This window comes from Saimiri boliviensis, chromosome 13 (genome assembly GCF_048565385.1).
Source record: "Saimiri boliviensis isolate mSaiBol1 chromosome 13, mSaiBol1.pri, whole genome shotgun sequence".
In the NCBI taxonomy this organism is placed as follows: domain Eukaryota; kingdom Metazoa; phylum Chordata; class Mammalia; order Primates; family Cebidae; genus Saimiri; species Saimiri boliviensis.
This window is the reverse complement of record NC_133461.1, coordinates 91,998,181-92,254,868: the sequence shown is the minus strand read 5'-3', so window position 1 is coordinate 92,254,868 and position 256,688 is coordinate 91,998,181. Positions and strand designations below refer to the sequence as shown.

The window sequence follows — 256,688 nt, the reverse complement described above, 5'->3', positions numbered from 1 at the left end:
TAAGAATAATGGCCCCCAGCTTCATTAGTATCCCTCTACAAAGGACATGATCTCATTTTTTTATGGCTGCATAATATTCCATGGTATGTATGTACCACATTTTCTTTATCCGGTTTATCATTGATAGGGGAAAATTTTCGCAAACTGTGTATCTAACAAAGGTCTGATATACAGCATCTATAAGGAACTTAAACAAATTTACAAGAAAAGAACACCCCCATTAAAAAGAAGACATGTGGCCGGCCACGGTAGCTCACGCCTGTAATCCCAGCACTTTGGGGAGCTGATACAAGGTAGATCGCCTGAGGTCAGGAGTTCGAGACAAGCCTGGCCGATGTGGCAAAACTCCATCTCTACTAAAAATACAAAAAATAGCCAGGCCTGATGGCGGGTGCCTGTAATCCCAGCTACTTGGGAGGCTGAGGCAGGAGAAATGCTTGAATTTAGGAGACAGACGTTGCAGTGAGCCGAGACCGTGCCATTGCACTCCAGCCTGGGCAATGAGAGCAAAACTCTGTTTCAAAAAAAAAAAAAGGCATACATACAATTCAACAATCATGAAAAAAAGCTTAACATCACTGATCATCAGAGAAACGCAAATCAAAACCACAATGATATACCATCTCACATCAGTCAGAATGACTATGATTAAAAAGTTAAAATAGATGCTGGTGAGGTTGCAGAGAGAAAGGAACCCTTATACACTGTTGGTGTGAATATAAATTAGTTCAAACATTGTGTAAGACAGCGTGGCAATTCTTCAAAGACTTAAAAACCAAAATACTCTTGGATCCAGCAATCTCATTACTGGGCATATATCCAAAGGAATATAAATTGTTTTGTTGTAAAGACGTGTAAGAGTACGTTCACTGCAGCACTATTCACAGTAGCTGCTCCCTACTTTTAATAAAGCATCTTAAACTTCCCCAGTCGTAGCACTACCACTAGAATGTAACGTGCTCCTTTACTTGCTTGTCTCCACCAGCTGGACTGGAAGCTTCAGGAGGGCAGAGATCTTGTTTGCCTTTAATGAACACAGACATTCCCTATTGTGAGTACAGACTTACATATTTTTTGATGAATGACAGACACAGCATTTGTTTTTGTAAAATTACTGAGAATCCATGCAAATTTAAGATGAATAGAAGTTCTTTCTTCAGGATAATAGAGATATAGATTGAATTATTGTTCAAAATTCAGAAACCCAAGTCAGTCAACTACTAGATCAAAATAAGATTGCTCTGAAAAATACATTGCTATTGCAATTGCTCATTAGAAATACTTACGGTGTATTATATGAGTAACTTTGAGGAAATAATAGTAGATCTGAATTTACTGAAGTCAATCATAAAAGGCTGCTCTCTGAACTTTTCATCTCTTATTTTAAAAAATTCAGAGGCTGCTAATGTGATGGTGTCTTTTTGTTGCTAATGCTGATAAAATGCAGTTTATAGGTGATGCTGTTCTCAAGAAGAGCTTCTTTTTACTTGTTTTGTATGACAGCAAACAACTCCAAATCCAGTTCCTTTCCATTTCATTCACTTGACTCAGCTCCTTGTCCTTAAGCTGGTTTCACAATTTCATTGCCAGCTAGAAACTTTTATAGCCTTGTTCACAGGAAGAGTTTGAGTCAAATATTTTCAGCGTCAACAGTTTCATAGTGTCCTGACAGCTGCACAATATCTGCTGAGCCGCTTTTTATTCCTCCTTAGGACTGACATTTTCACAATTTTTCTGTGATTTTTATCTTCGCTAACGACCTGCTCATGACAATTGCACTGGATTTCTTTTTTTCATTTTTGGAGTGAGGCTTGCATGAGGAATTTACCAACAGTATAACTAGAAGCTGGAGAAAGGAAACTTGGAAGCATTCATGCCTGCCTATCAAGGTCCCTCTAGGCCTTATCAAGGATCTGGCAGCGCATGTGACCACATCGTCCTCTAGTGGCTGACCCCAGGAGAGGCCAGTGGCCACTCCCCTACTGTGGTAAAGACTGTCCTTTCAGTGCCAGTGCATGGCTTTATAACTAGAGGTTGTTTTTTTTTTTTTTTTTTTTTTTTTTTTTTTTTTTTTTTTGAGACGGAGTTTCGCTCTTGTTACCCAGGCTGGAGTGCAATGGCGCGATCTCGGCTCACCGCAACCTCCACCTCCGGGGTTCAGGCAATTCTCCTGCCTCAGCCTCCTGAGTAGCTGGGATTACAGGCACGTGCCACCATGCCCAGCTAATTTTTTGTATCTTTAGTAGAGACGGGGTTTCACCATGTTGACCAGGATGGTCTCGATCTCTTAACCTCGTGATCCACCCGCCTCGGCCTCCCAAAGTGCTGGGATTACAGGCTTGAGCCACCGCGCCCGGCTAGAGGTTGTTATTTTTAAGGTAAAGGATAGTTTTCTTAGTAAGCACCTATTTTCTAACGGTCAAGTTAAATTTTACGTTTTCAAACAAACATCCTATGGCTTAGAACTACCCTTAGTTAGAGGAAATGTAAAAATTAATTCAAGGAATCAAAGCAATATTTCAGATGTCTGAAACAGTTTTAAGGAGCATATTGATCAATCAACAGATACTTATCAGGTATGTAAAATATGCTGGGCATTGTTGTAGGTGCTTGATGTACATTAATAACCAAAATATATGAAGATCCCTGCCTGCATGGAGCTTACATTCTAGTATGAGGACTTCACAAATGAATGTGCATTTCTCCCAGGCTATCCTCAAACCAGACAGAGTCCTTGTAAATGTGACATATTTCAATAATCATATTCCGTGTTCTGTAAACCATATTCTGAATATTCCGCAGTGTAATTATTTTTATCTTATCTGCTCCAGATCCCCTTCAGGGCAAGTAGGAGGTGACTGGCAACACATCACATATTAAGCTGGTGGCAACACATTGCATATTAATCACATATTAATATCACATATTAATCACATATCAATCAAGCCTAATCATTCAGAAGTGTTACTCAGCTCTCATGTACTAGTGTTTCTTACTCCAGAGTGATCATTATAAAAAGCTTTTTATGTCTTCTAAAATTGTGTGCCAAAATTTAAGAAATGCCTTTTAGTCCTTTCTCTAGTCTTTTCTCCCAGTTAACCCTCCTGTAGGGCTGGAGGTTTATTTCTACTTCTCCAGCTGTCATTTGGGTAAACTCTGGACGGGCACTTTTTGCTTCAGGCTAGATTCCAGTTGGCATAAACAGTACTAGTTACCTCAGGCCTCTAGTTAGGGCACTGAGGTGGGTAAATAAGGCTTTAATCATTCCCGTCACTTTACTTTGCTTGAGAGAAAGAAATTTCAAGGTAGTTTAATGAATCATGATGCCATTTTCTGACTTTTAAAGACAATGCAATTTATCTCTATTTTGGATCTTACCATAAATTAAACATTTGTATCTCCATTGCGGTAATGGTATTTTTTTATTTCTAGCTAATTCTCAGGAGAGACAATTAATAAATACATTATTTGCATATATCCATTGACTTCTTAGATTTTATGAGTATATATATTTTTTGAGACAGGGTCTCACTCTGTGGCTCAGGCTGGAGTGCAGTGGCGCTGTGATCTTGGCTTACTTGCAGCCTCATCCTCCTGGGTTCAAGGCATCCTCCCACCTCAACCACCCGAGTAACTGGGACTACAGTTGTGTGCCACCATGCCCAGCTAATTTTTGTATTTTTTGTAGAGATGGGGTTTCACCTTGTTGCCCACGCTTGTCTTGAATTCCTAGGCTACAGCGATGAACCTACCTCAGCATCCCAAAGTGCTGAGGCTATAGGCATGAGCAACCACACCTCACCATGAACAGAGTCTTTATAAGAGTACAATTTCAAAAAAGAAGAATTTCGATGGCAATTATATGCCCTTGGAAAGTGCAATATAGCTGATTTAAAAAAAAATTTTAACCTCCACAGAACTGCCAAAGCTGAATACTGATGATTTAATTTTTAAATTCTTATTATTAAAATACTCCTCTTGGCTGGGTACAGTGGCTCATGCCTATAATCCCAACACTTTGGGAAGCCAAGATTGGTGGATCACCTGAGGTCGGGAGTTCGAGACCAGCCTGGTCAACATGGTGAAACCCTGTCTCTACTAAAAACACAAAAATTAGCCAGGCGTGGTGGTGCATGCCTGTAATTCCAGCTGCTCAGGAGGCTGAGGCAGGAGAATGGCTTAATTCTGGCTGGCAGAGGCCAGAGTGAGCTTGTGCCATTGCACTCCAGCATGGGCAACAAGAGTGAAACTCCATCTCAAAAAAAAAAGAAAAACACTTCTCTAATGTTTACATTGCCATTATCTTTGAGAAGAATGCAGTGCATGTAATTTAAAATACTGTTTATTTGAAATGGAAATATTAAAAATAAGGAGGCTTAATAGCATTTGTGGATACATTGATAACAAGCAAGTAATTAAGAAACGGAAAAATGCCACCTATAATTACTTTTCTTATCCATTGTTCATTTGTTGATTCTGGGAACAACCAATTATAGTTATGCATATAAACAGTGATGTCAATTTGAATCACATTTTTTTAGGTATACTTCATTTGGTCTAGAGAACCAATGTTTATTACTATTTGGGTATTTGCAGCATGATTTAGTGAGAACACTGGAATTGGATGTGAAATATTATAATTTCAATTATGATTTTTCCCATTAACTAGGTGAGATTAGTCTGAGAGCCATCTTCCTTATCTGTAAAATGAAGGTGTTTGGTTAAGGTGATCTGGCAAGTTTCTGTTATACTGTGAAAAAATATAAAATACTTACACCAGGGAATTTTGTGATATATTTAAATGATAATAACAGAAGATTATGTGTAACACAAATGAATGAATTCATAGGAACATGTAGCACTGATGAATGTATTTAGCCAGGTCCTATAAAATAGGTTACTTCCAAAATAACTTATTTTAGAAGTGTGTTTAATTCCTTCATATCCATCTCAAAATACTATTTTAACATTTAACATTTCACTGTAGGAAGCATAAAAAATTAGTTTTCTCTGTGCTCCAAATAAAGAGCATTGTTAATTTTGATGATGCTATGATACCACAAATCATTTTTATCTTTTTGCTTCCTGGAGCAGAACATGGAATTTTAAGTGGGCTAAAACCCAGAGAAAATTGATAACAATTATCATCATTAAAGTGATCACTTAGATGTTGTAGCATTAATGGATTTTCATACCCATTTATCCATGTAATTCCTATATCACGTTTGAAAGTTGGATAGATCATACATTGTTTTCCTAACTTTAAAGGAAAAACCTGAGTTCCAAGAAGGTCATGCAATCTTCCCAAGTTCTTATAACTAGTGAGTATCAGCATTCTGCTTACACCTAGCAAAGTGAGAAAGGAAAAAAAATACAAAGTAACAAAATCAAATGATATGTTATTAGTCTTTCCTGTTGTTCTTTGTTCGGGATAAAATGCAGAGTGAGGCTGGATTAGAGTAGCTGCCTTTCCTGAAATAAGCAAATAATAATCAAGATGCTCAAGTTGTGCCAAATTTTCATTCTGCCTGAATGTGATCCCTCAAATTATGTGACTTCATGATCAATTAATAGTCCTTTTTCATTAATAGTCCTATTACCATGGAAAATACCCAATCTGCTCTGGTTAGGATTTTGTGCAGATTGGAACTCTTCTATACAAGTCATTGAAATTTAGGAACTCTTAAATAATAGCTGTGGAATTTAGATTTTCTCTCTTACAGTGCTTCTAATATCTAAGTCATGACTAAATAATGTACATAAAACTTTTGATATAATTCCATATTTACAGAAAAGTTACAAGAATAATATAAAGAACTGCACATACCTTTTACTTAAATTCTTCAATTATTAACATTTTCTTTTCTTTTCTTTTTTTCTTTCTCCTTCCTTCCTTCCTTCTTTCCTTCCTTCTTTCTTTCTCTTTCCTTTCTTTTCTTTTCTTTCTTTTCTTCCTTCCTTCCTCCCTCCCTCCCTCCCTCCCTCCTTCTCTCTCTCTCTCTCTCTCTGTCTCTCGCTCTCGCTCTCGCTCTCTCTCTGTCTGTCTTGCTACGTCTCCCAGGTGACAGTGCAGTGGCGCAATCATAGCTTACCACAGCCTTCAGCCCCTGGGCTCAAGTCATCCTTCCGCCTCAGCCTCCAAGTCCTAGCTAACTTTTTTTTTTTTTTAATTAGTTTTTGTGGAGACAAATCCTCATTATGTTGCTTACGTTAGTTTCAAATACCTGGTCTCAAATGATCCTCACACCTTGGCCACCCAAATTGCTGGGATTACAGGCATGAGCCACCCCACCCAGCCAATAATTAACATTTCACTCTATTAGCTTGATCATTTGCACTCTCTCTCTCTCTCTCTCTCTCTCGTTCTGTAAGTTTATTTACACATATATATTTTTCTGAATGATTCAAGAATAATTTGCAGACGTCATGCCTCTTTATCCTTAAAGTCTTATTTCGTATTTCTTAAGACTTTTCCTTATGCAACCACAATTCAATCATCAAAATTTGGAATTTTAACAATGATATAATACCATTTTTTGACTTTTATTTTATTATTATTGTTTTTTGAGTTGGAGTTTTGCTCTTGTTGCCCAGGCTGGAATGCAATGGTGCAATCTCAGCTCACCACAACCTCTGCCTCCTGGATTTAAGCAATTCTTCAGCGTTAAGCCTTTTGAGTAGCTGGAATTACAGGCGTGCACCACCACACCCAGCTAATTTTTGTTTTAGTAGAGATGGAGTTTCTCCATGTTGGTCAGGTTGGTCTCAAACTCCCGACCTCAGGTGATCTGCCTGCCTTGGCTTCCCAAAGTGCTGGGATTACAGGCATGAGCCACTGCGCCTGGCACCTTTTTTGACTTTTATGTTAGGTTCAAGGGCACATGTGCAAGTTTGTTATATAAGTAAATTGCATGTCATGAGGGTTTGGGGTACAGATTATTTCATCACCCAAGTAATAAGCATAGCACCTGATAGGTAGTTTTTCAATCCTCTCCTTCCTCTCGCTTTCCACCCTCAGGTAGGTCTCTGTGTCTGTTCTTCTTTTCTTTGTGTCCATGTCACTCAATAATAAGCTCCCACTTATAAGTGGGAACATCCAGTATTTGGTTTTCTGTTTCTGAGTTAGTTTAGGATTATGGCCTTCTGTCCCATCCATGTTGCTGCAAAGGACATGATCTCATTCTGTTTAATGGCTGCATAGTATTCCATGGTGTGTATCTACCATATATTGTTTATTTAGTCTGTCACTGATGAGCATTTAGGTTGATTCCATTACTTTGCTGTTGTGAATAGTGCTGCGATGGGCATACATGTGCATGTGTCCTTATGGTAGAGATATTTATATTCCTTTGAGTATATGACCAATAATGGGATTGCTGGATCTAATGACAATTCTGTTTTAAGTTTTTTGAGAAATTGCCATACTGTTTTCCACAATGGCTGAATTAATTTATATCCCCACCAGCAATGTATAAATGTTCCCTTTCCTCCACAACCTTGTCAGCATGCTATTTTTTTTTTTTACCTTTTAATAACAGCCATTGTGGCTGGTATGAGATGGTATCTCACCATGGTTTTGATTTCCATTTCTTAATAATTAGTGATGCTGAGCATGTGTGTGTGTGTTTGTTGGCCACATGTATGTCTTCTTTTGAAAAGTGTTCATATCTTTTGCTCACTTTTTAATTTTTTTTTTTTTTGGCTTGCTAATTTAAGTTTCTTATAGATTCTGGATATTAGACCTTTGTCAGATGGATAGCTTGAAAGTCTTTTATCCTGTTCTGCAGGTTGTCTGTTTACTCTGTTGGTAGTTTCTTTTGCTGTGCAGAAGCACTTTAATTAGATTTCATTTGTTAGTTTTTTTGTTGTTGTTGCAATTGCTTTTGGCATCTACATCATGAAATCTTTGTTGGGTTGTATGTCCAGAATGGTATTTCCTAGGTTATCTCCAGGGTTTTTTTTTGTATAGTTTTGGGTTTTACATTTAAGTCTTTAATACATTGAACATCAAATACATATACATAATTTTTGTATATGTTGTAAGGAAGAGTCCAGCTTTAATCTTCTACATATGGCTAGCCATTATTGCAGCACTATTTATATAATACTATTTTCAAATTCACACTCCATATTCAAATGTTGCTAGTTGTTTCAATAATGTTCTTTATCATTCTTACTGTTATTTTTTGGTTCAGGCCCCATACCAAGATCCTATATCACATTCAGTTTTTATGTCTCTTTAGTTGCATTTTTATTTTATTTTATTTTTTTTTTTGAGACAGAGTCTCACTCTGTCACCCAGGCTGGAGTGCAGTGGCTTGATCTTGGCTCACTGCAACTTCTGTTTTCCAGATTCAAGAGATTATCCTGCCTCAGCCGCCTGAGTAGCTCAGATTACAGGCATGCACCATCATGTCTGGCTAATTTTTGTATTTTTAGTAGAGAGGAGGTTTTACCATGTTGGCCATGCTGGTCTCGAACTCCTGGCCTCTAGTGCAATACCTGCATAGGCCTCCCAAAGTGCTGAGATTACAGGTGTGAGCCAGCATGCCCAGGCTTTACTTGGTTTTAATCTGAAACAGTTTTTTAACTGTTGTCTTTTATGATTTTGACATTTTGGAAGAGCACAGCCAGTTGCAGAATGTCCCTCAATTGGGGTTTCTTCATGATTAGATTCAGATTATGGATTTTTGATAGGAACAACATGTAAGTGACATTGTATTCTTCCTGGGGTACATATGGGGTTGGTTTGTCCCATTACTGTTATTCACTTTTATTATGTGGTTAAGATAGTATTGTATTCACTAGATTAATTAATTCACTATAAAGTCACTATTTTCTCTTTGTAATAAAGATTCTTCTTCATCACACTTTAATCCACAAGTTTTAGCATGCATTGATGTTTTTGTCTGGACCAGCAATGATCCTAGGATGGATGCAAAGTGGTCCTTTTTCTAATTCCATCATTCTTTCAATATTTATTAGTTGGTATTCTGCCATGAGAAAAAATTTTCCATTCTCCCTTATTAATTAGTTTGTTTGGTTGTTTGTGTACTTAAATGGTTGCACTCAAATATTTTTATTTATTTCATAAATATCTTGTTCCTATCATTATTTATTTTGATGCTCAAATTGCCCCAGATTTGGCTTATGTCCCTTGGACATGTTCTCATTCTTTTTTTTTTTTTTTTTCCAATACTTCCTTGTCTTCCGGCACACAAAATAATGGCCCAGTTCTGGAACGAGACATTTCTCCAAGGTTCTGTTGATTATTTTAGTAGGATACTGAATCGAGAAACCGAGACTTAGATGCTAGATATGCTCACTGGCTTGGGATATGTTTGCTTCTAGCCCCTTTTAGTGAACAGGGCTATGACAGCCACACACACATGCACATACATACATACAGGTGCCATGTGTTAATACTGACAGCTGCAATTCCAGCTTAACACTACAGGGTTCATTCCAGTCTTCCTTCTTTTCATATCTGAACTGTATTCTTTAATAATGAAACCCCTAGCTCTAATTATCTTCAATATGTTTATTCATTTGTTCAATCCTACAACACATTAACTTCTGCTACTGAGGAAAACAATTTTTTTCATTGAAGTTGGAGATTTGTTTATGTGGTTCTTCTTTAGACCTTGATTATGTCATCAAAAGACTGAAGTTGATAATTACTTGGGTTTCTTTCTTTCTTAGAAAATAATCTATTATTGTTCCCTTCTGTGTGGTTGCATTATTCACTTTAATAGAGTTAGGTCCATTTGCTCCTGGTTTTATTCCATACTCACTTCTCCCTCATTTTTTAAAAAATGCAAAACTTTAACATTTTCCCAAAAGTCAAAACTTTATAAAACGTTCTCAGACCAGTGTCACTCTTCCATGCCTTCCATTCCATTCCATTCACATCCATCCCCTGGTAACCAATTGGCCAGGTAACCAAGTTAGTTTTTGGTTTATCCATTCTGTGTTTGTTTTTAGAATAAATAAGCATATAGATATAGAAGGTTCTTATTTTTTTCTTTCTTACAGAAAAGGCAGACACTATGTATATTCTTTGCTATTTTCACTTAACAGTATATCCTGAAAATATGCCATTTTAGTTCATAGAGATCTTTCTCATTCTTTGTTTTTCCCAGCTGTATAATGCTCCATTGTGTGAATGTACCATAATTTATTCAGTTTCCTATGCATGGAAATTTATGCTGTTGCTAATATTTTGTAATTATAAATAATGAGTAATATGCAAATATACTCTTATTTTATTGGGGGTGTAAATCATGACTGTTAAAACAGCTCTATTTCTTTTTCTCAAATTAAATACATGTACAGACATCAATAGGTGTGAACTCCTCATGTGTAAAAACAAAGATTCATGACAATAGATCATCTGAAAAGCTATATAGAGATTATATGGTCTGGAAAACTGTAACTACATTTTGTGGAAGTAGAAGTTGTACCACATATTTGTATAACAGCAAGGCAAGTGTGGTCTCTAGGAAGCATAGGTAAAGTTGATTAGATTGCAGTGTATACTTAAAAGCTGAATAATGCACTCTTGTAAAACACTCTTCAAAATTATTTAACTTCCCATGATATCATCACAGCATGTGCAAAAAAAAAATCTTTAGTGTTATCTTTTCCTGTCACATGACTAGTGCAAACAAAAGAAATCCTTATCTTTTTGTTTCTAGTCTGGTCCTTTATAAAACGGCATTAAGCACCATTCAAAACTTACACATTAAAGGTTTGGTTTGGTTAAAAAAAAGATTTATTTTGTATTTCAGACCAGTTATATTTGCTAAGTTATAAAGCAAAAATTTCACAACTAAAGTTGTCTAGCATGTTCTATGCATAGAAAACTATAGTTTTAAAACCACTTTCCTATATATTTTTACATTTAAGTCTCATAGCAACTCTAGGCATGGTAAACTAGGCTGAAGTTATACTCTCCTTATTTTACAAAAGAGAAAATAGAGGCATTTAGAGGATTTAAGGAAATTGCCCTGGGTGTTGGACTCTGGACTAAACTAGAATCTAGGACCATATTTCTTTCTTTATAAAGTCGGATGTGTCTATGTCATACGGTCATTGTGGTGATAAAATAAGGCAATACACACGTAAATACCAAGGTGTGCAAAGAGAAGGTGACTCTTATCAAAGTATTTGAACTTTCATGACTACAAGAAATTCTTCATATTTTAGTATATGTATACACACACACACACACATAATATATATACACATATATATAAGAAATACAAGAGATTTGAACAGTCTAAGAGCTATATCTCACAGGACTAAAGTGATCATGTGGGAAAATAGTTTATAGACTGAACTAGTACCTCTAGAAGCAGGTGATGATAATATATATCCATTGTGGAATAATTAACAGCATTATATGTTGCACAGAACTTAGACTTTGAAACAAACCTCATTAAAAGGCACTTGATCTAAGTTTAAAACCTTTAAGTATCTCCTCTTTAAAAGTGATCAATGGATGTACTGGCTACTTCAGTTATCCTGCTATGAGATTCACACAACTTTGATCTAACTTTCTTTGATTTAACACTGCAATTAAGAAGTTTTGGTTCAAAGTTAAAGCTCATTGGTTGATGTTTTACACTGATGTGATAATGTTTACACAGATGTGCTTTGAAATCTTGATTATGGTGGATTTGGGGTCCTACCACAAGACAGACTGCTGTTATTTGAAAGGTAAAATAATATGACATTTACCTGGTACAACCTTTAAAACAGACTTAGCAATATACATTTCTAAAGTGATTTATCTGTTTATTGTTGTTAGCTAGTGTTTTTGTTTTATTTCATATCTATCAACAGTAAATCACTTGCTTTAAGAACTCTTTTATAACTTGTTGCACAGGGTCAGTACTTAGGCCTGTAGTGATGAAAATGTGTAACTATACCCACTTTACAGCACCTGCCAATTAGTTAGAAAAAAATTCTTCAGAGCAAATAAAATAAAGCAGTCAAATCCAACTGAGCTCCCAGGTTTAGGCTTTTGTGGAACAGACCATGAAACAGGCCTGAAAAACTAATCTTCAGCGATTCCCTAAAAATTTTGCTTAGAGGTAGCATAAATCTGCCCAGTGATTCTCAACTCTCCTGCCACTGAAAAATTTTAACAGAAAGATCTTGAATTTAGCTAGAGGTGTAAAACCAGTTTCAACATTTCGATGGACATGTATCTAACTTCTTTGCTTCCATGGTTTTTGATTTTACAAATATGCACAAGGGCTCTTCAATTTTACCAGTAACTTTTGAAGTCTCAAAACACATCAAGCATCAAGACTATTTCCATTGAGTTATTTTTAGATTTTGTGATTAAAATGTAAACAAAAACTCTAGCTTTTACAAAAATGCAACTAAGAAAAACAGGAAAGTGCTTTAAGATTGTATAAGGGCCCAAGAGACCACTCATCATTTATGACAATATTCCAGATATTCATTTTCTATTCATGGCAAAATATAGGAATGTAAACCATTTCTTTCCAACCTATTTGGATTTACTCTAAATCCTTTGATTCATGATTATATTGTTTTTATTTTATGCTAATTAGAAGTTCATGACCTCAGCACACAATTTAAAATACATATGTGTATATGTGCATGTGTGTGTGTATATATATATATATATATATATATATATATATACATACATATATATGACAATTTTGGTTATACTATGTGCTGAGTAAAGATAAACATTAAAGGGAAATTGTAAAGGGGGGAGGGAGAGTGTTCCTTACCTAACCTTGATAATGTAAAGAAAATCCCCCATCTAAATGATAAAAGAAAAGAGTAATGCTTGTACATTTTATTAGTGTTTTAAAATTAGTGAGCTAAACTGTCAAAGCTTTGATTTTTCTTTCATGTGTGTCTGGGCAGGTCTGCAAGCCTCAGGTAACGCCCTTTTTCCTTCTCCCTGGCTTACCTTTCTTTGCACCTGTCCACTGCAGGCTCCCAGCGGCTCCCAAGGAGTCCAATTCTCCTCTTCTTTTTCCTCCTACCAGTGCCCTCCTTCTCTCTCTCTCTCTCTATCTCTCTCTCCCCGCCTTCCCTCCTCCTCCCTTCCTCTTCTTCTATATACCTGCCAAGTTGGGCTCTTTTTAGCGCCGATCTATCACTGCAAAGCTCACATCAAAGGCGGTTGCAGGGCCGCAGCTGAACAGCATCACCACTGTCCCAAAGACAACCCCAAAGAGGGGCCTCGACTGCGCCTCCTCGAAGTTGCTGGCTGGATTTGGCCAAGTGCAGGAATGATTTTTGCTAGGGCATGGATGGAGAAGAGCCAAGGGCCTCTTTTGGTCACTTCCGAAGAGCAAAAACGTGTTGAGAGGAGGCCGGTTTAAGATTTCAAACAGAACCTCCCCAGCGCTCATGAAAGGACTTGATTAGCATATGTCAAGAGGACCCGCTTATATACTCGCTGTGTATGTACACAGGACTCTGATCTGATCAGTTTGCGGAGTTGGAGCCCCAGCCCCCAGCCCCAGTCCTAGTATTGGCAGCGGCAGCTATAGCTATTTCGGCAGAGCCAGCAGCCGGCTCCCACCTACCCAAGGAGAGAAGATCGCTCCAAGACAGGGAGCGCTTCCCTGCCATTTCAGTGCAAAGTCCCTCCAGCGACCTCAGAGGAGTCACTGAGCCTTAACTTTTTGTGCTCGTTTTGCTATAATTTTTCTCTATCCACCTCCATCCCACCCCCGCAACACTCTTTATCGGGGGGTGTCTTTTGTGTTCCGGATCTCCCCCTCCATGGCTCCCTTAGCCGAAGTCGGGGGCTTTCTGGGCGGCCTGGAGGGCTTGGGCCAGCAGGTGGGCTCGCATTTCCTGTTGCCTCTTGCCGGGGAACGGCCGCCCCTGCTGGGCGAGCGCAAGAGCGCAGCGGAGCGGAGCACCCGCGGCGGGCCAGGGGCTGCGGAGCTGGCGCACCTGCACGGCATCCTGCGCCGCCGGCAGCTCTACTGCCGCACCGGTTTCCACCTGCAGATCCTGCCCGACGGCAGCGTGCAGGGCACCCGGCAGGACCACAGCCTCTTCGGTACGTACCAGCATCCCGACCCCACCCCCACCCGCGCCCCAGCTGGGCTCCTCGTCCCCTCCCCGTGCACCTCCCTGCCAAGGGCGTCAGCACTGCGCGGAGCCCGGAGCTCCCCTGGACCCATCCGGTGCGAGTTGCAGGCTGCGGCTGAAGGGCGGGCCAGAGCAGGCACCGGCAGAAATTTTCCTGCCCGTTTGTCGCCGCAGCATCTAGCAGGGCAGCAGCTCCAGACGCTGGAGGCGGCAGGAGAAAGGGTGGGCGCTCCGCCGGCTCCTTCCTGCCTTCCCCTAGCTCTTCCCACTGCCGGGGACACCAAGACCTGGTGCACTCGGCATCACAGTTCTGCACTGCATACCTCGCAGGCAGTGTAAAAAAAAATCCCTATATGTTTTTCTCCGATTTGCTTTCTCATTTCCCCCCATGCCTTCCACTTTACAAAAATTAACTACAGGAAGCACTGCGCTTCTTTAAACATGCCCCACTGTTACGCAGCTGATTATGCACCCGGGGCTGCCGCTCACTCAGGTCGTCGCTCTTGGCCTGGGTGGCGAGCATTTACGCGTCTACTTAGAGACCTGCAAATGTTCACCCGAAGAGGTAGCAGATTAACTTTGCGTGGGCAGCTTCGCTAACGTCGGGTTCACCTGTCTGAGATTCTCTGAGCTCCTAAGTTCGATCTGGGTGAGGAAAGAAAAGGAATGGGGGAGGGAGGGGAGGGGGGAAGACTGCCCGGCTACTGAGCATGCCCAGTTTTACAGCCAGGCTCCTCTTTAGAAATTGTGCAACCTGAAAGCAAGGATCTTGGTGTTGACCTTAGGAAAGAGGAAATGGGAAAGCGAAAGAAGATATGGGTGAGAACACAGAGGGACATATTTCAGAATACCTCCAGCAGTGCCTGGGAAGAGAAGGGGTTAAAAGAAAGAAACAAGCAAACGATTGTTAAGGCAGTGTCTGTTGAGGTACTAGATTGGGAGGGTCTCTCCTGTTAATGACTTCCTAACTAGCTGTGTAACTAGAAAGTGCCCTCATCAGTCTGAGGCTTCTTTTCTGTACAAAGATGGGGTTAAATTATATGATCTCTTTTAGGTGCTCTCCGGTTCTAATATCCCAGGATCTTTCCCCCATAGCTGAAGTTTCCATTCTATTAGAGTTAACCTGCAAGCAATCTCAAAGGATTTTGATCCTCAGATATCACTGGAAAAATTCATTACATTAAAAAAAATTCCATTAATTTGTCAGCCACAATCCGTAGTGCAATGGCATTCTTTGAGAATCCACCCATCTCTGAATGGCCCTCTCTTTATCTGATCCTCGCTGTCTTGTTCTTATAATTATTCCTTTCTTGGCTTGTAGGACTCATTAAAACTTTGGAGAAGTGTAAATCTCAGTTTGATGTGGGTATTTGTAACTCTAGATATAGAAATAAGCATGTGGTGGTCGTTTGGTAGCACTTAAAGGCTTAGAAAATTAACTTTTTAAAACCCACATGTTTTCGGCTTCCACTGATCTCTTCCAAATTCCCATTGACCATCAGTCAAGAGTGTCATGACCTAGTGGCCAACCTGGGGTCACTTTTAGAAAGTGGTTTTTAAATTGAGGAGGCTTGAGATTTTTTAACTCCTGGCCTCGGGCAATCTTTCTGCCTTGGCTTTCCAAAGTACTGGGATTATAGGCAGGAGCCACTGTGCCTGGCCCTGCGATTTCCATTCTGAAGAACTTTGCTGACACCAGGTGGCTCAGTTCTCTTGCCTTTAAAGATGACTTCACTCCACGCATTACAGAAAAATCTTCCAACTACCAGAAAGATTTAGAAATAAACACAAATATGATAATACTTAAAGGCAGAGCAGGTAGAAGTTAAGCTTAGGTAATATTCACAATTTCACCCTGGAATACACAGTGTCGTCTTGGAAATTTTAAGATACTTGTAATTAAACTGTAATCGCCTCAATAACAGAAAAAAAAAATAGGTATTTTCTGCTTTGTGTCTGTTTATAAGACTGACCCTATGGGGAGAGATAAGTAAATATTTGTAAACTTGTTAACATTCATTCATGGTATTTAATGGCATTTCTTTAGGAATGGAAGTTGCATATCAGAATTATCCTGCTAGCACATTTTGTTTTTGCTAAACTTGTGTTAATTATTTAGTAGTTGCAAAAAAAAAAAAATGATGGATTGAATTTGTGCCACTCTGTAGTGGGAGGCTATGTATAGGAACAGAATATTCACTGTTAAAGAAAAGGAAGAAAACCTAGATTACTCTGGGAACCAAAAGGAGTGAATGGCCTCCTTACGATATATTATAGTGTATCCCAGTGGCCTTCAATAGCTTAGACATTATAATTTACTACGAGAGAGTGTAGGTAAGAAGAAAATTTATGTTCAACCTGTATAACATTGTATGCTTCTGTTTGTTTGCCTTCTTTTGATGGTGCTTCAGTTACTATTAAATTATTTTTTAATTTTTAAAAAACTCTTATCTTTGTTATCAGAGTGACAACTTTGAAAAACCCAGGGATGGCTTTTTGAGATTTAAAGGAAATAACTTTATTTTTCTGCCAATTTTATACTAATTTGGTCATATCTCTGTGTTTATGATGGAGGTTTTCTGCACAGTAGTACAGTAAGAAGACTTTACCTAATACGTAAACATGGAATCATTTCTTAAAAAAAAAAAAAAAAAAAGTTTAGCCTGAGATCAAACATATTTCTTTAAAGGCTTTTCCTTTATTCTCTACTATTCTCCATAGATTTGTCTGATGTGGTTGCATTGTGGGTTGACTCACCTGTTTATTATGATTATTAAAAAGACTGGCTTTGAAAGTGATACCAGAAAGACAAAGTACCTCCAAGCCTTTTTATGGGACACTGGGCATTAGAAAATCTATCTAAAATCTGTGATTACCTCTTAAGGAAAGTTTTTCATGTCTGCTCTTTGTAAAAGAATTAGCTTGGTTGCCACCTCATATTATAAATAAGAAAGACTTGTCAAATCTCATTTAAGAATCAAATGATTACAAATTACTATGTGGTATACTATTTCCTCAAGGAGAAAAAGGATCAGAATTTAGAAGTGTGACTAAAATCTTTAAGAGGAGCATACACAAAAAATGCGTAACCTCTTTCCCATCAGTCCCATGAACCATTGCCAAATTATTTATGCCTGGTTATATATAAGGTTTTGAGTATTGTTTAATAAAGTTAAAACTATTGCATACAATTATTCTAAGAACATATGTGATGTTTTGTCTTTCTACAACTACATATTTTTTGGCAAGATGACAGCATTAAGATAAGAATTAAAGTATAGGTGGTTTATCTTTTAGTTTTCCAAGAAAAATGAACACTTTATGAGATATGTTAGATAATTAGCTTATATGGAAATTAAAGCTTTATTTTATTGTAGTTGAAAACTTATTCCATTCTGCATTCTAATCACTTAATCGGTTCCTGTTCTTTGCAAGGCAAGGGAATCTTAATGTTAATCAGATACTTAAAGGGAATTAAGTTGCATTTCAGCTACAGTACACTTTTTAATTTGAATGTAACATTCAATACGAAGTAACTATACATTTGTAATTATATCCTGAATGAAATTACATTAATATATATATTTTCTACCAATTATGTTTTGGGCCTATGTTTTTGTATCTGACAGGACTCTTTTGCTAATGAACTTGGCCGTGAGTTTGATTTTCCTTTACTCCCCACCTCTGTATTTGTCCCATGGAGTCTGAGCCTTCTTGCTATATCTTATCTTCTTTCTACCTTAGGCTTTCAGTGAGGGATCCTGGCTCTTTCAAGCCACTTAGAGACTATTTAGCAGAGTATTGTTGCTGTAAGATCCTTGATAGCTCTAGTGTTCTACATGATCTCCTAATAGTTTGAAAGAGCTCATTTGTCTTGCTAAGGATCTATGTTTCTGCCAAAGAGTGAATTAGGCTTTGGATAGAATAGAGCCTGCATATCAGCAAATAGTCAGATTCTGTACTTTCCCTTGGCCTTGGGAGTATCACGTGTCCAAACAGGAACTTGTACAATAAATCAAGAAATGACTTAAGAGCAAGAGTCAGGCTAAATGGTACACATTTATACTGTTTGTAGAGCTCAGGATGGGGTGAGGAGGTGAAGGTAGTATGCTATTGAGGAAGGTAGCTCCAAGCATAGAAAGTACAGCTATGCTTTTTCAGCAGAGTCAAAGAGGGAAGAATGAGACAAAGGCATTAGTCCAAAGTTTAATGTGTGCAGAAAAAAAAGGGTGATTCAGAGGGAGACTTTAAGTTTATAGTTTTTAAACTGTGATGTATCAGCATATTTAGGGAAGAGTTTTTGTTCTTAGTTTATCTACTGATAAATGGAAATAATTCTAGAAAATTATTGATAGCAAATCTACTTGCATGCTAAATTCATTATATTTGGCTATCAGATTTAATGAATTATAAAGTCCTTTTTCTTCTCTGAACTATGCAATTTTATTTTAAAAATTATATAGCAGGAAACATAGCATGTTATATAATCTATAAAGTCTTGAAACTACTGTATTGTCCTCAAGAAACAGAGTCCTGAAGAAGAAACACTGGATTAGGGCTGAGAATGGAAGTTTAAGTAACAGTTCTACCAGTTACAAACATCATGTCCCTTAGGCAAGTCAGTAAGCCTTTCTGAGCCTTAGTTTCTTTATATGTAATATCAGGATAATAATATCTTCTTTATTTATTTTAAGGGCTTGTTTTTTAAGTCCAGATGAGAAAATAGAAACAGATGCCCTTTATTAACTATGAAACACTGTTATACCCAATAAGGGATGCTGCTGCTCCTAGAAACGGATTGATATGATTTTTTGTAAATAAAAACAATGAATAGAAAATGGTTATAATTAACTAAGGGGATCATGGAAAACTAAGAATACTGCTATTATATACAATTTCTAATAATAATAGCTTCCATTTGTTGAATGCCTAAATGTGTGTGCAGAAAAAAATCCTCACCTATCTCTTTTTGGGAGGCATTTTATCCATTTTGCATATGAGGAGATTAAAGTTCAAAGAAGACAAATGACTTGCCTACTCAACCTAGTTAGTAAGTTCCTGAACTGGAATTTAAAACCAGTTCACTATGGTGTAAGGTTTCACTTCCTTCATATTATGCCACTGTTGTAGGACTTTCTCCTTAGTTCAGTTAAAAGCAGGGGTCCTTGTCACATGACCAGAAAAGAGTAGGCTCATGGACACATAGAAGGGTGGGAAAAATGGAATTTATTGGATGAAAAGAAAAAAAAAGTAAGCAAAGCAAGAGAGGTTCCTGTTACCAGGCCCCCATCTCACAGATTCAATCTCAGGTTACCACCCAGTTACAAGAAAGGCCAGGCGTCTCCCTGTTGCAAAGCACGTGAATTTCCCAAGGCTCCATCCCATTGTCCCAGTGCACTGGCTGGTCAGAGGTTCTCTGGGGTCCCCTTTATACTTGGCTCATCACATATGATGAGCAATTTTTTTCTTTTTTTCATCTGCCATAAAATAATTGCCCAGCTGTTTCCAGCTTACAAAGAACTTCTATGTATATATCATTATATCTAGCAATAATGGCCAACTTCTGTTACTCTTTGGAAGATTTTTGTTAGTCATATGCTCATTCATAAATACAAAACATAATGTTTTTGTAAATTGTTTACATATGCAGGTATTTTGGAATTCATCAGTGTGGCAGTGGGACTGGTCAGTATTAGAGGTGTGGACAGTGGTCTCTATCTTGGAATGAATGACAAAGGAGAACTCTATGGATCAGTATGTATTATTTCTATTTTTTATTATTATAATTCTTAAAATAATGACTATCCAATATGTAATTAAAATGTCTACCAATAATGTCTGTTAGAAGAATATAAAATATACTTATGTAGAAATTAGAAATCTATATCTTGCTAAATCTCCATGTGTCTGGGCAAGAGTCTTGTAACCCAGTTATATTTTTAAAATCCCCAACCATTATTGATATTGATATTTGGCTATTGTATTTAATGAATTATAAAGTCCTTTTTTTCCTCTGAACTATACAAGCTAATTTTAAAAATTAAAACTTTTAAAATTTGCCTTCAGCTCACTAGCTCTTCCTACACATTATTTTCAGTCTTTCTAGTTTCCTCTGTATTTTGATCATTCCCTCCAGAGAGAGAGTTAAATGGGAGAATTTTTTTTTCTTGCCATGTTAGACTCTCTCACCTTTATGTTTATTTAAGGTAAACTTTCTCTACCTGTTATCATCTTCCACAGCTAAATATACACCACTTACTTGCTGATCTTTGTATGTAGAAAATAAGTGAATAAAGTTGTGAGATACTGCAAGTACCAAGAGAAGATGGCAGACACACTGGTTCTTCTATGTCTGTAGTTTTAAAAATTACCATATCCATGGGCTCACTCAAAGTTGTATTGGACAATTTTTTTTTTTTTTTTTTTTTTTGAGACGGAATTTCATTCTTGTTACCCAGGCTGGAATGCAATTGCGCGATCTCGGCTCACCGCAACCTCCGCCTCCTGGGTTCAGGCAATTCTCCTGCCTCAGCCTCCTGAGTAGTTGGGATTACAGGCATGCGCCACCATGCCCAGCTAATTTTTTGTATTTTTAGTAGAGACGGGGTTTCACCATGTTGACCAGAATGGTCTTGATCTGTTGACCTCGTGATCCACCCGCCTCAGCCTCCCAAAGTGCTGGGATTACAGGCGTGAGCCACCGCGCCCGGCTATATTGGGCGATTTTTAACTTGCTGCTAGGGATAAGTGCACGTCTGTGGGTCTACTATGAATGTTTAAATATGGCACTTAAGTTACATTTTTCAGGTTAATATTTCATCAGTATAAGTTTTATTTTTAGAACAAAGCTGCAATAGCAACACAAGAATTAAGGTAACAGGACAATATAATACTCTACCTTATACAACAATATGGATATTTCTCTTTCACTGTTAACATTTTTTATTTGTACACACTTGCTTATATGGTTTTACAACAATTGGTACGATAAAAATATATGCCAGTATCCCACACTTCTTTTTATGTGAACAATCTTCTCAAACTTGAAGTCTCCATAATTATTTTTATGATTAAGCAGATGGCATTATCTGGTACCTTCTTTTTTTCTTAAAAGCTCAACTAGAACCACAGTATTCAGTTAGAGTCTTAATATACACTGAGAAAAATTGGGGACGATATTGAAGTAGATAAATATCTGTCCTTTGTAAGGCTAAAACTTGTTTTTAGGCTTCCTGTCAGGTCAGAACAAAGAAAAACAATGCAGTGTATTATAATCAGAAGTGTAGAATTATAGTAAAATTAATAGAATTACTGTAGAAAAAAATCATGCATACAATATTCATATATATGTTAGATTTAAAAAAAGCAACTGTGGTTTATCCCTTAGGACAACATACAGTCCATTTTGAAAAGATGATAAATCATTGGACTTTTATCTTAGTAGTAAGAGATCCAGGTAAAAGTTAATAATGGAGAATGTATTATCAGACAATTAGTAAGTTCATAAAGAGAAGATATATGATTTGGAGTGATGATCGTGAATTTGGAATTTGGTTCTTAGCAAGATCTTGAAATGTTCCAAGGTGAGAACAGAGGCTTGATAGGTAGAACTCTGGCATCTAATGATGGAAAAAGGTAAACTGCAGGTCTGCTTGGTAGTGATAGTGGTAGTAGGGTGATAATATGGGACATGAGAAAATTCAGGGTATTTGTTAAGTATTTGAAAATAAAATTGGGAATTGACATTTGACTTAAAGTTCTTTAAAGGAGGGGTCCCCACCCCTGGGCTATGGACTGGTACAGGTCTGTGGCCTGTTAGAAACTAGGCTGCACAGCAGGAGGTGAGCAGCAGACAAGTGAGTGAAGCTTCTTCTGTATTTGCAGCTGCTCTCCATTGCTCATGTTACCACCTAAGCTCCGCCTCCTGCCAGATCAGTTGCAGGATTCGATTCTCATAGGAGCATGAACCCTATTGTGAACTGTGCATGCAAGAGATCTAGGTTGCATGCTTCTTATGATAATCCAATACTTGATGATCTGTCACTGTGTCCCATCACCTCCAGATGGGACTGTCTAGTTGCAGGAAAACAAGCTCAGGGCTCCCATTGATTTTATATTATGATGAGTTATATCATTATCTTTTTATATATTACAATGTAATAATAATAGAAATGAAGTACACAATAAATGTAATATGCCTGAATAATCCTGAAACCATTCCCCCTACTCTTCCTGGTCAATGGAAAAATTGTCTTCCATGAAACTGGTCCCTGATGCCAAAAATGTTGGGGACTGCTGCTTTAAAGTATACTGCCAGATGAAGTCACCTGTATGAAGAATTAGAGATAACATATGAACTAAAAGAAAGCAAAACCAATTTAACCTTTTTCTTTCTTTGACAAGGATGTAGTGATAGGCAAAGAAATGAAAATACAGAGTTAAAACTTGTAAAGAAATTATCTCAAAGGTATTTTTTAAAAAAATAATAGTTATCTTCTCTGTTTCAGGAGAAACTTACTTCGGAATGCATCTTTAGGGAGCAATTTGAAGAGAACTGGTACAACACCTATTCATCCAACATATATAAACATGGAGACACTGGCCGCAGGTATTTTGTGGCACTTAACAAAGACGGAACTCCTAGAGATGGTGCCAGGTCCAAAAGACATCAGAAGTTTACACATTTCTTACCTAGACCAGTGGATCCAGAAAGAGTTCCAGAATTGTACAAGGACCTACTGTTATACACTTGAAGTATGATAGTGAATTTATGAAAGAGTCAAACCACAGCTATTCTTTCTTATCACAGTTCCCATCATAAATAATAACCCAAGAAGACATTCAGAATATTAGATTCTATTTTCTACTGGGAGACTGAATTTGGAAAGAATATTGAGAAAAAACAAAAAAAGGTTTTGACCAGAAATAGATGATGATCACTCTTTGTAGATGGATTAAGTTCCCTTAGATACATTGGCTCAGTCCTTACCAGTAGACTGAAGCCAATAATCTGTCAAGTTGTGGATAATGGGAACCCCCACATGGTTGCTGCTGGTGCCTCACCTCTCTGCATTATGTTTACTTTAAGATTTATGTTAAAAATAGAGACTTCATGTTGAAGAAATGGATTAACTTAGTTAGCCAAGACCATTGCTACATGTATTCTGAGGACCTTGCAGAATTCACAGGTTATGGCATTATATGTTAAAACTAAAGAAAACAAAACCTGAGCGAAACTATGAATCATGCCACACCAAGACAGAACATTTTTTAAAAGAATGGACCTATTTATACATTTTCAATTTGAAAATATTTATTATATATTTATTTATTACAGAGTTTATTTTTTACTGGGATATGAAGATAATACAAAGAGTAAAAAACAACAAACGTTTCTTTATTGTGCCATTACTTTATTGTGGTGTCTTGCTTTGTAAAGAAGACATTACTATACCACATTAACCATAGAGATTTTGAATTTCTTTTTAAAAACATAGTGTAGATTATATTTTTTATGCAATCAATTGCCTTGCCTTCTAAATGTAACAATTGGTTCCTTTTGTCCTAGAAAAATGCTTTATTGATTTGTATTAAATTCAACACACATTCAAAAGGGAATTAAACATTTTAATTTAATGTTTTGACTTGAAAGTTCTCCTATTTATGTAACATTTTAAAAAATGACAAAATTCTAAATGTCCTAGAGAAAGACTTTGGTATTTAAAGAACTTCTAATATTGAAAAGTATTGAACATTACAGTCAACTTATGTTTACTTATTTTCTTAATTCAGTGTGGCAAAGACCATTTCTTTCACCCAGTATGATTGTAGAAAGAAAGAGTCTTTGTGTCACCTCCATTAACAATGGTAAGTCCCCATCTACCTGAGTCTGGTATTCTTGTCATTTTATCTGTTATTTAGCCATTGATTCAGTGAACATTTTTTTTTAAATTTCTTTTAATTAATTATTTTTTTGGTAGAGGTAGAGTCTTGCTATGTTACCCAGGCTTGTCTCAAACTCCTGGCCTCAAGTGATGTTCCCACCTCAGCCTCCGAAAGTGTTGGGATTATAGGTGTAAGCCACCATGCCTGGCACAGAAAATGTTCTTTAAAGTCTACTATACACCAGACACAGACACTGTGTTAGGCAGTAGGGGAAATGGGGTGATTCAGGTAGAGGTGGGCCCTATATCGTGGAGCCTAATGGCTGGTAGGAAAGACAGATAGTAAACAAATAAATAAACAAATAGCTTAATTATGAATTGTGATTTATTCTACGAGGAAAACAAGGTTCAGACAAAGAAAGAACAAATTAAGGATGGGTCAGAGAAAGTTTTTCTAGGGAGATGACATTTCTGATGGGCCGTAAAGGGTAAGAAGGGGCTAGCCAGGTCAAGAGAAAGATAAGAACCTTCCAGGGAGGAAGGATAAGAATGCCAGTAAGTCTGGGATTCCTAAGACAGGAAATAGCTTTGTGGCTGGAGCTTAGTGAGCTATTGGGAGAGTGGCACAGATGAGCTGAGAAAGCTAAGCAGATACAAATTCTGGTAGATTTGTAGAAGTTCTGAGTTTTTATTTTTCCTGGTGCCCAGCAGTTGTCAATGCCACCACCGTCATGGTTGGGCATGTGGTCCTGATAACAGGACCAGCTGCCACTCTTCACCAACCTGGAGAGCTGGGTAAGACATGGATTGCTGGCCTCTACCCCCAGAGTCTCTGATGTGTAGTTCTAGGGTATGGTCTAAAAATTTGTATTTCTAGTTTCACCTAGTTTCCTAGATGATGTTGACCCCACTTTGAGAGTCACTAGTCTGGAACAGTGTTTCTAACGTTTAATGTATATGTGAATCACCTGGGGGTTTTTATTAGAGGATGGTCTGGGATTTTGCCTTTTTATAATGTCCCAGGTGATACTTGATGCTGCTAGATCTTGAAGCACACTTTGAATGACAAGACTATTGCTTTAATGTCATCTTATTTCTATATTCGTTCACCTTCTCATACTTACGTAAATTAATGCTGATGTGTGGGGTGAGAGGAGAGAGTTCAACATATGACTTTAATAAAGCTATATGTGAATCTGTGTGTATGTGAAGAGTTGGGTGTGCACTCAGGTGTGTATATGGGAGAGACTGAGAATGAAATGGTTTAGCTTTAGCTCAAAATCTCTTGGTTTCATAAATATAAAAAATAATAAAAGTTTAGCAGTAGTAATTTAATAATCTTCAAAATAACTCCATTTTTACTTTTATTTATAAACTAAAAAGTAAAAAAACTACTTTTGGTTCAATGTTTGACACCCACATTTAAAATACACGCCCTAAAGCAAGTGTTAAGCAAATATTTTAAGTCTTTTGCAAAATGGTGCTGGTGGCTAAACTTTTAACTATATATTGGCATCCATTCCTATGTCAGAAAAATAATTTGCCTTTGCTGAACTGACACTATTTGAAGAAATGACTACTGGATATCCAAAGAGATTTTACTTGATACTACTAAATGGAAGTGATATGTGAACTAATTAATTAACTTATACATGGAGAGATAAGAAGAATTTATTATCAAAGCAAGATTTTGAAAACAATTTATTCTCAGGATGCTAGCGAGAGACATCATCTATTATTCTTTTTTTCTCTTTATTTTTATTTTCTTCATTTAAAATGTAATATTAGTAATTATAAATTAACTTACATTTTCATTCTTGTTTTCTTGGAATATTAACTACCAATTGCCAAACTTTTCTACATTTTTTTTGCAATGATAAGAGAAATCTAAGCACATGGGGATAGAGGAAACTCTTGGTCTGTTGATTATAAAAGGTTTGGTTTTCAGACAAATGCAATGTCAAAACAAGGAATTTATTTTATTTATTTATTTTTTATTTTACTTTAAGTTCTGGGATACATGTGCAGAAAGCGCAGGTTTTTAACATAGGTGTACATGTGCCATGGAGGTTTGCTGCACCTATCAACCTGTCATCTGGGTTTTAAGCTCTGCATGCATTAAGTATTGGTCCTAATGGTGTCCCTCCCCTTCTCCCCCACCACCCGACAGGCCCCAGTGTGTGATTCCCCCCTCCCTGTGCCCGTTGTTCTTGCTGTTTAACTCCCACTTAGGAGTGAGAACATGTGGTATTTGCTTTTCTGTTCCTGTGTTACGAAACAAGAAATTTAAAGCCACCAATTCTTTGTGAGATTATAGATCTATCATAAACTAGAATATAAAATAAGAAAGCCATTCAGCCTGTCACTTACATTTATAATACAGTTATGGCAATTTCCAGTCTTGTGAATTAGCTAATCGTCAGAAATATCTCATATACACCAAAAGCCTGACTTCAGTAGAAAAGTTGTTAGGCCTACAAATATAATGAGTACTCACTTAATGTTATTGATATATTCTTGGAAGCTGTGATATTAAGCAAAATGACATATAATGAAACATTTTTTTTTTTTTTTTTTTGAGACAGAGTCTCCCTCTGTCTCCAGGCTACAGTGCAGTGGTCCAATCTCGGCTCACTGCACCCTCCGCCTCCTGGGTTCAAGCAATTCTCCTAACTCAGTCTCCCGAGTAGCTGGGACTACAGGTGCACACCACCTCGCCCAGCTAATTTTTTTTTGTCTTTTTAGTAAAGATGGGGTTTCACCATGTTGACCAGGATGGTCTCTTGACCTCGTGGTCCGCCTGCCTCAGCCTCCCAAAGTGCTGGGATTACAGGCGTGAGCCACCACACCTGGCTAATGTAATCAGTTTTACTGTGAGATAATTTATATAACATTGCTATGGCATATTTCTGATCTCAAAAATATCACCAAATCTCTGACTAAATCAAAATAAAAATTTAGAGATGCATCTCTTAGCTTAACATTTTGTTGGGGAAGCAAGAATAGCCATGTAGATGTTTGGTATGTTCGAAGAACAAAGAGAAGGTTAGAGGTTTCACAAAAAGGAAAAATGTTCTGTATCATTTTGAAAGAAGGTTCGACTGGCACTAGTAAAATGTGGGGAGCTGACAAGCTCTGACTGGTGAGTGACTGCAGTGGATAAAGTTAGGACTCTAGTCTTAGAGTCCTAACAGGTTGTTTCCGTAGCTATTAGATGAAATTGGTTTTGAGTTACAGCAGGTAGTTTCAGCAGCCAGGATTGCAGACAATTATATTCTTGGGGCAATCATTATACGCCCTGAGATTTTTCTTCCCACTGGCTTCTTGACTCTGTTTTAGTTGGACATGACATGAATGACTCAGTTTATACGCTTAACTTTCACACTAAAGACCCCAAACACTTTTAATGTTGAACAATGAAATAAATGTGAGTCACACATACATTTAAGATATATTCATTCAAAACATAATGTGATGCTAATTATTTACTCAGTTTTTGGTGAATCAGTAAATGGCGGTTGTTGTAGTGGTAATAGGTTAAATCAAGGAATAAATGTTGGCAAAGCAAAATTTTTGGGAGCACCTCTTATCACCATGCAGTTCACAAACAAACAATAAATGTGGCGGGCTTGCTGAGTACTTTCCTATGTCATCTATTGCCTTGTGCTGGCATGATTATTGTCTATTTGACCAATTTTTTTTACAATAATTTGTATCCATTCATTCATTTTTCAACTCTCTTATTCAAGTTCAGGGTCATAAGTGGCTGGAGTATATTCCAGCAGCTCCAGAGACAAGGTAGGAACCATCCTGGATAGGATGTCATGCCACCCAGGGCACATTTATGCACATACATACACACTGACACACACTCATACAGGGACCATTTAGACATACCAATTAAACTAATGTGCACATTTTTGGGAAATGGGAGAAAACCGGAGTACCTGGATAAAGCCCACGCAAACATGGAGATAACGTGCCAACTCCACGCAGACAGTGGTTGTGCTGTGGCACCATTTGTTTTCTCATCAACTTTATAATAAAATGACCTTGAATGAAATGATTTTATGTGAGGACCTGCTGCACATAATCTCTAACTTCTAACAATAAAAATGTAAAAGCCATTACATATTCTTGGTAAGAAAGAAGTTAGTCCGTTAAATAACCTTTATGTGTTCAGTGCATACTGCTTCCACTAGCCCAAATAATTGGGGGCAGCCAGTGACATTTAGTCCAAATTAATCCTGATTTCAAAATTCTGACAGTCAACAATTAGACTAATAATAAAAATTATGACCTCAAAGAGGATTGAGCTCTGTTGTTCCTAAGAGATACTTCTGGATCCTTTGGCATATATTTGCATTCTAAATCGTATTTTAAAAGTTTAAGTGGGAGTTTTTAGACGATCAATTACCCTAAAATATTGTTGATCCCTTATTGTGTGTGTTTTTTTAAAGAGAGGGTTCTTAGTGAGATCTAATCTTTTCTTTCATAAGCACCAGTTTAAGAGACTCACACTGATAGGAGGAGGTTTGTAGGATTCTATTAGTTTTCCATTGCTACGTAACAAATTATGGCAAACACAGACACTTAAAACAACATCCATGTATTACCTCACAACGCTGTTGGTCAGAGGCCAAGAAGGCTTGTCTGGGTTCTCTGCTCAGGTTCTCTAAAATCAAACTTTTATACATTTTCAATACCTTCCATCAATGTCTTCAAAACAATTAATAACCAGGCAATGTTTTTGCATCCATGAATATTTAAAGTTCACATTAAGATATTTAAAGTTCACACTGCTTGGGGTGCAGGAGTTTTGTCTCCTTCAAATATATTTTTTGTATTGAATGCCCCTCCTCTGGTGGGGATGCTGGTCTGTCTGCTCTTTCTGTTGGGCTGGGGAACCAGGTGGAATTACATCTACCCATTGCAGATGTCTGGAGTTGGAATAGAGCACTTATTATTTATGAAGCAGTGAAGGAGTTGGCATGGAGAAGCTGATGTAGACGTCAGAGGATCAGGTACATGCAAATGAGCTTTTAGTTGCTCGGAGCCAAATCTGAAAATCTCCATTGTAATGCAGGGCACTAACGTTTTCTATGTAATACGACTAAACATTTTAGGGGCCAGATGGTGGATTTTAAAAGTTGTCCAGTTCTAGTGAGACTAATTATAACCTAAGTTCTAGAGATAAATACAAAGCCCAGGTTGGCCAGTCTTACACATAATCTTAGCCATGGTTTTTATTTTATTTTATTTATTAATTAATTTATTTTTGAAAAGGCGTCTTGCTCTGTCACCCTGGCTGGAGTGCAGTAGCACAATCTTGGCTCACTACAACCTCCACCGCCTGGGTCCAAGCGATTCTACTGCCTCAGACTCCTGAGTTGCTGGGATTATAGGCATGCACTGCCACACTTGGCTAACTTTTGCATTTTTAGTAGTGACGGGGTTTCACTATTTTGGCCAGGCTGGTCTTGAACTCCTGACCTGAAGTGATCTACCCACTTCTGTCTCCCAAAGTGCTGGGATTACAGGAGTCAGCCATTGTGCTTGGTCGGCCATAGTATTTAAATTAAGGGTTGGCCTGTGATCCAAGCATGCCAAGTAAAGCCTTGCCTGGTATTCCTGCTGAAACTCTAAGGAAAGATGGGTTCTCCCCTGACATGGCAGGGATTTAGAACAATGTAAGTTTAGAACTTTAGGTCCATCTGTGCTGCCTTGAAGGGAAATCCCACCCAAAGCTAAAGCCAAAACTAAGGAAAGTAGAACAGATAGATAGGGAGGGACATGGAAGATTACTCCCAGATCTTGAAACCTCGGCAAGGAACTCCCAACATTGTTCTGACCAGATTTCAGAATTGCTATAAACAAGTTAACTCCTTTGTATCTTCCATTTCTTTCTTTTTGAATAGAAATGTTAATAGCATTTATGCCTATTCTATCATTGGGTGTGTTGGGGAAATAAAACTTGTCTTTTTAGTCTCATGGGGCCACAGATTGAGAAGAATGATGTGCTAGAATTTGTACCTAACTAATTATGCCCCAGGAATCTCCTCCAAATCTCATCTGTTTTTTTTTTTTTTTAATTTAAAATTGGCTGGGTGTGGTGGTTCGTATCTGTAATCCCAGCACTTTGGGAGGTCGAGGCAGGTGGATCACGAGGTCAGGAGTTCAAGACCAGACTGGCCAAGATGGTGAAACCCCATCTCTACTAAAAATACAAAAATTAGCTGGGCATGGCAGCAGACACATGTAATCCAGCTGCTTGGGAGGCTGAGTCAGGGAATTGCTTGAACCCGGGAGGCGGAGGTTGACTGTACTCCAGCCTGGCGATAGAGCAAGACTCCACCTCAGAAAAAGAAACAAACAAACAAACAAAAAACAAACTAAAATTTATTTATTTTTTGTTCTTAGGGATTTAGGGGGTACAAGTGCAGTTTTGTGGCATGGATGTATCGTGTAGTGGTGAAGTTTGGGTTTTTGGTGTAGCCATTACCCCAGAAGTGTACATTGAACCCATTTTCATCCTTCATCCTATCCCACTAGCCCACCTTCTAAGTCTCTAACGTCTGTTATTCCACTGTCTATGCCATACTATGTCTGATTAGGATAATGAAATTTTGGACTTTCAGATGTTACAATGGGTTGATACTTTGGAGAAACTTGGGAGAGAGTGAATGTATTTTTCATGCAAAAGGGACATGAATCATTGGAGCCAGCAGTGGACTGTAATGGACAGATTCGAAAGTGCTCCTCCCTGCAATCCCTGCCTTTTGGTGCTCATGCTTTTGTGTAATTCCCTGTAGGGCACTTGTGACTTACTTCCAGAAATAGAATACAGCCAAGGGGAGGGATGTCATGCCTATGATCATGCTGTTTAAGACTCTGCTTTGCTAGTCAATTTGCTCTAGAGATTCGTTGCTGAGTTGATGAAGTAAGCAGCCATGCTGGGAAAAGTAGGAGTGGTGAGCTGCAGGTGGCCTCTAGGCGCTGAGAGCAGCCTTCAGTCAATAGAGAGCCCCAAGCTGGGGACCTCAGTCCTACAACAGCAAGAAATTAAATTCTGCCAACAATCTGAGTGAACTTGGATTCACCATTCAAGCCTCAAGATAAAAATGCAGTCTTCTGGTTAGAGGTTTGTGAAACCCTGAGCTGAGGGCCCTGTTAAACCCTGCTTGAAATCCTGACACACAGAAACAGTGAGATAATCAATGCATATTATTTTAAGCCACTAAGTTTATAGTAATGTATTTCACAGAAATAGGCAACACATACATTTATAAATTCAAGGGGACATTTATTTTTTTATTTCTTTTTCTTTTGAGACAGAGTCTCTCTCTTTCTCCCAGGCTGGAGTGCAGTGGCACCATTTCAGCTCACTGCCGTCTCCGCCTCCTGGGTTCAAGCAATTCTCCTGTCTCAGCTTCCTGAGTAAGCTGGGATTACAGGCGTGTGCCATCACGTCTGGCTAATTTTTGTATTTTTCGTAGAGACGGGGTTTTACCATGTTGACCAAGCTGGTCTCAAATGCCTGCTCTCAGGTGATCCATCTGCCTTGGTCTTCCAAAGTGTGGAACATTTATTGTTAATCATATAAATGTTTAACGATAAACATTCTGAGTTATTTGCTGGTGTCTTTTTTTTTTTCTACACTCTAAGCTATAGAGGCAATACGTCTTCGTCTCTGACTCTAGCCTTGAAGCTATTACTAGAGTGAAATGCATTCTTGGACCTGTCCCATAATTGTGGCATGGTTACTTCTCTGCCTGAATGAAGTGGCTTAACTTCTTCCTTTATTACCGAGATGATGATAGTGCTGATAATGATAACATTAAATCAAATTTATTTTTTTCTCATCTGACGCACTAGGATATACACTTCCTCTGCTTTTTAACATGAATATTGCAAAGGAACAGGTGTCCATGGTTTTTCATGATATAGAAAGATATCACATGCTTGTTTCCAACTCTTTTATGTGTTATTCAAATTATTTTTTGGTGATTAAATGGTCCAGGCCTTGTTGGTACCATTCTCTCGGAACATTGGTCCATATTTTCCCAGATGAAGGCACTTTTGTCACATTGCAAATGATCAAGGGTTCCTCCATCCTGCAAATGAAGGATTTGCCCTACCATGTTCAACCCTCGATTTTTATATTGACTGGGAATGAATGAATGCAATATTCTTTGAGTCATCATTTTATTTTATGTTTGGTCATTATCCAAAGTAAAATGAGTGAAGGGAATTTGTGTCTCTCTAATTTAATAACAGCCTAAAATAGGCAAAATAATGACACTTGGTCCATCAATAACAAGGGCACAAACTTCCAAGGCTAGACACTTCTATTGAAGCAGCTGGAAGACCATTCTTTACAAGTACTCAATTCGTTATTTATTGGAACATTATATTCTTCATGTTTTCAAGTTTATTTAATTTTACTTCTAATGGCCTTTTCATCTAGTATTCAGTTTTTATAAGGTGGTTCTATTTCCGTTGTTTTCCAACAAAGATATACAACAAGAAGCTGGGCCCAATTAACTTCAGACTTTTGGTTCCAGAGATTAGCAAAGATTATATCTTGGCCCGCGAGATATATGCCACTTTCCTCTAGTCAGAATACCCCCCAAATTAGGGTAGTTTGGTGAATATTATAATGTTTATTAGCATAATTATTTAATGCATGTAATTCCTTGTCCCAATGTTAGATTGCACAGCCTTTTCCTATTGACAGATGGGACCCAGTATGACACTTCTAGATCTTTAGAATAAGTTGATATTTAAAAAGTTTTTTTTTTGAGACAAGGTCTTGCTTTGTCATTCATGCTGGAGTGCAGTGGTACGATCATAGCCCACTGAAGGCTTATTCTGGGCTCAAGCTATCCTTTTTGCCTCAGCTTCATGGGTAGCCAGGACTACAGGTGTGTGCCACCATGCCAAGCTAGTTTTTAAAACTTTTAGTAAAGATAAGGTCTAATTATGTTGCCCAGGCTGGTCTCAAATTCCTGAGCTCAAGCGATCCTCCTACCTCAGCCTCTCAAGGTGCTGGGATTACAGGCATGAACCACTGCACCCAGCCAATCCAAATATTTTTATGGAACTTACAACTAATACTATTTTAACATTTCCAAGCTGAGGCTATTTACCAAATCTACTGTAATGAGTAATATGTACAGGGTTAAGGCTAAAAAAGCTGAAGTAGAGCAAGGGAAATACATATTTAATTAAATTAGCTCAACAGTTCTACTTATTGAACAGATATTTCTGCATGCCACACATGGATGTTGTAAGTTCCTTAACAGTTTATTTTTTCTTTTAAATGGCTGGAAATATATAAATAATACCATAATAGGATACTACATAAAGGAACAGTTTTGATCTGATCATGTTTATACCCAGTGAAGCAGGATATTTCCCTGATCCCTTTACGGGACTTGTGAAGGGATTGCTCTGTTTACTCAGCCCACAGCTCTCAACTCCTCATGGGAGAGAGCACACGAGTGAATGAGGTGGAAACTGGAATACACAAGCATTGAAATCTGCTGGCTACTCTGGCGCCAGCAGGAGCGAACTCCATTCACTTCTGCCTGCTGCCTTCCCCCCTCACGGGAGGCGGCATGCAGTTGAATGGACACAGGAGCTGGGACAAGTGCTTTTGGGCATCTGTAGGAGCCAGCTCTGTGACAGCCCCATGCAGTGTATCGGGGCTGGGGGTGCCTGTGACCTCTGAAGTCCCAGAGGGAGTGTTACAGTGCTCTTTTAGTTTTGCCACCCATGGCTTAAGTGTTAACAGCTCAGTGGGCCCTCTGCCTTTTCACATGAGGAGGCTGCCTTCAACCAGTGAGGGCAAAGGGCAAGTGTGAGCCTTTTGCATCTACACTCATGGTTCTCAAGTTCTTTTCTGGTGTCCAGGAGAAATAAGGTCGCATGAATGAGTTGAAAGATGGTAAATACAAGGGATTTTATTGTCAATGGAGGTGGCTCTCCCTGGGAAGGGGAGCTGAAAAGGGGATGGAACAGAAAGGTAATCTTCCCCTGAAGTCCATCCATCTCTGGCAAGATTCTTCTCTCGAGTTATGCCATCAGGGAGTCCCTCTGAAGTCAAGCTGCTTCTCGCCAAAGTCCAGATGCTTTTCCTCCTTCTGCCAGCTGAGCCATGGGGTTTTTATGGGCACAGGATGCAGGATGGGCTGGGCATATTGAAGTTACGTCTTCATCTATTATAGTAATGTCCACTAACAGAGTAGAAGTGTTAGAGAATTTTTATGGGCACAGGATGGGACAGGCTGGGCATAGTGAAGTTATATCTTCATCTTGTATATTAATATCCATTGATGGAGTAGAAGTATTAGAGAACTATGCTAAAAAAAACATAGGACCATGGGCTGTTTTGGAAAAGGCAACATTCGGGTGGGAAAACAGAAATAAAAGTTCTTGCTTTGGTTTCAGTTTCAGGATTGAGAGTGGGATTTTGTTGGGAACCTGCCCTTTTCTGCCTAGAATTTCTCTGCCTCCTCCCCCTATCACTAGTACCAATTCATCTCCTAGCATGTACTTACAAAGTGTGTAATATGATTTATTCTGAAACATTGCTTTTTATTTTTTCTAAAGCAGCTTAGAGTAAGATTCATTGTTTTTGTGCTTACTTTCTTCCCAACATAACTCAAGTTTAAGGTCACAAACAAATTTTGCACAGTTTGACTCATAAAAGTACTCAAATGTTAATTGGCTGGCTTTTCTTAACTGCAGTTCTGTAAGAGAATGCAGCTCTGTTGGAAATGATGACATTTTCTATAGAGGCTGTTTTCTTAATTCTTCCAGGAGACATATCTGGTACCACTTTAGATGTATAGAAGCTGATGTATTACACATAATGGGTTTTTTAGGGCTGAATTCTTTCAAGAATGCTGTTGAGAGCTTATTGTAAGTCTAGCTGTAGTATTGTTAGAGTATCCTCATGTTTCTGGAAGAATTGACTATTTCTTTTAGAAGTCAGGTGTGTTAATATAATTTTATTGTAACTTAACCAAAATTTCTTATGTCACAAGATTTTTAACCTTTTGGGTAGTGTCAGGGTAATCTGGGTATGACTCCAAAGCCGATTAGATCTAATGAGACTCTAAAGGGTCTGTTTTATTTTATATCTTTTGCATTACTCCCCTAGATGCCCCATCAGATTGCAATGTAATGTTTCAGTTACATGGAGCACCTGCATTGCGTGGGACTTATTATAAGACATGCTTACTGAATATTCTACCTAGTAAATAGAAATACTCAGCTTACATTACAGTATTGTTGAAAATATTCTAGTATTCTTTTTGATTGTGTTAATACACTAATTTCCCAGAGACTATCTAGAATGTCTTCAACTCAGTTTTCATTAGCATTGATTAGCTTCTCTAGTTGCTGTGATAGAATAGATTGATTTCTTTCCTGGTTGAGTGTGTTCCCTATGTCCCAGTGATTGCCTATAGATGCTGTTCAATATATAATGAATGTAATCAATACTTTGAGACCATGGCTCTTCTCCATATAGAACCTATGGCACAGGAGGCTGAAACTTATCAAATAGTCCATGATGGCTGGACTGTTAAAAGCTTCTGCATATGCTGAAAGTAGCCTTTGCTTATCAGTGTAATAAACCTTACATTCAGGTCCCAAAGTGCAGTAGATTGGGACAAGTTGGACATAGTGACGTTATATCTACATCTTGTATAGTAATATCTGTCACCAGAGTAGAAGTATTAGAGAACTATGCTCAAAAACAAAACAAAACAAAACAAAACAAAACAAAACAAAACAAAACAAAACAAACATAGCCAAAGGCTTCCTAGTTTTAAGAGATTTCTGGGTTTTAAATTAAAATTCCTTTGAATTCCCAGGCAAGATGACTGAATAGGAAGAGCTCCCATCTGCAGCTCCCAGCAAGACCAACAGAGAAGGCGGGTGATTTCTGCATTTCCAACTGAGGTACCTGGTTTGTCTCACTGGGATTTGTTGGTTAGACAGTGGGTGCAGCCCATGGTGGGTGAGCAGAAGAAGGATGGGATATTGCCTCACCTGGGAAATGCAATGGGTAAGAGAACTCCCTCCCCTAGCCAAGGGAAGCTGTGAGGGACCGTGCTATGAGGAATGGTGTGATTTGGCCCAGATACTATGCTTTTCCCATGGTCTTTACAACCATCAGACCAGTAGATTTCCTCAAGTGTCTATGCCACCAGGGCCCTGGGTTTCAAGCACAAAACTGGGTGGCCATTTAAGCAGACACTGAGCTAGCTGCAGGAGTTATTTTTTCATACTCCAGTGGTGCTTGGAATGTCAGTGAGACAGAACCGTTCATTCCCCTGGAAAGATGGCTGAAGTCAGGGAGCTGAGTGGTCTTGCTCAGTGGATCCCACCACCATGGAGCCCAGCAAGCTAAGATCCACTGACTTGAAATTCTCACTGCTAGCACAAAAACCAGAATGCCTCTTCTCCTTAAAAGTACCATATCTCCTCATCAGCAAGGGAACAAAACTGGATGGAGAATGAGTTTGATGAATTGTTATCAAACTCCTCTGAGCTAAAGGAGTATGCTCTAATCCAGTGCAAGGAAGCTAAGAAAGTTGATATAAGGTTAAAGGAACTGGTAATTAGAATAACCAAGTTTAGAGAAGAACATAAATGACCCAATGGAGCTGAAAAATACAGCACGACAACTTTAATGAAATAAAGCATGAAGACAAGGTTAGAGAAAAAGAATGAAAAGGAATGAACAAAGCCTCCAAGAAATATGAGACTATATTAAAACACAAAACCTATGTTTGATTGGTGTACCTGAAAGTGATGGGGAGAATGGAACTAAGCTGGAAAACACACTTCAGGATATTATGCAGGAGAACTTCCCCAACCTAGCAAGACAGGCCAACATTCAAATTCAGAAAATACAGAGAACACCACAAAGATACTCCTCGAAAAGAGCAACCCAAAGACACATAATCATCAGATTACCAAGGTTGAAATGAAGGTAAAAAAAATGTTAAGGGCAGCCAGAGAGAAAGGTTGAGTTATCCACAAAGTGAAGTCCGTCAGACTAACAGCAGATCTCTCTGCAGAAACCCTACAAGCCAGAAGATAGTGGGGGGCAAATATTCAACATTCTTAAAGAAAAGAATTTTCAATGTAGAATTTCATATCCAGCCTAACTAAGCTTCATAAATGAAGGAGAAATAAAATTCTTTACAGACAAGCAAATGCTGAGGGATTTTGTCACCACCAGGCCTGCCTTAAAAGAGCTCCTGAAGGAAGCACTAAATATGGAAAGGAACAATTGGTACCAGCCACTGCAAAAACATACCAAAATGTGAAGATCATCAACACTATAAAGAAATGGCATCAATGAATGGGCAAAATAACTAGCTAGCATCATAATGACAGGATCAAATTCATAGAATATTAACCTTAAATGTAAATGGGCTAAATGCCCCAATTAAAAGAACAGACTGGCAGCTTGCATAGATTCAAGACTCATCAGTGTGCTGTATTCAGGAGACCCATCTCATGTTTGAAGACACACATAGGCTCAAAATTAAGGGATGGAGGAGTATTTATCAAGAAAATGGAAAGCAAAAAGAAAGCAGGGGTTGCAATCCTAGTCTCTGATAAAACAGACTTCAAACCAACCAATATCAAAAAAAGACAAAGAAGGTTATTACATAATGGTAAATAAATCAACTCAAGAAGAAGAGCTAACTATCCTATATATAGACACCCAATACAGGAGCACCCAGATACATAAAGCAAGTTCTTAGAGACTACAAAGAGACTTAGAGTCCCACACAATAATAGTGGGAGGTTTTAACACCCTACTGTCAATATTAGACAGATCAATGAGACAGAAAATTAACAAGGATATTCAAAACTTGAACTCAACTCTGGACCAAGCAGACCTAATAGACATCTGCAGAACTGTCCACCCCAAATCAACAGAATATACATTCTCAGTACCACATAGCACTTATTCTAAAATTGACCACATAATTGGAAATTAAACACTCCTTAGCAAATGCAAAATATTGGAAATCTTAACAGTCTCTCAGACCACAGTGCAATCAAATTAGAACTCAGGATTAAGAAACTCACTCAAAACCACAAAACTACATGGAAACTGAACAACATGGTACTGAGTGACTACTGGAAAAATAACAGAATTAAGGCAAAATAAATAAGTTCTTTGAAACCAACGAGAACAAAGACACAATGTACCAGAATCTTTGGGACACAGCTAAAGCAGTGTTTAGAGGGAATTGTATAGCACTAAATGCACACAGGAGAAAGCGGGAAAGATCTAAAATTGACACCCTAAAATCACAATTAAAAGAACTAGAGAAGCAAGAGAAAACAAATTTAAAAGCTAGCAGAAACCAAGACATAACTAAGATCAGAGCAGAACTAAAGGAGATAGAGGCACAAATAACACTTCAAAAAATCAATGAATCCAGGAGCTGGTGTTTTGAAAAGATTAACAAAATAGACTGCTAGCCAGACTAATAAAGAAGAAAAGAGAGAATAATCAAATAGACACAAAAAAAATGATAAAGGTGATATCACCACTGATCTGACAGAAATACAAACTATCATCAGAGAATACTATAAATACCTTTAAACAAATAAACTAGAAAATCTAGAAAGAAATGAGTAACTTTCTGGACATGTACACCCTACCAAGAAAAAGTTGAATCCCTGAATAGATCAATAACAAGTGTTGAAATTGAGGCAGTAATTAATAGCCTACCAACTAAAAATAGCCCAGGACCAAATGGATTCACAGCCAAATTCTACAAAGAGGGGCTGGTACCATTCCTTCTAAAACTATTCCAAACAATAGAAAAGAAGGGACTCTTCCTGAACTCATTTTATGAGGCCAGCATCATCCTGATACCAAAACCTGGCAGACACAACAAAAAAATAAAATTTCACGCCAACATCCCTGATGAACGTTGATGTGAAAATCCTCCATAAAATATTGGCATACTAAATCCAGCAGCACATTAAAAAGCTTATCCACCATCATCAAGTCAGCCTTATTCCTGGGATGCAAGGCTGGTTCAACATAGGCAAATCAATACATGTAATCCATCACATAAACAGAACCAATGACAAAAACCACATGATTATCTCAGTAGATACAGAAAAGGCTGTCAAGAAAATTCAACACCTCTTCATGCTAAAAACATTCAATAAACTAGGTATTGATGGAGTGTATCTCAAAATAATGAGCTATTTATGACAAACCCACAGCCAGTATCATAATGAATGAGCAAAAGCTGGAAGCATTCCCTTTGAAAACCAGCACAAAACAAGGATGCCTTCTCTCACCACTTCTATTCAACATAGTATTGGAAGTTCTGGACAGAGAAATCAGGCAAGAAAAAGAAATAAAGTGTATTCAAATAGGAAGCGAGGAAGCCAAATTATCTCCATTTGCAGATGACATGATTGTATATTTAGAAAACTCCATCATCTCAGCCCAAAAACTCCTTAAGCTGATAAGCAACTTCAGCAAAATCTCAGGATATGAAATCGATGTGCAAAAATCACAAACATCACCAGGCGCAGTGGCTCACGCCTGTAATCCTAGAACTTTGGGATGCTGAGGCAGGCAGATCACGAGGTCAGGAGATTGAGATCATCCTGGCAAACACGGTGAAACCCTATGTATACTAAAAACACAAAAAATTAGCCAGGTGTGGTGGCATGTGCCTGTAGTCCCAGCTAATCGACATGCTGAGGCAGGAGAATTGCTTGAACCAGGAGGTGGAGATTATAGTGAGCTGAGATTGTGGCACTGTACTCTAGCTTCGGTGACAGAGTGAGAATCCATCTCAAAAAAAAAAAAAAAAGAAAAATCACCAGCATTCCTATACACCAATCATAGACAAACAGAGAAATATTTAAATATTACTTTTAACATATCTGGCACTCAGAAACAATATCTGTCCTTCTTTTATCAACAGAATCTTCCCCAACATGGTTCAAATAAAAAAAAAACCCTTGGAACCATGTATTTCCTTTTACTATTTTAACCAACTAATTTTTTCCCCAATGAACCATTACTCTCTGTTCCAATTTAGTAAATAAGTCAGCTCTACTACTTTCTCTCCAGTGTTTTAATGAAGAAGGACTCAGGACATAGCTTTAGGAGAAACATCTAAGGTAGATGACAGGTTAACTGATGCATCAAATCACCATGGCACATGTATGCCTGTATAACAAACCCACACGTCCTTCACATGTATCCCAGAACTTAAGGTATAATTAAAAAATGAAAACAAAAAAATGTAAAGTTCTTTTGTGTCTTTTTGGCAAAATACTTAGTATTTCCAAGTTCCTCAGCCTATAAATCTCCTTTTACATTTTGGCTAATCATTCTCTATTACATCAGATCTCTCCATGGTGGTGAATGTGACCAACTATGAGACTCAGTGTTACCTCATCTTGTTCGCCATGGGGCCTGAGTTGTGAGATGTGGTACCATGAAAGGAGCAATCACTGAGAAGGTAAATCGTTTTTTGAGTTAGACTCACTTCCAATCATTTTGTTTGCCCTGAAGCTGGGATTTGGGTGGTTATAACTTATACTGTTTGAAATAATGGCCTTGGAGATGTATTAGAGTGAAAAGTGCAGAGGTCAAGGATAGTGTTTCTCAGAAGCAATGTACCTTTGGAATCAGTAAGGATGTCCCTCCAAGGACTGGTCTCCAGCAGGGCAGCACAATCTGATGGCCTCCCATCTCTTTGAAGATGAACTTACTCTCTATTGATGGTACTGTTTCCATTTCCAATGGAGATGTCATTTACTCATTCCTCCTCAAGAGTAATAAGGTTTCAGATATAATCCAATTCATGGTGGTAGCAAAGGACTTGATATTCTCTTTACGAATTGCTGTTTTAACCATGGCACAGTAAGTGGCTGGCAATTGACTTTCAAAATGAGGACACTATTTGGCAGACTTGACAGCTTTGTCATTTGATTAGGGACATGCCGACGGTTCCACATCAAGGGCAGAGAGGTCAGAAAGTTGCTTGTGAAAGCTTTAAGCCATTTTGTTGTTCAAGATTCTGAGTAATTGAATGATGAGCCTACAGCCTAACAACCTGATATATCAATATCCACACATGACAGTAGATTTCTTTGCCTTCTGTTTGGTAATGTGGATCTCGAGGATAAAATTTTTGTCTCACTCAGTGCGTAATTTGTGTGCTCCAAATAATGCTACTCTCACAAAAGTTATTGTTTGGTGAAGGGTCCTTGAATTTTTTTCCTGTTAAATTGTTCTAGCATTTTTAGTCATCAAACTAATGAGGAAAGACAGAGATTCAGTTATAATTATGTCTGACTGCTGATTAATATGATATTTATGAAAGGAATGAAATTTCTCCTTGAATTAGGGCAAGGCTCCTGTTTAAATTTTACCTTATTAGATTATAACACAGTGTTGGAGAGTTTATCCTTGTAGTAGTACAATAAAGAAATAATTCTTTAACATCTATCCCTATTATATGATTTAAAGTACTTCTAATGAAACTTGGTACTATTTCATATTTACAGTTGTGGTAATACTGGGCTGCTCTAGGGATTCCCTTTCAGCATGCCAATTGTTAGGCACCTACACTTTAATTTTTTAAGAAGGTTCTTACCTTTCCTAATATTGCAATGATTTCCTTGCAATTACACATTCATAACACGGAAATGCCACCCCAGGAAATTTTCTTTGGCTCTCTATGTCCAGCAATTTTCATAATCCAGCAACTTCAGCTACTTTTTCTCTACGTCCTTAAATAGTCAAAAGAATTTATCTCCTTGTAGTCAGGCTTCCTAGAATTGATGTTATCTTTGATCCTGTATCTGAAATTTCCTGATATTCTTGAATATTGTCCTTCATTCAAAGCAGGTCACCAGGTGTAGGGTCTCTCTAGACAGAACTGATGTTTCATGGACCTGCATGTTAAGGACTTTGGGATAATTTGTCCTTCCCTTTGGGAGACTGGGCTTGATTCCCCAGACTTTAAGGCCAGGCTTCTTAAATTCAGAGAGATCAGAAAAAAATCAAAGAAAATGCTTTAGATGCTGTCTTTGTTTTTCTTGTGTGGGGGAGGAGTTTATCCTTAAGATTTACGAAGTCCTTGTCTCAATGTTCCCTCTCTTGGCTCCACTCCCAGTGATTTTGAAGTGGCTCGTTACTATCTGTGTGGAGGATTTGCCAAGGTTGTTGCCATGGCTGCAGTGCCTGCAAGTTTAGCTGATTCTTGTGTCCTATTGATCTCCTCTGAATCTTAGCAACTTGCCAGTGTTCCTCTTATGAATTTGCAGTCATATTAGCCCCAAATCTAACGACCCCTTTGTCTTAGGCCTCAGGGAAATTATTGTGCAGATAGTGCATCAAATCTAAATCTGAATATTTCCATTTAGCCACTTTTTCAGCAATTTCTCATGCAATTCGTGCTTTCATTAAAAGCTTTGGGGAGGTGGAAATGTATTCTTCTGGGAGCAGACTTAAGAGGCAAATTTCTAAAGGTGATAATCAGGTCATTGGGTTCACCTATCCTGTTGATCAGGACAGTAGGTGTTTGAAGTTCCTTCTTTCAAATCTCCTTGATCCTTTGTTTACATGTTTTGTGTTTTTGTAGCCAGGATTGCACCACTATTCCTTACAAATCAGCTTGTTTTGGTCTCCATGCTTCCCTCCCCCTCCATGAAACAAAGCATTCATTTAATTGGGATATCCACTTTCCCCTCTCACATATTGTATTCACTACTCCTCCTTTTCTATTGTGCTAAAATACATGTAGCATAACATTTACCATTTCAACAATTTTTAAGTGTACAGTTGTATTAGTCCATTTTCATGCTGCTAATAAAGACATACCCAAGACTGGGAAACCTACAAAAGAAAGAAGTTTAATAGACTCACAGTTCTATATGGCTGAGGAGGCCTCACAATCATGGTGGAAGGTGAAAGGCATGTCTTACATGGTGGCAGACAAGAGAAGAGAACTTGTTCAGGGAACTTCTCCTTTATAAAACCATCATATCTCATGAGACTTACTCACCACCATGAGAATAGCACAGAAAAAACCCACCCCCATGATTCAGTGACCTCCCACCAGGTCTCTCCGACAACATGGAATTGTGGGAGCTACAATTTAAGGGACTTGGGTGGGGACACAGCCAAACCATATCAACAGTTCTGTGGCATTAAGTGCACTCACATTGTTTTGCAACCATCATCACCATCCATTTCCAGAGTGTTTCCCTCTTCTTCTGTTCTCATTAGTTACTGAAACTCTTTACATATTAGTTACTAACTCCCCATTTCCTTCTCTCCCTAGCCCCTGGTAAACATCATTCTATGAATTTGGCTACTCTAGGAAACACATATAAATAGAACCATACAATATTTGTCCTTTTGTGACTGGCTTATTTTATTTAGCATTATGTTTTTAAAGGTCATCCATATTGTGACATGCATTTGAATTTCATCTCATTAAGGATGAGCGATATTTCATTGTATTTATACACCACATTGTTTATCTGTGCATCTGTTGAGGGTCATGTGGGTTATTTATACTGTTTAGCTATTGTGCCAAGTTGCCATAAACATGAATATACAACTATGTGTTCAAGTCTCTGTTTACATTTTGTTTGCTACTCCTTCTTTAAAAAAATTCAACATTCTTTTTTAAAAAAACTTTGAGTTATGATCTACATAGAATAACTCAAAGATTTTAAGTGTAGTATTTTATGACTTTCAAAAAATATATACACCTGTGTAACCACCTCCACATTCACCATATAGAATATTTCCAGCAAGCCACAGTGTTTCCCCTTGTCTAGTTGTGAGTCATTATTCATTTTATTCACCCGCAACCTTGACCCACAGCCAGAGGAAACCACTGAACTACTTATTGTCATTACAGATTAGCTTTTATTTTCTAAAATTTAGTATAGATGCAATCATTCACTATGAGCTCTTATTGTTTCTGAGATTCATCCATATCGTGACATGTATCAGAGGCGTCATTCTCTTTATTGCTGAGTTCTGTTCCATTGTAAGGATATACCACAATTTGTTTTTCCATTCGACCATTGATGGACATTTTGTTGTTTCCAGTTTAGGTCTATTATGAATGAAACTGTTATGAACATATGTCTTCAATCCTCTTGGATAAATTTCTAGGGGTAAAATTGCTGAGTTGTATTAATAATGAACTCCCAGCTGGTTTTCCAAAACAATTTTTCTATTTTACATTTAAAATAACATTGTTTAAGAGTTCTAGTTGTCTCACATCCTCATCATTGCTTTGTATGAACTGTCTTTTTAGTTTTAGAAATTCTAGTATCCCGCGTAGTTTTAATTTGCAGATGATTTTCATTTAAAATGCATTTTAATTTAATTAATTACATTCCTTAGTGACTAATAGTGTTGAACATATTTTCATGAGCTTGTATTTGCCATCTGCACATCTTCTTTGGTAAAGCAACAGTTCAGATGCTTTGCCCATGTTTATTGGCTATTTATTTTATCATTGAGTTCTGAGAATTATTTATGTATTCAAAGACTTTTTTGAATATAGATTTTAAAAGTATTTTCTCCCAGTCTGCGGCTTATTTTTTAAAAAATTGACAGTGTCTTTCACTGAGCAGAAGTTAAAATTAAATGAAGTCTAATTTATCGATTTTTTTTTGCTCATGCTGTTTGTTTTGTATTTAAGAAATCTTTGTTAAACCCAAAGTCACTACAAATTTCTTCTATGCTTTATTCTTGAAGTTTTTCTAGTTTTAACTCATACTCTTAGATCAATGTTCCATTTTTAGATAATTTTTACCTGTGAAATTTTTAGAATTTAAAAATATATAATGTACATTTTCTATAGATATCAGCTAAGGATATTTGAAAATTTATATACGTGCCACTTCAATTATCATAGCGCTAAAAGTACAAACCTAGGAGTAATTTTAAAGCATTTACTAGAAATGCTTGTACAGGGTTGTCAAAATGTCCTGAGCTATACTCTGTGGTCTCATACTCATGGCTCATTCTCTGCCCTGAGTCTCATTCAGAAAAAATAATCCAAGTTGGGTCCTTTTACACTCTTATTATTATTGTTATTATTACTTTTTGAGGTGGAGACTCATTCTCTTGCCCAGGCGGGAGAGCAGTGGCACAATCTTGGATCACTGCAACCTCCACTTCCTGGGTTCAAGTGATTCTCCTGTTTCAGCCTCCCAAGTAGCCGACACTACAAGTGCCCACCATGCTCAGCTAACTTTTGTATTTTTAGTAGACATGGGGTTTCATCACATTAGCCAGGCTGGTCTTGAACACCTGATCTCAGGTGATCCACCTGCCTTGGCCTCCCAAAGTGCTGGGATTACAGTCATGAGCCACTGAGCCTGGCCGGGTTCTTTTACACTCTGAGTTAATAAAGAGTGGGCAATATTTATTAAGCAATGCTCTTGGGATCCACAATTGTGGAAGCAAAGGCAAAAACATAAGATGGGACAGAAGAAGTTGATTTGTGATCCAGACATGACATCAAGCTTGATAATCTTGACAACGAGTTGTCAGTTCAGGGGCTCTAACTCCCTGAACTGAATTGGCTGAAAATTTTTACACATGCTTGCATCCGTTGCTGGATGTGGGTCACCCCAAAAAGTGCAGGCAGTTCCTGAAGGGGCTGACATCACTTGGACAGTTGGGCCAGTAAACTCTTTCTTGCAGAGGAAGGTAGGTAGCACGTCTCCATGTCCATTGTAGTCTATATCCCTTGTTGCTCAGATCCACATTCTTATAAATATTTGGAAAACACTCTTCCAGGATTCCATTAGGCTTCTTTTTCTGGGGAAAACTTAGAAGAGGAGGAGTGGTAGGACAAATGTTAATCATTGGTAAACCTGGTCTGAGAGCCATAAATGACACTTGTTGCCTCCCCATAGCATGACCCAATCTAGACTAGCCCTCTCTCTTAGCCCTCTGCTGCTCTGGGTGACTTTAAGGGGTGAGCATCAGACTCTAACATTAAGGACTTTAAGTCCCTTGTCACTGGGGTTGTTTAATTTGTCTATTTGCTTTCACAATTTTCAGGGACTCTTTAAGGATGCCCAGGCCTGGGTTCTGTATGTATTCGTCCATATTCCAATAATATAATAGCAGCCCATTCCTTCCTGATGATCAAGACTTACTGCCTCTGTCAAGATGACTATTTCCTCTTCTTTCTTTCTGGTACCTGGAAACAAGGAAAAGGAAGTGCCAAGAGCAGCCATAGTTGCAGTTTAATGGGACTTTTGGTGTGTCCACTAGAAGTAGTATTCTCCTTTGGGGACCAGGACCTTCAATGCTGCAGAATTGAAGGGGCGGATGTATAAATTCCACAAGTGATACTTAGAGTGATGCAAACACGGATATGTCTCCTTACATGTCTCAATTCCTTCTTACTGGGGACACTGAACAACATAGAAATCTTTGAACCATGGTACATGCTGCATTCTGGAGGATGTTGCATCACTTTTGTAAAGTATCACTGCTGAGCTGGTATTTCCATGATCCTGTCACCAGGTTAAACATTCTATTAGGATGGCAGCTTCTAGATGGGTGAGAACTTGTTATCACTGATGAATTCCTCTGTTATGGGCCTGCTCTCATATCTGTTCTGCTGTATGTGGGACTCTGTGCAGATGGAATAGGCACTCTGTGGGCAAGAAAGGCGAATCCATTCCCAGAAGGTCTATCTCTTCTGTGATTGATCAGAATAAATCACAGAGCTTTTTAGGATGGAAGTGGCCCAGTGTAGACAACTTGCGATCAAGTGGCTAGATAGTGTTCTTGAGGAATGATCACACATCATGGACTTAGCACTGCTTTTTGTTGCTAGCACATTGGACATTCAGAGGCAGCAGTAGTTAGATTCATCAGGAAAATGAGCAGCCCATGCTGCTGTGCTGATGTCTAACCTCTGTATCACCATGACCACTTTTTTATGCATCTAGTGTTCCAGCACTGAAATGGCCAAAGTCAGTGCTAACATCAACTGGCTGAGGCATTTTATCTACTTTTGTTAAGTGCCTCTTTCATGGTGGGAGCTCTTGGATCAGTGTTAACCTTTAATATGAAGATTTTCCCACTTTATGCCCATTCCTGTTTATCCATATATATAGTAATGCGTGGTATCCATGGGAGATTTCTTCCAGGATCCCCACAGATACCAAAATCTGTGGATGCTCAAGCCTCTTTTATAAAATGGCATAATATTTGCATATAACCTATGCACATTTTCCTTTGTACTTTAAAACATGTCTAAATTATTTACAGTGCCTAACACAGTGCCTATACCTTAACTTGTTTGAGTGGATTCAGCCTACCACTCACTGCATGACAAAATTCAAAATTTATTTTTGGAAAGCTGTGGGATTTTTTTTCCCCTCAACATTTTTAATCTATGGTTGTTTGAATCCACAGATGTAGAACCCTCAGATACAGAGGGCCAACTGTATTCCTTTCTGCCAGGCTGTTTTGTCTTTGATCTTCCAATCTTTTTTTTTCCCCTAGGATTTTGACCAGCTAGCCATTCCATTTGCCACTACCCAGAAGTCCTTATATGTTCTAATCTCAGACTACTTCTTTTATTACACAAAGTGGATGGCAGATGTACTGCCCTGAACTCTGCAAATTGAAGTAATTGTCTCTGAGTTAGGCTGTAGTGCCTTGCATCCACATACTGAGCTGACTCGTCTGTAAAGCAGTCTTGGTCGCTTTGATCATTTATCTGTTAGTCCTCAGGGATTTCCCTTCTGGGCCATGGGAGTGAGATGAGGAAGAGGTGTTGGCACAACGGTGGTGCATGACTTGTGGTCTGAGCCTAGCTGTACTGGTGGGTATGACAGGATCAAGCTCAAGATGGGAAATTCTAGCCACATGGTCACATGGCGTCCCATAGTCTGGCCGTCAGTTTGTATGATGGCTCAGTAACATGCCACGAGTTGCATTTCAAAAGATGTACATTCTCCATTGCAAGCTATGTGACTGCTTTAGTATCCCAGGAGCCTGTCTTGTGATTTTTCCAGTGGGGACTTCCCATCAATTCCACTAGTGTCTTTCCCCATCATTGTAACATAAGAAGATCTGATGGCTCAAGTGGTAGGGCACAACTTTATCCTGAAAAACAGTCCTGAAATCTCTTTGGTTTGATTTTGTTTTAACTCTGTTACTCTTTTAGCACCATCTCCAAGGGCTGTGAATAAGGATCTGAGCAAAGTGCCTTCCCACAGCAGAGGCTTTAGCTGAGCTGTCAAGTGAGACACCTGATATGGATTCTGAGAAGGGCTTTGTTTACTCTGCAGTCTCTGGAGGATGCTGTCTGCTGTCCTTAATAGATCAGAAATGCTTATGTCCATAATGAACATCTGGTGGTGGCGGTAGGGGTGGTGGTAGGGTATGTGTATATATGCTTACTAGAATTGAAGTGGAGAGGGAAATGTGGAAGAAGAGTATAGAGGGATGGTGAAAGTCCTTCAAACTAGCTTCTTTTTAAAGCTAAGAAGTGGTCATGAGTTACTGTTTTATATTTCCACCCCTCAGAGTGGCAAAAATGACCCCAGGTCTCCTACTACACCAGTTTGATACACTAAACACTGATAAATCCAAAGTAAAAAAAATATGATAAAACATGGGAATAATATGTACTGTTACTTTTCCTTGTGAGAAATGAAAAATATGTACTATTTATTCTAAAATCACAAATATTATAATTTTTAGTGCTTGAAGATATCTTAGCTATCATCTCATTCAATCTCTTCATTTTACGAATAAGGAAAATCTTCCATTGACTCTTCAATAAAACCATGAAACAGTTTGTTTATAAGTTAGTAAGTATATCCTGATGCTTTTGTAGGGTTCTTTTATGATTTTGGCTAGCAGTGGTGAAATTAGCATGTTTTGATCTCTGTGCAAGTTGTTCAGAAAGAACTTAAAAGAAGTATTTAGGAAAATCCAAGTGCTGAAACATTTAAGATATGCTTTGTGGTCTCAATTTTGTGTGATTGTCAGCCAGGAAGTTTTCTGATTAAGATGGCTTGCCAATTCCCTGCCAAATACATTATTTATTACACTAATGGGGATTTCCGATTTGGGATGTTAAAGATAAAAATGTTACTGATACCATTTCCCATAAAATAATTGATGTAGGCCAATTGATACATTCTAATAAATTAAAATCAAGAACAAGATAGAGGTCCATAAAGTCATATTGGTATTTTATTGGCATGTACTTATTCAAAGATGCCAGATTTAGTTATATTAAAGATTTCTAACTCGTTATTGACAATGAAACTTGAAGCTGAATGTAATTGAATTTTTTTCTTGTATCTATTTTTTTTTAGAAAGAATGAGATAACTTTTAGCAAGGACTGAATTTTATTGGATTAAAGTGTCAGTTATAATACCACAATGATGTATATGAAATATTTATTTCATGAGTTCCCCAAATTTATAGAGTGACTTCTGCATCTTCGTTGTGTTTCTGTGTATGTGTATTGGTGTGTGTGTGTGTGTGTGTGTGTGTGTGTGTGTGTGTATGTGTCTGTGTATATGTATGTGTGTGTGTGTATGTGTATGAGTGCTTACGGTGATACCTCCAAAGGGAGATGGATTTTAAGCATCTAGTAAAGCATATATACATGTAGCTAATTAAACTAACAAATACTCTAAATTATACCTGGTTTTAACCAGATGGCAAAAACAATTTTTTTTTAAGAGGCAGTCTTATCCTCTCACACAAGCTGGAGAGCAATGGCAAGATCATAGCTTACCACAGGCTTGGATCTCCTGGGTTCATGCGACCCTCCCACCTCAGCCTCATGAGTAGGGAATAGCTGAAACTACAGGCACATGCCATCATGCTAATTTTTAAAAATGTTTTTGTAGAAATGGGGTCTCTGTTTTGTTGCCTAGGCTGTTCTTGAAGTCCTGGCTTTAAGCCAGGGGTGTCCAATATTTTGGCTTCCCTGGGCCACATTGAAAGAAGAATTGTCTTGGGCCACACATAAAATATACTAATGATAGCTGATAAGCTAAAAAAAAAAAAAAAAAAAAAAAAAAGAAAGAAAGAAAATCACACACACCAAAAAAACCTCATAATGTTTTAAGAAAGTTTACGAATTTGTGTTGGGCTGCATTCAAAGCTGTCCTGGGCTGCATGCAGCATGTGGGCTGTGGGTTGCTTTGAGTCATCCTCTTGCCTCGTTTTCCCAAAGTGCTGGGATTACATGCATGGGCCACCGACACTTGGCTGAAAAAGTTTTGAATAATTACACATTTGTAATTTATTTGTAAAATTAAAATAAAATTTAAAATTCCAGCTTGTGGTCAGTGCTATGAAGGAAAAGAATAAGACTGTAAGAAAGATCACAGAGGCATCTCCTTTAGTTGAGACAATCAGAAAAGATCTTTATGAACGATGAAAAGGAGTTCAAAACAGAGTCTGTGCAATTTGGATGTGGGAGGCAGGCTGTGTATAGACAGCAATCTAGAGAATAGCATGATAAAGGTCTTGAAGTTGGAAAAGAGTGTGACATGTTCCAGAAACTAAAAGGCCAGGATGGCTAAGTAGTTAATGGGGCCAGCATAACATGAGATGAAATTGAAGAGATTGACATGGACGGACCATATCACACTGAGTTATTTGAGTCTCTTTTTAGTGCAATGGAAGATCATAGAAGAATTTTAAGCAGGAAAGTGACACCATTTCATCTATATCTTTAGAAGACCACATTGCCTTGCACTTTTTGAATCTCTCTTTTTATGTAAAATAGCGTAGATGCATCTCTGCGTATTTTCAAGTTTTTTATCTTGCTGTGAGAGCATATGTTGTGACTGTCGTTGACAGTTTTATTTACTGGTTTCTTTGTGAAGCTGAAAAGGAACATTAAACGGGACGAAAAATGGTGATTTTATTTATAAAAGTGGGTACTTAATAAATGAGTCGTTATACTATGCATAAAGAGAAATCTCAGCAGTATTGTCAGGTAGGTGGTGCCCCGGCATTGATTTTAGGGCAGATAAAAGAATTCTGTTTGAGAGCTTTATGTTTCTCTTTTAATTCAGAGTTTTTCCAAGGTCTACTTTTTAGTTGCAAACTTGACTTTGAAATATTTCTATTGGTTATCATGATCAAGGATATTTGAAATCAGTACTGTGTTGTGCTGTGTATTTGGGGCAGGTGGGGAGATGGGGGGGCAAAGTTAACATATTCTTGGTTAACCATGGTTAAATATGCTATTTTAATAAAATATTGAAACTCACCAGTAAAAAAAAAAAAAAAATTGGGGTGGGATCTGTGGCTCATACCTGTAAACCCAGCACTTAGGGAGACTGAGACAAGAGGATTGCTTGAGCCCAGGAGTTCAAAACCAGCCTGGGAAATATAGCAAAACCCCTTCCCTATTAAAAAATAATACAAGTTAGCTAGTCATGGTGGTGTATACCTCTAGTCCCAGCTACTTGGGGGGCTGAGGCAGGAGGACCCATTGAATTCAGAAGTTTCAGGTTGCACTGAGCAGAGATCATACCACTGTATTTCAGCCTGGGCAACAGAGCCAGGCCCTATCTCAGAAAACAAACAAACCAACCAAAAAACAACCCACATTGACTGCAAAATAAACATTGGATTGGATTGAGGTAAAAGTGGAAGAAAACAGACATTGTTTGGAGAAAATTGCATTAGCCTAGGTGAAAGAGTTGGAACAGTTTGGACTGGCATGCTGGCGATGAACAGGGACAGTAATGAAATGACTTGGCGTATGCTGAAGATAAAATTAGTGGATGTTAGTAATACATTGAATGTTGGGATAAGAGAGAGCTATATCAAGATATGCCCAGATTTTTGGCTCGAGTAAACAGATGTGTGTGTGTGTGTGTGTGTGTGTGTGTGTGTGTGTGTGTGTGTGTGAGATAGAGAGAGAGAGAGAGAGAGAGAGAGAGAGAGAAAGAAAGAGATAGAGAGATGGAGAGAGAGGGAGTCTCACTTATTAAAATAATAGGAGATTGAAGCATAAATAATTGGGGAGAAAATAAAAAGTTCAGTTTTGGAAATATTCATTTTGTTATACGAGTGAGATGATCAAGTGACTAGGTCAAGTAAGAACTGAACATGTATGAGTCTGGAAATGTAAGCCAGAGATAGAATTTTAAAGTTATGGCATATAGATGCTAGGGAGAAAAAAATGAAAGTTCTGCATCACATTAGGTCAGACAGAAGAAAGATTATTTAAAGAAAGGGAAGGAGATGCTAGATAAGAAGAAAATCAGGAGAGTTTTACATCATATAGATCAAAAGAGTATTTCTAGGAGTGACTAATCAATTGTGTTGTGTGCTACTGGAAGGTCAGGGAAGATGAGGGCTAAAAAACTATTAATCACGTTTGGCAATATGAGAGTCAATGGGGACTTCGAGAACAAGGAATACAGTTGTCATTTTGAAGTGAGTTGATGAGTGAAAGCAAGATGAGCAGGGGGAGAAAAGATGTAAGACAAGTGGGGTGAACACTTTGTTTTGTTACCTGCAGCTATTTCCCCAATACTAATAGAATACCTGTTCTTTCAGTGGTATTAGAGTGGTCAGATTCCTTAAAGCAGCTTGTGTATCTTCCAAATTGTAGGGAGTGAATTGGTATTGTCCAAATCAATCACAGTAGTTTCATTCATCTTACCATATGATTGGTATATCCATGAACATGTTACATAATCTGGCCAATATATTCCTCCCAGTCTTAACATAGGATAACACCAACATTCTAATAAAATATCATCATATTTAACAAAACAGCTTTAATTTGGGAGTGTAACTTCAAAACTCCAGTATTGTTCATAAGCAATTACTCTACCCTGAAAAATCTTTAACTATCTAGCATAGAAACAATTATAATTATTATACTTTTTTGCTTTCTTGCTATATTCCAGACATAGTACAATGTGCTCTATGTATACAATATTTCAGCCAAACCCCCAACAACCTTGTGAAGCAACATTACTCTTATTTTTCAAACAAGTTATTTAAGACACAGAGAAATTAAGTAAAATACTCCAGGTGATAATCAGGTAAATGGGAGAAGCCATTGGGGACTTACTCAACCCATCAGAGATTACCGATGCCCTACAAAATGAAATACACTTTGTATTGCATCTATTAAAGGGATGTTTTACCCTTGCGCTCATCTACGCTTGCCTGTTTTCTTCCTTGCTCAGGCTTGCCCTTTTGATTCTATTGGCTTCCAGCCAACTATTACACATGAAGATTAAATTTGTTTTTACCAGGCAGATCCTACTGTAATGATAAGCTTTCTCTGAAGATATTGGAGAGGGGGTTGGTCTATTTAAGAATTGATCATAATAAGAAGCATAAATTACCAATTTTATTACCATGCAAATTTATATTAGACTAAAGGAAAGAAGTGAATATTATAAAGTGAAATCAAGGAAATATTATACAGAATTATACAACACTGACGAAATTGAATTTTGGCAGAATATTTAAATTTTCTTTTGCAAAGTATGCAAATACATAGTGTTTTGAAAATGAAGAGTAGCTAATTAATGCAAAGTGTACTCTGCTAGGAATCAGATAACCATACTTTTATTTGAGTGTTCCAAGTATACTAGTATTCTGAGACATAGTAGGGCTCATAAATATTTTGACTCTGTTTCCTCATCTGTAAAATGGATATAAAATTGTCTTATTTTCAAGACTGAAGTTCAAATAAAACAGTATAAAACTAAGTATCCTGGTCATAGTAAAGCATTCATACAACAGTCAGTTATTTAATGTCTACTCTGTTTTAGGTACTGTAGTAACATATAGTTTACTACAGATAGTGAAACAAATATAATAAATACATAAGTGTTATGTAAATAGATTGTAAGTTTGTAGTGAAAATGTGTAAAGTTCTGCAGAATACAGGATGGTAGATGGGATGAGAATGAGGCTGAAATAGTAAATTGGGCGGATAATATAAAAGGCATGCCGGGAGCGGTTGCTCAAGCCTGTAATCCCAGCACTTTGGGAGGCCGAGGCAGGTGGATCACGAGGTCAAGAGATCGAGACCGTCCTGGTCAACATGGTGAAACCCCCGTCTCTACTAAAAATACAAAAAATTAGCTGGGCATGGTGTTGCGTGCCTGTAATCCCAGCTACTCGGGAGGCTGAGGCAGGAGAATTGCCTGAACCCAGGAGGCGGAGGTTGCGGTGAGCCAAGATCGCGCCATTGCACTCCAGCCTGGGTAACAAGAGTGAAACTCTGTCTCAAAAAAAAAAAAAAAAAAAAAAAAGGCAGAAATGATTTGGGCTGTTATTCACTACAATGTTCTTATTGAAAGTTTCTTAGTATAGAGATAATATAAGATATATGAATATAATATAGATGACAACTTTTGGACAAATTCAATGGGGAAGTGTGAGAGTTACAGAAGTTAGTTTGCTATTTCCAAAACCCAGAAGAGAATTGGCGAGGCTAAAGTAGGCTTGTCAACATAGATAGGAAGGGATGGTGTCTGTGTTAGCTTTTGCTGCTTAGCAAACCACCCCAAACTGAGGGGCTGCAGTAAAGAATGATTTATTATTTCTCACGAATCTATGGGTTGGCTAGATGATTCTACCACTGTTCTTTCTTGGGCTTATTCCTGTGGTTGCATTCATATTACGGCTGGAAAGGCTGCATGCTTTAAGATGGATTTACTCATGTATCTGGCTGTTGGTGCTAACTGTGGTCTAAGGCATCTCTCCTCTCTATTATGTGGCCTTTCCTCCTGGAAGCTAGACACTTCCTTTCATCATGGTGGTCTCACTGCAGTATCAAGAGGACAAGCCGCAAGGTCCATGTGCTTATCAGAACTCTCAGCCCACTTTTTAATGGGATTCTTTTTTCTATCTGATTTGAGTTCATTGTAGATTCTGGATATTAGTCATTTGTCAGTTGTATATATTGTGAATATTTTCTCCTGCTCTGTGTGTTGTCTGTTTACTCTGCTGAGTGTTCCTTTTGCTGTACGAAAGCTATTAAGTTTAATTAGTTTAACTATATCTTTATTTTTGTTGTATTTGCTTTTGGGTTCTTGGTCATGAAATCCTTGCCTAAGCCAATGTCTAGAAGGGTTTTTCCAATGTTGTTACCAGAAGGTATTTTTTAATTCAAGGAAAAAATGTCAAGTGATGAATAAGTTTTCTGTTATAAATTCATAACTGAGTATTTCATACTGAGATAGAAAGTTTATAGCCATTGAGACAATAGGAAAGATCATTTGAAAATTAGCACTGATCACAATATCTCTCTGAATCATATACAGTGATAGCATAAAACTATTCCTGAATCTGACTGAACAGTGTTAATAGAAAATCCAAAGGAACAGTTAATGTCACTGAATAGCTGTTGAGTGAGGGGTGGAAAGCTAATTAAATTAAAAAAAAATCTAAATACCTATTATTTAAATCTTTAATTTAAAAAAATTTACCTGCAGAACAATATGAATGGTAATAAGTGAGATGATGCAACCCACCACATTATTTCTAAGAACTAACCCACATACACTATGGACTTAAACATGGGCATTACCTTTGCATGAATGCTCGGTCTGATTCCGACCTAGATTCAGAAGTTAATTTCCTGAGTCATTTTATGGTGGCTACATGAGGGAGGGATTGCAGAGTCTGGAAGGTTGATTTTAGTCTCCAGTTAATACTGTTGAATTGGCTTTTTTCCCCATCTTTTCGGTAAGTTTTTGCTTCATGTATTTTAAGGCTCTGTTGTTAGGCACATATAGCTTTATAATAATTATTATGTCTTCCTGATGGATTGATTCTTTTATTATTATAAAATATCCTTTATGTCTATAATAACAATTGTCTCAAAATCTATTTTATCTGATACTGGTGTAACCACTGCAGCTCTCTTGTAGTTACTCTTTGCATGGTGTGTCTTTTTTCTGTGCTTTTGCTTTCAACTCATTTGTGTTTTTAAGTCTATGTGTATCTCTTGTAGACATATGCATGCTGTTGGATCCTTTAAAAAAATCCATTCTGCTAATATATTCCTTTTGGTTGGAGTGTTTTATCCATTTATATTTAATGCAGTTATTGGTAAGGTAATATATGTGTCTGACATTTTGCTATTTTCTCTACACCTTGTATCTTCTTTGTTCCTCTTTATCTCAATTATTGCTTTCTTTTATTCTAAATAGATATTTTCAAGTTTACCATGTTCATTCCCTTGTTGCTTTGTTTACTGTGTTTTCTGAGTTATTTATCGTATTTTAAAGTAACATTTAGAATCACCTAGGTTGCGAATTGCCTTCATGAGAATCACCTAAATTGCCTGGCATAAATGAAAATTTCCTGGCCTTATGTTAGATTTATTGCATTAAAATTTTTGGTTTTTATTTTCCTGGAATTTGTCTTTTTCACAAATTCCATGTGATTCTTACGCTCCTTAATTTGAGAATAAATACATGTAGAAAACCCTTTTTTTTCTGGTCTCAAATATTAGGAAAGAAAGAGGAAAGTAGGGTTAATTAAAGTTTCAGTACACCAACCTCTGTACTAGACATTTAAATATGTTACTTCTTTACTCATCACAAGACCTCTATGTTATCCTTATTATCCTCATCTCTTGTTAATTAACTTTCCTATCACATATAGATAATAAGTAACAGAGTCAAAATTTAAAGTAGAACAAAGAGGAAAAGGTAATTCCAGACAATGTTGGACTAATTAGAGAAAAATCAAATAACCAGTAGAATAGTAAAGGAAAGGGACTGTGCTTTGTTTTCTCTTCCTGGTAAGAGATTCTAATGATTATTTTATGCAAAAGGGCTTAGGCATGCTGTTTGAATTCTGGTACTAATCCATGTGAGAAAAATCAGAGAAGCCTAAGATTTAAAAATTGTCTCTGCCCTGCAACTCTTAAAATACCTACAGTTAAATTGAAACTCAACAATTTTTAAAACCTTGACCTATTACTGTCTTGCCAAAGACTCAGAAGCAAGTTATCAATGTGATTAAAATTCCCATGAGTTTTAGATGTTTATTTTCTTTAAAGTTAGTTATGCACATGTGATAAACTTTCTATAACAAACAAGATCAGGCCATAGATGAAGAGTCCTGTAATCTTTGCGCATCTATAGACATAAAAGAGAGTACAGACTTGTAGTGAGAAAGTATGAGTCTGAGTTCTGATTTTACCACTTATTAGTTGCATGATCTTAGGCAAATAAATAATGTTAGCCTTAATTCTCTCATTATTGAAAGGGGTATAGTAATAATCTTGCTTGTTTCATACAGTCAATGAAAGGGTCAAATGTGGTAATATACATATATGAAAGTATTTCATATTTGTAAATGGGGTGCCATCTATCACTTTATGGGTATTTGAGTTTTATATTTTAGAATCATCTTTAGAATGAGTGTTAATAATAATAATTAATTCTTCCTATGTAGTAGAAAGAGGGTCTAGAATTAATGAAACTCAAATCTGCATATCTTTACAAATCTGCAAATAATTTTCATGTTGTTTTAACAACATTAATTTTTAATAGTGGTGATTAATTACCTTAAAATTTTACAAATGCTATTCTATGCTTTAGTTCATTAATTTAAAAAATGAGAATAAGTCTGACGTTTTTATTTATTGTGAAGATTGTTAGATGAGGCATGCAAATGTGTTTTATAAGCTAGAGAGAGCAACCCAAATGCTGTTAAATATTATCTGTGATTTTGGAAACATGTATTTTACTAAGCAATTAAATAAACAGTGTTTTAACATTTGTATCATATTTTAAAAATTAATAAACTTAATTTTTATAGAAGTTTTAGGTTTAAAGAAAAATTGGGCAGAAAGTAGAGAGAGTTCTAATGTACTCGATGTCCCCAAGCACACTCAATCTCTCCCACTATTGACACCATTCACTGTAATGGTACATTTGTTGACATGCAATTGAGACATTGACATATATACATTGATATATACCTGTTAGCCCAAATATATAGTTAACATTGTAACTCACTATTGGTGTTGTACATTCTCTAGTTTTTGAAAAATGTATGATATGTATCCATCTTACAGAGTATTTTCACTGCCCTAAAAACCCTCTGTGTTCTGCGTATTCACCTCTCTTCCCTAACCCTATCTCCTAGCAACCACTGATCTTTTTACTGTCTCCATAGTCTTGCCTCTTCCAGAATGTCATATTGTCTGAACCATGCAGTATGTAGTATTTTCAGATTTTCTTCTTTTACTTTATAATATGCATTTAAGTTTCTTTATGTATTTTCATGTTTGATAGCCATTTCTTTTTTTTTTTTCTTAAAAGAAATCATATATAGAGAGGGTGAAAGTGTAGATTTCTTACAAGCACATAAAGCCTAGTAGTGAAGTCTGGATTTTAGTGTACCCATTATATGAATAGTGAACATTGTAACCAATACATAATTTTTCAACTCTCAACCCCGTCTCACCCTCCCACATTCTGTAGTCTCTTTCCTTTTTAGTCATTTGAATACCCCATTGTTAGGATATATCACAGTTTATTTATACATTCACCTACAGAATGGCATCTTGGTTGCTTCTAAGGTTTGTCAAGCATGAAGAAAGCTGCTACAAACATCTGTGTGCAGGTTTTTGTGTAGACGTAGTTTTCAACTCACTTGGGTAAATAACAAGGTGCTTACTTGCTGGATTGTATGGTAAGATAATGTATACTTTTATAAGAAACTGATAAACCATCTTTGATGGTGCCTGTCGCAATTTTCATTTCCACTGGCAATGAATGAGATTTCCTGTTGCTCCCTATCTTTGCCAGCATTTGGTGTTAGTGTTTTGAATTTTGGCCATTCTGATAGGTATGTAGTGGCATCTCCTTGTTGTTTTATTATTATTTTAAAAATATTTTTACTTTTAATTTTTGTGGGTAAATAGTAGGTATATATATATATTTACGGGTTACATGAGATATTTCAGTACAGGCCTGCAATTTGTAATGCTAACACCATGGAGAATGGGGTATCCATACCCTCAAGCATTTATCCTTTGTGTTGCAAACAATCCAATTATACTCTTTTAGTTATTTTAAAACAGTACAATTAGATTATCATTGACCATAGTCCCTTTGTTGTGCTACCAAATACTAGATCTTATTTTTTCTAACTATTTTTTTTTGTAACCATTAACCATCCCCACCTCCTCTCATCCCCACAGTACCTTTCCCAGACTCTGATAACCACCCTTCTTTTCTTAATCTCCATGAGTTCAATTATGTTGATGCTCAGATCCCACAGATAAATGAGAAGATGCAATGTTTGTCTTTCTGCGAGTGCCTGGCTTATTTCACTTAACATAATGACCTCCAGTTCTATCCATGATGTTGCAAATGATAGAATCTCATTCTTTTTATTGTTGAATAGCACTCCATTTTTCATTAGTACTGCATTTTCTTTATCCATTTGTCTGTTGATGCAGGGGTGCCCACTCCCAGGCTGTGGACAGGTACTGATCTTTGTGGTCTGTTAGGAACTGGGCCACCACAGTAGGAGGTGAATGGCAGGTGCAGGAGCATTACCACCTGAGCTCCACCTTCTGTCAGATCATCAGGTGGTATTAGATTCTCATAGGAGTGTGAATCCTATGTGAACTGTGTGTGTGAGGGATCTAGATTGCACCCTCCTTATGAGAATCTAACTAATGCCTAACGATCTGTGGTGAAATGGTTTCATGCCGATACCATCCCCAGCTAACATGTCTGTGAAAAATTGTCTTCTATAAACCTGGTCCCTGGTGCCAAAAAGGCTGGGGGCCGCTATGCTGATGGACACTTATGTTGCTTCCACATGTTGGCTACTGTGAGCAGTGCTGCAAAAAACATGGGAGTGCAAATATCTCTGTGATACACAGATTCTCTTTTGAGCATATACCCAGCAGTGGGATTGCATGATGGTATAGCAGCTCTATTTTTAGTTTCTTTGTGGAAACTCCCAACTGTTCTCCATAGTGTTTGTACTAATTTACATTCTCACCAATATTGTATGACAGTTTCCTTTTCTTCACATCCTCACCAGCATTTGTTATTGCCTGACTTTTAGATAAAAGCCATCTTAACTGGGGTGGGATATCTCATTGCGGTTTTGATTTGTGTTTCTCTGATGATCCATGATGTTTTCATATGCCTGTTTGCCATTTGTATGTCTTCTTTTGAGAAATGTCTGTTAAAATATATTGTCCATTTTAAAATTAAGTTATTAGATTTTTTCAGTATAGAGTTGTTTCAGCTCCTTATATTTTGTATTTATTAATTCCTTGTCAGATTAGTTTGCAAATGTTTTCTTCCATTCTGTGGGGTGTCCCTTTACTTTGTTGATTGTTTTCTTTGCTGTGAAGACAGTTTCTAATTTGATGTAATCCTGTTTGTCCATTTTTGTCTTGGTTGCCTGTGCTTGTGGGGTATTACTCAAGAAATTTGTGCCCAGACTAATGTCCTGGATAATTTCCCCAGTATTTTCTTGTAGTAGTTTCATTGTTTGAGATCTTATATTTAAGTCTTTAATCCATTTTGGTATGATTTTTGTGTAAGTCAAAAGAAATGGGTCTTATTTCATTCTTCTACATATGGATATCCAGTTTTCAAAACACCATTTATTGAAGAGAGTATCTTTTCCCCAATATATGTTCTTGGCATGTTTGTTGAAAATGAGTTCACTTTAGGTATGTGGATTTGTTAGTTGCTTATCTAATCTACGTCATTGGTCTATGTGTCTGTTTTTATGCTAGTACTGTGCTGTTTTAGTACTATAGCTCTGTAGCATACTTTGAAGTCAGGTAATGTGATTCCTCGAGTTTTGTTCTTTTTACTCAGGATAGCGATAGCTATTCTGGGTCTTTCATGATTCCATATAAATTTTACTATTTTTTTTCGATTTCTGTCAAGAATGTCATCGGTATTTGATAGGGATTACATTGAATCTGTAGATTGCTTCAGGTAGTATGGACATTTCAACAATATTGATACTTCCAATTCATAAACATGGAATATCTTTTTTTTTTTTTGAGTGTGTCCTCTTCAATTTCTTTCATCAGTGTTTTGTAGTTTTCATTGTAGAAATCTTTCACTTCTTTGGTTAATTCCCAGATATTTAGTTTCATTTGTGGCTATTGTAAATGGGATTACTTTCTTTATTTCTTTTTCAGATTGTTGACTCTGGCATATAGATATTTTACTGATTTTTGTGTATTGATTGCTCTAGCCAGGACTTTCAATACAATGTTGAATAACAGTAAAAGTGGATATCTTTGTGATGCTACAGATCTTACAGGGGAGGTTTTCAATTTTTTCCCATTTAGTGTGATACTAGTTGTGTGTCTGTGATTTATGGCTTTATTATGTTGAAGTATGTTCTGTCTATACCCAGTTTTTAGGCAGTTTTATGCTAAAGGGATGTTGAACTGTATCAAATAGTTTTTCAGCATCATTTGAAAGGATCATGTGGTTTTTGTCTTTTATTCTGTTGACATCATAAATTACATTAATTGATTTCCATATGTTGAACCATCCTTATATCCCTAGGATAAATCCCACTTGGTCATCATGAGTGATTTTTTAAAAACGTACTATTGAATTCAATTTACTAGTATTTTGTTGAGGATTTTTGCATTAATGTTCATCAGAGATAATGGACCATAGTTTCCTTTTTTGTATGTCTTTGGTTTTGATATCAGGATAATACTGGCCTTCTAGAATGAGTTTGAAAGTATTCCCTCCTCTATTTTTTTGGGAAAAGTTTGAGTAGGATTACTTCTTCTTTGAGTGTTTGGTAAAATTGAACAGTGAAACTGTTGGGTCCTGGGCTCTTCTTTATGGGACATGTTTTATTATGGCTTTAATCTCATTACTTCTTATTGGTCTGTTCATGTTTTGAATTTCTTCATGGTTTATTCTTGGTAGGTTGTATGTGTCTAGGAATTTATTCATTTCTTCTAGATTTTCCAATGATTTGGCTGATATTTGCTCATAGTAGCCACAAATGGTCCTTTGAATTTCTGTCATGTCAGTTGTAATGTTTCCTTTTTCACTTTTGATTTTATTTATTTGGATCTTTTATCTTTTTGCTCAGTCTGGCTAAGGGTTTTTCAATTTTGTTTATCTTCTCCAAAAGCGAGCTTTTGTTTCATTAATTTCTTATGTTGTTGTTTTCATTTCAAAATAATTTATTTCTACTATGATTTTTATTATTTCTTTTATTCTACTGATTTTGGGTTTGGTTGCTCTTGCTTTATAGTTCTTTAATATGCATCATTAGGTTATTTATTTGAAGTTCTTTTTTTTTTTCTTTTTCATGTAGGCATTTATGGCTATTAATTCCTCTTTTAGTACTGTTTTCACTGTATCCCATAAATTTTGGTATGTTGGGTTTCCATTATAATTTATTTCAAGGAAATTTTCAATTTCCTCTTTAATTTCTTTATTTACACATTGGTCATTCAGGAGCATATTGTTTGATTTCCATGTGTTTATATAATTTTCAAAATTCCCCTTGTTATTGATTTCTAGCTTTATTCCATTGTGTTCAGAGAAAATGCTTGATATTATTTCAATTTTTTGAGTGGTTTAAGACTTGTTTTGTGATTTAACATATGATCTATCATTAAGAATAATCCCCATGCTGAGGAGGAGTATGTGTATTCTGCAGCCATTGGATATGTTCTGTAAATATTTATTAGGTCTATTTTTTCATGTTAAAAAATAATATTTTTATATTAAATATAATTTAATATAAATTAAATTAATTTATTTTTAATTTATTAAATTTGATGTTTCTTTGTTGATTTTCTGTCTGGGAGATATGTCCATTCCTGAAGGTGGGGTGTTAAAGTCTCTAGCTATTGTTGTACTGGGGTCTCTCCCTTTTCAGCTCTGATAATATTTACTTTAAATATCTGGGTGCTCCAATGTTGGGTGCACGTACATTTATACTTGCTGTATCTTTTTGCTGAATCAACTCCTTTATCATTATATAGTAACTTATTTACCTCTTTTTATAACTTGTGTATTGAAATCTATTTTGTCTGATATGAATATAGCTATTCTTGCTCTCTTTTGGTTTCTATTGGCATGGACTATCTTTTCCCATCCCTTTATATTTAGTCTATGTGTGTCTTTATAGGTGGAATGTGTTTCTTGTAGGTCACAAATCATTGGGTCTTGTTTTTTCATCCATTCAGCTACACTATTTCTTTTGCTTGTATAATGTAGTCCATTTACATTCAGTGTTATCGATTAGAATGGACTTATGCATTTTGCTATTTGGTTTCTGGTGTTTTGTTGTCTTCACTTCCTTCTTTCCCTTCTTTCTGTCTTCCCTTTAGTGAAGGTGATTTTCCCTGATGGTGTGCTCTAATTTATTGCTTTTTATTTGCTGTGTATTTATTGTATGTTTTTTTGATTTGAGGGTACCATGAGGCTTGCCAATACTCTCTTATAACCCATTTTTTTAAACTGATAACAACTTAACACTGACTGGATAAACAAACATATAATGCAAAAAGTAAACTCATAAAAATTCAACACTTTAACTTTGTTTACCTGCTTTTAACTTCTTATTGTTTCTCTTTATGTTTTATTATACTGTCAATGTCCTGAAAAGTTGTAGTTATTGTTTTTGGTTGGCTCATAATTTAGTCTTTCTGCTTAAGGCAAGAGTAGTTTACACACCACTATTATAGTGTTATACCATTCTGTGTTTTTCTGTGTGCTTACTATTACCAGTCAGTTTTGTACCTTCAGATAATTTCTTCTTGCTCACTAACATCCTTTACTTTCAGGTTGAAGAACTCCCTTTAGCATTTCTTGCAGGACAGGTCTGACATTGATGAAGTCCCTCTTTATTGGGGAAAGTGTTTATTTGTTCTTCATGATTTAAGGATATTTTCACTGGATATACTATTTAGGGTAAAAGTTTTCTTCCTTGAGCACTTTAAATATATCATGCTGTTCTTGCTTAGCCTGTAAGGTTTCTACTGAAAAGTCTGCTGCCAGACTTTTCTTTTGCTGCTTTTAGAATCCTTTCTTTATGCTTTACCTTTGGGAGTTTGATTATTAAATGACCAGAAGAGTTCTTTTTTTGTGTTAAATCTGCTTGGTGTTCTATAACCTTCTTTTACTGGAATGTGGATATCTTTCTCTAGGTTTTGGGAGTTCTCTGATATCCCTTTGAATAAACTTTCTACCCTTGTTCCTTTTTCTGCTCCTCCTTAAGGTCCATAACTCTTAGACTTGCTCTTTTGAGGCTATTTCCTAGATCTTATAGATGTCCCTCATTGGCTTTTGTTCTTTTTATCTTTTGTCTTCTCTGTGTATTTTCAAATAGCCTGTCTTCAAACTCATTAATACTTTTTTCAGCTTGATCAATTCTGCTGTTAATAGACTCTGATACATTCTTCAGCATGCCAATTCTATTTTTCAGCTCTAGAATTTCTACTTCATTCTTCTTAATTATTTCAACCTTTTTGACTCTACCCTGATATCCAAGATGCAAGACAAAGTCCTCTTTACTATTTGCTCTCCTCTTCTTAAGCAGAGAGAGGAGTTACTTTCATTGCTGTGAGCTGCACTGTCTGGAGTCTGGGGAGGGATGGCACAAGTGTTCCCTTAGCTGTACCAGCTGGTGTCTTCCTAGGTCATATGCCACCTTGGTTCACTGGCTGTAAGCCTAGCCTAGCACTAGGAGTTGCCTAGGAATGGGAGTCCTTGTGTCCTAGACTGTCTTTCAAGTTTACCCAGGACTCCAAAGCACTTCAGCCCACAGTGGCAAGGCTTGCTGAGAAACTCAAGTTCTGATCACTGGAATGGGGAATTCCCCTTTGGCTAGGCCTGGTCAATAGCTGTCTCTGTACACAGGTGCTGGCTGAGCCTACCACGGCTTTATTCTCCTCTGTGACAGGGCAGCACTGCATTCAATGTAAAGTCTCCCAGTCACTGGGCTCTCCCTTCCCAAAGTGCACATATTCTCTCTTTGAGCCACATGGGAGAGGGTTCATCTCTCCTGCCCTTCTCAATGCCTCTTTCAGTTACGTCAAGTTAAAACTAGGTACTGTAATGGTGTACCTGATTTTTGGTTCTGATGCCGCGGTGCTTTTCTTGTGCAAATAGTTGTTAAAATTTGGTGTTTTGGGTGGTGGAATGAGCCAAATGATGTAGGCTTCTATTCCACCATCTTGCTGTGTCCCCTCTCATTGTTTTGATTTGCAATTCCTTAGTAATATATGATGTTAAGCATCTTTTTATGTGCTTTCTTGTTATCTATATATCTTCTTGGGTGAAGTATTTGTTCATGACTTTTGCCAATTTTTAAAACCAAGCTTTTTTTTCCTATAGTGTTGATTTTTGAGAGATCTTTGTATATTTTGAATAACAGTCTTTTGTTAGATGTGTCTTTTGTAAATATTTCTTCTGGTCTGTTGCATGTCTTCTCATGGTCATGACATTATCTTTCACAGAACAGAAGTTTTAAATTTTAATAAAGTCCAGCCTGTCAATTATTTCTTTTCTTGATCAAGTCTTTGGTGTTGTATCTAAATGGTCATCACCATACCCCAGGTCTTCTAGGCTTTCTCGTATGTTATCATTAAGAGTTTTAGAGTTCTGCATTTTACATTTAGATTTATGATCTATTTTGAGCGAATTTTTATGAAGCATGTAAAGCCTGCTTCTAGATTCATTTTTTTTAACATGAGAAATATATTTCTGTCTTGTTGAAACCACTGTTGTTTGTGGTGTTATGCTATTTGCAGGTAAACCTCATCTTATCTTCTACATGATGAACTCCTTGATGATGTAGACCTCTGTTTATTTTATTTGATGTTACTGTTAGTGTGGTGCTTGGCATGTAGTGAAGGTAAACAATAGACAAGGACTAAACAGAACTGAGGATGTATAAATTGGGACGATGTTTAAATGAGAAAACTGTCAGATGGTCCTGTATCATGAAGCATCTAAGTTAACTCTTACAGCAAGCAGAAATGGGCACTTTAAATTGAATGAGGGCAATACAAACTGGAACAACTCTTTTAAATACACACACACACACACACACATACACACACACACACATATATATGAAATATTTATATATTTGAAAGTTATTAATATATGTAGCTATATATTTATAATCTATCACATATTATATACATTTATATATAATTATATAATATATGATATAAATATATATTTGCGTATCAAATATAAAGTATAAATATATAAAGTATACATGTATTTTATATTTATATAAAAATATAAATATATAATAATATAAATACATATGTAATTTATAAATTACATAAATTTATAAGTATATATAAATTTATAAATATATATGTAATTTGTATTAAATATAATAAATTTATACATATGTAATTTGTATGTATTATATATTATAAATTTATAACTTACTATATGTAATAAATATATACTCTGTAGAAGTTCTTAAACTTTTTTCAAAATGTTTCGCCCCCTGTGCTTTGTCTTAAGGAAATGGTAAGAAATGTGTGTGTATGTTGGGGGCAAATCTACGTGAGCACAAAAAAGACCGTCATGAAAATGTTTCTCATAGAGAAAAAGATCTTGGCAATAACCTCAATCAATGTCCAAACGATGGTTAAATGAGACGCTGTATATCCACTGAATGAACATTATTAATTATGCTCATTAATGTAATGGTAATTATCTAATTACTATTACAATTATGTTTAAAATTATGCAGAAGTATAGTAATATGCATTTTTGAAAAGTGAAAGAAACTGGATAGATATAAAATCAGTAAACTAATATATAAATAACCAAAACATAGGAATAGAGTTTAGAAGTGCACTAAAACATTTACAGAAATAGTATTTGTGAGTTGGAATGAATGAATAATGTCCTCTTATCCTCCATGTAATTTTTTTCTGTATTCCACATTTTCCTTAAGGACTATGTTACTATAATTCCTTAAATGTTTAATCAGGAAAGAAAATAGGCAGCTAAAGCTTGGGCAATAGCACAAATCTTAGAAGAGCTGGTAGATTGCTGTTTAGTTGTATTTTTAAGCATGTATGTAAATTGATATCATTGTTATGTATACTATTAGTCTATTCTCAAAGGTATCAGTGATGTTTTTAATGCATTTTGGTTCTTGAGTCTCAAATTGACTTGGACTGACATAAACATTTCAGTGTTCATTGAATCACAAAGGTTACTGAAATGTCATTTTATATATAAGATTCTGACTTCTTTATATATTTCAAATCACAAAATCATGAAATGAAAAAATTCATTTTCATGAATCTTGTAACTCAAAACAAGAATGTTTTATGTGCATACTGTCAGATCACCCAAGCTGTTTTACTATTTTAATTACCCATTTGAAAGAAAATTCACCTGAGTACTACTTTCAAGGAATGTTTTTGGGTAGTAATGAAATCAGGTGATTACAGGCCGAATTAACTGCTGAGTAAATTAGGAAACCATCAAAGCATATAACTGTATTGACTAGTTTCCTCCTTCACAACATTCCTCTTTCACAACAGAGCTCTAAGTCAGACTAACAAATAGGTTGACCACCTTTGATTTGTTTAAGCACATCCCTCTCACAGAGAACACTTCTTGCAGGGAGGTAGAGAGAGCACAGAGAGAAAACAAAACTGAAAGATGAGAAATGCGAAATAAAGTAGGAGAAGGTAGTAAAAAGGGGAGAAGTGTTAACCTTCTAAAGAAACTCTATTGTTCTAACCCCAGAAGATAATAAATTCAGAGATGCAGCCTGTCATAGACCCATAGGGTCAAGGAAATGTAAGTCTTCTTTGGGATACCAGATCCTGTAGGGCAACCTAAACTTACCAAGAAAAACATAGGTAACTGAAAAATTGGACTCCCCATCCTTCAACGTTGATAGGTTACTTATAGGTTACTTAAGTCTCCTGTTGCAACATTGCAATTCCAAATGATGGTTCACTCCCTGGAGGTAACAAGAAGATGGTGAGGAGACGGAGCCACTTGGGGACACACAGCTTCATTCTCATTAAAGGAAAATTCTCATTCTCCTGTATGTTTCAAATAATGCATGGCATGATCAATCTTAGATGAAGATAAAAACTAACAAATAATTAATATTCATAGGATTATTTATATCCAAAAAGTCTTTGAAGTTTAAAAATATATCAATCCCAAGAAATTATACACTGAGTTACCTTGTGCAGTTAACCAAAGGAAATGCGTAAACACTTCCAAGACTTCTATGAAAGAAGTAATGTAGTATAAAAAAAAAAGGGGGGGGGGAGGAAAAAGGAGCAAAAATCCTCCTTTCTAAGTCTATATTTTAACAGAAAAGCTGTAGATCTCCAGGAAAAAGAAGACATATGTAAAGTAACAGGCCGAAATATGGTTCAGATATAACTCGTGAGAGGAAAAATCTCATTACAAATTAAGTGGGCCTTTAATTAGCAGGGAGACACTTTTTGCCTATAGAAGATGCCACATTTATCATGATACAATTTTGCAAACCTTTTATCATTTATCTATGAAGCTACTATTTAAAACACTTGCTAATGATAGTGATAAGGTATATCAACCTAAGCAAATTGCTACTGCAGTTATTTCCTCTTAACGTAGAGACTTTTTTGGTACAGTATCAAGGTATTAAGGTGTCTGATTTTTTTTTTTTAGCTTTTCTCATTATTCAAAAATTTATTTTTTTGATATTAAAAAAAATAGGTTCTGAGGTATATGTGCAGAACGTGCAGGTTTCTTACACAGGCATACCCCTACCATGGTGGTTTGCTGCATCCATCCCGCTGGCATCTATACTAGATACTCCTCCTAATGTTATCCCTCCTCATCCCTCCACCCCCTGCTCTCCCTCCCCTATCCTCAAACCTCCTAACAGGCCCTGGTGTGTGATGTTTCCCTCCCTGTGTCCATGTGTTCTCATTGTTCAACATCCACTTATGAGTGAGGACATGCGGCGTTTGCTTTTCTGTTAAGCTGTCTGATTTTTAATGAAAGGTTTGCCTGACTATGAACTTTAGCACATCCTACCAGTGATGACCGTGGATATTATTGCATACTCAGAAAAGAAAATTACTTTTGACACCTTGAACCAGATCTTGTCGGCAACCCTGCCAAAAGGGGAGGCTCAAGCGCCACGTGCAAAATGTGGAAATAGCTGTAGTAGTTGGAGCTTGTGTGCTGTGATCAAGCCCCAAGACTCAACCCCGCTTTCACTCTTGTTTTGATAACCTCAGCTCTTTGGTTTTTATCAGGTAATTTGGAAGGACCATTGTGTAGGTAGAAGCAGAGACAGTTCCACCGTAGGAGTGACCCTTGATTGTAGCTTTTCCTCTAAGTTGCTGCTGCTTTTGCCTTAGGCACAATGCCTAATACAGCACTGAGCACAGTCATGGCATATCAAAATAATACTTTTGGGCAGGCACAGCAAACACTTTACATGGGTTATCTCACATTTCTGAATGACAAACATGCTAGGCGAACATCATGCTGTCCCCATTTTCCAGACCAAAGAGCTAAGGCTCAGGGAGGATAAGGATATATGGACTGAGATCATATAATTAGCAATTAGCATAAGTGGAGTTCAAATACAAGTAGTCTGACTTCAGTCACTTGGTTTACTCACTAAATTATCTTGTGTATTGTAGTAAGTTACTATCATCATCATCAGTTCTCTTTACTCTGCTGCCCACCACAAATTATGGCTACCGTTGGAGGCAGACAAATATATGCTGAATGCATGCTTGAACTATGCTTTTGTTTTTTATTTTAAAAAATTTCCCTTTCACACTTCAGGTATATAAAAACCTGAAAAAGCATTTTTTTTTTTTTTTTTTTTTTTTTTAGACGGAGTCTCACTCTGTTGCCAGGCTGGAGCGCGGTGTCACGATCTCAGCTCACTGCAACCTCAGCCTCTTGGGTCCAGTGATTCTCCTGCTTCAGCCCCCCGGGTAGCTGGGACTACAGGCGCATGCCACCATGCCCGGCTAATTTTTGTATTTTTAATGGAGATGGGGTTTCACCATGTTGGCCGGATGGTTTCGATCTCTTAACCTTGTGATCTACTTGCCTCGGCTCCCAAAGTGCTGAGATTGCAGGCATGAGACACCGCGCCCGGCCTTATACATTCTTTAATGAGAGAGTCCCCCACACCTGGGCGGCAGACTGGTACCAGCCTGTGACCTGTTAGGAACTGGGCCACACAGTAGGAGGTGAGCATCAGGCAGCCAAGCATTACAGCCTTAGCTCCGCCTCCTGTTAGATCAGCGGTGGCATTACATTGTCATAGGAGCTTGAAACCTATTGTGAACTGTGCATGGCATGTGAGGGATCTGGGTTGTGTGCTCCTTATGAGAATCTAATGCCTGAAAATGTGAGGTGGAACAGTTCCATCCCCAAACTATCCATCCCCAGCTTTTGTGGAAAAATTGGTTTCCTAAAACCAGCTCCCAGTGCCAAAAATGCTGGGCATCACTGCTTTTCTGTGTCTGAAAAATCTCATTTTTCCTTCCTACCTAAATAAACTCAATTTTCAAGTTCCAGGTTAAATGCCATTTTGTCTGTGAAACATTCCCTAGCTCCTTGATTTGCCAGCATTGTATTGAGACCTCAGTTTCAGCATATACCTTTCTGTTTTGAACTGAGCTATATAAGAATTATCTGCATTACTAAACAATGAGCTCCTTAGGACATGGGCAATGTTTTCTTTTACTTATGTTTTCTCTGTGCCAAATACAGTGGATAACTAGTGGGCAATTAAAACAAGGTGAGTTACTGAAGAAGGCTTGTGAGATGCTGAAATCCATCTCTGAGTGTCTCTGAATATTTTTTTAAATGTTAATGAGTTACTTTTTTTGCCACTATAAAATTTCTTTGCAATATTTTTTAGAAGTGGTGGAATGGCATAAATAATAAAAACAGTATATTTAATACTGTTATTCAATTATGCATGGACAGTTACATAAAATGTATAATACTTGTGTGTTTGTAGACATGTAAGTATGCAAGAATTTATCGAAATAAAATAATGCAGTTTCTCTGCCCATGTAAGTGCCGTAAAATAGCCTAAGTCAAATTATATTTGGTAAAAGAAATGAGGTTCTATATTTAGAAACAGCAGTTCTATTCATGAACAATACACTATCTCCTCCAAATACGTTTATTTTAATGTTACATGTAAGAAGAAACTACAATGGCACATATATAGTTAGATTCCATGGAATAATTCTGCTCTACTCTGAAAGATACGAGAAAACAGAAAAAGTTTTAAAGTATGGTTCTTTCTGCTAAATAAACTTTATAGGAAACTTGAGAGAAGAAGAACCATCCCTCTAAGCTTCAATAAGGTCTACATGAATGAAAATCAGGTTGCATCCATATGAAAATGTCAGCAATAATGCATTAATTAGCTGCATCTTCTTTTTAAAATATATAATTAATAGATACCAAAATCAGAGACCTGTTAGTCTTTTATGTGAATGAAATATCATTTAAAGAATACCTCTGCTCTGAAATCTTTAAATGAGAGGATGCATTTAGAAAAAAACCCAAACAATAAAAGTTGTGTATGTCTTCTCAGAGCCACAGTTATGTTTTAGAACAAAAACAAGTAAATATAGAAAAGCAGGAATTTTAAGAAGCAGTAACAGGTACTACATCATAGCATGTTAAAATGTAACACTACTCATTCATTAATAATATCAGGATACAAGTTGATGAGAAGTATTGACAGCTGTGATTAAAGACAGTCACCCAATTCCATGTGGACCACACAATAAGAAACAATAACAGGGTGACAGAAACCAGTGATCTGGTTAGAAAGAAGTAGGTAATTAGGTAAAACAGCACAGTTGAAATTTACTCCCTCTTCACAGTTAATTCATTACCAAAAATAAACCTACTGAAGTGAGACTGAAAGAGATTTCATGAAGAATGAATAAAATATTAAGGTTGATCCTACCTGCTATATATTAACAGTCTAGAGGAGTTTCAAATAATACAAATGTGTTTCCAAAATGGTGAAGACCATAGACAGCAACACATATATTAATAATCATCAAACCCTGCCTCTGTCACTCATTTCCTCAGCAACACTTTACAATAACTGTAACCTCTCTATAATTTCAATTCCATGCATCCCATGTGATGACCACCATTGCCTATCTTTCCATTCCACTGTCAGTGTCCTCTACACAATAATCTTCCAACCCCACAGGTGCCTGCAGTCCATTCATCCTACCATCCAACCCCACTGGTGCCTGCAGTCCATTCATCATAACATCATTTTAATACCCATCACATCCTTCATGTCCTTACTCCTCTTCTTACTTGACTTACATTGCATGGCCAATCATTATGATGACTTCGTTATGATGATTCTTGCTTTGTTGAACTTGTATGCCCTTGCCAAAATTCCAGTCTTGGTTAAATCCAACTCTGCCTACTCTCTGTCTGCACCTCGGAAGCTGAATATGGCTGGAGAAAGGCATTTGACCATGACCACGGACCTTGGGTGGGCTCTTAATGCTATGTAATCACACTATATTTCCCTAGAGCATTCACCATCCCACCCTCTCTAAGACACTTTTTCACCTGCTAGCATCTTTGCCTAGACACTCTGTTTTTCTGCTTATTCAACTTTTAGCACTGCTATCTAAGATTAATCCCTTTGCTCCTGTGTTACATCCCATTTTCTCTCATCTGTTATAGAGCGTTGCTTCAGCTATCCTCCCCTCTTTCCTGCATCATATATTTATTTTTTCTCTCTACTGGATCATGCCAGCTGTCACACAAGCATGCTATCATTTCCTCATCTTAATAACAAAAATAATGAACTTTTTCTTGATCCCACTTCATTGACCAGTTACCAGGACATTTTCTTTCTTGCGTCGGCATTAGATATCGATGCTCCCTTGGTTTTCTCCAGTATCACTTATGCTTCCTTCTTCATCTCCTCTGCTGGTAGCTCCTCCTTAATTTTTCAAGTTTTGAATTTCCCAGTGCTCAGGTCTTGATTATCTTCTTTTTTTTCTCTCTACATTCTACCCTTGATGATCTCATCCAGTCTTATTGGTTTAAATATCACTATTAAGCTGGTGACTCCCAATTACATATCTCTAACCTGGATCTTCTCTCTGAACCCCAGAATAAAATATTCAAATGCCCTCTTGACATTCCTTTTGGCTTTTTAGTCTTAAATTAGACATGCTCAAAACTACTCTTCCCCTCAAATTTATTTTACCCATAGCCTTTGCCATCTCATTTAATGACAATTCCATCCTGCCAGTTGCTCATGCTAAAAACCTTGGATTCATTTTTCACTTCCTTCACTTTCTTGCATCTTCAGTGCAACCTGTCTAGAACTCCATCAGTTCTATCTTCAAATTATATCTAGAAACTGGCCTCTTCTTACCACCTCCACTGCTGGAATTCTGGTCCAAGACACTGTCATTATTGTATGGTGGTCCAATGGTCTCCTAACTGCTCTCCCTGTTTTTACCTCAACCCCAATTTCTGGATGTTGAATTCCCGATACAGGAGCCAGAGTAATGCTTTTAAAACCTGTTTCAGATAGGATGACTTCTCTGTTCAAAACCTTGCAATGTGTTCCCATTTTAGTCATAGAAGCAGTCAAGGTTCTTACAATAGTTCTCAAGGCCCTTGTATCAGTCGATTCTCACACTGCTAATAAAGACATACTCGAGGCTGGGTAATTTATAGAGGAAAGAAGTTTAATTGACTCACAGTTCCACATGGCTGGGGAGGCCTCACAATCATGGTGGAAGGTACATGAATAGCTAAGTCATGTCTTACATGGGGGCAGGCAAGAAAGCATGCGTAGGGAAACTCCGCTTCTTAAAGCCATCTGATCTCATGAGACTTACTCACTATCACAAGAACAGGACAAGAAATATCTGCTCCCTTGATTCTGTTACCTCCCATCAGGTCCCTCCCATGACATGTGGGAATGATGGGAGCTAAAATTCAAGATGAGATTCGGGTAGGGACAGAGCCAAACCATATCAACCATATATTATCTGCTTTCTCTTCCCACAGGTTCCCCTTTTTGGTTTCATTTATTATTCATCTAGCCATTTTCCCTTTATTTCAGCAATATCCTGGCCTTTTGCATTAACTGTTTCCTCTGCCTGGAGCAGTCTTCCTCCAGTTTTCTACCTGACAAATTCCTCACCTCCTTCCAGTCTTTGCTCAATATCATTTTTTTCACTGATACCTACATTGATTTTCCTATCTACTACATTTTGACCTCCTACCTCAGCACACCTGATTCTCTCTTTATTCTATTTTATATTATTTTCTATATGCACATTCATTACTTTCTAATATACTGGATCATTTACTAATATATTACTTCCATTGCACTTTAAATGTCTTCCACCTTTGGAACATAAGCTCCAGGCAGGCAGGGAACTTTGTTTTGATCATATGTGTAACTGAAGTATTTAGAAATGAAGCATTTGACACTGAGTCAGTGATCAATACATTTTTCTAAATGAATAAATAAACATAATTGTAATTTTGTGTGGTGTTAAATGTTTTCAAAAGTTATATCTAAGTTTAGATAGATACATTAAAAACGTAGTAGAGAGCTTGCACATAAATACCTTTTAGCACATTTGATTTTCTTTTGCAAATTCTAAGAGATATCGTATCTCCCACCAAAATGTTAAACTTTGGTTTTGGATGTGTGCTGCCATCTAATGAGGTAAATATAAATTACAGAAATTTATTTTTCTTCTGCTGTTTCTATATCCTTGAAGGAAACATTAACTAGCAAATTCTGATCCAGATCTTTGAATTCATGCAAGTAGAAGCATGCAAACAGTTCTCTTGAAGTCTGAAAGCACCCAATGTACAAAGCTGATGCAGAGTAAAAGATTATATCAATTACAAATGTATTATCTCTACTTCAAATAACATTTGCACAAGAAAATGAAACAAATCATTTTATGGGTCACACTTTTATTTACAAAATAAACCTCTAGTTTGACCTTGTACTGACCTGAAACACGGGGAATTTCTTCCCCCTGTTTCAAAATGGAGCCTCCAGGGAAGATTTGCAGGAGATGTAAGAGAGTGAAAGTGCAGAACTGTATTTTGGTCTCTACACCTGGAAATCTAAAGCTCACCTGGGGCTGGACTTTTAGAGGTAGTAGACCACAACAGATTTTATTCAGAAGCCAACTTTGCATGAAATATCTTGCAGGTTTATAGATGTGGTTAAGCTTTGAGAAGCTTGTGACAAAGGAAGCTTACTGAGGTGGCAGAGTCTATTTCATGACCTTGATTGAGGAGGCAGCAACATTTCAGAACAGCTAAGTGAAGACTCGCTCATAACGTAAAATATCATATAATAATTTCGGCGAGTCACAGTGGCTCACTGGGAATCCTGGTACTTTGGAAGATCAAGAAAAGAGGATTGCTTGAACCCAGGAGTTTGAGGCTGCAGTGAGTTATGATTGTTCCACTGCACTCCAGCCTGAGTAACAGAGCAAGACTGTCTCTAAAACATTTTTAAAAATTAAGGAAATTATATTAATTCCTATGGATCCAATACCTATCACTTATTATATTATGAGAATATATGAGAGTCTCTCATGAGCTAAAAAATTATCCACAGTATGTTGGCTATTTCATAGTCTGCCTTAATTCATTTTTCCTGGTGGTCTTTATGATTGCTTAAAAAAAGAGTTTTCTCTATTTTTGAATATTTTTAACTTAAACTGTGTATGTGTAGAACATATGTAATCTTGAATTAGGAATTGATATCTTAAAAAGTCATCTTTATTTATAAACTACAAAGCCATATCATTATTATTTACTATGATAGTCCAAAATAATTTTAAGGCTTTTGGCTTGTTTATTCTTCAATTAATTTAATAGAAAATACCCTAATGTTTAGTGATTGAATGGTATCAGATATAAAGAAAAAATCAGCATCCTGGCTAAAATTCTATGCAAAACACAAATTGCTATTTAATTGTATTTTAATAAATCCATTCTCTTTCAGTTTTTTCTTTTTTATTCTTTTTTTTTGGGGGGTGGTTTCTTCTTCTTTTCTTTTTCTTTTTTCTTTCTTTTGATACAGAGTCTCGTTCTGTTGCCAAGGGTGGAGTGCAGTGGCACAATGATGGCTCACTGCAGCTTTGACTTCCTGGGCTCATACGATCCTCCCATCTCAGCCTCTTGAGTAGCTGGGACCACATGTGCACACCACTACACACGGCTGATTTTTAAATTATTTGTAGAGGCAGGGTTTCACTATCTTACCCAGACTGGTTTCAAACTCCTGGGCTCAGGTGATCCTCCCACCTTTGCCTCCCAAAGTGTTAGGATTACAGGTGGAAGCCACTATGCCCAGCCTATTCCAGTTATTTTTAAAATCAAGTATCTAAAAATAAATTTACTAAGAAAACATTGGTATATAATTCCAGATCATTGATACTTTGATTGATGCCCCTCATAGTGTAACAAACACTTAGGGAGTTTCTGGATCAGTATTTAACTGACCTAAATTTTTGCTCTCTGTTCCTCCTTCCTCTATAAATCATTTTGCCTACTTGAGTGGTTGAAAGCTCAATTCTATTCTTCCTGTCTTCCGTCTCATGCCTGAAGACTGCACTAGAGAATTACAACAATCTACAGTATTATATGAGTGGCAGAAACACTGCTCTAAGTAACCCAAAAGGTTCTGCTTGTATAAACTGAGTTGTCTCTTATAATGCTGTTAGTCTTGACTTTGTTTCTAGAATGAAGTATTAATTTATTTAAATCATTTTATAATATGAAAACAAAAAATAAAACCATTTTATGTTTCTATTCTTAGAAGTAATAGAAATCTATTGACAGTTTTTTGGAAGTTCCTCAGTTGCCATTTATGTTGGAAAAATATTACTCATGTATCATATTATTCCCTTAATGTAATTAATACACAAGTCAAAGTGAAAAGCTGTTATAGACGCTGATTGTCTTTCATGACCTTTTTGCTTTTAGAAATTTTTGTCTTTTTCAAATCATGTGAAATTTGTCTTCAGACTATTTCTTTTCTCTGTTTCAATACCAGCATATATTTTATAGCATATGATAACTTGAAACAAGCAGACACTCACTGTAGATGTCAGGCATCCTCTTCGTTGTTGAAATCTTCTATTCATTCCTCCCCAAATTGTTCATTTGGTTGGGGTATTTAACCCTCCCAGATAGATGAGAAAAACCATTTCTTGTCAAGCACATGAGTGACTATGAATGCTTGTTGCAAACTCAGAAAAGAACTGAGTCAGAAGATAATTGCATCTTTCTGATTTCAACAAATAATCATTGAGTATGTGTGACCCAGTGCTGAACCAGAGCACGGAAAAAAAAGAGTTGTAGAATTTGCTCATCCTTGTGCAGCTCAGGGTTGGTCAAATCCTTTTTGGTGAGATGTGGGTAAAAGGCTAAATTTCAGAGGCAGTCTAAAGTGAACAAATAACCCATGTGTTTAATGAGGAAACAGAGTATGATTTAATTCATCACCAACAACTAGAATTAGCTCTGGGCAGTGCATAATCACCAACATAGAATAATGGCATTGGCCAGTTACCAAGGAATACGGAAAGTTTTATTCTACCCAATAGTCCTCCTCTTCAGCATAGTTCTATAAATGCTCATGTCTTGCAGCAAAATGCCTATTTCTCTTTAGTGTTTGACTTAAAATGTAACTTCCTTCTAAAACCTAATCTCCACCTCTCAGCATTTATCATGGTATTGAGCCAAACAAGGATTTTCTGCATGTTCTTATTTGTGTGTGGCTCTCTCACATTAGACTGTAAATTCCACAGGGTTGAAACAAAGTCTCTTATACTTGTTGCATCTTTATTGCCTATCACACAGTTCCTAGCTCATAATAAATATTCACTAAATAGTTGTTGAACAAATAAAACTGATGACATAGTTTTTATGTGTGCCAGAAAATGCTTTTAGTGTAACTAGACATGTCTGAATTCCAGTGATGAGCACAGCTTATGGTCAAATATCACCTCTTCCCCTGCTTCCATTTATCCATGACAGAAAATAATACACATGTGAAGTAACAAGGGCTGGAACCCATTAAAGGTGGAATAATGGGGCAGGGGGAGCTTCTTTAATTATAACAATTTAGAACAAAAATAATTCCTACCATAAGATACTGCTAATCTGGCAGAAGACAACAGAACCAGCAAGGTGTCGTGGAAAGTTTGATCACTGGTTAAGACTCAAGCTTCAGCTATTCCATTTAGTGAATACAATGACCTTGGACAAGTAACTTAGTTTCCATGAGTTTTAATTCTTTCATTCAATAGATGAAGGGGCTTGACTAGATTATGAGTAGTTTATTCCTATTTATCAATGCTTGTTATGCCATAGACTTGGATAAACAGGGACACAGAGATTTGACTTTTCTTTAGCAAGAACGGAAGACAACTAGAGATGATGGCTGTCCCTAGAGATCTTAACACCCAATAAAAAATATGAAGTCAGGAAACATGAGGACTTAAAAAATGTTACACATATACACCATGGAATACTATGCAGCCATAAAAATCAATGAGTTCATGTCCTTTGTAGGGACATGGATGGACCTGGAAACCATCATTCTCAGCAAACTGACACAAGAACAGAAAATCAAACACCACATGTTCTCACTCAGGTGGGTGTTGAACAACGAGAACGCATGGACACAGGGAAGCGAGCATCACACATGGGGTCTGTCAGGGGGAAATAGGGGAGGGACAGAGGGGTGGGGAGTTGGGGAGGGATAACATGGGGAGAAATGCCAGATATAGGTGATGGGGAGGAAGGCAGCAAACCAGACTGCCATTTGTGTACCTATGCAATAATCTTACATGTTCTTCACATGTACCCCAAAACCTAAAATACTATTTTATACATACATACATATATATATGTCTGACAGAAGCATATATAGCAGGAAAAATCTAGAATCCCAATCGAGCCACTAGGATAATTAGAATACTTCAGTTAGCAATACTGCCAGTGCACTGCTGGACTTTATACTCTGCTTTTCATTCTCTGAATAATCTTCAGCTAGCTATTTGTTTTCTTCCATCACTCCCTAAATATGCAAGGTCTCAGGAGTAACAAATCAACCAGGCCCAAGTTCCTTGCTCTTGACCTGTCTCCCTGAAATCTCTGTCTCTCTTTCCCTTTCTACAGAGAGATCCAAGGCCTTGCTTCCTTCCTGGGGTAGCTGATCCGTTTCTGGGTAGACAAAAATATCGAGCATTTATCATATCCCGTTTGTGACAAAATAACAATCTAGTGTGTTATTTAATCTTAGAATTCTGAGGCTGGTTAATGTAGGTGGATGGCATGGATCCAGGCTTAGAAAACACCTCTTAGGCAGAACTAGGGGGAAATAGTTTATGTGCCAGCCCTTGTTCCTGTGAATCCCAGCACTCCCACTGTTCTGAAAGCTGCTGCTCTGGGTTTTCCAGAGAGTCGGAGGAGGATGTGCTTTTCTGGCACTGCCAGCAGCAGCCCAGAGCCCGCGTTCTCGAGGAAGAACCATTTGTCATCTACTCCCGTGCTTATTCCCGTGTCTTACTGCTCTGGGCTTTAGAAAATTTACTTTTATTTGTTCTATTTTTAAAAATAAATTAATTAATTAATTTGTTTTTGAGACAGAGCTTTGTACTGATGTCCACACTGGAGCGCAGTGCACTATCATAGCTCACTGCAGCCTTTAACTCCTGGTCTCAAGTGATCCTCCCACTTCAGCCTCCTGAGTAGCTGGCACTACAGGCATGTGCCACTGTGCTTGGCTATTAAAAAATATTTTTTGGTAGAGATGGGGTATTTTTTGTGGAGATGGGGTCTTGCTGTATTACCCAGGTTGGTCTCAAATCCCTGGCTTCAAGCAATCCTCCTACCTCAGACTCCCAAAGTGCTGGGATTACAAATGTAAGCCACCATGCCTGGCCCTGAAATTTAACTTTGTGCTATAATGTTACAAATGCATTCCACTGAAATGTGTGCTCCTGACTACTCTTATATTATCTGGTGGTCTCAGGGAACTCCTGGCTAGTAAGGGAGTTATGTGAAAGTTTCAAATTGACTTGATCTCAATGAAAGAAATAATCTGACATAATATCAAGCATCCTTTTATATGTGACTAGGCACACTCTACCCAGCCAACTTTCTTAGTCCTGATCCCCAAAGTTTGAATTATGTCTTGTAGTGTTTTATTTAAACTTTGTGATTACATACATATCTATATAGAGTTACTGTAAGTTCTTCATGGACAATATCACCATACTCACTTAACAAATAATTAGGTACATGCAGTGTTCCAGCCTCTGAATATACAACTGATGAACAAAATTCAGTTTCTATTCTCAAATAGCATATGACCTTGTGATGCAGACATGTATGTATAAACATAATTATAGTGCAGTATTAGGAGGCATGGTATATACACTTAGATTCTGCCCCTCCTGTCACAGGAGCACAGTGGGTGGATGGGTGCTCAGGTCATCAGTGAGTAAAAGGAGAAAGTGTTACTGCTTTTTCAGAGAAGCTGATGATTAATCTGAAACCAAGAGGAAGGAAAATGATTTTCTAATAGGAAAGGCATGAAAATGATATTTTAGGACATGAGACAATGTTTGGAAAGGAACAGAGACACAAGTGAGCATGGCATATTTGGCAAGTAGAAAGTAGTTTGGTTATGATTGGTTCATATTTAGTTTAGATTTTATCATTGGCGATGTATGATTTTTGGTATTAAATGGACATGATCAGATTTGAGCTTTAGGCAGATCGCTTTGGTGGCAATCACTGTAGAAGATGAGGGGAAATGCATAAAGGGAATTAATCTATAAATGGTCGGCTATACACGATTACTAATTTCAAATTAAATAAAAGGCTTCTGTGTTTAGATAAAACCACAAAAGATGTACATTTCCTCAGTAGGGCTCTGTTTGCAAGCTTGAAGCATCAAGCATTGATAATATGTGAACACATATGCCACTGGGTGGAACATTTGTTGGTTTACACACATAAAGTCAGTGTGGATCTCAGAGCCATCTGTCAGATGCTTGGCTAGATAGTGTTAGAAAATCAGCAAATCTTTGAGGTGGCTGAGGAGTAAGAAGCTGAAATAATATCTAGTGTTAGTCCCAAGAGGACTAAAATGATTTGATTCTTTTGATTAATGGCTATTGTTTATTTACTTTTAAATCTTATCATTGAGTATGTGATCATAGACACGATGTAGGAAAAATGGGCAAATACTACTTCTGGCTTCATTTTTTCCTGCCTTCTTCCTTTTTGTTGTGTGTTTGTTATCTTCCAGGCTCTAAGCTGCATGCCAGGGGGTTCAGGAAGATGCAGTTATAGATCTGATCTCATGGAACTCAATTTCTCTTAGAGGAAGCTGGCTGGACAAGAATTAATTATAATTTAAATTAAATTAAATTACATTAAATACAATTTAATAAGTATTATAATAATGGCATAAGCCAAGATTTCAAAGAGCAGAGAAAAGAACAGTTCATTATTGCTGTCCAGCAGGACTGCGCGAGTTATCACGGAGAAGGTGACACCTGACCTGGGTGTTGAAGGATGGACAAGATTTTCCCTTGTTAGAAGATATGTCAACAGGGAATTGCAGACTTCAGACACACCACAGTTTCCTTGCTATTCAAAAAGAGCCTCTCGAATCTGTGTTCAGTGATGCAAGAACATGAGGACATATGTTAATTCTGACACAGGAAACTCATTAAATTCTGATATTGAATAAAAACTGGGACTTACATCTGGGTATGCTGCTGGTGTGAAAGAAAGGACAAACAGTGTATGCTGATTGCTACTATTTGCCAGTTGCTTAATATAACTGATCTCAGTTAGTCCACACAGTCAATTTAAGTAGGTATTAGTACCTGTTCGTTTCTAAAGAAAAATGTTCAAGGTCGCTCGGTAGTAGCAACCAGTATTTAGACTTGAATCTTTCTGACTACAATCAATGCAATTTTCATGGTACACAGTTTTCTCTGTCTTGAGTATACATTGTATATCTCTTCATGTGTAATAATACATGTATTATAAACATATATATGCATAAATACACATGTAAATATACACATGTATATCTTGTTTTTGTCATTTACCATGGCATACATCTATGTTGTTGGAATATTTTTGTTCACTAACATAAGTGACTTGAAAATCAAATTTATTATGTGTTTCAAGATAAATACGTGGTTGGAGAATGACTTTGGAAGCTTGTATAATGGACTTTATATGGGCAATGTCTTATGTTTTATTTTGGTACAAAATATTAGTCAGACAGCTTGTACCTATGGCAAGACTCAGCCCATCTCTGTGCCTTTTTATTGAGAGACTTTCAACACATAGCTCACTTACTGTTTACAAACACTTAGAAGTGTTAAAATCTTTCATGTCAACAGGTTGGGAATCTGGCTATTGAGTCAATGGGGGCATTTTGTTGACTTCATAGGGTTTTTACAGAGGAGATCAAAGGGATGCATTATGTTTCAATACATAACTTTATAGGACAGATGGAATCCACCTTGAAAGACCCATGACACTTAAAGCCAGATTATCAAAAGTTTCAGACACTAAAACCTGTTAGCTTGCTCCAGCCTGATCCTCACATTGTCAACCCTTTGTAGCTTCATTTATAGGTAGTGGACAGTCTGATTTGAATTTTAACTACTGCTAAAGTTCAGTCATGGGTTAGCAGGGTGATCACTGAAACATGAGTTGTTAAGATGATGCTCTGGTTTGATATGAAGGCTTGCTCTTTTAAATGGTGATATCACACAAATGACTAAGTCAATTTATTTGAATAAAAATTACCCACTTGCAACTTTTGGGAAGAATTCCAGAGCTTAGAATAGTATTTGGCTAGGTGGTAACTTTGCAAATCTGTTCTATCTCTGATGAGAAAAGAGCATGAAAGAGAGTTGTTCATTCTTTCATCTTCCAGAAACTCCAAAGGGATTCTGTTTCTTCCCACATCTAACACTTGAAATACACACAACCTTTGAGTTTTCTCCCCTCAAGCCTTGAAACAGATTGCAGTGTTGCAAATGAGGGTGGTGTACTTGAGTATTCCTATTTTTCATCTGTGAAATAAATGATTTCTGTGCATACAAACTATTAAAACTTGACAAATATCTTGTTTTGTAAAAACCAGTTAACTATACCATATATGTTCTAATTGAAGACAATTGTTTTATAAATTAAGATACTTAAAAGACATCTTATTGGTTAATGACATAGGAATTTAATCCAGTGTTTGAAAGTATTCATAAGTGTAATTAAGTTCCAATTGCCTTAACATATACAAAGTCTCAGTACTATATTACTATACTGTTCTTTCAAACAGTGCTGCAAAGTGGAAAATTTTGGTTTTTCTATAATGTGGTACTTCAAGTTGTACAATTATTAGATTTTAAAATTTTTCTCATACTTTAAAATAACTAGTTTGATTAAACATTTTCCCAAAAAGGTAGTATATTTGTTCATTTTGTCATAATACATTTATTTATCAACTCAAGGTTTAACAAAGGTAGGTTAAAACAATTATATATTATTTTAAAAATAGACTGAATACATAAGGTATCGAATTAAGTATGCAAATGTGTAAGCTCTATAAATGGTATGTCTTTGTCTTTCAAAAGTATTTTTTTTCAGAAACATATATGCTGTATTTATTCTTGATAAATTTTCTAGTGATAAGATAAAAATTGGTTACCGAATGATATTGTTAGGCTCTGTGTTCCCACCCAAATCTCATCTTGATTGTAATCCCCACATGTTAAGTGTGGGAAGTCACTGGATGATGGAGTGGTGGTTTCCCCTATGCTGGTTTGGTATGTGGACTTGCTTGTATGTGATAGGGAGTGAATTCCCAATAGATCTAATAGTTTTATAAATTGTAGCTTTTCCTGCATTCTCTCACAAGTTCCCTCACCTGCTACCACGTAAGACGTGCCTGCTTCCCCTTACACCATGATTGTAAGTTTCCCGAGGCCTCCCCAGCCTTGCAGAACTATGAGTCAGTTAAACTTCTTTCCTTTATAAATTACCCAGTCTTAGGCAGTTCTTTATAGCAGTGTGAGAATGAACTAATATACCATACATGCTACAAAATTTCATAAGTTGAGTTTGCTTTAAATAATAACTTGTCTTCTTTTGGTGTTTCTGTAAACCTACTTTCCTTTTTTATCTGGTTTGGTTAGGAGCAATTGTGAATTCTGGTTTTCTCTTTTTAAAATTAGTATTAAGTTTCCTCCCCAGCATGTTGCCAGATATATTCTATAATTAAATTTAAACCTTGTAGTATAGAGTAGTTTTGTTTGCCTGTCCTTCTTAGTGCCTCTCTGAGGAGTACTCTCTTCCATTTCCGCCTTGTGGGGACCCATCAGGAGAAGAAGAGGTTAATGGCGTCCACCCATCAGCAGGTGTGTCTGGAGAAGTTTCTGTCTTCCTTTGTTGGAGGCCCTGAAAGTGCAGGTGTTATACATCAGCATCACCATTCTGTTTGATAGTCAGGCTTTGCGTGTGTCAGGTGGGGACATTTACACTAAATCTGAAGGGAAAAAACCTATCGTAACTTTGTTGTCTAGGCTGAGAAGCATAAAACAGATTTTTTTTTTTTTTAAAAAAAAACTTGTTTAAAGCTGAAAAGATTGCTGTGGCTTTACCTGTCAAGCTTACAGGTAAGAATCTTGTTTTAACTTGACCATAAAAACAGATACAGTTTATTCCTTATTTAAAAAATACAGTAAACTGCTCTAAATAGAACAGTAGATATTTCCAGCATTTAGCCAAGAGTTCTTGGACACAGTGGAGGGCAAAGTGGACGCCTTGCTCTGGTTGCAAAATATACTGCTTTTAAGACACTTGTATTGGTTCAAATCCTTTGGGTTTTAGCTATAATTGTACTTTGTTTTTTATCACACTACCTGTCGCCTTAAATTAAGACATATGTAACACCAGGTCAGAGGCACTAAAAAAAAAAAGTCTCCTTTTAAAACACAGAAATTATCTTTGGTATCTTTTGGCCTCCCTGGCTCGAATCCAGCTGTCACTTCTGCTCCATGATTCATTCTGATAATGTTAACCAGCTGTCGATTTAAAAATCTGTTATTGCTGGAGGTCACTGCAGGCTTCTTGGTTCCTTCTGAAAAGCCAAACTAATATTATATTGATTTTGTATTCTTTATCCCAAAATATGTTATTGCTATTTAAAAAATCCAGGTGAAAAGTATATCTATCATGCTTTAATTACCTTCATGTCTGAGCATGACCCAAAAGGAAAAATAATTCTTTTATTTGCATCTTACGGAAAAGTATCAGAAATCTTTCCAAGGTTCCATAGTGTCTACATGTGACAACAGAGATTTTCCGAAACATTTTCAGTATTCCATGTTCCTTTTGAAAACAATCAGTTAACATATCTATTAGGTGGGGGAAGAGGCCATGTGGCTCAACAAATGCCAAGAATATGGAAAATTATACAGCATTTGTCTCTCTAATTAAGTTGGTCTCCTAAGTCACAGCAATTGGTAGTAAGATGAAGAGATATTCAAGGCTTTTAAAATGTCCACACATTTTTAATGTTCAGTTTTGGTTATGATACAAATTAAATATTGTGCATTGTAATAAGAATGTTCATGTGAAGATTGAATAACATTAATAATAACGATAAAAGCAACTATTTATTTTGGGCCTAATTTGTGTGAATTAGCTCTGTGAATCTTCATTTTAAAGATTACACAAAGTATGAGAAAACTGAGAGGAGGAAAACTTGTGACTTGAAATCACCAGCTAATAAGTGACTGCTGAAATTTTAACCTGGACTCATCAGTGCTCAAATAGCTGCTGCTGCTGCTTCTTTTTTTTTTTTTTTTTTAATCGTGGCACATGCTTCCCAGTAAATGAAAAAAAATTCTCTGTTAAAAGGAGAGAATTGTGTAATATGGTGTTAGAATTAATTGCATTTTTAGGTTAAACCATATTCATTAACAAAAATCTGCGCTGGGTTGACTTTATGAGATTTCTAGCACGTGCTTATGTACACACACACACACACACACACACACACACTACATGAGTGCTTTAAAAGAATATAGTAAAACTAAGTCGATATTATAATGCATGCCTCCCATGTGTTTGGCATAGATTATATCATTAAATTAGCAAAACCATCCCGTGGAGTAGATACTGCTATTATTATTCCTATTTTACTCAGGTGAAGGCACTGAAGTCTGATAATTTAGCAAGCAGAAAAGTCAGGACTTGAACACAGCCCTTTGTTTTTCTAGGACGTAGGCTATATGGCCTGCTGGCCTTACTTTAAAGGTCAATTTTTTGCTGTACATATTTGAATGTACAGGGTTCACAGGTTAAATTTATTCTAAACCGAGGATATATATAATTTAACAGTCGTATATATTTGTTTAATTAAATCTAACAATTATTTGTGTGTGTGTGTGATTTGCCATGGTCTCCCAAAATTGTAAGAAGAAAAGCAGTTATTTAGGGATTCTAGTGTCATTATTGAGGTTTTACTGCATTTTGAATCTCACCTCTGGAAACTTATATTGTTAAAAAGAATAGAGGTTGGAAGGATGGTTCTTCTTGCTTCAAATATTGCCTGTTTCACCTGAGCAGCCTCTTGCTCTGGAGTCAGCCAGCTCTGGAGAGAAGTATTTGTACAAGTTTAGTCAGAGATGGACAGAATGAGAAACTGATGTTGTTTATATTCTCTGTGGTAATGTTACTGTGTGCCAAGCTTTCTTACATATTTTATGGTTATTTCATTTTCACCATCTTTCTAAGTATTTTGGTCCTTCTTTCTTAGTGTATGAGAAGATTATGGAGAAAATAGCTAATCACAGGTGGATCGAGGAGCTCAAATGCGTTAATAAATGTAGGGTGACTAGCTCTGTGTCTCGCTTACAACAGAGACTCCACAAATGTTTGGTTCCTACTTTTAATTAAATACAGAATTTCCTTTTAATTGAAGCTTACTTTTTTTTTTTTGAGATGGATTCTCACTCTGTTGCCAGGTTGGAGTGCAGTGGTGCGACCCTGGCTCACTGCAGCCTCTGCCTCCTGGGTTCAAGCGATTCTCCTGCCTTAGCTGCCCGAATAGCTCGGGCTACAGGCACGTGCTACCACGCCCAGCTAATTTTTGTATTTTTAGTAGAGATGAGGTTTCATTCTTTGGGCCACGATGGTCTTGATCTGTTGACCTTGTGATCCACCCACCTTGGCCTCCCAAAGTGCTGGGATTACAGGTGTGAGCCACTGTGCCTGCCTTTTTTTTTTTTTTTTTTTTTTTTGAGATAGGATCTCACTCTATTGCCCAGGCTAGAGTGCAGTGGTATGAACACAGTTCACTGCAGCCTCAATATCCTTGGCACAAGCTATCCTCCCGCCTCACCTCCCCAGTAGCTGTGACTACAGGTTGTGCTACCAAGCCCAGGTAATTTTCCTGATTTTTGGTAAAAGTGAGGTTTTGCTATGTTGGATGGTCTTAAACGCCAGAGCTCAAGGGATCTTTGTGCCTTGGCATCTAAAATTGCTGAGATTACAGACGTGAGCCACCACACCTGGCCAGGAGCTTACTTTATTTACATCCTGACCAATTTTTCCACTTTCGTTTTTATGTCCTTCATAGTATGGTTACCTATTCTATGAGGCCAATGAACACAGATGTTACAGAAGTATTAACTTGTCAAGATGACAGGTAACTTCTCTATCCAGGTCATTTTGTTAAGCAAATCTTTCTAACTTTAAAAGTTGTCTTTTGTTAACACAAATTATTATAGCTGTGTAGCCAAGTTTGATCTTCGTTACAGAGTTCATACACTCATATTAATAAATTTTAATTATATCATGAAAACAATACATTGCTAAGACTCTAATGCATTCTACTACTGTAATCCTTAAATAGTCCGATGTGAGTGTGTTTATAAACATATATATATGTTTCCCCACTTGAAGCTGTAATATTTTTATATGATTAAAAAACTAGACATTTTTCACATTCTGGTAAACTTGAAAAAATTATGTGCTCATAATTATTTGGAAGTGAGTTGAATTTTGAGTTTTTGAGATAATTTCTTTTTCTATCCTATTCTTTACCATTTCTCTTAGAAATATTATCATTTGTTCTTTTTTCAGTTGTCCCAGGATACTTAAAGTAAAGGCAACATGTTAATACAAAGTATACATATTTTTTATTAAATAAAATCAAATACATACATTACATAAAATCAAATACATTTTTTGATAAATAAAATCAAATACATCAAATGCATATAAAATGTTATGTGTACGTTTGTACATATAAGGTATAATGGATAAAATCAAATACATCAAATACATATAAAATGTTACGTGTACGTTTGTACATGTAAGGTATAAAATGTTATGTGTACATTTGTACATATAAGGCATAATAATTCTTGTATTATGTAACCAGTTTTTTTTTCTGTTGTTGTTTTATTATTTATTTACTTACTTTTGTGACAAGGTATCACTCTGTTGTCCAGGTTGGGGTTCAATGGGGCAATCACAGCTCACTGCAGCCTTGACCTCCCAGACTCAAGCGATCCTCCCACCTCTTTATATGCCAGGCATAAAAATAGTTCATATTAACTGAATGTATTTAAATATGTAGGCATCTTCATGACTTCTACTAAGAAATAAAGTCTCAAATTTTTCTTGAAACTAATTGCTGTTTGTATCAATCTGCCATCTTCCTACTGTTGAAAGGAAGATTTGGATGTAAGAGAAACTATGGTGTTTTGTTCTAAATCTGTAATAGGAAGAAAAATAGCACAAGCACAATGATAGAAGGTAGCTGACAATTTCACTGCAGAGAATGATAGGGACAGTGTCACACTTGAGAGCATACAGCCTGGCTAAAGGGGACATTGGATATGCAGGTCGAGTTGATTGTTACTATCTCTGACTCTTTTAGAAGCAAGAAATTCAAATTTTTATGTGAAATCTTCCAATATTAAAAAAATTCCCAATGAATTAAGAATGTAAAAACACCATTCTTGCTAGAATGAGTCAAATAAAGCACACTTACCCACAGGCCTCCAGTTTGCGGCAATTTGGCCCATTTTTCTTTTCACGTGGTTTGCTCAGAGAAATGGATAGGTTGCCAGTCAGCCCAAGAAATACTGTTTCCTTCCTCTCCAAATATTTCCCTCTCAGTTAACATCATTCACGACATTATTGTTATTTATTTCATAGAAACATTAGCATCCAAGGATCCGGGTTAGCTACTTTAAGGCTCTTTGTTGAGTCAAAAATTTTAGAACAAATTCAGTCTACTTTCTTCATTTTATAAATGAGAAGAATAAGACACAGGAGCACTTGTTCTTTTATGCCTCATTTTATAGTCTGACCCGTAACATTTCTTTCAGATTTTTTTTTTTTACATAGTAAATTTCACTTTAGTTCACAAATCTTGCATTACAATATTTTCAGAATGTAGTTTTTTAAAAAAAATTATCTGTTTTGTTTACTGGGGGTTGCTGTTGTAAATATTGTCCACTTTATCCTTTAATATCACATTGAAGAGAACCCCCCCTGGAGAAACTACTATTGGATCTCTGTGAAAGGAGAAGCATTGCTTCTCTGTGCAAGCAGCTTGTTTAGTCTTAACAATCATTTGGCTTCTGTGTCTGACAGTCTTTCCTCTGTGCTTTGCCCTCTGTTGCCCACTAGCAAAGTCAGAGTCAAATTAGCAGTTGAAATTTAAAAACTGACTTTAAGGACAGTGAGGCCTACTTTTATTTGCTTGAACTTTCTCTTGATCTTTTCTACCTCTACAGTTTCTCTATTTCTCTGATTATAAACATTTTTATTACTTTGCATTATATGTATTTCTACATGTTACTGGAAATATTCTGCAGAATTCATGAAAAATATATGATTGTGTGGATACAGCAATACATATGCATTTATATTATATAAAACTTCTTTAGAAATAGGTTGTATGCTATTATATTCTTCCTAGGTATCTGTTAATTTCAGTAATTATCATTTAAAAAATTAATAACAGGCCAGGTGCAGTTGCTCACACCTGTAATCCCAGCAGTTTAGGAGGCCAAGGAGGGTGGATTGCCTGAGATCAGGAGTTCGAGACCAGAGTGGCCAACGTGGTGAAATCCATCTCTACTAAAAATACAAAAATTAGCTGGGCATGGCAACACATGCCTGTAATCTCAGCTACTCTGGAGGCTGAGGCAGGAGAATCTTTTAAATTTGGGAGGTGGAGGTTGCAGTGAACTGAGATTGCGTGTTGCACTCCAGCCTGGGTGACAGGAGTGAAACTCCATCTCGAAAAATAAAAATTAATGATTCACAATAAACATGTAATTTATTTCTTAAGGCATTTGTTTTTCTACTATGTTCACTGAACAAAGGGTGAACGGTTTTTCAAGCAAGTTATCATTATTTAAGACCAGGATACCATTTTTTAGGGTAGCACATAAAAACTCTTATGGAAATGGATATCCACTTTGGATACAGGTGCTTTAGAGTTTATCGGTCTTCTTTACCTAGGATTATAGAGTTCCTAAAGAAGGCATAAAGCTGCTTCAATATGACTTATACATTATAAAACATTGTTTCTCACCCAGACGCTTAAAAATGCATTTAGTAATGGGAGTAGTTGGATGATTTTCATCCTGTAAGGGAGAGTACCATTGTTCTTATTTTCACTAGGAATTTAAGTAAATGGAAACATTGTTGAGCATCTGTAACTTTCTAGGTATTCTCTCCATAATCTTATTAATCTTTCAGTTTTCTTAAAACATAGGTTAGTTACCTAGACACTGACTTGACTGAGGTCATACAACCAGTGATTCCCCAAACTGGAGATCAAACTTCATTCATCTATGTTCCCTGCATGGTATGAGATTACTTTTCAGCAAGACTCATTTTAGGAGTTTATCTGAATCTATTTTATGCTCATCTCCCATTAACTCAGCTGTGCAACATAGTGTTTTAATGCTCAGATGAAGAAAAGACTTGGTGGGTTTGTAGGGGTCTATGTACAGTTAGGTCCAGTGAAGATGTGATTAAACACACTTATACATATTTGTCTCAATTGAACCCAGAAGACAAAATTGTTTAATTTAGAACAATTAGAGTAATTTAGGATGCTATCTTCCTTATAAAAGTGTTTAATTCAAATCCAAGTGCCCTTGGTTTGGTTAAAAATTTTGAGTATAAAACATTTAAATTCCTTTTTAGTTAAATATAAAAGAGGGATTCCCTTTGCCTTAAATACAGTCTCAAGCTATGCCCTGACCTGTCTCCTAGGACCTATGACTTAATAATAGTATTAAACATTTATTACCTACTCTATTTGCATCTACAGGACTGCATCTCTTTACATACTTACGACAAATGAATCTATTAAAATAGCAATTCTTACTGGCTTGTTGCTAAACAGCCACTGTCTAACTTAACAACTTAACATGATGTTTACATAATTTTGGAACAATAGATTTTTAAAATACTCAGTGACAAATGGCTGATCTAATGGCACAGGAAATATAACTTTGCGTTTAAATTCCTAAAAGACAGTAACTTTGCTGGCTACTCAATTTTTCCATTGTGTTTAATGCCATTGTAAATAATTTAAATTTCTACTAAATAATTTATTTAATTCCAAAAGATTACTATAGGAAAAATAATTCCAATTGACATTTAAGTTCTTCCCTTTGTTTGCATTGTGAAAATTTTCTACAATGATCATGTGTTATTTACATGATCAAGGAGAAGTGATGACTACATTGGCATTTTAAATGAAAAATGAACCAGGGGGTTTATAAGCCACTTTTGTGTGTGTATATGGATTAAGTGGTAGATAAAATAATTCCTGGGAAGAAAGCCTTGTGTTTTATGGCTTTTTTTAGATTTTTTGGAAATCATTTACAAAAAAGCAGCATAAATACACAATAAACATGTTGTTTCAACGGTTGATTTTATAATTCAAGATTTTTTGTATTTTATCTTTATTGGGAGAATGAAGACCCAATATTATTTATGCTGTGTGTAGTAAAAAGATCTTAAGACTTTTCATGATTGCCCTTGGAAATTCTATAAATTCGGTTGAGACAAAGTGCAAGAATAACTTAGAAGACTGTGAAACAAAATGTGAACTTAACCTAATGGTGTGTTTTTAACTTAAGGACTCAATATGAAATGTTGTATGAGATTGGAATGAAAAAAAATTCAGGCTTGTAACCATTGGGATTAATCTGAAAAAAAGAAACAAAACTCAGCATTTATTATCAATAGGTTTTAAAAATATATTTTGATACTCATTAGTTCACCTACAAAATAGATAGAAATGAATCTGTAGAAGAGAAACCCCTTTAAAACAAGTAGGGGCACACAGGGATTTAAGATGATATCCCTAATGAAATACAGAGCTTCAGCACTGTGAGAAAATTAAGACTTGGGCCAAGAATCAAAGAGGAGCGGAATAGCCTTCAGAAGGCATTTTTATAGTCTGGGATCAAGGAGGTTTCATCTGCTGAAGTGCCGAGGACTAGTAATGGTCTGGTAATCTATGAGGTGCTTTTATATTGTTTTCTTTGCAATTTCAGAGACTGTTAAAGCTCAGAGTAAGAGGTTGCAGGCTGGAAATCAGAGGTACTCTAGATGCAAGGTGTTCCACCTTATTTCGGTGTCATATGATGTTCGGGAGAATGTGGAATGCTTTTAGGGCTCTCTTAAAGGTTAAAGATGTTAAAACATTTTCAGCCACTTCAATCACATTCAACAGACCACAAAAAAAAAAAAAAAAAAAAAAAAAAAAGAATGGAAGAGGAGGATCTAAAGGCATAGCCAGCTGTTCTGTTTTGCATAGTCAGCTATTCTGTTTTTCAAAATCAAGAGTAACAATCTGTGTATATATATATTTGGATATGTGGCATTTGATTCTTTCACAGCAAAGTGCAGTGGCCAGTATAAATTGAGTATATATTTGCATGTCAATTAATTGGAATGTGTACTTCAGAATAAAAATCAATGTTTTAAAACTGGAATTTGATATTCTTAATTAAAAGAACAGTAAAGATGATTTGCTTCCATTTTGAATACAGTGGTGCCACATCTTATCAGAGGCTAATTTCTTCAATTAGAGCATACAAGTATTGCACAGAGTCAAAATTATGCTGAAAATTACTTAGATCTCCCATGAGGTAGAGCATATATGGTTTTATATAAATAGCCTTGTACAATAATTATATGTATATTAAATTATAATACATAAAAGTGAGTATGCAAAGCACAATTTTATAGTATATAAAATTTTTCAAATACATTTTTATTTTATTTATTCATTTTTGCCAAGCACATATTTATACAAATTAAATATGCTGCTGATGAAACTGTATTCTGAAGCAAAAACAATTAAATATATGACAGAGTTAAAGAAAAAGCTCTTTGGTTTTCTAATGTCAGTGTAGCAGGAATACCAAAGAGATAAATGTTGCTTTGGCATATTTAATATATATTACCATTCTGTTGATTAGTTAAATCATCACCATGGGTCTCAACATGGCTATCCTCAGGAAAGTGCTGAGTGCTCTAAAAAACTACCCCAAATGACTTTGAAAAGATGATTTCAGCAGTAAGATCCATAAAGTAAATAGAATACCCCTAATCCTATCATCTCATTTCTGTTAAAACTTTAGAACACTGACCAAGTAAAATATGGCAGTAAATACCTTACTAAGAATGTTTAAAATTCTAGTAAAAAGCAAAGCTGAAAAAATTGCTACACTCTTTTAACTTTCTATTATTTTTCATCGACTGCCTAAAAAAATCTTCTGCCTTGAAAATGATCACCACTACCAGAAGAGTCATAGTTTTTAATAGTTAAATAGCAAAAAATAGGGTTTCCTCTAATTTTACTTTTAGAATACCTAATGGTAAGAAGAGACATAGACTACATCTAAAAATATAGAAAACATTTTTTAGTATTTTACATATACCCAAGGGTGTGTTACATCCTACTGCAGTCACCTGTTTTCCTTCATGGCTATTTGAAAAAATATGAATGATTTTAGCTATTAGTTAGCACAACAACATTTGGACTTGGCACATTTTCTCTTTTAAATTAGACTGAAGTGAAGGCAGCTATACTCCCTGGGTTTCAGTCTGGTTCCACTACATGATCAGTACAAAATGTGCACATCTCTCTGAAAAGTCATTGTCAGTATTAAATAAAATAACTTTGAAAGTTCTTTGGGTACCTTAAAGCACTTTATGTTTTGGAGGCACTATTGCATAATGCAGATTAAGGGCTTTACTCTTGGACAGTTAAAACTTCGGCTCTTCAACAAACTGTATTGGCTTTCCCAATTTACCTAACCTCTTTAACTCCGGATGAAAAATGAACGTAATAATAATATCTACCAAATGAAGATGTGCAGATGAAGTGAAATAAGGCATATAAAGCTTATGGTCCAATGCCCAGCACATCATTTACTTCAAAACTTTCCTACTTCCAGAGAATCTTAAAGAACTATTCTTTAAAAACCAAACATTGAACACCTAACATGAGCTGGTTCAGTGTGTTCAGGGTTTGGTTTTTAATGCATCATTCTTTAAGATTTTTAGGAATGAAGGAAGTTTTATAGCAAATGCACACATGCACACACATATTTTCTTATATAAAGCTATATATTGCAATAGTTTTGAATACCTTTAAAAATGAAATTTAACACAATTAAAACAACCAAATAATATATTGTTCATTAATTGTACTCCGTTTGCTTGAATTTTCTGCTACCTACTACATTTCCCAAAGACTCAATAACTGACTGAAAAGATCTTTCAAAAGAAAGATCATCAAATGACTTTTTCAGCCAAAAGTCACCTGATACCAACCCAACTCATAAAGCCAAGATGTTTTTCTGAGTGCACCTAGAACAGGCTTACTTTGTTAAGTGTGTGTGTGTGTGTGTGTGTGTGTGTGTGTGTGTAAGAGAGCTGTGGATCTTAAGTAACCAATCTTAAAGTGGGGTGATTTCTAATAGTTCAAATCTTATTGAAGCTATTTGCTTAAATTAAATAGGTGATTTCTAGCCATGGCCAACTACAGCCTCCTAAAATTAATCTAAAAATTCACAAATTGCATCCCATTTGGTTGTATCTAAAAAAATAAGATTTTAAAATATGACTTGGTATTAAGACATGAAAACTGCATGAAATCTAAGCATATGATATAATTCAAATATACTGTTGCTTGTTGATAAGCCCAATGGTTTCACATGGTTTCAAGAGTTTGGTTCAAATTAACCAGCACTTAAAAAATAGAAATGAAAAAAGAGGAACATTTTGTAACATATTTTACTACTTAATAGATATACACTACACACTTTTTATTTTATTTTATTTTATTTTTTATTTTCATTTTTTGAGACAGAGTCTTGCTCTGTCACCCAGTCTGGAGTGCAATGGTGCGATCTCAGCTAACTGCACCCTCCACCTTCTGGGTTTAAGTGATTCTCCTGCATCAACCTCCCAGGTAGCTGGAATTACAGGCACTCATCAACATGCACAGTTCACATTTGTGTTTTTAGTAGAGATGTGGTTTCACCATGTTGGCCAGGCTGGTCTTAAATTCCTGACATCAGGTGATACGCTAACCTTGCCCTCCCAAGGTGCTGGGATTACAGGCGTGAGCCAACATGCCCGGACAATACTATATACTTTAAAATTCAAGAAAGTGTTGTTACATACTGTAATATGTTTATTTATAAGAATGTATAACTTTCACCCTATGAGGACAAATGGCCCAGATAACCTCCATACCCAACCTGCTGGGTGACTGCCTTAAGAATGTGACTGAATTGGTATCCTTGGGGCCTTAAAGCAGGCCAGTTCCTTCCCTGGAAGAACGGCTTGCAAAGGACCAGTCTTGGATAAGTTAACGATGACCTTTCAGTAACCACATCAGCATCTTCCAACACTTCCCAATTAAATTGATTTTCAGATGACTTTTACATTTCCATAAATAGAGAATTGCTCTTAACAACAGTGCTACTTGCAATGGTGCTGAACTTCTCAGCAGTTGCTGAACTTATGGGCAATTTTATTATTTTGTAGTTATTTTAATTCTTTATACAGCTATTGAATATTCAACATCTCTGTTCTATACTGGGTAACAACATCTATATATTGGAAGGCTATGTTTGATTACATCAAACCCAATCCTTCAGGTTGGCAAAGAGGCAGCATTTTATAATACAGCTGAGCATAGTTTTGTTGTTAGGGTGCCTGGGTTTTTTATTAAGTAATCTCTGACTATCTTTATTTTCTCACCTGAAAAATGCAATCAATGACACTGATTATAATTACTGAATGAGTTACTGTGTGTTTAGAATAGTACCTGACACATAGCAAGTACTTTCTCAATGTAGTTTGTTTTTTATTAATAAAATGGAAGCTGCTATGCATACCAGGGGTATTCAGTGAGTTTTAACAAACTCATTTTATTTGCTCAAGGTGAATTTCCGTAAGGATTCAATAAAGATATTCTATATCCTAAGCATCTTCCCACCTCAGATCTCCCCCTTAGGCACCTAGTTTCTTCCCTTTCCTCAGACCTAAAGTGGTGTGTTGGTCATAGATGTCTCAGTGATTGTAGGGGTGTTTCTGCCTGTGGTGGCTTTGGGGGTGTAGATAACACTGGGCATTTGCATGGAGGGGAGCCAGAACCACCAGCAGGTGTTCATCTCCTCTACCTAAATTCAGGCATGGTTTAGCTGGGAGGTCAGGCAGGGCCAGGCTAGGCCTGCTGGTCTCCAGAGATTCCTGTTGACCTTGGTGTAGAGCATGGATAGTTATGTGTGATGGTGGTGGTCCTTACCGGTTTGGGCAATGATACTTGTAGCCATGCTGCTAGATTAAACATTAATATGGTGGGGGGCAGAGTATTGGTGTGGGCTACTCATAGAACTAAGGAAAGTGGCTATTTCCTAATTAGTATGAAAATACTTTCAATATTTTAATGATAAATAACAACCAATATATAATGATATTGGTTGAATGTTTTCTCTGATTATAGAAAGAGATGAAATAAGCTGATAAAATGTTATGATTCAAGACATTTCTCAAAAGAAGATATATAAATGGCCCACAACATATGAAAAAATGTTCAGCATCACTAATCAGGGAAATGAAAATTAAAATCACAATGAGATACTACCTTACCCAACCAGGATGGCCTTTATTAAGGAGTCAAAGAACAATAGATAGTGGTGTGGATGTGGTGAAAAGATGGGAATGTAAATTAGTACAACCTCTAGGGAAAACAATATGGAGATTTCTCAAAGAACTAAAAGTAGATGTACCATTTGATTCAGCAATCCCACTACTGAGTATTTAACTAAAGGAAAACAAGTCACTGTATCTGAAAGACACCTGCATGCATATGTTTATCACAGCACAATTCACAATTGTGAAGATATGGAATCAACCTAGGTACCCACCAAACAGAGTGGATAAAGAAAATGTGAGATATATATGTATATGTGTACACACACACCCACACACACACACACCCTGTGGAATATTACTTAGTCATAAAAATAATGATATAATGTCTTTTACAGCAACTTGGATGAAACTGGAGGCCATTATTCTAAGTGAAGTAACTCAGAAATTGAAACCCAAATACCACAGGCTCTCACTTATAAGTGGGAGCTAAGCTATAAGTATGCAAAGTTATGCAGAGTGGCATAATGGACATGGAGACCCAGAAGAGGGTGGTGGAAGGAAAGTGAGGGATACAAAACCACCTATTGGGTACAATGTACACTACGTGGGTGAGGGGTGCTCTAAAATCCTAGACTTCACCACTGTTCAAGTTATACATGTAACCAAAAATCATTTGTACTCCTAAAGCTATTGAAATTTAAAAAAAAACAAGCAAACAAAAAAAGTTATGATGCAGTGACCCCACCATTGTGTTTTAGATAATATGAAAGACTTTAGAGCAACTTTCTAGGAATGAGTTAAGCTTAAGAAGAGACTTGATTATTAGTATCGGTGTTTATTTGTTTATTCAGCAACTTTTACTAAGGGCCCCCCATTTACGATGTGTTTGCCAACTGCTATGATAAAGACACAGAAGATAAGGCATGGGTCTCTCAATTCCCAAGAAGGTAAAGTCATCTTTTGGCTGACTGCACAGGAAGTTAAATGGGACATAAGGTCTTTGTTTTGAACTTAAGATTCTATTATCTTCTTCATCTAAATTATTGAGTCAAATTTACACAAACATAAGTGATTATTATTTACTTTAGCAGGAGTGTAGACAATGCTGTCGCTTTGTTCTTTGGCCTATTTGTAGGGACTGGGGACCAAGTTCTAGGATATGGGGACTATAATATAAAAGTTAAAAATTAGAAGCATCTATATCCAAGGAATATCAGTATGTTGAAGAGATATTTGTATTCCCATGTTTGTTGCAGTGTTACTTACAGTAGCCAAGATATGGACTCAACCTCAGTATCCATGAATGGATAAATGTAAGAAGAAAATGTAACACCCTCCCCCCAGAATATTATTCACCTTTAAAAAAGAAAGAAATCCTCTTATTTGTGACGACATGGACAAACTTGGAGGACATCATATTAGGTGAAATAAGCCAGGCACAGGAAGACAAATGTCACTTGATCTTGCTAACATGTGGAATCTAAAAAAATTACATTCATAAAAATGGAGTGTAAAATGGTAGTCACCAGAGGCTGGGGGAGTTGGGGAGATGTTGATCAAAGGGCACAAAATTTCAGTTACATAGGAAGAATAAGTAAGAGTTCTACTGTACCTCATGGTGACTGTAGTTAATAATGTATACTTCAAAATTGCTGAGAGAGTATATTTTAAGTGTTCTTACCACAAAAATAAGTATGTGAGGTAATGCATATATTAAAAAGCTTGACTTTGTCATTCTGCAATTTATAAATACAGCAAAGCATCATGTTGTATACTGTAAATATATGCAATTTATATTTGTCAATTAAAAATAATTTGAAAAACCCTAAAAAGCTAAAATATCCACAGAACTTTGTAACACAATTCAGCACCATAAAATTTAATAGCCTTGATGCTAGTGGCTTTGGCAAGAATAGGATAGAAATGTCAGTACCTATCCATAATAGCACCAGTTGCTTGTCATTGTGCACATTTCCGGCATTCCTCAGTACGTTAGGCAACATATATCCTTACAGGAATTTAGTATAAAGCAAGAGAGATGCCAGATATTACATGAGAGTGGAGGAGCTTTTTAAATGAACACATGTGAGACATCCCAAAGTACTTGCAGAAATAGCTAAGAGGGAATTTTAGCCAGGACTAGAATTTGGTAAGGAAAAAGCCAGTAAAATATCAATAAATAGATCTAAAATTAGTTTACATATAGCTGAATAGAGGATAAGTGAAATGGAAGATAGTTCAATGCAAAATATCCAGATTAATCATATTTATTTTTTATATTTGTTTAGTGTACTTTAAGTTCTGGAGTACATGTGCAGATCATGCAGGTTTGTTACATAGGTAGACATGTGCCATGGTGGTTGGTTTGCTGCATCCATGGCCTCATCATCTACATTAGGTATTTCTCCTAATGCTATCCCTCCCCTATCCCCCACCCCCCTGCTAACCCTCCCTTAGCCTCCCCACCCCCCATCCCTGATAGGCCCTGGTGTGTGATGTTTCCCTCCCTGTGTCCATGTGTTCTCATTGTTCAACACCCAATTATGGGTGAGAACATGTGGTGCTGGTTTTCTGTTCTTGTGTCAGTTGCTAAGAATGATGGTTTCCAGCTTCATCCATGTCCCTGCAAAGGCCAGGAACTCATACATTTTTATGGCTGCATAGCATTCCATGTTGTCGATGTGCCACATTTTCTTTATCTAGTCTATCATTGATGGGCATTTGGGTTGGTTCCAAGTCTTTGCTACTGTGAACAGTGCTGCAATAAACATAGGTGTGCATGTGTCTTTATAATAGAATGATATATAATCCTTTGGGTATATATCCAGTAATGGGACTGCTAGGTCAAATGGTATTTCGAGTTCTAGATCCTTGAGGAATCACCACACTGTCTTCCACAATGGTTGAACTAATTTATACTCCCACCAACCGTGTAAAAGCGTTACTATTTCTCCACATCCTCTCCAGCATCTGTTGTCTCCTGAGTTTTTAATGATTGCCAGTTGGTACCTCATTGTGGTTTTTTATTTGCATTTCTCTCATGACCAGTGATAATGAGCTTGTTTTCATAAGTTTGTTGGCTGCATAAATGTCTTATTTTGAGAAGTGTCTGTTTATATCCTTCGCCTATTTTTTGATGTGGTTGTTGTTTTCTTGTAAATTTGTTTAAGTTCTTTGTAGATTCTGGATATTAGCCCTTTGTCAGATGGGTAGATTGCCAAAATTTTTTTCCCATAGAATGGATAATCTTACAAACCAGGTTTAGAAAAAGGACAATATAGATTAGAATGTATACTATAGAATTTTAGTTATATAAAATAAAAAATATGCAAAAATAATATATAGCTTTAGAATTTAGGATAGTGGTAATCTTTGGGAAGGAGGGCTGGATAATAACTTGAAATTCATCTACAACAGTGGTTTTCAATCTTAAAAAGAATGCAGACAGATCTTTTAAAATCAAGTTAACTGTCATGTGGACCTCAAACAAAACTCAAAACATCATGCAGTTAAAAGGTGAGCCCTCTGGTATGCCAGAGAGGGAGGATCTGAGCCTAGTCTACATTGTCTCCCTGTGTGCCTTTCCTGACCTTCAGCTGAGACCCATTTGACCTTGAAAAGTAGAACTCCTTGATAGGGCTCCCTGAAAGAAAATTGAAAAGAATTTAATTGAAGTTCCATTTTTAAAGCTGTAATTTGCTATTTCCAAATTTGCTATTTCATTCCCTCCTTTCAAAGTCTTTGATATTTCTCTTTGCCAGTGATACACATCCAACTTCTTAAGCTGTATCCAAGCTGTCTAAGTTCTGGCCTTGATTTAACTTTATGGCTAACCCCTGTATTTCTACCTTCCTATGGCAACTTCTGAAAGGCTCAAACCATACCATGTAACTTTCCCAGGTGAGAAAGTATTGTTAACGCTGAGCCTTTACCTGAGCCTTTACCCATGCACATGCTAATCTCTTTGTCTGGAATTCTTTTTCCACTCTTGCCTATATGTAACTCCTGGTAATTGTTTCTTTAAGGCTCTCCACCCCTCTCTGTAAAGTTTTCTCTCTGAGACTAGCTGAAACAATGAGCTGTTTCTTACTTTAAGCATCCCTCTTCCTCAGTGGTCTATAAAATCCTCAAGGACCAGAAATTTCTTTGCAACTTTGTGTCTTCCCTTCCCTTCTTTTCTTTTCTTTCTTTTTTTTTTTCTTTTTTGAGATGGAGTCTTACTCTGTTGCCAGGGCTGGAGTACAGTGGGGTGATCTCAGCTCATTGTGACCTCTGCCTTCCAGGTTCAAGTGATTCTCCTGCCTCAGCCTCCCAAGTAGCTGGGATTCCAGGTGCCCACCACTACGCCCAACTAATTATTTGTATTTTTAGTAGAGATGGGGTTTCACCATGTTGGCCAAGCTGGTCTCGAACTCCTGACCTTGTGATTCACCCACCTCAGCCTCCTAAAGTGCTGGGATTACAGGCGTGAGCCACTGTGCCTTGCCTCTTCCCTTCTTTTCTATTAACCACAATCTCTATAGTGACTGCATATTATCCTAGTTTTTTTTTTTTTTTTGATGATGTTGGACTGTTTTGAATAATTTTTAAATGCTTTATTTTTAAATATAATGTTTATTTACCGTCAGAAATTTCTTCTTCTTTATTTTTTAAGCCAAAGCAATGCACTTTTCTACTCATAATATGTACCTATGGTAAGAGAGTAATCCTAGCCCAGCAAAAGATCTGCTCACTAAGAGATGTTGCTGCATGTTCACTTCAAAAAGAAATAGTACCTCTTTCAGAGAGCTCCAATTCTGAATCTCTGCCCAGTCCTTAAAACTCAAAGAAAATTCTCACTTAATCTTAGATTTTAGTCCTATTTTTTGAGCTTTAAATTCCACCATAATCTCTTGTCTGGAGTGCTAATCTTTACCACTTGAAGGGACACTTCGCATCATTATTATTTGACTATAGAGGTTAATTCTTAACTGTAGGTTTGTGGTTGAGGGGCCTTTTGAGAAAAGCTGTATTTTGGCAGAAACCTTAACCACAAATATTTAGGGGGTTTTCTTTGTAGTTCAATGACCTTACAGGACCCAAGCAAAGTAGATGATATCAAGTACTTGTTTATTCTTTAGAAGGCAAACCGTTTTGGGGGAAGTCAACATTTTTTTTTTAAATCAAATCCTCATTCACTGCTCATGACCATGATCTTAAAAAAAAATGATTTTTCTCTCCAGAATACAGCAGTAATGAGAGTTTATTCACAAGGGATGACTCTGAGAGTTTTGACATTAAAGACAATTCTATCTGATTGGTTCCACTCAAGTGGCAATATTATTTTAAGAAATGTAGTTAGAGAGACAGCAATTTACTGGCTGTAAAAAGTTACTGGCAGGGGAAGATCCAAGATGGCTGAATAGGAACAGCTCTGGAGTGCAGTTCCCAGGGAGAACAATGCAGAGAGTGAGTGATCATTGCATTTCCAAATGAGTTATTACTGCCTACAGACCAGGAGATTCCCAGGCTGAAAAGTGCCATGAGTTTCCAGTATGGCTGTTTCAGCTGGTGCAGTGGGTCTCCACACAAAAACTCACACAAATCTGGGCAGCCATTTCAACTGGTGCCTGGAACACCTGGGAGACAGAGCCACCCATTCAACTGAAAAAAAGGACCTGAAACAGGGAGCCAGGTGATCTGGCTTGGCGAGTCCCACCCTCACAAAGACCAGCAATCTGAAATGCTCTGGATTGAGAATTTTGCAGCAAGCACAGCTGGACCCAGGACAGTCCAGTTCTGTGTGGGGCAGGGTGTCTTCCATCACTAAGGCAGTACACCACTACCAAGGCAGTCTGCCATTATCAAGGCAGTTTGCCATTACTGAGGCAATCCGCCATTACTGAGGCAGTTCTAACTATACCTCTATAAACAAAACTGCAAGGAAGTTCATGTAGCAGCTGGGCAGAGCCATGGCAGCTTACCAATGCCTCTGCTGGCAGACTGTGACTAGACTACCTCCTTGCTGGGCAGGGCATCTCTGAAAAAAGGCAGCAGCACATCAGGAACTTATAAATAGAGCCCCACATTCCTAGGACAGAGCACCTGGGAAAGAAGGCACTGCAGCAGACTTGAATGTACCTGCCCAGCAGCTCTGAATGGAAAAACGGAGCTCACAGCTCAGCACTTGAGCTCCTATAAGGGACAGGCTGTCTCCTCAAGTAGCTTCCTGACCTCTGTATATTCAGAGACACCTCATAAAGAAGAGCTCAGGCTGACATCTGGCAGGTATCCTTCTAGGACAAAGAGAACAGAAGAAGAAGGTGGCAAAAACCCTTACTGTTCAGCAGCTGCTGCAGGTAATCCCCAGGCAAGCAGGTTCTGGAGTAGACCTCCAGCTGTCCTAGAGCAGAGGGGCCTGACTGTTAGAAGGAAAAATAAAAGACACAAAGAAATAACTTCAACATCAACAAAAAGGATGTCCATTCAGAGACCCCATCCAAAAGTCACCAACTACAAAGACCACAGGTAGATAAATCCACAAAGATGCGAAGAAACCAGTGCCAAAAGGATGAAAACACCAAAAATCAGAATGGCTCTCCTCTTCCAAGGGATTACAGCTCCTCCCCAGCTAGGGATCAAAGATGGATGGAGAATGAATCTGATGAATTGACAGAAACCGGCTTCAGCAGGTGTGTAATAACAAACTTCTCTGAGCTAAAAGAACATGTTCTAACTCAATGCAAATAAACTAAGAACCTTGAAAAAGGGTTTGATGAAATGCTAATGAGAATAAACAGCTTAGAGAAGAATATAAATGACTTAATGGAGCTGAAAAACACAACACGAGAACTTCACAAAGCATACACAAGTTTCAATAGCCAAATTGACCAAGCAGAAGAAAGGATATCAGAGATCGAAGATCAACTCAATGAAATAAAATGAGAAGTCAAGATTAGAGACAAAAAAGTGAAAAGAAATGAACAAAGCCAACAAGAAATAAGGGATCATGTGAAAAGACCTAATCTATGTTTGATAGGTGTAACTGAATGTGATGGAGAGAATGAAGCCAAGCTGGAAAACACTCTTCAGGATATTATGCAGGAGAACTACCCCTACCTAGCAAGGCAGGCCAATATTCAAGTCCAGGAAATACAGAGAACACCACAAAGATATTCCTCAAGAAGAGCAACCCCAAGGCACATACTCATCAGATTCACCAGGGTTGAAATGAAAGAAAAAAATGTTAAGGGCAGCCAGAGAGAAAGGTTGGATTACCCACAAAGGGAAGCCCATCAGACTCACAGCTGATCTCTCAGCAGAAACCCCAGAAGCCAGAAGACAGTGGGGTCCAATATTCAACATCCTTAAAGAAAAGAACTTGCAACCCAGAATTTCATATCCAGCCAAACTAAGCTTCATAAGCAAAGGAGAAATAAAATCTTTTACAGATAAGCAATTGCTGAGAGATTTCATCACCACCAGGTCTGTCTTACAAGAGCTTCTGAAAGAGGTACTAAACATAGAAAGGAACAACTAGTACCAGCCACTCCAAAAATGTACCAAATGGTGAAGACCATCAACACACTGAAGAAACTGTGTTAACTAATGGGCAAAACAACCAGCTAGCATCAAAATGGCAGGATCAAATTCACACATAATAATATTAACCTTAAATGTAAATGGGCGAAATGCCCCAATCAAAAGACACAGACTGGCAAATTGGATAAAAAGTCAAAACCCATCAGTGTACTGTATCCAGGAAACCCATCTCATGTGCAAGGACACACATAGGCTCAAAATAAAGGGATGGAGGAAGATTTACCAAGCAAATAGAAAGAAAAAAAAAAAAAAAAAAAAAGCAGGAGTTGCAATCCTAGTCTCTGATAAAATAGACTTTAAACTGACAAAGATCAAAAGAGAGAAAGAAGGGTATTACATAATGGTAAAAGGATCAATGCAACAAAAGGAGCTAATGAGCCAACATATATATGCTCCCAGTACAGGACCACCCAGATACATAAAGCAAGTTCTTAAGGACCTACAAAGAGACTTAGACTCCCACACAATAAGAGGAGTAGACTTTATCACTCCACTCTCAATATTAAATCAATGAGACAGAAAATTAACAAGGATATACAGGACTTGAACTTAGATCTGGACCAAGCAGACCTACCAGACATCTACAGAACTTTCCACCCCAAATCCACAGAATATACATTCTTCTCAGCACCGCATCACCCCTACACTAAAATTGACCACATAATTGGAACTAAATCACTCCTCAGCAAATGCAAAAGAATGGAAATCATAACAAACAGTCTATCAGACCACAGTGCAATCAAATTAGAACTCAGGATTAAGAAATTAACTCAGAACTGCACAACTTCATGGAAACTGAACAACTGGCTCCTGAACGTTGACTGGATAAACAATAAAATGAAGGCAGAAATAAAGATGTTCTTTGATACCAGTGAGAACAAAGACACAATGTATCACAATCTCTGAGACACATTTAAAGCAGTATCTAGAGGGAAATTTATAGCAATAAATGCCCACATGAGAAGCAAGGAAAGATCCAAATTGACACCCTATCATCAAAATTGAAGAGCTAGAGGAGCAAGATAAAAAAAACCTCAAAAGCTATCAGAAGACAAGAAATAACTAAGATCAGAGCAGAACTGGAGGAGATAGAGACACAAAAAACCCTTCAAAAATCAATAAATCCAGGAGCTGGTTTTTTGAAAAGAGCAACAAAATAGAGATCGCTAGGCAAATTGATAAAAAAGAAAAGGGAGAAGAATCAAATAGATGCAATAAAAAATGATAAAAGGGATATCACAACCAATTCCACAGAAATACAAACCACCTTCAGAGATTACTACAAACAACTCTGTGCACATAAACCAGTAAACCTAGAAGAAATGGATAAATTCCTGGACATTTGCATCCTCCCAAGCCTAAACCAGGAAGAAATCAAAACCCTGAATAAACCAATAACAAGGGCTGAAGTTGAGGCAGCAATTAACAGCCTACCAACCAAAAAAAGCCCAGGTGCAGATGGGTTTACAGCCGAATTCTACCAGACATACAAAGAGGAACTGGTACCACTCCTGAAACTATTCCAAACAATCCAAAAAGAGGGAATCCTTCCCAGATCTTTTTATGAGACCAACATCATCCTGATAACAAAACCTAGCAGAGACTCAACAAGAAAATTTCAGGCCAATATCCATGTTAAACATAGATGCAAAAATCTTCAATAAAATACTGGCAAACCGATTGCAACAGAACATCAAAAAGCTTATCCATCACGATCAAGTAGGCTTCATCCCAGGGATGCAAGGCTGGTTCAGCATATGCAAGTCTATAAATGTAATTCACCACATAAACAGAACCAAAGACAAAACCACATGATTATCTCAATAGAGGCAGAGAAGGCAATTGACAAAATTCAACAGCCTTCATGCTAAAAACTCTGAATAAACTATGTATTGATGGAATGTAACTCAAAATAATAAAAGCTATTTACGACAAACCCACAGCCAATATCATACTGAATGGGCAAAAACTGGAAGCATTCCCTTTGAAATCTGGCACTAGACAAGGATGCCCTCTCTCACCACTTCTATTCAATATAGTATTGGAACTAGCCAGAGCAATCAGGCAAGAAAAAGAAATAAAAGGTATTCAACTAGGAAATGAGGAAGTCAAATTTTCTCTATTTGCAGATGACATGATTGTATATTTAGAAGACCCCATTGTATTGGCCCAGAATCTCCTGAAACTGATAAGCAACTTTAGCAAAGTCTCAGGATACAAAATCAATGTGCAGAAATCACAAGCATTCCTATACACCAATAACAGACTTAAAGAGAGCCAAATCAAGAATGAACTGCCATTCACAGTTGCCACAAAGAGAATAAAATACCTAGGAATACAACAAAGGATGTAAAGGACCTCTTCAAGGAGAACTACAAACCACTGCTCAAGGAAATAAGAGAGGACACAAACATTTAGAAAAACATCCATGCTCACGGTTAGGAAGTATCAATATCTTAAAAATGGCCATACTGCCCAAAGCAATTTATAGATTGAACACTATCCCCATCAAGCTACCAAGGATTTTCTTCACAGAGCTGGAAAAAACCACCTTAAACTTCATGTGGAACCAAAAGAGAGCCCTCATAGCCAAGACAATTCTAAGCAAAAAGAACAAAGCTGGAGGCATCATGCTACCTGACTTCAAGCTATACTACAAGGCTACAGGAATCAAAACAGCTTGGTACTGGTACAAAATCAGAGATATAGACCAATGGAACAGAACAGAGGCCTCTGAGGCAATGCCGCAATCTACAACCATCTGATCTTTGACAAACCTGACAAAAACAAACAATGGGGAAAGGATTCTCTGTTTAATAAATGGTGTTGGGAAAACTGGCTAGCCATGTGCAGAAAGCAGAAACTGGACCCCTCCCTGATACCTTACACTAAAATTAACTCCAGATAGATTAAAGATTTAAACATCGGAGGTTCTTCATAGCAAAAGAAACTATCATCAGCGTGAACAAACAACCTATAGGATGAAAGAAAATGTTTGCAATCTAACCATATGACAAAGGTCTAATATCCAGAATCTACAAGGAACTTAAACAAATTTATAAGAAAAAAAACAAATAACTCCATTAAAAAGTGGGCAAGAACATGAAGAGACGCTTCTCAAAAGAAGACATGCAGCCAACAAACGTAAAAAAAAGCTGAACATCACGGACCATTAGAGAAATGCAAATCAAAATCACAAGGAGATATCATCTCAAGCCAATCAGAATGGCAATTATTAAAAAGTCAATAAACAACAGATGCTGGCAATGCTTTGGAGAAACAGGGATGCTTTTACACTGTTTGTTCAAATGTAAATTAGTTCAATCATTGTGGAAGAAAGTGTGGCAATTCCTCAAAGACCGAGAACCAGAAATACCATTTGGCCCACCAATCCCATTAGTGAATATATGCCCCAAGGAATATAAATCATATTAAAAAGATACATGCACACCTATGTTCACTGCAGTACTATTCACAATAGCAAAGACATAGAATCAAGCCAAATTCTCTTCAATGACAGACTGACTAAAGAAAATGTGGTACATATTGGCCCAGCAATTCCATTACTGGATGTATGCCCCAAGGAATATAAATAATTCTATTAAAAAGTTACATGCATATGTATTTTCATTGCAGCACAATTCACAATAGCAAAGACATAGAACCAAGCCAAATTCTCCTCAATGATAGACTGGATAAAGAAAATGTGGTACATATACATGATGGAATACTCTGCAGCTGTAAAAGGGAATGAGATCATGTCCTTTGCAGGGACATGGATAGATCTTGAAGTCATTATCCTCAGCAAACAAACACAGGAACAGAAAACCAAACACTACATGTTCTTACTTTTAAGTGGGAGCTGAGCAATGAGAACACAGGGACACAGGGAGGGAAACAGCACACATTGGGGCCATTTTGCAGGGGGAGGGAGAACATAAGGATAAATAGCTAATGCAGATGGGGCTTAATATCTTGGTGATGGGTTAGCAGGTACAGCAAACCACCACGGCACATGTTTATCTATGCAACAAACCTGCATGTCCTGCACATGTATTCCAGAACTTAAAATTAAAAAAAGAAATTAAAATATGTGATTTCAGAGGCATTTAAGAGTTGGAAACAGATTATATCATGAAATGTGAAAACTGATGTAGCACCTTGTGTGTAATGTATAGGCGTCATCTTTAAATGCTATTTTCTCTCCCCTTGTTTCTTCTTCTCACAGTCCTCTCTCCCTGGCTTCATCTCTTTTATTTGAATTTGGGCTGAGATTGAAGACATAGGTATAGAACTTGACAGCATATGTAAAAACTGCTTTTGGTGGTGTGAGATAGTCATCTGTAAACTCCATTTAAATGTTGAGTTTGCAGATGCATAATGCCTAATTTGTTATACACACACACACACACACACACACACACACGAATACACAAATACACATATAAAATATATCTATGTATATATGTGTCTCTGTCTATATGTAGTGTATATATACTTATTTCCAAGAACTACGTTTTTGATTACTAAATTTTAAAAAAGTAATAATGGGAGTGATTCACTTCTAAATGGTTTTATACTTCTTTATCACGGCAATTCAATAGAAAGCAAATGTGGAAATGATGTCACTGATTTAAAAGGAGGAGAACATATAAGCAATATATCATGCTTTTTTATTAATACAAGATATAGAGAAATAGTTTTGCTACTTTTTTTTCCATCTTTATCATTTTTTTCTGGACTTGAACTTTAAAAATATAATTATTAAGCTCAGTTTTTGTATTTTTCATTTTTAATTTTTGTGGGAACATAGTAGGTGTATATATTTGTGAAGTACTGATACATTTTGTTACAGGCATGCAATTTTAAATAATTACATCATGAATAACTGGATAGCCATCTCTTCAAGCATTTCTTTGTGTTACAATCCAATTATACTCTTTTAGTTATTTCAAAATGTACAACTAAATTATTACTGACTATAATAATCTTGTGCTATCAAATAGTAGGTCTTATTAGTATTGTTATTAAAAAAATACTTTGAAAGCAGGTTATGTAAAGCTTTACAGCTTGACTACTGCTCTTTTATACACCCTGGGTGGTTAAAGCTTTAAACACCTCAGGTGTCTTGAGGGACCTTCAATGGACCATTAAACAGCTATATTATGCCATAAAGCTATATTCCTGGCAGCACTTGATCCGTGTTATCGTGTCCTTCCTTGCACGTCTTCTAAAATAACAGTCCGACAGCTTTATGTACCCATGTGTAGCATGGTAATGTGATCTCAGGAAGGTTGTAGGGATCATATTCAGCTCAGATATGTTGACCTGTGGTCAAACAATGGGTAATATGTCAGTCACAGAACTCATTTCCAATGCAAGAACTTTGTTCTTAACCATTACATACTTTGGTATATGTCACTTTTGTGTAAATCTTTAGCTGCAATTATAATTTTGAGGAAAAGATATGGGTAAATGTATTTCTGAGTCCCTTCTGTTTTTCTTCTTTTAATGTGTGCACCCCAATCAGCTGCCAGTCAGATTCATGGAATTCACTTCATGCATATCTTTGAGAATGCTTTATGGCCAGAAGAGTCAGATGAAAAAGGTCACAAACAGAGGAAAGGAAAATGACTCCTAAGGAACACATGAGAGAGAAATTGAATGATGCACCATTTGTTGCCTTGGAAGACGGGCAGGATACAGATTGGTAAAATCGTTTTGCTATGTTGGACACAGAAGCTTAGGTTTTATATGGAAGACAAGATTTTGGAGACAAGTAGAAACCTCACGCAAATCAGTATTTTAGAAAGATTAATTAATAAAGCAGTGGGCCACAGGAAAGCCAGGAGTAGGAGATGATTAGAAAGGGGAGAATTTAACTGTATTAGCCTGCAAATCTTGAGTAAAACACAAAGAGCTTAAAAGGAGGGTGGTACCCAATAAGAGAGAAAGAGGCAAATTCAAAACGAATGTTACTTGAATCTTTAGAATTTGGAATTGACACGTGATTGGCTACATGAAGTGGTAGCAGTAGGAGTCTACGAATGAGGTAACCTGAAATGCATGTTTCTAAAAATTTCTCCTTAAATTGTGTTTTGATAAAATAGTAAATGATATCATCTCACATATTTCTAGATATAGGGCACTCACATCTAGAAAGTTACAAAAGTACGTTAATAATTGAGGAACAAGAGAAATAATTTGGGATTGAACATAGTGAAAGGAGATCACAGCTGGAGAGCAGGGATAGGTTTTCCCCTACAAAATAGCCTTGGGCTGTATAAAGACAGTGCTTTGAAATTCTATTTCTGTGCCTAAGGGTGAGAAGCCTGCAAAAGCCAGGTCAGAAGTTGTTAAGTACTTAACCGGCTTAAAGTTATCATGGGCAGGCCTAAAATGTCTTTAACTCGGCATTACAAGAAAGGTGGTTGAAGAAATGCTATGGCAAAGTCTTGTGATAGCACACATCCGCTTTCTCTGTGCTAGGAACTTGTCTAAGACCTTAACGTATTTTCACTTGGCTATCGCAATAATTTTATGATATACGTGTTTTTACTATCCCCCCAATCTCACCTATTCTTATGTTATAGGTGAGAAATCAGAGACCTGGAGAGGTTAAGCAAATTGGTTTTGTGTAACATAGCTGATGAATATTAAATTAGAATTAAAGCTTTGGTGGTCTGACTTCAAGATCTTTGGACTCCTGGGCACTATGTTAAACTGTCTGTCTCATGCTGTATACATAGAGCTATCCTTAATTATCCTGAATTAAATAAGTCAATGACAGTTACCCAAAGTTTTCTCTACAACATGTATCAAACATATACTGAATAGCTGGGACCCTTTTAAAATCAGAATGTGAGAGTCAATGAAATACAATTGTTTGATTTCATGCTTGTATTGGATAATATTGGCATCTGCCCTTATGCTTGGTCCTACAAAACCTGTTCTTCTTACCCTGGCATGGCTCACCTCCTTCCATCTATGGGCTGCAAGCTCTTCATGCTCTGGGATTTCTGTGTTGGCAAGAAGCAGGTATACAAGCTGAGGCATAAGGCATCCTTATCCTCTTGTGACTAGAGTTCTCATCTCTCAGATCCCTAGGCTGCCTCCCTGACTTTCTGATATCCCCATTTCCATGTAAACTAAATTCCTGATACTCCAACCATAGTAAATAGACTGTCAGCAGGAGGATCACTTCAGCTCTTACCCTAGAACTGTTAATCAGAAGCTGCACTTCAATACGATTCTCAGGTAACATGTGTGCACATTTAAATTTGAGAAGCACTGTTCTAAATGTTTTTACCACTTAGCAGCTGACCTATCTGTGTGGTACCTGATTGCAAATGCAGTTTTTGGTGTACTGTGAAAATTTCATTTCTGGCACTTGGGAATGATTGGTTTGTAGGTATCTAAGTGGTTTCTCAAACACATCTCTGTCCAGACTTCTAATGTTTGCACATTTCTCTATTTTTTCCATTCCTAGTTTCTTGTTCTGTCTCCTCCATGATCCATCTCTACTTGTGCTCTTAGAACTAAAGAAATAATAATAATTATGGTACTTGTTTCCTTGCAAAAATCACAAAATGAAGATATGTAACCAAAGGAGCTATTAAGCTAGGTGGAAATTTATATCAATTATTCAGACTGATCTTTTAGCTGTTTTTGACTATAGCAATGTAGTAAATCAACAGAGCCCTGTTTCCCTCCATTCATTCCATATCTGCAGGATGAGGTATTATATGTGAAAGGAGAACTTGGTAATAGTTCTCATTTTCTCATTATGTTAAAAAAAGACAAATAATCATTTATCATTTTTCAGTGGGTGATGATTAATGAATTTCTTTGATTGCCTTTCTCAGAAGTGTAGCAGAAGTCAAGTGGCTGATTCCTCTGTTGCTACTTCTAGGATTCCTATGGTGTGTGAGATATTTATTGAATTTAAGTATTAGTCATCCATGGGGATTTCCTGTGTAATAACTTTTACAGGTATAATTTCAAAGAAGAGCATAAAGGTGTGTTTATGGATATCCACCCACACCCCTTTCCCTGAAGAGAGTGCTTTTTAAGTGTTACTGTGATGAGTCTTCTTTGAAGATTCAACATCAGGTAGAATCTTAAAAAAAGAAAAGGTTGTTCTCAGTAGAATTACAAAAAAAAAAGTTTATTGAGTTTAGAAAATGGCACAGGGTTAGGTACAGAAAAAAATTCAAAATGCGTAGTACTTTTAAAATTATGAATTAAGATTTTGGAAATTAAATGATAGAGCCATGAGAAACAAGGGATTATTCTTTTATGCTGTAGTTATGACATGTGTGCAATTGTTACTCTTCTATTCCCTTACTTATTTTTCACTGGCCTGTAGTGAAGAGGGCACACAAAACCTCTGTCAAATGACGTCTCTACATATCCCACCGACACTGCAAAGGTTGGACATTTGGAAAGATTCTAGTCTTAAAAGGAAAGTCTGCAGCTGGGGACCAGTAGCATACAGAATTAAACTTCCAGGAAAATCCCTGGATCACTTTGTAACACTTTGAGAACAGCTTTATCCTAAATTGATCTCCAAAAGCAAAGGCAAGTAATAACAACAAGAAATGCAAAGGGAGATAACAATAAGAAACACAGGCTTATTTTTCTAGGTGGCTGAAATCAAGCTTTTTGAAAGCATATTATTAAGTGATACCCTAGGACTCTGAGGCTGTGCCATCACATAATGAGCAAAAAGTTTGGTTCTTTGATTTCATTTCTGGTTCATGGTTGTATTATAAAATCTTCAGTGAATTGTAAAATCTTCATCATGTCCAGTGGTAGTAGAGTGAAGCTGATTATGTGGGAAGCCACGCTGAATTCTGCAAAACCGATAGGATATTCATTGATGTGTGGAGACATAGCTTCTGATTGTGCTATATGGATTTTCCACTGAGGCAAAAACTAATTTTAAGCCCTATTTAGGGACAACACAGGGCTGGAGTAATTTTCTAAAAGTGTGATAGAAGAGGTTTCATACTTTGCAATTTCAGAATGCAGAAGTAGTCAGAGGAAAGGGCAGTGCTTAAGATGTAATGCTTTTTAAATCTTATAAAATAGAAACATGCCTGGAGTGCTCCTTTTGGCAGTAGCATGTCTCAAGGAGCTATGTACAAAATGATGCAGTACTTTTCTTGACATGATTACTGTATCTATTGGTACAGATGTTTGATTTCTGCTCTGACCTCCTATTCACGTAATTTTATTTTTATGCACCAATTTATCTAAATTCAATCCATTTTTCAAGGCCAAGAATTATGCATTTTATTTTGTTATCTTTCAATGCTGTTCTTTCGTGGGGTCAACGTTGTGAGAGTCAGTCCTCTGAGTAAGCACAGGATTTTACTTTTTTTTCTAGAAGTCATCACATGGCTAACCTAGTTCAAATCACTCAATTTTAGTTGAAAGAAGAGTAGCCCCAAAAGATTACATAATCCACAGCTCAGGCAGCACAAAGATCTTTCTTTGTGTTGTTGTTAATATTCTTTATACCTGTCCGGGAGCAGTGGCTCATGCCTGTAATTCCAGCACTTTGAGAGGCTGAGGTGGGCGGATCACGAGGTCAAGAGATCGTGACCATCCTGGCCAACACGGTGAAACCCCGTCTCTACTGAAAATACAGAAAAATTAGCCGGGTGTGGTGGCATGTGCCTGTGGTCCCAGCTACTTGGGAGGCTGAGGCGGAAGAATCGCTTGAACCCGGGAGGTGGAGGTTGCAGTGAGCCGAGATTGCCACTGCACTCCAGCCTAGCCACAGAGCAAGACTCCCGTCTCAAAATAATAATAATAATAATAATAATAATAATAATAATAATAATAATTTTTTTACCTTTTAATACTGTATCACTTGGCACTTAGAGAAATTCTACTTTGCAATATTTGTCAATTTAAAAATGTGCTTTTATAATTTTTCCCAAACTAGAAGAACCTCGAAGGTCAGAATAGTTTCCTTCAGTATCTATACAAAGAATAGCACAGTGGCTATCACGTAGTACAATGAATCCTATATGCAATAAAGGGAAATCCTATGTATTAGCTAGCAATTGCTATAATAAAGCTGTATTAGTGTCATCCAATATTTGGTGGCTTAAAACAGCAATCATTTATAATATGTGAGTTGGTTACAAATTGACTGATTTAAATTGGGCATATCTGGCTCTGCTGCAAGCCATGGGCCCACTTGGGCTTTGTGTCTCCCTGAAGGCTGGGCTCAGGCTTACTCCACGTGTATTAATTCTACAGTTCAGGCTGAAGGAATAAGACCTATGCAAGGGAAGCTCATATTGTCTGATAGCAGAAGTGTGAGAGGGCAAGTTCAACAGCCAGTTCATGTTTCCAACCTCATTTTGCACTTCTGCTGTGATCTCCTTGGCCAAAGCAAGCTTGAGGAGTCAGAATTCTTTTTGTCCACTTTTAGGCTAAAGCAAGTCCCATAGGTGAAGGGGAGAATAGATTTACATGCTGAATAAGAACCTACTACAACCATGATCCTATACCCTGAAGGCATTCCTGTTTTTGCTAATAGTCTCTCCACTCTTGGTAGATTTTTGAGAAAGAAGAGAGAGGCTGGGGACAGTTGGCTCACACCTGTAATCCCAGCACTTTGGGAGTCCCAGTCAGGTGGATCATGAGGTCAGGAGTTCAAGACCAGCCTGGCCAATGTGATGAAACCTTGTCTCTACTAAAAATACAAAAATTAGCCGAGCGTGATGGTTATGCACCTATAGTTCCAGCTACTTGAGAGGCTGAGACAGAAGAATCACTTGAACCTGAGAGGTGACGGTTGCAGTGAGCAGAGATTGCACCACTGCACTCCAGCCTGGTTGACAAGAGTGAGACTCCATCTAAAAAAAAATAGCATTTTCTTTCTTTTGGTGTGAAATATGCCACTATTGCCAGCTGTTAATAATATTCTTCCTTGGATGAGCCTAAGCTCTCCTGTTGCCTAGACTTTGCTGTTCTGAATTGTCTGGACAATGCCCCCTTTTCTTGTTCTTAATGGTTTTCTGAAGTCTTGTGGTCAAGCATCTTTTGGTTGAAAGTAATTAAAATTCACATAGAACTAACAAATGAGATTTTTTAGTAAGGTGACTATATTAGATTTTTCTGGCTGTTGCAATGGAGAACCATGAATTGGGTGGCTTAAACGACACTATTTTTTTGTCTCATGGTTCTGAAGGCTAGGAGTCTACAGTCAAGGTACTGGCAAGTTTGGCTCCTTCTGAGGGCTGTGAGGGAAAAATCTGCTCCAGGCCTCCCTTCTTTACTTGCAGATGGCTGTCTCCATGTTCACATGACACTCTCCCTGTATGCATGTCTGTCTCCACATATGCCCTTTCTTTTTACTTTACTTTTCTTTTCTTTCTTTCTTTCTTTTTTTTTTTTTTTGAGTCAAAGTCTCACTTGTGGCCCAGGCTGGAGTGCAGTGGCATGATCTTGGCTCACTGCAACCTCCGTCTCCCGGGTTCAAGTGATTCTTCTGCCTCAGCCTCCCTAGTAGCTGGAATTACAGGCACCTGCCACCATGCCCAGCTAATTTTTGTATTTTTAGCAGAGGCGGGGTTTCACCATGTTGGCCAGGCTGGTCTGGAACTCCTGACCTCAGATGATCTGCCCACCCCAGCCTCCCAAGTTGCTGGGATTACAGAGGTGAGCCACCACACCCAGCCTACATACCCTCTTTCTATAAGGGTATGAGTCCTATTGGATGAGAGCTACCCTAATAACCTCATTTTAACTCAGTTCCCTCTGTAAGGTCTCTGTCTTCAAATAAAGTCAGATTCTGAAGTACTGAAGGTTAGAACTTCAACATATAAATTTGGAGAGGGGATATAATTCAACCTGTCACAGTGACTGTAGGTGTTTCCCCTGGACAGTCCCAGTTTATTATTTGTTTCCCTGAAGTAAACAAGAATAGCGCCCCCTTTCAATGTCTATAATGTACTAGTTTTAGTGAGAAATTTCATGATCCCTCCAATTGGGAGACTACAGGGGCAGCTCTTTAAATTTGCAATCAGTTATTCCAATCCATTGGCAACAGTTCAGCATTTAAACTGAAGTATGAGCAGCTATAGGTGTCAATAGCAACAACTTTCCAAAAATAGTAGGAGGCACAAAAAATGAAACAAGAAAATGATTCTGCCATCAGATAACAGAGAAGAATCAGTATTAGCTCTAAAAGGAGGAATTAAATGCAGAGGTTTCAGAGGGATATTTCAGCCAGAACCTGGAAACGATCTGGTAACATTGCATTTATTGCTCTGTGTCATACTGTTTTTTCATTTATGTGAACGATTTCATGAACTAGACTGCATGTGTTTGTAAAAGTCCGTAACTCCTACCAGCGTGCTTGGTGGATACTTTACATTTTAAGAGTTTAAAAACAGGCTGGCCCAGTGGCTCATGCCTGTAATTCCAGCATTTTGGGAAGCTGTGGTGGGTAGATTATTTGAGGTCAGAAGTTCGAGACCATCCTGGCTAACATGGTGAAATCTCATCTCTACTAAAAATACAAAAAAAATTAGCTGGGTGTGGTGGCACGCGCCTGTAATCCCAACTACTTGGTAGAATCACTTGAAACTGGGAGGCTGAGGTTGCAGTGAGCTGAAATCACGCTACTGCCCTCCAGCCTGGGTGACAGAGCGAGACTCCTCTCAAAAAACAAAACAAAACAAAAATGGGTTTTAAAGTTTTAGGAAAATGTTTGTGTGTATACATTATTATTGTGTGTACATTACATACAAAATGTACATATATATTATATATACATTTATGTGTAGTGTATATATTATATATTATAAATACCATACATACATAAACACACACACATATACCATACATACATAAATACACATACACATACATATCACACATACATAAATATAGTTGTGCCTTGCTTAATGACAGGAATATCTTCTGAGAAATGTGTCAAATGATTTCATTGTCGTGCAAACACCATAAAGCGTACCTACACAAACCTAGATGGTAGAGCCTACTATATAGCTAGGTTACATGGCATAGCCCATCACCCCTAGGCTACAAACCTATATAGCGTGTTTCTCTACTGAATACTGTAGGTACCTATAACATAAGGATAAATATTTGTGTATCTAAACATATATGAATATAGAAAAGGTACAGTAAAAATATAGTATAAAAGATAAAATATGGTTCACCTGTATAGGGCACTTATCATGAATGGAGCTTGCAGGACTGGGAGTTGCTCTGGATGAGTAAGTGGTGAGTGAATGTGAAGGCCTAGGACATTACTGTACACTACTATAGACTTCATAAATACTGTGCACTTAGGGTACAGTGAATTTATAAAACAATTTTTTGTTTCTTAAATAATTTTTTGTTTGTTTTTGAGATGGAGTCTCACTCTCTCGCCAGGCTGGAGTGCAGTGACACGGTCTCAGCTCACTGCAACCTCTGACCCCTGGGTCCAAGCGATTCTCCTGCCTCGGCCCCCTGAGTAGCTAGGATTACAGGTGCACACCACTATGCCTGACTATTTTTTGTATTTTTAGTAGAGGCGGGGTTTCACCATGTTGGCCAGGATGGTCCTGATCTCCTGACCTCGTGATCTGCCTGCATTGGCCTCCCAAAGTGCTGGGATTATAGGCGTAAACCACCATGCCTGCCCTGTTTCTTCAATAATTAGTTAACCTTAGCTTAATGCAACTTTTTTACTTTATAGACTTTTAAATTTAAAAAAAATTACACTCTTAAAATAATTTAGCTTAAAGTACACGTTATATAGCTGCGTACAGATATTTTTTAATCCTAATTCTATAAGCATTTTTCTGTTTTTAATTTTGTTTTCACTTTTTAAACTTTATTATTAAAATTGAAAATACAAACATGCACATTACCTTAGATCTGCCTAAGGCCAGGATTATCGGTATCACTGTCTTCCACCTCCACATCTTTTCTGGCTGGAAGATCTTCAGGGTCAATGAACATGTAACAGTCACCTGCTAGGATAACAATGCCTTCTTCTTCTTTCCATTTTTTTTTTTTTTTTGGAGGCAGGGTTTTACTCCGTTGCCCAGGTTGGAGTGCAGTGGTATAGTCTTGGCTCACTGCAACCTCTGTCTCCTGGGCTCAAGCGATATCCTGTCTTAGTCCCTCAAGTAGCTGGGAGTACTGGTGCGAGCCACCATGCCTGGCTAATTTTTGTATTTTTTGTAGAGGTGGGGTTTCACCATGTGTCCCAGGCCGGTCTCAAACTCCTGAGCTCAGGCAATCCACCCTCCTCGGCCTCCCAAATTGCTGGGATAACAGGCATAAGCCACTGCACCTGGCCAACAATACCTTCTTCTGGAATATTCCTGATGACCTGCCTGGGGCTGTTTTTTAGTTAGCTTAAAAAAAGAAAAATAAGTAGAAGGAGTACATTCTAAAATAATGAAAAAAGATGTAGTAAATACATAAACCAGTAACATAGTGATTTATTATCATGATCAAGTATTATGCACCATATATAACATGCGCTATACTATCATGTTCTAGTATTATGCACCATATATAACATGTGCTATACTATCATGTTCTAGTATTATGCACCATATATAATGTGTGCTGTACTTTTATATGACTGTGATTTATTATCATGATCAAGTATTATGTACCATATATAACATGTGCTATACTATCATGTTCTAGTATTATGCACCATATGTAACGTGTGCTGTATTTTATATGACTGTGATTTATTATCATGATCAAGTATTATGTACCATATATAACATGTGCTATACTATCAGGTTCTAGTATTATGCACCATATATAACATGTGCTATACTATCATGTTCTAGTATTATGCACCATATATAACGTGTGCTGTACTTTTATATGACTGACAGCCCAGTTGGCTGGTTTGCACCATATCACCGCAAATGTGAGTGATGTGTTGCAGTGTGACATTTGATGCCTATGTTACTAGTTGACAGGTATTTTTAGGCTCAGTCATAATCTAATGGGACCACCACTGTATATGTGGTCCATCCTTGCCCCAAATGTCACAACTACGACTGTTTATTTCTATAGAATTTTTCTTTAAGGATTTAATCTTTTGCTTCCATCAATTCCCATAACATTTCTCTAAGCGGGTTTGGAAGTGAAATTCATAAGCACTATTGCAAACTTTTATAGATAAAGCGAACCTAAGGAAGTCAATATGCAAGACAGCATAAGGCTGCACTGTATGTGATTGAAGCAGATAACACAAACACCCTCTTTGACCAAATGCTCTTTAGTTAAACAGACTTCTTGGCACAGCTAAGTCAGCTCTTTAAGCAAACCTAGGTCCTCTTAGTCCTGACCTTGTTCAAAGGACATTATAGGAGTTTCAACAATAAATGGAAAGCAGATAAAGAGATTTTGGTTAATTGAAAAAACAAATGAAGAAGAGATAAGAGGCTTTTAGGAAAGATAACCTGCCACTGTCAGGTGAGGGGACCAATTTGACCATAAGAGGGAGGAAGGTGGGGCTGTGTGGTCTTGAGGCACAGAGTAAATACTTCTCTGAAACAAGCTCTGAAGATGTGAGAATATAGATAATTTCTGGAAGGAGACTTTAAGAGAGGCTTTAAAGGTAGGCTCTTTCTTGGCTTCTGTTCTTTGAGACCAGAAATACTGAGTTTGCATCAGCAGGTGAGTGATGGAATGGGAAATGAAGCCAGGACTCCTGACTCCTATTTTAGTGCACAGCATTATTGTAGCACTCTCAAAACAAGCAAATAATCATCAATAGAAATAAGACACATTTTTTACCATTTTAACAGAATTACTTCTTTTCTACCAAATATGTAAAAAAGTGCTTTTTAAAAGGTAGGATATACATTTTAATGTGTGACTTTAAAATATCAGGTTAAATCCAATTGTAATGAAGACCGTTTTAACAAAAATACTGGTATAAAAGAATTCTCCAAGACTGACTTGCACCCCATTCCTCCTTTCTCCCACTCTGCCAGTGTCTACTACAGATCTTTATTATTTTTTAAAAATTTTATTTTACTTTTAAGTTCTGGGATACATGTACAGAATGTGCAGGTTTGTTACATAGGTATTCATGTGCCATGGTGGCTTGCTGCACCTATTAACCCGTCATCTAGGTTTTAAGCCCCACATGCATTAAGTATTTGTCCTAATGCTCTCCCTCCTCTTCCCTCCACCCCCTGACAGGCCTCGGTGTGTGATGTTCCCTCCTTGTGTCCATGTTTTCTCATTGTTCAACTCTCACTTATGAGTGAGAACACGTGGGATGAAGCCGGCAGCTTTTTAAATATGAAATATATGGAGAAAGGGTCTTGCTCTGTTGCCCAGGCTGGTCTTAAACTGCTGGCCTCAAGCAATCCTACCACCTTGCCTTCTCCTAAAGTGCTGGGATTACAGACATGAGCCACAGTGCCTGGCCTCTGTCCAGTGATTTTATTAATGGTGTGTGGGAACTTGTCTGCTGCCTCTTGGTTGTTAGAAGCTGCTTATCTTGTTATCTTGACATTTTTAAGCCAAACCTCTTTCTAAAATTATCAAACCATGTTTTACTGCCATTAAATTCCTTCTGCTTTGTCCAAAAAAAATATATATAGAGAGACATATTAGATAGATAAATACTTTCCAAATCTACCTAAAATCTGACCCTGATTTTAAACCCCATGCTTTCATTTCTACCTGTGTATGTATGTATTGTTCTCACTTCAAATGCAGTATTGCTAAAAAAAATTATAATCATTGTTCTTTTCCACAAACCAGATGTCTTTCAGAAGTTCCACATTCTTCCAACAGTACTATCATTTTTCTGTATCTTAGCATCATTCTTCCTTCCTACTTATCTGTTAATCACTCCACCCATAGTTGCTGATTGAATCTGTGACTTTGTTTTTCTATGTGATACTGTTGAAGATTCTGTCTCCCTTGTCATTCAAACGATTTCTACTTCCTGTTCACACATCAGTCACTCCTCCTGGTGACAACCTCTTAACTGGATCCCCTGCCTATGCACAACCTTCTTTTTCCAGTCTATTCTAGATCATATTGTTCCTGAAAATAAAAATCTTAAATTTTTTTTAAACATCTGTTCAAACACCTTCAATGTCTATGATTAGAAGAATACGTCCAAGTTCTTAAGTTAACAATCTTAGCTTCCTTTACTTTCTACAATCTTAGCTTCCTCTCTACTTTCTTTTCTTACAATTTATTTTTTTCAGATAAAAAGATCATTTAGTTATATTCCTTCAGTTCTCCTTAAAAATGAGATGCTTTATGATGGTTTTATCTTGTTAACATTGATTTTTAATTTTAAAGTAATAACTACATTTTAAAGATTAAATTTTCAATACTGTTTTTAACTTATAAAATGTGAAAATTTACATTCCAGATTAATTTGGGTGAAGAACCACACTTCATTGGTTTAACCATCCTCTTATTTTGAAGTAGAAGTGATGTCATATGTCCTTTACTGGCTGTTCAAACACTGACCTTCAAGATAACCCAGAGCATATCTGAAAATGTGATAACCTAAGTCCCCCTCTATGATTCTTAACTGGCATGATGGCTTTCTAGAATAGATGTGTCTTGAACTGAAAGTTGAAGGATTTATATCTTTGAGGGAGTCAGAAAAAAAAGAGAGGAATCTGGGTTAAAGTAGGAGCATGACAAAATAAGAAAGGTAGAAATAATCATTGTTTAAGTGGGTACAGAAAGCCTTTCCTGTAAAAGAGAAAATGTGGTAGAATAATAGAGATAAAAATTGCACCAATTGTGGAGTGTGTTGAATTATAAATGAAGGCTTTGAGAGTGATTGAGCTGTTCTTGGACAAGGAGGTCATGAAATAATGAAAGGAATGTTTTGTGAGAATCAGTATTATGTGCAGCTTATATGCAGATTTGAATGGGAAGAGAAACCAGACAGAGCCGGAGATGTCAAATAGGAGGCCATGTAGTTGTCCAGAAGAAAGGAAATGAAGGCCTCACTGGGTTGATGGGCACGGAAATGGCTAAAGCAAGTCAGATATGAGAACTATTTTGAAAGAAAAAATTGACAAAATTTATGATAGACTAAATGTAGAGGATGAAGAGCAGGTTTCTTATAAAAATTCTAATATCACTTACCTGAAAACAGGGAATTGATTTAGGACTCATTTAGGAAGAAAGGTGATGAAGTTAGATTCAAACATATTGAGTTGAAATGTGTGGTAATGAAATACTCAAGTGGAGATAGAGAACTTAACATTTAAAAGAATGGGTAGAAGTGTAACTATAAATAGATTAGAGGTAAAGATTGAAACGGTGGAAATCGATGAGCTCATTAAAGAAGAGATTATAACATAAGAAGAACAGAGAGCTTTGAACTTATCGGAAAAGCCCTTTGCTCCTAAATCTACACTCATTATCTAGTCAAATATCCTTACTTTTATAACTTTGTTTCTATCTCTTTGTTATTTTGACTGTTTTGTCTCCTTTTTCAATTCTTGCTAAACTCTCAAGATGAGGATCATGGCTGTTATTCTGACCTCCGTAATCTGCTTTTCCTTGATTTCCTTTAGCTTATGGACTAATGACTCGATCTATTGACTTTCATATTTTTCTTCCATCTTAGTTTCTTAGCTGCTGACCATATAAGACATTGTGATACAGTCTTGATCTGTACACAAGAAAAGAAAAAGAAACTAGTGAAAGATCTGCAGAAGTAGTTATAAAAATGAGAACCAGAATTATGCATTATAAAAGTAAATAGGGAAAGAAGAAGACAATTCAGAAACTCATGAGGATTTATATTATCAAATGCAATATAAATGTCATAAGAATACCAGTAAATTATTGGGGCATCATAGCGACTTCACAAACAGACATCACAAATCATACTAAAATATAGGAAAAAAAATCACTATTCAATAAAAACTGGCCACTACAGGAAGTGAAGCTCTCATGGCTTTGCAATTTAGCAAGCTTACTTTCTTAATACTGCTGAAAGCATTTTCATTTGACCAAGCATAGGATTGTATTTTTTGGGATTGCAATCCTAATGGTGTCTGTCAGACTGAGGTAGGAATTGGGAATTGACTCTGGAGGCAGGGCTCAGACACTGGACCAAATTGAGGACTAACTAAAAAAGATGAGACAGAAATAGTTTTCCATTAAACACAACCACCAGTATGCCATGTCAGTTACCATTGTCATGGCAATACCCAGGTGTTACCACCCGTTTCTATGGCAATGACCTGACAATCCTAATTTCTGCATAAATTTCCTCTAAATCTACATGTAATTAAAAGTAGGTATAAATATGACTGCAAAACTGCCCTGAGCTGCTACTGTCAGCACACTGCCTAACTGCCTGTGGAATAGCCTAGCTCTGCAGGAGTAGTGATGGAGCTATAACACCACTGGAGCTATAACTCTGCCACTTCAATAAAGCGGTTTTCTTCTATCCTACCACTGGCTCATCCTTGAATTCTTCCCTGAGCAAAGCCAAGAACCCTTGCAGAATAAGCCCCACTTTGAAGCTCACCTGCCCTGCATCAAGGTTACTTCTGGCTTATGGGGTCAGGACTGGAAAAGCTCTATTTAAACTAGAAGATCCTTCATTCCTTTCGTAAATACTTCTCATAAGTTGCAATGTAACATCCATGGTTTGATGGTAAGGAAAAAACACCAATTACATATGACTTTTGAAAAATTGTGAAAGACCTTTTGGAAGATGCCTAGTTGAATGTTAAGGTAGTTGAATGACAAATGCAAAATATATTATGCCTCTATGATCAACATCCCACTAATTAAGGATTTAGTTATTCTTGGACAGCTTCAGGCAATGTAAATGTAGATTTTGTGTCTGTTTCTAAATAGTGGTAGACTGCTGGTCAGGTGCATTTCAATCTCATTATTTTAGCTCATCTGTAGATGCCTTATCCTTTTTCCAGTCAATTCTCTGCCTTTCAAAACCTACTAAACTCTTTTCTCTTTTCAGCTGTCCTAGTAATAACTATCATTTCAACAGTACGGAGATAATTTAACACCAGTCTAATCTTACAGTCTTATAATCTATAGACTTAATGCCCCACCTGCAAATGATCTAGAACTATTACCTGTGGATAATGGTACTGACAGTTACTGTATATCTGATTTTGCAGATAATGTAAATTGCTAACAAAATTCTCATGCTTCTGAGTTGTGGGGGTTAATTTTTGATAAGAAAATGTTTAATGCAGGATTTTTCTTGAGCTTCCTGTCCTCTTTTTGCCCTTGGTTTTGATGATAATACTATTGTCAAAGATATTTTCACCAAGGGCAGGAACTCCAACACAGGTTAAGGAGGAGATGAACTATATTATTACTTCATTCCCTCTGCTCTGTCCTGCTCATTCCCCACTCCATTGTCATGACTGTCACCAAGTTGAGACCTATGGATCAGAGGACATGGAGGAATTTTCACCAAGGACATCAACATTTGCCTTGAGCTTATTTTCATTACATATGACATCAAGATTAAAAGTGTCTTCCATCCCAAGGTTCATGCTCTCCTTTCAATCCCAGGTGGTTTGTTCCACTCGTAAAAAGACTTCTGTAATTTATTTTAAAAGTACACAAATAACTGCAGTGATTTATGCTTTTGCGTGTGAGCGAAAACTTTTAAAGATATACATTAGATGAAATAAATGCTTTTCATTCAATAACAAGCAAAATCAGAAAAAGCACAGTCTGGATCATTGTAAATATGACTCAGAAAAATAAATCAATATTAATACCAAATCTTGTTTTAGCATGTTGTAAAATGAGATAACTATAATCTTTCAATGTACAAAGGCAGGGCAACCTAGTAACTTCTAGAGGACCTTGCCACACCATTAGAAAGGGGAGTTCTGAATGGGAGAGCTAAGTTAATTTAAAAGGGTATCTCAGCGATTAGACATTGACATTAGTAACTAAACCTACTGACTTTTCTCCATGATCATTTACCTATCTTCTCTCTCTTTCCTCTTTCTCTTCCTCCTTCTTCTCCCTTCTCTCTCCCATGGCAGCTCATGGCAGGCTCAACCTCCCAGGCTCAAGTTATCCTCCTGCCTCAGCCTCCTGAGTACTGGGACTACAGGCACACACTACCATGCCTGTCTAATTATTGCATTTTCATTTGTTGTAGAAACAGGGTTTTATCATGTTGCCCAGGCTGGTCTTGAACTCCTGGGCTCCAGCAGTCTGTGTCCCCTACGCCTCCAAAGTGCTGGGATTACAGGGATGAGCCACTGTGTCTGGCCCCAAATCTCTATTTTTAAATAGTTTTATTGAAGTGTAAAGTGTATAAACAGACATATTTAAAGTATACAATATGGTATGTTTTTGATGCGTAAATACTAACACAACCTCACTTATAGTCAAGTTAATGCATGTATTGGTAAGTTTCCTAGAGCTCCTTTGTAATTCCTCCCTCTCATTTCACTCCTTCTCTTCCATGCCTTCACTATCCCTGAGGCAGCCATGATTATTAAACATTAGAGTTAATTTTTGTGTGAGATATGAATTGAGTTCACTTTTTTCATATGGATATCCAGTTGTTCTAGCACAATTAGTTGAAAAGAGTATGCTTTCTCCATAGAATTCCCTTTGCATCATTGATGAAATCTGTTGTCCTTACATGTGTGTGCCTTTTTCTAAACTTTATTCTGTTCTATTCATTAGTTTGTTATCTTTATACCAATAGCAAACTGTCTTGACTACTACAGTTTACAGTAAATCTTTAAATCGGATCATGTAAATTTCATATGGAAATGTACAGAACCCAGAACAGTCAAAGTAACTTTGAAAAATAAAATTAAAATTGGAGTAGTAACATAATTTGATTGACTTACAATATGTTTTTCAAAAATAAAAATTAGACTTACCTGTTTCTTTAAAAACACAGGCTAGGATCTTGATTGGAATTAACTTGAATCTTGACATTAGTTTGAAAAAACTGATATCTTACCCATAGTGAGTCTTGTGACCCATGAACACAATATGTCTTAATTTATTTAGAATTTCTTTAATTTCTGTCAATAATTCATAGTTTTTAGTGTATAGATCTTTCAAATTATCAGATTTATCTCTATTTCATATTTTGTTGCTATTGTAAATAATGTTTTAAAATGTCAATTTCTGCTTGTTTTAAGCTAGTAAGTAGAAATAAATTTAGTTTTAAATTGATCTTGTATCCTGCAGATTTGTTAGTGTATTCATATATTTTTTGAAGCTTCCATTAGATTTTCTACATCGATGATGATGCCGTCTGTAAATAAAACAGTTTTACTTTTTTCTTTTAATCTGAATACCTTTTATAACCCTACCATTGTAGCTGAAATTTCTTGTACAATGTTTAACTGAAATGATAAGGCTGGTCCTCCTTTTCTTGTTCCTGACCTCATGGGGAAACCATTCAGTCTTTCACTGTTAAGGATGATGTCAGTTGTAGTTATTTTCACAGATGTCCTTTGTCAGAATGAGGCAATTTCTTTCTATTTGTGTCTTCATCTTTGAAGTATGTTTTTTACAGGCACTGTAGACTTAGATCTTGCATTTTTATCTGATCTGACAATTTTTGCCTTTTACTTAGACTGTTTAGACCATTTATACTTCATATTTTTATTGATATGGTTAGGGTTAAGTCTATATTCTTGCTATTTGTTTCTATTTGTCCATCTGTTCCTTGTCCTTTTTACTTCTTTTTCTTCCTTATTTTGAATTAAGTGAATATTTTTTATTATTCCATCTCCTTTGTTGATTTATCATGTATAATTAATTGTTTTGTTATTCTGGTGCTTACTTTGGGGCTTATGTTTTACATCTTTAACTTATTATGGTCTACCTTCAAGTGATATTGTACCATTTCACATGTAGTACAGAATGGTAAACCCCATTTCTCCCATCCTGAACTTTATGTTATTGTTGTTATACGTTTTATTTTTATATGTTAGAAACCCCTCAGTACATTTTATTATTTTTGTTAATGTCAACTATGTTTTAAAGAGACCTACATAACAAGAGATTTAAATAGTAAGGTTTTTACTTATCCACATAACTTCCATTTCTAGTGCTTATTACTTTGTGTAGGTCAATAATTTTTTTTTTCTGGTGTATGTTTTTTCTACTTTCCCTTAACATTTATTGTGGTTCAGATTGCTAGTCCTGAATAATTTGAGTTTTTTTATGTCTAAAATTTTTTTATTTTGCCATGATTCTTAAAGGTATTTTTCACTGAATATAGAATTATGAATTGAAATTTTAACTTTCTTTAGTACTTCAAAGATATTTCTCCATTCTCTTCTTTTGTGCATTGTTTCTTACTGGAAATCTAATGTTGTTCTTATCTTTGTTCCTCCATATATAGCATACTATTTGTTCTGTTTGATTTTAAGATTTTCTCTGTATTGCTTGATTAAGCAATTTGGTCTTGATGTGCATGTATGTATTTTCCCTCATGTTTCTTGTAGTTGGGGTTCATCAAGATACTTAGATTTGTGTGTTTATAAATTTGGAAAAATTTGGGGCATAATATCTTTAAATAGTTTTTTTCTGACTCTCCAACCCCTTTGAGGATGCCAGTTAAATATATATTTGGCTACAGTTGTACAATAGCTTACTGTTATCTCTTCCCTTAAAAAAATTCTCTTCCTGTGCTTCATTTTACATAGTGTCTCTTGCTATGTCTCAAAGTTCACTATTAATTTCTTCTGTGTAATCTTTTGTTCATTCATGTATTTTCTATGTCATACATTGCAGTTTTTATCTCTAGAAATTCAATTTGGGTGTTGTTTTTATATCTTCTGTATCTGTACTTTGCCTTTTGGATATATAAAATACAATTATACCATTTTAATGCCATATCTGCTAATTCTAAATTCTGTGTCAGTTCTGGGTCACTTCAGATTAATTTTTATCCTCATTTTGGATTTTTTTTTTTTACTGCTTCATTATGTGCCTGATAATTTTTTTAAATTAATGCCAGATATTGTGAATTTTACCTAATTGGATGAAGGTTAGTTTTGTTGTGGAAATATGTCCTTTTAGATATCACTTTTGCAATTTCTTCAGTAGGACTGGATCAGTGCACAGAGAACTGCACAGCAGTTAAGTCTAAGTATTCCCCACACAGAGCAAGAGAGCAAGACCTTTCTGTGTACGTTACCCAATGTCACATGATCGTCGAGGTCTGCCTAAGAGAAATAAGCACTATTCTTAGGCCCTGTGTATTTCTTTTCCTAGCCTCACGCACATACTTTTGTGCATTCTGTTGATCAGTACTCCGCTGAATACTCAAGGGAAACCTTGCCAGATCTCTGGAATTCTCTCTTCATGCGGCTTTCTTTTCTTTGGCACTCTGTCCCAAGACTTCTTGCTGTTTTGGTTTTCCTGGACTCTCATCTCCAACTCCTCAACTCAAAGAGTCTACTGGGCTCCACTTGGGTTTATTCTGTCTGCACACAGCCTGGAAACTATCTCATGGCAGTACACTGGTACAGTCATAGGTTTCACCTCTTTCAAAGATCATTGTCTTTCATTGCCTGATGTACAGTGTCTTGCCAACCTTGTTCCATATATTTTTGTATTTTTTCAAGGAGAATAATTCCTTTGTGTTTTCCTCCACCTTCTCCAAAACTGAAACGCCCCTGAAACATCATCATCTTACATTTTTTAATATTTAAAATTGCCTTTACAATTTTAGAAAGTAAATTATATGTTTAGGTAATTTTAAGGAAACATTTTTAAAAGTAAAAATGTGATGTTATATGCGAGGTTACCTATATAATTGAATATTTCGTGCTGATTAAGACATTCATGCTCCCATAGAATCCAGTTAGTATGTAGAATTTGAAATAACTAGTTCACCTAGAGTTCATAAATGACAAATTTTAAAATTTCAAAATATATGTGATTTATCACTAGTTTTAAATAAGGCTAAGTTATTGACTTCAAAATTTATTCTTATTTATAAGAAAATAAGAGAGAAACAAAGTCTATGTATGTATACCTCTTATGCATTCATTCATTTTTTTGTCAGCTTGCATGATCTGTTTCAACGGATTTGATATAGACAAACCAGGTTGTGTAGACCATGGGAAAAGTACAGTATCTGAGCTGGAGTGCCAGAGTGTTGGGAGAAGTCCCTAATGGCTTCCCTTGGCTGGTGCATCTCCTGGGTGAGGCAGTGCCCCACCCTGCTTCGGTTTGTCCACCTTGGGCTGTTACCACTGTCCAACCAGTGCCAATAAGGTGAACCTTGTACCTCAGTTGGAAATGCGGAGCTCACTTGTCTTCTGGTGTGCTTTCACTGGGAACTGTAGACCAGAGCTGCTCCTATTAGGCCATCTTGGTGGAAGTCCTCAGTAGTTTCTTATTCTAGACAAAGAATGATTGCTTACTGCGTGCTTTAATAGTAGTGGCATCCTAAATGCAGTGTTCTTTGACTACAGTGCAAATTCACTGTGTATGTAGCATCCATGTTGGTCATACAGTATCACTTCTATGGGACATGTGGGTAAGGAGAACTGACACAAATGTTATAATGCTCACTTTACTTGCTGTGCCTTGAGCAATTAAGACCTTGGTCTCTGATACAGAAACCTTGTGTCTTCCGTTTTGCCTCCGTGAAACAGTTACATTCTGTTTAGTAGATTTATTAGTTTTTAAGTAGGATAAAGTCAAATCCCAGACTGAATAATAGTTTTCCAGTCACTTCACTCTGGTATTTATCTTCTTTAGTTATATGAAAATGATAACCTTAGCAAAACTTCACTTTGTAGTTAAAGATCAAAGACATTTTCTTTCTTTTCTGTTCTTTTTTATTTTTTTATTTTTTTATTTTTTGAGACACGGTCTAGCTCTGTCATCCAGGATGGAGTGCAATGGCATGATCTCAGCTTACTGCATCCTTCACCTTGCCGTTCCAAGCCATTGTTGTGCCTCAGCCTCCAGAATAGCTGGGATTACTGGCATGTGTCACCATGCTCGTCTAAGTTTTGTATTTTTAGTAGAGATGGGGTTTCACCATATTGGCCAGGCTAGTCTTGAACTCCTGACCTCAAGTTATCTGCCCATCTCCACCTCCCAAAGTACTGGGATTACAGCCGTGAGCCACTGTGTCTGGCCTCAAAGACATTTTCAAAGATTTCTTTCCGTGTGATTGTGGCAGAATTAAAATAAAAATGTGTATTGAAAAATATGAATTGATTTTTCACATAATGATCATTCCAACAGTCTAATTCTTTACTTCACGTTATTTGGGAATCTTTCAAAATAGATTCATTAGATACAGTGTACTATGACTTATTTAGCCAAATGTCTTGTATCTTACATGAATGTATGGTATAAGCTTCTATGCACCCAGAAGGAGAAAGATAAACTCAAAAACAAAAAATAAATTCAATTATTAGAAGCATGATTCAGAATAGTAAAATTTATTTTTCTTTCCCAATCTTTATTCTCTCTTATTTTAAAGGTATTTCATATTTTCCATAAGGATACTACCATTCCAGTACTAATGCTTTCTCTAATTGCATGTGTATTTACTTTCTGTTAAATGTTAGGTGTTTTATTTTATCTTTTCCTGTACTTAAATATAAAGACTTGAAAGGTGTCATTACCTATTCTTAAGAAGCATTTGATAACTGTTTGGTGAAGTCTTTCATTTACTTTGATATTTTGATCTCTTACTTCAATCCATAACTAGTTCTAGGGCCTTTTGGTCTGGCAAGGTTTGAAACCACTTGGCAATTTTCAATCAGTTTTGTTGAAATACGTATTTCTCATTTTCTCAATCTTTATAATTTAAGAGCCCTAGAAAAATTTATACCAAATTAGAATGCCATTATAATTTTAGAAAGTAAAATTAGACACTTTGAAATTTTAAGGAAGCATTTATTTTAAAAGACAGGAATATGTGAGACCAGAGATATATACTCATCAATATCTGATGAATAGGAAAAAATGATGACTGTTTAGGCTTAGCACACACATTTATCAGCTACTTCCTAGAAAGCCAATAGCTTTGCTGCTTTAGGACCCAGGTGTGGACTCCGAGTCATTTACATTTTGTGTCATTTGGCTTAAATGTATTAAGTTTCATTTGGTCAGATAATAATAATTAAAAATGGATATTTTCAAAAGAATCTTTCCTCTGCTCTGCTTCTCATAAAATTATCCAAAATTGAAAGTATCATATTTCTGTAGTTCAGCCATGAGCTACAAATGAGTCCCATGAGCTCTATGATAACCTCAAATATATTTCAGAGAATTTATTAATGATTCTAAATTAGACAGAGTTAGATTAGAACTTGATGCAAAAAGAATATACCCAATATTCTTAGCATTAGGCTCAACATTGCTTCACTTAATCACAAAAATCCATTCATAATTGATGACTAACACCTCAGAATTTAAATATTTCAGATTTCCTCTCTTTTACACTCTCCCATTTAATGATTAGTACTAATGCGGGGATTGTATTAATTCCTTCTCAAATTTATATCAGTAATGTTTTACTCAGGATTTGTAGGTATCTCTTGAGTTTGTTTCCTTTTTAATAGTTAGGTTTTTAGGTAGAAAGCCTCTGGTAAGAAAACAATGCCTTCAGCACCTTTGGATGTGAGGGTGGTAAAGTGATTGACACGTTAAAAGAGAGTGTTTGTTTTAAGGTTAGTAATGGACGGTCTTATTTAGAATATTGGACATTCTGTAGATAGAACTCATCTTAAAAAAGAAATTTTCTTATTTCCATCTTGCTAGTCTCTCTTTTTTTATTATTGATCCTAATAAACATTTTATTCCTTCCAAGGAGCTATTCTCAGCACCATTGATAATGAATTTGTACATCTTAACTACGTGGAGTCTTTGGAATTTGGGTTAAGATAATTCTCTCTCAGATAACTAGGTGTTAAAAGAACTCTTTAAATTTCCATGTGCTTTGGTCTTTCTGAGAACAAGATTCTTTTTAAATCTGGCTGCGCCAAAAGGCTATGGGAACTTTGGCTGCAGACTGTGACCTCAGTTTAGAAGGAAGGCAGCTGGGCCACCTAAACTCACCTTTGCCAAGTAAAGATATCCTTTGTCCCATCCTAGCAGGAAAACTCTTAGTAACTTTCTCCTCTATTTCAAGCTCCAGGACAGTAAAACTTGCTCTGCTAGTCTCTTATAGAGTGTAGATGCATCTAGACTAAATAGTATAGCACGTATGAAAACTTGGTATTTACTAAATTAAGAATTAAAATGGTCTCAGTTTAATTTATTCTTTTGGAACCACAGGAACTTCATCAAAGGAATTAGACTTAAAAGCAAGCTTTGCAATCATTAAATGATGCGTGCGGTTTGCTTTCCCTTATGTATTTAAAACATCGGTGGCCTTCTTTGATCACTGCCACCATCATCCCGACTGGCTTTGGTGTACACATGGATGGAACAGCTAATGGCATGGCCTCTTCCTTTGAGACCCTCTTTGTCTCCTATCACCATCTCCTCTTCTGTACCTGAGCCAGTGGTTCCCATACACAAGCCACTCACCTTTAGTAGGACAATAAACATCTTCACCCACCAGCTCATTAATTCAAATATCCTGCTCTATCATTACAACCTCTCTTCTCCCCAGTGAACTTATACAGCTTTCCCTACTCCAATAATTCTTTGACCTCATCTGAACCTTCAATGCACATATTGTCACTTTTCTTCCAATCTTCTCTCTCTGCCACATTCAATACATTTACTCCCCATCCACATCTAACATTCTGGCTCACCTGTCTGGCAAAACCCAACTGAAGATGAAATTTGCATGCATGTTTTTCTGCACCTGCATCTGAATAGGAGAGCACTTTTGGAGAACGTCCTACAACATTTGTTAGTTTCATAGTCCATTTTTGATAATGACTTCAAATGGGCTTTCAACATTGTAGATTGTCTATCTCAGGTCAACAAGCTCTTCCACTATACTCATAGATGGATTGGTCTTAAATAGGAGAATCAGCTTTTTTATTATAATGGGAGACATGTTGCCAGGATAGGTGAAGCTATAAATATATTTGTGAGTTGGTATAGGAAATACAAAATGAAAATACCTTCTTATTCATTTTTGTAGGATAACCATCCCATAAATAAGGGTAATGTTAACCAGGCCTGGCATGGTGACAGCCTCCCAGCCTCCCAGCATTTTGGGAGGCCAAGTGGAAGGATCACTTGAGGACAGGAATTCAATATCCATTTGGGCAACACAGTGAGACATAACCTCCACATAAAACAAAAACAAAAAACTAGCTGGGCATGGTGGCACATGCCTATAGTCCCAGTTACTTGGGAGGCTGAGATGGGAGGATTCTTTGGGCCTTGGAGATTGAGGCTACAATGAACCAAGATCACTCCACTACACTCCAGCCTGGGTGAAACAAAAAATCAAACCATAGAGAGTTTAATATATTAGCTTAGTCTTTCCTATGAAGAAAGATTGTCAACATTATTTTCTACCTGCCTGTTATAAATTATTACCCACAATGGGTGAATTAGGAAGCTTTTGTTTACAAAGAGAAAGAGAGAGAGAGGAGAGAGAGAGAGGAGAGAGAGAGAGATGATGTCTCACTATGTTGCTCAGGCTGATCTCCAGCCTCTGAGCTCAAGCAATCTTCCCACCTGAGCCTCCTAAGTAGCTGGGATTACAGGTGTGCACCACCACCATGTGTACCTCTCTAGCTCTGGTTTTATGATATGGGTCATATATGCAGTGGCCTTCACCACATGATACCCTAAAGGCAACAGTGAGCCCTTATAAGAAGCTCCCTTTTCTTTACATTCCTAAATATTACCCTCAATCTGTTTTACCTCCACCCAAACTCCTCTTATGTTTTTGTCAACCTTTCCTCAATGAATCCACTCTTTCTCTACATCTAACTTCATTTTTAGCTTTTATATGTCTATTCCACACATATTACTGAATTCCAATATGAACCAGTAGCATGGAAACACAAAGACTGCAACAGATGCCTTCAATCTTCATGTTGTTTAGAGTCCCTCAGAGAAGACTGACGACACAATTCCACAGAAGGAGAGAAAGGGATGTCTTTACCTTGAAAGTCTAAGCAGATGTTAAAAATTCATGGAGCATGGAATGGTCCATTAGACCTTGAATGGGGAGAGGGGTCTTCTGTTGAATTCTAGCTTTTCTTTTATTGACATGCCAGATGGGTCTGTGGGAAGAAATCAGAGGTGTTGTGGGTGAACTTTAGATTCAGAATGTAGGTACCAATCCCAACTCCATCAGTAAGTCATAATTAGAAGGAAGTCTCTGTCTCACTTTCCTCAACTGTAAAACTAAAGGAGTTGATCCATGATCTTCCTTGGTTTTAGATGATTAGAAATGGCAGGTAGGAGGCAATGTGTATGGGATCAGACATAAAAGTATAAGCTTTACTTGTCAATAAATAAAAGTAATGAATGATACTTCTCATAGTTTCCATTCTGCCTCTGGGGCTGTAAGTAATAAAATAGAAAAAGGCTGATACTGAACATGCCTATATCCTTGACCTCTGGCCCTCCCAACACCTAAAATTTAGAATAATTGGAGAAACACTTCAAGTTGGAAATAATCCTTAATTTATTTAGAAGCCTACTTGGTGTGTTTTCTCTGAGATGAAAAAACAGTTCTAGCATAGTCGTGTTTCTTGGGTTTCCAGTTTAAGATACTCTCAAGGACAGGAATTTAGCCCATAGTGTTCATTAAACGCTCAATTCCTTTCTTTCTTTCTTTCTTTTTTTTTTTTTTTTTGAGACGGAGTTTCGCTCTTGTTACTCAGGCTGGAGTGCAATGGCGCGATCTCGGCTCACTGCAACCTCCGCCTCCTGGGTTCAAACAATTCTCCTGCCTCAACCTCCCGAGCTGGGATTACAGGCAGGTGCCACCACACCCAGCTAATTTTTGTATTTTTAGTAGAGACGGGGTTTCACCATGTTGACCAGGATGGTCTCAATCTCTTGACCTCGTGATCCACCCGCCTCGGCCTCCCAAAGTGCTGGGATTACAGGCTTGAGCCACCGCGCCCGGCCTCAATTCCTTTCTTATGCCGACAAATCTTTCCCCTTTTTTAGGATTCCCACTATTCTCTGCACCTTTCTAACTTCCTCACCGAAGCAATGTGCTAATGGGCTTAGTTCCCCATGGAATTTTTCTGACAATGTAGATGGTAAACTCCACAGAGAGTAAACTCAGGACCTGTTGACTTTGATAACAAAGTCCAAAAAAGGAGACTCTTCTTGGTGCTTTGCAGCCACCTGTCTGTATAAACACACCACACCCCAGGTGAATAGTAAGCCTAAACAGAGGCCACAGAGATGAACGATCTCACCTCTTGACTGGGGAAAAGATGAGCAGATCAACTCATAGGGTGATACAAAAATGAGAGCATTAAGGACAAAAGGTTATTATGTCTCACTGTGGGGAGAATTTTACTTCTGTTGCTATGATTTTTCTACCAATATCTTTTGATTAGCAGTGTATAAGGGGTTAGAACTTTTGAAATTTATCCTCCCATTGTCATTTACAAAATCATTCCCTGTTGTGATGTATTATAAAAAAGAAAAAGCGTACAGGGCCAAATGTTGCCGGTAAATCCACTCGAAGAATACTAGATGGGCTCTTTCCTTCCCTCTCCACCCTATAGGCCAGACAATCAGAAGTGTTTGTAATAAGCAAATGCCACTGCTTAAAAATCCTGCCAAAAAATTCCACCGAGTTTAAACTGGATTATTGTAAAGGCCAATAGAAACAAATGTTCAAAACATAATAGTTCCTTGAACCATGAAATCTTGTACTATTTTCTCCGAAGAATTATTAAGAGTTTGATACCAAATGCAAATAAGGCAAAAGCATAAGCTCTTGGCGAAGGTCAAAAGATGAGGATCTCTTAGCTGGACATGGTGGCACGTTCCTGTAATCCCAGCTACTCAGGAGGCCAAGGCAGGAGAATTGCCTGAACCCAGGAGGCGGAGGTTGCGGTGAGCCGATATCGCCATTGCACTCCAGCCTGGGTAACAAGAGCGAAACTCCGTCTCAAAAAAAAAAAAAAAAAAAAAAAAAAAAAAAAAAAAAAAAGATGAGGATCTCAAACTCAGTTCCTATCCATCAATTAACAGTGTGTTGGAACTTTCCATCCTGAAAAAGTGTCAATTAGTTTGGAGAAAATTCATATATGCAAACCTTTCAGCTTCTCTTCAGATGTGATTTGCACTTTGGGGTTTGTTTAGGGGGAATTTCACATTGGGATTCTAGCTGAAAGCTCTTTTCTTTAATGGCATGATCTATTGTGGGAGAAGCGAAGTATCCAGTTAGCTCCTGTTTAGCGCTAATGGGATCCAGATAGAATCTCTGTTGCTTGTCACATTGCTGCACAGGGAACATTGAGCATGAAGTGATAGCCACTGGCATCTACTAATGATGGCTTATGGTGATCTTGTTAGTGGCTTTGTTTGGTGTGTCCTTGTTGAACAGGTCTTACTCACCTGAGGATAAAAGGATGATGAAATGCTGTCCTTGTATTGCTGCTGTTTCTTATCTCTATTTCCTACACACTGGTTCAATAAAAAAGAAAACTGGCTTTTGCCATCTGTTACTAGATTGGAGAGAGGTAAGAATGGTAGCACTAGTTTTGAAGGCATATTCTGCCCCCACCCTCAAAAACAACTAAAATTTCCCATTGCAATTTCAATGCAGAGTGTGCTAGACTTTTTTTTTTTTTTGACAGAGTCTTGCTTTTGTCACCTAGGCTGGAGTGCAGTGGCACAATGTCAGCTCACTGCAACCTCCACCTCCCAGGTTCAAGCCAGTCTCCTGCCTCAGCCTTCCAAGTAGCTGGGATTACAGGTGCCTGCCATGATGCCCAGCTAATTTTTGTATTTCTGGTAGAGATGGGGTTTCACCATGTTGGCCAGGCTGGTCTTGAACTCCTGATCTCATGACTGTCCTGCCGTGGCCTTCCAAAGTGCTGTGATTATAGGCATGAGCCACTATACCTGGCCAACTTTTTTTTATAAAGAAAAAACTTTATACTGGGCCATATTTTTGCTCTGGCTGTTGCTGCAGCAATGAACAATGTTGCTGCAGGCACAACCTCACAGCATCAAGTTTCAGCTGCCTTGCTTATCTTTTTTTTTTTTTCTTCTTGGCTTTTTCATTCCACCCCTGCAAACTTGGACCAATGCAGGTGAGAGACAGAAGATAAATAGCCTTCGCTTTCATATCTTTGGGTGGATATCAGAGGCACATTATAGGTAGTACCTTGGAGAGTTCCCAGTTAAGTTGCCAGATAAAATACAAGATGCCTAGGAAAATTTGAATGTCAGATAAACAACACATACTTTTAAGAAGTATGAATATGTCCCAAATATTGCTTGAGATATACTAAAGTATTTGTTATTTAGCTGACATTCAAATTTAGCCAAGTGTTGGGAAATTTTGTTTGTTTGTTTTGAGACAGGGTCTTGCTCTGTTGCCCAGGCTGGAGTGCACTGCAACCTCGACCTCCTGGGTTCAGGTGATTCTCCCACCTCAGCCTTCCAAGTAGCTGGGACTACAGACACGTGCCACCATGCCCAGCTAATTGTTGTATTTTTGGTAGGGACGGGGTTTCACCGTCTTGGCCAGGCTGGTCTTGAACTCCTGAGCTCAAGTGATCCACCCACCTTGGCCTTTCAAAGTGCTCGAATGACAGTCACCCAACCTCACCCAGGTGTTGGGTATTTTTATTTGCTAAATGTGGCAGCCCTCTTGCCAAAGGGATTGAAATTTAGATATCCATAGCAGTAACCAGTGAGCACCATACCCCTGGGACTGGATTTGCTTCTTTCCTCGTTTCATTCTTTCCAGTTTCCTCCAGTTCTCGTTCTCTGGCCTTACGTCCTCCAATACACCATCCAGGAGCAAAGGCTTGTCCCACGCTATGCTTTTTTGGAAACCCAAACTAAAATATAAGGCTGACTCTAAAGTACTATTGAGTGTAATCCACTGGAGTTATAGTTGAGTCTTAGTATTTTCTAAATAATCCACATATCTCCCAAGTTCTCTTTTATTATTATATAACAGTTATATATATTTTTAGAGTACCTGTGATATTTTGATACCAGTCAAATCAGGATAATTGGGTTATCTATCCCCTCGAATACTTATATTTTCTTTGCATTGGTAATATTTTAATTATTATCTTCTAGGTATTTTGAAATATACAATAAATCATTGTTTACTGTAATTTTTCCACTGTACTATTGAATATTAGAAGTTATTGCTTCTAACTGTATTTTTCTACTCCTTTGACAATGTCTCTTCATCACCTCTATCCTTTGCCCTTTCCAGCCTCTGATATCCACTGTTCTACCCTATCTCCATGAGATCCACTTTTTTATCTCCCACCCTAAGAGTGAGAAGATACAATATTTGTATTTCTGTGTCTGGCTTATTTCACTTAACACAATGACCTCCAGTTCCATCGATGGTGTGTCAAATAAAAGGATTTCATTCTTTTTATGGCTAAATAATATTTCAATGTGTGTGTGTGTGCATGTGTGTGTGTGTGTGTATATATATATATATATATATATATATATATATATATATAGTTTGAAATTAAGAGAAGAGTGATTAGAACTGCTGAATTAATGCTCTGTGAGGGTCCAGAGCTGCCCTCCTCACCCATAAACATCTGTGATTTCTGAGATGCTACTGTTCTTATAGTTACATCTGTTGTAAACTCTTGATTCTGTGAATCAGGTTCAGTTTATGGATTATTTAACCCTCTTGCATGCCCTGTTTTAGTTCTGCCCACTGACCATCCACAAGTGAAAATCAGCTACTTACTCAATGCCCAACCAAGAATTGAAAGCCAACTCCAACCAAGAAGTAACCAGCTAAGCAAACAAAATCAAAGGAAATTGATAAAAGCAATACAATTTTTATTTGTTATTTTGTTTTGATTTTAGTTTTTATGGGTACATAGTAGGTGTATGTATTTATCAGTTACACAGATATTCTGATACAGGCATGCAATGTGTAATAATCACGTCAGGGTAAATGGAGTATCCATCATCTCAGTCATTTATCGGTGTTATAAACAGTTCAATTATACTCCTCTAGTTATTTTAAGTTTTTAACTTTTAAGTTTAGGGGTACATGTGCAGGTTTGTTATACAGGTAAACTTATGCCATGGAGGGGTTGTTATATAGATCACACAAATATTAAGCCTAGTACCCATTTATTATTTTTCCTGATCTTCTACTTTCCACCCTCCACCCTCTGAATGGCCCCAGTATGTGTTATCCCCCATGTGTCCATGTGTTATCATCATTCAGCTCCCACTTATAAGTGAGAACACGCAATATTTGGTTTTCTGTTCATGAGTTAGTATGCTAAGGATAATGGTCTCCAGCTCCCTCCACATCCCTGCAAAGGACAAAATCTCATTCTTTTTCTTATGGCTGCATGGTGTTTCATGGTGTATACATACCACACTTTCTTTATCCATTCTATCATTGATAGGCATTTTAGTTGATTCTATGTCTTTGCTATTGTGAAAAATGCTGAAATGAACATACGCATAAATGCATTTTTATAATAGAATAATCTATATGCCTTTGGGTATATGCCCAGTATGCCCAGTATTGAGACTGCTGGGTCAAATGGCATTTCTGCCTTTAGGTCTTTGAGGAGTCAACACATTTTTTTTTTCTTGTAGATTTTTAAGTTTCTTATAGACACTGGCCATTAGGCCTTTGTGAGACGCATAGTTTGCAAATTTTTTTCTTCCATTCTGTAGGTTGTGTGTTCCCACAGTTGACAGTTTCTTTTGCTGTGCAGAAGAATGAGATTGAATTAATCTTTTAGTTATTTAAAAATTTGCCATTAAATTATGTTTGACTATGATCACCCTGTTGTGCTAGCAAATACTTGCTCTTATTCATTCTTAAAAGTATTAAACTTGATTGCCCATTTGAGTCAGGGTAGAGAACTACATCTTATTGGAGCAAGGCAAAAGCTTTCAAATTGAACCCTGCAAATCCATTTTCCAAAAAAAAATTCCTTTGGTCTTGCCTCCACTGGGAATTGTTCACTGGCTTCTTCATTCCTCATAGTGCTTTACACTGTCTCTCCAGCTCCTCTCTCCAGCCACCCCTCCACCCCCCAGGTTTTTGCAAAATGTATAGCACAATGCCTGTCATATGATGAATGCTTTGTTAAGTCTGTGGTTGAACACAGTGATTTTTATGCTCACAGTTTCATTTGGTTTTATTTTACTTTTTGTATTTTATATTATTTTAGATTCTGGAGGCACATGTGTAGGTTTGTTACATGGGTATATTGCATAATGGTGAGGGCTGGGACTCTAGTGAACACATCACTCAAATAGTGAACATTATACCCAACAGGCGGTTTTTCAGTATCTGTTCATCTTTATGGCCGTGTGTACCCATTGTTTATCTCTCACTTATAAGTGAGAATATGTGGTATTTGATTTTCTGTTTCTGAGTTATTTCACTTAGAATAAATGACCTCTAGCTCCATCCATATTGTTGCAAAGGACATGAGGTCGTTCCTTTTTATGCACATTCAAAAAAAAAATTTTTTTTGAGGTGGAGTCTCACTTTGTTTCCCAGGCTGGAGTGCAATGTTACAATCTTGGCTCACTGCAACTTCCACCTCCTGGGTTCAAGAGATTCTTCTGCCTTAGCCTCCTGAGTAGCTGGAATTACAGGCACCTGCCACCATTTCCAGCTAATTTTTATATTTTTAGTAAAGGTAGAGTTTTACCATGTTGGCCAGGCTGGTCTTGAACTCCTGTCCTCAGGTGATCCACCTGCCTGGGCCTCCCAAAGTGCTGGAATTACAGTCATAAGCCACCATGGCTGGCCCATGCTCATAATTTTAAAATGTAAACTTGTACAAATTATCTTCTCTCCATAGCACACAATGGAAGTGAAAAGAGTCATTTAATCCTATTTATTTGGAAGTTTTCATTTTTGTCTTCCTCTTTATTTCCGCCAAGAGAGAAACAACATAGGGAAAAAAATAGAAAAGAAACCCACCGTGTATCTACAGAACACTTTTCACAGCATGTAACATTCAATAAATTCGTTACTGCATTCAAAAGTACTCTTTAGAATAAATTTTGTGTGTTGAAAGAACTTACAATAGAAAGCTTATTGCAGAGTATCAAGGATTATTCTAAGCATTGATAGCAGAAAAACATAATAGTGCTTTACCATTTATGATACACTGTTATGTATGTGCATTTTTTTTTTTTTTTTAGACAGAGTTTCGCTCTTGTTACCCAGGCTGGAGTGCAGTGGCGCGATCTCGGCTCACCGCAACCTCCGCCTCCTGGGTTTAGGCAATTCTCCTGCCTCAACCTCCTGAGTAGCTGGGATTACAGGCACGCACCACCATGCCCAGCTAAATTTTTTGTATTTTTAGTAGAGACGGGGTTTCATCATGTTGACCAGAACGGTCTCGATCTCTTGACCTCGTGATCCACCCACCTCGGCCTCCCAAAGTGCTGGGATTACAGGCTTGAGCCACCGCGCCTGGCATGTATGTGCATTTTTTGATACTCGTAAAAACTCGTAGATGATTAAATTAATAAAATTGAGAGCTAAGATTTCAATCTGAGTTTCCTTGCCCCTCCTTTAACACTGCTTCTTATGCAAATTCCTATTTCTTTCTCTCTCTACTTATGAATGCAATGTATATATACAAACATGAATGTATTAAGTTGGTAATAGTGGTGTGGCCATTAAAAGCAATTGCAAAAAGTATTCATATCACAAGTACATCTATAGTTACAAATACATATCTGCATTGATGTATGAATATATTGACAATTAACCATTTATATTGCAAATGATATTCAGTAAAGAATGAATGTCCAGAGTGTATGGGATGAGTGGCTTATGCTCTATGTCCATTTTCAAACAAAAAAGCAGAGAAGAATTCTCTTTTTAAATACAAATGACTTTTTGTTTCCAGGTAAATAAAATATTTAATCATTAATTCAAAAGTGTTTTGATACTTAAAGTTGGTGTTGCCTGGTGACTATGATGCTACAATCTTACTCCTGTCACAATTAAGATAGGTGTGTCTATGGTATTCAAGTCCTCTTATGCCTCACATTGTACCCATGGGCTTCAGGTTTATCTCTATGAACAGGATGTATCAGTCAAGGCCAAGAACAATCACTGGCCTAGGTTTAAAGGAGAGAGAGAAAAAGAGATGCATCTTTGCAAAAATAATAAAAATGCATGATATGGTGTACTATGTGGGAGAAATTCTCAAGTACTATGGTTGCAGATAGAAAGTCCAATCCCTTGACTTGTGAGATAATTTCTTCCTTTAGAAAATAAATTTTCTAACAGTAGATTACCATTTTATTCCTTTGATTTTTCCCTGGGCCTGATATTTTAAAATTTACTTTAGTTTACTTGTTCTTGTCTCGGCCTTACTTTCTTTTTGCCTGCCTTTAAATTGACAGACAAATGAGGAATTATTAATAATAGAATTATTTAAGAGCTCTGATTAGACAAATTTAAAGTAAAGGCATTGGAAAAAGCAGCTAATCAGATATAAGGGTAAAATATATTTAAAATCATGCCTTTAGAAACTTATTTATTGAATACAAGTAGGTAATAAAATCAATAGTAGTTAACACTATAAAACAGTATTACATGTTTTGATATACATAAGGCAATGTGCTAAATGATTTACCACCTTCTCTCAAAATACTCCTGTGGGAAAGGAACTATTGTTTACTTTGTTTTATCTATAAGGTAAATATTTGTTCTGTGGCCCTACAAATAGTAAGTAAAAAATCCAGGATCCAAATTCCAGGTATGTTTGAATTCAGAGTCCAAATGCCTGGGAAAAATTTGGGAAATAGAGATGTTGCCAAGCCCAGTGGGGAGGGAGATGAAAATGGTCAGACTTAGGACTCCTGATGACAGAATAAGGAATTTTGAGAATTAGTTAATATAAAATTTACTTTAACTTCTCTCTTTTCTTTCTAACTCTATGTTGATAAAGTTCTTGTTGGTAATATTTGAACACTGTGCACCTAAGTCTTAATTTGTCATAAGTCATGTCCTGTCACTGATAAATATTTATAAAGGAAAACTTGAATATTTAAACACAATTGATGTCCTGACTCCAGTTGCAAACTTAATTTCCCATCTCAGTTCAACCATTTGGAATTTCTGTGCTTAGTATGGTGACTAAGCTGAGGAACTACAGTTGCTGCTTTGATAATGATTCGATTTCATATTGCTTACATAAAAAAAAAAAAATTCTCACCCCATAGCAAACTCAAGAGAAGAAAGGCAAGTTAGGAGAAACATTAGAGCTTAGAAAAAGTCTTTGCATGTTATTGCTGAGATAAAGCTAAAATAACTCTTTGGCCTTGTTATAATATAGAAGTCATTTTCCTTTTGGTCTTTGAACTCTAACTTCTTAAATATCTTTAATGTTGATAGGCAAAAGATATTGTTAGTAGGAGGCACATAGATGCATTGCATTTTTGACTTCTGCTACTGTTTTTGTTTTTTCTTAAGCCCACGAGAGAAAACTGAAACTTTAGATTTTAGGATGAACGTCTGATATCTGTTCATCCCCTATGGAAACAATCAACTTTGTATTCAACATAAAACTACATAATTTTTACTTCACTATAACCTCTTGGAGTGATTCTTTTCTTTTGAAAATTGGACCTCCAATCAGCTTATTTCATTAATGTTAAAATTTTGTTTGTGTGAATTTAGCTTTTCTTCTATTTTGGAGAGAAACCATACCAAGAGGGATATATACATTTGTTTTCACACTTTTAGTTTTATTTATTTAGTAAAATTGGCTTCCAATTACATGTGTGTTGCAGGTAGAGCTGCTTGCACTATTCTATTAGTTCTGTCATATGTATAATTCAACTTGTTCTTTGTTCCTGGTGTTTTGCAAGAGATTGGGTCAAACGATGGTAACCAAGAACCACTAATACCACCAGGAATTGGAAAACTCTTCTCCACCTTTGTGAATGAAGTCCGGAGTGACACAAATCTTGTTTGACGAGCTTATGGTGTAGTGCTGGAGAATTAGTTTTTGACTATAAACCTCCTTCTCTTTCCTTAATCAGATAAACTGTCTGGCCTGAAACACAGGTCTTTTATTTTCACAGACAGGTCTGTTTCCTTTCCCCAAGAGGTTTTGTGCAGCATAAGGACATATTTCAGTCAAAGAGGAGAGCACATTCAATTTGTATAATTTCATTCACCTTATAATAGCTGCGGGAGAGAAAACTCTCTATGTGTGTGTGTGTATATATAATTTTCGGGAATATCTGAGGTAAAATTATTTGCATTTTACTACTTCGTTCAAGTTGTTCAAGTATAATTAGACTATTTTATTTTTTAAAAAGGTGTTTGTTTCACTAGTTTTTCAATGGAGAGTACAACTATAAATGGTTGAAAAAGTCTCAAAATATTCCTTTTCCACATCACTATTCATAGGTGAAGCTTAATTATAATGATAAAGACATAGCTCTTATTTTACAATAATAATTATATAGTTTATATTTAATTTTTTTACTTGACATTGATAATTTTTTGACTTTTTCATTTTTCTCTATGGCTGAATTGCTAAAAGATATTCTAGTGTTATAAAATAATTTTTATTTTTTTAAACCAACTGTTAAACCAACTGTTTGGCAATGAAATTGCTGTTTTTCTTCCCTTTCTCTCCCTACTTTCCCTTCTTCTTTAATTTTTAAAGCTTCTGTAGATAGCTAGCCTATAAATAAAATGTTTTCTTTGATATTATTGTAAGACATAGTTTTATGATTGTATTAGTCTGTTTTCATGCTGCTGACAAAGATATACCTGAGACTGGGCAAGTTACCAAAGAAAGAAGATTAATGGACTCACAGTTCCATGTGGCTGAGGAGGCCTTACAATCATGGTAGAAGGTGAAAGGCATGTCTTACATGGTGGCAGACAAGAGAAGAATGAGAGCCAAGTGAAAGGGGTTTCCCCTTATAAAACCATCAGATCTCATGAGACTTATTCACTACCATGAGAACAGTTTGGGGGAAACCACCCCCATCATTCAATTATCTCTCACCAGGTCCCTCCCACAACTTGAGGGAATTATAGGAGCAACAAAAATTTAAGATGAGATTTGGGTGGGGACACAGCCAAACCATATAAGTAACTCTTCCTATATATTTTGTAAATACTTTATTAACAGATTAGCCAATTTATTACATTTACTTGTGAACAATTATTTTCTTATATATGAAATATGTTTATAGTATGTGTAAAAATGGAGATGTGGGGAAGACAATGGGGCATCCTCTACTGTGGTGGGCAGCTTCTGTGGAGCATGGGTGATCTCCACTGGGCATGCACAGTTTCATATACTCCCCTCCCCTTGAGTAATTTGCTTCTAACCAATAGAATATGGTAACTTTGAAGGGATGCTGCTTTTGCAATTCAGCAATGAAAGATCATCACTTCTGTCTTGCTCTTGACACTCTATTGTTGGCTTTGATAAAGCAAGTTACATGTTAAAGAGGCCCATATAGGAAGGAACTGCTTCTGGTATCAGCCGGCAAAGAACCCTCAGTCCAGCAATCCTCCAGGAAGTGAGTCCTGACAATGCCCATGTAAGTGAGCTTGAAAGTGGATTAATCTGACCTGGCACAGTGGCTTGCACCTGTAATCCCAGCACTTTGAGAGGCAAAGGCAGGCATGTCACGAGGTCAGGAGTTTGAGACAATCCTGGCCAACATGGTGAAACCCCATCACTACCACAAATACAAAAATTAGTGGAGGCATGGTGGTGGGCATCTATAATCCCAGCTACTCCAGAGGCTGAGGTAAAAGAATCACTTGAACCCAAGAGGTGGAGGTTGCAGTGAGCTGAAATTGCACCACTCTACTCCAGCCTGGTGACAGAGCAAGACTCCATCTCAAATTAAAAAAAAAAAAAGAAAGTGAACTCATCCTCAGTTGAGCCTTTGAGGGAGACTTCAGGCCTGGTGAACAACTTCATCCTTGTAAGGAAACACTAAAATAGAAATACTAGCTAAGCTGTGCCTGGATTCTTGGCTCACAAAAACAGTTAAGAAATAAATGTTCATTGTTTTAAGTTGCTAAGTTTTGGGGGTAATTTGTTATACAGCAATATATAACTAATAAAATTGATAATATTTCATTGCTTTCAAGTTTTTTTTTAAGGAATAAACATATACATATTAAAAGTGAGATAATGAAGCCAGACACAGTGGCTCACACCTGTAATCCCAGCATTTTGGGAGGCCAAGGCAGATGGATCACTTGAGGTCAGGAGTTTGAGACTGGCCTGACCAACATGGTGAAACCCCATCTCTACTATAAATACCAAAATTAGCGGAGTGTGGTGGTGGGTGCCTGTAACCCCAGCTACTCAGGAGGCTGAGGCATGAGAATCCCTTGAACCCGGGAGGCAGAGGTTGCAGTGAGCCAAGACTGTGCCACTGCATTCCAGCCTGGGCAACAAGAGCAAATCTCCATCTGGAAAAAAAAAAAAGTGGGCTAATGAAAACACAGTTTTGCTTTCTGATTTTTTTCCATACATTTCTATAATGCTAAATAATCCTTTCAAGTAAGTTTTTTTTGAGACAGGGTCTCACTCTGTCAGCTAGGCTGCTGGAGTACAGTGGCATAATCATAACTCACTGTAGCCTCAAACTCCTGGGCTCATATTGCTGATCTGTGATTTCTATTTATCATATTAATCAAAAAACAAATTACTTAGATTAAAGAACATTTTAAAGGATGATAAATCATATTCCCAAATTCCATTCTGGGAAGATTACGCTAATTTCTTCTTCCCACTGAAGATGTGTAAGACCCATTCCCTTATCTTATAATGGTCAATGCTGCTATTATAATTATTTTTCCTATTTAATAACTTAATAGGTAAAGAATTTCATTTATTTTAGCTTGCATCTTTGATTTCTAACAAATTTGATCAATTTTTATAGTTTGATAGGCTCTTTACTTGGATATTCTATTTTTAGTGAAATTCTGGGTTGATATTTTCATCTTTTTCACTGTATTTATCTTTTTAAATTGATTTTAAGAGCCATTCTTTTTAAAAATCATTTTATTAGATAGTATACAAATAGTTTTTTTAAATAATGTATTGTACTTTGAAAATCATTGTGCTTAAAAATTATGTTTACTTTGATCTTGATTTTGGAACAAAAGGAACCAATATATTGCTTTTTTTTGTTTTTTTTTTTGAAGTCTTGTTCTGTCACCCAGAATGTTGTGCAGTGGCATAATCTTGGCTCCTTGCAACTTCCACCTCCCGGGTTCAAGTGATTCTTCTGCCACAGCCTCCCAAGTAGCTGGGACTACAGGCCCGTGCCACCATGCCTGGCTAATTTTTGTACTTTTAGTAGAGACTGGGTTTCACCATGTTGGCCAGGATGGTCTCAAACTCCTGATCCAGAACTGCAGCTGGGTCATCAGCAGTCCTGTAAAGCATAGGAATCTAGGGTGCTTCCAATGTACATGCTTTTTATATTCACTTGTAAGAGAATTTCATAAGAAAGAGTCAGAAGAAAATTTTGTTTCAGTCTTCTCCTTCTCTGTAGGGTATCTATTTGAAGAATTTAAAATAAGTCAAAAAGATCAAGATAAAAACAACTTAAGTGTAACGTTTTAAACTAAACATCTATTCCAATTATTTATAATATTTATAGAACAGAGAGCTAGAGGATATGTATGTGTGTGTCTTTACATTTTTGTATTTTATGTAGATAGTAAAGGTCTTAGCATTAAGAATAAAGGAAAATGTATCAGCTTAATTCATCTCTGCAAGGCATTTCTGGGGATCCCACAGGGTTCTAACGAACAAAGTTGGAAAGTCTATGCCACAGAGGATTCACATTTTACTTTTACTTTTTTATTGGATAAATCTGAAGTAGTCATAGATTCTGTGAATGAGCATGGATATGTGTATATCTACAAATGGTATTTATTATGTAGAGTAATTAGTTATAGGGTAGAATTGTTTAAATACTAAACATAAATTGCGATTCTGTCATGCTTGTTAGTTTCTGCAGGAAGAAATTGCAAGTGGTGATAATTATTTATTTTCATCATATTCTATAGAAGAGAATTTAAAAAGCTTTTTTTTCTGAAAAAAATGAAAATACTAAATATGAACTAGTAATTACATTCCAAACATACACACATGCACACTCACACAACTAAAATCCATTCATTCCTTTTCGTAAGTAGTTTACCTATGACTCACTTTTAATTTTTTTTTTTTGGAAGTCTCCCTGTGCTGCTCATGGTTGTCTTGAACTCCTTGGCTCCAGGGATCCTCCCACCTTCACCTCCCAAAATGTTGGGATTACAGGCATAAACCACTGTGTCCCAATCCTGTGACTCACTTTTAAATTAAAATGCACAAGATGAGATGCAAATATCCTGGAGTAACTTCCTCTTTAGTGGGCTTCGTGATGAAAGTGACCAATCTTTAAACTTCAAAGCAGCAGGAAAGATGTAAGCAATTAAATTAAATCGATAATTAAAACTGAATAAGGGCATGTTACAAAATGTTAGCCATATTGTAGCTGAATGCGTGGCGAAATTATACGGTGCAGAGTAGAGTCATATGTGCACACTACCCCTGTTTAAAATAGTGTAATTTGGAGACATTTCTTGAGAAATCAGCTGGGTGACTGCCAGTTTTCATCAGAGGTGAAGCTTCTGGCAGAATGCTATAAATCCCTAAGATCTTGGGATGTTTACAGCAGTTATCTCAGCTGAAGAATTACGCAAATACACAGAACATGTGGACAAGATTAATGAATGAGAAAGACTTTTAAAAAAGAAAGAATTTCAAAAGGATGAAACTTCTGAATGTCAATATCGATGGTTCTATTTTAGGGTCAAAACATGTATATAATTACTATTCATGAGTATCTCCTTTCTTTCAAAGATGCAAAATGTCATTCTCAGAAGAATTAGATCTTTGAAAAATTCTAATTGTGGTATTCTCTTTAATACCGAACAGAATCCTATACCCTAAAAAAATAAGAACCATCTGCATGCCTGGTAATTTCCATTCAGTAACTGGACTGTATAACTATTCACACACACGGGCTGCAGCACCATCTAGCTAAATTCCAAGGTAATTCATGACAACTTTGCTTCTGGTCTGTAATTATGTCAACTTTTCTTTCCACCTTTAATGATACTGTATTATATAGATGTTTTTGTTTTCTCTTCTTAAATGCAGGCTTTGGGGCTTTTAAAAATCCCTATTTAAATGTATAATGTGGCAAATGAAGTCGTACTCCTATGAAGGAGAATTTATTAGTGATTTAAAAGTCCTGGCATATTAGAAAAGCATTTGGTTATATAATAAACATAAGGCTCCAATTTGGTTTGCATTTTGGGGGTCTCTTCCATGGAGTTACTAAAATTCCAAGAATAGTTGCCTGTACTTATACTTGAAATACAATTTTGATGGTCTAGACCACGTTAGGGTAAGACCGCATCTTTAAATAGCACAAATTTTCCCAACAGATCAACTCTGGCAGGCCTTCAATGTCAGCGTAAAGAGAGAATGCAGCAATAGAATGTAAGGTGAGTTAGGGGGTGCTGGTGAAAAAGGCAGGATCTGAGAGGCTGATCTCTCAGATGGCTTTAAAAAGGAGAATCAGCCAGGCGTGGTGGCTCATGCCTATAATGCTAGCACTTTGGGAGGCTGAGGTGGGTGGGTCACCTGAGGTCAGGAGTTCAAGACCAGCCTGGCCAGCATGGCCAAACCCCATCTCTACTAGAAATACAAAATTAGCCAGGCATGGTGATACAGGCCTGTAATCCTAGCTACTCTGGAGGCTGAAGCAAGAGAATCGCTTGAACCTGGGAGGCGGAGGTTGCAGTGAGCCGAGATCACACCACTGCATCGCAGCCTGGGTGAGAGAGTGAGACTCCGTCTCAAAAAAAAGAAAAGAAAAGCCAAGAGACTTTAAAAGGAGATTGTGGAAAGAGGAGATGGGAGACACTAAACAGAGAAATCAGACCCAGGGATAGACAAGAGTTGACCTAGGATGCAGAAGGAGTAAGAATAAAGGAGGTCCAACAAAGAATAAAAAAAAAATAATAACGAGGGAATAATAGAAGAAAGCCAAGAATAGAGATTTATTTTCATCTGCAGAGTTAACACTCATATGTGATACTACCGATTTGAAAACCAGGATCCATAAACTAGAACCAAATCAACACTGTTGATGGCTAAGTAACCCCATTAACATTCACTTTTTTGATTTTAACTTGATAGGTAGAAATTTACACCAGTGGACAAGACATTTTGAAACACAAAGTTAGTGCTTTTTTGTGTTTTTTGTTTTTTAATTATCAGGGTCAGTTTACATCCCTGCAAGGAAAAATTACTTAAAGAGAGTGAGATGTAGTATGAAAAATATGCTATATATTACTAATCTTTCCTTTTCCATAGTCAGAGATGCTGAGATGTTCACGGATGGCCAAAAGATTTTGAGAGATATTCACAGCTTCCTCCATGGGAATAGATTGTTTTAATGTATAAAATCACATTTCAAATGGCTGTTCTTATAGACCTCTAAGGGCTTTACACAATGAGGCAATTCATAGTGAGACAACACAGTGAGACTTCATCTCTACCATATATATATATATATATATATATATATATATATATATATATATATATATTTATATTTATATATTTATACAAATATAAATATATACAATCAATGTGCTATGGGGATATATGGCCGGGGAAGTTAACTTATGATTGAGAAGATTTCTGGGGCATGCCTTAAGAGTTGGAATTTGAACTGAATTTTAAAGGATATGCAGGATCTTGAGAGAGATGTATGGGAGGAAATATCATTGTATAGCAGGGGTACTAGCTTTGGAATCAGATGGGCCAGGCTAAGAAGAGTATCCAAGTTGTTAAGTCTCTGTGTAATACTGGGTAAGTTTCTTCACCTTCCCCACCTCACTTTGCTCATCTGGAAAAAAAAAGGAGAATAATATTTGCATTGTAGCGTTTTGTGAAGATGGGATCTGAAAGAAGCGTCTAATACAGCACCAAGGATGTCACAGGCATTTGGTAACCCATGTGGATATAAGTTGACATATTTTCAGTATTTTGCTGGAAAATTGCTACTTGTTTATCAGAACAAAATGATTTTTGTTCAGTCATTTGCTGTTTCTCATTGCTCTTTAAGTGATTCTTACGTGGTTTGCCAATCTCCTTTTTGTTATCCAAAAAGGAGATCCTAGATTATTCTGGAAAATAAGGTTTTCAAGGAAAAGCAGGAGTTGAATAGGGGCAGAAAGGTTAACAGCAGATACAGTCCTTTTACAAGTTTTTTCACCTATTTCCTATGTAATAAAAAGCAAAATTTGCTTTGTTGAATGACTACTCTTTTATGTGGGAGGTAAATATTTTTATTCCTGAAGGAAGAGAGCAACTATTGACCTGTGAATGAGGGTAGTTACCTGAAAGTATAGAGAGTGGGCTGTGAGTCTCCTGCTGGGTAGTCCAAAGTGGCGTAAATGATGAAATGGAGTGAGAATGCTTTCTTCCGTAGTCCTCACGGGCAGGTTGAAGGAGCCTGGCTTTTAAATGAAATGAGAACATCATTGAGAATGTCTGCCAGGAGATGAAGAGGTTTTGATCTCTGAGTGGATCTAGCCAGGGTAAGGCCCAGGGAGCACTGACTCATCCATCTGAATGACTAGAAGTGGGGCACGGTGCCCAGAAATTAGGTCAGAGCCCTTGGATGTCACAAAGAGGGTTTTCAGAGTGTGCATGTGTGTGTGTGTGTGTGTGTGTGTGTGTGTGTGTGTGTGTGTATCTGAAGATATACATACACTGTATATGTATATTTCTGGCCCATTGCCTGACTATGGAAAGCAAATAGATATTGTAGGAATTTTCTTCTGGACTGAGATTTTTTAGTTAAGGAATCAATTCAGATTAAAAAAAATACTATTTTGTCTTAATAGTCAATGTACTCTGAGTAATACTGTGTGACATCTAAGTTACTAGGATTCTGTCCAGCTTTTGCTGCTAAAAAGCAGTACTTCTTTATTATTTGGTAAGGATTTTAAAAAATGTAATCCGAGTACCTCTTCCAAAGAGTTGTTTCTGACAAGATGGGAATTGGAAGTAATTATATTAGACATAATTTAACCTGGAAATGTTCTATTAAGAATCTTCTTTAATCATTATTATATTAAAGATCCCTCTTACCAGAGAGTGATAGAGTATTTTAAGTGGCTTATGCTTAAAATTACTGCCCTTCTAAAAGATTTTCAGATGCCAACTGTAATGTTTAATTAGAGATATATTTTAATATGTGTAAGTTAGGAAGTATCTGTATTGTTTGAAAGCTAATTCCACCAAATGTGTCCTTCTCTCCAGTCATTGATATCATGCGATCTTCAGTTTATTTTGAGTCCTTTACTTAAAGGACTTGGAAAATAACAAGATTTTTTAAAGTTAATATCAAGAAAAGAGAAACTAGGAGAGTCTTGTTGGAAATTCTTACCAACAGTTTGTTTTTAGACACGAATCTTGATTTTATGACATTATTGTGCCCCATTTTAATCTGAAAACAGAATACTATGGAATCCACAAAAAGTTATTTTAAAAGTTTTTAACATTTAGTTAAAATAAAAAATAAGGATTCTCTTATAAAATGCTTTGGTTCTGGAGTCAGTGAAGACAACATTTTTCATTCATTATATGGTAATTGTTTTTTAAATGATGACATGCATATTTATATATTGTGATCTTTGATAAATTTGTTGTTAGATTTTTTTGCCAATTTCCCCCAAAAATAAAAGCTATTTTGAAATTTATCCTGTTCAAACATGGAAATTTTAGTGAACTGAAAGATAAGTAATTATTACTACATATTCCCCGTGAGACATGGAGGCTCTTTTTAAAAACCGTTTTAGTTTTACAATGATATATAGAATTGAGTGATTTCTGAAACATGACTTATTACATCAGATGTACATTTTTTTAGAAGGAAAAATAATTGCTGCCACTATATATAACATTCAGGAAAAAAAAGATTGAAGTGTTCATCTTTTATTATTCCTGTAGACAAGGTATGCTGAATAGTTCATTTTAGTGGGCAGATAGTTTTTAGTTCATTATGAATATTTTTTCTTTTGACTTTCAAGAACTGTAAAGCATATATTCTATGATTCTATTCTGAAGTATGTTCTATAGAATATAATAATGACATTGTTTATTTGACAATGACCTTAAGAAACAATCTGTTTTTATTCCAGAGGCAAGAAGAAGAGAAAGATACATTTAAAAATAATGTTTGATCCAATTTGTAAATCTTATACAATGTTTTGATGGCTATATTTAGAATGGATGTACTATATATAATATGCATAATATACATATATATACATATATAGTGTGTGTATGTGTATACTTATATATTGTATACGCTTATATATTGTATACTTATATATTCTATACACATACACACATACACACATACATACACACACACCTCTGGAAATTTGTCTTACACTTTTCATCAATGTAAAGTAAAATTATAGAAGTCCTTGGGTTATGTATTGTGAAGAAAAGAGATTTTTAAAAAATTCCTGTTTTTGAGGAATTAACATTCAAGCTGGAGAATACACAACATAACAGATGTGTAAATTATGTAGTGTGGGAGAACGTGCTAAGTGCTGTGAAAGATAGAACAAGGGAAAAATCACGCAGGGAAAAGGAAGTGAAATTCAGATTTTTTTTAAAATTTTTTTTTAGGGGAACACATTTTTTTAAAGTTTTCTTATACCGGTAGCTCATTTGACAAATAAGAGACAGTAGCTCTTGTTAACTTTTCCAGAAGGTCTTAGCCATTTTTGGCCATTTGTGTTTCCATGTAAATTTTATAGTCCACCTGCCAATTTCCATAAAAAAATGTGTTGAAATTTTTATTGGGATTTTGTCTCTCTGAATTTTCCCATCTATGAACAAGGTACATATCTCTGTTTATTTAGGATTTGTTTTATTTCTGTTAATTTTTTTTATTTTGCTCAATTGAATTCTTTTGTCTCTTCCATTATCTTTATTCCTAAGCAGTTGAAGTTTTTTTTTGTTCATTCTTTTCTGTTTATGTTAAGAATGTTGTCACATTTTCTCATTAACTTTTTGAAAATGTTTTCTCCAGTGAGGTTTTATTATCTGCAGGAAAGTTACACCATTCTCTTTCATCACTTTCTTATTGAGTTTGACATAGCTCTTTGAAAAAATAAAATATCAGACAAAAAATCAGTAAGGATACAGGAGATCTGGACAATACTGAACAAAATTGAACGAATGGACACTTACCCAAAATCTTTGTATGAAGGCAGAATGTAATCCTCTTATTCTATCTATATTTGAAGAAGATGAATTTTCCCACCTGGTACCAGGCAGTTCCAGCACTGCATATATTCTGAGGGTGAAATGAAAATATGTCACAGTCAATATCCTGGAGCTCTCTTCTCTATTTCAGCAAAGGCCTTAATATATGGCCCCTCTCTGTTCTTACTTTTTCTCTGGCTCTCAGACCTGACATGAATACAGAAGTTTCTAACCCTAGCTCTGAGCTTTTCAGAACTCATCATATTCTTTAACTTCCAAAATATTGGACTCACCTTTAGAAGTTGAATATTTCTGAAGCTTTCAAGTCCAGATAACACGTGCTATGTTTTGTACTTTCTGAACTTACTTTTTGCTAACTTCTGGGTACTTTCTGGACCTACTGTCTTTACCATTTCACAATAATTACACTCTGTTCAATCTCAAAACATTCTTCTCACAGGTAGGGACTTCCCCTTTGGGTGGTAATATTCGATTAAGGTTTCTGGGGGCTTCCTGTTCCTTAGGAACTTTTACACTTTTGTTCTTTCTCACAGCTGATCCTTGTGGGGTATTTTGGTCTGGTATTGCTCTGTCAGCACATATATACTATTTGGAATAATACTAGAACTTCCTATATTTTATTATTTGAGTAGTGAGAATTAATCACATATTATTTCTACAATTGAAATAAGGAAAGAAGAAAAAATTGCTCTATTTCTTAAGCTTTTGAAAAGGGAAGAAGACATGGCTATAAGTATCTGTGGACTGGGCATTGTGGCATATACCTGTAATCCCAGCACTTTGGGAGGCTGAGGCCAGTGGATTGCTTGAACCCAAGAGTTTGAGACCAGCCTGAGCAAGAAGATGAAACCCTGTTTCTACAAGAAAAAAAATTACAAAAAATTAGCTGGGTATAGTGGTGTGTACCTGTGGTCCCTGCTATTTAGGGAGGCCAAGATGGAGGATCGCTAGTGCTACTACACTTCAGTCTGGGCAACAGAATGAGACCCTGTCTCAAAAAATTAATAAATGAAGGAAATCTGTGATATGGTACTTATCCAAGTCTTTAGAAGAGCATCTGTGTTATAAACTGACAGAAACATAAATTTGGTGTTTAATCATAATACAAACTATCCTGATACAGTCTCTTGCTGCCAGGTAGTGGTGTTACCCAAATTTCTTTCAACCATTCCATTTAGTTCAGAGACAACTCTTAAGTTGTTCTACATTTAAAATCTCTTTAGTTTAAAACCCATCGTTCTCTATTTCATTAACGTATTTATCTTGATTTTCTCTTTAGTGCAGATCAAAATAAATTTTGTCGTTTACCAAAAATGCAACTGATACCTTCTCTTTTACAGTGAAGTTTATGATTTTCTAGAGTATCATGATATGATTTGGAGGCAAAAGTTTACAGGTATTTTCTTTGGTTCAATTTCAAATGAATACAATTTATAAATTGGGGCTTAAGCCATTTATGTTATTTTTCAGTGTGGCACCCAGATAGAAGATAGAGATTCAGTGATTAACCCCTGCTTCTGAGTTAACTCCTTCAGAGATCAAAGAATAACTTGTTAAGCACTTAGAAAATACAACAGATTTGCTAAAACCCACACAATCCTGAACTGTTTAGAATTTCCAGTTACCTGTCAACTTTGAACTAGAGAAAAGGGACAAGTTTAAAGGATAGAACAAAACACCTATCTAACTTCTCTACTGACAATGGTAAAACAGTAATTCATAGATATCCTGCACATTAGTGTTTTACTCAAAATATTACAATGCAGCCTTCATGATAGTTTTGCAGAATATTTACGGTATTGTAACATTATTTTTCTGAAAACAAAATGACCTACATTGTCTCAAATAATAATAGGTAAACATTGAGATCTAATGATCTCAATGATCTCTAATGATCTCCATATGATGTATTCCTAGAGCATTTTGGATATTATCCAAGTACTTTTCAGTTTAAATTCGATAATTATTTTGAAAGTTTGTTTAATGTCTATTTTGTCCATCTATATCATTAGTTACACAGAAAAAGATTATGTCTCTTTTTGTCAAAAACCATTTTCACTTCCTAGGATGGTGTCTAGCACGCAGTATCTATTTATTGGCTAACAAACATTGAGCTGGATAAAAGTGTGTTGAAATCGTTTCAGCATCTCTGAGTTAGGCATGTGATGGAGAGCTTAGAACTGAAAATCACAGATAAACATTATACTAAAAATCTTATGCATAGGCTGCTCTTTCAGTAGCTTCTGCAGTTAGGATTTCCATGTCACTGCTAATAAACAGCACCTATTATAAACATCCCTCTAAAATATGCTGTTCTGTTTCGTCTTTTTCTTTTCTAGTATTTTGCTACCATTTTATTATCTTTTCTATGAGACACTGGGCATCTTTAGGGTGAGGACTTGGTATTTCCAGCAAGGACTCAGAAAAAATTCTTGACTGATTGATAGACTGAACAGTTAAAAAAAAAAACACCAGCCAATTATTAATATGAATGTCCTAACTAGATTCTTAAACAGGAAAGAATGAAAAAGCAAAAGTTATACTTTGATTTAAATATATTGCCTCTGGTCTTCTTGATGTGGAGAGAAAAATTACAAAATAATATATTAAAAAATGATTTGTTTATAAATAAGACAAGCTCAAACTCAACACTCAAATAAATGATACCACTATTTAAGCCCTCCCTTTAAAAATAAACTACGTTAAGTTTAAGTTTACTTATACATACTAGAAATGTCTTAATTTTTGAGAGTTAATGTTGGTGATTGATATAATTTGGCTATGTCCCCACCCAAACCTCAGCACTTGTAATCCAAATTGTAATCCCCACATGTTGAGGGAGGGACCTGTTGGGAGGTGACTGGCTCATCAGGAGGGTTTCCTCCATGCTGTTCTCGTGACAGTGAATAAGTTCTCATGAGATCTGGTTATTTAAGTGTCTGACATTTCCCGCTCTGCCCTTTCTCTCTCCCCCCATCCCCCTCTGTCTTGTTCGCCCACCATGTAAGATGTGCCTTGCTTCTCCTTCCCCTTCTGCCATGATTGTAAGTTTCCTGAAGCTTCCCCAGCCATACAGAACTGAGTCAATTATACCTCCTTTCTGTATAAATTACTCAGTCCCAGGTAATATCTTTACAGCAGTATGAGAATGGACAAATACTGGTGATTAATCTGGGTAAAATCATCTTATTGTTACAATTTAACAAGACTACCATTTTCATGAAAATTATAATCAGACTCTGAAGGGATATTAAGGCAATGCTTTCAAAAAACATTTGTAGCGATGATTATTTATTGAAATAAGTGTATAATATCTTGAAGGAAGCTTGGCTGACAGATTTCACAGGTGTTTACTAACAAATTCTCATTATAGTATGAATGTAAAATACTTGTGCAATACCTCTGAATTTATAAAGTATATTTCATGTTGCATATCGGAGAATTCTCAAAACCATGTGAGTTATTTAGTATCCTCTTTATTTTACAAAATAGAAAACTGAAGTAACAGAGGCGTTAAGGGGTGACTTATGACCTCCTATTTTTACAATACAGATTTTACACCTTAGCTTTTTGAGGAAAGGTGGGACAGTATTCTTTGTGTTTGAATAGGTGTCTTTCCTAGATAAACAACACAGGTTAGGATGGTTTGGTTTTTTACATTCAGGGATATAGAAGGTAAGTACTACAAAGCAGTGTTTCTACCATCCCAAGACAGAATCAAAGGTGAAGAGAAAAAGGAACAGAATCTGCCTTGCATTATGGTTAAGTTCTCAAAGGTGTTTTAAAAATGCTTTCTTCGATGTAACTTCCTTTTTTTAGTAGTATGAGACCTTTAGCCACCAAATTATGGAGTTTATTGTTGTGTACAATCACAGGAGAAAAATCTGTAAAATTTGAAAGATTTATTGTTTTATTTTTCTCAATCAGATTCTGTCTCGTTTGTCATACATGAATCTCACATAAAATATACAAGATACTGTACAATTAATCAGTTGTTTGCTTATATACCCATTCCTAAGGCCCTTATTCATTGAGAAGTTGCTGGGACATTTGGAAAGGAGTGCTTTCATTGCAAAGAGAAACTTCAAATTAGGTAATCAATAGAGATTTGGGATTTTTACTTTGGTTACAGTAGGATTTTATCATGCAATATGCTTTCTTTTACCAAGCGTATGGCTTGAGAAAAGGATTTGAAAGGTATGGTTCATCCAGGGTCACTTAAGAGCTTCAAAATGACCCTAGAAGGCAACTGTGGCATTTGGATTACCAAAAGAAATAAACGTGTCTAAGAAAATTTCATCTTGTTGTTATATAAATTTAAGACATTGACAAGCATTTGACCTTGATGGTCCTAGTAAAAAGTGATAGTAAACATAGGAAGAAGTATTGCTTTTCTTTGTTTCTCTGCTTTCTCTACTGCCCAGACTTAAAGCAACATTGAGTAAGATTAGAGGTTTTTTTTTTTTTTTTCTAATTGATATATAATAGTTGCACAAACTTTTTTAGAACTTTTTGATTGTGACATTCTCAGTGCTACGAGAAATGAATAAGGGCAGTATTTATTTCATGTGTTGAACCACTAATATATTCATTATTTAAATTTGCATTCATAAGGTATAATAGAAGTGTTGGACATTTTATAATTCTAATTTCTTTCATGCAGTGGATCTCTAGAAGGAAAATTTCAGAAAATGATGACAAAACTATTACCTCTCTGTGATATCCCAATTTACTGTAGAACTTGGAATCCCATCTTCTACAATATTTAATTTATTTTGGGTAGAATTAAGAATAAAATGATAAACTAAATTAGTGTTAATATTTAGTATTTGACTAAGTGGAAATTGTAGAGTCTTCTACATAACTGTAAGATCTTATTTACCATCTTATTGCCAATTAATTATCAATTACTTAAGCAAATATTGCACCACTGTTTGCTAGGCTCTGTTACAGGCTCTTGTGATTTATAGGCTAATAGAACATATAAATTCTGCTCACCAGGCATTTATATATAAGGTGTACAAACATTTGACACACATTGATATGGTGTTAACAATGTATGTAAACGTTTAATAGATTGTATAACACAGTATATAATGCCAATGGTGCCTCTAAAAGGCTAAGGAACCATCAGAAACACAGTCACAATGTTGGAGAGCCTTTATTCATTATCCAACAAATATTTTGTGAACTTATCAAATGTAGAAATGCTATATTGAAAACTTTCTGTACTGATTTTAGTGATTCTAAGACTCATACAGTTGTAAATCATATAAATGTAATAATCTGGTATGGAAGATGGATGAGTAAAACTCAGTAAGAGCACTAATTCATGCAATTGCTGTGATAATCATCAATAATGTAATGCATTTCTTTTCCTTGATGAAGTGGGCTTGTCAAGCCACAGAACAATGTGGCTTATAGTGGCTGGGATCTGCACACACCATTTGGGTCAAGGCAAAATATCCCTCTGGGGCATCATGCTCTGCTGGTCAAAGGAGAGTGAAAAAAGAAATGTTGCCGTCCTCTCCACCCCCAGGAATGCTTCTTTACATTGTGGTTTCAGAATATCTCTAGAAAAATACAAATATTTTATTGAAAGCTTTTTTTTTTACATTGTGGTTTAAGAATATCTCTAGAAAAATGCAAATCTTTTATTTAAATATAAAATATGATTTCACCAAATAAATTATATATCCTACACTAATTTTAAAACATTGTTGGCCAGACCTGATGGCTCACGGCTATAATCCCAGCACTTTGGGAGGCTGAGGAGGGAGAATCATGAGGTCAAGGGTTTGAGACCAGCCTGGCCAACATGGTGAAAACCTGTCTCTAATAAAAATACAAAAAATTGCTGGTCGTGGTGGCAGTCGCCTGTAATCCCAGCTACTCGGGAGGCTGAGGCAGGAGAATTGTTTGAATCTGGAGACAGAGGTTGCAGTGAGCAGAGATCATGCCTTTGCACTACAGCCTGGGCGACAGGGCAAGACTTCATCTCTAACAAACAAAAAACAGAAACCAACCAACCAACCAAACAAAATTCCTGTAGGCTTTAAAAATATTATTAAATGACTTATTTATACATTTATATTTTGTCATTCAGAAATACGTTGAAAAAAGAAAAAAATTAGGTGAATTTAAGAACATATAAAAAAGATTAAAATATCTTCCTTCTACATTGATAACTAAATAGAATTGATAGTTATGTAAATGACTATCTGATTGTTTAGACACATTAAGTGAGGCAACCAAGCTCAGATAAAGTCACTCCAACAGTCCCCTTAAAAAAGCCAGCAATTCACCCAACTTAACCATTTTAATAAAAAAGAACCTCTGTTCCTGTTGCTTTTATCGCAGCATCAGGATGTGGGGGGCAAGGGACAATCTATAGAGTAAGCCTTTATAAGCAGACAAAATGATATTTTCCTTTAGAATGGGCAAGGAAAGTTTCATTGAAAAGAACACATCTCAGGTGAAGCTAGTTTTACTTTTATTCTTTGTCTTCTTAAAGGTGGCTGTAGAGAAGCTCATTGTGCTGCCTTATACTTTTTGTTCAAGGCACCTGAGCAATACACAATGTATCACTTATCAATAGAACAAAAGACTCCTTCATCAGTCAAACTCAGGCGAAGAGGACAGCTGCAAATTCAGAACTGCACTAGGCAAGTACTTTGCTTGAGACAGAACAGGAAATACACCATTCATGTGGACTTTCATGTCTAACCCTATTTAATTTGACTCAAGCAAGATTAGTCTCTTTCAAAACGTATCTACGTTTAATGGTAATCTTAGATGTTTGTTTCTTATAAGAGACTTGGTTCAGAAAATGGAGAAAACATTGTATTATGTGGGTTTTACGGTAGAAACAATGGCTATTTTTATTTAGCCGAAGAGTGCTGCTGTAGATAAAGATTTCTACATTGTAGAAAGATTATTGTAAAAATTACAATATAAAAATATTTTTTATGTAAATGTAAGACCAAAGAAAATCAGGAAGGTTTTTTCCTATTGATAGTATAAATGAACATTAAAAAAAAAAAACTTGTCCTGCAAAGACACAATTAAAATTACAGTTTAAATGCAAATGTTAATCTTATCATTGAATATATTCTTTTCCTTTAATGTAGATATATTTATCCTTTTATGATTCTAAGATTATACTCACATTTCCATTAAATTAAAAAAATCTGTTTGGAAGGTTATCAAAATGTAGAACCCCAAATTTTCAGAAATTGTGAAAGAAATAACTATTTTCTTAATAATTCAAGGATTTCTTAGCTGCTATGTAGGCTACCCCATATGGGAATAATTTAATACAGAATATTTCATCATAAGAAGTCAGCACCAATCATATTTTTCTTTTAATTCTGTTTTGTGTCTCTGACATAAATGTTTGAGTAAGCACGCATTAGAATAGTAAAATGTATTGATGCTTATGCTATAATTTACTCCATGCCAATAGTATAAACAGAATGTTGTCATACATTTGCAAGATGAATAATTGCAGGACTTCATTAATTTTGAATGCTTTTGAGGAAGGAAAAAGGATGTATATTTAAAAATGTAGAAAAGCAAAAAAAATTAGACCAACTACTTACATGTATAGCTCGACTCTTACGTGACTTAGAGACTTAAAGATGTCATACAGAGGTTCTTGTTGAAAGAAATAGTTCGAAATTGTTTATAATTAGCATATCCATTTTTGCCAGTAGATGCCTCTACCTGCTTGAAAATTCTTCTTTCTACAGTGTTCTCTTGATCACCTACAATATTTCTGGCACTGATTTAGATAATGAGGATAGTTATAAATAAAACAAAATGATTTATTTTCAGTAGCTTGATCACAAGTGCTATGAGATATTTTGTATTAGTCATTTAAATCACTGAATGACTGAAATTAACTTTAACTCAGTATAATTACAAACTTAGGTTTTATGCAGATCTAACTTTCCATTTAGTGTTTCTCACTTGTGTAGGTTGGAAAATTGCTTCCCAGTTAAGTAAGTAGTACTTAAAATTTCAAATTGGTATTGCTATAATCTGGCAGGTGATTATGTGTGCATGTCTATCTTATATCTATCTATTTGATATGTAGATTGCATATATCTATATATTTAAATACAGGCATATGTATCTATGTATATATAGATTATCTATTTATAGACATACAGATGCTCCTCTACTTACAATGGAGTTATGTCCTGATATATCTATTGTTAAGTTGAAAATATTGTGAGTTGAAAATACATTCAATACATGTAACCAGTGAACATTATAGTTTTAACGGGCTGACCTTACATGTGCTCAGGTCATTAACATTGGCCTACAGTTGGGCAAAACCATCTAACAGAGAGCTCATTTTATAATAAAGTGTGGAATAGCTCATGTGATTTATTGAATTCTATACTGAAAGTGAAAAACAGAATGGTTGCATAAGTAGTCAAAATGCAGTTTATATTGGAGGTATATTGCTTTCGCACCATCGTAAAGTTGAAAAATTGTTAAGTTAAATCAGGAGTGTCCCATCTTTTGGCTTCCCTGGGCCACATTGAAAGAAGAATTGTCTTGGACCACACAGAAAATATTCTAATGCTAAAAATAGCTGGTAAGTTTAAAAAAAACTCAAAAAACTCTCATAATGTTTTAAGAAACTTTACAAATTTATGTTGGGCCACATTCAAAGCCATCCTCGGCTGCATGCAGCCCATGAGCTGCAGGTTAGACAAGTTTGAATTAAACCATCATACGCTGGGGATGGTCTGTGTGGATATAGACATACATACCCTGGTTCATAGGCCAAAGGCACAATTAAACTGATCTTACGGAATTCCAAAAAGCATCCTATACCTTGCCTCTTTAAAAATATTCCCTTTCTGTGTACTTTACATAAGATTCTCGTTAAATGGAAATTTTAAAATTAAAGCAGTCAAAAAAAGTTTGAATTGAAAACTGGATTCTGAAGGTTTTGGTTTCAGTTCTTGTTGAGGACTTATTTCTTTAGGTATTTCTGCTTTGGGTAACGTTATTTGGGTATTATCATGTTATATTCTCCTCCGTGGTCTTTCTCCCTGTGATACCCCTCACCTCCTACTTCAAAAGCAGCCAACTCACAGCAGTCTCCCAGAACAAATGTCTTCCTTTATCTATAGCTAGATGTAGAATTTAACCAGGAACACTTTTTCAGAATATTCCAATTTTTTTTGTTCTGCCCCATTCTCAGACTGTCTGACCCCTGTACACTGATCATAGTATATGATATATACTGTGTACAAATAAGCTGTGCACATCTTTTTTTTCAGTTCTTTGTCTAAAAGCTGTTGATCAAAACTTGAGACACTTTTATTAATACTTCCTATTCTCTTCACAAACCTCTTTCTTAGTCCCATGGCTACTTTTGTGGCTATTAGAAAACCAGTTCACTTTTTATGATGAAATAGAAATAACTCCTGATAAGGGCAGATGGTGGTACTGTGAATGTTCAGATCATTCCATATGTTCCTATAAACTTCTGCTGAAATATCTCCCAAAGGACAATCATTATTAGAAAAACATTAACTTTTTTTTTCAGTTACTGAGGCATATTTTATTTTTTTCTTATTTTGGATATGGGATCTTGTTATGTTTCCCAGGCTGGCTTTGAACTCCTGGGCTCAAGTGATCCTCCAGCCTCAACCTCTAGAGTAGCTGGGACTTTAGGCATGAGCCACTGTGCCTGGTTTCATTTGTCTTAGTATTATTCCTCTTCCAGGGAAATGATTTTTGTAAATTGCATCATATGTTGAAAAAATAGAAATTATCAGTATGTTAATAACATAAGCTATGAGAAAATTAGAAAAGGAGAAAATGTAAAATAAATCACTTTTAACGGAGTTAACTTAGAATGACTGCTTCATTCATGAATGGGTATCACAGGTCTTTGGGAAGCTTCTAGTAATTATCACTCTTAAAATTACAGTGGTACCTTAAAATGGCTAATCATGATAGCATTTGAATTTCAACTTTAAAATAATTATGTTATACACTTCTTTACACTTACTTCTTCAACCATCTATTATGGCCAAGACACTCTGAGAAAGGAATCTACTCACAGAAGGTGCAGTGGAGACCATCACAGAGACAGACACTCACCAGGAGAGGAAGGGACAAGACAAAACATGTCCTTCCGAGAGAAAGCAGCCAATAGCCCCAGGTGACAGGAGGGGAGGAGGGAATCTGAGATGGCTTCTACAATGTGTTCATAAAACAGTGTGTCATAAATCTCATGAGACAAGCACACCAAAAAATTATGGGAAGTCAGAGAGGAGATGCTAATAGAAACTGTGTTCACTTATAGCAATTGTACTTCAGTGTTTTTCAAAACAATCAAATTGATATATGTGTTCGTAATAAAAATGCCAACTGAGCCCTACCTAAAAGTTGCTCATTGCCAATTTCAGGAAATCTCTGACCTGGAATTTTGGAGCTGAAGGAATTTTTTTTTTTTTTTTTCAGTGGTGTGATCTTTGCTCACTACAATATCTGCCTCCTGGGTTTAAGCAATTCTTCTGCCTCAGCCTTCCAAGTAGCTGGGACTACAGGTACACACCACCACGCTGAGCTAATTTTTATATTTTTAGTAGAGATGGGCTTTCACCATGTTGGCCATGATGGTCTTGATCTCTTGACCTTGTGATACACCTGCCTTGGCCTCCCAAAGTGTTGGAATTACAGGCGTGAGCCACTGTGCCCAGCCAGAGAGGGGTCTTTGAGTCTACTTTCTTCCTTGTGCAGGGAGGGGAAGTAAGAATGGGAGACACTGAATGGCTCTAAGATGAATTTTCCCTCCTGTATACTCTTGAGACCATTTGTACTCTGGGCACCTACGGCTTGCTGATATCCATCTGTAGTTGGTGCTTTCCAGTTCTCCTCAGGACACGGGGCTTTCTTAGCACTCCTTCCATTTCAGGTGCTCTCCTGTCTTGGTTTTCTTACCATTGCTCAGTTCTGCATCTCACTTTCCTTTGCAGCTTCTTTTAAGCCTCCTTTATTGGCTCCTCTTCCCCTGCCTTTCCTGGAATAGTTGGTCTTCTATAGAATTCTTCCTCCATTCTCCCTGTTTTCTTGTTTTTACTTCAAGAGTGTATGAGTTTCCTTTCATGTGAGCATTATCCAGTGCAGCAGCCCTTAGTATCTGCTTATCTCTTCAGGTAAGATCATGTGAAATTTTACTTTTTTAGTTTGCATTAGTTGTATTCACTATGTTTCAAAACTATACAATGATGAAAATCATGGCATCTCCTTCTCCCCCTTCTACTTAGGCTGGAAAAATCATGGTTTAAATACTATAAACTGTGCAGTTTTATCTGCTTTCATGGCTTTAGCTATGACCTCTATACTGAAATATCCCAGATTTATTACTTATTCTGACATGTCTTTCATTTCCAACTTTTCTCTATTCATGTCTGAATTATTTTCTGCTTTAAATTTGGCCTTTCTCTTTCAGCAATGTGCATATACCTGTGTGTGTGTGTCTCTGTGTGTCACTGTGTGTGTGTGTGTGTGTGTGTGTATACATTCATGTCTCCACTGATGCCTTGTATCCACTTGATCACTTATTCCCATTAATTTGGTTTCTGAAATCATCTTTCTGTCCTCTGTTCTTTTTCACTTCTTTCTTGTCTGGACTATTTTATTTGTTTCCCAACTGCTCTTCTCATGGGCAGCTCTATCATTTCCTAGATATCCTATTTTTTCACATTGCTGTTAGAATTATTTTTTGATGTGGAGTTTTCCTTTCACAAATTTAAACCATCAGTGTGTAAACAAATAAACAAACCTCAATGTGTCAAAAAAAGAAACACACACACACACACACACACACACACACACACACACCCCAAAACATAATCTGTCACAAACTGGCCCCAACCTACCTAGGCAGCCTCACCTCTCTTTGTTGGTCACCTCCTTGTTAGTTCAGAAGAATAGATAGCCACACAGAACCTGTGCATGGTGGATACTTGGCAAATGATTGTTGGTGAATGAAAAATACTGTTCAGGTAAATTTACCAAGTAGCAATATAAAAATAAACTTTTCCCCTAGACAAATAGAAATGCATGAATTCTGTAGTGATGCAAGAGTCCAACTCATCAGGTCTCAAACTTTAGTAGTGAGCATCAGAATTCCCCAGTAGGCTTGTCAAAACCCATATTGCTAGGCCCAAACCCCAAATTTTTGTTTCAATAGGTCTCAAAGAAGTCAGAGACAAGGTCCCAAGATGGTTATGTTTCCAGTGTGGGGACCATATTTTATGATTTACTAGTCTAGTTAATACTACTTACATGGTTAACTAAATTAAAAGTCATTAGCTTTTTTTCTGTTTTTGTGCCGCTACACATCTAATTAAAGAGTCTACTATTGTTTATGGCATCTGATATGGTTTGGCTCTTTGTCCCCATCCAAATCTCACCTTGAATTGTAATGATTGAGGGCAGGGCCAGGTGGAGACAACTGAATCATGGGGGCAGTTTCCCCTATACTGTTCTCATAATAGTGAGTTCTCACAAGATCTGATGGTTTTATAAGCATCTGGCATTTCCCCTGCTCGTACATTCTCTCTTTGTTTGCTGCCATCCATGTAAGAAGTGATTTGCTCCTCTTTGTCTTCCACCATGATTGTGAGGCTTCCCTAGCCATATGGAACTGTAAGCCAGTTAAACCTCTTTCTTTTGTAAATTGCCCAGTCTCAGGTATGTCTCTATCAGCAGCATGAAAATGGACTAATACAGTAAATTGGTACCAGTAGAGTGGGGCATTGCTAAAAAGATAACTCAAAATGTGGAAGCAACTTTGGAACTGGGTAACAGGCAGAGACTCGAACAGTTTGGAGGACTCAGAATAAGAATAAAAAACGTGGGAAAGTTTGGAATATCCTAGAGACTTGATGAATGGCTTTGACAAAAATGCTGATAGTGATATGAACAATAAGGTCCAGGCTGAGGTGGTCTCAGATGGAGATGAGGAGCTTGTTGGGAACTGAAACAAAGCTGACCCTTGTTATGTTTTAGCAAAGAGATGGTGGCATTTTGCCCCTGCCCTAGAGGTTTGTGGAACTTTGAACTTAAGAGAGATGATTTAGGGTATCTGGCAGAATAAATTTCCAAGCTGCAAAGAATTCAAGATGTGACTTGGGTGCTGTTAAAGGCATTCAATTTTATAAGGGAGGCAGAGCATAAACTTTCAGAAAATTTGTAGCCTGACTATGTATTAGAAAAGAAAATCCTGTTTTCTGAGAAGCAATTCAAGATGGCTATAGGAATTTAAATAAGTAACAAGGAACTTAATGTTAATCCCCAAGACAATGGGGAAAATGTCTCCAAGACATGTCAGAAGTCTTCACAGCAGCCTCTTCCATTACAGGCCCAGAGGCTTAGGAGGCAAAAACGGTTTTGTGGGACAGGCCCAGGGTCCCTGTGCTGTGTGCAGCCTAGGGATTTGGTGCCTTGCATCCCAGCTGCTCCAGCCATGACTGAAAGGGGCCAAGATACAGCTTGGACCATGGCTTCAGAGGGTGCAAACCCCAAGCCTTGGCAGCTTCCATGTGGTGTTGAGCCTGTGGGTGCAAAGAAGTCAATAAATCAGGTTTGGGAACCTCTGCCTAGGTTTCAGAAGATGTATCAAAATGTCTGGATGTCTAGGCAGAAGTTTGCTGCAGGGGTGGGACTCTCACAGAGAACCTTTGCTAGGGCAGTGCAGAAGGGAAATGTGGAGTTGGAGCACCACACAGAGTCCCTTCTGGGGTGCCACCCACTGGAACTGCGAGAAGAGGGTCACCATGCTCCAGACCCCAGAATGGTAGATCCACCCATAGCTTGCACTGTGTACATGGAAAAGCCATAGACACTCAATGTCAGCCTGTGAAAGCAGTCAGGAAGGAGGCTGTATCCTGCAAAGCCACGGGGATGGAGCTGCCCGAGACCATGGGAACCCATCTCTTGCATCAGCATGACCTGGATTTGAGACCTGAAGTCAAAAGGATATTATTTTGGAGCTTTAAAATTTGACTACCCTGCTGGATTTCAGACTTGCATGGGCCCTATAAATTTGTTTTGGCAAAATTTTCCCATTTGGTATGGCTGTATTTACCCAATACCTGTACCCCCACCCCCCACCCACCACCTTGTATCTAGGAAGTAATGAGCTTGCTTTTGATTTTGCAGGCTCATAGGTGGAAGGGACTTGCCTTGTCTCAGATGAGACTTGGGACTTTGGACTTTTGGGTTAATGCTAGAATTAGTTAAGACTTTGGGGGACTGTTGGGAAGGCATGATTGGTTTGGTTTTGAAATGTGAAGACATGAAATTTGGAAAGGGAAGAATGATATAGTTTGGTTCTGTACCCCCACCCAAGTCTCACCTTGTATTGTAATAGTTCCCCACATGTCAAGGGTAGGGCCAGGTGGAGATAATTGAGTCACAGGGGCAGTTTCCCCCATACTGTTCTCGTAATAGTGAGTTCTCACAAGATTTGATGGTTTTTATAAGCATCTGGCATTTCCCCTGCTCATATATTCTCTCTTTGCCTGCTGCCATCCATGTAAGATGTGACTTGCTCCTTCTTGCCTTATGCCATAATTGTGAGGCTTCTTCAGCCATGTGGAACTATAAGTTGATTAAATCTCTTTCTTTTGTAAATTGCCCAGTCTCAGTATGTCTTGATCAGCAGCATGAAAACAGACTGATAAAGCATCTATATACCATTTACATAATTTCTGCTGGTATTGTGAAATCTTCCAAGGCCTCCTATGATGGTTAATTTTGTGTTAATTTGGCTAGGCCATGGTATGTATGTATTTGGTCAAACACCAGTCTGCATGTCCTTGTAAAAAATCTTTTAAAAATTTAAATCAGTAGATTTTGAGCAAAGCAGATGTCCCTCCTTAATGGGAGTGAGCTTCATCCAATCAGTTGGAGGCCATGGGAGAAAAGACTGAGGTCCCTGAAGCAGAGGAATTGTGCTTTCAGACTGCAATGTCAAGCCTTCCCTGGGTCTCCAGACTGCTGACCTGCCCTGCAGGTTTTGGACTTGCTAGCCCCTGCAATTGTGTGAACCAATTCCTTAAAATCTTTCTTTTTTCTACTTTCACATCTCATTCATTTTATTTATTTATTTATTTTTTGGTTCTTTGGAGAACTCTGACTAATATACCATTTATGTCTTTAACCACTGTAGGCTGCTGAAGGATTGGAAATTAACTGGAATTTACTTTCTGTCTTTTGCCATACACATGTTAAGTGGATTAATATCTTAAAGACTCTTAGTATTTCAGCTGGGAAATGATATAAGCAATATTCAAATGTAAATCGTATCATTTATATGGGTCCTAAAATTTTTAATCTTTGTTTAGATGAACCAGTACTACTGATTTTTTTCTTGTTTTGGCTTTTTCGAAAAGTACCAAGCATACAAGTGAAATATAATTGAATATAAAAGAAGAAATGAAGAAATGTGCTTTTTTCTTTTAAATGCTAATTTTTTTTATTAGCTGGTCAAGGTCAGTCAGCAAGAGGGACAAAATTAATAGTCACTACAGCTATTAACAAAACAGGGATAGTGAAACTAGTTTCATTCTTTTCCCCAATGTCTTTAAATGAACATCTTAGCAGTACTTGTGCCTTTGTGTTGATTTTATAAGTAGATACTATTTCAAGGAGAAACTGAATCCTGGTGATGTAAAACGGAAAAGTAATGAAAATGTGTTTCTATCTCAAGCTTCCTGTTCATTTCAACAAAATTATTTTTTCATTATACCTTAGTTGTAGGTACCACAGTGGCATAATTATTTTTTAGTGGAAAGAAGGGATCAACAATGGGACAGCATTTTGTCCAATTTCACACTAAGGAACATGATCATCAATTTTTCTTCTCCTCTCTAGTTTATACTAACAGGAATGCAAGGATTACACAAAATAATTGCAGAAATGATGACTTCCTGCCAATATAAAATGTCACTGAACACAATGGCAGGGCCTATTTCCAAATGACTGCTGACTTTCTGGTCTGACCTATGAAGATAAATCACATAAGCTACTTAAAGCTGGAATCATAATCTTTCAAGATTAAAATGATGAAAGGTTTAAAGTTGGCCTGATGCCACATTTCAATTTCCTGTTGTACCTTCAGGGCATAGTGTGGTGAATTTTGGAAAATTGTTCTTTTCGATGTTTTTTCAGATACTTTTGTGCAATTCATTCCAACTTAGCCCCTGTCATATTTTAAAAGCTGGCTAGTTTTTGGTTAGTTAATATGTATAAAAAACCTGACACTTTAGTATAGTTTTCTCATTTATTAGTAATGGGGCCATGTAGCATAGAGTCTAAGAGCACAGATTTTGGAAAGAGAGAAGAATAGGTTATTTTTTTTTTTATTAGTTCAGTGAAGTGGGGCAAGTTAATTAACGTGTAGATAAAAATTATAAATAAAGGTGTTATAAGAATCATCTCGAATGAGATGATGCATGTACTTACTGTGGTACTGGTCACTATGGTATCAATTAAGAACATAAACACATTTTCACTTTAATGAGTACTAGGCATTACCGAATTAATATGTCTAGTGCTGGACCCTGATCTCCACTCTCAGTGTACCTCACCTGCACCTCTCCCCATCTCAGGTGGGGAAACTTCATCTTTCTGCTTTCTCAGGCCTAACCTTTTACACATCCCACATCAATCCTTGAGGAAAGCCTTTGAATCTATTTCCAAAATATTTGAAGAATGTAACCACTACTTCCATTACAGTCTCTGTGATTGAATACATCATCATTTTTCAGCTGGCTGACTGCAATGGCCTCCCAATCTCTTTCTCTGCTTCCACCCTTGACCCACTATAGTTTATTTTCAATAGAGCAACCACAGTGTTCTTTTCAAAAATGTGTAATGGATCATGTCACATCAGCTCAGAAGCCTCTAGTGGTTCCTTATTTCTCTCAGAGTAAATGCCCAAGTCCTTAAAGGCTCATCTGGTTCTCTGTGTTTTAGGCGCTGTAATTCCTGCATTAGCATCTCTGTGACCTTGCCACCACCTCCTGTCCCTCATGTTCCCTTTACCTGGGCTCTGGTGTCACCGTCTCAGGGAGGCCTACCTTGACCACAGAACTCTTAATTCCTCTTACTTTCCTCTAATTTTCCATAGCATTCACCACCTTTTCATACATCTGATAATGTATTATTTATATGTTGTTTACCATATGTTTATCACGTTTTTTGTCACTGTCTTCCCTCTAAACTATAAAGCCCACAATAGCCTAGACTTTTTCACTTTTCCTGGATGTATACCCAGTTCCTAGAACAATGCCTGTCACATAGGAAACTGATGCATTGTCATTTATTTATAATCAATCTGATGATGGTTTGTTTTCATTTAACTATTTCACAGAACATTTTCATTTATATTATTTCCTTTTGGCTTATAAATTGTCTTGCCTAGTAAATGACACCAAGTAAATTGCACAGTGAACATCTGAATTTAGGTTTTCTGAGGCCATGCGTATTCCTCTTCTTCTATTTAATTTGCATTTTATGCAAGCTGATCCAGCAAAAGAGATCTTCAGAATTAATTATCCATAGACACTACGTCAAGTGTGTATCAGTTAGAATGAATTCAGTTGCATGTAACGCAAAACATAAATCAAGTGAGTTCACACCATAATGCAATTAATTCACTCACAAAATAGGAAGTTCTGAATTAGGAAAGGCTTTGCAGTTGGCAGATCCAGAGGAGCAATCATTCATCAAGAACTTGGCTTTTCCTAGTTCCCTGAATCCCCCTTCTCCAGTTTCCATTTTATCCTAAGCTGCTTCCCCTTTAAATTGCAGGATTGCTGTTAGTAGCATTGGTCTGAATGCCTCCTTGTTCTTATTCAATAGAAGAGAGTGGATTTTTCTAAGACTGTCTTAAGAGGTAGAAGATTTTTCATAATTCCCAGCAAAATTTTCCTTCTAAATCATGAATCTTAAGTGAGTCATTTACCCATTCCTGAACCAATCTGTATTTCCAGAAAAATCCCTTGTGCTGACGATTTAAGGCCGATGCTTCTGAACCGACTAACAAAAACAAGAAAATAAATGAATCTCATGAATGGTTTCACTGAATACAGGCCTAACTCTGTTAAACTGTACTGTTGCTATGGAATTGTGTGGGGGAAAGGTGAAATGAATGTTTAGGGAAATTGAATTATGATGTGCAATACAACGTTTTTAACAAAATACTTTAGTGTTAAATATGTATATATTTATAATATAAATAATTTAATATCTTATATAATATATAAGCATATATAATATATAAGCATATATATTATATATATGAATATATATGTTCAGATTCCATTAGGAAATAAGTATCTGGATTAGAGAATAGACCATTTGTTACTCATAGAACATGACAGTTCTCACAGAGCCCCAATCTCTATAGGGTGACATAGTAAATATATTACCCTGCACATGCAGAAGGTATTCATGCAGAAGGTATTAGACCCCAAGAAAGGAACTCTGAAATTATGATTCTTGGAAGTCAAGTAGACTGGCTGGTGTAACATCCCATCTTCCCTCCTGCAGAGAGAGAGAGAGAGAGAGAGAGAGAGAGAGAGAGAGAGAGAGAGAGAGACAGACAGACCTTTACCTTTTATTCTGGAATGTAAACAGATCTTCTCCAATGAGGAAAGGGAAAGTTCAGCTTGGAATATAAGCAAATGGCTGTAGGGAGATAACACTGCACTTCTCTAGAAGAATATATTCTCTCTAACTTCCAAAGCGTATTTGTTGTTAAGCATCCTTTAACCAATGGCCTTTGTTCAGAAAGCCTAGATTGTCCAGAAATGTAAAAATATTCATAGAAAATAATCTCCTGATAGCTAAACAAAATTCTTCCAACAGAGATTATAGAGTGGCACAATAATCTGGTAGGTAGTGAAGTATTGGAAATCTTATGCTTTGATGAGATCAAGCTGAATTGAATTGCCACATGTTTCTCAACACTTGCCTCTTTTAGAACTTAAGTGACAAAAATATTTTATGTCTTCATTTTATTAACTCAAAGACAATTCACTCAGTATAAACTAAGAGCAAGTCAATACTGAGAAGTGATTAGAACATTGCCTTTTCCTAAGGAAGCATACAAGTTAATAAAAAGTTCAGTTGACCCTTGCACTATGCCAGAGTTAGAGACATCAACTCCCTGTGCGGTTGAAAATTTGAGTATAGCTTTTGACTACCCAATAGCTTAACTACTAATAGCCTACTCTTGACCAGAAGTATTATTTGTAACATAAAGTCAATTAATACATATTTTGTATGTTATATGTATTATATACTACAACCTTACAATAACGTAAGTTAGAGAAAAGAAAATGTTATTAAGAAAATACAAGGAAGAGAAAATACTGTTATGGTAACACTGTACTTGTGAATACCAGAAATTTATTCATCTGTTTCAATGTGAATTGTCTTTCTGAGATGGCAGCAACCACAGTAGCAGACCTTAATCTATATAGTACATGTCAAGCAATTCAACTTTTTCTTGTAATGTCACAACTTTGCTCCTTGGGCGCACTTCCAGCAACACTATTAGCACTTCGTATGGGTCCCATGGTGTTATTTAAGGCTTACGGTATTGCACTAAACAAAATGAAAAATACGGGAGAACCACGAGAGATCACTTTTTATTGTGACATTTACTGGAGAGAGGAACAGCTCATGTTGGATGATTAGTGACACATGATGTTTTAAGTGGATACTCATGACATGAGCTCACTGTAACAGCAGCAGGAGGTGGCTATGAAATTATTACAGTATTAAAGTATGTACCAGTTAATTTTATGCAGTTATGATTTTATACTGCATTATTGTGTTTTTTGACTGTGAATGGAGTCATGTTCATTCTGCATTTGTGTGTTTATTGAAAAAAATCCATATATAAGCAGACTCACGCAGTTCAAACCTGGGTTGTTGAAGGGTCAACTGTACAGAAGGTTTCCATGATCTGAGCTTTTGCTTTCTGATGCTTCAGTTACTCGAGATCAACAGGGACCTAAAACTGTAAGTGGAAAGTTCCAAAAATAAACAATTCATAAATTTTGAATCACTCGCTGTTCTGAGTAGTTTAATGAAATTTTTTACCAACCTGCTCCAACTAGCCCAGGATGTGGCTCATCCCTTTGTCCAGAGTTTCCATGTTGTCTGCATTGTTGGCCTGTTCGTTACTTAGTGGCCTTCTTGGTGGCCAGATGGACTGTCATGGTGTTGTGGTGCTTGGGTTCAAGTCACGCTTATCTTACTTAATAATGGCCCCAAAGTGCAAGAATAGTGATGCCGGCAATGTAGATATGCCAAAGGAAAGTCATAAAGTGCTGCTTTTCAGAGAGATGTATGTGTGTGTTGGGGGAACCAAAGCAAAAATGGACAAATGGGACATTAAGTTAAAGAATTTCTGCACAGGACAGGACACAATAAACAAAGTAAAGAAGGAACCCACAGAATGGGAGAAAATATTTGCAAACCACCCATCTAACAAGGGATTTGTAAACAATATATAAGGAAGTGAAACAACTCTATAGGAAAACAATATAATGATCCAGTCAAAAGAGGGCAAAAGATATGAATAGACATTTCTCAAAAGGAGACATACAAATGGGAAGCAGGCACATGAAAAGGTGCTCAACATAATGGCTCATCAGAGAAACACAAAGCAAAACTACACTGAGATATCATCTCACCCCAGTTAAAATGGCTTTTATGCAAAAGTCAGGCAATAACAAATGCTAGAAAGGATGTGGAGAAAAGGGAACCCTTGCACACCACTGTCAGCAGGAATGTAAATTAGTACAACCACTATGAAGTACAGTCTGGAGGTTCCTAAAAAAACTGAAAGGAGAGCTACCATGTGATCCAGCAATCCCATTGCTGGGCATATACCCAAAAGAAAGGAAATCAGTAGAGTGAAGAGATATCTGCACTCTTATGTCTTTTGCAGCACTGTTCCCAGTACCCAAGTTGTGGAAGTAAACTAAGGGTCCAACAACAGGTGAATGGATAAAGAAGATGCAGCACATGTGCACAATGGAATGCTATTCAGCCAAAAGAGAGAAAGAGATCCTGTCATTTGCAGCAACATGGATGGAATTGGAGGTTGTTAAGTGAAATAAACCAGATACATAAAGACAAACATTGCATGTTCTCACTTATTAGTAGGATCTAAAAGTCAAAACAATTGAACTCATTGACATAGAGATTAGAAGAATGTTTCCCATAGATTAATGGGTACAAAAATAGAAAGAATAAATAAGACCTAGTATTTGATATCACAACAAGGTGGCAATAGTCAACAATAACTTAATTGTACATTTTAAAATCACTGAAAGAGTGTGATAGGATTGTTTGTAACACAAGGATAAATGCTTGAGGGACTAGCTACCCCATTTCACATGATGTGATTATTAGACATTGCATGTCTATATCAAAATATCTTATGTAGGCCGGGCGTGGTGACTCATGCCTATAATCCCAGCACTTTGGGAGAGTGAGGTGGGCAGACCACTTGAGGTCAGAAGTTTGAGACAAGCCTGGCCAACATGGTGATACCCCATTTCTACTAAAAATACAAAAATTAGCTGGGTGTGGTGGTGGGTGTTTACAATCCCAGCTACTTGGGAGGCTGAGGCAGGAGAATTGCTTCAACCCAGGAGATGGAGGTTGCAGTGAGCCAAGATTGCACCACTGCACTCCAGCGAGGGTGACAGAGTGAGACTCCATCTCAAAAAAGAAAACTTAAACAAAAACAAAAACAACAAAATCTTGTGTATCTCATGAGTATATACTCCTATGTACCCACAAATGTTAAAGATATTATTTTTTTAAAAAGAGAAAAGGTGAAAGTTCTTGACTTAATAAGGAAAGAAAAAAGGAATCATGTGCTGAGGTTGCCAAGATTTATGGTACAATCTCTGTCTGTGAAATTGTGAAGAAGGAAAAAGAAATTCATGCATATATGTGTGTGTGTGTGTGTATACACACACACACACAGAGAGAGAGAGAGAGAGAGAGAGAGAGAGAGAGAGAGAGAGAGAGCTTGGGTACATAGTTTGGTACTGTCCACGGTTTCAGCTATCCATTGGGGGTCTTGAAACGCATCTCCTGTGAATAAGGGGAGACTACTGCAACTGTCATTTAAGTAGATTAAACTCCCTTTCTTGGTTTCATTCTTGCATGAGCTGACAAATTTAACAACTCTCATTTCTTATCTTAATTAAAATGCTTTTCTCCTCTCTGACTCCCCCGGAAATCTCTTTCATTTTTTTCCATCAAACTAATTCTGTTTATTGAAATCTTCCTGGAAAATTGTGCATAGCTGTATTCACTGTAAGGTTCTATCCATTTCAGTTATATTAATTTCTAATTCTGGAAGCTATATAAGAGTCTTTGTATGTTTTTGTGCTTCTGCTACATGTTTTATTAGAATTTTAAAAAGCCAGCAGTTATTAAATGCTTACTAGGTATGAGCTTTTTGCTTTTTCTTTATAGTCTCTCACTTAATCCTCACAAGGACATTAGAGGGTAATGCTCTAGCTTTACAATTGGTAAAATGTAGGCAAGAAGAAATTGGGTAATTTCACAGCAGTCACATAATTAGCAAGTGGCAGAGCTTGTGCTTATCAAATAAGAAAAATGCACATGAAAGCCCAGCGTGGTGGCATGTGTCTGTAGTCCCAGCTCCTTGGGAGGCTGAGGTGGGAGGATTGTTTGAACCCAGATGTTGGAGGTTACACTGAGCCACTGCACTCCAGCCTGGGTGATACACCAAGATCTTGTCTCAAAAACAAACAAAAAAACAAAGAAAAGAAAAAGGAAAGTGTATATGTCCGCAGAGTGCCCTTTGCAAGCTATATACCACCTTGCAAGTTGCTAGGGTTAGAATTATTTATTCTTCCATCTCTCCTATTAGAATTGAAATGACTTTAGGGTAGGTAGGAAATTGCAAAGTGAGAAATTTTCCACACTCTTTGCCCCTATGTTCCCAGGATAACTCATATTTAGTCTTGAGTGACCAGATGATTATCTTTGCTTAGAAAAGCAATTGTTTTCATGAGTTCAAGAAAAGCAAAAAATCTAACATTCACTAGCAAATGCTAGCAGCAGTACAAGCCAAACTATATTGCTCATGAAAGTTTAGCAGAGTCCTGGTAAAGAGGCAGTTGCTTCTCTTTAGGCAATTTACTCGCCACTTCACAGCCACTGCCAGTAACTTTGCCAAGCTAGTCCCGGCTGTTCCATAACCCACTCTTTAATGTAGATCATTTACCAGAAGTAAATCTATCTTACAATGGTCATCCTTCAAATGACTTGGAGAAAGACTCAAGGCAGCAATTATTCAACTTTATTGCTTCAGTGACTAAAGCATTTTTTGCTTTAATGGGCTGCCAAGCTATATATAGAGAAAGTGCTGGTGGCAGGACTGGCAAGAGAACACATTGAGAGTTAGAAAGCAAATGCCGCTCCCTGGGGCTTCCACTGAATAGCTGGCTTTGAGATTTGCGTGTTTCATGAAACTCTCCTATTGGCAGCTATGATTGGCTGTTTGACCCTCTTTATCACCTGTTCATGTTAACACAGAGGTTCACAGTGTTGTTTCTTGTCAAAAGAACTATGCTAAGATAGAGAAGCCTAATTGCGTATTTTGTCAGGCTGATATTAACAACCCAGGCGGAGGCAGAGCACCAAAATGAATTGGGCAGAGTGAATATTTTACAAAGGTGGCAGCCCATGGCACAGAATGCCCTGAAATGATGTGATTCGGGCAAAACAACCCAGATCTCAGATTTATTTGTTTCCTCCTGTTTACTTTCTGTGGGCAACAGGTGTCTAACGTATCATTTCAATAGGAACAAATCACTGTTTTTTTTTCCTAATTCAGGGGTGCTGTTATCAACAGATAAAAGTGTATTAAGTGCATCTCAAAAGAACACTCCAAATGGATAAGGTAATAGTTATTTGATCCCTAATGAAGACTTTTATCTCGCTTTCTATTACTCTAACTGTGTATTATATTGCCTTAGGTCAATTTGACTCACAATATTGTTGAATACAGTACCATTTAAACTAGCTCCGGGAAATTTGGTCTGCCTTACATGATTTTGTACTTAGCTATGGAGGATATAATGTAAGATTTAAGGCAGTTGAAAACAAAGAACTCAGCTGGTGATTTCAAGGCTGTGGTTCTATTTAGGTTGAGAAAGAAATGAAAAAAAAAAAAAAAAAAAAAAAAAAGGATTCCTTTGCCTATCTCTATGAGATTCAGCAACAGTTATAACCTCAACACAAAGGGTCATGAACTAGAATTAAGCAGAGAAATAACATTGAAGCTCTGATTTTCTTTTTTACAAATAATAGTAGAGGTACAAAATAGCTTGTTAAAGGTAGTGATGTCCAAACTGAGTCTGACATACTTGAGTGAACAACAAACAAAGAATAAAACTTTACTGAAGAAAGAAGTTTGAAGCAGTGAGATTTAGTGTCAAGGTTTTTAAAGGATATATATAGTCTTTATTTTTCTTGGGTAATTCTAACATTAGATCATTATATAGAACTTTCTTTCTTTTCTTTTTAGAAAGAGAGAGATGATAGTTTCTCACTATGTGTCTAGTCTGTTCTCAAACTCCTGGGCTCAGAAGATCCTCTTGCCTCTGCTGGGACTGCAGATATGTGCCAATGTGTTCAGCTTTAATATACAGTATTTTATTAAACTGTCCCTGACTTGTATAATAATAAAAATTACCCTAAGAATTATTGCAGAGAACATATGAATTTTATAGTTTATTTTCTTACATTTTAAACAACATACTTTCTAGGATTTTGAATCTTACATTTGACAAAGATATAAACTAAGATTTGACTAAGAAATAAGATACATTAATAATTTAGTACATATAATTTTTTTATTGCATTTTAGGTTTTGGGGTACATGTGAAGAACATGCAAGATTGTTGCATAGGTACACACATGGCAGTGTGCTTTGCTGCCTTCCGTCCCCTCACCTATATCTGTCATTTCTCCCCATGCTAACTCTTCCCACCTCCCCACCCCCCACCCCTCCCCCATTTCCCCCAACGGACCCCAGTGTGTAGCGCTCCCCTCCCTGTGTCCATGTGTTCTCATTGTTCAACACCCGCCTATGAGTGAGAATATACGGTGTTTGATTGTCTGCTCTTGTGTCAGTTTGCTGAGAATGATGGTTTCCAGGTTCATCCATGTCCCTACAAAGGACGTGAACTCATCGTTTTTGATGGCTGCGTAATATTCCATGGTGTATATGTACCACATTTTCCCTCTCCAGTCTATCATCGTTGGGCATTTGGGTTGGTTCCAGGTCTTTACTATTGTAAACAGTGCTGCAATGAACATTCGTGTGAACGTGTCCTTGTAGTAGAATGATTTATAATCCTTTGGATATATACCCAGTAATGGGATTGCTGGGTCAAATGGGATTTCTATTTTTAGGTCCTTGAGGAATCGCCACACTGTCTTCCACAGTGGTTGAATTAATTTACATTCCCACCAACAGTGTAAAAGTGTTCCTATTTCTCCACATCCTCTCCAGCATCTGTTGTTTCCCGATTTTTTAATGATCGCCATTCTAACTGATGTGAGATGGTATCTCAATGTGGTTTTGATTTGCATTTCTCTGATGACCAGTGACGATGAGCATTTTTTCATATGTTTGTTGGCCTCCTGTATGTCTTCTTTTGTAAAGTATTTGTTCATATCCTTTGCCCATTTTTGAATGGGCTTGTTTGTTTTTTTTCTTGTAGATCTGCTTTAGTTCTTTGTAAATTCTGGATATCAGCCCCTTGTCAGATGGATAGACTGCAAAAATTTTTTCCCATTCTGTTGGTTGCCAATTCACTCTACTGACTGTTTCTTTTGCCGTGCAGAAGCTGTGGAGTTTGATTAGGTCCCATTTGTCTATTTTGGCTTTTGTTGCCATTGCTTTTGGCATTTTAGTCATGAAGTCCTTGCCTACACCTATGTCCTGAATGGTTTTGCCTAGATTTTCTTCTAGGGTTTTTATGGTGTTAGGTCTGATGTTTAAGTCTTTAATCCATCTGGAGTTAATTTTGGTGTAAGGTGTCAGGAAGGGGTCCTGTTTCTGCTTTCTGCACATGGCTAGCCAGTTTTCCCAATATCATTGATTAAACAGGGAGTCCCTTCCCCATTGCTTGTTTTTGTCAGGTTTGTCGAAGATCGGATGGTTGTGGGTATGTTGTGTTTCCTCTGAGGCCTCTGTTCTGTTCCATTGGTCTATATCTCTGTTTTCGTACCAATACCATGCTGTTTTGATTACTGTAGCCTTGTAGTATAGTTTGAAGTCCGGTAGTGTGATGCCTCCTGCTGTGTTGTTTTTCCTTAGAATTGACTTGGCTATGCGGGCTCTCTTTTGGTTCCATATGAAGTTTAAGGTGTTTTTTTCCAGTTCTGTGAAGAAGGTCATTGGTAGCTTGATGGGAATAGCGTTGAATCTGTAAATTACTTTGGGCAGTATGGCCATTTTCACGATGTTAATTCTTCCTAACCATGAACATGGAATGTTTCTACATCTGTTTGTGTCCTCTCTTATTTCGTTGAGCAATGGCTTGTAGTTCTCCTTGAAGAGGTCCTTTACGTTCCTTGTTAGTTGTATTCCTAGGTATTTTATTCTCTTTGTAGCAATTGTGAATGGCAGTTCGTTCATGATTTGGCTCTCCTTAAGTCTATTACTGGTGTATAGGAATGCTTGTGATTTTTGCATGTTGATTTTGTATCCTGAGACTTTGCTGAAGTTGTTTATCAATTTCAGGAGATTTTGGGCTGAGATGATGGGGTCTTCCAGATATACAATCATGTCATCTGAATTTTTTTAATAGAACACAGTTTATAGCTAGTTCCTTTCTTTTTCTTTTTCTTTTTAGATGGAGTTTCGTTCTGTTTCCCAGGCTGGAGTGCAGTGGCATGATCTTGGCTCACTGCAACCTTCACCTCCTGAGTTCAAGCAATTCTCCCGACACAGCCTCCCAAGTAGCTGGGACTACAGGCACCTGCTGCCATGCCCAGCTGATTTTTATATTTTTAGTAGAGATGGGGTTTCACCATGTTGGCCATGCTGGTCTCAAACTCCTGACCTCAAGTGATCCACCTGCCTTGGCCTCTCGAAGTGTTGGGATTACATGTGTAAGCCACCCTACCCAACCTAGTTCTGTTATATGGTAGCTTCTGTGGTCTAGTTTCAAGTTATATGCAAGCCATTTTTTTCTTCCTAGAACTTTTAAAGCTCACAGATAATATTGATATGTAGCCTATGTAAGATCAGGAATGGTAATATCATAAAGAGGGGCATTGCAGGTGAAATGTCTAAAAAGTAGTGAAAATTTCAGGAGATGACAATAAAAATGTTTGCATATGATTCTCTGTTGAGAAAAGTTGTGGCACTGTTTTTATGTTGGGTGAGAGAAGAGTTCAGTGGTCAATGACTGCTGCTTTTCCTAGGCCATGGAATAGAGAAATGTGGGATATTTGTCATTTATTTGCTGAAGTTTTAAGTAAAAGAGTGCCTTGATTGTATTCTAAGGAATAGAGAATAGTAATTAATTAGGGTGGCATAGGTTGATATAAATATTCTATAAGTGACTGCACCATTTAATATTCTCACCAATATGAAGGTTCTTTCCAATTTCTCCAAGTCCTTAGCATTTTCTGCATTTGATTTATTGATATTCTAGCGGTGTGAAGTGGGATTCCATTGTGGTGTTAATTTGACTCTCCCTAATGAATAATGATGGTAAACTTCTTTTCATGTTTGTTTTGGCCATTTCTATATCTTCTCTGACGAAATGTCTGTTAAAATCTTTTGCCCATTTTTTTTAGTGTTTTTATTTTAAAAGATGGGGGTCTCACTCTGTTACTTAGGCTGGAGTGTGCAGTGGTATGATCATGGCCCATTGCAGCCTCCGCCTCACAGGCTGAAGTGATCTACCTCGTTTTCCCAAGTAGCTGAGACTACAGATGTGCACCACCACATTTGGCAATTTTTTAAAAAATATATTTTTTTGTAGAGACAAAGTCTTGCTATGTTGCCCAGGCTAGCCTTGAAGTCCTGGGCTTAAGCAATCTTCCTATCTCTACCTTCTAAAGTGCTAGGACTACAGGTGTGAACCACTGTGCCCAGCATTTGACCACTTTTTAATTGGGTTGTATGCCATCTTAATTATGGAGTTGTAAGAGTTTTTCTTTTTATACTGTAGATATAAGTTTATTATTGGAGATAAGATTTTAAAACATTTCTTCTAGTCCATGGCTTGTCTTTTTACTTTCTTGATTGTATATTTTGAAGTGAAAAGGTTTTGAATTTCAATGATGCCTATTTATTAATGTTTTCCTTTATTATTTGTGTGTTTGCTTTTGTAAAATTATTACATAATCCAAAATCACTACTCCTATGTTTTCTTCTAAGAGTTTATAGTTTAATTTAGCTCTTACTTGTAAGTCTACAATCTAGTTCAAGTTACTCTTTGCATATGGTGTGAAGTAAGGGTTCAAGTTCATTACTCCACATATAGGTATCTATCTCAGCATCATTTGGTGAAAAAAACAACTCTTTCCTTTACTTAAATGTATTAGTACCTTTGTCCAGGGAGTTTCTTGTTGTGCATAATTCTCATAGCAAATCAATGCACTTGAATCTGGCTACTATATACTGTAGTTAGTATCCTTATCAGGTTCACAAAGAAACTGACAGGCAATGCTAAACCTATACATTTCTGATATATAAGACACTGTGCTATTGTGTTAAGTCCTTGATATTTTACAGGCCATATCTAAATACAGGGCAGTGGCTAGAGACATCAATCAAATAATAATATATGTATGGTTATGAACTACGGTAAGTGCTGAAATTATTTTTGTTTCTAAAAATAATAATTCAATAGTAAAGCTATTATCAACTGTGCTTTTCTTATAGTACTGGAATATACATTGCTAATTGGTTTTGTATTTTTAAGCCTGGAAAATATTGTCATAGTCATATTCATAATTTTAATTGTGTTGGTTTTAAAAAAAAGCTCCATAATAAAAATTCAGTGGAGATGAATTTATTCATTAGATTCCACTGAACCCTGAGTTAAGCAATGGGCATCTATATTATTATTTTGCAAATGTTTGCATTTTAATTTTTCTTTGAGGGTTAAATCTGAGATGGACTTTGTTCTTGTGCCTCTGAGTAAGTTAGTGTGCCTTAACTCTGTGCCTCAGCATTATTTTGTCTTAAATCATGGTATGAATCTCATACAATTCTTGTGAGGATAAAATATGTTAATTTATATAAAGTACTAAAAACAGTGCTTGATGCATAGTAAGAGTTGACTACTATCCATCACTTGAATGTAAGCCCTTTGAGGGCAGAGATTTTTGTTACTTGAATTTACTAATATATTCTAACTCCTTAAACACATACCTGACACATACCTTGTGTTTAAAAACTGTAGAATGAATTATATAAGACAGAAAATGCTGGTTTTTAATAGGGCAAATGGTGGGAATTTCATTAGACTTATGATAATGGGCTCATCCTGTCACTGAAAATCTTTTCCCTACTCTCTCTCTCTCTCTCTTTTTTTTTTTTTTTTTTTTGAGATGGAGTTTTTCTTTGTCACTTAGGCTGGAGTGCAGTGGTTTGATCTCGGCTCAGTGCAAGCAAAAACCATTTCATTTTTTAATTTATTAATTCACCAAATGTTTTTTTTTTTTTTGTCGTTGTTTTTTTGAGATGGAGTCTTACTCTGTCACCCAGGCTGAGTGTAGTGATGCTATCTTGGCTCACTGCCACCTCCACCTGCCAGTTTCAAGAGATTCTCCTGCCTCAGCCTCCCAAGTAGCTGGGATTATAAGCACCTGCCACCATGCCAGGTTAATTTTTGTATTTTAAGTAGAGACAGGGTTTCAGCACCTTGACCAGGCTGGTCTCAAACTCCTGACCTCTGCTGATCCACCTATCGTGGCCTCTCAAAGTCCTGGGATTAGAAGCATGATCCACCATGCTGGGCCCCAATTCTTTACCTGTTATGACTGGCAAGAGTGTATGATGTGCTAATAGGGCACACCAGATTGGAGTTACTTTTGTAAACCCTAGATTTGGAATGATGTTATGTAAGGGAATGGGCAGTTTTACAAAGACTTACGGACTAAATTGAGATACATGTAGAGCAACTCATAAATAAAATTGGAAAACAATCCTGTTCTCCCAACATACCCACTTAAAAAAGAGACACAGTTTTTTCAATTTTAGAGAAAAACCCTGGCAGAACTACCAGATGGTAGTGAGGAATGAGAAGTAAAAGTGTGGCAGAGAAAAGATGAGTTGGAATGAAAACACCCCTTGGCTTTTGCAAAGTTCCCTACAAATGTATTGAATTTCCAATCACATTTAGGATGTTTTGAGAGATGAAGAATCCATTTCTAGAAATAAATTTAAATTTGAATCCCATAGTCAAGAGACGCCTTGGAAACTCTCATTGTTTGCTACTTGGAACTGCATATTGTCAAGTCTAGATTCTATCAAATGAAGATTCTTTAAAAGCAAAGAGAAATTTGATCACTGCAGGGAGTAGGTAAAGTCAATTGCTGAAATGAATAGGAAAAGGACAGAGTTTCAAAGAGAGTATCAGAGTTGGCCCTTTCAATATGCTTCTTGACAGATGTGCCATCTTCCAGCTTCTTTTCTCGAATGAGTTAAGGAAGCCAGTCTCTAACAAAGAAGGACTCTCATGTGTCTCCCTGCATGGAAGGCAGCGCCTCTAATTGCCTTTGGTTACTTTTAAAAGCCTTCGTTCTTGTGGCTTGAGCTCTTGTCATTTTCAGGAAGAAGTCTGAGGAAAGCAAATATATTTATTTTCAGAAACCAAAGAGGCAGATGCCATTAAAATGTGTCCAGTACATCTTTTATAATGGAAATACAATGTTAAATGTCTTTGGAGCAAGTGACTTAATAATGCAAGGTGTTGCCTTGCAATCTGGATTAATTCTCTTATTCTAATGTCTTCCTGTTATTTCAATGGGTTTGCTGTGATCTAAATATATATATATTATATATATATATAATATATATATATAAATTTTGATTTGTTTTGAGAGAAGAACAATTCTTGTTCGGATCAATTCTGTAGATTTATCCTCTGTAGGCAGGAACTGGGTGACAAGTATGGATGAGGTTCTCCTAGGAAATTCAGCATTTGCCATACTGGGCATTAGTTGGGAGATGAGGATCGTGGATCTAGTTTTCATAAAATCAAACCAAGCCAAACAAAGCAAAAAAAGAAATAAGGGAAAGCCGAGAGGTTGCCAAGCAACCAAAATTTGGAATTCTTGCTTCAGTTGGAGGAGAGTTCATGAATCTGATATCATAATAATGAGATAACGCTACATCTGTGTGAGTACTTTCAGCTGTGGAAGCTTTCTCACCTGCGTTATTACATGTGATCCTCAGAACATGGTTAGGACAATGGCAGGGCAAGGTATGTCTTTATTAAAACCATTTGTCAGTGGTGAAACAGGGTGTATTAAGTTTCCTAGGGCTGCCATAACAGATGTCCACAAACATGGTGGCTTCAAACCACAGGAAGTTATTCTGTTATAGCTCTGGAAGCTGCAAGTCAGAAATCAAGTCAGCAGGGCTGTGTTCCTTCTGGAGACTCTGGGGCAGTGATCCCCAACCTTTTTGGCACTAGGGACCTGTTTTGTGGAAGACAGTTCTTCCATAGACAGGGGATGGGGATGGTTTTGGAATCATTCAAGCACATCACATTTATTGTGCACCTTATTTCTATTATTATTACATTGTAATATATAATGAAATAACTATACAACTCAGGCGGGAGCCCTGAGCTTGTTTTCCTACAACTAGATGGTCCCATCTGGAGGTGACAGGAGGCAGTGACAGTTCATCAGGCATTAGATTCTCATAAAGAGTGTGCAGCCTAGATCCCTTGCATGCTCAGTTCACAATAGGATTTGTGCTCCTGTGGGAATCTGTGAATAATGCTGCTGATCTGACAAAAGGTGGAGCTCAGGTGGTAATGCAAGCAATGGGGAGTGGCTGTAAATACAGATGAAGCTTTGCTAGTTTACCCTCCTCTCATTTCCTGTTGTGTAGCCCAGTTCCTAATAGGCCAAGGACCAGTCCAGTCCATGGCATGGGGAATGGGGACCCCTGCTCTAGGGGAGAATTGATTTCTTGCATCTACTGGCTTCTGATGGCTGCCAGCATACCTTGCCTTGTGGCCACATCCCTCCCATTTCTGCCTCTGTGACCACATTGCCTCCTCCTGTATGGTGTCTTCTCCTCTTCTGTGTCTCAAATATCCCTCTACCTTTCTCATATAAGGATAGTTGTCATTGGCTTTAGGGCCCACTCAGATAGTCTGGAATGATCTCTTCATCTCAGGATGCCTATGTGCTTTCAATAGTTTGATGTCCCATGTATGTACAGGAAAAATGAAATGGTCTCATTTTAGGAAAATTAACACCTTAAAATGAAGAGTACACAGATGAAATAATAAAAATGAGAGTGGCTGCTAAACTCAAGGGTCAAGAGGTCTTGTATATTTGGGATTCATCATGTTAAACGAAATGAAACAGTCTTTTAAATTACAAATATGTCAAGGCCCTTAACATGTTTGAGTGCTTTTTGGATTTCCAAGGCAAATGTAATGTTTCCCAAAATTAAATGAAGACGAGAATTCCTTTTTGTTGGACTTCAGAGACTAGCGGGCTTCAAAAAACAGTTTAGGAACACAGCACATTTCCTGCTTGACAAAGAGAAATTTAGCTCAATTACAGTGAATGGCCTAGGAGAAGAGTTAGACAGGTAGCTATCATTTATTGAGTATTTACAATGAGTTAGGTACATATTAAATGCTTTAGATGCATTAACATTTAATCTTTACAACACACTTTTGAGGTAGGTTCTATTATAATTATTTTATAACTGGGAAAACTGAGGGAAAGAGATTTACACAACTCGTCCAGGTTTTCACAGCTAGTAAGTGGTTGAGTTTGGATTCTAATCAAGGTGACCTTCTAAATCAAGCCTGCTATCATAACCACTGTATTATTCTAATATTAAAATATTCCAACAAAGCAGCTCCAGTGTGACCAATTAGCTAATAAATAAATATGAAAACATATGCATATCACATATACATTTTTTCAATCTTAAGACTTTGGAAAGGGGTCCCTAGGCTACTTTGGTCTGTATTCAGCACCAGGGAATTGAGGCTTGCTGTCCAATCTGTCTGTCATTGTTTCTGTCATTTGGGTTCTGAGAAGCTGTGAAGCTAGTGTTCCGAAGGAGGAAAAGAAATATGTTGCTATGTTCTCAAGACATATGTCAAAGATGTTTCAGTCCTCAGGTAATTAACTAGGTCTGCTTCTGTTCCTACTTACTGCAAAGTTTCAGTAAAAATGAAAGAGATGCCAAATGGCATTGAGTTTAGACAGGAGACATCTGGACCCTTCTCCTGGGTCTTGTCTTGTTGATGGGAAATTTCCCCTGATGATCTTAGGGCTGTGCTGAGGTGGAAGAAATTTCTTTGCTCCTAAGATAAAATTCCAAATTATTATTTTTTGAAAATTCTCCATCAAATTTTCTGTAGCGCACTTAAAGCTTGTCCTCGCAGTTAGCAACTACTGCCATCACTTAACATTTATTTTAGGAATGAAAGCTGAATTATTTAAGGATGAAGAAGAGATTACCAGGTAGAACAAGACCACAGAGCCCTATTTCAGGGGCTGGCATTAAGCACAGAGGATCAAATCAGTGATTGTTAGCAAATCTCTTTGAACAGTGCCACACATAAGGGCTTGCTTACTAACTAAATAGATCAAAACAAATCTGATGGAGCATGTGCCTTCTCTGGAGATAGTCCTGGTATTTCTGAGAAAATCCTAAAGGACTCAGCTATTGCCCCCAAAGAAGAAATTTGTTTGCAGGTGAGCTGAACTCAATGTGCAATATGTAGTTATTTCTAACCTTTAAGCCTTGGTGGTTTGGTGCAGTGACAAATGCTTCCAAACATGGCTAGCTTCCATAGAGATGGAAGAAGGAAGGGCCATCGAATCTCCAAGGAGCCTCAGGAAATACACTGAGATATTATTATCATTGCTTTCCATACATGGAAATCGAGTCTCAAAGTGGTTAAGTTTCTTGCTCAAGTTCACGTAGAGTGAGGATTTAAGCCCACACCTCTATCATGCCCACATCCAGATGCTTCCATTGCACTCCGCAGGGCAACCAGGCATAACTAGCAGACAATCTCATTAGAACAAGTAGGTTTGTATATGTTTATTTCTACTTCTCTTTTTGATCTTAAGGAACTCTCTTCCTCATGAGATTATAATTCTTGTTGCATGCTTTAAATTGATGAGGTTTCTTTGACTGAACTAATGCTTTCCATGGTGGACTCAGATTATGCAGTGCTTGTTATGTGATATGTGACCTGGGAGAGGCTGTTACATGCTTTGGGAAAATGGGATTTGTATCTCCTTTTAAAAAAATAACTGGTTGAATCGGGGAAATAATTAACAGTTTGGCTATGTCTGATCAGGGTTCACTCATTTGGCAAGCATTTTTTTGAAAGCAGACTTTCATGTGAGAGACTCTACTGGGGTTTGGAAATAAATATCAGAAAGACTTGCATCTTGATCCGACTTTCAAGATGGCCGCCTAAGAACAGCTCAGGACTTCAGCTCCCAGTGAAAGTGCAGAGGGTGAGTGGACGCCGCATTTCCAGACGAACTCTTATTGCCCACAGACCAGGAGATACCCAGGCAGAGGGGTCGCCAGCGTCGCAGTCCCAGCCGGTGCGGCTGTTTTGGCCCCCGCGGGGCTGATTCCGCCCGCGTGGCTGCTGTGACCACTCCCTGTTGCTGCGGTTCTCCGTACAAAAGCCACTGGTCTGGGAGCCCTCTTAGCTGGCGAGCAGAGCCTTGAGACGGCAGAATAGCCCATTCATCTGAAATAGCGAGCCAGGCCAGGAGATTCCTAGGCAAAAAATCCGCCAGGAGCCGGCGCCGCGGTTCGAGCCGACTCTGTGAGTCGCAGCACGGGAGATCCCGGCGTCTTTTCAACAAGCGACCGGAACGCGGGGTCGTTCAACTTAAAAGAAAAGACTCTGAGTCAGGGAGCCAGGTGATCAGGCTCGGTTGGTCCCACCCCTCCACCCCCAACAACAACGAAAACAAAAACAGTAATTGGAAACCCTCTGGGTTGAGCCCTTCAAACCAAGCACAGCCGAACCGGGACGGTCGGGCTCCGTGGGGGAGGGGCTTCCGCCATTACTGAGACTCTCCACCGCTACGGAGGCAGGCTGCCGTTGCCGAGGCAACCCGCCGTTGCCGAGGCAACCTGCCACAACAGAGAGAGTCCGCCATAACAGAGGCGGGGCCACCATTGCTCAGACAGTTCTAACTACGCCCATATAAAAAGGACTACAGGGAAGAGCTCAGGACAGCTGGGCGGAGCCCACAGCAGCTCAGCAAAGCCCCTGCGGGCAGGCAGAGGCTAGGCGTGCTGCTAGCTGGGCGGGTCCGACCTGAAAAAAAAAAAAAATCAAAAAAGGCAGTAGTGCAACGGAAACTCATAAAGCTCCAACTCCCTGGGACAGAGACAGACAACAGGTGGATAAACCCACAAAAATGGGTAGAAACCAGCGTAAAAAGGATGAAAACTCCCGAAACCAGAACACCTCTCCTCCTAAAAGTGATCACAACTCCTCACCAGCAAGGGAACCAGACCGGATGGAGAAGGAGGGTGATGAAATGACAGAATCAGACTTCAGAAGATGGGTAGTAAGAAACTACAATGAGCTAAAAGAACATGTTCTAACCCATCGCAAAGAAAATAGGAACCTTGAAAAAAGATTGGACGAACTGCTGACGAGAATGGACAGCATAGAGAGGAGAATAAGTGAATTGATGGAGCTGAAAAACGCAACACGAGAACTTCGTGAAGCATGCACAAGCTTCAACAGCCGAATTGACCAAGCAGAAGAAAGGATATCAGAGGTCGAAGATCAACTCAATGAAATAAAAAGAGAAGGCAAGAACAGAGAAAAAAGCGCAAAAAGGAATGAACAAAATCTTCAAGAAATGTGGGACTATGTGAAAAGACCTAATCTACGTCTGATAGGTGTACCTGAATGTGATGAAGAGAATGAATCCAAGCTGGAAAATACTCTTCAGGATATTATCCAGGAAAACTTCCCCAACCTAGCAAGGCAGACCAATATTCAAATACAGGAAATACAGAGAACACCACAGAGATATTCCTCAAGAAGAGCAACCCCAAGGCACATAATCGTCAGATTCACCAGGGTTGAAATGAAAGAGAAAATGCTAAGGGCAGCCAGAGAGAAAGGTCGGGTTACCCACAAAGGGAAGCCCATTAGACTCACAGCAGATCTCTCAGCAGAAACCCTACAAGCCAGAAGAGACTGGGGGCCAATATTCAACATCCTTAAAGAAAAGAACTTTCAACCCAGAATCTCCTATCCAGCCAAACTCAGCTTCATAAGTGAAGGAAAAATAAAATCCTTTGTGAACAAGCAAGCACTCAGAGATTTCATCACCACCAAACCTGCTCTACAAGAACTCCTGAAAGAGGCTCTACACATATAAAGGAACAACCAGTACCAGCCACTCCAAAAACACACCAAATGGTAAAAAAGCAGCAACACAATCAAGAATCTGCATCAACTAACCAACAAAACAGCTAGGTAGCATCAAAATGACAGCATCAAATTCACACATAACAATACTATCCCTAAATGTCAATGGACTAAATGCCCCAATCAAAAGACACAGACTGGCAAATTGGATAAAAAGCCAAAACCCATCAGTGTGCTGTATCCAGGAAACCCATCTTACATGCAAGGATACACAAAGGCTCAAAATAAAGGGATGGAGGAAGATCTACCAAGCAAATGGAGAGCAAAAAAAGGCAGGAGTTGCAATTCTCATCTCTGATAAAATAGACTTTAAAGCAACAAAGATCAAAAGAGACAAAGAAGGACATTACATAATGGTAAAAGGATCACTGCAACAAGAAGAGCTAACGATCCTAAATATATATGCACCCAATACAGGAGCACCCAGATACATAAGGCAAGTTCTTAATGACTTACAAAGAGACTTAGACTCCCACACAATAATAGTGGGAGACTTTAACACCCCATTGTCAATATTAGACAGATCAACCAGACAGAAAATCAACAAGGATATCCAGGACCTGAACACAGACCTGGAACGAGCAAACCTAATAGACATTTACAGAACTCTCCACCCCAAATCCACAGAATATACATTCTTCTCAGCACCACATCACACCTACTCTAAAATTGACCACATAATTGGCAATAAATCACTCCTCAGCAAATGCAAAAGAACAGAAATCATAACAAACAGTCTCTCAGACCACAGTGCAATCGAGTTAGAACTCAGAATGCAGAAACTAACTCAGAACCGCACAGCTTCATGGAAACTGAACAACTTGCTCTTGAATGTTGACTGGATAAACAATGAAATGAAGGCAGAAATAAAGATGTTCTTCGAAACCAATGAGAACGAAGACACAACATACCAGAATCTCTGGGACACATTTAAAGCAGTCTCTAGAGGAAAATATATAGCAATGAGTGCCCACATGAGAAGAAAGGAGAGATCTAAAATTGACACCCTATCATCAAAATTGAAAGAGCTAGAGGAGCAAGATCAAAAAAACTCAAAACCTAGCAGAAGACAGGAAATAACTAGGATCAGAGCGGAACTGAGGGAAATAGAGACACAAAAAACTCTTCAAAAAATCAATAAATCCAGGAGCTGGTTTTTTGAAAAGATCAACAAAATAGACAGACCACTAGCCAGATTAATAAAAAAGAAAAGAGAGAATAACCAAATTGATGCAATAAAAAACGATAAAGGGGATATCACCACAGATTCCACAGAAATCCAAACCATCATCAGAGATTATTACAAACAACTCTATGCACATAAACTAGTAAACCTGGAAGAAATGGATAAATTCCTGGACACCTGCAACCTCCCAAGCCTAAACCTGGAAGAAGCCGAAACCCTGAATAGACCAATAACATGGTCTGAAGTCGAGGCAGCAATAAAGAGCCTACCACCCAAAAAAAGCCCAGGTCCAGATGGGTTCACAGCTGAATTCTACCAGACATACAAGGAGGAGCTGATACCATTCCTTCTGAAACTATTCCAGACAATCCAAAAAGAGGGAATCCTTCCCAAATCATTTTACGAGACAAACATCATCCTGATACCAAAACCCGGCAGAGACTCAACAAGAAAAGAAAATTTCAGGCCAATATCCATGATGAACATAGATGCAAAAATCTTCAATAAAATACTGGCAAACCGATTGCAACAGCATATCAAAAAGCTCATCCACCATGATCAAGTAGGATTCATCCCGGGGATGCAAGGCTGGTTCAACATACGCAAGTCCATAAACGTAATTCACCACATAAACAGAACCAAAGACAAAAACCACATGATTATCTCGATTGATGCAGAGAAGGCTTTTGACAAAATTCAACAACCCTTTATGCTAAAAACCCTCAATAAACTAGGTATTGACGGAACGTATCTCAAAACAATAAAAGCTATTTACGACAAACCAACAGCCAATATCATACTGAATGGGCAAAAACTGGAAGCATTCCCTTTGAAATCTGGCACTAGACAAGGATGCCCTCTCTCACCACTCCTATTCAATATAGTACTGGAAGTTCTAGCCAGAGCAATCAGGCAAGAAAAAGAAATAAAGGGTATCCAAATTGGAAAGGAGGAAATCAAATTGTCTCTATTTGCAGATGACATGATTGTATATGTGGAAGACCCCATCATCTCAGCCCAAAATCTCCTGAAACTGATAAACAACTTCAGCAAAGTCTCAGGATACAAAATCAACGTGCAAAAATCACAAGCATTCCTTTACACCAGTAATAGACTTCAAGAGAGCCAAATCAAGAACGAACTGCCATTCACAATTGCTACAAAGAGAATAAAGTACCTAGGAATACAACTAACAAGGAACGTAAAGGACCTCTTCAAGGAGAACTACAAGCCATTGCTCAACGAAATAAGAGAGGATACAAACAGATGGAGAAACATTCCATGTTCATGGTTAGGAAGAATCAACATCGTGAAAATGGCCATACTGCCCAAAGTAATTTACAGATTCAATGCTATTCCCATCAAGCTACCAATGACCTTCTTCACAGAACTGGAAAAAAACACCTTAAACTTCATATGGAACCAAAAGAGAGCCCGCATAGCCAAGTCAATTCTAAGCAAAAAGAACAAAGCGGGAGGCATCACACTACCGGACTTCAAACTATACTACAAGGCTACAGTAATCAAAACAGCATGGTACTGGTACCAAAACAGAGATATAGACCAATGGAACAGAACAGAGGCCTCACAGGAAATACAACATACCCACAACCATCTGATCTTCGACAAACCTGACAAAAACAAGCAATGGGGAAAGGACTCCCTGTTTAATAAATGGTGTTGGGAAAACTGGCTAGCCATGTGCAGAAAGCAGAAACAGGACCCCTTCCTGACACCTTACACCAAAATTAACTCCAGATGGATTAAAGACTTAAACATCAGACCTAATACCATAAAAACCTTAGAAGAAAATCTAGGCAAAACCATTCAGGACATAGGTGTAGGCAAGGACTTCATGACCAAAACGCCAAAAGCAATGGCAACAAAAGCCAAAATAGACAAATGGGACCTAATCAAACTTCACAGCTTCTGCACGGCAAAAGAAACAGTCAGTAGAGTGAATCGGCAACCAACAGAATGGGAAAAAATTTTTGCAGTCTACCCATCTGACAAGGGGCTGATATCCAGAATTTACAAAGAACTAAAGCAGATCTACAAGAAAAAAACAAACAAGCCCATTCAAAAATGGGCAAAGGATATGAACAGATACTTTACAAAAGAAGACATACAGGAGGCCAACAAACATATGAAAAAATGCTCATCATCACTGGTCATCAGAGAAATGCAAATCAAAACCACATTGAGATACCATCTCACACCAGTTAGAATGGCGATCATTAAAAAATCGGGAAACAACAGATGCTGGAGAGGATGTGGAGAAATAGGAACACTTTTACACTGTTGGTGGGAATGTAAATTAATTCAACCATTGTGGAAGACAGTGTGGCGATTCCTCAAGGACCTAAAAATAGAAATCCCATTTGACCCAGCAATCCCATTACTGGGTATATATCCAAAGGATTATAAATCATTCTACTACAAGGACACGTGCACACGAATGTTCATTGCAGCACTGTTTACAATAGCAAAGACCTGGAACCAACCCAAATGCCCAACGATGATAGACTGGATAGGGAAAATGTGGTACATATACACCATGGAATATTATGCAGCCATCAAAAACGATGAGTTCACGTCCTTTATAGGGACATGGATGAACCTGGAAACCATCATTCTCAGCAAACTGACACAAGAGCAGAAAATCAAACACCGTATATTCTCGCTCATAGGCGGGTGTTGAACAATGAGAACACATGGACACAGGGAGGGGAGCACTACACACTGGGGTCTGTTGGGGGGAAATGGGGGAGGGGTGGGGGGTGGGGAGGTGGGAAGAGATAGCATGGGGAGAAATGACAGATACAGGTGAGGGGACGGAAGGCAGCAAAGCACACTGCCATGTGTGTACCTATGCAACAATCTTGCATGTTCATCACATGTACCCCAAAACCTAAAATGCAATAAAAAAAAAAAAAAAAAAAAAAAAGAATCGTATCATTTTAAAAAAAAAAAAAAGAAAGACTTGCATCTTGTAATGAGCTCACAACCTACTGTATACACAATCTAATCATATAACTTTGTTATTCAAGGCACTAAATATTCTAAATGAAATGAAAATTATTATTCAACCACTGAGCTAACATGCGCCATCAAAAATTAATCTGTTACAGCAAAAAGTTTTATGTATGCATGCAAATAGAGACACATAAAGGTATATATAGATATTTACAATCACTTTCTCTCTTATGTGTGTCAAAGTCTAGCCATAATGAGTAGCAAAAGGCTAGGACAATTTATATTAGAAGTGAGATAAAAATGCTAATAAAAAGGTGACAAAATAAATCTAATCAAACCATACTTACACTATGATAATGACTACTAGCTACTATTTGTGGAACAGCTAGCTAATCTGAGTCAGACACCATGTATTTTTTCATACTATGGCTCATTTGTTTACTTACTGTGGGGTATTTTCCACATTATAACCCAATGATATCTTTCACTTGCTCTCTGTGACTGGCAACACAGTAATCCCAGTACCATGATCTGTTATGTTTTCATCCTCATCAGATAACGTTCATGAAACATGTAGCCCGCATAAGCATCTTATCCTTCTCTCTTCACTCACTGAAAATACATACTGAACATTTGCTATTAATTATGCTATGTATCTCCTAATGTTTTCATAAGACTTAAATTTCAGGGAACCAGAGGTAAAATATTGTAAAAAGCCCACATTTTGCTTTTCATTTAAAAAACTCCAAAGCATGGTATATATGTTCTAATTTTATAGATGGCATGAAAATGGTTTTGAAATTAATTTTTAAATTGCATGTATCATGAGAAGATAATTATTTCTAGACACCCTAAGCCTAAATGTGCTTTAGAATAAACTACTGAATAACAGGAATTACAATGATGAGGTGAAATCACTACCTCATTTTAATCTTTCTATGCCTGTTCTTTCCTTCCTAAAACTGATGTTTTTTTTCTATTTAGTTCTTCAAATCTGTTTTTGCTTTAGCATAATGAATAAGTTGTATTTTCTGCAACTGCCGGAGCCTATACCTTATTCTTCAAGATGAGTGGCTGAGCGATGAATGCTTTGGGCTGCCTTTTCAGAAAAAAACATTCAGGATGAATCTGTAGCATAACCTGTGTCTTTTGTGTCTGCTATTTTTCACGGAGGGCAAATGGATGTCCCTCACCCTCAGACCCCCATCAGGCGAGTTTGCCTTTCCTTTTCCCATCCGCAAGACAAATTAAGAATGCCGAAACCTTTCACTCATAACAAAACAGTGATAAAGCAGGTAACAAGACCTCACATTAATCAGGTCTTTCAAAGGAGAGGCCCCAACCTCCACCCTTTGTCTAGCCTGCTGCTAGGTGGGTTTTTTTCAGGCTCTTTTTAGGGGCCTAGCATTCTTTAGTTCGGCAGCACATTCTCCTTGGAAATGTTTCACTTTTCAGACAGGCTCTGCGCTGATCAAAAAACCCAGAGAGCCACTACAGAAATCTGAACTTCTAATGATCTTTTATATTTTCTTACAATGGACAATGGCTCTCTCAATGCTAATGGCATCAGTGCACAGGCAACAACGCAAAGAGATGGGGGGTGGAGAGAGTAGCCACTCTCACAAGATGTGCTGTATCATCTTGGTGGAAAAAAAAAATCCTGTTTTCTGTAGCCAAATTGTTGCTATCTCTTGTTGGAGATTCTCAAGGTTCCTGCAAACCAATGCTAAGATGAGAAAAGATAAGAGTAGATGAATAATTTTCTTCTTAGGAGAACATTACCTTCAGTTAAATGGTAATAGAGCAGTTTTCTTGTACCAATATAATCCTTTTCACTAACAACACAAAAACAGAATAATTTCTCCTTAACTTTCTTCCATTCAGCCCTTGACCTGTTCCCAGGCTAAATTGTGTGTATGTTGTACTTACAATTATGTTGAGTCAAGCACGCCCTCTACTGATCGATAAAAATATTACCGAACAGGACTCACCGGAATACTGAACTCAGAGATCTTTCAGGCAGTTTTATTTGCGAGTGTGTTTTTCAAACATCATAAACATTAGAAAATTGTAAAAATTTGTATGTTATATTTTGTGGTAACATAATTAAGTTTAAATTAATTTTAAAAAATAATTTAACTCTATTAATAATTTACAAATTGCCAAGAATTTGATCAGAAAAATTGAAATAGCTTCACGTCTCCTCTTCTCTTAAAAGTTTTTTTTTTTTTTTTTTTTTTTTTTTTTTTTTTTTTTTAAGAAACTAACATTTTAATAATACGTGGAAAGTTATTTTTATTGGCAAACTTTTTCTGCAGTGAACCAAGCAGTAAATACCCAAGTCTTCGCTGAGCCATAAAGTCTCTGTTGCAACTACTTAACTCTACTATTAGTGTGCAAGATTAGTCACAGACAATATGTGAATGAATTTGTGTGACTGTGTTCCAATAAAACTTTATTTACAAAGACAAACCGGGCTGGATTGATTTGGCCTATAAAATGGTGAACTTGAAGTTTGTTGAACCATAAAAGAATGTGAACACCTGCCAGGCGTGGTGCCTCATACCTGTAATCCCAGCAGTTTGGGAACCCAAGGCAGGCGGATCACCTGAGGTCAGGAGTTCAAGACCAGCCTGGTCCACATGGTAATACAAAAATTAGCCAGGCGTGATGGCGTGTGCCTGTAATCTCAGCTACTCAGGAGGCTGAGACAGGACAATTACCTGAACCTGGGAGGCAGAGGTTGCAGCGACCTGAGATCTGCCATTGCACTCCAGCCTGGGTGGTTGGGGGGAGAAAAAATGTAAACACCTCCAAAGTGTTGCATTCTTTAAGGAAAAAAGTTACTTTGGAGTAGGTGGCTGTAATTTTGGCTTGAAGGCTGCTGCCATGACTTTGAAACATTCTGAAACTTTTTCTTTTTGATTAGTTCCCTAACTCACAAACATTGCTAAAAATAATGAAAGGTTAGAACCCATGTGTCCTCAAAGATCATATATTGCAATTACGTATCTAGTTTAAGATGAGGAGACTGAAGCCTTGAGTATTTCCTGAATGCTATTCCAGCCTTCTACGTTATTTTCTGGATCAGCTGTCAATGACCTTTGGCTATTTTGATACCTTAATGTGTGGAATAATTTCACGAACTAGAAGGGATTAAATATGATTGTTATTAACAAGTTAAGAAAAGAACGTTAGAGACATTTATATTTTCTCACCCTTTGAAGATCACGTCTGCTTGAATGATAAAACTACAGCAAGTCAATAACATCTCCCTCATTGTAACCACCACAAGTATTAGCAATATTAACTCATACAGATATTTTGTGTATCATAATTTCATAGATTTTAGAAACTTTATTGGCAATTGGGTGCAGAGATGACCGTGATTTTTCTTGGTATTTGAGCAAAATTATAAATTATTTGTGCTGATGCATGATAACCAAAGATAGATGTCTTTACTGTTAAATTATTCTTAATGTTATTATTTTTTGAGATGAAGTCTCACTCTGTTGCCCAGGCTGGAGTGCAGCAGTGCAATCTTGGCTCACTGCAACCTCTGCCTCCCAGGTTTAGATGATTCTCATGCCTTAGTCTGACTAGCTGGGATTACAGACGTGCACCACCATGACTGGCTAATTTTTGTGGTTTTGATAGAGACAGGGGTTTGCCATGTTGCCCGGGATGTTCTGGAACTCCTGGCCTCAAATGATCTGCCTGCCTCAGCCTCCCAAAGTGCTGGGATTATGGGTAGGAGCCACTGTGCCTGGCCTTACATTATTTTTTAATGGCAGATAACAAAAAAGGGTGTTTTTTTTTTTTCTGTTGGGTTGTTTTTGGCAAGGGATGTCATTATGTGAAGACAGATCCCTGTGGCCACTACATATAAATAAAATTTCCTTGAACTTCATTCATATAATGCTGTATATTCTGACCAAATGGTGAATTTCAAATGTCTTTCAAATTAACAATAACAATGAAGACTTAAAATAAATCAATTCAGTAATTACTTCTTTATTTAACATTCATTAAAAATAGCAGGGCTGGGTGAGGGGGCTCATGCTTGTAATCCCTGCACTTTGGGAGGCCATGGTGGGCAGATCATGAGGTCAGGAGTTTGAGAAAAGCCTGGTCAACACAGTGAAACACCGTCTAAACAAAAAATACAAAAATTAACTGGGTGTGGTAGGGCATGCTTGTAGTCCCATCTACTTGGGAGGCTGAGGCAGGAGAATCACTTGAACTTGGGAGGTGGAGGTTGCACTAAACTGAGATCATGCCACCACCCTCCAGCCTTGGGGACGCAGTGAGATTCCATCAAAAAAAAAACAAACAAGGCTGGGGGTGGTGGCTCACGCCTGTAATCCTAGCACTTTGGGAGGTCGAGGCAGGCAGAACATGAGGTGAAGAGATCGAGACCATCCTGACCAACATGGTGAAACCCCGTCTCTACTAAAAAATACAAAAGTTAGCTGGGCATGGTGGCGTGCACCTGTAGTCCCAGTTACTTGGGAGGCTGAGGCAGGAGTATTGCTTGAACCTGGGAGGCGGACGTTTCAGTGAGCTGAGATCGTGCCACTACACTTCAGCCTGGTGCCTGGAGGCAGAGTGAGACTCTGTCTCAAAAAAAAAAAATAAAAATAAAAATAAAAAAAATAACCAAACAAAACAAAAGTTAGTGAAGGGCACTGTGTTAAGTGGTGGCAATACAGTTCTGATCAATAAAGCCTACTTGGTTCTTGCTGTTATTGAGCTTTCAAACTATGGAGAAATTATTATTGATATAGCCCATCTCAGTCTGTTTGAATTGCTGTAACAAAATACCATAAGCTGGGTAGCTTATAAACAACATAAATTAATTTTTTCCCGAATTTCTGGAACTAGAAAGTCCGAGATAAAGGTGCTGGCAGATTCAGTGTCTAGTGAGGGCCCTTTCTCATAGATGGCATCTTCTTGCTGGGTCTCACATGGTGGAAGAGGAGAGGCAGCTCTCTGCAGACCTTTTTCATAGGGACACTAATTCCCTTCATGAAGGATCTGCCCTAATCTCCTAATCACCTCTCAAAGGCCCCACCTACCACCATCCTCACATTGGCAAATAGGTTTCATCATATGAATCTTGGGAGGACATAAATAATCAAACCATAGCAGACCTTGAGCTCTGAGTTTAAAAATACAGAAATGAGCATGACATTTTTATTTTATGCCATCACATTAGTCTCGTTTATACTCTCTCTATAAATTCTTTGACAAGTTTGCTGTTAAAAAATGTATAGAGTGTAAATGAGAGTAATCAGATGACAATAATAATTTAACAAATATAAAATGAGAATGGTTAATAATAGTAATTATGTAATAATAAAATAATAAATATATTTATTAACCATTAAGTGAGAACAATAGTAATAAATAATAATTAAAAATTCATCTAGGGAAGATTAATTCTTTATGGAATCCCAAAGAGAGGGCTTTGTAGCAACATATCTGATCCAGGCTTTGAAGGCTGAATAGGATTTAACATGTAGAAATGAAGCAGGAGAGGAACGAACAGGCATATTCTTTTTTTTATTTGTACAAATTAAAGGGGTAAAAGTGCAATTTTGTCACATGGATATTGAACTTAGTGGTGCAGCCTGGACTTTTACTGTAACCATCACACAAACAGTGTGTTTTGTACCTGTTAGGTATTTTCTCATTCTTCACCTTCTTCTCACCCTGCCTTTCAAATCTCCAGCCTCTATTATTCCATACTTTATGTTCATGTGTATACATTGTTCAGCTTCCACTTCTAAGTGATAACATGCAGTATTTGTCTTTATGTTTCTGATTTATTCCACTTAAGATAATGGCCTCCAGTTCCATTCATGTTGCAGCAAAAGATAGGATTTCATGCTTTTTTAATGGCTGAATTGTGCGTGTGTGTGTGTGTGTGTGTGTGTGTGTGTCTGTGCACACCACACTTGGTTTATCTCATTCATTGATGAACACTCAAGTTTATTCATATCTTTGCTATTGTGAATAGTGTGGCAATAAACACAGGAGTCTTAACAGAAGTGTCATCATGAAAAACATAAAATGAAATGTGGTTGGAGAATAGTGAATGAAGTGTTGTGGCTTGACTGTGTATAATTTTGTGGGGCTGATTGTGACAGGGAGATTGTTTGGACCAGGTCGTGGGGGATATTGAAAACGACTAAAGGAGATTGAGACGGTGTTGGAGAACCATGGAAGGTTTTTTAAGTTGGTGGTGACATGGTCAAAACTTTAATTGGGATGGCAAACTTTGGATCTAATAATGAGGAGATTGGCTGTTATTAAGATAACCTGGGAGATGGGAAAAAAGTAACATGGGCTTGAACTTCTCAGTGCTGTGTGTGTGAATGGACAGAAAGAAATAAGATTTAATTCCCAAGGTGGAGAGAAATCTACAGAACTGGGTGACTGATTAACTGAGGGACTCTTTGATAAAGGGAGAAATAAAGATGATTGTTAACCTTTATGGTGTATATGCAATGGCAGAAAAGTTAGATAAAGAATCAGAAAAAGATACCAGTTCAACAGGGAGAATGGAAGTTTTCTTTTGGCCCCACTGGATTTGAAGTGAGAATACAGTGTCCACATAAGGGTAGACTACTGGAATTTGCCAGTACATTTCTGATTTTTAAAAGAGATTAGAGTTTAGAAGTCGTTTAGAAGTCACCAGTTACCAAAGCAGTGGAAATAATGCTTTTACCTTATTGCTTTAATGTTTTCATTTTAATAGGACTAAACTTCTCATTTGAGTCAAATTAGAAGTTTCTGTGGAAACCTTTGATATTGTGAATCCACATATTCTTTGATAAGAACTTTTTTGGTACTTAAGTTAGAAAGAAGTCCTTTAGGGTGTTAGGGCTTTGAACTCAGAAACTTTTTACCCCCTACATGTGTTAGGAAGAAGAGCTAGATATTAGTTTGAAAGGCATGCTTACAATGATGGTATAGTGGAGACAGATGTTGCCTATTTGTCGATAGGATGGAATCAAAAGAGAGATTGTTGAGGCGAAAAGACTAATGGCTAGCCTGAAAGACTCCCATTTGAACTTAGAAACTTAATATTCAGTTAAAAGAGGAATAAAGCCTAATAAGAACTGGTGATATTTTGTGGATGGAAGATTCAGCAGCTCACTTTGAATTAAGGAAGTAAGTCAACATTTGACTAGAAAAACAAAACACAGAACAGGGTTTTATAAAATTAATAAGAAAATAGAAAAGAGACCAACTTTGTCCTCCCTAATTATCTATAGCTTACTCTCTCTACCTCCTCAGTCTCAAATAAAAGAAAAGCAGAGCAAGTGTAGCCTATCAGTACCCAGTCTTCATACTGACCCTCTGATGGTAAGACAACACTCTTAGGTCTCAGATAAGATGAGGTTCAAGGAGGCCTCACACAGGGCCAAACAGAAGAGCTGCCTGTCTAATATGAGTGAGATGAGAAGAAATAGGATAACAATGATGAGACGTTCCTATGGTTATTTAAAAAAATGAAATAATCTTCTCATGCATAGTACTCTAAATGAGTACATGTCTTGGAAAGCAAAAGAAAAACATTCACAACTTATGCTTTGTATTTTTAAAGAAATTATAAAGTGTTTAGAATATCTGAAACTATAACTCAAAACCTAGAGGGCCAAGGTGTTGACTCTACAGGCATAGTGAGTCATCCAAATTGATGACAGCAGTTGAAAGAAAGTCATAAGCTGAGTGCTACAATTTTCAGTACATTAAGGGTGTCTGATGTTCTGATGATGTATGCTCTGAATTATCAAGGGAGTTTTAGGATGTAGGGGGTAAGATGTTTGGATGTAGCAAGGAGGAAAAAATATGACATCTAATCTACCTTTAGGTTTGGTGGCACATACAGTATAGAGAAAAATCACCTCTTCTTGAGAGATAGAGAAAATCCGTGGCCCTAGAAGACAGATTGCATTCATGAAAAAAGATGAATAATGCTCAGTGAAGATGCTGAAGATATTATAGGGTACACTGAAGGCTATGAGTTTCAGAGAAGGAATATAGGGGATTTGGGAGAGGTCGGATATTGGATTTAGATTGTAGATGTAGCAAGTGTTAAGAAGTTAAAAATCTGGGTAGAGCAGTGTGTGAGATATGATTGGATTGTTGAGGTGAACAGAATGAAGGTACAGTGTTGGGCTCTTAGGAGCAACGAGGGAACAGTGAATTATATGTGCCATATGACAGACTCCTTTTTGTCACTGGCCTGTACGTTACTTTACTGTGGTAAATGAGAATGCTGCAGCGGTTTGTAGGTGAGAGTGAGTAGGAAAGGTGCACAGGCTGTTCTCTGGGACTCTTTAAGTCTCATCTAAGATGGTAAGACTAGAAGAAAACAGTATTACTTGGACCACAACAGAAAATGCCTTGTACAAAGCCAACATAAAAGCATTATCAAAACCTAACAAAGGCACACACACACACACACACACACACACACACACACACGTATATGCCCACACATACCCCTCCTATCACCAATCATTCTTATGGATACTAATTCAAAATTTTAAATGAAACATACCTAATAGATATACCATTGTTTTTTTCTTTGAAAATGATGGATGTTCAAATAGAATTTTTTGGGGGTACCCATTTGTGGGTTCTTGGCTACCCTATGCTGCAGTCCTTTCATGTGGGAGATTCAGTCTCCAGCTAACCTCCTGTGATTCATCCTCAGAGCCTCTCTGAGGCAGGATAGGTAGTTATGGAAGCAGCCACGTCCTTGGGATGCATCAACCGTGCTGACTATACAGTCAAAACAGTAAGTCCCCACATTTGCATTGCAGTCTAGCTCATTAAAGCAAAGCTGTCTCTAGCAGGGAATTTCCTCTGTAGGGAGCATGTGCATTTTAATTTTATCTGTCTTCAGACTGACACTGTGCTCATTACAATACTAAAAAACATACACCCTGGGTGGAGATTTAAGATGCTAATAAGACACGTGACATATGAACAAGCATGTACAGCTACTGTGCATGTGTGCCCAGAGGACCACCCAGATACCTCTTTGCACTTGCTCATGAATATTTATGTAAGATTCCCATAAAGGGAGTCTCCCTGGTGCCAGTCTTTGCTGTCTCATCCTCACGGGTTGTCAACCCACCCTGACTCCTCTCTCAGTGTGTGTTGCCTATACTGCACTTAACTTTCAAAATATTCCTTTTGCCTTTGCAATAAATTACTCTATGCTGCTTCTCTTTTGCAGTACATCAGTTGTTTAGATTATTTTAAACTACGAAGAAAAGAATCAAGGTCTCCCAACAGGCATCAATACCAGGAGGTACCACCCATAGCTTCTTATTGCTGAGGTCCCCTTACCCTGGCTGTTTGTTTTATGTCTTCTTTTTATTTTTTCGGAATGAGCTCTTCAGGAGGCTTTGACCTGTTGAACTTCTTCTAGAACATTCACTTTTCTCTCAGGCAACTCATGCATCATTGCCAATCTAAATTATGAAAGAAAAGCTGCTTTCTTTTCCGCTCTTTCCTTGTCCTGACATTGCAAGCAGCTCACAGGATAGATTTTTGAATTTGCTCTACTCAGTCTTGGGTAAGAGACCAGCTTCTTTCCTTCTCACGCAGTAGGTAGCTCTTCTCACATCTCTTCGTTTTAGACTACGGCAAAGAGGAGTGGGTGGGAGAATGCCTCAGTTATCCAACTTTCGTGTATTTCACCTTCTTCTACTACCAACCTTGACTGATTGTGAACAAAGGCTCATAAAAATATGAACCTTTGATTTTTGTTTCTGAGTCTTTTGGGACCTCACCAAAAGTTGGCGCAAAATAAGTTTTCATTTTAACATTCTGTTATACTGTTACTTCCAAAGAACTAGATATATCCTTAGCAAACGTCCTCCACCCTTTCTGCCAGACTATGAACAATGAAGCTTAAATGGGATTATCAAATAAATACTACTTATATATTAAAGGTATTGATTTCATTTTGACTGTAGTTGAAATTAGTATAGTGAAGTAGTTGGTTTTGGTATCAGACTGACAAAGTTCTAATTCTGGCCCCATGATTAATAAGTTATGACTCTTGGGCAAGTTAATTAATCATTCTGTAAAATAATGATAATGGTGTGCCTCATATTGTTTTCATGATAATTTAAGAGTTAAAATAAGTTAATATGTGTTAATCATGTTAAATAAATAAATAGTACCAATTCAATACAACCTTTTCCAGAAAATCTTTCCAAAGAAATTTCAAGGAAACTACAAGCCAATGGCTAAATAAACATGGATGCAAAAATTTTGCAAACGCTTTAGTAAAATCAAACTTAACCTTTTTTTTTTTTTTTTTTTTTTTTTTTTTTTGAGACAGAGTCTCACTCTGTTGCTCAGGCTGGAGTGCAGTGGTAATCTTGGCTCATTGTAACTGCTGCCCCACTGGATTCAAGCAATTCTCCTGCCTCAGTCTCCAGAGCAGTTGGAATTACAGGTGGGCACTAGTTGATTTTCATATTTTTAGTACAGACAGGATTTTACCATGTTGGTCAGACTGGTTTTAGATTCCTGGCCTCAAGTGATCCACTCCCCTTGGCCTCCCAAAGTGCTGGGATTATAGGTGTGAGCCACTGCACCCAGCCAAACCCAACAATATTTTTAAAAGATACTACATAATGATCCAGCAGAATTCATCCAAGACTGCAAGGTTTAACACTGAAAATCAACCTATGTAATTCACCATGTTAACAGATTACAAAAGAACTATATGATCATCTCAGTAGAAGTGGAAAAAGCTTTGGCAAAATCCAACGTTCATTTCTGAAAAAAACTATTAGCAGAGAAGGAAACTTTGTTAACCTAATAAAGGGTATCTGTGAGAAACCTACAGTTCACATCAAACTTGATGATGAAAGACTGAATGTTTTCCTTCAGAGAGTAGAAAGAAAGTAAGAATGTCTGCTTTAACTACTTTTGCTCAGTTATGTACTAGAGGTTCTATCTAATGCAATAGGCAAGAAAAACAAAAGTCATACAGATAAAAAAGGGAGAAGTAAAACTAATTGTATTTACAGATGACAAGAGACAAATACAAAATTAAATTGTATTTGTATATATGGGTGGCAAACAATTAGGAATAGAAATATAGAAAATATGTTAAAATAGCATAATTGGAATAATCAGGAATGCACTTAACAGAAGATTTGCAAGACCTATGTACTTGGAAAACTACCGATCTTTGCTAAGATAATTTAAAGAAAGCAGTATAGACAACAGTATTCTACAATTTATATAGAAATGCAATGGATGTAGAAATTCCAAAACAACTTTGAAAAAGAACAAAGTTGGAGGTCTTCATAACTGATTTTAAAACTTAGTATATAAATCTGAAGTGAGCAGGAGAGTGTGATTTTTGGGTAAGGAAAGAAAAATAGGTTAATGGAATGTATGTAATGAGAACAGGGTAATCTTTTCAACAAATGGTTTGGGAACAATCATGTGGCCACACTCAGAAACCCAATACTCAACTCTTACCTGCCAACATCAACAAAAATTACATTTAAAAGGTGCATAGACTTAAATATAAAAACTAAAATTGCCTGGGTAGTGGCTCATGCCTGTAATCCCAGCACTTTGGAAGGCTGAGGCAGGCAGATTATCAAGGTCAGGAGTTCAAGACCAGCCTGGCCAACAAGGTGAAACCCTGTCTCTACTAAAAGTACAAAAATTAGCTGGATGTGGTGGCAGGCACCTGAAATCCCAGCTAGTTGGGAGGCTGAGGCAGGAGAACTGCTTGAACCCCAGAGGTGGAGGTTGCAGTGAGCTGAGATCTTGCGATTACATTCTAGCCTGGGGGAGAAGAGTGAAACTTCATCTCAAACAAACAAACAAAAAACAAAAAACAAAACCAAAAAACCAAAAAGTAAAAGACTTCTAGAGGATGACAGGATAACACAGGAGAAAACTTTAGTGATCTTGGCTTTGGAAAAGATTTCTTAAATATAGCACCAAAAACACAATTTATAAGAGAAAAATATCAATATTGTACATTACCAACTAAAACATTTTATACTGTTAAGCAAATAAACCAGGAAAAATATTGCAAATATGAATGTGATAAATAACTTGTAATTTGAATATAAAAATGTCTTCTAATAAAAGTAAATAGCCTAGTAGAAAATGGGCAAGATATCCAAACAGATGTTTTATCAAAGGCATTATGCTGACGATAAATAAACACATCAAAAAATGCTTAAGATCATTAGTCACTAGGGAAATAAAAATTACACCACAATGAGTTACCACTACTCACCCACTGAAATGACTGAAATTTTAAAAGTTTGAGCCTATCACATGTTGAGGGGCTGAAAACTTTTTTTTTCTTAAATTTTCCTTTAAGTTCTGGGATACATATGCAGAAAGTGCAGGTTTGTTACACAGGTATAATGTGCCATGGTGGTTTGCTGCACCTATCAACGCATCATCCACATTTCAAGCCCTGGATACATTAGGTAATTGTCCTAATGCTCTCCCTCTCCTTGTCCTCCACCCCCAACAGGCCCCGGTGTGTGATGTACCCCTCCCTATGTCCACGTGTTCTCATTGTTCAGCTCCCACTTATGAGTGAGAGCTTCCTGTGTTTGGTTTTCTGTTCCTTTTTAGTTTGCTGGGGGAACGGTAAACTCTTATGTATTACTGGTGGGAATGTAAAATAATAAAACCACTTTAGAAAAGTTTGGATTTTCTTAAAAAGATATATGTACACCTGCCATACGACCCCTCCATTCCACTCCTAGGAATAGTAGAGGAAAAATGGAAACATACGTCCGTTAAAAAGCTCATACCTTAATATTCACAGAGACTCTATTTGTGATGGTTACAAACCGGAAACAACCAAAATTTCCATCACCCATTGAATGGATTAAGGTATATTCATATAATAAAAATGAATGAATTATCAATACATGCAACAATATGAACGAATCTCAAAACAATTATGTTGAGTGAATTGCATAGCAGAGTACATATGTTATGATTCAATTTATCTAAATTTGTAAAACATGCGGACTAATCTATCATGATAGCAAGAAGATCAGCTGTCTGGGAATGAGAAAGCAGGGAATGGTGGGAGGGAGGGATTGCACCATAAGTAGATAATAGTAGCTTAATATGTTAGCTATTGTTATTATTATTGCTATTATTAGCCTCTCACCTCCACAAATGGAAAAGGAATGAAAGAGAGGGAATATTGAGACTGCATAAGGAACAACTGAGAAAACCTTGGAGTTTGTTTTCAGTGATTAGACCAAACTTCTGTTATTATGTGAAATAGTGTATTGAAATCGAGGTTGAGTCTTAGAAAAGGAAGAAAATAATTTTATTTTTTGATAACACAGAGAGTCTGAAATATTCTATCTTTTACACACACAACACATAAACACACTGTGGCTGTCAATCCCGTTTTGTATTTTTCTGAGTCTAATCAATGATTATTTTTACATTGAGGACCATATATCGTAGTTCTGTATTTTCAATGCCAAACTCTAAAGCTGCATGATCACAGCAGGAACCGCTACCACACGTTTCATGTACCTTTCTTGGCTTTGCCTCCTGTCTTCCTCGCTGGATGCAGTGAACCCCACCAGCAATCATATGCTTGTTGACTGGTGGACTCAAGTTTGTTGTCTTCCATGATGTTTCTCTATTTTTGACAATCTCTGGGCTAAGTGAGAGAGAAAGATTCTAGGAATTTTGGCATGGTTTTTGACAAGGGGTTTTACTGTTTTTTCCTAGTGGTGTGTTTGAAAATGTGCAGTGCTCTACTGGTGTTTTGAAGGTGAGGCCAAAGATGTTAACTATTTTGCAATTGTGAGATAATCCTCAACAACTAAGAACTGCCTTGTCAAAGGCTAAAAGCACCACTGTGGGGAAACAGAGTCCTAGTCAATGGTATTATACAGTTAAGGAAACAGAGGCCACAGTGATGTTGAACCAAATGATCTTCATGCTCTCTCAAGTGTATTTCTTTTATACGTGGAGGTTTGGGCTCATGTTTTATACTCTGTTATGGTTGTCTAGCAGTGGGCATGAGGAACGTATCCACTTTATTGATGAATATTATATCCTGTTATATCCCCATTGACTTCAGTAAGGCACCCTAAGGCTTCAATACTCAGAGCACTAGACAAAGTGTATTAGTCCATTTTCATGCTGCTGATAAAGACATACCCCATACTTGGCATTTTACAAAAGAAAGAAGTTTAATGGACTTAGAGTTCCATGTGGCTAGGGAGGCCTCACGATCATGGCCGAAGATGAAAGGCAGCACATAGGAGAAGAGAGTTTGAGCAGGGAAACTCATTTTTAAAGCCGTCAGATCTCGCGAGACTTACTGTCATGAGAACAGCATGGAAAAGACCCACCCCCATGATTCAGGTATCTCCCACCAGGTTCCTCCCACAACACATGGGAATTATGGGAGCTACAGGATGAGATTTGGGTGGGGACATAGAGCCAAACTGTATCACAAGGATACAGGTCATTTTATGGGAAAGATCAAAAACTGGTCTGAGGTCAAAAGGAAGTACAGACAGAAAAAGAGCTCAGGGCTTCAGATTCTCACTTCAGTTCTAACACTGAATTGGGAAGTTTGAAATTTCTTGAAAATGAGCCAATAAATAATATAAATTATAACAGCACTGTATTCTCCTTAAAAACACTGAGAAATTTGTGTTCACTTTATATTGTGCTCTTTTCTGTTTTCATTCAGAGCTTAAAAGCATGGCCTCCAGAGTCTGACTTCCTGGCACAAATTCCGGCTCTGCTATTTCTGTGGTAAAGGCCCAGTTTCTTCATCTGTATCAAGGAGGAAACACAGGATTGTTTTGGGGATTATGGAAGATAATTTATATCCGGCCCTTACCAGTGCCTAGAACACAGTGAGTCCTCAAATGTTGGCATAAGTTTTGTTTAATCTCTGCCTAGGTGCCGAGATCCTAATGAGTAAAGCATGCATGACAGTACAGTTATAAGCCTCAAATCTGTTGTTCTCTAGACTTTTACTGGACTTATAATAGAAACCGTACAATTTGGAAATGGTTATATATGGTTATAAGAATCCTATAACTGCCTTTGAAAATGACATGATTTAAAAGCACAGTTGGTTGCTTGCATTGGTTCACATCTGTAATACTAGCACTTTGTGGGGCTGGGATGGGAGGATTACTTGAGTTCAGGAGCTTGAGGCTGCAGTGAACTAGGATTGCACCACTGTGTTCGCTCTAGTCTGTGTAACAGAAGAGTAAGAGCCTGGTTAAAAAGAAAAAGAAAAAGAAATAAAGGAAAAAAACTGCGCTATCTACAGAGCGGATGGTGGAAAATACCGAATAATTGCCCGAAACTGGGGAATATCAATATGATAATTCATGTGGTCTTGAGGATTTTTTATACACACAGATTTTTAATCATCTAGCTAAATATTCTGCATGCTTTTAAGTTTGCCTCGTCTCTCTTTTATTGCCTACTTTCACTTCTAAATGTATTGTTGGTGACTGTAGCTTTCCCTTTCTCCATGAAAAAACGTGGAATTATTTTCAAGCTTTAATGGGCTTCGTTAGTAAGTGAGAGCTAATTATCGATATTCCTGTTTTGTCACTCTATGTATCCATGATGACATTTTACTGCATCAATGACAAATTTGACTGTAAAAATCTATTTTTTCGAGATGTCCACTAGGGGGAGGCCTTGCTCCTCCATTCAATGTAGATTCTCTTGAAAAATACAAGTGAAATTTAGATTTCTCTCCTTGTGAAAAGCTGAATGCTTTAGTCCTGGTATTAAGAACTCTGTTTAATGCCATGGTTATAGCTTGGCTGTGCTGAGGTTGACGATGCAGAATTCGCTTGAGGAGGAGAGACATCTGTTGATCTGTGGACAGTGTTTCGTTTCCTTGTTTCTTTATCCTTCATGGACTACTCAAGCAACAGTCTCACATAAAATATTGTTTTTCACAGAAATGTCACACTGCTCTAAAGACTAAATCGAAGAGCTCCCTTCTGCCTCTTTACAGAGAGGACTTATTGAAGAATCTCTGTGTCATATAATTGTACTTATTAGTCTCGATCTCTTGACCATGTTGATGGAACTTTTAAGAACAGATGTAGGAGGGATATGAATGCTTCTGGGTTTTTAAAGAAGAGTTACAAAAAAAAAAAAGAAAAAAAGAAAGATAACTTTTAATGCCCCATTTGAATTTGAATATCCAAATAGTTCCAAGTAACTAACATTTAATTTTAGTGTCATATAGATCAATTTTACTTATCAAATTATATCACTTTAGCAATAAATGGGATAATATGAAGTGATAAATTTAGAGCTAAGAGGTGATAGATGTTTGTGGTCTATTTTGGTTAGCAAATGTAGGCTTGTTCAAAGCACCATGATTACCATTTACCTGGTACTCTGGAAATGTATAGTTTAAGGTAGAATGATGGTGTAGCAACTTTAGAAAAGTTTGGCAGTCTCTTAAAACGTCAAATGTAAATATGCCATAAGATCCAGCGATTTCAATTCTAGTTACCTACCTAAGAAAAATAAAATTATGGCCACGTGTGGTGGCTCATGCCTGTAATCCTAGCACTTTGGGAGGCCGAGGCAAGCGGATTGCTTGAGCTCAGGAGTTTGAAATCATCCTGGCCAACTTGGTGAAATCTCCTCTCTACTAAAAATACAAATGAATTAACGGGGTGTGGTGGTGTGCACCTGCAGTCTGAGCTACTCCAGAGGCTGAGGCAGGAGAATCACTTGAACCTGGGAGGTGGAGGTTGCAGTGAGCCGAGATCACGCCGCTGCACCCCACCGTGGGTAACAAGAGCGAAACACCGTCTCAAAAAACAAAACAAAACAAAATCAAAAACAAAAACAAAAACAAAAAAAAAAAGAAAAACGGAAAAGAAGATTATATATTCACACAAAGACTTGTATGTAAATGTTCCTTAGGAGTTTTATTTACATTAGCCAGAAAATTGAAAGAACTCAAATGTCCATTAGCAGATGAGTAGATAAACAAAAAATGCTATATCCACACAACACAGTCTATTGGCCAATGGAAAGGCATCGAGTACTGATACATGCTACAGCATGTATGAACCTCAACAACACGGTGCTAAGCAGAATCAGTCAGACACAAGAGATCACTTATTGTAGAATTCCATTTAAAGGAGAAGTCCAGAAAAGGTAAATTTATAGTGACAGAAAGTAGATTCATGGTAACCTGGGAGCTGGAGCAGTAATAAGGAGTGCCTGCAACCAGGCACTTGAAGTTCCTTTTTGGAGTGATGGAGACGTTTTAAAATTGGATTGTAACGGTGGCTGCACAGCTCTGTACACTTCCTAGCAGCAGTGAATTGTCCCCTTAACGTATTGTATGTTTAAAGCTATTAAAAATGAGTAGAATGAATCTGAAGATCAAATGTTTCATGGACATTTTGTAGAGAAGAAATCAAACTCATCAGATATTTCAGCTTCCCAGGCTAGGCCAGGTTTTTGTCTTCAAGAATCAGAAAAGAGTACGAACGCATGACTTTCGTTTCTGTCACCTTGAGAAAAACAGCCAAATACTTCTAAATGAAAGCATCAGAATTCAAGCTATCGCACTCTTGTTTGCCTGTGACCTGTAAAACATTCCTTTAACTCACACAGCCTATCACTCTCTGAACTCGACGAGACTCCATTAGTTACAGTCCTTTCTCTTAAGGAGCATGAACATCATGTTGTTTGCTTATCTTGAGGAATTAAATATTATTATTGGGAGGTGGGGTGTATACAAAAAATTTATTATTGTTTTTAGAGGCAGGGTCTCACTGTCACCCAGCCTGCAGTGCAGTGGCATGATCATGACTCACTGCAGCCTTGAACTCCTGGGCTCAAGTGGTCTTCCTGCTTCGGTTTCCCACATAGCTGAGACTACAGGTGCACATTACCATGCCCAGCTACTTTTAAAAGTTCTTTTTTTTTTTTTTTTTTTTTTTTTTTTAGAGACAGGGTCTTGCTATGTTTCCCAGGCTAGTCTTGAACTCCTGGCCTCAAACAATCCTCTTGCCTTGGCTTCCCAAAGTGCTGAGAGTGCAGTCATGAGCCACTGTGGGTGGCAAGAATTTTTTGTTCTTTTTCCAGCTAATTTCTGACAAACTGTAAAACCCTGACCATGATTTTCAGTATGTCTTTGAAATCTTCCTTTGCCCTTATCTGTCTAGAAGAATGGGTTATATTTTCTGATATTGCAGGTCCAGAATTTTGGCATGACTTAGTTCTAAAAACCACTTAAGACAGAAATCTTCAAGGAAAATATGTGAAATAAAACAGTACTCACAAATATAGTGATATTTTTGCTTATGAAAGTGAATCTATTCTTGTCTCTCTCCCTCAGGCTTTATCACTAATCACAACTATTTTGAGAGTCATTGAAAATGTTCGAAATTAGTTTTACAAAACCCATCAAAAAGCTGCTTAGATTTAAAAGGAAATAATGGCGAGTCTATGGGTTATTTGTTGTGTCCATATCGGTGAGCAGGTACCTTTTCTTATATGTTGTTGAGAAATTTTCCTTGAAGGAGTTATCTTGTAAGTGTTCATGCATCCCATTGGTAGTTAGACTGCATTCCATAAGCTACTCTACTTTTTAGCCCAGACTTTTTATCTTTCAATCATTTGATAACTCTGAGCTAGACCCAGCTCTGATGTTGTTATAGCAGCCAACCAACCTCATACAGTTTCTGTCTTCAAAACCCATCTTTAATGAATAAGACCAAGTATTTGATAGTACACCAGGGTGACTATAGTCAGTAATAATTTAATTGTACTTTAAGAATAACTAAAAGAATACAATTGAATTGTAACACAAAGGATGAATGCTTGAGGGAATAGATACCTCATTTACCACGTTGTGATTATTATGCATTGCACGTTTGTATCAAGATATCTCATGAACCTAATAATATATGCACCTACCATGTATCCACAAAAATGAACAAAAATTTGTAAAGATAATCTTTAAACATAAATCAGTAGATGATCAACCAAGGAAAAATTTAGAATCTCCATTTATCTTAAAATTTTTTTTTTTTTAAGATAGAAGTTTAAATAAAAATGTTTGCAAACCACTGGTTTAGTTCATTAGTGATACTAACAGGTGGCTTGTGAGAAATTTTAGACCCTCGTTAACCCAATTTACTCTCATAGTAATAACGAACCTCTCTAAATGTGCACCAAATAAACAATAAATATAAACCAAAACATTGTGCTCACTATTTAAATGCAGCTTCAATGTAAGTTCCCTATCCACTTTATCTTCTAATCCTTTCTCTGTCTGAAGTAGTTTAAATTGTGAAAATTTATGGCACTAGCATGATCTCATTCATTCCTCTCCATGTAGCACTAAGCAATTACAGTACTGCATGGAGAGGAATGAGTATTAGGAATTTTGGCAGCACACAGCAGGGGCAGGCTAGTCAGTTCCTGGAGTTAGAAGAAATTTTTTTATGGATGTAGCCTTGAAGGCTATGTAGAATTTGTTACTGAAGCCGTAGGAAAAAAGAGCCTTCTGAGAAGACATCAAGTAGATCCCATTCTACTAATAGGATTAAAGAACAGCATGCAAATTTGAGGTTATTAATAGCATGGTTATTAATAGTATGCAGTGGCTTATGCCTGTAATCCCAACACTATGGGATGCTGAGGTGGGAGGATTGCTTGTGGCCAGGAGTTTGAAACCAGCTTGGGCAACATGGCAGGTCCTGTCTATGGGACCAAGAAGCATGAAGACCTTCTGCAGCTGGTTTTAGTCCGGAGGAGTGATGGCATCCGGCGTTAAATTAGTGGTAGTGAGGACAGAGAGTATTGACATGTTTAAGACGTAGAATGCACAGGAGCTGTTGGTTGATTTGGACCTGGAGGATGAGGACTATGACAGCTAGGCTCCCAAGAGACAGAAAATAAACAGGGTTTTCAGTAGAAGAAAGACAACTGGATTTTGAGAATTATGGAATTTAAGTTGTCTGCAGTGTGTCTAAGAGAGCCACTGTGCATTTTGATATATAGACCTGAATTTCTGTTTAGAATTCTGAGCTGAAGATAGAGATTTCAGGGTTGTCTTCATAAATACAGAAACTGAAACTACATGAGTGGGTGAGGTGGTCCAGGCTGAATGTGTAGAGTGTGAAGAGAAGCGGCTGGGAACAGAGTCCCAAGGAACTCCAACACTTGATGGATCAGTAAAAGAAGAGTAGCTTGCAGAGGGAGCTGTGAGATCAGAGAATGAGGAAAACAGGAGAGTATAATGCCCTCATATCCAAAGAGTGGGATTATTTCAAATGGAGAAAGATGTCAGATGGAGAATACTGTAGAGAATATGATAAGAACCAAAAATAACCACATGGTCACCTTAACAAGAGAGCTTTAGTGAAGTGATGGGAACAGATACAGGACTTGGACAAGTAAAGTGTAAAACATCTCTTCCCAGAAATCTTTATATGCATGTCTCCAATAATTGAAAAGAGATGGCCGGGCACAGTGATTTGTGCCCGTAATCCTAGCACGTTGGTAGGCCAAGGCAGGTGGATCACTTGAGGTCAGGAGTTCGAGACCAGCCTGGCAAACATGGTGAAACTCTATCCCTAATACAAGTATTAGCTGGGCATGGTGGCACATGCTTGTAATCCCACCTGCTCGGGAGGCTGAGGCAGGAGAATCTCCTGAGCCTGGGAGGCGGAGGCTGTAGTGAGCCAAGATTGTACCACTGCACTCCAGCCTGGGCAGCAGAGCGAGACTCTGTCTCAAGGAAAAAAAAAAAAAAAAAAAAAGAGAAAGAAAAAGAAAATAAACAGTAATGATCTTGAGTGATTGAATTAATTCCTTCACTTTATTAATGTGTTCCACTTCCTAGAAAACATAACAGCCCAGTTAACATACATGTGTCCTTAGAAAGCCCCTAAGGTAGTTAAGGGTAAGAATGCCTGGCTCTAAAGAAGACTGAAGACAAAGGTCTTTAATTTCTGTCTAAAGGAAGTTTCAAGGTCTTAAGGATCACTACATAGTCAGTGGTCTGCTTTTCCTATGGAGAAGGCTAGAACTTGTGGTGAATTTTGCTTTTCTTTTTTCTTATACCCTGAATCCAGTCAATTACCTGCTGTCATTTGCTCTGCACTATTTTTAGTACTTGATTTTTATAATTATCAGACCTTGTTTTTTTATAATTATCAATGATTGTCCAGATTGTTAACTAATAGGAAGCCAGAATACTGAAACACAAACTGCTGGAGTGCAGTCTAGTAGTGGGATATAATTGCTCAGGCCCTGATATTGGATTGACTCTGCACCAAGCCTCAGTTTCCCTATCTGTAAATGTGAGAGTTCATAGTGAGCTCCCATGTTGCTGTAATGTTTAAATCAGTCAAGAATGTATTTAAAGCACTTAGTTGGCTGGCCTGCTGTAAACATCCAAATAAAAGTTAATCACTAGATAAATTATTGTTTCGTTAAAAAAAAAAAGTCATTTCAAAAAGGCTTTGTGTGTACAGAGAAGCCATTCCAAGGTCAGGATTAAAGTCAATATCAGGGTTGTAAGTATAAAGTTGATAATGTGTTTATCTGCAATATTCATTTGACTGCTGTATTGAAAATCCAGAGATAATCTTCTTAGTGTCAGTCAACCCTCTACTGCTTCTGCCTTGCATTAGCAAAAACTCAGCTGTCCTTTTCTGGTTTATGTTGCCAACTTATGATTGCTGGCATTCCCACTTCCTGCAGAGGAATTATGGGCTTTTTGGGTGTCACTGAAATATTATAAGGCTCATCTGAATCTGCTTAAGAAATTCCAAGTCACTGAGCACAAGAGTTCTCAGTTGTGTGATGATGTTTGGAAGGTCCTTAGGCAGAGCTGTCAGAGCCCGGGGGTGTATCCCATACACTTAACCGTATTGGAAGTTCAGTTCATAGTACTTTGAAGACCAAAAGATACTGAGATATGTCTCAGCTCATTAGCATTATGAATTTGTTAGCCACCAACATCAAACACACAAGGCTGTTAGAGCAAACACAGAGAAAAAATAATCTTCGACTGCCAACAAAGAGAAAATGGAAAAAAAGGTAAAAATGCAAATATCGATTCTCAGTGTAAAGAACAATTTAAAAATTCTGGATTGGCTAACATGTATTCTACACAGGGGCTCTGGAAAGACTGAATAAAAATGAAATATTAATACTTTAATCACTAGCCCGTTCTAGTATCTCTCAATAGGTTAACAATTAATAGAAACTTAGGAGAGAAGGAAGAACACTGGCTCAAAAAGTTGGAAATACTGACAAAGTGTGAACAACGTGATGCATGATGGATGATAGAATCTAAGCAATTAGTATAGAAAATGAAGCAGGATGGGTTTGAAAAGGCTCCAAGAAAGTGGAGGAGACAGTAGACCTAGAAATTAAAAGATGTGCTTGAGTAAGAATTGAATATGTCAAAGACCAATTCTAGATAAGACGTGGTAAGACTTAAGCCTCTAGTCTTGTCTAATTGTCGTATTCTTGCTTATCTGCTACTTTGACTGTTACTTTTGGAGACAATAGGAACTAGAGATAAGTTAGCTTTATAGCTTTGAAATATTTAGCAGGATGCTAGTTTACCCTTAGGGGAATGAGTCACTTTCCCTATTACAGTGTGGAGATACCACTCTGTCTTCCTACATAAAGTTTTATGCTAATTTAACTGTTTCATGATTGATTTGGGATCATCTGGATTCAGAGAATCCCATACATGAGCCACTATTTTGTAATAATATTTTCTAATTTTGGTTAAAAATGTTTTTGCATGCAGTTTCCAGAATTACCTGAAAAAGAGTGTTTCAGAAACACGTTTTATAAAAACTGGGTGTCAAAAAAAATTTGTTGCATTCTCAATTGCAAAGTAATTCTTAGAATTTTTAATGGCTGAATTTGTGAGCTATAGACCACAACATGATCAGAGAGCCATTAGCGTTAACTTTACTTCTATTTCTAGTCCTTATCATGGTCCCCAGCCCTGACTGCGACCTGTTCAACTTCAGTCGTCCGGAACCCATCACTGAGGTTTCAATGCATTGGCTTATTCTCTTACTTAAAGTTTCACTGATGAATGTTTTTTTCCTGTTTGGTGCTTGCCTTTGGAAAGATAGCTGCAAGCAAGAAACACTCATTAACTCAGTTATACATGGGGAAAGCGTTGAAGAAAGGCAAACTTTTCTTACAGATGTAAAGTCATTTTTGGAACTATTAAACCTCTAGAGGTGAAAATGATTTTGCAGCGCATATTCCATGCCTTGTAGAGTCTGTCACAAACACAGCTACTGAAGTTTAAAGATGCTATTTAAGAAAACACAGCTGGTAGGCATAATATCTAAATATTGCCCCAACGTGCTGCCCTGCAGCTGCTGCCGCCTAACTTTTGAAGTGCGTAACAGTCAAAGTTGGAGCAGTCTCCAGGGAGGTGTTCAGAGAGAGTGAACTGAAACTTGTTCTCCAGTTTTTTTCTCCCAGATGGGAAGTAATGGCATGGGGAGAGAGCATGGAGGAAGGGAGAGATGTGGAGAGGTAGATTCTGCTGTGTAGGTGAGTAGATGAGATAATGAAGCAAGTTAATTTGGACTTTTGTGACTTATTTATCTGTCCCTGGCACTGTTCTCTGAACAAGCTCAGGAAGCCATCTCCTTTGTGAAGTTTCTAATGAAAAAATTTACTTGAAATAATAATAAAAAAGAGTTTCACATGCTGCTTGCATTTTAAATTAGAGTCTTTCTTCTCCAGAGTAGGCTTTGTAATTGATTAGTAACACTGGGATGAAAATATTCCAGCTGTCTCTGAGAAAGGTGGATTAATTCACTTGCGATATGTTAAATGATTTGGATTGTTTATCTCCATCTCAAAATGTGACCAAGATAGACTTTGAGAAAGTTAATGAGCGTATGTTTCTTTTCCTTCTTAAAAAGAATACAGCTATTTAAAAACCAAAATAAGAAAAAAGATACTATTAGTTTTATGAGATGGTGACCAATATTTCTCCCCAGAAATTGTGTAATTCTGACTTTAAAACTGTGGTGACCCATGTTTCTCCCCCAAAGCTGTGTAATTCTGACTTTAAAACTGATTTATAATTCAAAATTTAAAATGGATTCCGACTGACTCTTTGTAATGTTCAGATTATACCATTCTATGTAGAATGTGAACCCAGAAAGGGCAAGCACTTTATTTTGGGAATGTTTTACCCAGTGCCAGGTAATCTGTGAGTACAAAGTATTACTTTGTGTTGTTGACTCCAGAGAGATTTATGTTTGGGATTACATTTTTGAATACTGAATTTATTTTAAAAACCGTGTCGGATTGAAGCACATATCTTTTTGTGTTTAAATCGTTACAGTGATATTCTTTGCTTTTCCAATTACTTGTACCACTCTTTGAGAATCACTAGTGTTAGCAAACTCTTCATTATATTTAAATGCATTTACAGAATCACAGGTCTCCTCTTTAAGACGCTATTTCTTTGCTCCTAGGTAACACTCAGAGAACTCACTACAACATTTAAAAACATGAAATCCTATGGAAGCAACTTGTGATTTTCTTGCATATTACATTCCAGTGTCAGATAACTTTTACAGTTTAGAACTTTTTCTTGCCAAAACTAAATTCGTCCCCTTAAATTTTTAGCCTATATATCAGAGCACAGAACAAGACCCTATCTACCCACCTTGTACATAGCTATCATTCTCTTTTTCACCTGGAACGGCGAGACAGAAAAAAAAAACTGTTTGGTTTCCCATAAGAAGACAATTTTTCACCTTGACAAACTTATGTGATTACTGTATTTACTGATATAGTTCCATGACCAATCTTTGAGTCATCTCTTTGGTGATTTTACCACTTTTGACTGTAAGGGAAGAGAAAGTTATGTGGTGCTATTTCTCCAGGAGCATCTAGTACTTGCCGAACAAATGCTGTGGGATAATAATTTCACCCAGCAGGCTCTAGGGTACTAACAGCAGCGTTCTAGGTGATTAAAATTTCAAAAGACCCAGATACTCATTTAAATGTAATGGGAAAGTGCTCAGGGTGCTTGGTTAATTCCTTAGAATCTAGCCTAGACTTCTTAAAGCTAATGTCCAATTAGACGACAATGTCCATTGTTAGCCTAAAGGTTTCTCCAAATTTCCATTTTTACTGCAAATCTAATGATCACAAACATATTAAATTATTGGGGATGAGTAGAGCAAAGAGGAGAGGATAATTGTTGCATATTCACCATTGCTTCCATTTATAAAGACAGTACACTGTTGGAGATCAAAAGACAGCAAAGACAGCATTCTTGCTTTTAAAGACTGAATGTTCTTGAAGGTGCAAAAGTTAAGTACAGAAGTATGGTTTTCATAAGGTGAGAAAAGAAGAAACCCAGAAATGGAAGAAAAACAGTCGTTGTTGGGGAAAGACCAGTAAATCCAGTCACGAAGTGCTGAGCCACAGGGGTGAGTAAGTATGAGGAATTGAAGAAGAAAAGATCTTACTTGAATTTAGAGCTCTAGCTACTTTGAATAGCAGCAGGATCTGTACAAACAACTCTTTAAGTGGCCTGAGTGAAAGGACGTAGTCAGATTTTTATTAAAAAAAAAATTTCAAGTCTTTCCTTGAATTTATAATGGCTAGTTTTATGGCTTCATGATTTAGGATTACTGCCATATTGAAGAAAATGAGAACAAAAACTTTTCAGTCTTTCCAGAAAATTGCCTGGAAGGAGAAACAGAAGCCATAAGTGAACATGACAAATCAATGAGTCCAGGTGGTCATAGGATGTTCCTATTATTTAAAAGTTAAGGCTGGTTTATGTCTTTTGCATTGCCTGGTTGTCTTAAGATCAGCTTACCTTAAACGTTTACCTCTCAACCAAAGAATAAATACTAATCAAAATGTGTATTTTAATATAGCATGCTTCTTTAAAACATTCATTTTATTTTTCACATTCTTGGTAAGTGAAAATTAATTAAAACATGATGTAAGGGGAAGAGCAGTGCCTGAGAGTTGGGAGATGTGTTGAAGTCCTGTCTCATGACTAGTCTGAGGCTGTTTCCTCACCTGTGATGGCTGTGCTGTTAGTTTTGATAAAGAATTGTGTAATGCAGAGATCTGAATAACTTACCAGCTACTTTTTGTCACCTGGGTTGCCAAGGAGTAACTGTGGTGCAAAGGACGATTAAGGCAAACATGTTTTTTTCTGCTGAGGATTTGACCACGAGTTACCCTGTGTTGGCCAGCCATGGTGACTCACTCCTGTAATACCAGCCCTTTGGGAGGCCAAGGCAGGTGGATCGCTTGAGGCCAGGGTTTCAAGACCAGCCTAGCCAACATGACGAAATCCTGTCTCTACTAAAAATACAAAAATTAGCTGGGCATGGTGGCACATGCCTGTACTCCCAGCTAATTGGGAGGCTGAGGCAGGAGAATTGCTTGAACCTGAGAGATGGAGGTTGCAGTGAACTGAGATTGTGCTGCTTCCCTCCAGCCTGAGTGACAGAACTAGATTCTGACTCAGCAAAAACAAACAAAAAAGCACCCTATGTTGTATCCTACTGTGGTAAACAGAGTGAACAGAATGAATGTGAGCCTTCAATGGTCATTTTCCTGCTTAGCTAAAGGATTAGATGAGAAGCAGACCTGGTGGCCTCCTTATTTCCTTACTCTTGACTCATGTGGTCTTACCTCTCTGATGAGATTAGAGGGAACATAAAGATGAATACAAGGTAGAAAGAACATTCCTTTTTTGAGATATTACAGAAGAGCTAGCTGAAGCCATTGAAATCATGGTTGTTTTTCCTTGGATTCTACCAGGATCTTGCTAGGTCTTCGAGGGTGCCTCACCTGTGCACCAAGGAGGAAATCCACATCACAGGGGAGGAAGGAGAGTAAAAGAAAAGCAACAAGCACACATACAAAAACAGATAAACAATTGTGTCACTCAAGTAAAGTATGCAAAGAGAGAGAATAATGGAACATAAGGTAATCCAGACAAATCATTTCAAGTAGATGGCTGGCCCACTGATATATTTATTCATGGAAATCTTGCAGAGTGTCTATCGGGTATCAGGTACTTCCTTAGTGTCTAAGACAGACAAGGACGCTTCATTCATGGAAGTTACATTTTAGTGGGATGTGAGAAACAATAAACAAGTAGATGTGTAGCTGAATAATATAATTTTTTATGATTGTAAAAATTATTAAAAAAGTAAAATATGGCTGACACCTGTAATCCTAACACTTTGGGAGACCTGAGGCTTGAACCCAGGAGTATGAGGCTGCAGTGAGCTATGATGGTATCACTGTACTCTAACCTAGGTGACAGAGTAAGACACTGTCTCTAGAAAAATAGAAATAAAAATAAATAGGTAAAAATAAAATGAAATATGGTGTTGTGATAGTGAATGGAGGGGGCTGAGTTGAGTCTGACAAAATCTTTAGAGAAGGCGGCATCACCATCCCATGAATACTGACAGATTTGGTGTCTATCAAGTAGTAGGCATTGATCCCATTGATCACTGCCTTTTTCACCAAAAGCCCTTTCCCTAATTTTTGGTCTAAGTTCTGTCTGGTTTCTGTAGCACTATCTGGGTACTATACTCTTTAGTCTCTGCCTACAGGCTAACACATATGAGTAGTGACTGCATATTAAGACTGCTGGATCAGGTGAGATCATATGAGATCATATATAGGAATCTATTTTATAATAGCTATTCAACAGCTATTTACTGTACACCTTCTATATGCCAGACTGCATTAGTGAATACCATACACACACACACACACACACACACACACACACACACACACTGCTTGCGGAGTTTACAGTGTATTTAAAGATATTACTCCTTTTTTTTTTTTTTTTTTACAAAAAGGCAAACTTAATGCTAGAATTTCTATAATGAAGCCATTTTAACTTGTGTTCGATTACAGTGAGATTTCAAATATTTGCAAAGCAAATACTGCATTATATTTATTTAAAGGCATTTTCACGTGCCCTTCCTATACCTTCCATAATTGTTGTATTCTGAATCAGGTTTGGTCATTAAGCAAGCTGAGGTTTCCATTTTAACTTGATCATTCAGTGTTTTGTATTTCTAGCCTTCTGGTTTATCCTACAATTTTATGTTGTAAAGAATTTGTCTATTTTTGAAGTTATTTATTACAGTATAAGCACAAATGAATCTATAACTTCTATATGCCATATGGTTCAATCTGCTACCTCAAAACAGCTAGGTGAGCCTATTTATCTTTCCGACTTTCTAATGTATTTTAGCAGACTAAGGAATATTGGTTGAAGATGCAGAAACATACATCTTATGAGAAAATGGGTCGGCTTAACACCTTCAACTTTGAAGTGGGCATGAGGCCCGAAACATTCACAGCAATAAAATTATTCCTTAACTTGCAATGATTAATGAGAAGAAGGTACCTCTTTACCTCAGCTAAATTCTACAGATGACAGAGCAAATAGGACAGAAGAAATAAAACTTGCTTCAAGCTTTTTCATGACCCTAGTGAAGGTTAAACTAACAGGAAACTGATGGGTCGTAAAATGTCTACTTTCCACGAGGTGAAAAAACCTCACTCCACTACTCTATTAGTCCGTTTTCACACTGCTTATAAAGACATATCTGAGACTGGGTAATTTATAAAGAAAAAGAGGTTTAATGGTTTTACATTTCCACGTGGGTGGAGAGGTCTCACAATCATGGTGGAAGGTGAAAGGCATGTCTTACATGGCAGCAGACGAGAGAATGAGAGTGAAGCAAGTGAGAAACTCCCTTATAAAATCATCAGATCTCATGAGACTTACTACCAGCAGAACAGTATAGGGAAAACCACCACCATGATTCAATTATTTCCCACTGTGTCCCTTCTGCAACACATGGGAATTATGGGAGCTACAATTGAAGATGAGATTTGGGTGGGGATACAGCCAAACCATATTAACTACCATCCTGCAAACTCCCACAGGCAAGTGAACTGTATTTAAGGTGCACAGGCAAATGATACTCAGAGAAAAAATGGAATCTGTTTTTAAAAATGTACTCCGTAATCTGTACTCACAATTTTTTTTTGCAGTGAATAATGAAGTAATCAGTATAAAATTAACTTTGCATTCTAGGATTTTCTTTGAAAATGCTCAGCTCCCCTAAGTATCACAGAGCAAATAGTATTAAATTAGAAAAAGGATATAGAGGAAAATAACTAAAAAGAGTCAGACACAAGAGTTAATACAGGAAAAGAAAAAAAAAATAAAAGAAAGTATGACTCAAGTCTCCCATGATTCCCCCATCATTTCAAGTAAAGTAAGCAATGAACTATTGTGAAATTCTTCCTAATCCGTTTTTTGAAAATGCTGACACATTCATGATAATATCTTAGATAGAACCTTTTAAGATTGGAGACTTTTTTTTTTTTTTTTTAAATCACAGTGTGACCAGACATTTTCAGATTCTGGCTGTGATGTTGCCTAGCCTCTAGATAAGGGCAAATAGGTGACTGTCAAAAAAAAAGAAAATCAATGAAAAAGGGCTGGTTAGTATTGACATTAGATAGAAGAATTGGAAAAAGATGAACAGAAAAATAAGTCTGATGAGGCCTTTTATTTCAGACAATGGTACTTTTTGTAGTGTATTTTTTTTTTTTTTTGTAAATGTTATTTTCTAATCCTATGTGTCAAGATAGACTGCTATGTGTTGTTTTCTGCTTAGCTTATCTAGAACAATCAGGCAGGTGCATGTAAGAATATTTTCCTCTTTTTTGTGCCATCGAATCCGTTTTCTATCAAGAGATTGTTCAACCCAAGGCACCTCTGACAGGCAGATATATAATTACAAAACATTATGTTTTCGCCCCCATAACATTAGTTTTGCTGATACCTCTACTACTGTGATAATCACTGTATTGAAAAAGCACAGATTATACCTGAGGACAGAGTTGTTGCTTCAGCAACTTGAGTTGGAAATTAATCAGTCTGAGATTCTGCAAAATTTAATTCAGAAACTGTTGGCTTTAAATTTGAATTTGCTGTCTTTTTTTTTCAGGGGGCACCAAATGAATTTTTTTTTAATACTCAAGGACAATAATTAGCCCTTGCCTGTTCAAGAAGGAAAATTCTGCTTCTTTAATAGGCTCAAGAGAGATGGCTCTCTGAACTTGCTTTAACATCCAGCTGGTAGAGTCAGGATTCAGCAGAGAAACATCTGGGCTACAAAGGGATTGGGGAGCACTTGGAGGCTTTCCTCCCAGGGACTAAAACACTGCTTATTGTAAAAATTTCTATTATATTAGGGTCAAGGGGAATTGAAAAATAAGAAGAAGGAATCAATCCTGGGCAGCCAGATTTTATTTCTCCTGTGGGCACATATGATGCTTGGGATTTATTATGTTAAGAATAAACTTAATGAATTTTTTCCCCATTTCTCCCTATTATAATTATATATGCAAGAAAAAAATTGCGTATTCACTCAAGGATATTGGGTTCCTGATTAAAGGTGCTCTACCATCTGACAATTCAAAAGATGATGCTGGACAAAACTCATTTCTGTGAGAACATAGCAATGGGTTAAGACAAACGGCAGTTTCAATGTTTTTCTCTTCCCTTCATTTCCTGGTTTGCTAGTATAATGAGGTCAGGGTATCTTAGTCAATGCTTTCCAATAGAACTTTCTGTGATGATGGAAATGTTCTATACCTGCATTGTGTACTATGGTAGCCACTAACCATATGTGTCTACTGAGCATTTGAAATGTGGCTAGTGAGACTAATAAATGCATTTTAAATTTTATTTAATTTTAGCTGATTTAAATTTGAATAACTAAATGTGGCTAGATGCTATGGCATTGATAGAAAGAGCTGAAGGGTGGAATAAAACCATTAATGATGCATTGATCTACATTGATTAGACTTCTTTGGTGCTAGAATTAGAATTATTAAAATGTCATGTAGTGTTGCCACTTCACAAAAATAAATTTGCTTTGCCCTTCGCTTTTTGAACCAAGAGAGGAACATGCATTTTCAGATTAGATGAGCGGTTCAGTGAATATGCTTTCCTCAACAATATTACATCTCCTATTTGATGTAGGAAATTGATCTCTGAGTCATGTAAAGGGAACTCTGCTCCTGGAGAAGACACATCATGACACTCAGTGGTAATTGAACATGAATTGTCTGAAAGTTGCAATGTCTCAGTTTAGTTTAGGATTAGACTTGCTTTCTTCAACAGGCAAGGACAACTGTCACTATTAGGGGAAGGGTATCAGGTGAAGTGTTCAGGCATCCTGAACTTTTATTGTTACAATTGTATTTGTATAACCAGTGGTGGACTTTTTGTACTGCAATTGTAGTTGTAAAAAACAAAAGTCAATAGTAGGTCAGGCGCAGTGGCTCACACCTGTAATCTGAGCACTTTGGGAGGACAAGGATGGCGGATCACCTGAGGTCAGGAGTTCGAAACTAGCCTTGACCAACATGATGAAATTCCATCTCTACTAAAAATACAAAAATTAGCCAGATGTGGTGGCATCTGCCTGTAATTCCAGCGACTAGGAAGACTGAGGCAAAAGAATCTCTTGAACCTGGGAGGTGGAAGTTGCAGTGAGTTGAGATGGTGCCATTGCATTCCAGCCTGGGCAACAAGAGTGAAACTCTGTCTCAAAAAAAAAAAAAGTAGATATTTAATATTTTTTCACTATTTATTTATTATAGTGAATTCTCTTATGTGATCTTTTGCATTCATGTGTTAACTATATCATGAGAGCCAAGACATTGCCTCACATCAAGAACCAGAAATTTCTCTCTTTCAGGATGATAGAGAGAACATACCCTGTCTTAATCTCATATAGATACCAGCATGTTTTCATAATAGATAATTTATAGCATGCCAACAAAAGATGCAAATATAAATATGAGCTACTGAAATGAATTTCTGTTCCTGTGAACTTTCATTATGCACCGTGTGGGAATTATCTAGGTGTTAGAGGTTTCATTCCACAATGAATGAAAGTTGCATTTATATAAAAATGGTGGCAAAACGATAATAGCAAGCATTATGGTGGCTAACAATTTGGACTTCTTATCACCATATTCACTGTCATCCTCATTCTCCCTGTTTCCAAAGAAGGCACTGTCAGTGCTGTGCTGGAGTGTTCATGATGGTTAACCAGAACTGACTGCATAGCTTTTATCAGCTCCGTGTTCAGTGCTACCATGTTGGGAGCTTGAAATGGGTCATGTTTGGAGTATTTACACCAAGAAATTGTCAAATGCTATATAGATCAAGGATGTTTTATTTTGGGAAAGATGTTTGTTAAACACTTACCAGCATACTACTAGATATAGAGGTGACCAGCTCTATGCTAATTATAATGGTTGGGACAGAGGTAGCGGCAACAGAAGATCAGGGAGCTATTTCTTTTCTAATCCTGTCTCCTCATTTCCACTGAAAATGTTCTGTTTGCCAATCGGGGAGAAATAAAGTCTGAGTCAAAATATGCCATGGTTGTCTGTACAGGCTTGATGGTAAGCTTTAAATAATTATTTAGGCCAGGTGTGGTGGCTCAGACCTGTAATCCCGGTGCTTTGGGAGGCCAAGGCAGGAAGACAGCTTGAGCCCAGGAGTTCAAGAACGGCAGTGGGCAGCATAGCACGACCTTGTCTCTTAAAAAAAAATACAACAAATTAGCTCAGCATGGTGGTGTGTGCCTGCAGTTCAAGCTACTCGGGCAGCTGGTGCAGGAGGATCACTTGGGCGCAGGAGAATCACTTGAGCCCAGGAGTTTGAGGCTGTAATGAGCCATGATCCTGCCACTGCACTCCAGCCTGGGCAGCAGATGAGACCCTGCCTCAAAAATATTTTTTAAAATTAAAAAACAATTATTTGTAAGCCTCTTATATAAATAGAACCCCCATTGTGACGAGTTTAAAAGAATTTGTAATAAACGTTGGAACATCCCTAAGCTGCAGCCATGCCTTGTCAGTGACCCGTCTTATTTAGGACCCTCTAGTAATTACAGCTATTGCCAAGTCCTTTCATGTTCATGGAGAACATTGAGATTAAGGACTTAAATATGACTCTGTACTATAGTCATGCAAAGTAAACCCTGTGTAAGTTTATGGTGGGGTTTGATAACACGCGGAAAAAATATGCAGCCTTTCCAATCCTAAAAGTGAGCTCAAGTTCGTTATACCCACTGTGGGGTTAATAAGGGCTCCTTTCTATTAGGTGTAGTTCACCACTCTTTATAATTTTAGTCCTGATTCTGGGTCTATGTTTTTCTATAATTATACTTTACCTTATTTCCACAGACTTCAATCTCTTCTTGACTCAGGAAATGAAAAGTGGATGAAGCTGGGAATTGAGGGACTCTAGGAAATTTAATGGATAGATTGTGAATATTTATGAATTATTTCACATCCTCTCTTCCATTTCCTCCTTGTCAACTTTCTTCTACAAATGTTTGGCTAAGGTAGAAAGAGCAATCAATTTCAATGTATGAAATATGTAAAATTCTGTCAGCCTGAAGAATTGCCCCTTATAACATTACTTTTAAGATGTTTCTAGACAAGAAAAGTAAAACTGCACTCAAGATATCTACTAAGAATGAGTTTGTTATAGTAATACTTTTTACTAAAGCAAAATACTCATTTCTTTTTCTCCTCTTTCCTCATTTTGAACTTTGTCCCATTTACTAAACTCTCTTGTATTGTATTATAGTTCCCCTTCTCCTCATTAAATAAAAAACATCTCAAAACTCATGTTCTTCAGAATATTTGGAGAGAAGGTATCAGAAAAACTCACTTTCCTTACCTAAACATATTCTAGAAAGATCTCACTGCCAGTGCTGTCCATTGAGAACCTTCCTAATATACTTCAATACTTCCCATTCTGAGCTCTACAACTGTGGATAATATCGTTCCAGAGAATTTGTGGGTGAGCATGTGTTCAGGGAGATGCAGTGTCAGATTCTGAAAGCCAGTTGTTTCATTAGGGAGACTAGGAATGTCGGCAGCACTGAAATAACATTTTCTTTTGCAAGGTGTTCTCCTTGTAACAATAATTCCACTCCAGGTGCAAATCAACACATGATAAAATAATAATCCTGGAATTCCGATTCTTTTACAGGGTTGGAGATAAGTAAGAGTTCAACTGTTTCTCTAGCAGAAGTTCACACATTTCAGAAAGCAATCTACTTTTTGGAGAATATAGCAATAAAACAACCCTTTTTTCAAGTAAAAATCCAAACAGTAACAAGTTTTCCCGTAGAGCTTCCTTTCAGAGCATGTCTTAGGAGACTAAAGGAAAGATAGAAAGGAAAAGAATGAAAGCAAAAATCTTTGACAACTTACAAGACATCAATAAAACAAACCTGAAGATGCTCTGTACAGCAAATACTCGATAGATGCATGCTTACAAAACATTGCATGTTGTTCAGTTTGACTCTAGACAAGATGACTTAGGAAGTGTTAAAGTGAATGCTAATTTTTCACACAACCACACTTTTTATCCTAACATTTAAATGGCAGTCAGACATTCCTGGTGCTTGAACTCCAGTTGCTTTTTAGCTGCATTTCTAAATTCCATAAGCCTTCTTCCTTTTTATGTATATAAGATTAAGATAATCATGACGCTTATTTCATGGGTTTATTATTGTCATTACTATTTATTTTTGTTTTTACTTCCAAATCATACTATGATTCTATTTACTTGTTTTCATATCTGTTGCCATTATTCTAGCCTAGCTGTCAATCATCTCTTACCTGGAACACTGCATTAATTTCCTGTTGGACTTTCTCTTTCTTTCTTGACTTTCTCCATTCCTTAACCTATTATACAGACATTTTTTTTTTTCTAGAAAACAGAAGTAAAATTGAACTCAAGGTGTCTACTAAGAATGAGTTGTTATAGTAATACTTTTTACTAAAGGAACTTAATTTTTTTTCCTCTTGCCTCATTTTGAACTTTGTTCTACTTGCTAAACTCTCTTGTGTTGTATCAGAGTTCTCTTTCTCTTAATTAAATAAAAAAATCTCAAAAGTCATGTTTTTCAGAATATTTGGAGAGAAGGTATCAGGAAAACTCACTTACATTCCCTAAACATTCCAGAAATATCTCATTTCCAGTGCTGTCCACTGAGGGTCTTCTTAATGTACTTCAGTACTTCCCATTTTAAGTTCTACAACTGTGCAGATAAATTTCTGTGCAACAGGGTAAGAAATGGATAAAATAAAGATTAAAAAAAGATCAGATTATTTACTTTCTCAATTAAAATAATTCAGCATTTTCCTTTGACTCTTAAGATAAAATCTGAACTCCTTTTTCATGTCCTGCAAGGATTTAAGAGATCCTGGCTCTTTTAGTTCATCTTCTCTAGGCTTTTGTAGTTGCTCCTGCTGCCTGGAATGCTTTTTTATTTCCAGTTCTTGGTATGGGTGGCTCATTGGCCTCTACTAAGCCCATCTCAAATGATGGTCTTCCTTACTTCTTCTTCTCACTTGTCCATACCTAGCTATTGCCAATCTAACCACTATGCTTATTTTTTTAGTGCTATATAAACTTATCTTTAAACCTCTATTGCTTCCTGTTTGTGTTTTATTTTCCCACAGGAATATAGCTTTATTGAGGTAAGAAAACTTGGATATCTTGATCACCATTATATTTCCAGTGCCCAGTAATCATGTGGAATGTAGCTGTCATGCACAGTAACAACTAGGACATATTGAGAACTCACTCTGTGATAGGCACTCTTCCAAGAGCTTTAGGTGCACAAACTCATTTGCCTCTCACAACCTGTGGGGTAGCTATTATTTTTACCCCATTTTACAGACAGGAATTTAAATATTATGGCCATGGTCATTTAGTTAAAAATGGTAGCCCAAGAGAGACTAGCTGCAGCGTTCAACTCTATAATTATTTTGTGAGTCCTAATTAATATTTGTTCAACAAGTGACTGTTTAGTGAATTGTACATGTCTAGCATTCTAACAAGTGTTACAAAAGTTAAAGCTATTATTAATATTATTTTATTAATATTGGAACCTTTTATTCTTATTAGCCTGCTTTCTTAAAGCTGTAGTGATCAGGGTATGAGTTAAAGGTGTTAGAAACTTGCATGATTACAAGGCAGGTGGATCATGAGCTCAGGAGTTCAAGACCAGCCTGACCAATATGGTGAAACCCTGTCTCTACTAAAAATAATAACAACAAAAATTAGCGTGTGTGGTCGTGTGTGCCTGTAGTTCCAGCTACTCAGGAGGCTGAGGCAGGAAAATTGCTTGAACCTGGAAGGCAGAGGTTGCAGTGAGCTGAGATCATGCCACTGCACTCCAGTCTGGAGGACAGAGCCAGAATCCGTCTCAAAAAAACACGTAAGAAACAAAAAAACAAAAACAAAAAAAGTTGCGTGAGTTGCTGACCAGACTGAAAGTTGTCTCAAGTTGGCTATCTGTTTATAATAATTCTGTAGCAGACCTACCTGGAGTCAAATCAGCTGATTTGGCTTAAAGCTATTTCAAATAGCCTTGCAGAATGTGAATCTTCATCTTCAATTTGAGAATCTAATGCGGCTTGGTGTTTCACAAATCTTACTTATAATCAATGTCACACTTCTATGGAAGCTATAAAACATATTTCAGTGACTGGAAGCCATTCAAAAGATTATCTCAAGATTTACTACTTTTAAATTGAAAATAGAATCAGTTCAGGGGTTGAGCAGCAGAGGGGAAACTCCAGGGCTGAATCTTCATCTGATCTCCATTGCATTATCTTTTGTTGGTCTTTGCTCACGTCGATTAAGTTTGACCTTTAATAAGAGACTTAAAACAACAAAAGGAGGTGAATACTCACTTAAAGGTTAAGTTATTGTACCAATTTAGACTAACAACACATCCAAAAAAGACTAGTGAAGATGCTGGAGATGTAAAGCATGTGTGGATGGAATTCTTTTCACAGAGTAGTGTGTGTCTCACCTTCCCTCTAAGCATTAAATAGGAAGTCCTGATGGTCTTGTCTCACAGGATGATTATGAAGATTTGAAAATAATAATACATGTAAGAAATTTGTGCAGTACCAGACATATAGTAAATGGTATCATTTTTCCAGATATCCCCCAGCCTTTTTTTTTTTTTTTTTTGAGGCAGGGACTCGCTCTCTTGCTCAGCCTGGGCACAATCTTGTGCAGTGGCAAAATCACAGCTCACTGTAGCCTCAAATTCTTCAACTCAAGTGCTTCTCCTACTTCAGCCTCCCAAATAGCTGGACTACAGATGCCTGCCACCATGCCCAGCTGACTTTTGTGTGTGTGTGTGTGTGTGTGTGTGTATATATATATATATATATATATATATATATATATATATATATATATATATTTTGTAGAGACAGAGTTTTGCAGTTTTGTCTAGGTTGATCTCTAACTCTTGAGCTCAAGCAGTCCACTTGCCTCAACCTCTCAAAGTGCTGGGATTACAGGTATGAGCCGCCACACCTGGCTAATTATCTTGAGGGCTTTTTTTTTTTTTTTTTTTTTTTTTTTTTTTTTTAATTTGAGACTTCCTGGAGACCTAAAGGAATGTGTGAATGTATAGAGAATGACTCACTCTTATCAGTTTGTGCAGTAACACACAGGGTGATTTATATATGTCAAGGCAGATAATGTAAGTCTTACCAAACAGGACACAATAATGACTCATAGGACACAAGCCCAGAGTAAGTGCAGACTTGGCCTTCCTCTCTGAAGGGGCCTGGATCCATCAGAGACAAATTCCTACTCATCCCCTTTCCCACTGGGATGCATTGTGGTTTCTGAGAAGCACTAACAATGTGTGCAAAACATAAGAGCTCAGAGGCAGCTGCTTAGGACTTGTTAGTTATCACTAGCTGCCGTAACAAATGGTCATAAATTTAATGGCGTAAAACAACAAAATTTATGATCTCACAGTTATTTAGGCTGGACGTCTGGTAGGCTCAGCTGGTTTCTCTGCTGGGGATGCCACAAAGCTGTAAGCTGAAAGCTGTGGGGGAGAATCTGCTTTTAGGGCTTATTCAGGTTTTAGCAGAATTCAGTTCTAGGTGGTTGTAGGACTGAAGTTTCTCTTTTCTTGCTGGCTTGCAGTCAGGAGTTGTTCTTGGCTTTTCACGGCTGCCCACATTTCTGGCTCATGGACCTCCATGTCTTCAAAGCTATTTACAGTGGGTTGAGTCCTTCTCAAGCCTCGTCTCTCCTGCCTGAACTTCTGCTGCATCTCTCTTTCTCTCTCTTCCTGCAGCCAGCAAAAGCTATCCATTTTTAGGATTTCGTGTGATTAGATTGGCCCCCTAGGATAATTCAGGATTATCTCCCTCATCTTAATTGCATTGACAAGGTGCTTTTTGCCAGGTATGTTAGTCTGTGTTCACACTGCTGTAAAGACACTACACGAGACTGGGTAATTTAAAAAGAAAAGAGTTTAATTGCCTCACGGTTTCAAATGTCTGGGAGGCCTCAAGAAACTTACAATCATGGCAGAAGGCGAAGGGAAAGCAAGGCGTGTCTGACACTGCCAGGAGAGAGAAAGGGCATACGGGAAACTGCCAGTTTTAAAACCATCAGATCTCAGGCCAGTGTGGTGGCTCATGCCTATAATCCTTGCAGTTTGGGAGGCTGAGGCAGCTGGATCACTTGAGGCCAGGAGTTTGAGACCAGCACAGCCAACATGGTGAAACCATGCCTCTACTAAAAGTCCAAAAATTAGCCAGGCATGGTGGCCTGATCCCAACTACTCAGGAGGCTGAGGCAGGATAATCGTTTGAACCCAGGAGGTGGAGGTTTCAGTGAGCTGAAATTGTGCCACCGAACTCCAGCCTGGGTGAGAGAATGAGACTCTGTCTCAAAACCAACCAACCAACCAATCAAGAAACAAGAAAACAAACAGATCCATCAGATCTCCTGAGAACTCCCTCACTATCATGAGAACAGCATGGGGGAAACCACCTTCATGATCCAATTACCTTCCACCAGATCCCTCCCTTCCCATGTAGGGATTGCAATTCAAGATGAGATTTGGATGGGGAAACAGGGCCAGACCATATCACCAGGTGAGGTAACATATTTACAAATTCTGATGTTTCTTGTTGTATTCTTACACAGCCTTTCATCTGGGCTACACAGAGAGTGAGAGCAAGCAAGCCCTCTGAGGTCTCTACTTATAAGAACTCTATTCCTATTGTATCAGGGTCCCATTTTTATGACCTTATTAGCCTTAATTACTTCCTTAGAGACCCATCTCTAAACACAGACTCACTGGGAGTTAGGACTTCACCATATGGATTTCGGAGGAGACACAAGCATTCAGTTTATAACATGAATGTTGAGTGGGCAATGGAAAAATAAGCCTGGAATTTGGGAGACATGTCTAGACTGGAGATATAAATTATACATTTGGGAATTATCTGCAGGTACATGAAAATCGTAAACATGAGACAGATGAGATTGTCACAGAAAGAAATGTGGATAGAGGATGGGACTAAACACAGAGTACTGAGGTTTTATAGTAGGTCTAAGAGAGAAATTGGAGACCAGGGATAAAGATATCTTTTGAGGAGTTTTGATGCCAAGGAAAGCAAAGAAATGTGGGTCTATCTAATGAAAAAATGACCTCAAGATTTTTCTTTTTTTCTTTTTTCTTTTTTTTTTTTTTTTTGAGATGGAGTTTCGCTCTTGTTACCCAGGCTGGAGTGCAATGGCGCGATCTCGGCTCACCGCAACCTCCGCCTCCTGGGTTCAGGCAATTCTCCTGCCTCAGCCTCCTGAGTAGCTGGGATTACAGGCACGTGCCACCATGCCCAGCTAATTTTTTGTATTTTTTAGTAGAGACAGGGTTTCACCATGTTGATCAGGATGGTCTCGATCTCTTGACCTCGTGATCCACCCACCTCGGCCTCCCAAAGTGCTGAGATTACAGGCTTGAGCCACTGCGCCCGGCCAAGATTTTTCTTTATAAGATTGAATATTAATAGAATATCAACTGATAGAAATAATCCAATAGGGAGGAAAAATTGATGGTGTAGCAAAGCGAGGACAAAATCATTTAAGTGCTATCCTCATATAAGGTAAAGGGGGTGAGTTATAGTGTACGAGCCCAATAAGTCTCTTTAGAAAGGAGAGGGAGTCATTAATCTCAGGAAAAAATTGTGAAGGCAGAATGAGTGAAGGTGCTGGTTGGAGAGTCTATAGATTGTAGGAGTTCTTTTCTGATTGATAAAGTAGGAAGCCAGATTGTCTGCTGAGAATGAAATAAAGTGCTGAAGGTTTGATGATGGAGAGAAGATGGGAAATAGTCATCGTGAGAGACTGTAGTATGAATGGGCATGAGAAAGTATAATATGATTTCCAGAAAGCATTAAGGGCTTGGTTCATGGTCATGAATATAAAGCAACTTAAATGTGGGTTTTTCTTTATCTAGATTCATCCACCCATGTGTAGGTGAGAGAGTAGGCAGATAGTTGGATTTAACTGGTATGTGATTTTGCCAGAGAAAGCCAAAGGAAAAAAAGAAGTAAAGTCATCCGGTATGCAACAGTGTGATGATAATAATTGATGGTGGAATTTCACCTGAGTAAAGAGGGCACAGTGGCTCATGGGTAATACCAGCACTTTGGGAGGGCAAGGTGGGAGGATTGCTTGTACCCAGGAGTTTGAGACCAGCTTGGGCAACATCATGAGACCTTGTCTCAATTAAAAAAACATAAATAAAAATAAAACAGGATGTAGAATGTAGGGGGTGTTCAAAATATCATGATGGTGATGATAATGGACTGGAAGTGCTGGTGAAGTTTAAAGATTGTTTGAACTGGTGTGCTAGAGGAATTGAGATAGAAAGACCCAAGGAGGTAATAAAAGAGTAGGAATCTTGACATTGAGATTATATAGAAAATGCTATTATTGCTGTTGACAAAGTCTGAAATGGCCATGGGAGTTACTGTAAACTCTGTGTGTGTGTGTTTGTGTGTGTGTGTTTGTGTGTGTGTGTGTGTATGCATGTTTTAATATGCTCTGTGGAAAGAAAGAACAGTACTGTATCACCATAGCAGGGGGTATTGAACCTATGTAAAATTTCTAGAGGATAGGTAATAAGAAACAGTGCATGATCCCACCTCATTTCTATTAAAATATGGCCTTGATAAATAGTAATGATTTTTTAAGAGTTTAATATGAGAAAGTGATTCATGGTTAATGACAGCAGTTCTGAATCTGTAAAAATGCAGAACTTTGAAAAGTGTCTTCATCTCAAGTAACATATATATATATATAATTTTTTTTTCTTTTTTTTTCAAAGTTTTGAAATGCATGGTCTTTGTGCAGCTCACTGGCCATCTGGAACATACTCAATTTATAGACATTTTCAATCTGGTTTCTAGGCAGTTCTCTTAGCAATGAAGCAGTACCTCCATGAATACAAAATGATTTATGGATAAACTGGAACCATAGCTTTTCTGCTCTTCTTCTGACCTTTTAGAGTCAAATGCAAAATCCAATATCACAGACGACAAATTTTTATAGGATCACAGCATGACCTGGACTTATTTTCATTGCACTTAAGTAGTTGCACTCTGATCTAGAAAATCATAGTTTATTCAGATCAATGGCTTTTCATTATTTTTTGCCTGATATTATAGGTTTAAGTTCAACTTTAAATACATCACATTTGTGAGAAAGGTGTTGGTTTTAATGCGTGCTGATGACTTTTAATATTACTTCAATAATCTTTTCATTTCACTGAAATATGTTTGTAGTAATCATCTTGTTCAGACCAGAAAACTATGTCTAAGATACAATTTGATTCAATTATCTGCAACCTCTTGCTGATGGCATTTCATTTTAAAAATGTATTTAGTTGTTTATTTGTGTTTTTATGTATTTATATTCATTCCATATTACAGAAAAGAAGTAAGGCAGCTTATAAGTGTCTGTATTTGTTATGGAAACTACTTTGCCTTCTTTTCCCATTAAATCCTCATCAGTGCTTATTTACCAGTTAGGTTTACACAGACTTCTCCACTCCTTAATTGTATTTGCAAATAGAGTTCCTTGCTTCTTGAGCCTTCTAAGACAAGTTCTAAACTCATGATTTTAACTTTCTTTTTGGTCCTTAGCATTTAGTGCCAGCCAGGCTAAACTTAACCACAATACCCCGTTGGCAACAATACCCCACAGGTAAAAGTGGTACCACATTTATATTTATGCCATCATGTAACATGTGAGACAATATAAATAAGTTCTGGAGTGAGCCAACTATGTAAGCCAAGTGATTCAGGAATTTAATAGACAATTAGGATTTGGCAGGAACGTTTCTTTGCTTTTATTTGTTTTGAGAGGATGTTTAATTTTCAGGGTCTTCTCTAATCCTAAATATCAGAAGCTAGAAAGTCTTTCTTTGACTTGGAAATTTTTCTTCTTGATGACAGTTGCAGGTGCTTTTGCAACTTTTTGACCAGATTTCTGGTTCTGATCTCAAAACACAGAAGGATGGGAATGGAAAGAATATAGTAAATTAAAGAAAAGTTTTAACGTGTTTTTCTTTTGAGAAGGTTAGTATTAGCTTCTATATGAAAAGGTTAGTATTAGCTTCTATATGAAGCTTTCAGATTCCTTAAACCTCTCAAATACTTTCTCCATTAACCCCTCATTGTCTGATATTTTGCCCATTAACTTTCTCTTCAATGGTTTAAAGCTTTATTCCCAGTTAAAATACAAATGCCTATAATTCAGCCTACCCAATCATTTCAGGCAAGTGTTACACACTTGGCAACTCCCAGTCCTCAGGGCTGGTTTTGAAAGAGATCTAGAAGAAGGGATGATGATGGTGGAAACCACTCACTTGGATTTTCTTACAATCAAACTTTCTCCTCAGCCATACTCAACATACTCATGCCTTATTCTCTCTTACTCCCTCCCTCTTTTCCTTCTTCTTTTTTCCTCCTTCTTTCCCTCGCCTTCCTTTCTCCTTTCTGCTTTTCCTGACCAAATTCCTGTTGAACTAAATCCTTTGTGAAATTCAGAAAGATTTCCAGGATATGCCTCAGTTTTTTTTTTTCTTTTATCCAGACAGAGTCTTGCTCTGTCACCCCGGCTGGATGGCAGTGGTGTGATCTTGGCTCACTGCAACCTCTGCCTCCCGAGTTCAAGCAATTCTTCTGCCTCAGCCTCCTGAAGAGCTGGGATTACAGGTGTGTGCCACCACGCCTGGCTGACTTTTGTATTTTCAGTAGAGACAACATTTCACCATGTTGGCCAGGCTGGTCTCGAACTCCTGACCTAGTGGACCTCCCACCTTGGCCTCCCAAAGTGCTGGGATTACAGGTGTGAGCCACTGCTCCTGGGCCATGTCTCAGTTTTAATAATTCTTTTTCATAATCATTTTCATTTTCTCAAACATGGTAGGCTTATTTAATTGGTGAACCCACTTTTTCCCTTGCTTTTTATGGAAATTTTCTTGTAATATATAAAAAGGAACTGGTTTCCCTATTCCATTTATAGAATAGAACACAAGATTTCCCCAGAAGGAAGAACAATTGATTTTCTTTTGCTGGATCATTATTATCTGTCTGATATATCTACTAACTCTCTTCTAAGTGATTAGTAACCTCTGTCTTTGCTCTCTGCATTCATTTATCCTCTAGTACAATATTTGGCCCCATATGTTATGTTTTCTGCTATTTTTATTTATTTATTACTTTTGTTAGAGTGTTTTTATCCCGTTTCTCTTTTTTTAAAAAACCTTTGCAATCTTGTTTTTCACCTTCATTCTGTTACCTTATCCTTTCAGCGAATGTCTTATTTTATTGATTTCACTTTGACCAGATGAGTTCTTCTAAAATACAAATCACTCATTGTAGAGACTTTCCCCCTTTCATAAAGTAGTATTTAATTCCATAATTGATTCTTTTTGTTTCTTGTCTTTAAACAAATTTTTCTTATCCTTTCCCTTTTTATTTAATTTGATTAAAAATTAAAAATAAAATAATTACAATTTTCTTGTAATTAGAAAAAACTACAGAGGTGTATAAAGAATTTTTTTTGGACCCCCCTAACCCCAAGGTTACTGTTGTATATATTTCCACATTTTTTTCTGTGCTATTAAATATGCATATTAATACATATGTATACACACATAAACACACACACAGCATATAGATGTACATAAACATACACATACACTTTCCTATTTCTTTGAAAAGTAGGATCCTACTCCATATGCTTCTCTTAATTTCAAAAAACTATTTACTTTTAATTTTTACAAATTAAATTCTGTCATTTACTTCTTTGAAATTTGTTTCTTTGAAATTACTTTTTAAGAATTTGCTTTCTTCAATTTGATAATCTATAATATGCTTTCAAACCACTGATTTAACTCATTTTTTAAAAAATAGCTGCTTAATAGTCTATAGACAGATATGCTATATTTAATTATACTTTTGTTGAGATACAGTATGGATTTTTGAGTAATTTTTTTTCCTACAATTTATATATATATATATATATATATATATATATGTACACATATTGCTTTAGTAGATGCCAATGTACAGATATTCTTATATATTAATGCTTTTATATCTGTTGAATTAACTCTAGAAGAGGAATTACTAGGGAAGAGGGTATGTACATTTAGTTATTGAATTGCTTTCTAGAAAGCTCTTAATACTTTGTATTTGCATCAGCATTGCATGTGAGTGCACGTTTCCACATCTACTAGCCAATCCTAGATGTTATAGAATTTTATTTCTGTTAATATTATGGATAAAAAATGATCTCTCCTAACTAGTTTAATTTGCATTTCTTGGGCTGTAAGTGAGAATGATCAACTTTTCAAATGTTTACTGGCATTTTCTCTTTCATAAATTACCTCATTATGCCCTCCCTATTTTTCTATTGAGTTGCCTGTTATTTATGTATACATTTGTATTTGTTCCTTGGGCATAAATTCATTTTTCTGCATGTTGCATGTGTTCTCCTAGTTTTTGTGTACCTTTAGATTTTATTTATAAAATATATTATATTAATTTAATTTTTATTTGTAATATCATGACTTCATGAAAATTGTTCTCTGTAGAATTAAATATTATGCCTTAATCACATGTTCTCTCATACAGTTTTTTTTTTTTTTTAAACAGAGTTTTGCTCTTGTTTCCCAGACTGGAGTGCAATGGCATTGTCTCAGCTCACTGCAAACCCCACCTCTCGGGTTCAAGCAATTCTTTTGCCTCAGCCTACTAATTAGCTGGGATCACCATCATCTGCCATCACCCCTGGCTAATTTTTGTATTTCTAGTACAGACAGGGTTTCACCATGTTGGCCAGGCTGGTCTCAAACTCCTGACATCAGGTGATTCACCAGCCTCAGCCTCCCAAAATGCTGAGATTACAGGTATGAGCCACCACTCCCAGCCCAGTTTTACACTTTGTTAATTTCCCTCTGGAGTTTCTAATACTTGTGCCTTTGAAAGTTCAGTCTATTCTTTTCTGATTTTTAATCTCTTCTAACCTATCTCATGTATGGGACTCCCCTCTAAGCCTAGGGCTTCTCTTCTGAAGTCTTCTTTTCTTGTGTTCTTCCTTTATAGATTAACTTATATCAACCTGCTGCACCATTGTTGAAGTTCTCCGCTTCATTGTCTTTGCTTTGACTTTACTGCTCCTGATCTTTCTTTTCCTAATGCTGTTTGGTTTACCCCTGACTTGGCTGCATGGTATCCTCAACCAACTTTCTAAGGAAAGTGTGTAAAATGTAAAATTTAGATGTTCTAGGAAGTCAGGGATAGTGGCAGGGCAGTTAGTTTATGGGAATCTAGATTGAAGATTACAATGACTTGAATTTCAGTGGTTTCATGGAGCAAGGGAAATTGGATTGGTGTGGGATAGTTTTGGAGTCAAAATTGACAGAACTTGTTTATGGAATGAGAAAAAATTCAGCAGTTTTGGCTTGAGCCACTTAGCGACTGGTTCAATGGCTCTGGTTAGATAGAGATAGGAAGAGATTTGGTGGGTGATACATTCCAAGTTCGTTGCTTTTTGAGGTTTGAGAAGAATATAAAACAGGCATTGTGACATAAATTTTGGTGGTACCAGCATAACTGTGGTACTTGAAGCGGTGGGATTTATTTTGCCCATATAAAGGGAGACTCAGTAGAGAGCCTGACAGAGATTTCTGGGTAGATGGGCAGGGCTAGTGGGCTGCCAGGCTTTGTTCTGGTGACAGCAGACAGGCAGCTGGTCTGAATTCCAGAGCACTAATGCCAAAATTCAGAGGACCTCACTGAGTATCAACACTTGTTTTAGCTGTCCTAGTTGTCTGCAGATAATTCATTCTATTATTACATTATTATTAGCAAAGGCTATTTATTTCTCCCTGGAATACAAATGTTTGGCTCCTGGCACTCTGCATACAATCGATTTAAGTTGGTATGGGTTAAAAATCTTATACAGAGATCTTTAACCCAGGCTCTCATGCTCAGTTTCTCACTGTAGTTAATGTCCAGATCTTTCTGAGGTTTCCGATGAGCAGGCTGGTGCCTTCCATTGCTACAGGATACTGCTTTTTTCTGACTCCTACATGGAATGCTTTTATTCCTCTGGAACTTGGTTGGAATATGCCATTCCTTTCTCTTTATTATTCTTAAATTACTGTTTTGTTGTGCTCTTATTGTGATTTTATCAAGATTGCAGAAGAAAGAGAGAGAAACACTGGTATAAAGTCTGCCATCTTGAAATGGAATATTTTTAGGTAGAGGAAAATGTTTGTCTTATACAGAGTTGGTTCTTCAGGTTTTTAAAAACATATTTATTTATCTTTACTATTTTATGTAAAATTTTCATAGTTTACGTTCCATTTCACTCAACTGCATCAACATGAATGTGAGCCGGTCTTTACAGAGTTTCTATGTAATGTTTCAGTTCTGTTGGACTCTTTCTTCATCTTATCAGAGACATGACAGTCTTGCTCTTGGAGCTCTAGAACGGTTTCTGAAGAGCTAGTGCAGAGGCTCACCAAGAACTGTGGGCAGTTGTCAATGGTGTAGTTGGCTTTTGTTCCTTTTCCCTTGTAAACTAAATTTGATCCTGCACATTTTCACTTCTTTTAGCGACTATGACCACTATATTTGACATTTTAAAGGTAGAATTTTTGTTTGATTAATCTGTGTTTCCCAAAGTCTCTGACCCTGAACTATAAACATAGGAATTCAAGAAAGGCTTGATGAAATGAATAGCTAAAAAGAACATTTTTCTTTACTCCTTCTACTAACTATACTTTTTACTCACCCATTAAAAAAATATTTACTGAATAACAAATGTATTCCAAGCTCTGAACACTGTTACATGCTTGGGATGCCATGCCCAACAAGGCCTCCATGCTTTCTAGAAATTAAGGGATGATGCATACATTATCTTCTGTTTTGCACTCTGTTAAATTTTTGAAATTACCTTCTACCCAGTAAAAAGATGGTTCAGAGTGAAAGTTATTTCCTATATTTCTTTGGTACTCATTCCCAGGTCAAAAAAAAATGTGTATTTCTTACAGATACGTGGTACTTCCTGGTCTGTGTTCTACTGCTGTCAGAGATTTTAAGATGCTTACTCTGAGAGTGTATGTTCTTTCCATAGCTCCTTCTTAAAGGCATACTCATGGCTCTCTTATTTATATGTTTCTTCAATACTTTTTAAATATTATGTGTTCAAAAATGTTATCAAATTAAATATCATGGTGGAGACAGTATTAAGTTATATGAGAACCCTGTTACCTGGAACAGGGTTGTAATTTGTTTTCATGTGAGCAGTGTTCAGGTGGGACAAGGCAGGTTTGGAGTTTAAGGAAATGATATTCAAGTATAGAATAAATGAAGGTTGGGTTTTGGGAGTGATCTCTCAGCATGTTTGAGTAGCTCTTTCCATTTCCTTGAGTCAAGCACGGAAGACCAAGAAAAGAAAACACAATGTGAGTGTCTTAGTCTGTTTGGTGTTGCTATAAAGGGATTACTGAGGTTGGGTAATTTATAAAGAAAAGAGATTTATTTGGCTCACAATTCTGCTGGCTGGACTATTGGGCATCTTGTGCAAGCCTCAAGGCAGGCTGCTTTCACTCAAGGCAGAATGCAAAAGGAAGCAGGCTGGGCAGAGATTACATGGCAAGGGAGGAAGCCAGAGAGGCGTAGGGGAGGTGCCAGGCTATTTTTAACAACCAACTCTGAAGGAAACTAACAGAGCAAGATATTACTCATCCCTGCCTACCCTAGGAGGGGGCTCAATCTATTCAGGAGAGATCCTCCTCCATCACTCAAGCACCTCCCACTAGGCTCCGCCTCCAATGGTAGGGATCAAATTACAACATGAGGTTTGCAGGGACAAACATCCAAACTATAGCAGTGAGAAACAGATGGTGCCCAGGTTCCGTTGCCAGTTTAGTTGTCTTCTCCTTGACAATTTGCTCTGCCCTAGATTTTTATCATTGTTTTCTAGTGAAACTTACAGAAGACCTACTTATTATCTAATTGTTTTTGTTTTTCCACTGCTGAGAAATTGAGTGTGTCATTATGTCTTAAATGTTTATATTTTTATATTTTTTCTTAATTAAAAAAAGTGTGGTGAAGGTGGGGGCAGGCATTGAGGTAATTGTTGTATAGATTACTTCACTGTGGTATGTATGTTTATATATAATACAATATGATGTAACAGTATAATATAGCATAAAATAATGCACAGAATTCTTCCTACCTATTAAGAGAGCTCAAATTTAATTCAGCCCAAAGTCTTCCTTGAAGGAACATCTAGAGGTCATCTCTCTTACCATCTGTAATATGTATTTGGCACTTAGCCAATTATACAGGGCAATTTATGATATCTGTTTAAATATTAAAGTAATAATAATAATGATAGGTACTATATATTGAATGTTCATTGTATGCTGGGCATAGTAACAGACAAACCCAGAGGTAAATTTCCTGTGGGTAAGAACAATGTATTTGAGATCATTGTATCCTCATATCATAGAATCTGTATACATAAATGAACATTGAACAAGGTGGCTCAAGCTGGTAATCCCAGTACTTTGGGAAGCCAAGGTGGGTGAATTGTGAGGTCAGGAGTTCAAGACAAGCCTGGCTAACATGATGAAACCCTATTTCCACTAAAAGTACAAAAATTAGCCAGGCGTGGTGGTAGGTACTTGTAGTCCCAGCTACTTGGGAGGCTGAGGCAGGAGAATCTCATGAACCCAGGAGGCGGAGGTTGCAGTGAACCAAGATCATGCCACTGCACTCCAGCCTGGGCAACAGAATGAGATTTCTTCTAATATATATATATATGTATATATATATATATATACACATATATATAATTATTACTTGATATTGTAAATAACGTTCTTTTAAAATTTGTTTTCAAATTAAATCAAGAATCTTAGAAGTATTTTATCACTAGTTTTCTAAAATAGTTAAAAATACAAATAACATTGAATTTTACTCATTAGAGAGTCACAACTTAAATATGACTAGTCTGCTGTATATTCTTGAAATAGAGTAGTAGTAATTGATAACATTTATTGATTACTTATTATCTCGTAGACACTGCGGTCATAACTTTGAAAGATTAGTTCTTTTAATCTTTACTATAATTCTGTGTGCTAACTATCCTTATTACCCCCAATTCAATTTCAAATTAAGAAATTAAACCTCTCTATGCCAAGCTGTCAATTAACATATAGTACTCTGGTTTTGTGTTTATATACTTTATTTTTGTGTATGTGTCAGCTATGGTATTTGCTGTAATGTAAAGTATAACTAAGTATGTTTCTATGAGAAACTAAAAAAAATGCATAGAAGAATGTATTCTTAATAGTACAATTTTGATTAGTTTTTTGTTTTTAATTTTCTTTTTCTTTTCTTTTTTTTTTTTTTGAGACAGAGTCTCACTCTGTTGCCCAGGTTGGAGTGCAGTGGCATGATCGCTGCTCACTGCAGCCTCAATCTCTTGGGCTCAAGGGATCCTCCCATCTCAGTCTCCTGAGTAGCTGGAATTCCAGGCACGCACCAGCATACTGGTTAATTTTTGTATGCTTAGTAGAAAACATGGAATTTTGCCATGTTGCCTAGGCTAGTCTTGAACTACTGGACTCAAGAGATCTGCCTGCCTCAGCCTCCCAAAGTGCTGGGATCACAGACATAAGCCACTGTGCCTAGCCAAGAACAATTGTTGATTGAAGAGCTATATCAGTATAATGACTGATAAGGGGGCCACTTTAGAATAAAAGGATACTTTGGTAAGGTTATGGAATTATATGATTTAATTCATTGTCCCATTCGAGACTAAGCTACTGCAGCAAAAAAGTTGATACTGAAAAAAATCACAAATGAATGCAAATGTTAGTGTGTTAAATTTTTATAAAATTAAAATAAATTTCACATCTGATCAAATGAGTGTAAGCTTACCCATGGATGAAGTGAAATAACTTTTTTACATTAAGGTTTAGTAGGAATGTATTGATCTAGAATATTAACATGGTGGTTCTGCTTATTAAAGACCCTCTTCTTCTTTGATTTATTTTCTCCTCATTTTTGCTGTAATCGAGTATGAGAAAGTCATGATATGATTTTAAAAAGTTTATTTGAATATACTGAGAAGTTCAAGCATAGCTGTGCTTCTTCTTGGCTTCACAATAAAGTATGAGTTAATCAACAAAGCATCCTAGAGATTTGGGATCAAATATTATTCTCACTTCGCAGGCTGCTTTAGGCACAGACCAGATAACTGTCTTATCAGAGATTGTTGGCAAGCCAGGGGCAGAGCAGGAATTAGAATGTCAAACTCTGGATGCTTCATCTTGGCTTTAGTCAAAAGATTCTCACCAACACCTGGGCAAACCCCATGGCAAATGGGGATGCAAAGGCAGAACCAACAATCAGCGATACCTGAGTCTGCTTGAGGCTCTCACTGTGAATTTCTATGTGTCTTGGGGTTAAGAACCCAGGAGCCTGTAAAGTAACCTCCAGATAATAACATAAACAATCCATTTTTTCAGGTGCATATATTTCTTTGAGCTGACAGCCTCATCTCCCTAGTTAACTGCCAAAGGCTAGTACTGTGCTGAGCTCCACCATGAAAATTTTTATCACTCTAGAAAACATCTGAACAAAAATAAAATGACATTTTTTCTCTCCAGTTAAACCTATAGCTCTGTGTGTTCTAGAACAGTGCAATGCTCACTGAAAAACATCTGTGATTTTTACTATATATTTGTTAAAAATGAATCTACATTGGGTATAAAAAAGGCATAAATCAGTAAACTAAAATTCAGCAAAACTGGAATGCTAGAGTGAGATGATAAAAGACTGGAGGCAAATTTACATTTCCAGAATATTTATGGCTTTACATTAAAAGCTAAAAGCACTACTGAATAGTCTGCATATTGAAAACAGATGCTCGCATTCTGAAGTTTCTGTGCTGTTTTTAAGAAAAGTTATGAAAATATAAATTGCCCAGTATTTTCTTTATAGGCAAAATGGCAAATCTGATTTATGAAATTGTCAGTTGTAATAAAACAGATCATAACATAATTATCTTAATTTTGATTATGCATATTACTTATTAGTACTATTACTAATAAGTAATATTACTTTAGTAATAAGTAGTATTAGTATGTTATTAATACTTATACTAATAAGTATACTAATACACTTATAAGTATTACTAATAAAGATAAGTGCTTATTACTTATTAGCATAACATCTGCATATTACTTATTAGTAAGTACTAATTAGTAAATACTAATTTATTATACTTAATAAATACTGATTAGTACTTATAAGTAATACACTTACTAATAAAAATGCACTTATACTTATTAGTAAATACTAATTAGTACTTACTAATAAGTAATATGCAGATATTAGCAAGTAAGTACTAATTAGTTAGTGCTAATAAGTGATATGCAGATATTATACTAATAAGTACTTATACTAATGAGTAATATGATAAGCATTTAAAAAAATATAGAATGAATCCTAGCAGTACAATATTAAATGAGAGACAAAAAATAAATTCTTAACTCTAAACATTACTAAAATCATATTTGTAATATTTAATCATTCAAAGATTAATTGATCTAAGTTAAGAGCTCTAGGCAGTCCAAAGCAAATCCAACTGATCAGGAAAGTGGCTGAAGTCCAGGGCTTCTTGTTTTCTAATCTCCAGCCCTATATGACTTCAATGATTGCAAAATGGTGCACCACCTCTAGGCCTCCTGTCTATATCATATCTATATTGAAGCAGGGAAGGGCAAGAAGCAAAGGTGAGACTCCTTTTTTTTTTTTTTTTTTTTTTCCTTTGAGACAGATTCTCACTCTGTCACCTGGGCTGAAGTGCAGTGGCCTGATCTTGGCTTGCTGTGACCTAAAAAATTGCTCCACTCAGGACATTTCTGTTTTCATTCCATTTCTAAGAACTGTGTCATGTGGCCACCATAGCTGCAATAGACATATGTATTTTTCATTGGTGCTAATCTTCATGTGCTCATAAAATTAAGATAAGGTGATAAAGAAGATAGAGAAAATAGATGTTGTGAAGGATACAGGTACTGATACAGTTTCTTTTTTGTACCATGAGTGTTCTCTTCCCAATCTTAAATTTTAGAGCTGGCAGATCAACCCCTAGGTAAGTTTTGTATTTTCACTTGCCATTTATCACTTCTTGTAATATTTGGACTTTTTGTCTCTCATTTAATATTGTATTGCTAGGATTCATCCCATATTTTTAAAAATGCATTTCTTTTTGCATTTTAAATTATTTTCTTTTAGCTGTGATGAACTTGACAATGACCCAACAGTGATTTAATTAAATTAAGTAGTTTATTTGCCTAGTTTAATTCACTGCCACTGCAACAAATTTTTGAGAGGGCTGGGTCCAAACTTTTATTTGTCATGATTGTGAAATAGTAGATTCTGTTAAATTCAATTGTAATATGATTAAAAGGTCTTTGCTACAAGTAATAAAATACAAACATAGCCTTTTTAGTTAACATAGTAGGACGTTTTCTCAGATGTACCATACATGACAATTTTAGCAATATGTCATAAACTTCATGTATTTGTAGCCATCCCCCTCACCAGAATAAACACTAAGTATGTTTAAAGTGGTAAATAGATGTTACAGTTAGAGCTGCACATAAAGATGAAATTTGGTCTGGACACAGTGGTTTGAGCCTGTAATCTTAGCATTTTGGGAGGCCAAGGCAGGAAGATCTCTTGACCCTAGGAGTTCACTACCAGCCTAGGCAATATAGTGAGACCTCATCTCTACAAAAAATCAAAAAATTAGCTGGGTGTTGTGGCACATGCTTATGATCCCAGCTACTTGGGGGACTGAGGTGGGAGGATCGCTAGAACCCAGGAGGTTGAGGCTGCAGTGAGGCACAACTGTGCCACTGTACTCCAGCCTGGGTGACTAAATGAGACCCTGTCTCAAAAGAAACAAGATGAAATTTTGGGTGATACCTTAATCTGCCAGAGATTAATTAAGCTGGCTAGAGAAAATTTGTAATATTTTATTATTCAAACATTAAAAAAAATTACCCTAAAAGCCTTGGACTTTTGGGCCTAAGTTGAAACAATTATAATTGCTCAATATCTTAAGGAAGTATATAATTCCACATCCATTTTTTTTTCTGGTATGAAATCACAGCATAAGGAAGTTTTCTTGAGTATTTCTGTCTTTCCTAAGTGAATTGAGAGAAATGACGAGACAAGTCTTAATCACTTCAGGAGGTTTATTTGCTGAAGTTAAGGATGTACACCTGGGTTACAGGTCTCTGAAGATGATTTTGAGGGCTCAAATTTAAAGTGGAAAGAATGGGATTTTGAGATATGTGTAATTTTCATGTGAGAAGGGAGTAGGGAAAATAGTAATTCATGCCTTTGCCTGGCTCAGTGAATCTGCATTTTTTACATAAGATGACACAGACAGTTGGGGCTGAAGAAAAATGCAGGGAATCTGTATTTTTACATAAGATAACATAGACAAAATGGAACAGGAGAACAACCAGATATGTATTTGTGTCAGGTGGGGAGGGGTGTGACTGCACCTGTACAGATAAGCTATCGATTTACATTGCCATGATGAAATTTTAACAGAAACACTTCAGGAAAAATACCTTGGCCCTCACTAGGAATTTCTTTGTGGACAAAATATGGGGAAGGTGGGTAGCGTCTCATCTTGTAGACATCTTATTTAGGAAGCAAAAGGGAAAGGTGTAAGAGTTAAAGAAAGAGAAAAGAAAGACAAAAAGTGACTCAACAGTTAAGGACAGGTTTATTTTGGTGAATAAACCTGAGAGGGGCTTCTGGTGATTTTGATCTGGAGCGCTCTCTCTTACAGACTAAGAGTTTTTAAAGGTTCAAGGTGAGAAAACTTATCCTAGGCTTGGAATGTTTGTGTGGAGTATAAGTTTATTGCAGGGTTGGAATATCTCTGGTTGGAGGGGAGGTTATCTTGGGGCTGGCATATCTCTGGTCAGGGAGGTGTTTATCTTAGGGTTGGAATGTTTCTGGTTGGAGATGTCACTTGTGGTTTATGGTCATGCTGACCTTAGGATGATGCCCTTTGGATTTAGGCAATTTTTGATCAAGGGGAACTTTAAAATGGTGGTGCTTGTCTAAGATGGTGTTGCTTCTGCTCTGTCAGGAGGCAGGTTTGCATGACCCAGTTTCCAGCTTAACCTTTCCCTTTGGCAATGAGTTTGGGGTCCCAAGATTTAACTTCCTTTCACACCTGAACAGTGACTTTTTTGGTACTTGGTACTCTTCCATGCTTGTGATGCTTTGACAGCCACCTAAGATCATGCACAGTTAGGTTATCAATAATACAAGTCCTTTTGGTGATGAATTCCAGATATATTAGATTATCATTTACATTTTAATATAACATTTGTATTATTTCCAATTCATATTTTGTAGTGTGGCATGAAAAGCCTAAAATATGAATATTTAAAATCCATCCTTTTAACTAATCTGAATTATAGAATATTTATAAAGTCATTTTATTTACTTTAAGTATATATAGTAATTTGGACGACAGAGACATTCTCATTTTGCTTTAATGAAGAAATGAGAATGATTTGTGATGAGTACTTCAATTGTTTGTTTGCAGTGCCTGAAAATAATTTGTTCTAGCAACTGTTAGACTGAAGTTTCCTCTTTTAATTTTATTTCCTCTAAAAGGGTTTAGAAAAACTGTTCTGTCTTACAGAGGACATAGCGGGTAGTAGTTTCAAGAATGTCTTCTGGAATCAAAACTTACAGGTACAAAGCCAAACTCTTGCTCTTCTGCGTATTTAGCTGTGTGATATTGAGAAAGTTGTTTAACTTCTTAAGGCACAGTTTAAATTTAAACATGTTTTTAGTTGGCATGTAATAATTGTACATATTTATGGGAAATAAAGTGATATTTTGATATATGTATATGACGTGTAATGATCAAATCAGGGTAATTAGCATATTCATCTCCACATGTATAATTTCTTTTTTCTTGTAAACAATCAAAATCCTCTCTTTGAGGGGAACAACACACACCAGGGCCTGTTGGGAGGCAGGGGTGAGGGGAGGGAATTTAGGGGATGGGTCAGTAGGTGCAGCAAACCATCATGGCACATGTATACCTATGTAACAAACTTGCACATTCTGCACATGTATTCCATTTATTTTTTTTAGAATAAATCAAGAAAAAAATCAAAATAAAACAAAAAAAGAACAAAATCCTATTTTCTAGCTTTTTGAAAATATATGCTAAATTGTTGTTAACTATATTTACCCAACAGTCCTACACAACACTAGAACTTATTCCTCCTGTCTAGCTGTACTTTTGTATCCATTAACCAACCTCTCCCTGTTCGCCCCTCCCTCCAACTCTTCCCAACGTCTAATGCTAACAATTGTCTTCTTTAAGTTCAGTTACTTTTTAGCTCCCACATATGAGTGCGAACATTGAGGCAGGATAAGTAAGCTTAGGGGGCCATACTGGCTTGCCCACTTTTGTGAAGCCCTATGGACCAGTGGACTGCCAGATGGTTACAAGTTCCTAATACCTGGTATGGCCTGGGAAAAAGAACAAAAGTCCCCAGTCCCCTTTTCTTTTTGTTGTTGTTGTTTTGGTTGGTTGGTTGTTTCTGAGACATGGTCCCACTCTCTGGCCCAGGCTGGAGTCTGTGGTGTGATCATAGCTCACTGCAGCCTCTGCCTCCCAAATTCAAGCTATCCTGTGGCCCCAGCCTCCTGAGTAGCTGGGAATATAGATGTGCACCACCACCTGGCTAATTTTTGTGTATTTTTTAGAGACGGGGTTTTGCCATGTTGCCCAGGCTGGTCTCAAACTCCTGGGCTTAAGCAATTCTTCTGCCTCAGCCTCCCAAACTGCTAGGATTATAGGCGTGAGCCATCGTGCCTGTCCAAGTTCTTTTTCTTGATGTAACTTCCTCAAGCTCCAGCCAATCAGCACCAAAAGCCCAAGAAGCTGTTAGCTACAAATTCGTGCCTTGGGGTTGGGGGCTCGGAACTTCTCCAGGATCCCACATGTGCAGCCAGGCTGAAGGTTTAGCTTATAGTGACCTTTTCCTCATTTTAATAGTAAAAATGTACACCTCTAGGTGGAGATTTTATATGCTAATGATACATGCAATGCATGTGAGAGCAAGTAGATGCTGAGTGCATGCACCAACTACAGGTCCTCTTTTGCATACTTGACCTCACCAATATTTTATGAATGTGAATGCACAGCTCCAATAAAGGGAATTCCCCTGAAGGCACTAGCTGCTGTTTCTCTGAGCAGCTCGCTGTGCCTCTCAAGAGTGTACTTTCACTTTGCAATAAATTTATTTGCCTACTCTTACTTTAAACTCATTCTCAAATTCTTTTGTGTTCCAAAGTCAAGAACCTGAACCAGCTCACCGACCACAGTATTATCTTTCTGAAGGCACAGTTTTTTGATCTCTAAAATGGTATAATAGTCCCTATCTAATAAGTTGTTATGAAGAATAAATGATGTATAGCAGGACCTCAAAGAATGTCATGTCTTTTCTTTACAAGGTTGATGAAAAAAAAATTGCTTCCCAGTGGGTCCACATCTGTGTGGAGTCGACATTTTCTCCCCATGCCTGCGTGGGTTTCCTCCCGTATCCCAAAGCTGTGCCATTAGGTGAATCAGCCAAGTTGCCCCCATCTGCAAGAGTATGAGTGTGTGAGTGACTCTGCCGTGGGATGAAGTCCCGGTCGGGGCTGGTTATTGCCTTGTATCCTCAACTGTGGAACAGGCTGCAGCCACCCAGGACCTTGAACTGGAATAAGCAGGTTAGAAAATGAATGAAAGTATGTACCAAAAAATCATTGTCAAATACAAATTTGTCAAGTAGATGATAATCACATAAGTGCGTAAGAATAAATGACGCCGTGCGAAGTGCTCAGCGAGCTGCCCCATTTGTGGTTATTTTTGAACTACACGGTGGAAGGAGGTACTTCTGACAGTTTTCACTTCATGAACATTTTATCCCTTGATTTTGCCCACCACAGCTAGGACTGATAGCACTTGTCGAGTCATCAAAAATTGGCTTAATCATTATCTTGTTTTGATTAATCTTTCTTTTTTTTCTTTTTTTAAAAATATATTTTATTGCGTTTTAGGTTTTGGGATATATGTGAAGAACATGCAAGATTGTTGCATAGGCACACACATGGCAGCGTGGTTTGCTGCCTTCCTCCCCCTTCACCTATATCTGACATTTCTCCCCATGTTATCCCTCCCTAACTCCCCACTCCCCACTGTCTCTCCCCTAGTTCGCCCCCACAGACCCCAGTGTGTGATGCTCCCCTCCCTGTGTCCATGTGTTCTCGTTGTTCAATACCTGCCTATGAGTGAGAATATGAGGTGTTCGATTTTCTGTTCTTGTGTCATTTTGCTGAGATTGATGGTTTCCAGGTTCATCCATGTCCCTACAAAGGACACGGACTCATTGTTTTTTATGGCTTTCTTAAATGCATGTATAGCTCACATTTATTTCAATGTTTAATATTACAAGTGTTTTGGATCTTCATTTAGAAATTTGATGATGTTTTTGTGACTGGAAATGTGCCTTAGGAACTTCATTCCTGTTTATATCACTATATGGCAAAATTGACTTCATTATATGTCATTTCCTTTAAAGTCATAGTTTCCAAGAACTGGTCGATGATGCTGGGTGAGGTCTTACAGCAATGTAAGGTTAGTCATGTGTTTACTTTACTAGATACAAAGTTTTCAACATTTTGGCTACAAGGTAAGTGGAACTTAGACTTGTGCCAGAGTAATCGGGACACTAACTTATTTTTTTTTCTGTAATGGGATCAAATTTTCTAAATTAGTGGGTTTCCTTTGAATGTTTATGTGTGTTGATGACTTTATCATTGGAGCTCTCCAATATGTGTATGAGAAAGGACTTCCAACATTTCTGGCCATTTGCACCTTTAGCTAAGGGTTCACATGGCAAGAAATAGCTACACAGAGGTATCTGATTACTTCTTTTAACTCATGTCCTATGTCAAATTTTCCTCAGGGGATGGGACAATAAATTGCCTAGGTTTGCTCATGCTCCCTCTTATTACTAAAGCAAATGCTGAGTTTTTAATTGGCTTCCGAATGATTTAATCAGACAGTGTTTATGCTCTGGTCATAAAGAATGCCTGTGACGGGCTTGCCATCTGTTCAAAATAAAGATGAAATCCCCTTTGAAGGTGTAGGCAAGTGATAGAAAGATTTTAATTGAATGGCTAATGTTTCTGGATCTATGTGAGGGGCTTGCCATGACAGTAACATAAATGCTGTCTCAGCCTGAGGGCTCAATCTTAGTATTTCAGTTCTTATCATGTCTCTGTTGGAGCACTGTATACATTTCTAAAGTTGTATACCAAAGTGATAGAGGCAGGCATTGAGTCCAGTGAAGTGTTTGCCCCAGTCAGATTCTGTTTTGAATCTCTGCTCATCCCTGCCTGGTTACTGCTGTCTAATATGAGTGTTTTGACTGCAAAGTAGTTTTCTCCTTCAGCAACCAATCTTTTTTCAGATATTGTTTGTTTTATAAATTATGCTTTACAAATTTTTGCCAACATTTTCATCTCTTTAGAATCTAAACTATGTTATCCTTCTATTCTGATATGTAGTCATTTCCTTTCTGATATACATTGTAACTATACTTATCTCATGTTTGAATGACCTCGTATTCTCCTTCCTGACATTTTGTTTCCAAAACGGGGGCTCATTATAGCATCCTGCACGTCTTTGACGATTGTTGTCTCTTCAAATTGGAGTACACAGTCCTAGCAAACCCAGTAAGAGGTCTAGCCAGGGAACAATTTTCTAATTTAAGGCTGTCACTGCATATGGTTTAGTTTTCCCTTGGATTTCTGATTGAGGTTGTTACAAGGGTATTATAAAAGAGGGAAGAAAAAAGCTTTTCCCCAAAAGTGATATCATGAAGTATATAAACTTGACCTACAATGTGAAAATTTAGTGTACTTTCCTCAGTATAAAATGCTCTTTGGCACAGTGGATGTTTCCCAGTGTCATTTTGCTATAGAATAGTTGCCTATTTGTCAGAAGCTATTTGTCAGTTTTCTCAGTATCTGCAGGTGGTAAGTATGCTTCAGAATTCAGAGAAGGAAAATTGTATGCTCACAGGGATTTGTGCAAGTGCTTGACAAAAAATATGACCTTATTTCTGAATTCTTCCACAGCTTGAATGTGCATAATCAGGATATTTGCTAGATTTCTTGTTATCAGGAACAGTTGAATCCATCTTTATTGATGATGGTGGTCCTCATCACAATTTGGACATCAAAAATTTCCCAACATTTGTTTTATCTTCTAATTATTATATTTCACATAAATAAATACAATTTGCATGTAAAAGAAAGCAAAGAGAATCAGGTACCTATGAGGAGAAATTCTGCTAATGTAGATGTTAGGATACAGTAGCATGGACATACTTATGACAATGGCCTTGTGGATTGGAGAACAAGCCAAGCAAGATATAAATTAGGGTCCTTTTGGCTGCAAATAATAGAATAGCACGCTAAATGCAGCTTTGGTAATAAAGGCTTACAATTTCA

At 37.1% G+C, this 256,688-nt stretch overlaps 1 protein-coding gene across 3 annotated transcripts; it reads left to right on the top strand.

Moving 5' to 3' along the window:
* Positions 1 to 13,096: 13,096 nt before the first annotated feature.
* On the top strand, positions 13,097 to 212,144 carry FGF20 (fibroblast growth factor 20). Of its 3 annotated transcripts, XR_012513228.1 has the most exons (5): positions 13,097 to 14,071; positions 19,754 to 19,857; positions 22,611 to 35,960; positions 40,414 to 40,528; positions 211,219 to 212,144. XR_012513228.1 is itself a non-coding variant. In XM_003935555.4 (3 exons), exons 1-3 carry the CDS (start codon positions 13,786 to 13,788, stop codon positions 22,854 to 22,856), a joined length of 636 nt encoding a protein of 211 aa, XP_003935604.2. In that variant the 5' UTR covers positions 13,097 to 13,785; the 3' UTR covers positions 22,857 to 44,656. The 3 variants fall into 3 exon arrangements, 1 of the variants encoding a protein (XP_003935604.2); XR_012513227.1 differs by lacking the exon at positions 211,219 to 212,144 and having other exon boundaries at positions 40,414 to 44,656; XM_003935555.4 differs by lacking the exon at positions 211,219 to 212,144 and having other exon boundaries at positions 22,611 to 44,656.
* The last annotated feature ends 44,544 nt before the right edge of the window (positions 212,145 to 256,688 follow it).

Excerpts from the sequence above, each read along its gene's own strand:
- FGF20 (XM_003935555.4), top strand. The coding sequence starts at position 13,786 with ATGGCTCCCTTAGCCGAAGTCGGGGGCTTTCTGGGCGGCCTGGAGGGC. Across the intron at positions 14,072-19,753 it reads GCAGGACCACAGCCTCTTCG|GTATTTTGGAATTCATCAGT; the intron begins GTACGTACCAGC and ends TTACATATGCAG. Across the intron at positions 19,858-22,610 it reads AAGGAGAACTCTATGGATCA|GAGAAACTTACTTCGGAATG; the intron begins GTATGTATTATT and ends TCTCTGTTTCAG.